We start from the raw sequence: 286049 nt of genomic DNA on the forward strand, positions 1-286049 counted from the left end.
TTCTACCTATTGATAGAATTAGTTTTATTGCCTAGAAATTATGATAAATGCTAAGATATAGAACAGCTATCCCATGATCTGGGGTGTTGTTTAATCAGTGTCTGTATTAGTTGAAAAGAAGTTCACCTAAATATAAAGTAATCTGATAAAATTGTTCCACTGGTCTCTGAGATTCTGATAGCTTTATTATTCCCAAGCCTTTAAAATGTAAGAAAAATTACATCCAAGAATAATGCATAAGGAGTATGCTTTTCTTTTTACAGAAATTCTTGCCTGTCAAACTTTGTAAAAAGCAACAAATCATCTTGCACCATCCAGAGCATCTGTTGCTAAATTTGGCTCTTTTCTACTTACTCAAATGTGAGGAGTATTTCTAGAGGCCTACATTTTATAGAATTGACATGCCAAAAGTTCACTGACCACACTGTCTTCATAAAAGCTTTGTTTGCTAGTTAGTTGTTTCTGAGTGCACTTATTCAAAAGGATTTTGAAGCTGCTGATGTGTTGTATTTTGTTCTTTTGAAATGCTGAAAACAGTGTCTTATTATGTTTAGATTTTAGCTTACCTTTGTAACCAGTTCTAATTGTTTAATTTACTCATGCTCTTTTAAGGTGGACAGCAGAAAATTTTTCTTTTCAAATTACTTGAAATACTTGAAATTACTCCTTCTATCAACTGTCAATATATTGAATTAGTAAATTAATAGCTTTTCTATTGTAACTAAAATTTCAGCTGTCAGGTAAATATACCCAGATGAAACTTAAGAGTTCAGGGCTTGGCCAAGATTTCCCTGCCCAGCCAGACAGGACTCTCCATCTTTTTGCACCTAAGTTTACCCATTTTAAACTGGAAAAAAAAGTAGCTCATCTCATAGTCCCCATCTTTGTGCATTACTGCGATTTTGTGCAATGAGAATCATGACTTTCACTAATTATACAATAAGAACTGTAATTTGTGAACAAATTTAACACATTCATGGTTTTAAGAATGAGAGTAGTCCCACTGATATGCTCTCTATGTGGGTTGTCTTTACAGGGTCTTTAGGATTAGTCACAAAGTATGAAGACTACTGTGGTGTATTTGCAGTTAGATACCATTAAATTGCCTTCTTGCTCCCATTTTTAAGAAAGACTTAGAGACAGCTCCTGACTTAGCCTGTATGATGACCAAGATAGAACAAAAAGAAACTGCATTTGCTTTTTATCATGACATGCTGAATCCAGTCTGAAGGTTAGATCTAGCCTACCTTTTTTTATAACACTGAAAATTATACATGTTTATCTCTTAAGTATCAGATGAGCTTTTCTTCAGCTGTCAGTTAGACTTAATTCTGTTGTTAAAGGATTTGGTAGTTTGCAACTATTAAACCAGTTTGCAAGGGATATTGTTACCCTTGGCTGAGTTTTGCATTTTAACTTTATCCCTATTTAAAACCTCTGTATTTTCCATGTCGCATTAATTGTCAAGTGTTATCTTTCAGAAGAATGGACAGCAGCCTTCACTAAAAGCATACAGAGTATCCTATATTCCCAGTATGCTGTTTATATGTTTAAGTATTTACTTAAATGCACATAAAAGAAGATAATATCTATATGCTTCAACAGTGAAAAACAAACTCTAAAATCATCACAAAAAGGAAAGTCAAAATGACAGAACATTCTTTGTATATGCACATCAGCAACAAAACATAGAAATGATCTAAATTAAATCTTCCCAGATCTAAAGCTTCTAAGTAAACACCAACTTGGGATATTCAGCATTTCTCATTTTAAAGTAACATGCCTCCTAGGAGAACAAATAAATTTAAGCTATTTTAGTTTGGACAGAAAATTAATTCTAATTTGCAGATACCTTCTCAGAGAAACCTCTAAAATGAATGTCTATTCTTAGCAACAGAAGAAATTCTGAGCGTCTCTGTGACTTACGTTATCTGATACCTAATGTTTCCGAGCAGTTTTGCAGGGGGGGTAGGGGGCAGCAGGGTGAAGTCCCGCATGAAAGCATCATAGGCATGTAAGTATTTGCTCGATTTATGATAGAGTAAGCTCCTTTTAGAAGAGCAGTGTCTAAAGTAAAAAGTGTGTCTTTCCTTTATTCAGATAAACTAGCCCTACCAATTGTTTTGAAATAATGAATTTCTGCTTAGAAAATATGCAGTATCAGCATTTGTATCTTGTTTAAATAGGAAGTGACATTCTTACTCACATTGACTGTGAAGCCCTTAAAATGAAAAAGAATCATATCTTTTTTTGATAAAATACATGTGTTTACATTAGTATATATATATATATATATATTTCCAAGAAAGGAGTAATTAAAAATTGGCTCAAAATATTTCTCCAATCTTGTACTTTCTAAAATGTTATATATGTTATATTTAAACTGATATCTGTCAGCTGGGCAGTCATTAGAAAGTTGTTCTTTCCAATTCCTGTGTAAATATCTAGGTTAGATTCAGAATAAAAATTCTGTGAACTTTATCTGAAACAAAAATAACAGAACTATTTGAGGTTTGTTACAGTCACTTCTATATCCAGCTGACCTTGTCCCAATTTTAGCTTTGTTTCCCTTTTCTGTGTGGCTTCTGGGAAACTGCCTTAAAAATAAAATTTACTCAGAGGATGAAATACTGAACTTCTTACTCTGATAAAACTTCTATCTAGCTCTGCCTTGCAAACAGTTTCTTTTGCATTTCTCATTTTTTTGAGAATCAGTGCTAAAGCTCCACTGTAAAGGCAATAACCTAGAACAAATTAGGATACACTGAACACAGTCAATTTGTGCCAAATGAAGATTCATAATACTGGAAAAAAAATTACCACCAGTTCAAGCATACAGGATTCTTAATAGTGAATAATGGCTGTACATTGAACATTAAGAATTTGTTTACTTTGTTTTTTTAAGGTGTAGAAAAAGTAGTAAAGTAACTTTACCTGAGAAGCTACTATTAAATTCAGCAAAGTATTTTCATTTTAGACTATGTGCTGGGGACTAGACTATGCCTTTAAAAAGTGAGTGCAGAGCACTTTTCCCAGGTTTTCAATCTGAGATGAAAGGGGAAGAAAGGGGTAGAATGTGTTGTTTCCTTCCTCCAAAGGAGAAGCTGAGATTGTCCAGTTTTTAGTTTTGCACTGGGCTGTAAAGTAAGATCAACACAGGTATCTGCCTCTTTGTCCCATATGGGAGCATGGATTTCTTGGGTTACCTACCTGGCAATACTGAGATAAATATTGGGTTATATTCTTCTTTACCTTTTTTTCTTGCTCTTCCTCAGTTTCTCTATTATTATCTTGACCTCTTCTGTAAAGTACTTTAAAATGTTTAATGAAAATACTACAATCCTTATATTTTTTTCTTTATTGAAACAATAGGAGACAAACACAGGGTCACTGGTAATTGTTAGAGCAATTTTCCTTTAAATAGTAAAGACTGTTAAATGATGATCAAGTATGTACCAGCAAGGTTTAAATTCCTGTCCCTGTTTCTCAAATATGCTAAATATTTATATTCTGTTCTGTAAGCTAAAACGATCTTAAAACTTAAACCTCAAAGGTCTCATAAATTAGAGTTTTCCCAGGGACATAATATACACTTATTGTGAGATACTGTAATAAAAAAATAAGGAAGCCTAATTTGCAGCCACCATTGCACTTGTGAGCATTTTGTAAGCAGAAAACAAGACTTCTAACTAAGAATTTACACATAAACTCTTCTGATCTCGTAAGCTGTCACAATAGACAACAAAACATTCATGTGCTCAGTCCTATCCCATGTAAGTGTTGCAGTGCTCCATTAAAATGCTTGCTTGCTAAGCCTCAAATGCTGCTGCTCAGAATACTGTCAGTGGCTAAGGACAGGTCTTTCACAGCCTCACAGGGCCACAGCAAATGAAGCACTCCCCAGTGCAGGCCTGAGCTGCTCTGACCTCCAGAGTGGCAGAGGTAGACTGTACAGGTTCACTGGCTGCCCTTGCCCTTTCCCAAGTCAGCTGCATGATACGGTAAAAAAAAAATAAATTTAAAAAATTGCTGAGGATTGCATAAGGCATCTTTGAAAGGCATACTGTGCAAATCCTTTCTCTGTATCCTGTTGTTTTTACCAGAATCACACAGGGAAGTATAGCTTTTGCATCCTCCCCACTTTACCCTGAGCAGTAAATTCCGAAGTCTAATAGAAATAGCCTAAGGATTAAGACAAAGAGGACCTGTGGGCCAGTATGTCATCCTCCTCTGATGTTTTTTTCTTCTAGTAGTACAGCTGTTGATGTTGTGTGGGACTACAAACAAAAATTGGACCAGATGTTTTATCTACTAGAGTAAGTGCTAATACTCACCCATAAGGGGAGCAGGTGTCAAGAACTTGTGAAACAGGTGCTACAAAACACATAGCTATATTTGGAAGAGATTTTTGGATACCACCTACATGGCAAAGCATGAGGTATTGATTTCAAACTTCTAAAACATTCATCTTATGGAAAACCTCCACAAAAATTTTTTTGGGAGGAAGCCTGAAACAGGATAGATACACAGTCACAAAAATATGGCAATTATTTCATAAGATGATACACTACTAAATGAACAATAAACTACCTATTCAGGCTATAACATTCACCATGTTACATTTTATGACCAGAAAAATATTTGCAAGAAAAATACTCACACACTTAGAAATTTGAAAAATTACCCTCTTGAGCATCCAGTAGGATATGAATCAATCCCTAGAGCACCATGAGTTCTAACATCTTTTAAAGAACAACAATAGGTTAACATTCAATGTATGTCACAGGTAAATTATGGTGTGTTACCTGAAGTAGTAGATTTTAAAGCAATCAGATGCACTAGATTTCGAATTAAAATTGTTTTAAAAGTACACTAAAGTACAAAAATGATAAAATGTAATGAATTAAAGAACTCTGATTTGACCTGCTTGAACATATGCACTATAACACTCTTGTTCTGCAGAACACAAAAATTCCTGGCAAAGTAAAACTTTTGCAGATTTCACTTTGGTAAAAAGTAAAACAAAGTAAAAGAGAACATTTCTTTCTTCTTTCTGTACCTTTTGCTTCATTCACCATCAATCTCAAACTCTAAATGGCAGAGAGGAATATGGCATAAATTAGGCATATAAATTAGCCAAATGAAGGTTACACAACATGTTATATGCACAAAATAAATGACCCACTTCAAGTGTTTAGTCAGGAAGTGCAAATGAGAAATTTTGAGACATTTATCAGTACATTTTTAAAAAACTCTACTGAGGATATAGAAATTATATCCTCAAAGGTTTATCATTTAGATGATTCTAGCTGGATGTTTCTTAGATTGGCACATTCATCTGTCTTATTTCAGGACTGTTCTTTCTATTTCTTAAAGTAATCTTGAGGGCAGTGGTAAAATTCTAGTAAATAGTGATTTGTGAGGAGATGACTGAACATTTGAAGTGAAACTTCTTTACCTTTCATTTTTTTTTTTTTTTTTTTTTTTAAGTAAAAATAAAAAATCTGCTTGGAGCAAAGAATAAATGTGAATCCTATGTTTCACCCACCCGGACAGCTCATTCCAATGCTTAGTCACTCCTTCTGTGGAGAACTTCTCCTTAATACCCAACCTAAAGCTCCTCTACCACAGGTTAAGACTGTGTCCTCTTGTCCTGTCACTGGTTGCTTGGGAGAAGAGACCAACCCCCACCTGGCTACAACCTCCTTTCAGGGAGTTGTAGAGAGTGACGAGATCTCCCCTGAGCCTACTGGTTAAACAGCCCCAGCTCCCTCAGCCGCTTCTTATAGCACTTGTGTTCCAGACCATTCCACAGCCCCATTGCCCTTCTCTGGCCATATTTCAGCATGTCAACATCCTTCCTAAATTGAGGGGCCAGAACTGGACACAGGACTTCAGTTATGGCCTAACCAGTGCCAAGAGCAGGGGAAGAATTGCTTCCCTGGTCCTGCTGGCTACACTATTGCTGATACAGGCCAAGATGCCATTGGCCTTCCCGGCCAGCTGAGCACACTGCTGGCTCATGTTCATGCTGCTGTCAATCAGTAGCCTGAGATCCCTTTCTGCCTGGCTGCTGTCCAGCCACTCTGTCCCCAATTGATTGTGTTGCAGTGGGTTGTTGGGGAAAAAGTGCAAGACCTGGCTCTTGGTATTGTTAAACCTCATATTGTCGGATTCAGCCCATCTACCCAGTCTGTTCAGGTCCCTCTGCAGACCCCTCCTACCCTCCAGTAGGACACCCAACTTGGTGTCATCTTCAAGCTTGCTAATGGTGAACTCAATCCCCTCATCCAGATCATCAATAAAGATACTAAACAGGACTGGGCCCAGTCCTTGGGGTGCACTACTAGTGACCAGACACCAACTGGATGCAGCACCAACCCCCACCACTCTCCGGGCCCAGCCATCAGCCAGTTCTTAGCCCAGCAAAGAGTACATCTGTCCAAGCCATGGCTGCCAGTTGTCCAGGTGGACAACACCCACAGCCTTTCCTGCATCCACCAGATGGGTCACCTGGTCATAAAAGGAGATCAGAATGGTCAAGCACAACCTTCCCCTCTCAAACTAGTGCTGCCTGGGTCTGATCCCCCAGCCATCCTATAGGTAGCACGTGGTGGCACTCAAGATGATCTGTTCCATAACCTTGCCAGGCACCAAGGTCACTCTGACAGGTCTGCGGTTTCCCAGGTCCTCCTTTCAGCCCTTCTTGTGGATGGACATCACACTGACAGCTTCTGGGGCCTCCACAGTGAACCAGGACTGATGATAAATGATGGAGAGCGGCTTGATGAGCTCATCTCTCAGCTTCCCCATCACCCTAGGATGGATCCCATCTGGGTACCCATAAAGTTGTGAGCATCCAAGTGGCTCAGAAGATCACTAGTTACTTCATCCTGGATTACAGGAGTCTATTCTGCTCTCAAAATTGTGCTGATGAGCACCAGCTCTTTACACATTTTTTGATAACATGGTTCTTCCTGTTCCTTTGATCATCCATCCTTGCTACGTAATGAAGTGAGCAGAACACCTGCTCTCCTGTCCCATCAACCAGTCAACCCAAAGCTTTGAAGTCTGTTTTAATTATCCTGGTACTTTTTTTATCAACCTCATCACTGCCATGTGGACAACCAGCAGAGGGTAATAATCAGAGGGCTGAATTAGTTCACAGAGCTCTCAGTAACATCCCATATCTGGGCCCCCAGAAGGCAGTATAAAAGTATCTATCCATAATGTGTTGAGAACTAAGGCTTTCACATTTATGGAATGTTATAATATATTCTTTATTACTGATTATGAATAAATTCATTTAAAGAATGTAAGGATCAACTTCCTCCAAGAATAACTAAATTAAGGTCAAGTCTAATGGTCAGTACACATCCTACTTCTGCAGTACACATCCATACTTCTGCAGCAGTCTTTTTGAAAATGGAGACTAGAAAGTTAGAAAGAATGAAGAAGAATGAAAAAAAGACTGCAAGGTCTGACACTATGAATTCTTCATTTCCCTCTTCTAGCTGGTTTAAGGAGTCTTTCCTCATTCTTAAGAGTGCATTCCCCAAAACTAAAGTAAAATAATTCCCTATTTTGCTTACCAAAGGGCAGAGGGAACCAAGCCAAAGTCTGTTCCCATCCTGTTCTGGCTTATAAACAAAGTCTTCATTCTTGGTGGAATCAACTGCTCCCAAAGGCATGTAGCAGTACCATAAATATTTCAAATACCAACTGTATGCTGGGAAGCTCCAGGAGGCATTGGGATCTCAGTGGAACAAGATGCCTCCCCTGGGAAATCATGAGGTTGTGTAATGCTGAGCTGTGCTTACAGGGATAACCAGGCTTCCTGTGTTGCTTATTAAAACTTAGATTACTTCTTGTTCTTTTTAAGTCTACATTTGTAGTTTCTTATTAACCATTCCTTTAGCATATTATCAAAGTCTGACAATACAAAGTCCAGTGTGTGAATTCCTTTGCTTTTAGTCCAGTTTCCCCAGGAATATGGCTTGCAGCTATAGCATTTGTAAGCTTTTCTTATTGCCTATCTGCCAGTCCCTGGAAAATCTGTTAGCTACTTCTGCCCAAATTCAACAGGGAGCTGAAAGACTCTTCTGTATACATTTCCTACAAGTCTCATGAAAATAACTGGCCACAAAGGTTGAAGGGATACAGACACTGCTGTCCTGGCAGCAAAGGCTTCAGTGTGATTGCAATCATGGTTAGGCATAGGAGAATCTATATGGAAATTCACCCTCAGAAAAAAATCTTATAAAAAATAAGGCTTCATTAATTCCACTGTTTATGGAACTACTTGATTTAGGTAATATATGTACATTGGAAAATCAGATGACAGGAATATCTTTGTTAATTTATGGATCATTAACAATTTTGTGTACTAATGTATTTGCCTGATCCTGATCCCATCAACATCAAAGGGATCATTCCACCAAGTTAAGAGGTAATAGAACTAGGCCCATGCATAATTTATGATACTGACATTAAAACATAATTATTTTGTAAAGGGCTCAAAAGTAGTAACAAAAGAAACACTCTAACCAGTTTTAAATGCTGTGGTAAATTTCATTTATACAAAACAACAGCATAAAAGGAAACCACAAATTCATATTCATAACATAAATGAGTGTACTATAAGTGCAAGTAATGTTCACTTCCTTCACTATTCCTGCAATTTTATTATATTTTGGAAATGAAATTTTCCATTATTTAGTAACACTCAACTTACAGAGGAGGTTTTCATTGAAGTGCAAGATGGCCAAAGTTATTCTGCTGAATGGAAAATTAATGTATATGAGGTATGGGATTCCATGACTCCTTTTTTAAAACATCTATATAAATTAACATGAGAATATTTGGAAGGTTTGGCTTTCATGGATTCATGGAAGTCCTACAGAGGCTTTGGTAAATGCTTCCATTGAGGAAATATTTCATATCCTCCAGTAGCCTGCTATTCTACCCAAGAGAGCATTCATATCCTTTTGAACCTAAGTTAAAGCTCAGCTAAGAAGCCATTAACTGCCCAGATTAATCCTGTATTGGAAAATCCTTCAGGGGGAAGGGAAATTCCATGGCAAATGTTTAGCAGATTTTCCACTGTATTGTTCTTGTAGAGAGAAAGAGGGGTAGTGTTCCCACAGAATGATCAGTGAGCCCAGTCCAAGGGGCTCTCACAGATTAAAGTGTGAGCATTTGAAGTGTCTATTCTTAGAAAAAGTCTTCAAGTGGTTGCTGATTCTACTTTAGACCAAATTAGTTGGGAGAAAAGGCTTCAGGTGGGAAGGTGTGAAAGGTTATGGTAGTAGTATTTAATTTAGAATATTTATAAGCAAACTCTTCTTTAATTCTGGGTAAAGTTCCTTCTGTAAGATCACCATGTCCCATGTCCTTCAAAGAGCTAAAGAGGACAGCATGACACTCAGTAAAGAAAATGGATCAAATTATTACCAAAACAGAAAGAAATCAGACTTCATTAAATAAATTACCGTGTCTATGAGTAACTTTAAACAAATATATCAAGGAAGGTTATTTGAATGATTTTTTTTTTCATAAGAAGGCAGAAATAGAACTGAATTGTAATTAATTCCTAATTTATTCTGTGTGGAAATAATTCTGTAAGTATTCTAATGGAAGTGGCTTTCCCTGAAGAGTAGAAATGTAATGCAATACAGTTTGGTTTTTTTTTTTGTAGAGTTCCCTCTTCTATTTTTACCTTTTTGTAATATTTTGTTAAAGTCTTATTTACTATCATTCGGAGTGTATTTAGACTTCTTGTAGTGACTTTGCTGTAAAGGAACTGGCATTATATGTTAATAACATTTTGGAAGGATGTCACCAAAGCATACAAAAAGTGGTCACTAGTTTGGTTTGAATTTGCCAAGTAATATTAGCAGCATAATTTTTAAATTATCAAAAGTAGTAACTGACATATCTACATAATGGATTGTTTCAATATATTATCCTTTATGTATGTGACAGAAAAGGCAAAGAAAAGAAGAGCTATATCATCCAGATGAGAAAGGAAGATGCATGCTGCTCTCCAGCTTCTTGAAAAGTGTTGAGTGTTACTCAAGCACTGTCCCCTCACTGTTTCCTAATATGCTGTCACTGAGGCTTTCTCCGTGCTGTAACTGATGCTGTACCTCATGAGAGGCCTCTTAGAAAAAGAGACACATAGAGACAATCTGGTGGTTGGTGGCTGGAAAAGACATGAAACATCCGGGCTCAATGTTGTGCTTTAATGAAAAGTGGAAGCATCTCCATCTAAAGATACTGAGGATCTGCCCAGAGTCATCTGTGCTGTGCTGTAGCCATACTGTTCAAGGAGGATAATACAGATTCAAGTCCTCTCAGGTAGAGAAAATATCTCCTTAACACTTCTCCCCTTCCTGGGCTGTCTGATATGAGGAAAAGCCCTGACACTAATACCACTGGGAATCTAATTTTCCATCTCCCTGACTTTTATCAGTGTGTATCTAAAAACCCAAGTACTTTAGTGTCCTAAATGGCAAACTAAAAAATTAAAAATGGATTTTCATGTTGACAAATAAAAATTTCTCATGTTGAGACATAAAAATATTCAAATGGCTTTATTGTCTGTGTAATTGGTTTAACAGCTGAATAAAAAATTGCCACAAACCAAAACCCAAAAATAAACAGAAAAAAAACCACCAAAAAAACACTTCAGAGTCTTTGCCCCCCAAGCAAGGTTCTTTGTGTAATGAAGCAGAAATTAGTGTCACCCTTCAAAGACAAACTCTTATAGATTGTGTTGAATAATTCGTTTTCTGATTTCTGTCTGAATTTCACAATGGTTGGCTTGTCAAGAATCCATGTGATCATGTAGAGAAGCTTGGATACATGTAAAGATGTTCAGTTATCTCTGTTCAGTTATATCTGCCTTGCTGGGATATAAAAATTGTCACATTATCCCTTAGATTTCCAGCTGATTCTTGCTGATCAAGGTGAATCGTCACTGAGATACAGTATTATCATTGTTGCCATACCACCTCCTGTACTGCAAAAGATGTTATTACTACATTTGCTGTTGTTTGCTTTTGTATAAAAAGAAGATACTTGAGCTTAAAAACGTCATCTGTTGAGCACATATGCTTCTATTTCCAAGAAGTGGATAATTTAATTACATTATCTGTTACAAAATGTTCTTCATACAAAAAGTGGTATTTGAACAAATTATTTTAATTAATACTGAATTTTAATGCATGTCATAAAATGTCATTTTTTTCCCAGACAGAATATGCTCTTGATGACTGATGTGATATGGGTAAATTCATAGAGAATTATAACTTACTCTTTAACTACCACTTTTGCCAACTAGCAATTTTCACCCTCTACCTATTTTTTGTGGTATGTATTTGCTGCCAGAGCATGCTGTATATAGGAACCTATCTTCAGTCTCTTGTGAGCTACTCTTCTTCCCTCATTTACTGCTACATCCTTTCCCCATTGCCTCAATTTCTTTATGAAGGTTACACTTTTAGACATCATTTTAAATAATTCCAAAAATCTTTGGCTGAAAGGAGAGGAGAGGAGAGGAGAGGAGAGGAGAGGAGAGGAGAGGAGAGGAGAGGAGAGGAGAGGAGAGGAGAGGAGAGGAGAGGAGAGGAGAGGAGAGGAGAGGAGAGGAGAGGAGAGGAGAGGAGAGGAGAGGAGAGGAGAGGAGAGGAGAGGAGAGGAGAGGAGAGGAGAGGAGAGGAGAGGAGAGGAGAGGAGAGGAGAGGAGAGGAGAGGAGAGGAGAGGAGAGGAGAGGAGAGGAGAGGAGAGGAGAGGAGAGGAGAGGAGAGGTCCCAGTACCTGATAGATGAGATTAGGGACCAGTGGTACCACAGGATGTGAAGGTAGCTGTCCTACCCAAACAGGAAAAAATTGCCAGGTACCAATTTCCCTGTCACATCTTACTCAAATGACGCAAATGTCCAGCCCTCCTCTCCCCCCACTGCCACTCCCTTCCTTCACCAGCACTGGCTCTAATTGCATTTAAAGCAACACAGAGGTTAAACTAACAGGCAATTCTGACAGAAAATCACCATTCTAGAAGTTAAGCATTCATTAGTGGTCTATAGAAATTGTGTTCATCAGTTATAGTTAAACTAAACTCTTTTTGTCACTCTTAGGCTTTAAATCTCACTTACTAAAAATTGTATTTTAAATATAAACTAAGATGTCTGTCTGAATTATTCAGGATGATCTGGAAAAATTAATTGATACAGAGAAAATAATGAATGTCCAAGGAGTATTCTTTTTGATAATTTCCACTTTGCCTATTTTGTCAAATTTACAAAAAAAATCCTTTTCCTATAACAAATGTAAAATATCAAAGGTATTTTGGAATAATTAATATAAAAACCCAGGTGGACTTGAAATACTGCATACTGCATAATTACAGTTTTTTAAGCTTCAACTAAAGAATTAAAAATACCTTATCTTTTTCATATTTTTAAAGTTATATCTCAGAATTGCACAGAACTTTAAGAATTAGAAGAGTCCATTTGTATAGTTTGTGTTCATTACAAAAGGTTCTCTATAAAACATACTATCTAAACCAAATTGCATCACTTAAGCTGAATCAATGACCACGCTTTCCTGTATAAGTGAAAACAAACAAAAAATCAAAACAAATAAACAAAAACCCCACCAAAGTCTCTCTGTAATTTGACAGATACAAAAATGTTATTTAAAAAAATAATGTGTTGGCACTTTGATTTGCTTAAAGTAATATTGGATGACCAAGGAAAGGAAGGTGATTCAAGATGCTTTTGCCCTGCCTTGATGCTGAATAGAAATACAGAATTGTTTAGAGAGGACAAGGACTTTTTTTACATCCCACTGCCAACTGAGTCTCTTTCATGTAATTCAAGGGAACTGTAGATTGTTGTCCTCTTCCTGATTGCCTGCTCAGGCTCTTGAGACAATATCAATGGTTTTATCCTCATAAAATCTACTACAAAGACTAGTATGTCAACAGGACTAGAATCTCAGTCTGACCACAAGATCCAGCTGAAGGCTGAGAAAAGCATTTCTAAAATGCACATCAGTATGGTGACAGTACTACACTTCCCCAAGATGGACTGTAGCTGAGATAGAGGGTGGAAAAGCTGTATACAGCCTGTACAATAGTCACAAGTGTGATCTTCTTGCTGCTTGCAAATCTAGTAATGAAAAGTCACCTGTAGAAGCAAATCAACAGGGCAGTAAAGAGTACCTTTATAGTCCTACTCTGCATGGCTGTTAAGAATTAAGCAGACACAGCATTAAAGCAAATCTTTCTCCTTATTATTAAGTATGAACAACAGCTTCACTGCCATGAGGTAACAGGAGCCCTGTTGCAGTGTTTCTGGTAGAATTCAAAGATGAGCTTGTGTGAGTTGATTACCTTTTTTTTTTTCAAACTTCTAAACTAAACTCTTTGTATCGTCTTTTCTGAAGGAAAAAAAAGATTTTTTGATAATTAAAAATTGAAGAGAGAGGGGAAAAAATCAGACAGGCACTCAAGAGAATACATTAATTATATTAAACCTTACAAAATCTTCATAACTAAACTCACTATCATTAGGTAATGCATGCTATAATCTACCTACATGCTCTAGAATGTAGTACTGTGGAGACAGGTTATAAAAGACTGTAATCAGCTGTGGGAGCTAGACCAAGCTAACTAGGAAAGAAGATGGGAATGGTTGCTTTAACATAATCCCAAAAATAAGGCATTTCCTAGAAAGGGGGTCAGCTTCAGCTCAAAAGCAATGATGACCTGAACATTGGGAGAAGAACCCTTCTGATTTAAAAAGGATGGATAGTAGGCTGTTGACATTAATCCCACATATATTAAGAGGGAAGGACTGGGAGAATTATACTGATAATGTCATGTGGCTTTATTTTTTTATTGTTAGGAAGTGTGAAAATTTGAAATATCTAGGAAACTGCTAATATATTGCAAGTTACTACCAATGGCAGGATGCTATTCCCCAAAACTACATGCAACCATCTATCTTCCTAGTTTGAGAAAAATTTTCTTGTCTGCCATTCTCTAGGAGTCTGAACTAATCAAATCATTCTCCTTTCCATCTTTCTTATTGCTGAGACTTCTTTGCTCCTCAGGGCTTGTTTCTTCTCACCATCATTTTTCATGTGAAATGGTAGTTTGTGAGGCAGAAATGTTTTGAGAAGCAGGAGATGCTGTGTTCTCCTTCTGACTGCATCACTGCCTCTGATACCAGCAAGTCATCTTACCTTCCTGCTTGTTTCCTTAAGTCCCATCCAAGTGTCTAAAGTTAAGACTCGAAGTGCACACTTGAACAGATATGTGCTGTTCAAAGCACTGGGTATACAGCTACTTTAATTTGCTTCTTGCAGCCAAGCCTGACCAGGAAATCTCCTACATGTGTCTTTCTGCAGACTGAAAGAAAAGGTTATGACTTTGCATGATGTTGAGTATCTCCTAATATTGGATGGGTGTATTAACATTTGTTGAAGCCTACAACAAAATGCAACATCCCTCAGGGTACTTAGCAATTTACAATGTGAATCACCATATTTCTAATTATGTACAGGAAAAAAACTCCAGGGAGTAGCAAATAGATATTGCTAATATACTGAAATCAGCCATGGAAGGACAATTCATATCATGACATGAATAAGAAAATAGTAACAGAAAAAAAATCTCAGTTATGAATAAGTAAGACCTAAATATTCCTGGAAAAAAAGGTTATCTGTGGGGGTTTGCCCTAAGATGTTACAAAAATGCACACAGACTAAACAATTGTTATGAATGCTGACTACTTTGTTCTCTCACTGTAAGTATACCCCAGTAACTTTAGACATATGGACTTTGCAAATGGTATCTAAGCTGTATGTGGTTTTAACCAAGATATTAAAAAGCTGAGCAGATAGACTGTCTGCTAACTATCCACCAAGAGAAATAAAGAAGTTCAAACAAGTTATAGAAATACATTAGGAAAATATCTCTGTTTTACTGTCATCTTACACATTTACTCTGGGAAAATATCTCTGTTTTACTATCATAAGCAACATTATCTTCCTAGGTAGATACCAGAAGACAAACTTCTTAATTTGGCATACATGAAGTTGCTGTAATCAGAACAGCTTTTCACATTGTCCTAAACATTTCTGCTAACCCACATCATCATCCACAGAAACTGAGAAGGTGACTATAGACATGAAGGGAATCAAGACAGTAGGGATAGATGGCTTTTACAGCTAGTTATATTTATCAGAATTAAAATCTAGAAAGAGCTAGAAAAAAAATACTGGAAATTTGCTGTGATTTCTTGGAATAAAAGCTTCTATGCAGCATCAAAAATAGGTTAATTTGATAACTAGGTAATAGGGCAGGTTGAGATTGTTGTAACAACCTCTGGCATTTGTGAGTTCCAGCCAGAATACACAATGGTGCAAAAGTTATAGAAACATTGTCAGGAAACTCACAGGGAGTTATACAGCTCTCTTGCCATAAAGCAGGATCAGCTCTAATTGCCTCTCAGTCAACTGCTGATGGCTTGTCTGTGTTATGGACTGCTCATGTTGTAAGTCCAGAGACTCCTGAAAGGCTCAACATGAGCAAGCTCATAACCATGGGAAGTAGAGTTGTATTGACAAGACACCAACACACTGGTGTGCTCCACACCCACCAGGTCTCCACTCTCTGCAGTCACCACTGCCATCAGATCTCTCTTTTCCCCATTTCAGCCTCATGGAGTGATCCCATAGACCATCTTGCATACATCCTGTATTTCCTGGGGTTTGAGGTTGGGTTGAGTTTCAGGTGTTTCGTTCCTTTCCCTTTTCAGCATTTGATTGAGCTGAAAACCAGAGGACAAACCATTTTGCCCCTATTTGAATCAGTCATTTGAAGAGTTTAAAGCTCAGACAAGTTTTGATGAGTTTGAACTGAAGCAGAAAGTATTACAGCTGGGCCCTGACTTACCAAGGCAACAGCTACCCACCAGCTTTGTCTGTACCTACCAGCTTCAGCCCTCCTGCTTTTCCTTCAAGAGCTCAAAACTGTGTTCAGAATCAGAAGTACCTTGACTAGAATGCTATGAACTTTCCATGGACCTGCTAAGCTAGGGGATTAGCTAGGACAAACCCTAGTTCATATCCAGTGTATACCTGATCCTATTTGATTTCCTCTATTTTATACTGCAGTTATTGAAACATGGCAGATTGCAGTGAAATAAGCACAGTATTTTCAGATTTATATTCTAACATTTAAAATCTTATCAGTATGCAGCACTATGAAGAGGATTGTGGATGCTGATCTAATCCACCTACTTTTCTGGTGGCCAGATTTTCTGTAATAAAAATGCAAATAATCCCTAGAATGACATACCAGTTTAAAATACTTATACTTTTCTTCTGTAAGCTGACAGCAAATTGTGTTTCCTTGCTAAAGAAGCTAAATCAAACATGACCTTGAGTGTGATCAATTTAAATACAACACTGCATTTCTAGATATAGTAGTTATTTCTCCCAGTATGTTTCTGGTACATATCCTTAAATAGATATTGACTCCCTAGTTCCTTATCTTTGCAATTTTAAAGTTATATATTCTAGCTTGTTAAGGTCTGAAAAAATCCTTGAGTTGAATTCACAGTTTCAGTGACTTAAGTGCAATGTGAAGAACTACATGTGTAAATGGCCAATCCCATCCATTTATACCTTATTTATTTACAATTTGTATAAATATATAGCTTCTATATTTGAGAAAAAAATATTCACAACTAAATTAGTAATGCAATGTATTTTAAAATTGCTTATGCAGTTGCTCTGAGGCCATTAAAAAAAGTAGATACTTTTACTTCTATGTTCCACATGAGGAATCAAAGATGTATTAAGAAAAAAACTGCATACCTGGTTGTTAGGTATTCCAGACTTAAATTTTTAACTACTGAACTGTCCCAAACTAAGGATTCAACTGAGAAGAAAAACTTGCAGGGCTAAAAAACACCCCAGAGACTTCCTGATAGGATATTTATTTGTTGTGAAATGGTTCAAAACAATTCTTACACAGATTGTTTGTATTGAAATGAACTCTTCTATTCATTTTCTCAATTTCCCACCATTTTCCATTTAGAAGTTTTGAAACACCTTGCAGCTACTAATGTAATAAGTCCATGATATTTCTGTGAAGATAAGAAAAATCATTCTCACGGGGTTTAGACTGAATCAGCACTGCTTGTATTAGTGGCAGGTTTCATCTTGATCTTTTTGTTTTCTGGTAGTAGAGATTGTTCATGTGTATAACCTGTTTACGAACGAGTTTATGTCAAGAGACTGCTACAAAGGAGATGTAAATGATCTTAACAAACTAAAGAATGAAAAAAGAAGTTTCATGTGCAACAAAGACACAATGAGGTACAGAATAGAAACAAAACATTTGTGTAGGAAATAAATACAAGTTTGGTATTAAAAACACCAATGTTCCCAAATTCAGAGATATATAGGGAGTTACCAGCATATATCAGTACAATGGAAACAGCCTTTTGAACTGAAATTAGGACATTTTGGTATTTTATTTATGTTGGGGGAGGGAGATATTTTTTATTCTTGGTAGTATAAAGGTCTTCAACCATATAATAAAATTAAATCATTTCAGTTATCACTATTGTAAATTTCAAAATTACAGGAAATTTACACTGAATATGTATTTTTTCACATGGGGAGATCTACGGAGATTTACCAGAAGGAAGAGTAGTGAGTACAGAACTGAGGAATCAGTGAAGGGAATGGTTTTCTCATATCACTGTATGGATTCAAAAAAGCTCTGCATTCCTTGATGACCAAGAAAGCTATACAGCTCCTCTCAATTACTGCTGCAACTTCATCCAACCTAGATGTGGCTTCAATACAACACTAGCATTACAGGAGAACAAGCCCAGAAAATTTCAGCTGCTACAGCCTGTTTATCAGAATGCTTTTCTTCCTCCCACAGTTGTATTCAGCAGTATTTACTAACCTGTTTCTAGGGAAAATAAGAAGCTGGGTTTCACTTCAGTAGCTGAATCCATTTACTCCTAAGCTATTAGGATCAGTTGAACCCTTAATAAATCAAGAAATAGGTAGGAGCAAATATAAGTGAATTTCCCATCTTCCAGATGGATCCACTGCTTCTTGCTGGGGAAAGCAGGGATATTCACTTTCCCTGTAAAGTCATCAGGTATCAGACTAGCTGATTTCCATGGAATACCTTATTGTCCCTGTGGACTCTTCTCAGATTTGGGGCATGAGAATTCTCTACCTTTCCTGTTGAATCTGTGCCACTGTGCAATGAAGTATTTTGATTCCTGGGGCCAGAAGAGGGAAACACAAGCATAAGCATGAACAATTTGTGACTTGGATCTAAAAAGCAAGACCTAAGGAGACAAGAAGACTGAAATTTTGTCCTTGTTCCATACATATCTCTGTATTTTCCTCTCTTCCATGCAGCTATCATAGGACAAACAGTGCATGAATCAGGGTACTAATCCTGTTCACAGCTGAAGCCTCTCTCACTTGGCAGTCAGCTCAAAAGTTTGCTCTCATTTTCTCAGGGCCCTACAACATTCTTATCTAAGCTGTCCATAGCTTTCCTCTTAATCTGTTTTTGTATTGCTTCTAGACCTTCTTTGTTCATTCCCACACAAGCAAACAGGCACAGTAGGTCCAGTGAATTCTTTGTGTGTTGAATATACTGTACATCAGTACAGTACATGTTGGGTAGGTCTGGCATGTCTGGGATATATTGAACTGCCTGCAATCCAACATGTCTGGGCTTTCCATGCTGGCTATGTACATAAGTCCTGGGAAAATACCTACGCATTTTTCATAGACCAGTTCATTTTTTCACATGAGGGGATTAGTACATTGTAATCAGTTCACTTTTCATCTTTTGATAAACTAAGCCTATTAAATTCAAGCCTCTGACCACGTATTGTATAGTGCAGCATCCTCCCTAGCACTAAAATCACTGTTGTGATTCCTTTCTGCACAATCTCAGGTTTGTGAACAGTGTTTTAAAAATAGTCACTGGAACTGTATGTCTCATTCAAAAAGCAATCTCAGCGATGCTATACATGGAAGGCAAAATCCCTTCATGTGCCTCGTCAGTAAAATACATGTCCAAAAGGCAGTGTTTCCAGCTTGTAGGAAACAGTAGGTTTTTACAAACTGCTCTCATCCCAGTCACAGCGGGTTTTTTCGTGGAATTTTCTGGTGAATCAAAAGTAGTCTGACCCCTGCAGGTGCTTCGGCAAACTGACACGAGAGGGCTGACGATGAGACGAGGAGGAATTTGCATTTTTGAGGAAATGGCACAAAACTTCTTACTTGGTGTGTCGCTTCACCATGGAATATCGTGCATCTGCATAACAGAGCTTGAGGCCTTGTCTAATATGACCTTCAGGATGCTTTCTTGACTTACTTCTTCCCAGAATTCAGAAACATACAATGTTTTTGGTTGTCCTCAAATGTATACATTGGGTTTATACCAAAACACACTGCATTTAGCAAGACCAGCTTGTAATTTACTTTCTAAATCTCTTAAAGAAATATATCACAGTATTTCTTCAAATTCTTTTGTCCAGTAAATTGCTGTTTGTCCATTTGTTGCTGAGATACGTCAGCTGAATGGCCCTAATCCTTTTAATGTATGCTGTATCAAGTGTTTTACTGCAATAAGAGGGCTTCACTGAGAAACAGACCAATGTCTTGCAAACTACTAATAAAACATTGCAGCTCTTGAAAAATATCTCCTACAATTTAGTTTAAGTTCTGAATGGATCACAATACAGCCTGATATTCTGCTACGATAAAACCATTATTTTTTAAAAGAGACAAATATGAAAATGCTTTATTTTTGACATCATGTTACATGGTTGCACTGTTTCCATTACCAATGGGCCTGTTCTAGCAATAGGGAATCTTTGCTATAGTAGGTATTTAGGCTGGAGTCAACAACAGTGAATTACAGTGCTTCTAAAACTCACTTAAATGGTATACCCGCACTGACAAAGCTTTACACTATAGTGCCATCTCTTCCTGGTGGGAACTCTGCTTTGCCAGTTTGGAGCTTTGCTTTTCCATAGCAACTCCTTGACTGACATGAGAACTGGTTGTGCCCAAGTGAATATGTGTGTGGGACTAGAGAAACTGTAAGAACCATGTCTTGGCCTCTCTGTAATAATCTCTATTAAGGTTCCAGACCCTCCTTCCCAAACTGCTGGCACCGGTATACACAATCCAAGCCTTCCCAGGCTCAGCACCCTGCAGCTGACAAAATCACTTGCGTTACCAGGGGCTTAATAAACTAAATGACCCCAGTTCAGGGCATTCCTGACCGCGGGATCCATCGTTTCCAAAGCTGCCATCTCACCTTGGGCTGGGCAGGACACAGTAGTGGCAGGTCCCGCTCTGAAACTGTACCGAGGGACTGCCCTTTGCGGCCAGCTACCTCCTGTTTGCTGCCGTCTCCTCCGCCCGGTCGCTGCCGCCCGCAGACAAAGCAGCATTCTGACCTTCGGCAACACCGCTCCTCTCGGTTTCCCTCCCGCCGGCCCTCGCCCGAGGGCAGGCACCTCAGTCCAGCCGCACTCCGCCGGAGCGAGCGCCGCGCCCAGCGCTGCCGCCTGCCGGCCTGGCAGGGCCAGGGCCACCGCCACAGCGCCGCCGCACCTCTCGCCGCCGCTCCGGGCCGTCCTTGGCCCGCGCAGCCCCGGCGGACCGGGCGGCGGCAGGGCCGCGGCTGCCCGGCTGGCTCTGGGCGGTAACGGCAGCCGTTCGGTAGGCAAGACCGGCCGGCAGCCGTGGGCGCCTTTTGCCCGTGTGCCGGCGAAGCGCACCAGGCGGCCCGGGGCTGGCTTTTGGTGCCGAGGTCGGTGGGCGAGCGGCGATACCGCCGCTTGTTTATGAGCCGGCAGAGGAGCGGCCCGGGATAGCGCTGCGCCGCCGCTAGAGCGGGACGGCCCCTCCCGCCCCCGCGGAGCAGGTCCGCCACGGCTTCCCCGCACCCGCGGGGCACCTGGGCGCGCCCGGGAGCCCGGCTGAGGAAACGGAACGGGGCGGGGCGGGGAGCGACCGGTTCTCCTCTCCCGTGGCGCTGGGGCTGAAGAGGGCGCGGAGCCGCTCCCCGTCCCGGATCCCCGCGCCCCTCGAGGGAGCAGACAGAGGAAGAGGAGGGGGCTCTCGCCACCACGGCTGGGGACGGCGAGGCCCCATTTACGGCTCCCCGCAGCATCGCCTTGCTGGGGCTGCGCCCTTTGCGGGGCCCTCTCCCTCCCCGCCCCCGGTGTCCCCCGGGCCGCCGCCGGCCCGTCCCCGCGGTCTGGCGCCGCCGCGCCGCTCCGCGCCCAGAGCCCCGGGAAAGGGAGGGGAGGGGGAGGGGAGGTGCAGGGGAGGCGGAGGCGGCGGCCGCTGTGGGGCCCAGGCTGCTCCTCGCCTCCGCTGCGCCTCTTCCAGCCCCAGGATCTGGGGCTGGGGGGGGCGCGGGAGGAAAGGGGGCGGGCCAGCCCCGGCAGTGCCCAATGAGAGAGGCGCGGACGGGTACTCGGGGCGGTGCGGCGGCAATCGTAGCCCAATGGGGGCAGGGCAGAGGGCGCACTTGGAGCGGGGCGAGTGAGGCAGGACGCGCGGGGGACAGAGCCAGCAGCCGCCGCCGCGCAGCCGCTCGCACGCACGCCGCGGAACAGGGAGCCGGCGGGCCGGGGACGAACGGGCTGAGGGACGCCGCTTCCCGGAAGGGGCAGCGGGCGGAGCCGCCACTCGGAGAAGTTTGGCCGAAGCCGCCGCCGCCGCCGAGAGAGGAAACTTTCCTCGGGGGGCCGGAGGCGGGGGCGGCGGGAAGGAGCCGCGGCACGCTCAGGTCCGCCGCCCGGTGAGGGGGCTTCCGAGAGGCTCCCCCCGGCCCAGGCCGGGCTGCGGCGGCTGGGATGTACCTGGCAGCGGTCTCGGCCGGGAGGAGACGCCCGGGCGGAGACGGCGGCTGGCACCTGGCGGCCGCGGGGTGGCTGTTCCTCCTGGCCCTGCTGCTGGGCGAGTCGGGGACTAGTGCTCTCGTCTGCTTACCCTGCGACGAATCCAAATGCGAAGAACCGAAGAGCTGCCCCGGTAGCATCGTACTGGGGATCTGCGGTTGCTGTTCCATGTGCGCTCGGCAGCGGAACGAGAGCTGCGGGGGAGTCTATGGACTGCACGGAGCTTGCGACCGCGGCTTGCGCTGTGTCATCCGACCGCCGCTCAACGGAGACTCCATCACCGAGTACGAAGTGGGCGTCTGCGAAGGTGAGAGGTGGCGGGACACCCTCCATCCCTCCATCCGTCCCCCGGGGTGGGAGTACCCCATGGGCCGCGGGGAAGGAAGGAGTGCGCACCTAAGACGTCTTAGGCGCCGGTGCGCCTTCCTTCCCTTCCAGTCCGCCCGCCCGTCACGTCTGCAAGCTTGTCTTCTAACCTTCCCTGCTTAAAATACCCAACCAGCTCCTACTTAGAAGTTTTGCCCTTGATTTTCGTACCCTAAACTTTAGGGTTCTAGTAATTCTCCGTAGCCTGTCACTCGCGTCACAAGCTGATAGCTTGTATCAGCTACTGATGCCCAGTTGAAATTCCTTGATAAAGGACTGGGTAAGAGTTTGGCAGATGGAGATCGGCGGAGATCAGTCGTGCACACATGATGCCTGTTCTGGATTCCCTCCTGTGTAAAGAAACGACGAAGGCTGATCATCTGTTATAAAGTTTTGTTTCCTGTTCCTTTCCTGTCACTTAATATCTTTCTGCCTGTCCTGCTCGGCATATAACGATAAGGGGTGTCTTTCCCTTCTGGAGCATCAAGGGGTATAAATACTCACGGTAGAGCTCCTCTCGCAGTCTCTTCAGCTTCCTGCCGTCTTGTGAGGTGATCGATTGGTATGAAATGCAAAAGGACTTCACTGCCCTTCAGTTTTTTATCTATTCCTAAGATTTATTTTTTTATGTGTTATAAATTAATGAAAGGCCAAAGACAAAATTTTAAGTCTCTTTCTCTTGTACCTCAAATTGCATCATTTTCCCTCAAATATAGGGAAAACATGGCGCTGTAAAGAGATTACAAATAAGCAGTAGTTTGGGATATGTATAAATGTGTATGTGATACAGAGTGGGAGCTTCGACAATTCTGGAAAAGGAGATGGAGGCAGTCTCCTCTCGGCGGGTAGAGGGCAGTAGAAAGTCTAGAGAGATGGCGAGGCAGCATCTATCCAAAAAAACTTGCATTTAAAATGATGCACTATTTTAAGAAAGCTAAACCCGGTCAATTTTAGTGGGCAGCTGACCTTTGTCCTGGCGCTCATTATTAGTTTAAGATTCCATTTGCCCCCGTAACAAATAAATTGCAAACCACAGCAGAGCAGGGCAGTGTGTCCCGCCTGTGCTACAACCAATGCTGTCAGCCTCGGGAGCTGATGCTTGGGTAGGATGAGCTCTAGCTTCAAAGCTCAATTATTAAACACTTTTAAATTGCCCTAAACTATTTTGAAGACCTTGACTGAGACTACGTTGCTGAATACGTACATTGCTGTAGTGTCTTATTTTTAATATGTATTGGAAAAGTTTTTGTAAATAGAAAAGTACAAGCAAAGGTACTTGGAAAACTTTCCTGGTTTTACAGGAGTTTCTCTTGAGACGCTAAGAGGAGTGGTAGCGAACAGCAACACTCTTGTGTGTTTTTGAGTAAAATCTGGACTAAAATAGCTTCCCCCCCTCTCGATGGTTAAAGGAACTAAGAGCCTACAGTCATTAAAAGCCTTAGTGGTCCAGTTTCCTTACTGTATTACAGTATGGACATCTCTGGCAGTTTAGGAGTATTTCATTCCTTTGAAGTGATGCAATCTGTACGTTGCTGTAGTTCAACTCCTAACACGTCCCATCTACTGTTGATAATAGTATGAAGCATTTGTTGGCAAGATTGTGTTTCAATTAGTGTTGTGGTTAGAAACTAGTTCCAGCTGTCCCTGTAGGAATAGTCCTAGGGGAGGGAGATAATGATCTATTAACTGTAACTAAGGGAGATAACTTTCCTATTTAATTTTCTTATTCTAATTTATCTATTTAATTTTTGTTCTCATAAATGAAAAGGAACCGAGCTGAGCTGTCAGCCTAATAAATAGTCCTGGAATACCTAGTAGTGAATTGTCAGGAAACTGCCTCATTCTGAGGAGCAGTTGTTCTTCATGGTGCATGTTTTGCACATGAGGTGGCAGCAAGGATAAACGGGTACTGATTGCACTGCCTCTGATATGAGGTTGAATAGCTCTGGTTTTTTGATTGTGATGACCTAAACAGTTGTTCAGTTTACAGGCACACATGCAACAGGCTAGGCTGGTGATGCCTGATGTGAGTAGTAGTATTAAAGCCATGCCTTTATCTGTTAACAGATTAAAGGCTGCACTTTTTTTGTTTTGCACTGAGAGTGCAAACCCTTTGCTTCCCCAGTCCAGGGGGGAGGAAATGGAAGTGTCTTATAGAACTGTGTGAATAGAAATTCATGTTTTTACTCTCCTTCCTGTCTCTAGTATTTTCTTTCATTGCAATTTTTTACACTGAAATGACCCCTACTGGCTACAGGTATAAGCGTGGTTTTTTTGTATCATTTTTGAAGCTGTCTTATTTCAGACTATCAGCATGTGCTAGGGTGCAGAAGACTTTGAGAGCTGGAATAGCAACAGGTAGAAATACTTGTCTGCTAACTTGTTTTTAGCATTTAACGTACTTGACATAAATGAATTCTGTAACACCTGTCAGAGAAGTCTCTGTGGCATCTGTTGCTGGTACCTTCTCTTTCTGAAATTACAGATTATTCTTTGTTAAAGCACTGTTTATAAATGAAATCTGTTGCTAATCCTAAGGGGTTTTTTTCCCTTTATCATTCTAAAAGCTGAAGGAAATTCTTTTACATCTCACCACCTTAACTATTCACATCTCTAAGCAGTTCTAACATTCCATTTGTGTTATCCTGAAGTGAGTAAATGCCTTTCCTGAATGCAGTTGTATTTTTAGTAAGTAATAATTCTGAGGTCCTAGTGCTGGTACTTCACCTCCTAAATGACATTCTTGAGAGACTTTGCACACCTCCAGCCTCTGTTGACTTTACAACATCCTTTACAGGGATTTGCTGGATTGGTTCTATGAGGTGTTGAGAGCCTACACCCCCTTCCAAAGCCTCTTAAGGTTTAGAAATTTTAAATGCAAAGCAGGAACTGTCCTTACTCTCTACTTTGAAAAGTAGTTGTCTTGGTTCGACAAGACAGGAGTCTGTGAAAGAGGGCAAAGCCTCCTGTGCAATGGAGAACGGCAAACCCCCCTCCCTCTGAATTACCAGGATCTTTAAATTAAAAGGCTCTCAGGCAAAGATATGGGAATGGGAGTAACAATTCTTTACTAGGAGAAAACTAGACAACAATTTAAAAAGGCAAATGCAATCAGTACAAACAAAACCAGTGAAAAAAGTCCAGAACCTGAGGATTCGAGGTGCCAGTAGCAGTCCTGCTGGGACGATTGCTCCCCTTGCAGTGGTTGATGAATTGCAGCTGCAGTGGTGATCTTTAGAGGGGTATAGTTTTCCTCTGAAGATCTGGCGGCAGTGGGGCCGGTCTTCCTCTGTGCCGGGGTTGCCTCTGAGCTCCGCCGCTGTCGCCTCAGCGCGCTCCGGCTGCTTCGCTGCGAGTGCCGCCGAAGAGAGCTGCTTCTCTGGGAATCCCGCGAAGAGAGAGAGCCAGCTGCCTCTCTCTCCAAAAAGCTACCCCTTTATACAATAATAGAGTGCTTGGCTTCCCCCTCTGGGTGGGACCCCTCACAATAGGATGGTGTTACATTTACCAGCCTGGCAGTGAGTCAGTCAATAGTGTATAAACAAACCATTGCCTCTACGGGGCAAAACATTGTCTTTGGGAGAGATAACAAAACCTGCCCAACAGGTTTGCCTTCAACAGATGGCAAATAGAATACAAGCTTATCTTACAACCCAGGACAGTAGTCTTGGAGTCACCACTGTATTAGACTGTTCTCCCAAAGCACCTTAACTTTGGCTTCTGTAGCTGGGTTGAGCTCTGGCTGTCTAGGAGAGCCTTGAAAAAGCTCTGCCAAAGAAGTTGGGTTACTCAGTGAAAGCACTTATTGAATTGACTCTCTTTTGTCTGTTTCCCTGCTTCCCCAGATTCTAGTGCTATTAGATGAAGAGGCCTAGATTGCTTTGTTAAACTCTTCAAAGTCATGACAGTAGTAAATAATATAACACTGAAAATGGCTGGAAATTGTTTTTAACTGTGTAACAGAAAGATAAGTTTTTGTGATACATTTGAAATGCATACTTAACAAAACTGATAGTCTGAAGCTGTTTCTTTTTAGAATATACTTCCATATGAATTAGCCTCTAGGTAGACATTGAAAGAAGGTATCACTGTGTCACTAGTTTACCGATAGCATTTGTTACATTGTTTGGTTTTGGTTTGTTGGTTTGGTTTTAGTGGGGTTTGGGTGTGTTTTTTGTTTTAGTTGTTAATTGGGCTTTTTTTTTTTTTTTTTTTTTTTTGGTGGGAGGGGTACAGTTATTGCTGTATTCTTTTTGCTTACGGCCTAGTGCATAACTTGTGAACTGAAGTTGCCTTGGGACCAGGAGAAGGTTGCTGTAGCAGATTTTAGGCAAGTATTGGGAAGTATTCATGTTAATGTCCTAAGATGATGGCAGAAGCTTTACTTACTGTGGCTAGTCCTAGTCTTATTTATTGAACTGCATCTTTTTGGGAGTTTGGAGCATTACAGTCTGTTTGACTCCTTGCTGAAGCAAGTTGGGAGAGCTTGGATATGTCCATTGTCTTCTCCTCACCCATGAGCCTGCCTAGTTTTCCTCCCTGAGAAATATATAAGATCACAATGTACAGTACGCAACTGAAGCATTTAAACCTTAAAGCCTAGCTTTTTTATTTTCAAAATTCTGAAGAGGAAAGCTGAGCTTGTTTGTTTTGTTTTGTTCAAGCACTGGTTACATGTGTGCTAATGCAGTTCTTCCCCGCTTTAGTGAGGTAAGAACAACTTGCCTGCAGACTTGATAGTATTTTTTATCATTAGTAACTTTGTTAGCTCATACCCTATGGAGAAACTTGTTTTCAGTCCTGTCCTATAATGGGTCAGTGGACACAAAGCCCTCCCCTTGGTGCTCTGTCTCCAGACAGACATGCTTGGCTTCTTGCTTGTGATGCAGTCTAGGGCACTAAAGATCAGGCAGCATTTTGCTTTCTGTACAAGTTACTGAAGTTCAAGTAATCTGTAAGTTGCATGTGGGTAACCCAGTTGTTTACATCTCTTTGGACTGGAACAGTGCTGCCCAGATATCTTTTTGTTTGGTTGGGTTTTTTATTTGATATGTAGTGAATGGCTGGGGAAATGACCAAGTGGTTCTGATGTCCATGTGTATGCAGAGAACTTCTTTCAGTAACATCAAGTGTTAGAACTGATGATCTAGTTGGAGACTTCATCAATATTAAGTGTGTACCAATGGCTGTTGGTGCGAAGACTGTCAAAGTACTTTGTTCAAAGGCTGTCAGCAATCCAGATATCAGGAAGACAAGCAGAAAGTTATTGATGTTGTCAAGAAAAGAGAACTATCAGAAAAACTACTTAGGTTGTGAAACTAGAATGAGAAGTAGTTATTTGGTGAATATTTAGCTTCTTGTATGCTAGTCTTAATTAAATTTAACAGTCCCCTTCCCCTACTTCCCCTCCCTGCTGCCCCCAAAAACACTTTCTAGGAGGATGCTGACTTCTTACACACACACACTGGATAATTTATAAGCTATTTCTGCTCTGTATTTCATCAATGCTGAAATTTCAACATCATTAAGAACATTTAACTCTGAGTGTTGCATGGAATTTGAATTGGATCAGGTGCTTATTTGACTTGGAAATGGTTTCCACTCTGTTTCTGGGCACCGTGTTTTGATTTTAGAAATTACTTGTTCCAGTATTTCAGCAAAAATTAAATGGGAACATCTAACAGATATGATGCAGGCTGTTGTGGATCAATATGGTAAGTTTAAAACTAGAAGTCTCACTGTGGGTAGGCTGGATTACTAAGTGTTTTAACTTTAGTAAGAGGAATATTCTTTTTATTTAGTTTTAGTTTTTAAAGCTTTTTATAAGCATCCTTTGCTTATGTGAATTTTTCTACACAGAAAGTGATTTTTCACCAGGTTCCCCAAAATCATGGTGCTTATAAAGGTATCTTTTCCTTTTTCTATTTTTTAAGCTACCTTTGGATTTACCCCTGGGCATCTTTGCTGGTTTAAGCACCCTCTAGCTAATTCAAGGATTCTTGCATAATTTAACTTCTTGCCTGGTACTTAGTCAACCAAAATGTCACTTCACTGACAGGCATATTATGCAATAATCAACCCATTAATATGGTTCAAAAATGCTGTCCTCCTCCCCTCCTTACTTTGTGCCTTCCCCTTAAGGATTCTTCATCTCCATAATTCTATAGGATCTTGCAGACAGAACCAAATGTTTCTGTTTTAATGGATTAAATACTTTGTAGAGGTGACCTATTAAGTATCTTTTGTGACTTATAAATTGCTTTTCATTTGAGAATGCATTTAATCCACAGGGAATGTAAACTTGGAAATCATGAACTCGGGGTATTGCCTGAGACTTTGAGTGACACTGGTTGTGTCTGACTGGACTGGAATTTGGAAAATGACTGATACTGACACAGAAAGCTTATGTATATGGGGAAACTTACCAACATGGAGAAACTTAATAACATAAACTAAGATGGGAAAATAAAACTTTGCATAGATTAAATTCCACATAAGCATACAGATTAAAAATAGTCCCTGGGGGAACTCTTGTCCAAACAGACTAGTTTGGCCTTGTTTTGGGGAAGTATGCCCTCCTAATGTTTTGAGAAGAATGGAAGCAGTTCACACCTTTACCAGAGGCAATATTCAGTCCCCAGCAGCTTTCACTGTGTATACTGGGTACTTAACTTGAGAATCTGCAAATCATGCTAACACCACCTTGTGGGTCATGATTGTGCAAGTGTTTATTAAGACTGAATAAGAAAACAAACTGGGGATGGCAGGATTATGGGGAGGAGGAAGAGCACTGACTGGTTCATAGGCTTACACCAATTCCCATGTTCTTATTAATTTCCTAAACTTTAAGCCTTATATATGTTAGGCTTCAGTTGCTGGTTGGGGTTTGTTTGTTTGGATGGGCTTGGATTTGTTCTTTTGTTTTTTTTTAATCTAGCAAGTGAAAAATCTAGCAAGTGTAATGTTTCTGAATACAGAAGAGCCTATTCTGTTGGGTCATTTATTCATGAAATTAATTAAATTCCAGTGTTTTGCTAGAGGCTGTGTTCTATCCTCAAGATTTTTTCAGAAAGGCTGGATATGTGTGTGGAGATACTTCTGCACCTCACTGATAGGTTGTTGATAAAACTGGGGTAATACTGATAATGGTGTTACATGCACTGATGTAACCTGTGCTGCTTTCACAACAGGAATGCTGAACTTGATGTCTATCTCTAAGTTAGGTTTCAGGAAACTAAAAGAAGCCCTGAGGGTAATTTTAAATCCCCTTGAGGCTTGAGTTTTTCCTGTAGTCCTCTGTGACTAAGAGATGGGGTGGAATTCCTCTGAAAAATGTTGTAATGATGGTGTTCACTGGTGCTGTATTAATGAATGGGGGGAAGTGGCAAAATATTTAGGAGATCAGATTTCTTACAGTAGTGTGGACTGTTCTTGGTATAGGTTGCTTTACTCATGGCCCTGTTCCAGAATTTGTCTTCGACAAAACTTTTCCTACTCCTGTCAGCTTTGCCTCTGCTTAGCAGCTTCAGCAAGCTGTCAGAAAACTACTTGTTTGCAGTGAAGCTGATGCATGCTGCTTCTGAAGCATTTGGGTGCAGAGTATAGCTTGGGGGGAAAAAAAAGGAATTTTAGACTGCTTTGGAAAATGGTTATGAAGCTTTGGCCCTTTTCTGAGGCTTTAGCAATTATTTTTGCAATGAGTTTTCTAGAGCTAGAGGAAAAATCTGGTATGACAGCTGAAACACCGCTGTCCATGCTTGTTCTTATCAGGGGAGTACTGGCAGAGCTTTTTCTGACCAATTAAATCCTGGGACACAGTGCAGTATTTTAAATCAGCTATTTATGAACAAGACATGTTTCTGGTCATTGGATTAAGATAATTTGCTTGTAAGTCTTTTTCTCAGGTGTGTAAATGTAAAACTCATGATTTATTATTTCAGACCATCTTTGGGAAAGAAGGCTTTTGGAAGTACCATTTACTTTTGCTGTGGAAACACTAAGAGTGAAAGTCATAAAAAAAAAAGACACAACACATTCCTCCCCATCCTGCCCTCCTTCCATTCCCCTCCCCCACACCCTCCCAAAAAAAGGTGTGGGGGGGTACCTGGAGAAGTAAAGTATTCCAGATGGTGTGAGGAAAACTTCAAAATTTGCAGTAGTTGTCCATGTCACATGCTTCACTTAACATTTCTGTTTATCTCTTTGCCTTCCTCAAGGCTTCTGTGGAGTTTCTGATAATTCACTGGAAAGCAGATCTGTTTAAATACTTTCTGCATTCCTTAGTATGAAATTATTGTCTTCAGACACAAGAAGAGTTGCTGCAATGAAAATCTTTCTCACTACACTGGGGATTTGATCACCTGAGATACATGCTAAGATAACGCAGGCAGTCAGGTTGGAAACAAGCAATACATGCGTGTGTTTCTGAGGTATCTAAAAATGTTATGGTTCAGTTCTGCTTTCTAGCTTTGACTAGAAATTTTCTCAGGAAGCTGCAAAACCCTTTTTTACTGCTGTACATTCCACATGAAGATTTGATCTTGGAAAATGAACCATTCCAATATGTGGAAAAAAAATGCTTTCTCACAAAACTCTCAGCTGTGTGTCCTACCATAAAAATTTCTGCCAGCTCTAGTCCTTGATTCATGACTTCAGTGGAGGAATAAGTTGCAAGAGGGGAAAGGGTTGAAGCCAGTGTATGAGCTCAAACTCACTTCAAGGCTAGTCTTTCCTTCTGCTGCTTTTCAAGGTCTGGGGCTGGGTTTCAAGCATTCTTTAGTGGTAATTAGTCATTTCTATTGTTCAGTTCCTCCAAAACATGAATTTCCTTTCCATCATTCTTTTATCCTGTTCAAAGCGAAGCGAGAGTCTACTGGCAAGAAGCATTTCCTTTTTTTATTTTAGCAAGTTAGAATCCTTTCAGAGTCTCATACTGTCTTAATGAATACCACTGATTTGAAAATGCTGTTGTGTATACCAGTGTGCTGGAGGGATGGGGCTCAGACCTTGGGTCTAGTTTCATGGAGAAGTTTCTGAAAGGTTTCCCCCTCTACCTCCGAGTTCTCAGAGGGCAGTACCAGTCTCAATAAGGATTGCTTCTTTCTTGTCTTCAAATACAGATTTAAAAGGATGCTAGAGTCTGTAAAGTGTGACTTGGACAGTTTCACTTCCAGGTCGTCAATGTAGTTTATGGTGTCTTTGCTCTTTTCAGCATCTAAAGAGCTACCTGAAATGCTTAAAAAAAAAGGGCAGAAGTAGCAGAGTAGCATGCTGCAGTTAAATGTAAATTATGGGAGTTGACTGGATCCACTCCATTTAAATTACAGTCCAAAGGGTAGGGTGGTAAACAAGATTATTATGGACCAAATGCTTGTGTATTTGTTTTCAACAGTGGTACTTCAGTGATCATTTCAGTGTGTTCCTCGATGCTTTGAGGTGATAAACTGAAGGTGAAAAGCACAGCATTCTCCAAACAATAGCTGATATTCATTAAATAACCAGAAATAAAGAGAAGGGTTGGGGCACAAAACAGAAGTTTCTGTGGCAGGCAGAAGGAATTGAGAACTTGAAGGAAGGGGAAGCAAAACTTTAAGCAGTGGAGAAGCAGTTTATAAAAAGGTCTTTCCTTGTACTTTTAGCTTGCACCTGTTTTGAGACGATCCTTTGCGAATGGGGAATAATAAATAACAAATGTAACCATAATGAGGTAGTGTGTGCCTTGAAAGTAAGTTAGTTTCTCAATAGCATGCTTTTCTAAAAACACAGGCAGCTCTTCAGGCAAATAAGATGAATGCTTCAATCGTGACCACTATGCCTTGCATGGTGCTGTGGTGTGAGTGCTGGTATGTAGGAATTAGTATGGAAGATGTGATGGAATGCTGCTTACCAGAGACATATTTCTCAGACTATTTCCCAGACTAGACCTGTTTAAGGACCTCTTGTTCAACTTGTTAATACCTTAATCCTCTTCCCTACTTTAGGTGCATGCTATGACAGGACTTGGGAATTCAGCAACCCAGAGTAGTATGTGAAGTTTTAGCAAGCTGAAACATTTGTTTTGCAGAAAGCAAGTGATTATATGAATTATCGAAGAGAAAAGGAAAAAAGTTTGGGATTAATGTGAAGTCTCCCTTCCTGTGGCTCCCTTTTGGTATGAAAGCACAGTGAGAAGAATTAAAAGGTACTATGTCCAAGACTTAACTTTGAGCTCAGTAAATGCAGAGCTACTTTATTGTCTGAAAGTTTATTATCTGGAACTTGTCTGAATGAGTTGGAGTGGGGAATTGCAGGTAGATAGAAATTATTTGAAAGAGAAATGACTTTGAAGCTGTAGTTATTAGCCTGCTGGGAGCATTTGAACTGTTTTGAGGCTTGTGTGCAAAAGGTGCTTGAGTGACTGTATAAGAAGACTCCAGTGACAACTCAGAATAGCTAAAAAGTGCAACCCTTTGATTTTTTGCCCTTTTCTGATCATGCCAACACAATGAGGCAGTGAAAATCACAGCTAAACAAAGATCAGTTTGGATGAAAACTAATAGTTTACTTGGGCTTTTTTTCAGCTGCATTGCTTCTAAAAACTCTGGAGTGTTAAGTACACACTTAATTTTTATGTTTTTAGGTGTCCTAGAAGTAGCTAGGGGATAGGATGTGCATACCAAAATGTGAGACACAGATTCTTATATTTGGGGTTTGTTGGCCCTGCTCGCAGAGAAATAAAGCTTTCACAAATTAGTACATTTTGGTTTTTGTTCACATCATCCACATTTGAGAAGTAGGCATAAAAACCCAGTCTTCTGAAAAGGAAGCCACAGAAATCAAGCAGAGCATGCAAGAAAAGGTATACAGCCTGGAATAGTTTGTCCTAGGTCCCAAATCACTGGTGTGTACAAGTTTATTTTTGGAATAGTCCCCAGGACATCTTGATCTTTGTGAGTAATAGAGGCTAGGTTATATGTTTTCTACAAGATATCATTCCCTTATCAGTTAAAATATTGCTGACCTCTAAAGGTGCAAACATGCTGGACCAGTGTTTATCTGCATCAAGGAGAGCACTAGATGTCTTTGCATCAAGTGTACAAAGCTTGGAATTGAAGTGCTAGGCTGGATTCATCCCTTTAGCTCAAGAATACTTTCATATGGTTGTACCTGACCTTCCAAGGAATTTTGTTCTGCCTATATTGATGTGACTTCTGAGAGTTTATTCTAAATGGTAAACAATTATTCATCTAACAGGACTTTGAAATTCTGTTCATAAAAAGACTAAATCAACTAGGAAAAGGAGTCAGTCTTTAGTCTGCATGAAAAATTATGGTAGACTTGGCACTGATTTGCTGAACTAAAATAAGGTCTTGCTACATGTTTGCTACTTCATTGACGGAAATCTTTTTTCTAAATAAACTTGTGTGAAAAGCAGGCTGGTAGAAGATGTGCAGGCTAAAACTGGATTTGCATTCTTCCTGTCTGAATGCAACTTTTCTGTTATCACCAAGTAATGAAAAATAAGTACCTTATTTGAAGATTCAACATGTTAGAAGTACAGTCTGAACAGGTATTACTAAGGGATTTCTCTTCTCATTAAGACTTTAATGGCTAGTGAGCTAATTTTTGAGGCATGTGGCAGTGAAGACTTGAGGTGCACCTACTACTGGGCCATGTGCTTCCTGTGTACCTCCTTTTCTGGAAACTAATTCGAGAATTGGCAGATGTGGTACCAGCCACTAACCTGTCCTGGGAATCCTGTAGTGCCACACTGTGCAGTGCATGTGCATCGAGGTGTTCTGCCGTGGGTAAGGGACGAGTCTGCTTTCCCTGCCAGCTGGGTCCTACCTTAGGTGGGGTGGGCAGCTCTCATGTGACAGGATCATGCTGATCTTGCTGCCTGGAGAAGATCTAGTGCTGAATTACTACAAGGCAAAGCAGGACAAATGCTCTAAAATGGTTTGCTAGAAAAGCAGCAGTGTATAGCCATCTGTGTGTCCTTCCAGTCTGCACTGCACTGGCCTGGGAGCACAGGGCTGAGAGCCCACATGCTCCTCTGGGCTCCTGTCCTGCACTCAGGAGTACAGAAGGAATGCTCTTGCCACAAACAGGGAGCAGCACAAGCACTTTAAGGCTGTTGGGCTGGTGTGGATGAAGCTGTGGTCCTTGCTGTTGCAGAATTTCAAACAGCAAATCTTGGACCATAGGTGTAGCTCTTGTTCTTGTTGTTACATGGATTACTGCCGTGACTTCTAAAATACAAATTGTCCAGGCTGTATTCCGGCTTCTTAAAAACAGGAAGTATTATTGTTCTCCAAATTCTCAGGGTTTTTTGGTTTTTTTAATTCTGCATGCATGTCCTCATCACAATGCGAGCATCCCAAGCATTACAAGACAGGCATCTTCCTTTGAAAGAATTTTAATAGTTTCTCTTCAGGAACTTCTGCACTTCCTTTGACTTCATGGGTACAGTTGCTATATTGGATGATTGGTTAAGCTAAGAAAAAAAAGTACTTCCTGGGGTTAGTGACTATTCTTCTTTTGCTAGTTTTATGGAGAAGAGCCATGAAGTTCCCATCTTCACATCTAAAATTGACTTTTTTTAATCAGTGCTTTTTGTGTCAGCAGGCTACTTTGCCAGCTCATAATAGTAAACAAGGAAGTTGTTGTACAGGGAGAAATATACCAGTGAGAATCTGCTGTGGCACTTCCTGTAGCTCATATACAGTATTGAATTGGTAAACAGCTCTTTCTGAATATTTTTTTCCCCCCCTAAACAGGAAAAACTTCAGGTTAGCGGATATTCTGCATATTTCTGTGAGTGGAAAGAATTTACTTGCCAACCTCAGCATGTGTGTGTATATACTGTTATTTGTTGTTAGTGTTTAGGCTTCTGTTGAGTATCAGACTACTGAATGACAATTTTGTATTGGCTGTGGCCTCTCCTACTGGAGGACAGCCTCTAATAACCCCAACAACAACAAGAAACCCACCATGCATCCCATTTCTTGACAGGATCTGTATTGGAAACTTGCTTGATGAGAACAAATAAATTTGAGGTAAGCTACTTAGAATGCGCAGTGTGAATGCTGCTCTTGAATATAACGATATAAAGATTAAAAATATCTGTTTTTTCCTTTTGTCATTAGTAGAAGTTGGTGGACTCAGTGCAACTATTTTGTAGCACTTAATTTTCCAAGCTTGTCTGTCCATAAAACATTTGGTGTTCTGCAGTGAAGAATACCTAGTGCCTAGTTTTTTTTCTGCAGTCTTGCTTGAAAAAGTATGTGATAGGACAATGGGGAATGGTTTAAAACTGAAAGAGAATAGGCTCAGATTTGATTTTGGAAAGAAATTCTTTACTGTGAGGGTGGTGAGGCACTGGAACAGGTTGCCCAGAGAAGTTGTGGGTGCTCTGGAAGTGTTCAAGGCTAGGCTGGATGGAGCTTTGGGCAACTTGGTCTAGTGGAAGGTGTCCCTGTCCATGGAGGGGGGTTGGAACAGGATGATCTTGAAGGTCTCTTCAAATCCATTTTTCTATCTTGATTAATCTTCTGGCTTGATTAATTTTCTGACTTGGTGAGATTTTGCTGTGTGTGCACTTGACCTAAGGCAACTGAGATATTGTAGGACTGGTAATATTTTTGAATTCTGGATTTATATTTCTTTCTGGAGGAAAAAAAAATCTTGTTGCATGTGGCTTTCTAAAAGGAAGTTGGGCAGTTACAACTGGACCACCAGTTACACACATTTGACAGGACTGATTCAAAAGGAACAAAGTTATTTGAGCAGAGGGATTCATCCTGGCCCCTCTATCCCTAGACCCTTGACCACAAGGATTGCAGTGTGCTTCATCAGTTCTCCAAGAATATGTATGATAATTCAGGACTGCTGGAAAACTCATTTTTGGTCATATAACGGAATCAGAGGTCTGGCATCTTGCAGCTTTTCTGTAATAAAAAGTTATCTCCGTGGAGTGAATTCTATGTGATGCATTTTTTTAATCATCCTTTAAAATACTCTCTTTCTGACTCAATTTTAACTTCTGTAACAGCTGCAGATTCTGTACAATGCTCTCACTTCTATTATAAATATAACTTCAACTATCTGCAAAAGTTATTTTTGTTAGAAAAGCACTCAACTGTACTATAGCTATGCGTTTTCCTAACATGACAGTTTCATACAAATTGAAGTAAACAATGCCAGTTGCTTTAGCAAAATGGGCAGTACAACAGCTGCAAGACATGGTATTTTGCAAATCCCACTGTTTGGATTAGTCTGTTATTTTATAATCAGTTATCTTCTGTTTAGCACGGTGTTGAACTTCAGGTGAATTGCACCCAACTCCAGAGCAGCTGAAAATGACGTACTGCGGCTGTAATCCAATAGTGAGTGAGTTTGTTTGTTTATTTTAGATGAAAACTGGGATGATGATCAGCTTCTTGGATTTGAACCATGCAATGAAAACCTTATAACAGGTTGTAACATAATCAACGGGAAGTGCGAATGTGACACCATTCGGACCTGTAATAATCCATTTGAGTTTCCAAGCCAGGATACTTGTCTGTCGGCCTTAAAAAGGATTGAAGGTAAGCACTTGTCTTCAGTATTTCAGAGTTAGTAATATTTTTTCTGTGCAGTTGATGAAAAACTAGAGCATAGCGTATGTGTTTAAGGATGACTTGTGTAGTTTCAGATACCTCTGGTCTTCGACATGTCAGAAAAGAGGTGTATGTTGTGGAGGAAGATAGTACCTCATAAGCTTATTATTCCAAATGCTTAAATTTAAGATGGGAAGAAACATGCTATGATGTTTGCAGATTTTAAGGCTAAACAGTTCTGTTTATAGCTTGTGGTAGCTACCTTTGCTTATATTCAGCTGCAAAGCAGTGTGGAATACTATTTAGGTGTGTTGATATGACTGAATTGTGAATAAACACATGAAACACAAACATGGATTTTAATAGTAAAGACATAGTAAAGGTGTAGTTACTGATTATGCTTATATCTTTTATTATATGAATGCATGAATTTCTATTTTCTTTAAGTTTACGTAATGTGACATTATCTTACTGCTTCTATGTTACAGTTCCTCTGTTCCTTTGATTATATTTGTATTAGGCCTCATATGTTTATGCTTATGCATACATCCATATTTGCTTTTCCTTTTTTTTCTTTTGTTTATAGCTAAACTGGGAGTGAGTTGGCTCAAATATATCCAGCTGGAATTAAATTTGCATGGTGTATTTCTGGATTGTTCTAAACAGCAATTAAAGGAGTGATCATGGACCATTTTTTATGATGTTGTAATTATTGTTTATTCCCCAAAGTGTTCAGGAACATGCAGAAGTTGATTAGTGGTGTGGATCTACTTAATTAGACTACTTTAAACCAATGTTTAAAGTTGTATGGAAAAAGTTAAAATATGGTCAGTAGCCTTATAAATACATTAAGTTAGAGGATCTTTGACTTAAAGAAGTGTGACGTCATGTCATTTGTTGTACTTCTTTTGTGTTAAGAAAAATTGATTTTGTGCTACAGACTTTAAGTAAGGAGGTGTTGTGAGAAACTGAAGAAATATACTCATTGTTGGTCATTATATTGCTTGCTAAAGGCATACAAATGCTTGGTCTGGGATTTTTGTGGGTTTTTTTCCTTATGTAACTCTAGGAAGAGCAGAGGCAGAACCTTTGGTCTGTTGTTGATGTAGTAGTGGGCAATAGCATGTATAGATGCTTCAGTTTTACCACTTCTCTTTTCATTTTTGAATATGTGACTAAGTCTGTAGTATTTCAGCAGGACTTTACTGGCAGGGCAGCTCGTGTACTTGCTGTGAAAATCTGCTGTGGGTTGTCTTTTTGTACTTTGCAGCCTTGGAAGAAATGGAATTAGCTTGTTCAATGGCATAGCTGAATCAGGTTGATTCTGAGTCACTTAATTTTAGCAATCTTTTTTTCAGCTAAATTTTCATTTTTAAAAAACAGCATTTCATAATTATCCATGAAGTAACAATATTCTACATTTAAACAGGTACAACAGCTGTAGTGTGATTATTCTTTCAGAGGTGTAATTTCCTTTTTTTTTCCTCTAGGGTTTCTTTCTCTGTGGAGTGGGGAGGGTGTTCTTCCAAAGCCTCAGACTGTGGGGCACCAGTAGAAGTGTTTAGGGCCTGTTGACTTTTTAATTTTTCACAGTTGGACAGGATGGCTGATGCAAGTGTTGAAGCAACAACGGTACCTTTAAATAACAGAAGTCTGGCAGTTATATTGAGTATTATAACAGTCCAGCTTTCACTCCTAAGAATGTGAATTTGCATTTGCATCCTCAGACTATGAAACTGTACTACTGAGGGATGTTGGACAGTAAATCCCTTTGTATTTCCTAATAGACAGGCAAAAGTCATAATGTAATTTTGATTTCTACATTTTACAGATATTGTTTGTTAAATTTGCCTGCTGGCTTTTGCCCTGTAAATGTTTATTCCCTCTTTCTCTGGCTAGGATTGGTAATTGAATGCTAACTGCTAATGGAGGTTGTTTCTTTAAATGCATTAGTTCTTGTTTTGGTAATTAAAACCAAAGTAATGCTTCATCCTGTACCTAAGCTAACGGAAAAGAAGAATAACTTTTTTCCACTAGTGCTTGCCACGTCCCTGTTTGCTAAGCAAGCCAAGTCTCTTAGGTAAAATGGAATAGACACTTTGGTGTGTCTGAACCAGTATTTGCTGCCTGAATATTTCAGGTTTTCAGATTTTAGTAGTCTGAAAATAGAATTCAACCACTTGGAAAGTCCACCTGAAACATGGCTTAGGTAGCACACAAACCAGACGGCTCTATGAGCATGTTAAAATAGAGAAATCTTTCAGTTTATTTAAGGCAAGCTGAATTTTAAAGTGTAGTGTCATGTAAAAAGGGATGATTCATAAGATCTGTTAAATATGTCAAATTAAGATTTTCATGAAATCCAAAGTAGTGATGTATACTTCACTCTTTTGGCTTGTCTGTTAAAGATAATAGCAGGAAGATTTGAAACTAGTAATTTAAACCTTTAAATACTCTAATAGGATCTGTTGCCATGGAAAGTGGGACCAAGGGAGGGTAGTCTAACTTCTCTTCCCTCACCACACTTTACATGGATAATTAAATACACAGTGTGATTTAAAAGACTTAAGTTGAATACCTGAATGATGGATACACCATAATAAGAGTTTCTGAAGAAAACTGCCCTGCTTGCTGAAAGCCTGCAGATAAGGAATCTGTTGCATAGATACAACCTGACAAGCAACAAATAGTGAGCTGAAATCTGGAATCCCATTTCCATATGGGAATGTGCTAAGGATTGAGGTTTTTGCATGTACTTCATTTTCTTGTGCCTTTTCCTGCTAGCCCTTTCCCTTTCAAGAGCCTTTCCAGTCATCTTCCTTCTTTATCTGGTTTGTCTTAAGCTTTTCAGCTTGTGTGTGGTCTTCCCCTCTGGGCTTCATGTCAATTCTAGCTTTCTTCCTCTGCTAACCCAGTTTTCTCCTGTTAGCTTCATGTAGGATCTTTCTTTTCCTATTGGCTTGGGTTCTGCCTGCCTTCCTGGGCTCTTCATATTTCATTCCAGCTTTACCTCTCTCTATCCCTTTCTTTGCCTAGCTATTTAATTCTGTTTGTATCCCAGTTCACTTAAAACAACTTCTACCCCTCTGTCCCAAAATCAGTTCACCTGGGCTCTGATGTCACGATGTTTAGATGTCATTGACAGGCCCTGAAGCCATGTTCTTTATTTTGTCTCCCCGAGACGTGCTCTGCCCTGTACTGGGAAAGCCTGTAATGAGAAGAAATTAATCTCTACTGAATTGTGTGTGACCTCTTTGGGGCACTGTTGTCTCTTGGGAAGAAAGTATGGCAAAGCTAAAGTGCAGTCTCAGTAATGCAAGTACTCATCTCTATCCCTTGCCCTTGTTTTCCTGGAAAACGGTAGGATTAGATACATTTAAAAGGATTGGTTTGGTCATAGAACTTGGTAGCTAAATTCTGTCTAATTTTCTTGTAGACATGCTGGAAATGTTTAAAGAGTTGTTACTTCCATAGAGTATATAGCATAAAGCACATTTATGCTTAGAGGCCTCCCAACTCCATCACCAGGCTTGAAGTGCCTGTTTCTCTACATGAACCATCAGTGACTTTCTGTAGAGAAGGTTTGTACAGAGGTCATGAACCATCCTGCTACGAGGAAATGCACACATTTGGGCCTAGAAAGAAACTGTCTGGAAAAGCTATTGCATACCTAGTAATAATAATACTAACAATAATAGATTCCTGTGTTGGGGTGTTTGGGTTTGGTTTCATTTTTGTTATTGTTGTTTAAAATGCTTTTGGTTATTGTTTTGATGAGTGCCTGTTCTGATATGGTTCAGGAAATCCTGTGTTCTTGAGCTTGGAAAGCTTTTTCTATTCAGGAGCCTTCTAATGATGACAGCTTGGTTGAACTTGGACTGCTGGAGTGGACAGTGAAAAATATGGCTGGGGGTGGAAAGTGATGAGATTCCTTCTTTCTGATGAACTACAGTTCATCACAGGAGTCTTAATAAACTGCATCTATGCATTCTTGTAGTCACAATTTGCAAAGAAATATCTGCAGCCATCACAAAAGAGTCAGTTCTTCAGACTTGGTGTGAGATGCTGGTCACTGGGGATAAGGAATTAAGAGGAAGTAATTTTTTTTACCAAGATAAATTTGTAGGGTATTGATAGGAAATAGCATGGAAAACTTTTAATGTAGTGGCTATTCAGTTAGCTGAAAATCTAGTTTCAATGGCTGTATTCCAGTTCTGGGGTCTTTGCTTTCTCTCCCTCTGTGCCTGGATGGCACCAGTTCATATAGCCCTACAGAGCTTTAAAGAATGGGAACCAAAGGATGTTCTTGAGCCTGCTCCTCCTCCTCTACTAGAGCAGGCCTGGATCTGGGCTCTTATGCGCTGTTGTTTCAGAGGCATCATCTAGTCTTCAAATGATAGCTCACTTCTAAATATAAGTTCCCTGCTAGAACAGCTATCTCCTCTTCCCTCTGGGAAGTGAAGGGAAAGTTGGGGGTCAGTGCATCACTGGGGGTCAGTCTTTCACTAGGTGGGTTGTACATCAGGCTAGGTTCTCATCAACTGATTTAATGAGAACTTCAATCTACAGATTCTTTCAAAGAGTTTGCTTTGATAATATCAGGTTGTGACACAGACAAACATGTTTTCCAGAGAGCATAAGTGGTATCAGTCATAGCAATGACAGTAGTTTTGCCTCATAGCTTCAGTGTACACTTGAGTTGTAAGAGAAGAAACCAGTCAACTTCATCAGTTCTACTCTATCCAAACCCATAAGCATTTTCCATGTCGAAGTTAAACTCGGGCTTTATTCAGGACAAATGTGAAGGATAAAATCTGTGTCTTTTTAAATGAAAGATCTGATTAATGCTTTAGGTTAATGAACTTCTTTTACTTTTATCTCTGTCCCATGTAAAATGTGCTGCTGTGATACTAAACTATTGAAACTGTTGTTTTCAGAATTGTTTCTTCGTTACCTGGCTTGCACCTTTCCAAGCTATTCACTGCTGTTCTACATAGGTGAAAGGAAAATGCCTTTTAAGTTGCTGGTATCTATTAAGGTGGCTTATTGCAATGCGCTCCTTGCATTCCATTATTTTTACATGTAACTGAATAACTTTATGCTGACAAATGTTGCAATACCTGTTAGACCAGTCCTGGAATAACAAATATGAGAAGGTAATTTTATTCTGAATGCTTGTTTGGTTGTTAAGTTTGATTTTGTGTAAAAATTCACCTGTGTGGTCTTAATGACTATATTGTAAAACTAGAAGAGAATAGCTCCAGCTTTATGCTGATTTATCAAGCAAAGAGTGGAGTGAAATACTTTCAGATGTGCTTAATCTGATATACTTTCCACTCCCCTTGCACAACAATTAACGTATGTTTTTCCTCAAATAACTGAACTTTGAAGGTTGGCATGTATTAGCAATAAGGAATGCAGTTGGGGCAAAGATCCAGATTTTACCCTTGAACATGCTTGTGAGAGCCAAGTAAGTGCATTTGAAGGCAAAATTTCACATGAACACAGAAAACCCATAGTGTAGCTTTTGGGCTTTTTTTCTGAATGCATAGAGACAGAAGGGAAAAAACCACATTTGATATGGAAATAATACAGATCAGAAATATTAATATGAATATCAATATACAAAGCAATTTTCCAAAACAAAAAAGGAAGAGAACTCAATCATTATCTTGATGAGAGGGTACTGTGACAGTGGCACATCTGGCACTGCAGTTGCTTTCACAGCATGACAGTGCAGTGTTATTTGCAGGACTTGTCATTTTTTCCTGACTCTAGTTCCTCAGAGAACAGTTCCCTGATCAAGGATGTATGACTTTTTTAGCCAATATATTGGCTATTTTGGGATGTCCTGTGTATAAGGCAAGATATCACACAGGCAAAATCTATGCCATGAGATTTCAAGATAACCAGAGGAAAATCTTGTAGAAGTTTCAGAAAGATATCAAAAGGGAAAACTGACTTTCATATTTCTGTATTGATGTGGCTGGATACCTAATTTTAGGCTTAACTAGATTATGAATAATGCAGTTTGTATTAACAGGGGAAAAGCTGCATTGCAGGGACTGTTAGGAGGGAAGATTGAATATAGAACACAAAACTGAGCAGCTGGTTAAAAAACCCTAAATTGTTACTATTGCAAAAACTGTTTACAATTCTGTGTCTTTTCTATTTTTCCCTGCCATTTTATGTAACTGTGTGGTGTTTTTGCAGTGTAGTAACCGAGCTTATTGCTTTGCTGTGCTGCACTTGCTCATGTGAGCTGCTGTACAGATGCCATGCCTGCTTTTCTACATCTGTATCCTCAGGCATCTAGTGTGAATGGAGAGTGTACTGGGTTTTCCATTTGTGACACTTCAGTTTTCTTTAAACTTGTTTGAGATTGCTGTGGACAGAAGTGTAACTTTTACTATAGGCTCTGTGATAGAACTGAGTGACAAATGCCTCCTACAAAGCCAGCAGTCAGATGTAATGGTCTAAGCAGGGTTGTTCCTAGAGACAAAGGGGCATTCTTCTTGCCTTTTTCCGTATCAAATGCTTACCTGCATTCACCTGAAACTGAATACAAGATAACTGATTGTACCTGGAGCTTCTATGAAACTAGGAAAAAACAGGGCAGGTATCTTACAGCTGGTCGGATCTTGAGCTTGATAAATTCTGTGCCTCCCAAAGCTCTTTTCCATGTTGGCAACTAGGCTGTGCTTGAAGTAGGTCCACTTTAACTGTAGTGACAAGCTACAGGATAAAATGAATGCTTGGCCTTACTTCTGTTGAAGTTGAGAAAGAGAGTGAAAATGAAGCAGGTGGCTTTCAGCAGAACGCTTCCAGATGTAGTGTTGATTTTAAAGATCAAAAGTTGGCTATGTTTGACAGAAGAGACCTGAGCAAAGATCTCCAATTGAATGGTGTGTAAACATTAGGTTAATGTCGTATAGTAGCAGGAAGTTATATTCCTGTGGCTGGGTCACAGGTCTTGTTTTGACAGGGCAAGTCTTGTTTGGATATAGGTGGCGTTGATGCTGACAGAGATAACTGAGTGTTGAATGAATGCATGCAGTGATAGTGGTATCAATGACATGCTGGTCGATATGACAATTTTAGTACAGTGGCTGTATCTCTATAAAAAGAAACAGTTTATTCTGTAAAATCAACTTCTTTTGTTGTTGTTGGATCACTTCAGTAACTTCACAGTTGTCTCTTATAATATATATAACATACCAATATTTCGTAATGCTGAACAGTTATATAGTATGGGACAAATTATTTTAGCACTTTGTCTCCAAATTTAGGCCTTGAAGTTGTTGTGGTGTTGTTTTCTAAATAAAACAAACACTATTGCCACTTCTACATCATCCAACTGATTTTTCGTTGTAATAGAGTGATGCATTACCAACAAATTGTTTGTGTCCAAGATGTGTGTATGTATGTATGGAGACTTGAATCGAAGCAAGATCCTTTGAACCAGTTGGCTTCTAGAGAAACTTTGGTTTTAAATGTGAAACCTGATCTTGAGAGTGTTTGGATTTTCTTTTGAAAAAGCTATTCAAAGACTTTCTTATCCTTAATGATGGTAAAAAAGAGCTCTACTCACTCCTGAATTCCTGCATGTGTTCTCTTCCCTGTTTTTCTAGATTCCTTCAACTGTTCCATGTTCAAAGTATTTTTTTAAATTATAGCTGTTAAAAGTTCATGAAAACTCCCTTCTTCATTCAACAAGTACTTACATAGTTTGTCTAGAATCAGATGTTATGCAGGTTCTGCCTTTCTGTCCAGAAGAGCTAAAGCTTTCAATAACTCTTGGCTGTAGTAAGGAACAGACAAAAATGGGACTTTTGTATGTTTTAGACATGTAAAAATTGTTGTCATAGTGACAAACCAATCTACATAATTTAAGGTGCTAGAATTTAAATGACTCGTCAGATATCTATGCCAAAATTGCAGCGTCTATAAATGACTGCACTAATAATATTAAATGTTGAATATTTTTGGCACTAGCATGTAACTTTAGAAGGACAAAGAAAGCACTCTTTTGATTTAAAACAAATATTAAAAAACCGCCAAGCCCCAAACTGAAAACTCAAATCTCTTTTGACCCCTGGTTGGGAGGTACAGTCATACACAGCAGCAGAGGAAATGCTTGACATTCTCATCATGTGAGCTGGGGCTTCCAATCCTTTTGGCACACTTATATGAGTATGTCTGAGGTCTTTCTTTGCAGTTGTCATGTCAGGCTTCTTGTAGACATAAATAGGGAACAAAGTAATGCCAAAAGAAACATATTTAATCTTTCTGCTTTGGATCTTTCTGTAATTTGCATTTATTGCTTTATGGGAGTTTTGAACAAAAGTTCCTAAACTCTTGTTGATGTTTAGAAGTCAGGATAGAGTACTAGTATCAAGGTTTTACAACTTGAGTAAAAATATATATTTTTAAAAAGCTAATCTGGATGCTTCTGAAGAAAACCACTTCAAACATCCAAAATGGTTTAATAAACTTGTGACTGATGTACCATACTACAATGATGGATAGAAAACAAGATGTCAAGTCTGTTAAACAAAATATTCTAATTACTGTGCTGTTTGTGGGCAGTGTGGGTATTCTTTACCTGGGTAGATCACATGTGACAGAAAACTAAAACAGCAATCTTGATATTGTTGCTTTTCAGTAGTCTTGCACTTCATACTGCCATGTAAGCTGAAGCATTAAGGCATGTACTTCAGTCTATGACATCATTCTGTGCATCTGGTCCTTACCATGGTGCATGCCACTGCTCTTAGCTGCCAGCTTGCAATAACTGGATGCCTTCTGCTGGGGCTTTGGATGTCCTGCAACACAGGCACACCAGGTAGAAAAACAAACACCTTGAGCCTGGAACTCATCTGCTGGAGCTGAAGAGCTATTGGGAGTTAAATGTTGTCAATCTCCTTGAACTGGATCTCTCCCTGAGTATGTTGCTGGCAGCTGCCAAGTCAAGAGCTGCCAAGAAGAACAGAGTAAGGCAGGACTGCTCATCCCAGCTTTACTAGAAACTGGCAACTCCAAGTGAGCCAAGCAAGATCAAAGTACAGTGCATGTGTGTGGAGTGGGGGAGGAGGGGAAAATAAAAAGAGAAAGACATACCCATCTTTTTTTCCCTGACATCTTCTCCTAGTGTTGGAGAGTTAAAATGCTTCATGGATCTGTGTGCTAATGCTGTTTGTTGTGTGACCTTAGGCATGTTTAGTAAGAAACTGAGTATTACGGGACAGTGGATATTTGGGACAGCATACAGGTAACTGAGGGTGGATGGGACTTGGATCTTGGCTCGAGGGCTGTACCTGGGTAGCATGGTTGTTACAAAGAAACATGTGATCTGACTGGTTTGCTGATAGGTCTGAATCTCTTACAAAACAGTAACACCTAATGGATGAGTCTGAGGCATGGTAGAAAATGAAGAGAAGAAGAAAAGGTTGCCATTTTCAACATGTAAAGTGTGGTGGTTTAGAACTTTTCATTACTGCATAAAGTTATTCTAACTTTAGTAAGATTTTTGTTTTCTAGACATGTGTTTGCTTAGTCTTTTTCAAAACTCTGTGGGGTGTTACTGAGATTTCTAAACCAGGTCTGTAGGAGCTAGCATCACATAAAGGGATGGTATGCATTGGTACTGCTTATAAATGGTTTACTATCTCCTTCGCTATTGTCTGAGCAAGCTGTTTATTGAAATGAGGTTAAATAAAGACTCTGGCTAACCTAGTTAACAATCCCTTATGTAGATTGTCCTGTATAGGGAACTGTGCTTTGCTACTGTGTTCTGTAGGTTCCTTTCACTGCAGAAGAGTTTCAATGGATCTGTTCAGTACTAATACGAAGTGAGATTAATTGAAGCTTGAAAACTGAGATAAAGCTGTAACTTCACAATAACACATCCTTAACTTCTTTTGAATGACACTACAATCATGTGAGTAGCTGTCCTACATGCAGACCAGAGCATGAGTGCTCATTGTAAGAAAGTCCTGCCCTTTCTGTAACCACCACTAGTTTGGTTCAGGAGGCTGCAGACAGAAGTGTTTGTGTCTGACACTAAGTTTACTCTGAGTCCTGCATTTTTGAAGCATTGATTTGCCAATATACTCATTCCAATAATCTCTTTCCACTCAATCCTAGGGACTATTGCTGTAAAAACTACTAGCTCATTGCCAAAGGAAAGAGTGCTTTCCTTTCTAGTAGAAATCTAGTCTGTCTTTACAGCTGCAGTCCCCAAAACTCATCACTGTGTGATCAAACATGGTTTCACATCAAGTCACTCATGCACCTCTTTCCATCACTATGGTAGTTCTTACTTGTGTAATATTTTACATAACTGAAATTCAAATCTGGAATATGGAGCAAGAAATAAAACCTACTTAAATCTTATTTCCTCATAAAAGTCCAGTGGAAATCTGTGAATCATTGCTAGCTCTTCAGGCTTAGTTCACCTGTGAACCCCTTGTGGAAGATCTTCCCCTTTTTTTTTTTTTTCTCCTCCCTCTTCTTCCCCACTCCTTAAGGGCAAAATTGTCATAGGCTACATACAGTTAAGGAACTTACTGGGGAGTACAAGGATTGCTATGGAGTTGGAGGAAAACTTGGGAAGGCAAAGGAAACTTGTCAAAAGAAAAAGACAACTGTATTATATTTGGTTTTGTTTGTTTTAGGGTTTGGGGCTTTTGTCTTTTTTGTTTTGTAGCATGGTGGCTTGTTTTCTTCTGCTTAGTGAGGGGTTTTGTTGTTGTTTGTGGTTTGTTTGTTTGCTTTTCTGGACTGAAGATAAAATACCTCACCCTGTCTGTTATTTACTATGTTATGTGTAGTGGATACAGACCAGAAGACCTCACGGTGTTCCAGGATTACAGAAGATGGCAAATGGGAGCTGAAACCTAAAATAACTGTGCGGTATAGCTTAATAAGAATAGGACATCACTTTAAATTTCTTTGTCAATTTTCCCACAGAAGAAGCATAACTGTCTTAAATTAAAAGAATTGTTTGTTACCTGGCTACATATGTGTGAAGTGTGTTCAAGTGTGTTCTCTGACTATAAACCTTTGATAAGGCTTCTTTTCTTAAAAAGAAATAAAAAACCAGCAAGCTACTCTGTGCCTTGTAGTCTGGTAGTTTTGACCCATCCTGACTAAGTTGAATGAATTGATACTTCCTTTCTCATCCATGTTTTGTGTAAACAAAGAGTGACCTAATTTAGGCATTAAGATGCTTCTGGCTTTGAATCCCAAGTGGAAAAGGGGGCTTTTGAGTTTATGGCCTGGTGAAAAGGGGGATTTCTGCTGCCTCTTGCCCTAAGGAGTTCATGTCTCTATGCTTCTTTGTACACACTCTTCCTTCTCCCTGTTGCCTTGACATGATGTGTTGTGTGTCCATGCTGTTGAGCTGGGGAGGGGAATCCCTTAAGCTATTGGGGCCAACAAAGATTCTTTATTGACAAATTGCAATTCAAATGGTGGTGTGAAGAAATGAGGCTTTTATAATTCTGCTGCTTTTGTCCCTCGGTCTCTGCTTTTCCCTGTTTCCTGTTCATGGTTACTTTTAAGATTTATTAGATTTGAACAATTTCAACGAATGGGTAAATACTTCAAAGATATTACCATTCTGCAAGTACTGAGCATGGGCAGGTGCTATGAGACTATACAGCAGGAAATCCACTTCAATATGAGGCAGCAGAGAATCTGTGGCAGCTGGAGGACTGATGAAGAGACATATACTATTACTATTTGAACAAATAGAAGAGCTTCAATTGAAACTCTCATCATCTTGTGTGCTACAGAATGCAATTCTGAAAGGAAGCCGCAAGGGACCAGGCTTAGTAATTTCAGTGCTAGTGAAGCTATGTGTTCTCTATTATGTTCTTTGCTGTCAAATGCTTCCAGTAAAAAAAAAAGTAATAATAATATGGTAGATACAGTAACTTGGGGCTCTAGATACCACTAGGTGGCAGAACCCATGCATCTATTTTGTGAATTTCTTTCTGTGCCTTGATTCTTCATCTAAGTATACCGAAAACACTTTTCAGCTATCATGTAAACATCAGTAGGGATGTTTACATGCTATCGTAATTGGGTTTATATTGGCTGCTGTTGTGGGAAACATGGAGGGCTTGCAACATACTTGTATCCTTGCTTGTTCAGACTGCCTACCCCTTCTGAAAAGCCTGCTACTCAAAAAGCAGTTGCATTTAGTTGCACTTGGATGTCAACAAAACTCTTTCCCTTTTTCTTGATTCTGTTGTTAATAGATGAGAGACGACAGTGACGTTTAAGAGGAATGGTTTGTAAAGAATACAGTGGCAGGAACATGGAGGGTATATCTAGGTGGGAACTCTTAGCTCCTCCCCCCAGGGTGGAGCATCTCACAATGGTTGATGTTATTCTGAGTCAAAAGATGTGTCCTTGATCCCCTGTTAAACAGAAATGGCTTCTGGAGCGAGTTATCTGAGTCACCTGCTAAGACATTGATAGGCCCATTAACAGGAGATAAGGAAAACTGCCCAGAGGGCAACTGCTACACCAGGGATGGCAATAGAAAACTTCTTGCCTCTCAATCTCCTTGCCTCTCAATCTCGAACAGGCATACAGTACTATTAATGCAAGAGACATCCATGCCCTCGTGATCTACTCATAAGTATGCCATCTCTTTTAATTAAGACCTCTATGAGTGTGTGCTTAGTAATGAATCTGATAAATACTGATTGACAGCTTACTCCATTTGTTGGGTAAATATTGGCTAGTTTAACTTTATTTTGCTCTTCTGGAATAATCACATGACCAAGAATCACCTTTTGAATGTAGTGTCTTGGAGGAATTATACAAGTCTCGTTTCTCAGTGAGTTCAAATAGAAGTTTGCATGCAAATGTTTTTTTCCCACCTCAGTTTTCTTTCAGTGCCCCAGTCAGTTGTGCAGTCTTCTTCACCTTTTTAGTGCATCTGCTCTGTCTGCTTCTAACAGTCTCTTCTCCAGCTACCCTGTATCAAATCATTCCTTGCTTCTGGTGATCTTCCTGGGTATTCCGACACCTCATGAATATCTCATTCCTTTCTTCATTCTCTGTGGATCTGCTCTGAACAGCTGAATAAGAAATGCAAGTGCTGTTGCAGCCACTGTCCAGCTCTGCGATACCACTTTGGGAATGTGATAGGGATGTTTGTGAACTTTTGCTCTTGGTGGTGCTAGATGTAACTCTCATTCTAATCTGGACAAGGTGGGTTTGGGTGGGCTTTGTTTTTTTTTAAGGAGGAGATTTTGGGTTGTCAGATGCAGGCACCATGGCCTATTTTGAAGAGCTCTTTATTGGCACACATTTCTGAAGCTTGTTTGTCTTTACGATTCCTTTTAATATTACCAGTGTTTGTTTCTTCATGAAACCTGTATAGAAATGTTGAAGGATGTACTGTGAGGGAAAGAAGCTCAGCCAAAAAAAAAGATAAGTTTTCAGGAAGGTACTACTTTGGCTCTCAGTTTCTTTATCATAGAAAAGTAAATTGAAATAACAAGCCCAAATACCAAAAAGTCATCTGGTTTTAATATATTTAAAGACATACACTATGCTGGCAGAAATGCCTGAAGCATCTTGGTGTTCAGAACTATGTGTATAGTTTCTCTTTTGTATCCTGTTCATGTCATCACCTCTGTATAATTTCTACCTACAAACCAATACCATGGAGATCATTCAACAGGCTTTGTTTGTGGTGTAACAGCCAGGGGTATTTATGCATAATATGCCTTCAGTTCCAAGTTATGCTCGAGTTATTGTTTTCCTACGTCATACGGTAGGAAACATGGTATTTCTTCAAAGTTTGAGGTTAGTTGTTATAAATTACATTATGGTTTGTTCTTCCTACTTTTAAGTAGAACTTTAAAACTTGTGCTTAGAAAGTAATCTTCCTTTCAGAAAGGAAATTTGTTGACTGTGTTTTCCTGTGACATGTTGAAAATGGCTGATGGTTGCAGCTTGAGACCTCCAACACACAAGATCTGGTGGATCCTGATACTGTCATTTGAGACAGTATAACGTAGCATACTAAACTGATGATGAAAGCAAGTCTGTACTGAGCAGATAAGCAGTGATGTCTGGATGTAACATCCCAATTTTGTTGACTGTTTGGAAGTGGTGGTGATTCCTGATCAGGCTATTGCAGTGAGGTAGAGAGAAAATAAACTCCTTAAGCTGCCTTGGCAGAGCTGTGATGCTGAAGAGCTCAGTGCTGGTGAAGGGGGTTACTGAAAGGAAATGTAGTGGGTGTGTGGAGATGCTAAAGATACTACAGTGCCAAAGACAGCTCTGGAGTATGCATTAAGAGCAGCACTACTAGAGATAGTGGTGTATATCTGTCCTGTTGATGAGACAATGACTGATAGTGAAGAGATGTTCCCCTTTGTGATAGAGGTCTTGTATGGGGTCTTGAGGGGTTTTTGTTTAGAGAGAGGACTGGAAATAGACTGAGGGAAAATGCCTTGTGTAACTCATCAGCCTTGGGTTATGTTAAACTTTGTTTTGAAATAATGTGAAACACTGTGTAATGTCTGTCTGTGAGATTGGGTGACACTCTTGAAAAGAGAGTTAGCTTTAGAACCCTGTTTTGTCCTGATGTATAGGGTCATACTGAGGCTGTATGAGTGCAGTGAGCTTTATTTAGAAATTCCTGAAATTATTATGATGATCCTTTTGGTTTTCCTGAAAAAAAGATGCAGAGAAGACTGACAATGCTTGTTTGAATGTCCAGATTGTGATTCTGGTTTGAATGAATTTTCTGCTGACTTCTGTGTGAAGAAATTTAATTTCATCCTTGCAGTTCTTCTGTCATTTTACAGTAGATATAATTACTAGCTGGGATGCAAATGTTTTAATTCTTCAGTGTGGTTTGATGTGGGATATTGTTTTTCTGCTGATTTATGAGAGTGTGTCTGGGGAGTGATGCATAGGTCTGGTGTGTCTTGTGCCCCTTAGGGACCTCAGTGACCTTGGGCTGTTGGTTTTAGAGGGCTTCTGTGACTCTGCCTGGCCAAGAAGCTAGGCAGTAAGGTTCCCTAGAGATGCCACACTGTGTTAAGTGAATTAGATTTGGACTGTGCAGCCAGTGTATCTTACCAGCTCCAGCATGATCCTTTTTAGCAGGTGGATTAAGTCTGTCAGTTCTGCAGTCCCTGGCTTCCATCAGTCTTGAGCCTGTGGATTCATTGGCACTGGAAAAGGTAAGTCCCTTAAAAGGGAATTTTCTTTGGAATAAAACCACCCCATCAAACCCAGCATCACTTTCAGATAGTTTTTGAAGAGGCAATTGTAGGAGTTAGTGCTGTGTATTTAGCCCTTTATTACCAATGCTGCACATACCAAATTACCATAACTTGGATCATAGCTCCTGTTTGGACAGGATGGGAGACAAATTACAGACTGCAGTTGCTGGCACCAAGCATCTGTAGAAGCTACTGAAGAATGCTCTCCCTCATCTCACTTTGTAGTAGTGGGGCTGCAGCTGATCCAAAGAACTATGCAAGAACAAATGAGCTGAGCAGGAGCCATGCCTTCCAAATGTTTTGAAGCACTCTTCTTTTGTGTGTGTGAAGGTGCTGCCCTCCTTTCCAGAAGATTATGGTAGAATTATCTTCTTTCAATTGCAGTGAGTGGTTATTGCCTTCAATGCCCCCTTAAGACTTAGCAAAAGGAATGTTAAGTGTACAGATGTTTGATCTGTGGAAAACATTAAGTATCTCTCAGGTACAGTCAGGTTTTATAGCTTTCTCTCTCTTGTTTAGAATTCATCAATAGATTGTGGTTTTTAATGTCCAAAAATAATGACATGGTTGAGACTTCCACTGTCTGTGGCATAAGAGGATATCTAGATATTTACAGTTCTTACTGTTCCACAGTGAATGTTGTGCAGCAGTGGAAGGAGTGATGACCATTGTCTGAGTTAACTCTTCTGCCCCCACCACAGGTCTTGACTACACAGGAATTCAGATGCATTTCAGTTTTTGGTTCTTAATCTATAGAACTTGAAATAGCAGTTAAACAGAGGGAAGAGCATTAGGAATAGTAGAACAAGAATTTAAAAACTGGAGAAGAGGGATGGGATAAATGTTAAAAACTTTTCTGACTTGCTTTCTAGACAATGAGAGATTTTCAGTTTCTGATCCTTTTGAAGCATCTCTGCAAAGGATTTATCTTGCCATATTTCCATCTTTTTTTGCTTGGAAAACTAGGTGCTAAATCATGAGCAAGCATTCACCAAAATTGTAGTGGTGGTGCACTGTAATTTTCACTACTGAAGCTTCTGATGTAGCAAATATGAGTTATTGTAATCCATGTTACATTGTAGGTAACTTGACATGGAAACTTCCTCTTGTTAAATAAACAAACATGATGGTAACTGACTCTCTCCTACTTTTCTCACTCATTTTACTCTTACAGTTTTCTAACTGTAGTCACTTTCCTTTTTTCATGCTAACATTTGTCTTGACTTTTTCTCAGCTAGTTGAGAGAACTTTATATTCCTGCATTTCACTTAATTTACCTCTAGGATTAACATTTTAAGGAGAAGTTCATTGTTCCTGTTAATAAAATCTTTTCTAGTCAAGACATCTGATTTCTTCTGTGCTGTATTCCCCAGAAAGTATGAAATGTTCCCACTTCAATATCATGCTAAAATTGCTCCTTGCTAACTGCATGTGGAAATACAGGATAATATCACTGTTTATAATACTTTCATTTCTATACTTTGATGGTCAAGGGGAAAAAAATCTAAAGTGTGTTTTTATATGTTAGTAATAAAAAACTTAAAATTATATGTAACTAAAAAAAACCAAATAAACCCCAATAATAAAATCCTGAAATATTCCAAAATGAAAAAAAGCCCAGCATTTGGACGAGGTAGAAGTGACAACCACTCTTTTCCTTGCAATCTTTTCCCTGTAAAGAAGAGATAACATGTAAACTGCCTTAATTTTCAGTATTTTGCTCTTGCATAGTCATGTTTAAATTCTGTAGTATTATGCAGCCTGCCTGTGTGGCAGTTAGACTTGAAAAAAAAAAGTCAACTTCTTTATTTTCCCAAAGTTCCAGGTTATATAAGAAGCAGGTTACTTTTCCTAGGTCAGCAGACATATAACAAATACCATGAAAACCAAGTGCTTGGAGAGCTTCCTAACATTTAAGTATGGTGGAAATTTCCTTAGTTGCAGTCTTTAGCTCAGACAACACCTCATTCTCATGCTTTCACAGCATGCTTGTCCTTTTAGCATGAAGATGAGTAACATAAATGGCAGTACTCAATATTGACACCTTGCTAGTTCTTTTTAATTCTTGTGTGAAGCATTTCTTCCATAAGATTTATTTTTGGATGTTGGAAAGAACTTTATTCATAATTGTGACAGACTGCAGAGTCCTCTAGCTTTTCTAGTCACTTTTGGAATATAAAATATTTGATGTGAATATTAAATAAAAAAATCTCATTTTTCTCTCTCTTTTATAGTTCCCCTCTTCCTTTCTCCCCCACTTTGTGAACAAACCTTTGCCAGTTGTAGTCTTCACCTCTAGTGTTTCTACCACTGTTGGAATTCTTTTTACTCTGACACGTTTATACAGATGTAGTTATTTTTGTAATTCCACATTCATAACATTGCTATTACAACGTGCTCCCATTAATTCTTAGTTCCCACTATTGATGCTGTTTTATATAATATTGGGAGTTTTCTAATTGCTTTCTGTTATAACACACCAATGATTTTATTTGCTGATAAGAATCCTGTTTGCCTTATGTATTTGTGTATATAATGTATATAATTTGAGGTTATCTGTTCTTATATTCTTGTCAACTGATATATTGCTGATTGAATTCGAAAATGTTAATTTTAAGAAGTATCTTTAAAATAATATCTAAAGTCTCAGTTTAAAAAAGGACTGTCTGTCCCTGTAAGATTTGAAAAGCAACACCAAAATATTTTTGAAGTAATATACTATTGTACTCAGCCTCATTCCTGTCTCTGCATTGTCTGCCTGTTGCCTTTTACTTTCAAAGCTGGTGGTACAGGTAAACACTTCAAAGACTGAGGAAGAGGATGCACTTGAGCTCCCCTCAAAGCACTTTAGAGAGGAAGTACAACTGACTCATCAATGAAATTGTCTATACAGCAAATATTGGTAAGTGTACTAAATGAGCTGGAAAAACATTGTCTATGGTCTTTTAGATTTTAGCAGTCCTGTAATAGGACTACTGTTTAGATGAAAATGTATGTTTGCTTTTCAAGTTGAACGATGCCAAGTTAGTCATTCTGTCTTTAATACATCTCTTCTCTCATCTTGGGTCTAGAGCTGTCCATTTCTTTCAGACAATACAAGTTACTTTCCCTAGCTTGCTACCTGTCTTGACTGGCTTTCTTCCTTAGCCTGTATTCTCCTGTTCCTTTCACAGGAAGAGTATCCATGGGAGCATGTATGAAAATGCCTTAGATCTGCACTTAAGTCTTGCTGCTTATTTGTTAACTATATTAAGTGTTTGTTACACTCAAACCATTCTGAATCCTTCTGTAATCAGGTTTAATATGTCTCTCTAGGATGTGGGGGATATATGATCTGATAATAGCTAGGTGAATGTCATCTGATTAAAGTGTAACTGCTCTTGGCCACATGCTTAGCTTACTGCAAATGCAAACTGAAATTTCTAGATTTAGTTGGAATTTGCAGTTGGGTCAGAGTGAACACCCTGTAATTTCTTGTCAATTAGCTGATAAATGCTATCATTTTAAGATAAGGCAATATTAACATGGTTTATATAGAATAATTTGTGTTCCTGATATCACTGGAAGTGGAAATTTAAAATTTGACCATTATATCCATCCTTCATTTCTATTCTCATTGTGTTTACCTTATACATTACTGCTGCTCCACATTAAACTTTTGTTTTGTAAGCCCAAGAGAGCCCTTCAGTAATAAAATAGATTTTTGTAACTTTTTTTAGAGCAACTTCCATTGTGGTAGTTTCCTGGAAAATTTTACACCAGAATTTTCAGGTGTTTGGGTTTTGTTTGTTCTGAATTGATCCTCCCTACCCTCCTTACCCTGCCAAAGTTCCAAATACACTTTTTCATTAGTTAATTCTGTCAACTCCAGACACCTTCAGATGCATAATTTGGAGTAGTTTCAGATGCTATATGTTTGTGTCATTGACTGAAAAAATTTGTGGAAGTTATGCTTAGACCACTATTGATTTTATCCCAGTGAGACCTAGAACTTTTGTGCAGATTTATTTTTTTCTTTCCTTTTTTGGAGGGAGCTGCATGTAGCAGGCTTTCCATCATTATAGGCTGGAATCCTTGTTTCCCTTCATTGTTTTCAAACATGGTTCTTAATGTATTATAAGCAATTCTCTGCTTGCTTATCTTACAAATTTCACTTGAATTAACAAAAGCAAAAATACTTTTTGAAATACTAGTTGCCCCCTCTGCTGCACAGCTGTTGAAAATTCTAAATAGCATTTTGCTGTTCTGGTGCTGTCATTCCTAGTAAAGCTTGTCTGTGTTAAAATTACTGATTTAGTTAATAGTGAACCTTGAGAAACAAACAGGCTTTCTGTGACAATTTTTTTATTAAACATAGAAACATCTGTTAACCCCAGTAAGAACTGAAGTAAATGTCATGATGTCTCAAGGTAGTATTTTGGAGTTAAGGCTCTAAGTGGCTTCCATCACTCCAAGCTAATTTTAGCTATGAGACAGAAAAATTCAAGGGACAGAAAATTTAAGGCCATCTATTTGAATATTGAGAGACAGATGCTGCTTCACAAAAGTTCACTTATGAACTGCTTTTGTCCTGAAATGCCCATCTTAAAGATGTGAAGTGATACCAGACAAGCGTCAGTGTGTACATGGGTTTTAGTAACCTGCAAAGGGACTAAAAGCTCAAATGGTATAGAGTAAGAAATGCAATGATGCCTGTTGATGGGAACTTTGACTTAAGAGAAATAGGCAGTGGTGTGACCAAGAGTTGAATGATTTAGATATAAAAACAGGAGAGAAACAAAATAGATTATAAAGTTGACAGCTTAAGGTCTGTGTGAGTATCAAAGAAGAAAGGCTGAGGTGTGATGGCAGCTGGTGTGGTGCACAGAAAGGTCTAGGAATGGAAGTAACAGAAGAGGTGTTAATAACATAACTGAAGAAGATAACTGAAGAAAAGTGTGTGTAAGTTATGTGCAGTTTTGAGAAGAGAAAAAGGGAGAAGGTGAAGAAGGCAGTAACTGAATAAAACCCTAGCTCTGTAGCTAGGTGAGGATAAGACAATCTTGAGAAGGCTGCAAGATGCCTGAGCTGCTTGAGAGCAGTTGAGGAGAACACCCTGTCACTGTGAGTGGAAGAGTGTCACTCGTAAGTCTCACTGGATGATGAATCACTGGAAGGGAAAAGTATAGAAGATACAACTGAGTAAAGTGAAAAGTATTAATTCTCTGGGACAGAAAGGTCAGCTTTGGAATTTGGTAGATTTGAAATTTAAGGCCTCTTTGCTTTTGGTCTTGACAGAAACATGATATCTAACAGAAGTGATACTGCTATCCTAGAAAGTCATTGTAGTGTTAAATACCTGTTGGAGGGCTTTTGGCAGCCTGGTGGTTTACAAATGTCTTCAGAGAGCATTTGATAAGATAGCTACTGAGTAATGGCAAGGTACAGTCTGTCAGGGTAAAGAACTGCAGTATTGCCCACTTAAAAGCTTATTTTTCTAGGTCAATGGATCTGTGTGAAGAAATGTTCCTTCTGTTATTGTAATTAATTTTATATTGATGGGCAATGAGTGAGTGAGAATAGCACTTAAAGCAATGGTAGAAACATTGGTTAGGTGTTTGAAGGTGTTTTGAGCACTTCTTTGTAGAGCACCTACTGGGTCAAGATTTTTGATCACATAGTGTGAGATAAATCTTCAGTGCCCTAGGGTATGTGGTTTTTTTTTAACCTGCTGGTCTTCATTCTTAAAGAGACATGTTTTATTAAGCTTTAAAATTTTGATGGTATTCAGCTTCTGACTTTAAAATGAGAATCTTTAGCTACTTTTCAGTTATCTTAGCTAATTCCATGTGCAAAGGTTCTACATTTTCATAGGGGTATTGTGTGTGTTGGAATGGCAGGAAGGTTGGGTACATTTCCATGTTCCCTCTGTTCTTACACAAGCTTAATGCTCATTTTGTTCCCCATTTAATATAAATCCTAAGTTGTCTTTGAAGTGTTTTTTCTGCTTGTAAAATTTTTCTGCTGGTAAAATTTTACCATAATTTTGATTGAGTGGGTTTTTTTAGCACTGTCTGAAAAATACAGAGGCCCAAATGTAAACATCCATCTCTTTTTCTGGAGAAATGAAACTATGACCTTTTCATAGAATCAGTGATTCACCAAATGGTTTGGGTTGGAAAGGACCTTAAAGATCATCTGATTCCAACCCCCTGCTCTGAGCAGGAACACCTTCCACCATCTAGCCTGGCACTGAACACTTCCAGGGATGGGACATCCACAGCTTCCCTGGGCAACCTGTTCAAATGCCCTACCACTCTCACTGTAAAGAGTTTCTTTCTAATATCTAATCTAAACCTACTCTCAATTTAAAGCAATTGCCCCTTGTCCTGTCTCTATATTCTCTTCTAATTTGTCCCTCTCCATGTTTCTTGTAGACACCCTTTGTAGGCTGCACTTAGGTCACCCAAAAGCCTTCTCTTTTCCAGACTGAACAAACCAAATTCTCACAGCCTTTCCTTATAGTAGAGGTGTTTCGTTCATCTAATCATCTTTGTGTCCCTCCTCTGGACTCAATCCAACTGGCCCAAGTCCTTCCTGTGCAGGGACCCCAGAGCTGGATGCAGGGTTCTAGGCGGGCTCTCACCAGAGCAGAGCAGAGGGGCAGAAGCCTCTCCCTGGCCCTGCTGCCCACACTGCTTTGGATGCAGCCCAGGGCAATTTTGGGTTTCTGGGCTGTGAGTGCCCATGGCTGGGTCACATCCAGCCTCTCAACCACCAGAACCCCCAGTTCTGGGCAGGGCTGCTCTCCATCTGTTCATCCCAGCCTGTGCTGACACCAGGGGTGCCCCAACCTGGATGCAGCACTTTGCACTTGCTCTCATTAAACCACATGAAGTTCCTGTGGGCCTTCTTTTCCAGCTAACATTTTGAGCTCTCCCTGTGAGTATCTACCAGGAATACTCCTTGACAGTCTGTAAAGAAGAGACTCCATTCCTTCAGCTATTTCCTTCAACACCTTGGTGTTGGGGTGTTGAGCTATGCTTACCTTGAGTGAAGTGAGCTTGGCAGGTATCTCAGGTCAGTAATTCTAACAGATGTAACTTCATTGATGGGTTGTCTTTATTCCCCACACAGGATGTTTTTAATTTATCAGATAATGACAATTCTTCTCATTTACTATTGTTTCTAATTTCACCCCTCCTTCATAGGCAGCTGTAGTTCCTGGATGCCTACAACTACATGTAATATGATGGACAGAACTAAAATAGAGAAAGCAATTTTTTGAGGCTTTTGAGTTATAGAGTGTTTTCTGTAAAAGATAGTAAAACGTGATCATCCTTGAAAACTTTATATCATTTGTGGAATCAGTGAGTTGTTTTTGATTCTTGGCTCTTGAAAGATGTAATTTCAAAAACTTTATTTAGAGAAACTTTCTTGTAAAGAAAGTTAACATCAGGGGAAGGTGAACCTCAAATAGAAAGATGATCTCATTTTTGTTTTCTCTCATCATCTTATGTATATCACATCAACCTCTTGTCTGTAGTGAAGCTTTTTATACCTCTAAGTTCCACAAAGATTGAGTTTCAAATGTGATAATGCCAGTAACTTTGGCAACTGAGATGCCTGTCACTTTAACTTTAAAATAAAAGCCACCTTTTTTGATAAAACAATTGTAATAGTTGTAAAAAAACATGTTAGAAGCATGACATCTTATGACAACTTTGTCATGTGTCCTCATTTTAGACAGGTATATTTTCTTAAATTAGCTCACACAGTTCCTAAAAACAGTGTTTTGCACTAGTGAATACATTTTATATTCCTACTCTTAAAAGACTTTTGAGAATTGATAATTTTTCCCCCTCTGTACAAAGATTAGATCAATTTTGTAGATACTCTCCTAAATTCCAACAAAAGGAATGGGTAAGTATAACATGCTTGTTCAGGCCTTTTTTAAAAAGCTTTGTGTATACAATGCAATCAAAGAACTTACTGATACACATGTACAGACAGAACAGTTTAATATAGGAGTGATGCATATAAACTTTGTGTGACCATTCTCTGGAGATTGCATTAGTAGAGAAGCATAAATCCTTTCATATCCTGTCTTCAAGGGGCAGTAGCCAATGCAGCTAAATACTGCAGACAGTTGAAGTTTTGTTGCCTACTAGCACATGTTCTTGCCATAGCAAAACCAGTAAGTGTCTGTAATAGCAGTAAGTTCTATTCCTGTATAACTTGCTACACCCCATTAAGCTTTAACAGTTCCCCTAGTGTTTAGATTGCACAGGTTTGGATGCATGCCTTATGTGTGCATTTGGCACCTGGTAGCTGTTTATAGCAATCTTTCTTTTCTCTCTGATTTTTTCGGCAGCGATTCTTACGTAAGAAATATGTGGCAGGGGAGAAAGAGATATCAACAAGCCAATGCTTCTCTCTAGCCTCCTATTGCATCAACCAGTTACTTTCTTTTTTCTTCTTCATTATGGGTTGGTGAGGAGGTTTTTCTGGATTTTCACATGCAGTTTAGGTATCCAGGATATGGAGGTGTGGCTGAGATAGAAGTGCACAGGCTGGTACTTCCCTGATGACCTTGATTGACAATTCTTTTGCTTCCTGGTAGGTGGGAGCCATAACTCTTAGTATAAGGACTCTGTTGTAGGCTGGAGGAAGAGGAAGACTGCAATAAAGAGGATTACTGGTAAGTAACACTTATCCCCCTCTTATAAAAGTCCTCCCAGTTTATGACAATTGTTCTGGAAAAAAAAGTTTGATTCTGGATGAAAAAGGCCCATTCCTGAGGCTTCCCAGAAAATGTTCTATATTGCCTAGTGACATACCTTAAACGCTAAGAACATCAGGGTAACTTAAGAATAATTGTGTCAACCTTTGAGGGTGTAAAGGGCAGTCTCAATATGAAAGTCTTCAGATTAGCAGGTATTAACAGTGTATTTCTGGATTAAAAGTGCTCAAATACAATTTTAGGAAGTGTATTAATTTTTGCTGTGGGTGAAGAGCATGGTTTCCATGCAAAAGGAATATAGGCATTTCAAAACTGTCTGCTTTGTATCTGTATAACATTTTGATGTTGTAGGTAAACATATGTTCTTTAATTGAATTGCCTCTGATATGTGTTTGAATGATGTGTTTCATTCTAGTACTCTTTAAAAATCTTTAAGATTTCTGGGTGATGGTAAAATAGGCTTGAGAATGGACTACTTGTGTTTGAATATTCGTATCAGTAAATCCCAATAAAATAGCACATGTATTTTTAACCAGAGGAAGAAAAGGGTGAAAAAATGGCATCTACCTTTCTTGTCTGTCTGTACTTGAACAAAATTGGTGGTACCACTTAAAATCAGTGTGTTGCCATTAGTGTGGCCTTGAAAAGCAGGTGACTTCCCAATGCTTTGAAAATGATTGTGTTGAAAATGATTCTCAACTTCTTGATGCTGTGTGATGAAAATGACTAGTTTTATGTACAGCATCAACATTGCAGGTTTTTTTGTGTTGATTTTCATTGTAAAGTGCATGAGTATGATTACTGTGCCAAAGTCAGTACTAAAAATTACTGGAAAACTTTCAAGAATTGTCTTGATTGTCCTTGGCTACCTGATAAGTTTTGTAAGGTATTAGAAGGTAATGATAGCACATGTAAAAAATCTGGTCAGATTAAACAGGGAACATTACAGTGCTTTACGGGTAAATTTTGCAGTGCTTTTGCAGGTATAAACACAAAACCAGGTTGTGGAATGCTCATTCATTGAGCGACGGTTGCCATCCTTCTGAGTGGGCAATGAGTCGGGGTAAATTTGTGTTTTCAGAACATAAGCTTCCAGAAGGCCTTGAGAAGAGTTGGTAAGGTAGTTATGCTGACAAAGGAATCTGCTTAGCCAAGTAACTTGCTTGCATTATTTGCTGGAATCTGCATGGTGTTATAAAACAAGCTATGGACAAAACAGGAGGACAGATGGATTACAACAAATGAGTATCACATGAGTTTGCCTTAGGATCTTGAGTGTGCAAGGATAAATGGTTCCTTTCTACAGGATAGAATAAAGCATTGTTATGAATTACAATTGCTGTTCCTTGTATCTTTCAACAGTACTTTAACAAGAATGGGAAACATTGGAGGATGAGACATACTTGGTTTGTTACTGAATTTTTTGTTAAATATGTAAATATAAACTAATCTTGTAATCTTTGCTAATGTCAAACTTTTACTTGACCTCCAATTACATGGAAGCATTGCCTTTAAAGAGTTTTACTTAAAAATCAGTTGGTGATTCATAATTTAATACTTCCCTTGGTTTTATTGTCATCAACTTTGCAAGAGAGTTATTTTTGGAAACATTACCACGCTGTAACCAATTTCCAACCTTCAGCCTTGAAAGCATATTCTTGTCTTAAAACCATATTAATGCTTGATCAGACTTTCTTAATTTCAGCTCTATATGTATGTAGTCTGGTAGCTCAGCAAGTATAGAAAGACAGAATACATGAAGTTTTGTGTAAGTGTGGCAGGGTTCCTTCTCAGCCCTTTGAAATAGAGATATTCTTTCTGCTTCAATTTCATAATCTGAGAAACTGCTATGTTTCTTTGTGAGCTTAATAAGAATTAGAGTGTGCTCATGTATTTTGGTGTCTCTAATAACCAAGGCAGTTGAGGCTAAAGGGCCAGGTTTGCTGGGCTCTGAAGATAAGTGGAGTTATCCCACAGTTGATTTTAGTGGACAGTTACATTTTAGTGAGGTTTCTGGAGCTGAAAAGAAAATAATGAGTTAGTACTGAGAATTCTTGGAGCTATCAAAAGTCATAAGTATTTAATTTGTATCCACTTTCAGATGTCTTGAAGGAGAAAGAAACACTTTGGCTACACGTGTCAAATAAAAGGTGTGTTAAAGGCTGGCACGTATGTCTTTAGCCCTTTGTTTGCTGTAAGTTACACAGTGACCCTTTCACGAACAGTTTGTCTCTTGCACTGATGCTACTGGGAGAATGTCCATTAGTAGTTCTAGCTGTAAACAGCATTGATTTCTGCTTTGGTATATCTAGTTAGTACCTATGTCATCTTACTGCTTCTGATTGGGAGCAAAGGGCCTGATAGTCAGCTGCAAGAAGAAGCAAACAGATTCAATGCAAGACAGGTCCTTTTTTTATTTTCTCACTTTTCTTAGAAAATGTGAGAAGTGTGCTTAATCGCTTTCTTCACTCTTCCTACTCCTGAGTTCAGAAAATTGTAGTGATAATATTCTTACAGGCTTCTGTGCCGCTTTTATTTCCCATTCTACCTTTTCCTTTACGATTTGGAAAAGTCGCATTTCCTCACTCTGGCAACAGCTGATTTTCCTCCTCAAAGGAATTATATAGATACAATTAATAAGTTCTACTTATGTGTGAAATTTACCATATGAAGATGATCAGAAGACATTAACTACAAAATAGTGTATGCTGTGATGTGGAAGTGCCATAGTTACTGGTACTCCAGTGCATGCACAGGGAACCATTAGCAATCTGACTAATAATTGGTAGCTTTTTGGATTATAGCTAATGGTGGTTGTTATAAATTATGCATGGACCTTAAAGTGAAAAAAAACCTCTCCAAGACCAGAAATTGTTTCAAATGTGTATGCTGCTTAGAGTAAGGGAGAAAAGACAACTGGCTAGTTAGGAAAAATTTGATGAATGATTTTGCAGAAAGCAGTAGAAAATAGTTGGTGACTGATATGGAATGAGAAATACTGCAAAGTAATTCTAAAAAAGAAAAAATAAAACACTACAGAAAAACAACCCTGAAGTCTTAAGTGATGAAGTATGCAGCCAACTTCCTAAGACACCAGAAATGCCCAGTGTAACCTAGTACATTGGGCTGAAATAATGTTTGTTCAAGAAAAATCTCACACATAACCCAGAAGACTGTTTTGTCCTAAAAAGTAAATGTAACTGCAATAACATTCTGAAAGTGTGATGTTTGCAGGCTGCTTTCCAGGCAGACAGATTTGGTGTTTGACCACACTTCTGTGAAGCATATTTTCTGTGTGTTGAACCAGAGTGACACTTGCTGCAATTTGTGACTCTGTTGTGCCAAACTCTCCCAGTGGCCATCTCTGAAGAGCTGTGTGCTGCTTTCTTTGTAGCTCCAGTCAGGCACTTGGAGCCAGCAGTTACAGCAGCACTGCCAGGAAGGGGTGACCTGCTGTCATCAGGGCTGTAGCCACCATGCTTTGAGGCTGGTAGTCTACTGTGTTATTCATTGGGTAGCTGCTCTTGCTTTCCTTAATCATTTTTTTGCTGTCATTGTAGCCTTCAGAAGTCCCTGTGATTTTTACCCTGACTACCAGTTTCAAATAAGATTTGGTTTTCTTTGTCATCTTAGTGTGCCTGAGCAATTGTCTCTTGAGTAGCCCAACTCCACATACATTGTATTTTGAGTTTATATAAATTACTCAGGAAGTGCTTGGGAAAGGTTGGATTTACTTAGGCTGTTGCTTGTTGTGTGCTGAATATGTGAACTGGTCTACACTATAGACTGAGAAAAAAATTTAGCCTGTTTACAGGGACAACAAATTTTAATATATATTTGCAACAGTGGGGTTAGCTATCTTTCATGTACACAAGAAGAGGGAAAGAGGCTTTTCTAAAACTCAGCATTAAAATTTCAGTCAAAAGCATTATTTTAGTCTGTCTTTGTTCCCAAGATATTATGATGTCTTCCTTGATGACATTGTATGGAGAAAAATATTCATGATTGAAGTACACTTAAGAGCTTTGGAAAAGCAGCATTTGATAAATTTTATCAGTAAAACAAACACAAGGCCAGATGATGAGCATTTGTGTGTTACCTGCTTAGTACCAGTCCAAGAAATTGGTCTTATTCCAGCATATGTGAAAATCTATGAAAGAAAATGACAATAGTCTAGAAGTTGAAGTATATTTTCATGCTCTCCTAGTAAATTCAAGCATTCAGAAAGTCTTATAACTGTTTTGAGCAGAGAATGTGCTATACATTATGAAGGCAAGCAAGAGAGCAGTTTTGTGCCTGGGTGAGTGACTAATAAACACCGCAGGGCAAAGCAGCATTTCCCACAGTGAGTTGCCCAGCAAAAGATTCAGATTAAAGCATTTTTGTGAGGTTTCTCCCATGGAGGTTTAGCACGTTGTGTGTATATTGAAGGAAGAACTCTGCTTTGTAGCTCTTCATCCCTTTGATTTTTGCATTGACTTGGTAATCTGTAGTATCCTCATTGTTTTCATTGGCTATAATTTACTACCAACAATTCTTCATACTTGCTTTATTAAGTAGGTGATGGGAGCTGCATAGGTTTGTTAGTTATATAATGTTAAACAAGGTAAGAAAGAAGGGTGGTGAAAAGTGAGTTTGTTTTTATAATGCGGGTGATTATTCACTTGCTCTTCAGGGATACTGAGTAATTAACACTTGCTTAACACAAACCTATTAATATAATGAAGCAGGACTTCAAGTGCACCAGAAGCTGAAATAGAGGTATTGGAAAGCAGCATAAGTATAGTGAAGGGCAATGCTAAATGCTAGAATGTTAGATGCATTGGGATACTGTGCTGTGTTAAAAGAGTAGATTTTTTTAATGCAATCAGTTCTGGAAGTGGTGGGATACCTATTAATGCGTCCACATGATTATGAGGTGTGCAAGAAGTATAGTGTATTATATATGTCCAGAGAAACCAGGAGTTTCTGGCCCTGCTGCTTATATTTTAGAGGGAGGCAAAAGAGAAAGAAATCACTAAGGGAAGGGGAGGGAGACTAAAAACTGATTATTTAGTGAACAATGTAATGACTGAAAGTCCATTGGGATACAGTTGAAAGGGCATACTGTAGTTAGGTCATTTGATAACCTGGAATGAAAGATCTTCCCTGAAGCTCTGCTGAGAGTCAAGGTTTTCATCTTCCTTCCTTCACTAGTTTTTCCTCTTTCCAAATATATATAGATGGCATCTATTCATATTTTGATTTCATAAATAGGCTTTTTAGTTCTGGTAAATAATAATTTTTACTTCATGGATCTCCTGCTTTTTATAATCAGTCTCTTGTGGCAATCTCTGCACAGAGAAGTAAATGCAGGTTTTTGTGGTTTTAGAGCTCCCTGTTTTTAAAGCAAGCATGTTTCAATGTATCAGTCATATTTTTAGGATGTGAAATAACAGTTTATGCCATTTAAAACTTTCTGACTTGGACTGTAACATAGATCTAGCAGTAGCTTACAGGAAAATAGTGTTCTGGAAACTGCATCATTCAAGGAAATTTGGCACTTTTTTTTTTTACTACATCCTTAACATTTAGTTTTCCATGCAGTTACATTGCTCATTAATTATAAATTCCTACTTCTGTGGTTTCTTAAGAAGACATCTTAAGATTTTAATTCATCTTAATTTTAATTGATCTCATAATCTTAAAATCATACTCCAGTTCTTAGTTTTGAAATTTTTGGAAGAATGTTTATGAATGGAAGGAGAAATATTTTCAGCACCAAGTGGAGCATTTTTGAGAGGACAAGCCAAGACACAATGGAGAAAATGCTTAGTACTCATTTTAAGGATTCTCCTGTTAAGTTGCTGATCATGTCAGGCTTCACCTTGTGCTGCAGTACAAATGTAGAGAGTATAGTGCTGCCTATAACAGGTTTAACTCTGAAATAGTAGAAATTAATGAAACCCAGGCACCTGTTTCATGGATATTACTCTAAAAAAAGGGGAGATCTTATATTTGGAGTAGTAGTTCCAGTAGGTTTATTAATTATGCCTCATCTCTATATAATTTAGTTGATAGAATTCAGCATACTTTCAGGTTACAGCATTTTCCAACACCAGATTCTTGTACCTTAAGCTGGAAGATACCATCCAATCTGACCTCCACTTTAAAGTGACAGCTATAATTTTAGCCAGTGAAACTTCATTGAAGTGACTAATAGCAAGGTTACTCATATGCAACCAGTGAAAATACTCAGATGCAGTACATACCATAAACCATAAAACTCTTTCTTATTCTTTCCCAAAAAACCCTTGCATTGAAATTCAGGCCTTCCTTATGCTAAGGTAAAAATGTGCATTCAGGTTATTTGTTTTTAGCTTATATAATAAAAGCTAGGGTGCTGGATAAAAAATGGCATGTTTGTAGCACCAGAACTTTAGCTCTCAATAATTTTAACATTTTGAAAAGAGAAGCAAAGATCCTTTTTCTACTTGGTTTAATGGATTTTCTGGTTTGGATGCTTTGAGTTAGAACTGTCCTGTACCATGCTTACATAAGTCTCCCAAAATGCTAAGTTTTCACTTTAAAAATAGATTATGTAAGAGTACAAAGTATGAAGTCAAACTGCAAACCAGAAGAACTCATGTCTGCTTGGTGAAATGGTAACATTAATGGTTTAGAATTAGAACTATCTATTCTGTCTGGTAGAGTTTTGCTTTCCAGCCAGGCAGTTTTCACAGGCTTTCTGATTCATGGCAAGCCTTTCCAAATCCCTTCCTAGACATTGAGAAAATCCTGCTGTCTTTTCCACTTTTGTGGCTGGTTTGGTCACTTGTGTGCCTTCTCAGAGATCTCCTGTGCAGTGGGATCCTGGGCTTGCTGTGTTTCTGCCTGTCTGCTGTCTCATTTTGAGTCTGTGGCAGCTTCCCTGGCTGGGTATGTTTAGCTGCCTCCAGGGAAAAGGGACACTTTCTGTCTTTCGTAACATCTCACCTGAAAGAGTTCAATGTACTGGACACAGCAAACATGCAATTTTCTTCATGGTTCTTCACCAAATGCTGAATGTTTGTTTAATTGATGAAGAACACACTCAGCACTGAGTACTACAAGTGTAGTGAGCTCTGAGTGAGCAAAGCACTGCTCTGGGGATACCCCTGCACATTCTGGGATACCTGACTTCCTACAGGAAGAGCACAGTTGTCTTAATAATCACTTGACAGGTTAATCCATTGTCTCTCCTTTCTGATGCGTCTATATGGGAACCTGGCAGAATTCCCCAGTGTGGTCTGCCTGGGGTTGCTGCAGTGGCCCCACAGCACTGCAGCTTATGGTTCACTACAGAGTGGTTGCTTTGTGGTGAACCATAGGAAGTCTGGCTTGAGACCATTGCCAGCTGCTGTTTCCAATGCTGGTACAGCTCCAGAGGCAGTAGAAAAGCAGGGTTCTACAAATAGTAAGGCCAAGGAAATGACATAAATCTAAAAATCAGTTATCTAAAACGAACCTCATATTTTTCCATTGTAATTTTTCACTAAGGCTTTGTAATAATAACCCGTTCCCCAGTGTTCTATTTCTGAAGGACTTTTTACTTTCAGAAGGAATTAGCATCTTCAGCCAAAGCTTGAACTTTCTCTGTGATTATTAAACATGAGATGAATTCCCTACCAGTCTCTCCTATGCTGAGAACTTCAGGGTTTTTTGGGTTTTTTTTGAGGTGTAGTCAACCATTCTGTTCTCCTGCCCTGCCATCTCTCATACTCTTTCAAAGTGCATACTTACTGGCTGGTTTGTGTTGAAAGCTTAATGTCATTGAAATGTGACTGATGTGACTGGATAGGAATCTTGAATTACAGAAGATAACAATTATAATATGACACCATCAGCAGTTTTGTGCTGTAGTCATATGCTCATGAATAGTTCTCACTTTGTTTTACATACTTTGTACATATTAAAAACCAATATTTATTTGTTGTTTAGAGTTGTTGTAATCAAATCAGCAGTTAAATAGCTTGATCAATATGGCTAGAAATAAAAACAGCCTGCATTTGATCATGTGGTTTGAGGTGATGTTGCTTTTTTATTTTTAAAAGGAAATTGCCATAATGTAAGACTGGATGCACATCTCAAATTACATTAAGAGTTATGCAGATTAAAAACAAACATCTTTTTCTGTTCAACTTACACAAAAAGTATAAGCGCAGGATACTAACAAATGTGTAACTGCAGAGAATCAGTGGAAATCTGGTTAGCATGAAGGCCAGCACTGGAAATGTAGTAGTGTCAAATTTGTATCTGGTGTCTTAGCAAGAGCTTAGTAAGGAGCTAGGGATAATAACGTTATAGGACAGTCTAACAATCTGAAAGTGGCAGCTGCACTTTTTGTGAGAATGACCATTTGTCCTTCAGCCTCTATTTAATTGTTATCTTTCCTTTTTCTGTTTTTTCTTAAGTTATGGTTACAGTGAGACAGAAGTAATGGATCTGAATAATTATGCTACTTGAATATTCATTACTTGACTATTAAGCAGGTCATTTTTAATGCAGGTAATTTAAAAATATAGATTGCTTTTGCATGGCAGTAAGCCAAACCTTGCCTTAGATATTGGTATTAGATGTGCATTCTGTTTGTTTTTGTTTTGACTTGCTCGTAGTGTATAGCTTCTTTTTTTTTAATCAGTTCAAGAATGTTACTAATGGTAACTAGCTTATGCTCTTAAGAGGAGGTTCCTAGATGTGTTTGTAGCTTTTTTAGAATTGGAAAGGTTCATTCTACCTTCAGTGTGTTTAATGTATAAGGAGAAGTGTTATGTTTATCTTTCTTAAAATTCTGTAACAGGAGAAAAGATGCCATTTAATGGGGTACATATATGGATTTTAAAGATGAAGGTGTAAAAGATCTAGAACCTGCAAGCTAAAATTTAGGGAAAAGATTCATTAATGTTAAAGCTGGTTATGCTTTAAATTAGTATTTTTCCTATCACTTGCAGTTTTAAAGTCAAGTTCTGAGTAACTTTCTAAAAAGATTCATAAGCTTAATTGGAGACAATAACTGTTTGTCTGTTTGTTTTGGTGGGGTGGTATGTGAGTGTTACAGAAGTCAATTTATATAATATGGAATTTTACACTTTGTATTGAAATAGTTTGGGGATCCATATGTATGAATGATTACAAAATTTATTTGAATGGAGTGTAAAGCGAGGGAGTAATGGTCTACACTAGTCATCTAGACAAAGTCATCAAGATTAGTCAGCATGGATTCACCACAGTGAAGTCATGCTTGACCAACTCAATAACCTTCCGTAATATGACTGGCTTGGTAGATGAGAGGAGATCAGTGAACAGTTGCCTACCTTGGCTTCAGTAAGGCTTTTGGCACTGCTTCCAATTAGATCCTTATAGAGAAACTGATGATATATGGGTTGGCTGAGCAGCCAGTGAAGTAAAAACTGGCTGAATGGCCAGGTCTACAGAGTGGTGGTAATTAGTTCAAAGCCTAGCTGGAATTTGGCAGCTAGTGTTGTAACCAGGAGTGACTACTGGAACCAGTCCTGTTGAACAGCTTCATTAATGATCTGCATGGTGGGGCAAATTGGTTGATGATATAGAACTGGGTGGACTGGCTAGTACACAAAAGGGTTATGCTGCCATCCATAAGGACCCTAACAGCCTGGAGAAATGGGCTGGCAGGGTCAACAAGGTGGAGTGCCAAGTCCTGTATCTGAAGAGCAAAAACCCCAGACGGGACCAGCTTGTGCTCGGGGCTGCCCAGCTGGAAAGCAGCTTGGCAGAAAAGGCTCTGGCTGTCTGGGTGAGCATGGGCCAGTTCTGAGCCCTTGCAGCAAAGAAGACTGATGGTGTTTTGGGGCTGCATTAGAGTGTTGCTGTCAGGTGAAGGAAGGAGATCCTTTTCCATTACTCAAAACTGATAAGGCTGTAACTGGAGTACTGTGTCCAGCTCTGGGCTTCCCAAGAGAGCTATGGCCATAGCAGAGAGTGTCCATCAAAGAGGACAAAGATGATTAATGACTAGAGGATGATGAAAGGCTTGTGACTTTTCTCATTATGAAAGGCTTGAGCAAGCTGGGACTGTTCTGCTTATATAAAGAAAAGGAGGCTCAGGAGTGGTCTCCACAATTATCGTCTGAAGGGATTGCATGCAGTAGACAGAACCACCTTTCCAGTGATGCCCAGTGACAGCACCAGAGGCAGTGGTCATGCACTGAAACACAGGAGATTCCCTCTGAACATCAGGAAGCACTTTTTCATTGTGAGAGTGGCCAAGTGCTGGCAAAGGTTAAACCAAAGTCTTTATCCTTAGAGATATACAGAAACCATCTAGATGTGATCCTGAATAGCTTGCTCAGGATGGCCCTGCTTGAGTAGATTTGGACCTTGTGTATTTCTGTCTTCCTGATTTAAATAAAATAATACAACTGACTTTGTTCTATGGAACCAAAAACAAAAAAAATAGTTTATTAAAAATAAAAAAGCTGCTTGCAAGGGCTTTTATGCTCTTGTCCACACAACTGTGAACTTCAGCATAGATCTTCAAGGAAGAAGATGAGTGATGTATCTATTGCTTGGCTGAAAAAAATGCAGTGTTTACTGCAGGGGAAAATATTCTAGGGTAGGCATGTAAGACAGGAAGGCACTGGCTGTATCATACTGTTCTTTCCTTTGAACAAAGAGACTAATCATTGTTGTCAGTCCGACTTTTAAAATAAAGTCTTAAGGATTTTTCTTCTGAGAAACAATTGTAGAGCAGTAGAAACAACATCCAATTCAGAAATTGTTATAATAATGAGTTAAATATTTGAATATATTCTTCTGTATTCTTAGTACGCTTCCATCTTAGTATCTTCAAACTGCAAGAGTTGTATTATGTAAAAATATTAAAGTTGCATTCTGCAAGAAATTACTGCTTTAATAGTTGTGTTACAATGCCAAAATATTGCAAGAAAATGACCATTTTCCAAATAGCTTTCATGTAGTTTTTAAAAGGTTATTGCAATCTCTTGCCCTAAAACCTTGGATGAGAAACATGTCATTATTATTCTTTAGAATGTGACTTGATTTTCATACTATTACCATTCACATTTGAAAGAAAATTTACTCTTGGTAGTATGTCTCACCTCGTATACAATATCCAGATCTTAATTTCATAGTTCAATTGAGACATTCTTTTCATGCTTCAGAACTGTAGAAGAAGTAACAATGAGGTCATGAGAAATTCAGTTTTTGAATCAAAATGTTTGAAAATACAGATGAACATCTTCTCTGCATGTATCTTTTGGGGAGGAAAAAGTCCAACAAATATTGATATCCAAAAGTAATTTTTCCAAGAAAATTTGTTGCAAGTAAATATGGAGTAACAGCAAGCACTTTTTAGTTATTCTGCTTTTGGGGCTTTGTACCTCTCTCCCTGCTGTTTTTCATGAGTGTCCTACATTGCCTCAGCAATCTTTTGGTGTTTTTCTGGTTCACCGAAAGTGCTACAGAGTTTCATATTTTAACAGGGTCAAAATTCTGTCTTGCACAGTGGACTAAGCCTTAATTTTCTGTTATTACAGTGATAGCTGCTTTAAATTCAAGAAGATGGAAGATACTTTAGAGTTTTTTACACTGTTCTCTACTTTCCCATTAAGTGCTTAATAATTTAATTCATGGAGCTAAAGTTAAGAAAGTATTGTAAAAACTACAGTATTTCTTTTTTTTCAAAATGTTTTTCATGTCATGCTGACTTGTTCCAGCAAGAGAACTTCAGCAGAACAAAAACAATGTTTTATTGTGTGAGAAGTGCCTTAGACACCTTGTTCCTGAGCTTTCATCACTAAAGCCTCATTGAGGAAGGTGTGAAAATCAAGTTTTTTCATTTGCCGCTTGCAGTATAACCTTAAAGGATGTTCTGAAGTTATCATCTGCCACTAGTCTGTATTACAGTATTTGGAGATTGACAGAACTTCACTTATTGAGGGCACTTGAACTTGCTTCTATGCCTGAAGTAAAAGGCCTTCAAAAAGCAGCCCTGTAGAAGAGCCATAAAGAGTTGACTAGCTTTCTAGCTTTTAGTCACATCAGTTTAAGCTACCAGATGAATAATGGTGAGCACTTCCAGCATGGAGTTTCTCTCCTCTGCTGGCTGAACGGCTCCTCTCAGCACTCTTCCAGTTGTCTGTCCAGATCAGCCCTTTCTGACCGCTCCTGCAATGCGTCTTCTACATTGCAGCTCTTGCCTTCTCCCCTACTCTTCTGTACATGGCACAAAGTTCATAAATTAAAAATATAATTATATATTTTCTCACTAGTTTTAGTTTACTTAAAACAATCTCTTTCACAGCAGACTATGGTGTCTAGCAGCATTGCACCATCTCTTTTAGCCTTGGTATGGTTATTAGCATATAGACATAAGTTTAGTGCACAGATTACTCATAATACTAAAAATATGAGCAACTGATTAAATTGTTCCTTTCTAGAGTGCTTTGTCCTTGCATCATAATCCATTTTACCAAGTCTCTATTTGAAGAAAAGCTCAGAAAACCTATATGTACATACAGTGGTACCTCTGTTCTTTGAAAAAGTTGAAGATTTTACTGTATTGTAAATGCAGGCAAACCCAATGGGAAGAAATGATGATGTCTGAATCAATTCAGAAGGCTGAATTATTTCTTTATTATAACTATGCCAAAATACATTAATATACTATATAAAAGGAGGATACTAAAACTACATACTACTTTCTCTGACTCTAACTCTAACACAACTCATGACCCTCTCTCAAGAGTCCAGACACAGGTGGGTTGGATTGGCCATCAGGCTCAAACAATCCTCACCAGAATCCAATCAAGCACTCACTCCAGGTAAACAATTCTCCAAACACATTCCACATAGGAAAAATAAGGAGCAGAAATAGAAATTGTTTTATCTTTCATTTCTCTTTGTGCACCTCTTTGAAAAATCTTGAAAGGGAGAGAAGTGTGCTTGCTACATTACTGGGCTGTTTGGATTAGGATAGTTTCTGCTAGGTGCAATTGTGATACATTCTGCACATTTTTTACTGTGTTAAAAGTGTGGATATGTTGCATTGTGGTTAACAGGGAAAGTGGGGAAGATGATCCAGGCCACCAAAGGTCTGAAATGCCTTTGCAGATATCCAGACTTGCCCATAGCATTATGTCAGGATGGGGAAATAGGGTTCATAGGTCAGATACTTCAGCTGGATGCCTCAAGTTGAGGATGTGTAGATGACATAAAGCTCCTTGTCACTGTTAGAAAAGCTTGTGCTGTGTTTCGTGTTTTTCTGCCTCTTTTTGCATCTTTCATGGCAACTAGGCAAAGAAAGATGCATGATATGTAATTAACAACTAAACACATGGCAACTGCCAACTATTCTAAAAGGCAAAAGAGTATTGAACTAAAAAAAAAAAAATATGACAACAAACAAAAAAAAGTCCTTCAAACCCCCCCATCCACCCTATCCCTCCAAAAACCAACCCAAACCCAACAACAGAGAAACCAACTTCTCTACTTTTCGGTCTCTCAGGGAACTAGATAATGACAATAATCAGATACTTTATTCTTCCTTAACCTTACCTTTTAAGAATGTATTTTCTTATATTTCAAACTCCGTTCTTATTTGACTGGAATTGGAAACCAGTTTAAAACCTCTCAGGTAGAGGTGCTAGCAGATTGCATAAGCTTGAGAAATTCAAATAAGAAAGTATTAACTTGCTTTTAGCACTGGCAAGAAATGCCAGTATTGCTTCTCTTCTCACATTTTCTTGAAGAAATTCAAGTTGACATTGCTGAAATGTGATGTTTTTTCTCCTTAATAGAAAATACTGGTGCTGAAATACAATGAGTTCTGGGTTAAAGGGCTAAGTTTGCCAGTTAGAAGCAATCAAAAGATGATTTCAGTGGGAAATGATAAAAAAAGTGTTAGTTACAATTTCTAATGATGACATGTAATCTAAACCATAGACTTTTAATGCTACCTTATTTTGTTGTTTTGTGGGTTTTTTTCCCCCTCTATATAGTCTTTCAACATAATGTGCTTTTTATTTTAAAAATTTGAGCAGTATCTGTGGCACTTGTGGTTTGGTTCCAAAGAAAACCAGGCATGTGCATCTGAAATGTGATTGAAATCAAGAATTGAAGGGCAGTGTGCTGGATGGGCTTGCAGACCTAATGAGTGGGTGGCAAGCAATATAAACAGGCTATTTCAAGACAGTTTTTTAATTGAATAGGCCAATTGTTCTTTTAAAAAAACTAATTATATTAAAAATCTTTTATCTTGACATTTCCAAAAAGCGAGCAGTTTCCATTTGCAAAAGAAAGTAACTGCTGTGGACTATCCAGACCTGAAGAAAAGGTTGAGAGTCTGTAATGGGCAAGTGTTTAAAGTACTGCATTGGTCTCTTGAGAACATGAACCACATATTTATCACTGTTCCCAGTGCTATACTGGGGCAAACCTTTGCAGATGAAAATGTAGGGTTAATGCAGCAAAATAAAAGGAAAATTAGCAAAAACCAAGTAAATTTTGGAAAATATATTTCTTCACAGAGGTCAGTGCTAAATCAAAATAAGCTCAATAAATTGCAGTGAAGGAAACCTAACTTTTGCTCAGAAGTAATATATATTTATATATATACAATTAAATTACTCAGACTATTGCTCAGGAGAGACAGATGAACCTTCTGCTCCAGAAAGGTTGAGATGAGCCTTTTGGAGTGAAGGCTGAATCCAAGGTGCTTGTTGCACTTGACAATCTGTTTCACATTCACCTTTTCTGGTGGCAATATGAGCAGATCTCAAAAATACCCAGGCACTTGAGGAACACTTCAGCCAGAGTGCTGTGAGCCCAGCTGCTTGCAGATGTACCAGGGCTCCTGCCTGGCAGGGGAAACTGGTGTTTACAAAGGGCAGTTGTTTTTCTGGAATAGGTGAGACATTGTACAGTTACAAATGCCTTCATTCTGCCTCCTGTTTCTCTTGTATTTTACAATTGCCTGTTTGTTGGATCTGAGAGATAATTAAGTAATTTAAAAGATTAATTGGTTTCATAACTGAATTTGCATTCCAGGAATTCTGGAATTGCAGGAAGCTATTCATGAAAAAAATGCTTTTGTGTTAGTTCTAAATAGCTCTATAAATGTGAGACCTTATTGGTTTTATGACTGTAGCCTTTAAACAAATAATTTATCTGTCTTCAACATGATTAATTATTTTAAACATTTAGGGTGAGATTGATTGTCAAAGGTGATTAAGCTGTTTTATCTAATATTGTTTCAATATAGGATTTGCAGTTTAATTAAGATGCTGCTAGCCAGCTGTCTTTTACATGGAAGAAAATTTTCTCTTTGTGTACTTGTTTAATTAACATTAGTTATAGGTATTAGATCCATTGAAGGCTTTCATTGTAACACAGACAAAAAAGATTAGTAGTTAAGTTCATAATTTTTTGTGTTTAAACCAAATGTTATAAACAAGCTCATAAGTTCCTTGTCATAGAGCTTATATGGGCAATTTCATCAGATTTTTATTAATATTGAGAGATCTCAAGGCACAGACTGGGATACTGTGCTATAATGGGTGTCACTTTATGGTGCAGTGTAATCCTCTATAATATTCTTGTATATGTAATAAGAATTTGGAAATTGGTGAGGGGAAATATTTATATCAACAAATACCACTTGCATTTCCAGTAAGTCCCAGCTTTTTTCAGATAGAGTATGTGTGCTTTTGTTTTGCTTTTGCCCCAGATGACAATAAGTAATTACAAAGACATCATTGTTTTTCTGTAGAAAATAATGATAGATTGATAGATTCTGTAGACTGGCAGATTGTACAGAGAGATTCTGTAGATTGACGTGTGTGTGGAAATGTTAGTACATGGAATACTAATTTAATTTACTGGATGCAGGTTTCTCATAGTTTCTTCTAATTAGCTTGAGTCTCTTGTTCCTGAAGTTAGTTTGTATGTAAACTGGATTTCTTATATAGTTGTTAATAGTCAGGATGTTTCCAGGAATTTCTTTGGGATAAAATCTTCTATTTTATTAAAAACACACTAGACAACAGTTGCTATGCTTGGGATATGTGATTTGATTTCCGTTCAAGTTGCAAATATATTTCCTTAGAATTTAGAATCCAGTGAGCTTTACCTATCTCATTTTCCTTAAATTCAGTTTCACATTCTGTTCCATTTTGTTTGTAGGTGCTCTCCCCACCTTCCTGGTTGCACAGTGGGACTTTTCCCACTGCTGCTGATGCCCAGATGGTCTCCTTGCGGGAAGAGCAGCCTCAGCCGTTCCGTGGGTGAGTAGAGGCCATTGGGATGGAGGCCTGGACCATAGTGCCTCTCCTCCTTCTTGCCCCTATTCTCTTCTTGCCAGGCAGCCTGTGAATTCCTCTCAAACTCTATTTGGCATGCAGCATTTGCATTTCCCTCCAGTTTAGAGGCATGGTGGAGGAGGTCTTTTGACAAACGTTCTTATCTGGAGAAAAACTTTCAATAACCTCCCAGTCATGTGGCAGCTCCTGGTTAGTCTGTTAACTGCAGTGAGAAGGAAGCATCCATTCCCATGGGCCTCTCAGTGTCTTTGATTCCTTCCATCAGAAATCTTGATCACAAAGCTAAGAGACTGCCAAGTGTTAGAGGTCATGGGTTGAACGTATTCTGGTGCTTCCTCTGTACCTTCTTCATCAGTCTGTCACTGATAAAATCTGGAGTCCTGCTTTGTTAGTAGGAATTGGTGGAGATGTGCAGGACTGCTAGTTAGCAATGGGTGTGGGAAGAACCAACAAAATTTCCTATTTTTTTTTTGGTTGTTACAGTGGGGCTTCTGTAACCTGTATGTTTTTGGAGGTGCCTAGCTAAAAGAAAATCACAGGTTGAAAACAATATATTCAGTTCTGCTTCTTCTTGAAGACCAATTTCTTATCTTTTGTCTGAAGTAGTTCAACAAGATACTTAATTACTGATTATGAAGTTTTTCGTGTTGGTTGGAAGTGGTGCTTTGAAATGGTGCTTGATTCAACAAGTTAGACAAGTTTTTTTCCATCTATCAAGGTTTTGCTTTCCTTAAGTTGTGGGATTAAGTTACCTTCATGCTGAGCATTACTTTGTTAGCTAGAAGCTTCATTTAGGATTTGCATAATGCTGTCTTTAAAATAAACCAGTGTAGTTCAAAGCTGTATAGTAGCTTTTAGTACTAAATGAGCATCTGAAAGATTCATATACTCAAGATTTATTGACAATTATCTGTTAAAGCATTTAGTAAATGGGTGCTTAAGTTTGTGGACCAGCACTAAATAATAATTTGTGGTGACTGCAAAGCTACCTAAAATGAGAGTCTAAAGAAGGTAGTGGTAAAAGGACCATTGCCATTCCTTAGCATCTTCCATTACTTAAAATAAGCACCTCACATCTACAAAAAAATATGTAAGCAAGCAAAGTAGAATAAGAGGAGACTTCTCAAGTAATGTACTTCGAGATGGAGAAGGCTTTCATAGCATCTGCATAAGTATTTTTGTACTTTATGCAAAGATTATTTCATCTTTTTTAAGACATGATCCTTTATTAGAATCCCTGTTCATTTGCCTAATTAAATAGTACTCAATTTAGGCACTCAACATTTGGGTTGACTACTATGTTATAGAATTCCATGTTATATACGAGGTTGTGGTCAATTAAAGTAGACTCGGTGAATTCTTATTCAGTAAGAAATGTTAAATTCAGATTAAAAACTAATGTATTGTTTAGAAAATGTGGTCAACTTTATTCATGTTAATTTGGAGCTTTTCTCATTTCAAGTTGTAGTTGATGTGAAAACTTTGAAGAAATTTTGTCTTCAGTTTCTTGAAACTTTTTATGGCTGATGTTTCTTTAATGCTGTCTTGATCTTGAGTTTACATTACTTCTTGTTATCCTTTACTTTTTCTCTGTACTTTATTTTGTTAGGAAAAATCCTTCCAGAAAAATATCAGTTAACATGTACTATTTGAAGTTTTGTCCAGTCCAGTATTAAGTAGTGTATTGCTGCTGTTGTATTAATATTGGAAAATATAGAAGGTTAAAAAAAATCAATTACTGATAGCATCTAGGGTGGTAAATCATAGCAGATACTATTTGGTGATGCTTGTGTCTTGCTCTTTTAATGAGTTCTGCAGACATTTGTAGTACTGTTTTATATGTTAAATGATGAGTGGTGTTGGTGTTATAGTAAGAGTGGCTAAGTGGTGACATATTTTTGTACTTGTTTTTTACATGTCTTGATCAAAAAAGTTACTTAATACTAGTTAGAGACTAAGCGTTATCAGTATTCAAATTACTATTATATCATTGTTTTTATCAGTCTTTTTTGTTGATATTACTACTGATTCTGACTAATTGAATTATGTTCTAGATAGATGTAAGACTTGGGGTGGGGTGGGATACTCTTATCTATTAAAGCTGACATGGTCAATGCACAAATTCCACATCCACATAGTGAATATAGCTACTTGGTGTCTGTGAAAGGAATCATCTGTGTGTTAAATGTCTGATGTGAAGATTTTTAGAATTCCATTACACAATTATGTTTCTTTAGTCTGTGTGGAAAGCTCTTTGCAGTATGAAGCTACATACTACACATTTGTCAGAAATGTATCTAGAAAATATATTTTTCACTACTAGAATGAAGGCTGAAGGTGGTACGAAAATTGCCTTTGCATATATTTTCAACCCCACCATAAAAAACGGATCAGAGAGAGAAATGGTAGGTGTGTGCTTGTGTTTATCTGCAGTGTTTGACTTCTTGGTGAGTAACAAGAGTGATTTCTGTTGCAGAGAAACTGATAGTGGGCAGGTGTCCAAAGCTGCTTTAGATGCCACTGAGAAGCAGGATGCTGAGCGAATCCAGCTTGGGATTGTTTTGGGATATAAGCGAGCAAGCAGGTGTGCCAGTGTTTCCCTCTGCTCCATGTGAAGCCATGGTGCCAGCTGCCTGCAGCAGCGGTGTAGGCGGTTGGACACCTTCCCTGGCGCACTGCCTTCAGGTGGAGATCTGAGCCGTGGCGTTATACTCTGCCTCGCACTGAGGGAGAATTTTCGTGTTTACTGCGTCACTGAATAAAAGCCCTTTGCACAGTATGATACTCAACTTTATCACCTCATCCACTGCTTTAAACTTCTCCCAAACTAGGCTTTTGCACATCTGATGGTAAATGTTCTTGGTAGCACCATACCTATTTTTGACATTGATTTGACATTGAGGCAGAATTCTGTCAGTCTCTTCAGCTGCCCAGTTAAACTGCCTGATATTCTAGTCAGCTCTGTGTATTTTGTGTCACTATCATCATTAAAAATTGCAGTAGAAGTTAATTTGAATGTTTTCTCATACGTGTGCTTTTGTGGACAAACTGGATGAGTTCATTGCTTGTTTGGTTCTGGCAGTCACATTTAATGCAAAAAGCATATTCTTGGAGCAGGCGTGCGAAATGCAGCTGAGGGTTGCTTGTGGGGCGAAGGAGGCTCTGACCTGCATGCAGGTTTGTTTTATGTGTTCTCAATTCATGGCTTCCAGCATATTTCTGAGCACCATGCTCTGTGCCAGGCTGATCAAAACATTGGCTTTTTCACTATTAGCTGCATCCTTTATTTCTTAGCTTCCTGTGGCTTTTGTGGTGCTGTTGATCCCATCAGGAGGCCAAGCCAGGGAAGTTTGCACAAGGAATGCCTGCAGTCAATGCCAATGAGTCTCTCTATGCAGCTTTGCCTGTTTGAAGAACAGGATTATTCTCAGTCTTTGCTGTGTTCTGCAGTTGTGCCATTCCTCATGATCTATCAAACATAATTAACTCTTCCAAAATGTGTGGTACCCCTGAGTAACTCTTCTGTCTCCAGATAAAACCAGTGTTTCTTGTTTGTTTGCCTTTAGCCACTTCAGTGGTGCTGCCCAAGGGAGACATTCTTGGTGTTCTCTGTAGGCCCAGTGCAATAGCAAACACCTTTTCTTTTGAGTACAGTAGAGGGTTTTTTGATTGATCTTTATATTTGTTTCTTTCTCATCTGCATTTGTGGTGATGCCAGGAAATTAAAATATGACTGAAGGGATTTGAATACTCTAGAAATATATTTATCAAGGAGACAGTAGCATGCTTGTTTTGAAGGTACAGGTCTGGTAGCTCTTTCTTTTTCCCAATGATCTTCATGCTTCTAATTTACTGTTAACAGTAATAGGACAAAAATTTACTAGTACATTTCCTAGCTGTTATCAGTGGCAGCAGATATATGAATAATATTGTAGCAAATTCAATGATGATTTTAATGAGTGGGTTTTCCATAATGTCATAATGTTCTGCATTATTCTTTGTTCATATGCACATGTGTGTTTGTTCATATATATATATAAACATAAACTAAATCTACAGACCCATCTGACTAAAATTCCATAATGTGATGCAGCACTGTTACATAACCTTTCTAAAGTAGCCCATTCCTTCTGTATAATTTCAAAGAACAACTGGATGTATTTCCAATGTTTTGCCTATTCAGCGTAGTGAGAAATATCTTGGGTATACCTGTATGCTGGTGAGAAAAATACACTGCTAATGGTAATGGAATAGAGGTGGTGCCTGTTTTACAGACATACCCCAAAGTTTAACAGTCTTAAATTGCAATTGCTTTTTTGTTGTTGTTATTGCTATCAATGATATTTAGCTTCATTTATTGTACAGTAATATTAAGGCAGGCTTCTTTATGTGTAATGAAGCTGCTATATGATCATGCTGAAGAGATTATATATCCAGGATTGAATACATTTATGTTATAAGACATGGGCATTTCCAGGTCTCTGAACCTCTGTTTGTATAAACAGATTGACAGTTTTATTGATTAACATTTGTCTCTGTAAAAGATTTAATAATTTGTTTGCTTTCTTCTGTCCTTGTAATATAGAATAGAATATTAAACATTGTTTGTATGTAACATTTATTTGCAATTTGAATTAGTAAAATTTTTTTCAAAGTGACTGTATATTGCATTTGCATTTGTACATATATTTTCTTCTGCTGTTTATGTATGAAGAGCTGTTACTGGCCATCCATATGAATAATTTTGAAGCTTTAATTTTTATCATTAATCAGAAAATTATTGGCAAAAATGTTTTAAGAGTGAGATATAACTTTACAACACAGGAAAAATATCTCTAGGACAAAATGAAACTTGGAAGTAAAATGTAAAAAAAATTTAATCTGAATAAGCTTCAAATGTAGCTTTTTTTTTTTTTTTTTTTGGTACCATTTTGGTTTGCTATTCCCAAAGAGTAGGAAAAGATAAAGACTATCTTGTTTGAAATTTTTTGTTGCAAAAATTTCAATTTAACTTGATGTTAAGATGGTGACTTCTGGTATGAGCTTGGAAACTTAATTCAAGTAGCCTGATTTGATTGTTCCCATATCCATAGAAACTCTAGCACTGTGTCCATTAGATGTTTATAGCCTCTGTTGCTGGATGCAACAAAGAAACACCATACACATGGTGTAACATCTAGCCAGTTATTTCAGGTCTGTGTACTCTTTCTGCTGTTTGCTTGTTTAGTATTACAGAAGGTATTTCCATACTTTTTTCTTCTCTAATAAGAACTTAGTTTTTACCATCTGATATTAGGGAACAGCCCTTCTTAGTTACCGTTCTTGCCTATTGCATTTTTACTTTTTCAAAGAAATTGCTGTGCTGTATACTTCATTGGATTAAGGCTTTTTCTTCTGCATTTGTATATGTGTGTAGTTGCTTCCATTATATCATGGCTTCAGAGCTACAAATTAATTTTCTTGAAATCTGATGCAATTATGTCAAAAGCTTCCTTTTTAATTTATGCTTCTAAGGATCTCATTTATGAGCACTGCTTCCCTATGTATTCTTTTCTTACTACATTTTTTTCCTGTATCAGCAATAATGGGTCTTTAACTCTGGCAGATTTGGGCTGGAACCAACAAGAAACTACTTTAAAAAAAAAAAAAGGTAAAAAGGAGTCACAGCAGACAGCAAATGACACAATTCTTAGTGTTTGTTGCCAGCTAGGAGTGTAAACTTACAATGTTTTACTTGTTAGGGTGTGACTGCATGTGTTTACTCCTCTGCCATATGATCTCTAGGGACTAGCTTGTGATGTAAAGTCCTTAGAATTAACTTGCTTCTGCTTTTTAAGAGCACAGTGTTTATTCTATGGTTGATGGAATAATTCAGGTGCATTACATAACCTTAACAGCCTAGTTTTGTTTGTAACAGTTATGGCTTTTTTCTGTCAATAAAAAGTTCATCAGGATTTTATTTCACATCATTTTGTGCTGTTCTGTGAAAATGTCTTTGTATGAAATCTGAGTTGACTTTCTCAGTTATATTGCTGGTGTTCTGCTGACTTTTTGAGGAGAGTAAATGTACGGATGCAGGCTTGTCTGTTTTCTTTTGAAGTTTGTTGCTGAACCACTATGGCAATTATAAAGTACTTATTAAAAGTGTAGAATTTTAACACACTTCCCTCACAAAGCATTGTGTAAGCACAGTGGTTAACCTTGCTAGCATGATACCAATGAAGTTAACAGAACCAGCAGCAACTAAAGTTGCCTGAATTTTGGTGGGTTAGGCTGTTAGGGCACTGTTGTGGTTATTTTTGGTACAACTGTGCTGTATGTAACAAACACAAGTATACTGAGTGTTTCGTTCTCTGTATGTTAGTGACTACATCATGACCCTGTTTGTGAAACATGCACCTGCATATTTCAGGTGCAAATTTAGCATTACTTGCCTCTCAGTTACATTATTGTCTCCAGAAGATATTTCAACGATTATTGGGTTCTGTCTGTTTGTATCTTCTTTTTCAAGCTAAGGATGAGTTCTAGTTTTGGTGCTTCAGCATGTTTTCCTTTATACATAGGTAAATGTACCATTAAAAGTCTTAATAAGGTGGATGAGGTGTGTTTCCTTCTACTGTTTTGTTTCTTTGTGTGCATGGTATGGTGCAGGACAAAAAGGCCATCTCACCTGCCCTGATCACTGCTGTACTCTTCCTCTGCATTCTTGGTGGCATTTCCTATGTAAGACAGGTAGGGAGGGAGCAATTACATCTAGTATTAAGATCATTTAGCGATTCAAATATTTTTGTTGCTGAACTTTAAATATGTAAATTGAAGTGCTTTCTGCTACATCTGCTTCTGGACAATTTAAAACCAAAGTAAAAACAACAAAGTGCAATCCCAGAGCAAATAATCAATTTAGGTTGTTTTCTATTTTTTTTTTCTTTAAGGGTTTTTTATTAAGTACATTTTAATGTTCATGATTAAAAAAAAAAAAAAAAAAAAAAACACCTCTGAAGAACTCTGTACCTCAGATTTAACTTTGACATTGATGATTTTTGTACTTGGAGATAACCAGCAGGGAATCTGTAGTCATTACATGCTTTCTTTTACCAGCTGTCTTTTTAGTTTTTGATATGACATTATCTGTCAAAATAGACATGGTTTATAGTTGGCCAGGATATAAACCATTCAAAAAATGTTTGCAAAAGTTCAGTAGAGATTTAACAAAAAATTTTTCCATCAGTGAGCTTTTCAGCATGAGAAGGCAAGGGAAAATTTCATGCAGTCTTTTAACTCTGTGTTGTCAGATGTAAGGATTGAAAGCAAGGACAGACTTTTGGGTTCCTTCTTCTCCCCTGCATTGAGAGGAGGTTGTTTGAATTAAATGGAATAGGGATGGGATCTGAAGAAGGGGAGGAAGGAGTATGGAAGAGGGAGAAGGCTAGGCAATTAAACATGAGCTGAATGAATGATGAGGGAGACAGGATGGAATTTGGAAAGGAAGAAGTAGAATAGTTGGGGGAGTGATAAGGGCTGATATTTGAAGAGGAGGTGGGGAAGGAAGATATGCAAAGGTTGGTGTTCTTGTACTTTCACTCTCTGCAGTTCAAGCTTGGAATAATTGACAGATTTAATGTATTTATCATTTACTTACCAAGTTAGGTCTTGAGTCACTGTAATGGTGGTCCAGATAGAAATTAATGACTTTTCCTGCCTTACAAAGTATTATCATGAGAAAATATTTGCAAACATTGTAAATATGTGGTGAATTTAATAAATATCCTTCTTATTCATGAATTAATACAACTCCAAATGATGCATATTTGTATTCCATTTTAAAAATAAATGCAGCTTCTTAACAGAAGTGATGTCTCACAAATCCTGGAATTCGTGTGGTACATGTGGAGTTACATTCCAAAGAATCTGTAAATACATCTTGTATTTTATATGTTTTTAAGTCTTCCAGTTGCTGTCATGTTTCTGCATTTAATTATTTACTAGGCAACAGTAGTGGGGCTTGGAAATGCGTAAACTAATGTGGATAGTTAGTCTGGAAACTGAGTTGTTAGGGAAAACATTCTGCTGAAAGAAAATATGGTATTTAACTAAATTCTAATTCTCTTTGAATATCTCAGAATAATCAGAAGGAGTTAATCTCTTAAAGAGCTGTACTTAAAGGTGGGTAAGGCTTTACCTAACTTTGCATTACCCACCTGTGCATTCTTGTGTGCAAGATAGGATACTATCTTGCAAGTTGATGTCTGATGATATCTTGTGCTGGTTTAGAATGGGAAAGACCTCCTTTTCTCCATAGGAGTTTGTATGGGACTATGTTTTGGATTTGTGATTAAATAGTTTTGATAACATACTGATGTTTTAGGAATTGCTAAACAGCAATTTGGAGTTGAGGCCTTTTCTGCTTCTCATGCTGCCCTAGCAGCCAGTTGTCTGGGGGTGTGCAGGGAGATCGGAGGGGACACAGCTGGGACAGCTGAACCCAATTGCCCAAAGAAATATTCCACACCATAACACATCATGCTCAGCACCAAAGCATGGGGAGAAGGGGAGCGGTTTGCCAGCACTGCCTCTTCTCTGGGACTGGCTGGAGTTCAATAGGTTAGCTGTTGATGAGCAATTGTGGGATTTTTGCATAATTTGTGGTGGTTTGGTTTTATTTTTCTTTGAGGAGTTTTGTTTTTCTTTTTATACTGCTCCTTTTTCCTTATTAAGCTGTCTTTATCTCAACCCATGAGTTTTTGCATTTTTGCCCTTCCAATCTTCTCCCCATCCCAGTGGTGGGTGGGCAGTGAGCCAGCAACTGTGGTAATTGAACTTCCTACTGGGATTAAACCATGACATAAACCTTAACAAATGAACTGAAGTTATCAAAATGAAGTCTAGAAAGGTCTGGCTGATTGCTGAATGTTTTGAGTTAATATGAAGTAGTAATCTAATTGCTCACATGCTCTCAAGATCTGCCAGTGACATGTTGTGTAGATTTCTCTATATGTGCTTTAAAGGTTTCCTTGCTTATTTGGAGACTTCACCATATTTATGTTAGGTTTGACATTTTGCTTCTCTATTTCACTTTGACTTCTTATTCTGGAATCTAAAGTATTACAGAAACTATTTGTTTGATACTACTGCTCATGAAGTTGAATCACTGTAGTGAAGTTGAGCCTGCTACAGTTGAAATTTTTCTTCTCCACACATACATATTGAAAGCTGATGCTTGTGTGTTGTTTAATATGCATTTTATTTGGTTTTTAATATACAAGATTCTAGTGTCTTGTTACTATGTCCTCAGTATGTTTTCTTTTAAAGTTCAAGCAGTATTTATTTTCTGTTTAAAAATAAAATTTAAAAAAATATTTTAACTTTAGAGGAGAGAAAAAAGGATCTAGTATTCTTGTTCTTCAGTAGTGCATTCATGATTTAATCTTGTTCAATCTATATATAAAAATATAAATTATTAATTAATACACTAGTTATGTTATATTAAATATTCTAGTAATATTTAAATATATTATATATAAATAAAATCAGTACTTGAAATCTCTGAAAGATAGAGGTATTAAAAATTTACCAAAATAATTAGCATTTTGCGCCACTGTAAAATAGATCATTATTTTTACCTAACTGTAACATGATAGTGTTATGTAGCTATAGCATCTGAGCCTTGTTAGCATAACAAATGTCACCCCCTTACTGTTGGCCACTGTACAACTTTATTTTCAGATGATTACTCCAGTGCTATGTCTTGTAATAATAGCTGTATCCACAATTGGAGCATCTGTATGACTGGTATTACAGGGCAAACACAGAGCTGTGGCTATGGGCATGAATGCAAGTGTATTTGTTTTATTCCAGTATTTGTCAGAACCAAGTCTTTTTTGGAGGCAAAGGCTTTGTAGTGGAAATGAAAATTATTTCTTTTTTAAAATCTCACCCTCTTCATGTTGAGTTCTTAGAAGAAGAGAAAATGTTACTGCAGGCTAGGCATTTGTGTCCCTAAACAGAGTGTAGGTGTAAATAATATGTATATGTCTAGTTATTTTGTGTGGTCATTTTGATTTACCACAACGTGTGGTAAACCTCAAATATAATCAAAAGTTTGTGATAGCTGAACTGTGGTTATGAGTGAAGATGGATGTGTTTAGATGGAAGAACGTAGCCTGTGTATGGAAGTCTAGTATGTTGGGACTGGCCTCCTACTTGAGCTGTGTAAACATGTCTGGGTCTTTTCAGACCCATCTGGACAGGAGTGGGCACCTGAAAAGGGGCTGCAGTGGGTGAAGATGCAGGACATGGTAACTCCAAACTGTGCCAGCCTCCAGGGTCTCGGGCTTTTTGCTTGGAAACAAATGAGCTTCTAGGATAGCTTACGTTTATATTAAATATTTAGGGACAAATTAGTCTTGGAGTTGAGGGGAAGAGTACTATTGTTTCTCCTCAGCTGTTATTCAGTCCAGCACACACCCTGCACACCATCCTGAAGTACTAGAAATAACAATGCTGAGATGAGAGGGAAGGTTGTCATATCTTGCTCTAATGCTTCTGGCACTATCCCCATATGTCAAATCAAGTCAGTAAATTATTGAAGAACATGTTAACTCTAGAAGGAAGCTTATTGGCACATTAGTGTTTATATGGCTTACTCAACTAATGAATTAAGCTAAGTTCAGAGTTAATATTGAGATCAAGAACAGAAAAGAGTATCTGATCTGGCTCTGTGGAGATTATATTGCATATCAAAACTGTGAAGGGTGGATGACAAAATACTAGGCAGGATTGTTTCCTTCATAGCCCAAACAAGCTGAAGTTCCTAATAAAAATAATAAATACTTCCCTACAATCAGAGCAGTAAATGTAGTTAAGTACTCTGAAAATTTCCTCTTCTTTATTCAGGATTTGTCTACTACAGGTAAAATTGAATTCAGGTCACAGTGTCAGAGATGAGGAGTGCATAAACTCCCTACTGCAGTAGCAATTTGTGGAAAATATTAATTTCTATTTCTTGCAGTGCATAAGCTTGTGCTACTCCTGAATGTTTGAACAGCTTCAGGAGATATAACTGAGAAACACAGAGGATAAAAACTGAACGCATGGTTAAAAATACATGTCTTTGAACTTTCTTTTATCACGTTTGCTGACCATAATCTTCTAGCTCCAAAGTAAAATAATTAAAGATTTTGAAGTTTCTGTTTGGCTGTTGCCAATGATGGGATGGAAAACCTACCCTACAACTGTTTACTATGCTAAATAGTATTTTACTATACTAAAATGCTCCACTGGGTAATGTGTTGCTATTTGTAGAGGTTGTTTTTCCCTCATGAGAAGCTGACTGGGACAGAAGCGTGCCTGTGGCAGGGAGGAGCGGTGTGTGGCACCAGGGGCTGGTGGTGCGCGGTGGATGGCGAGCCGGCAGCGTGCCCCGGCGGGGCCGGCGGCGTGCCCCGGCGGGGCCGGCGGCGTGCCCCGGCGGTGCCTGAGCGTGCCCCGGCGGTGCCTGAGCGTGCCCCGGCGGTGCCGGCAGCGTGCCCCGGCGGCGGCGGCGGCCAACTGCAGCGCGATTCCACACACACGCGCAACCTCGGCATCCTTCCTGCCACAGCCCTGTCTTGGAAGGAGCAGGGCAGCATCGTCTACAGCCAGGAGACGTTTTGTTCTGTCTGAAGAAAAGGAAGAGGAAGGAGGGAAGGGGGGAAGAGTTGATGCCGTCTTCAGCGGCCTCGTATTTGGCCGCAGAGAAGATGTAGGTAGGTGCTGCACCGAGGTGTGCAGTGGAAGAATGTGAAGCATCAGACATCAGCTGGAACAAAAACATGCCGAATACATGGTGGGATGTGGGAGGGATAAAATTCCTCGAGAGGAAGTGGAATTGCCATCCTCAGGGTTGTCTGAACTTGCCTGGATCTGAGCAGTTGACTAGCATAAGCTTTGCTCAGAGCCGGGGTTGGGGGGACGACCAGATGACTTTATGATGTCCAGCTGGTTTAGAATTACTCTGCATTTGGCAGACTTGAAAATCCTCACCAAAAGTGGTAGAAGGTCTCAGATTTGCCTTAAAAGTTCTGAAAGTACTCACCATGGGGAAAATACTCAGAAATTTGATGTAGTGCACCATTCTTGAGAGCAGTTCTGGACTACTTACTACCTGAAAGGGTTTGTTTTTCTCTTTCTGTATATGATGTCAGTTGGAACAGATAATTTCTGTGCGACATAAATATATCACAAGGTGGTACCTATGAGGTATTAATATATTACATAACCTGATTGCTTTAACTGTTATCTAAATCTCCTATGTCTTTATTCCTAAGATGCATTTGAGATAGCTTGCAAATTTACTCCATAGAGCTCACTCTGCTGGGACAGTGGTTGGCTCTTCTACATTTTCTTTGAAACATCTCTCTTCTCAAAAAATGTGTTTAGGAGTGATTAACCAGAATGTGTTTTCTTCCATTCGTGTTTTGTTTTGATCAGAATAGAATGATTCTGGCAAACTCTCTGACTGCATATAGGTCTGTAACCTGGGGAGTAATGGTTAATTTAACAAAGAGAAATGGATACATCATGCTTTGGTTTAGACTGAATTTTGCCTCCTGAGAACTGAGTGAACTGGAGTTTCTTTGCAAAACATCAATTCACAACTACTTGCCAATGAGTGAATAGTGAATATGCATCTGTATGACCTTCTTTTCAACTGAATCTAGTCAAGGATGACTACTTCAATGCAATTTCTCCATGGAAGAAAAACTTGTCTATTTTTTTCCTGAATACTCAGAATTTTTAGTATCTGTAAAGCATTTTCAGATGCACACTACAAAGTTGGGATTTTGTTTGGTTTGAGTGCAGTAGGTTTTTTTGTAGCACCTAAGAATCTTGACTGAAAAAAGGATCGTGTGTTACACAAAGCATGATATCACATATAGAACAAATTCCCTTGTGTTTGTGAAGAAATTGTGTTGCTAAAAAGAATGGTAAAATGGGGAGTGAAACAATCAAAATAGCTTGTCTGAATTTACTGAAACCACAAGTAGAAACTCAATCCAGTTAAATGAAGTCCTGAAATTTGGTCCTAAGTCTTCAGGACTTTCTGTCCGTTGGAGTATCTTTTCTATACATATTATGTGTCTCTTGGCTTGAATACTTCGTTGTTATATAACCATTTCCATTCCTTTGGTCATGTTTTTATTGATATTCTTATCCTTTTGTGATGCATTTTTTAAAATTTGGGTTTGGGTGATTTTTTTTTGTTTGTTTTGTTTGTTTGTTTTGTTAGGGTGTATGGCTTTGTGGGGTTTTGTTTCTTTGTTTTTAAGTCTGTGCTCTTAGTTACCACATTGTAATGCACGGAACAAGAGAAAGTATGAATCCATACAACTACTTATAAGTCCTTTCTAAGTCAAGCAGCTAAGGCAATTTATGCTAACTGAATATTTGTTCTTAAATCTTGCCACTTAAATAATTCATTGTGTAAGACAGTCTTTCTACATTTCTTGAATGGTACGTTTACATTTACAGGTTATTTAAGCTTGTACTGTCCACCCTTATGTGATCTAACTGTTGCTTCTTTTTGTGGCGTAATAGAAGTTGAGTTGTGATAACAAAAAGTCTCCTTTAAAACTCACCTCATTAATATTGCGTTTGTTAGCAATTAACACCTACAACTACTTTAACTAAAGACCTAATTTTTTCATTTTTTCTCATTTACTTCTGTTGCTGCTGCTTTACTTGTGAGGACTTGTGCTGTTCACTGAGGTGTACTGTGGAGGACATTTCTTCAGTTATACGTGAGATACCTCATCATGTAATACTAGATTTTATTCTCTCTGCTGTCTTTTTTCAGCCAAGTAGGGGAAAACAGCAAAATTTCTTTTTTGAGATGTGTAAGCATCAGTGGTTGTGGTATTTAATAAAGTTTTTTGGTAGCTTTTGCTTTCTGCTGTTATCTTGTTGAATGTCAACAGGATTTCCTGGTTAGCACTGCTCATGCTTTGCTCATTTCTGCAATGCTTGGCCTATATGAAGAAATAAATTCTCAGCTTTGGTATTTCTTTAATGTATTGCGTGTTTATAGGATCAGTGCAGTATCGTGGTTGTAAGGATCATTTCATCTTCTGAGAAAAGAATTTCTTAGTGTTTGCTAGTAACCTCAACTCCTTTCTTCTAGTTTCATTAGTCTGTTTCAAGCACACAGAACTTTCATTTTGTTCACGATAGCTCTCAACTAAAATTCTGGTCTTGCTGCTTACATTGCAGGGTGTGTTTATGAGGTAGAGATCCACTGTCATTGTAGCATGAGAGTGTACAGAGCCAGTTTCTTCCTTGGGACACTCCACAGATAATGTTTAAAATTCCATTTGCAGTCTTCCCACTCCTAGAGTTTTTCCAGGCTTGACAAAGAGTCTGTCCTCACCACATACAACATTGATGTCTCTTGACTGTTCTAGGGATGCTAATAACTTTGTGGATAATGTGCCGTCTTCATACTTGACCAATTTATCAATGCCTTGTCTCTGATCATGGAACCACATATTCTGTAATGTGTGCTGCAAACCTTTATATGTAGCATTAATGTACATTGATGTCTCCTGTGCCGTGCGCTGTACTGAGTTTGATCTAAAAATTGAATGGTTTTGGAGGAGACTGAATCCCATACTTGTGCAAAGGGCACCATCATGGGAATCTTGCTGGAAATAATACTAATGTGCTTCACTTGGGAAGTGCAGCTGTATATGCAGTTTCCTGGCTTCTTTCATGTTGCATAGTGTTCCACAATGGTATGTAACCTCCATTTTAGTGCTTGTAAATTTAATCTGCATTCAAGGCTTAGCCAAACTGCCCCAAGAGATTATACTAATCTAAAGCTTCTACATCTGAATTTCCTAGTTTGTTCTTTTATCAGTTGTGTCACGGAAGTTGTTGTGCAAAATGCCAGAAATATGCTTTTCCTTAGTTTGTGTTCGTTCTCTTAGTGTTTAAGAGAAAGTAATATTTTGTATTAAGGTAGATTTTTACACAAAACAAGTGTCTTGCTGTGTATTGGAGATGTACAATAGGAAAGACAGGCTGGAGAATATGTGAAATAAGTAGCATATGAAGTTTACTTTAAAGAGGACCTAAACAATAAGTGGATAACTTAAGAGGAAATGTCATTGAAGAAGAATGAGTAAGGACAGTGGAGGGCAAGGAATCAAAAAAAAATGTATGAGCCAGAATGATTTGTGATACTTTTTGGTAGTTATGATTAAAAAAAAAAAACAACAGTACACTTGGAGAAAAAGCAGATTACCATGCTTGCAAACCTCAAGATCATTCCCCTTTAAGCAGCTTTTGGAAACAAGCTTTCCAGGTGCTTAATAACCAACTGTATGCTTCAAATGAGATCAGAAACTGAATCTAATTAAAGAACATTGCAGCCAACAGCATTCTGAAACTGAGAGATTATTTTTATATATTTGACATAGGATTGTTGGTCTTTTTCCAGACTTACTGTCTTTTGTTTGTAGTACAAGGTATTGGCTTTCATCCAGTTTGAAACAGAGGGGTCCAAGTTTAATGGCTACTGAAGTCAGCAAAATACTTGTACTACTGTTAACAGAAGCTTAGTACTATGTGAACTCTGACTTTCTGCTTTTTTGTAGTTTTGACATTTAATTCCCTCTGTGGGGTGTTGATGCTTCAAGGTAGAATAAGGGATGCTGCAAGAGGGTGGTGATATGTAGTAGCATTTAATGGTGGACTTGAAGCTGTATTTAATTGTTATTGTCAAATATTTTATTTATGTACCTGCATAGTCTTGTGCAGGCACCTGTTTAGTGACAATCTGAGGAATAAACACTGTGGATGTTGCATGATTCTGTTTGTCCTAAAAGTAATCTGGCTTCTTACATTTTGCGCAGCAGTACTGCAGAGCAGAACAAACTTCTCATACTGTGATTTGTTGTGGTCTTACTATGTGTGAGACTGGTTATGAATCCATGTGCTCACATATTGCACACGTGCCACCCCCCACCACCCCGAGACATCTAGATATTTCTGGAAAGGATGCTGAAGAGTTTGAAAGCAGGATGAGTAAGATGATTCTCAAATTTCTAGGTTTCTATTTAATTTTCCAAGCAGTTCTCAAAAAACTGGTCAAGCTGTCTTCTCAAGCTTAAGCTGTCTGGATCTTAGAATAAAATTTAAATTTCTTGTGCTTCTTTTGTCTTGTTGCTTTTTTTCCCAACAGATATTTTGGTTTTACTCTTGTATTTGTGTGAATGACAGTTGTAAAAGTGCAGAAACACATTCAAACTAGCACTGAAAACAGGTATTGCAAGTAGGAGCTTGCAATTCAGTGGAATCCCTTGCATTATTTTTAGATGCTTTATTTAATTTTGTTTTACCTAGTGTAAATGTTCTCTGTAGTCAAGAAAGCACAGCTTCTACTATAATTATTTATTCCATATTTTTACATGGAATATGAGAAGTTGCCTTCAGTGTAAGAAACCAAGAACAGAGTGCTTTAGCTTCTTTTACATTGGAGTCTTCTGATAAACTGCTTATTTCTGCATTTTGCATTTTAAGTGTCAAATATGGCAGTTCATTAGAACACTTTGCCTATAGGGAAAAAATAATGTTTTATGTGGAATATACACCATTTCTGTGTTCAGTGAAATGCTCCTCACTAGAGTTTTGTTAAGTGTAATTTCTCAGCAAAAAGTAGATCTGGTGAGAAGCAATATCTACTTTTTCTGGAGGACTGAGCTGTTTAAATTCCTTCAGGTTGTTTTCTATTTTTTTTTTTTCTTTAAGGGTTTTTTATTAAGTACATTTTAATGTTCATGATTAAAAAAAAAAAAAACAAAACAAAAAAAAACTCTGAAGAACTCTGTACCTCAGATTTAACTTTGACATTGATGATTTTTGTACTTGGAGATAACCAGCAGGGAATCTGTAGTCATTACATGCTTTCTTTTACCAGCTGTCTTTTTCTTTTCAATTTCTCTTCTATTTGGAAATGTAAAGAGTTTATGGAATCTCTTCTCTGCAAGGCACCAAGAATTTTTACATCAGAATTCTCTCTGTCACTATAAATTTCCCCTAAAATTATAATGGTCCCTTTTTGCTTTGCTGTCATATTTCTTATTATAGGTAGAGTTGTTTTCTGTTGTCTTAAGTAATGCATGGAAATGTTAATCAGTAATGATGCAGTTTTGGTAACGGATGAGTAACAAAGGAACAGTTAGTTGGCATTAAAACTCAGGGGACACAAAATTAACAGAAATGTTAATGTTAAAAAGGAAATTAAAAGGAAAAAGCAAAAATTTGGAAGATGTCTGGTTGTGTGGAAAATCTTGTATAATCAAAATGTGTTTAAATTCTAAATTAGAGAGGTTATTTTGAAGGGCCTAGGAAGAAGCTAACCTAGAGAAGTCAAGAGGGATAGACCATAGCAGTTGGAGTGTGAAAATATCTTGAAACACTGCGGTGTTGGCCTTCTCCATTGAAAGCAGTCACTTTGTTTGCCTAAAATAAGGAAAACTATGCTTCTCTTCGTAGTTTCTGACCACTGTGGTATTTTAGGTTACTAAAGAGAAGACCAAAGTATTGAACAGGGATGATTATCATACATCTTGAGTATTCTTGTGAAAGCATTTTAGAAACTTGTGGTTAAGCCTCTAATAAAGATACAGAGGTTAAGCTGATAGGAGACAGAGGTTCTTTGAATATAATAACTGGGAAAACTTGTTTGCATACTGGAGTTTGCTTGCCAGAAGTGTCTTAAAGCATTTAGGTCCTTATTTTTCTGTGCGTGGGCTTGTGGGTTTTGATGGGGCTTTTTAACATTAGTAATTATCAGAGAGAACTAAAAGAAATCACATGCCTTAAATTTATTTGATTAACAAAGCAAAGCACTAAGGGTAGACAGGAGTTGATTCAATTTTGATAACAACAAAATTGCATTTCTTTGAATATCAAAGCTGACATTTCTAAGTTAATGTTTACAAGTCTGTTGTTAATTAGCTCTAGGAAACTGATTGCCCTTTCTGCTGTTCAGTTTCAGTTGCTAGCTTCATACATATGTGAATTATTGTTATTTGTAAACTCATGTATGTATTTTCATTATAATTTGCATTTATTGCAAAGGCAAGTGCTTTCTAAGTCCTTGTTCTGCTTATGTTGTCAGACTTTGAGTAAGAAGTAAAGATTATTTTTAATTTGATACTTTAATCTGAGTGTGATTATGTGATAGAGTAAGTTGTTTGGTGCTCCTTACGTCCTGAGCTGCCTCTAGAGGTTTGTCCATTGCAAGATATACAGCATGTCCCCAAATTCAAATCCCTTTCTCTTTGTCACATCAAACTGTGTGTTACAGTACTTCTCCTTCAGTGAATATTTGTAATTATTTGTCCAGAAAATTATTGTGATTATTTCTCCAGATATCAGTTAGACTCCTATTGTTTTCTTAACCTGCGTTAAGGAGAATTGTTAGAAATAGTTGTGCTTTATCATTACTTTGGCACTCATTCAACATTACCTTTGGTTTTGCAGCTGAATATACAGTTACAATAAGCAATACTTTCTGCTTTAATTATATCTGCTACTGGTGTATATTTCTGTAAGTCATCAAAGTATATGCAGTTTATATTGATTATAAATCTAGTATTTCCATTTTTGCTTTATTCTCAGAATGATTTTGCATTCTTCCAAGTTCCAACTCCCTAAGTGAGACTAACTCCTTACTGTTTACATACTCTTTCTTTGAAAATTCCCGTTGATTTGCCAATATAAAGATTGAGCACTAGTAGGAGTAGTACCATTCATCCAGCATAATAGGCTTTCTTATATAAGGAAATGACAATTTACAATGTTATTCCATCCATGACAATATTGAATACATTTTTAAATGTTATTTTTCAATAGTGGCAACATAGCTGTAGTCAGATTTACAGCTATCTGCTCATTTCTCCAACTAACCTCTGAAGGATTTTCACTGCTGAAATTTAAAGGTGCTTTATTTCTATTGAAAGCAGTTAGCAGTAGAAATGGATCCTGTCCCAGGGATGGTACAGCTTCCCATGTTCTGTGCAGTGGTCTGGGCTCAGTCCTTCATGTACAGTTCTGCCAGCTAACGCTATCCATTATTGATTTGGATTAACTTATTGGTGTCAAACTAATACATATTTATTGAAAGCAAGTTTTGAATGAAATGGAGGAAAAGTAATATTTCTTTTGAGTTTTCAAGGCCTGATTTTTTCTAAGCATAACAGAGGAATTCTGTGGGCTGGGAGGTCTGAATCCAAATGCAACTATTACCACAAACACCATTGGTTTTATAGAACTTGCATTTCCATTTAGATGCAGGTGTTTGACAGATCTTCATTGAGTCTGCTAATTCTTCTTTTGGAAGACATCAGTTTGGGGTCAGGATTGTTTGTGATTCTGGTGTGGTATCTTTTGAGGTCAGTTTATTTGTTTGTTTTGAATTACCACCTTTATTTTTAAAATATCTAGTACAGGGAAAAGAAACTACTTCAGGAAATGGCATTACAAAATTGCAATAGCTTTGCAAAGGGCATTATTGTCTTTCTTGACTGTAGTTGTCTCAAGTGATACAACCCATTTTTCTGGCTATTTGGTCCTCAAAATGGAAAATCTTTGGCAAATCTGTAGAGAATATTGTGCTGCAATATGCGTATTAATGAATGGATGTTTCTTAAAACTGGTATCTGTGACTGTCTTTTTGTGTGTGACTTTTTTTTTAATCCATGTTAGTTCCAGGCTGTTATATTACTCATTAGGCTATAATGTGGGTGAGATAGGTTGCCCCACTGTGTAATACATAATATGTGGAGCACCAGTATGCTGGGAAGTGTAGCAAGACTAATTTAGAAAATATAATAGATTTTAAATAAAGTTCAGTTTTAGGTAAAAGGTCAGGCTCTCATTCACTTTTTTATTTGTAGCAATTCATCCATATACAGTACTGTGCATATTGTATGTGTTAGTTAATCTCATTTTTTAATCTACTATAACTGCCCTTTTGATTCTTGAAAATCCTTTTGGGTATTTTGCATTCCAATATTGATCCCTGTCTGATTGCTTCAGCTGGGTAATCATTTTTCTTGTTTATCCCTAATCCTTTTAATATTTCCTTCCTGCCACTGTATAACAGTATAGTATGCCTATTGTTTGGAATGTATCACAATGATGACTGTAAGACTGTACAATAAAAGTGACTGTGTTTTAGCCTAGATTTCTCAAAAATTGTTTACAGTGAAACAAAACTGCAAAGCTGAACGCATGCCTTTAAAGTATGTGTGCCAACTGTAGTGCATTGCTTTGTTTAGTCATGCAAAATATTAATCCTTGTAAACCATATCCTATTCAGAACTGCTCAGAAAAATGAAATATGAAGCTTGCTATTTCAAAGTGCTTCTTATTCTGTGTTCTTTGTATGGACCTAACAGAAAAAAAAAAAATGTTATTCCCTCAATTTCTGTGTATATCTATATGCATATGTATTAAAAGTTTGACTTTAAAGAATCATCTGTAGAACCATTTAAATATCTCAATGGGAACATTTGGACCTGAGAAATACCAATTTCTCTTTAGCCATCTCCTTCAGTAAAGCATTCTGCCCTTGTTTCTATGGTGACTGAGTAACAGCATCATATGAAGTTCTGATAAAATGATAAAAATCCCTCCCTGAAATGGTTTCCTCAGAAGCATGGGTCTGTTCCATTTCACCTGAAGAATGAGAAGACCCTACCATCCATGTCAGGGATTGTCTTCTCTGTTTCTTCCACACCAGATTATACCCTAAAATCCTTTCACTGTTCTAACCAATGTTTTAACTGTTCTGCTTTTCTCATTACATCAACTTGGCATATGATTTCTCTGCATGTCAAAGCAGAGCATGCAAACATAATGAAAGATAAGAATTTGATACAGAGGTGAAAACAAAGTGCTTAATTTTTCTTAAGGAGCCATTTCTATTTCCATGCTGCTTTGGTATTAACAAAGATGGTGAGGGTTGGTTAGGCTTGGTTGGTTTGTGTTACAACTGATCTACTTTAACAAAATAAGTGGAAAATGCCTGCGATCTAGACTTCCTATGTTCAGAGACTATCTTAATAAAAACATATCTAACTAGTACCCAGTTTGAGTATTGCATAAACCTTTCAGGAAGGTAAAGAAGCTGCCTTCTCTCAAAGAAAGCATTGGTTGCAGCGTAAGTGCTTCAGTAACTTGCTATTTTACCTCCACTTCCCCTTTATAACTTTTTACAGTCATGGGAAGTATAATTTTAAAAATACATTGTACTTTTTGATATGGAGAAACTTTGTAACAAAGTTCCGGGTTTATGGCTGTTGCTTTATGATAGACACTTTCTAAATTTATAGAAAGAAAAAAACCCAAATCCATATTTTGATTTCTTATTATTATTATATCCTTTGAAGGCTGTTCTCCTCCTCATGCACTTTATAACAAGTATACTGTGGTTGCAATGAAAAGTCAGTTTGAATGTTGTTATGCCTCAGCTTCTGAGATGCTCTTCTTCCCTCTGCACTTCTGAGATGAAAGTGAGAAATTTTTTTGAGATATCCTAATGTTTTAAGTAATGATCCCTGCTTTAATGATAAAGCACACCGTGCATTGTATCTTATTTAACTATTATTTTTCAATTATTATTTTTGTAACTTAGTTTTTCTTAATAATTGTAGGGTGTACTCTCTCTTGTGCTCAATAACAGCAAGTAGTTCTTCTAGTCTCTTAACAAAGTAAAAGTAAGCCTGGACCTTCAGATCTACAGAAAGTAAAGTTTATCTTGAAATGGAAACCTTCTGCCAGTAGTAATTTATATCTAGAAATAATCCTGTCACTTTATTTGAAATTATCTCCACAGCTGCCTTTTAGAGTAGTATTAAGTTTGTTTCCAAGGCTAGAAGTCTTATTTGGAATTCATCAGAATGTTAGTTTTCCTGTCCGAGTTGTGTTCAGTTTATTAAGAGTGTTATATTTCTAGCTACATTTCCAAATTTCTTAAGAAAATTGCCTGTCTCAGAATAGATAGTTTGCAAAAGCTTGATTGATCCAGACTCTTCCTTTATCTCTGTAGAGATTCTTTGTTGGCTCAGGCTGATGAGATCTCAGGGATACCAGAACGCTCCCAGCTTCGGTGATGTTTGATTAAAGGCTGTAAAGAGAATGTGTCGCACAGATAAACCTCCTCAGAAAACCAGCCAATATCTTCTGTTCTTTCTGTTGCTATTTGAAATGCTGCTTTTTTCAACATCAAGGCAGCACTTGCAACCAACTATGTTTTCCTTAGTGAATTGTAGGTTTCAGTTTAAACTTTTATCAGAATGCATCCCTGAAAACTGATTGTTCTCCTTATTAATGATTGGGGTATTTTTTAAAGGATATATTGAAATGAGATTGAGTTTTATGCTATAGGAATTTTACTGTCTCTAGATTCAGTTAAGGTTCTATGAAATTCTTCTTGCAAAGGAATTTACACTATGGGTGAGAACAATGTGACACAAGTATCTTGTGTAATCTGTTTATTAAGATGCCCTATTATTCAGGAATATGTATGTATTTGGTTCATAGTAAGTCATATATATAGTATAGTATATAAGTCATATGTATAGTTCTCCCTTTCCTCAAAAGCCTAATTCTTTAGCTTCAACACGGTGATTTGAAAAATGAAGTTCTCCTATTTCTGGACACACATAATATTTATTTGTTTATATTCTATTTATTATAAAAATGGAGTTTAAGTCCTGATGCATTGTTTGACTGTGAAGATGTTGGTCAGGATGAACCTGATTTGTGTAATAAGTTAGCTTAAAACATCTGGGGGACAGGTTGCATGAGTAATAAATAAATTTGCATTAATATTAATAGGAAGTTATTAGTAGGGTTTTGTCTTTTTATTTTTTGGGACTTTTTTGGGACTTTTTTGGTTTGTGGTGGTTGTAGTGTATGTGTCTATGTGGCAGAAAGGCAGTTGGCTTTTGTGAATCTACTTTGGCCTGCTGAGAAGCTGCTTTGAAGCAGTCTGGTGTGTAAAAGAGGCAAAGTAGCAGAAATAGCACTGGTGAGTGATTTTACAGGGTGTTTTTGTGAATATCGCTTGGAATTACACTGCTATCTGTCTTTTGAGGCTGTTGGTGTATTTTTAATTATTTTGTTCTTACATCAGTCTTTTAAATTCCTTTGTAAGGAGTGGAAGTCTGTTAATAAAGGAAAAAAGATCTATCAAACAGTTCTTGTTTGATGAAATCTTAAATAGCTGTATATATTGGAATTAAATCAGGAATTCTGCTAAAGCAGTGACATTTATGGCTGTATTAATGTTTATAATTTATTTTGAGAACAAATTAAATTTCAATGCCTTCCTCAATGAAATAATGAAAATGTAGAACTAGTTTAGTTTACCAGTAGTGAATCTCTGTGGATAGAGAAGATTTTGTCATTTGCTGAGATAACAAAAAGAAAAACCTTGAGACTTTTCTGAATGGTTGCATAGAAATAATGTCTTTTATGCAAACTTTGTGTCAAAATGAGGCGCCCGCATCAGGTTTCACTGAAACACGGTAAAACTTAGCTCCCATCTTCTTCCATTGCAGCGAATTCTGGACTTGGAGAGCAATTACACTGGCATGATGCTAGTTGATTAAAGCTTTAATTAACAAGTAGTAATGCTACACCTGGAGCTGCGGCATTCTCATGTTTTAGATAAAGATTATGTTCAAGGAAACACTTTATATACTGACCACACATCACTTTAGTCAGTAGCTGTTTTCAATAAAGAAAAAAATGACATCTAAATCAATAAACAAATTGTGACATAGTCTGCAAAATTTTCTTAACCTGCTTTTGACACTTCTGTGGGCTAGAGTTTGGGAAGCAGAAAGATAATTGTCCATTGGTTGATCCAGCCTGGGTGAATATGTTTGACTTTCCTGTTGCTCAGTTGCATTTATGTATTGGGAGAGGAATGTTTCAACATGTACATAGTTTGAGCACAAAATCTACATGAGTATTAATAGGAAGTTATTAGTTTGGTTTTGTCTGTTTTTGGGACTCTGAAGTACAAAACACTGGATTAAGAAGAAAACTTTTGGTTTATAAATACCTACTGGTGTTATATTACCTGATATTACAACATAAACACATCTTGTACGAAGTGGTGGTTATGTTTGAATCGTTTTCTCTGGAAACGGTGCTGGCTTTATGTAAGAGTCCTGTCATAGTCTGTAACCTTTAACTCTATTGAACACAATACTCTAACATGGAAAAGACTATCAGAAATAACTGCAAAATACTGACTGAGTATTTCATACAAAAATACTTGTCATGGTTCTCTATTTTAAATTTCTCTCTTCTAGTGCTTGTGATGCTTCTTACTTGTTGATAGTGACATGTCCTTGTTTTCATATCATTGCTAGGTGTCTTACAAACTCCAACAGTAGGCTTTGCATTGGTCTTCAAAAATGATACATCTAGAGTCCTGAATAGTCTGAATTTGAACAGTTTGATGTGCATTTCTGATAAATCTTGCCTCTTGAAAAGTTAGTAAAATCAGTCAAAAATAGTTTTTATTGTATTTGACCAATTGCATTGCTCAAATTTTATTTGTATTGAATTATCTAAGCAGTCATTAAGGAAATTCTTATCTTCATATAGATATGTGTATGTGTGTAAATGCAGTCAAGTGAAAAAGAGCAGGTCAAATTTTTAAAATACTTATAATCCAAAGTATTTTCATAAGAGAGATTGCATGAGGATGGGATTATCTATTAGTCATGAAAATTGGAAGATCACTGGATGCATAATGCTAGGTCACATAAAGTAATGAACAATGGGAATTCAAGGGTCATCATGAGTACAAGTGGTCTGCCAAGAGGCTGTTATGAGTATGCACTTTACAGGCTGCTACTGCAACAGTTTTGTTGCTTCTCTGTGCATGTTGAGCAAACATGTGGTAGAAAATGAAAATAGTTTTAAAAGCTAGAGTGTCAAGCCTTTTATTACATGCATAAACTAAAGGCTATCAATACAATACCAAAACTAGTATGTTATGTATTATTTATACAGCTCTCTGCAGTGAGCCTCTGTAGCCAGTAATGTTCTGTCTGAACAATGTGTTTAATAAAGCAGATAAGAACCTAAACATAAGGGTAAATTTGAAAAAAAACATTGATCTTAAAAAAGTTATTTAAAGTTCTAAGCAAAATACATATCTAGTCAAGGCTGTTTTAATGATAGATGGAAATAGTAGGATATTTAACTGTAAGAACTATAGTGCTATCTAGTAGCATGTTTAGGTTTGTAATCCTTGATGGTTGTAAGAAAAAAAGTACTTGTACATGAAGGAATCATAGAATATCCTGAGTTAGAAGGGGTGCATAAGGATCATCAACAAACCTCATCATCACCATAGTTAAACCTCTTCTCTCGGTATTCAAGCTGCTGAAGTATGTAGGAACACCACTTCTAATGTGAACATTGGGAGTATGTACAGGAAAAATCCTCTTCTGCCAAAGTATTCAAGTATGTTAGCTGTTGAACTTTTAACTTGCTTTTTGAACATGTGAGAGCTCAGTTCAGGCTAATAAATGAAACAATTTAAATCAGTCCCTAATGGAAGGTCTTAGGAAACTGAAGGAATAGGTGTGAACATGATATGACAAGTTGTTTCTTTACATCCAGACCAAATGTAAGTTCACAGCTCTACTTGAGGCTGTGTGGGTTCAGCCATCACGCACATAGTACAAATTTTGTAAAATATTTCCTAGCATCTTGCAAATAACTATAGTATTTAAAGAGTGTTTGGTATTTTTTTTCTAATCAGTTCAGCAGCAGCAGTTTCCTTTTTTATTGTTTTGGGGGCAGGGAGAAGAGAGGGAGCTTTTATCTGAGTTTATCTTCACAACTATCTTCACAACTTCAGTGTTTTACTGACGTGTATGGCATGATGATTTTTCTCTCCCTTTCAGAAGAGAAACCTGATTGCTCCAAGGCTCGCTGTGAGGTCCAGTTTTCTCCTCGATGTCCAGAAGATTCCATCCTGATTGAAGGCTATGCACCTCCTGGTGAATGCTGTCCACTCCCAAGCCGTTGTGTGTGTAATCCTGCAGGCTGCTTGAGGAAGGTTTGCCAACCTGGCTATTTGAATATACTGGTTTCTAAGGCATCAGGAAAGCCAGGGGAATGCTGTGATCTCTATGAATGCAAGCCAGGTAAAAGTAGATACAGTTTCTTTCCCATTTTTCAATTTTTTTCTGTCTAACAAACAAAATAATTTATATAATTGCATCCAGTAAAGCCTATAGAGCCTCTAAATTCTTCTGATGATTCTTTAAAGTTAATTATTATATGTAGGCAATACACATTAAAAACACAGGATAAAAAAATTATGGTAAATTTGACTTTATTCTTTAGACATTAATTTAAACCAAGTAGCAAGGGGAAAATACCTAGTGAGAATATTGACTTTCTGTGAATGCTACTAGTGCAAGTGACATGCTTTATATATTGATTAGATTATGCATAGGTTTTTCATAGTAGGAATACACTGTGTATGGACAGGGAATTAGGATTTCTGTTTTAAATTCTCTCTAGATTATCCAGTGTTGACCCTTAAAAACTGCAGAGCAAAATTATGGAGGGGTATACTAACAAACTGTATGACATTTTCAGTATTTATTCATCTTCCATTTCATGAGAACACAGATCAGCATTTCTTGTGATCTGTTATTCCAAGTAAAGTGGAAGATGAAATTCACTCTTTGATCCAGGCTTCGTTAAGATAAATAGTCAAAACAGAGGACTGAAAGCAAGCATATAAAATGGTGTAATCCAAAACATTATATGCAAACAGTGCTATATTTCAAGTGTGCTTAAACAGTGCCTTTCCTATGCTTGTTTAACATTTTCTTAAATCTTCCACAGAAGAAGATTTTATGGTCTTTGCATCTTCTAGTGATTCTTCCTGTGTTTTTTCCCTAATCTTCAGTGTAAATCTGTGTGGAAATTTAAACAAACTTTTTTGTACCCTGTTCTGAGTAGTCGGTGAACAAATCTTTACTATCATTTTTTGCCCTGGAACATTTTGTCAACAATGGGCTTCTTTCATCTAGAGTTAGCTGTAACTTCTTGTGACATGGTCTTTTTTGACTCTTTACTGGGTGTATTTCCTTTCTGTAAGTTTTTTCAGTTAAAAAACACTTTAACCTGTGGTATCCAAAAGCAGACTAAAATTTTGGGAGAGTCTTCATCAGCAGTAAATACTTTAGAATAATTGCCTTCTGTTTTTCATGCAAAACTTTAAATAAGATTTTAATGGTTTTGCAAGAGGTATTTCTAGTTGGTGAACTGCTATGATGTCAGGATCTTTCTGTAGTATGACTGCTACTGAACCATTATATTTGTACATTTTAATTCCTCCTATAGACTTCAATTATGCCTTTACTGAATTATGTCTTGCGGACTTTGGATTATTTATCATTTTTGAAAGAAATTCTAGCTCTGATCATGTCTTCCCAAATACTATTTGAATTCCCACCTTGTAGTCAGCAAATAAGTCTGTCCAGACTTGCCCATGGAAATTACTTCTTGAAAGCTGTTTTCAACTCACTAGTTTTACAGAATCTTCAAATTGAATATGATCGTCTGTCACGTTAGTGAATTTATGTAACTCTGAATTGTTTTCTGAAGAGGTTTGTATTTTTCACTGCAGGGAGTTGTAAGAGGTGAAGGGTACATAGGACTGGAAAAATGAAGGTGTGTGTTAGGAGGGTAAAAGAGCAGAGGCTTTGAAGAGTTTGGTGAAGGAAAGAAATTAACGGGATTTAAGGGAAATGTAGAGCTTTGCAAATAGGGCTTAGAAATTTAGAGACCTGATAATATACCCTGCATCTTCAGAGACTGACTTGTTATCCTGAAGAATTGTAGACAAGAAGAGTTAGAGAGGAACTGACCTATGTGAATTGCTACTGAAATGCCATATTGCTAGAAAAATATGTGTCATGGACATAGAAAGGCCTGGGAGGTTGGTGTTCATGCAGAAACTCTTGTGGGGCTGATGTCATCAGTTTTACTGAATGTGTCAGCAAGTCTATGGAGTTAACATGTTGAACAGAGAAAAATATGTTTCCATTATTTGCCACAGACCTAAAAACTTTAGTTCTGGGAGCAGTGCATCCAGAACACTCTTTCTGCACCTCCATGTCTGTTTAACCAGCCTCAATAGGGGTTTTGCAACAGCAAGGGCTTTCTGGTGGAAATAAAGCTTGGAGGACTACTTCCTATTACAGCAGTGCTGCTTTATGCCAAGATAAAGCACTTGTGCAATTAAAGCATAAACTGTGTTTATTTCTGTTCCTTAAAAAAGATATCACTGCTCTCTAGTTAATTCTGGCATTTGAGTTGGGATCCTTCTGCTGAGAACTGCATATGTTCAAGTGCTGTGATTGGCAATGGAGTTAGTAAAAGAAAAATAGAAAATATTTCCTCAACACTAAATCCTAGAATAAAATTAAAATAATTCATTTTGAGATCCACTTCCTCTTCTGCCCTTTTTACTTCAGGAATACAATTGAAGGCTTTGGTGTTCAGTTAAAATGAATACTGAAGAAACTTTGTTGCTTAGTCATATATGTCTATTAACCTCCAGATTCATTTGCTTTAAATGTTCTTATCTGTTGTTTCACAAAGTATCTCATCACAGCTGTGTCACCTACTGAGAACAAGTATGTCATGCTCATTGTTTTACTGTGGTTGCAAAGCTCAGAGATGAAAGAACCCTGGTTTGGTTCCAGAAGATGCCTCTTTTATTCCTACAAGATGTATGTAACTGTTCATTCCCAAGTAGGGAATTTAGTCAATGTGCATTGAATTTAGTTTTAAGCTGGGGATTATATTTCTCAAAATGTATTTTCAATTTTTTTTTTTCTTAAAGATTTTGCTGAAGTATTGATAGGAATTTCTGAATAAAGCAAGATAAATAATTTACTTTACCAGTTGTCCAACAGATGTTTGTTGTACCTTTTGATAACTTTTGTTGTTGCATATGGTGCAATGGAGAGTGTCATCTTTTAGTTTCTGACCTCTCTGGGAAAGCATTGGGAAATGTCTGTCATGATAGACACAACCTGTGTTGAAAAGACTACTCATTTGTCATTTTTTCAGAAGTCTTTTTGGCAGAGCTTTCATTCACTCATCTTCAACATGGCCTGAAAATTACTCTTTTTTTTCCCTCTACCAAATACTGGTTTAAACACGATTGTAAAGAAAATGTTATTGTTTGCCTTACTTCTTTGGGGAATTCTGTGCAATCAGGGCTTGATGAAAAGTCCAAGACCAGCACCATAATTTAGTAGGTAATGTGTAATGACGCACAGGGAAGTAGCTTGTGCTCCACCCTGATCCAGCTTCAGTATTGAAAATCAGATCTGCAGTTTATACAGCCTTGCACTAAGGACAAGGGTCAGCAAAATCAAGTTTTTATATGGAGCTCAGAGAAATAGAGTTCTATCATGTTTTTCTTTTGTCCTCTGTTACTTACGGAATAGTACTTATGTTGTTTTATTGGATGATTTCTGAAAAGCTTATGTTGACAGAACTTGAGATAGGAGTGGGTAAAGATTGGACTAAAAAAGCGAGGAAGGATTACAGATACATTTCTAATGAAGCTGGAAAAATGGCTTTTAAGTTGGCACTGAAGGTGGGGGAGGGGAAAAAAAAAATCAGCAAATCTGGAGATCCATTTAGGGAAATACCTGGGATAGGACAGTTAAGAAAGTGGCTCAGGCACTGATATAGCTGCCTTGAAAGTCCAGGAGTGCTGTGGTTGTATGTAATATATTTTGAAGTGTCATGGAGTGTAAAAAGGATAAAGCCTTGTCATGGAGAGATTCTTCTTTTCTACTTCTCCCATGGCAGACAGTGCGACTACTATAATCATGTGTAGTTTTGTTGCACTGTTCATAAGTTGAAATGCATCTGAACGGAAAGAAGAGGATGTCATGTGATGCTTCCATGCTGTAAAAGCAAACTGTATATCCTTATACTGAACCCTCAGAAATTTGCAACTTTTGAAGCCTCAGCCTGTGCTGAGCCCCTATTTCATCAGAAATGCAAATACTGACTTGATCCTTCACCATTAGATGCATAGGTATTTATTTAGATCTTGCCCTAAACTGTACATTGTATTAGGTGAAAAGCCAGCCATTTTATTAGCCTGAAATATGTCAGGGTGAAATGTAAAACACTTAATATACTTTGCTAACCTACTCTACTAGAAAGTTTTATTCACCTGGTTTCATTACAGGTTTCAAAACCTTTGGTTTTGTAGTCTACAAAGGAGGTAGCACATGACTGCAGATACGTCAGGGTCTGCAACCATGGCAGGGTTTCTGCTACGTTCCTGTAAAAAGTGGTAACTCTCAGATGCTTCTATATACAAAATGTATGTGAAAAATCTTGAAGACTTGTAAGCAAAGGTTGATTGGGTGAATCTTCACTGATAGGAAACTGGAACATATTTATGAGTTCTTGAAGAACACAGATTTGTCAAACTGTATTGAAAGCTTGAAGTTTCTGTGATAGACCAAAAAAATAGTTTAGAATAAGATATATAATACCAGCTGTTATCATATATAACTATAAACTGTTCATGAAATGTGCATGTATTAATTATTGGAGTCACAGTAGGATGTAAAAAGAAAACTGAACGGTCAGTGGCAAATGTTTGCTGTCTTATTTTTCAGGACAGTAGTGCAGCTAATCTGGGAGATACCTCTTAAAGAAATGAAGAATCCAATTACAGGCTGTTCTGTAACCTCAGAATATTTTCAGCTTACTTATAATTTTCTGTCAATACTTTTTCCAGTTTGAGAAACCTGTTTAAATCTGAAAGAAAATAGGAACTTTTTTTTTCCTTTTTCAAAATTTTTCATCTCTTATCTGTCTTTATCTCTCTCCTATGAGGAAACTATGAGAGAGATGGGACTGTTCCACCTGGAGAAGAGAAGGCTCAGGGAAGATCTTATCAATACACCTGAAGGGGGTGTAAAAGCACAGCCAGGTTCTTTTCAGTGATGCCCAGTCATAGGACCAGAGAGGCAAGAGGCACAAATAGAAACACAGGAGATTCCCTCTGAACATCAGGAAGCACTTTTCCACAATGAGGTTGACTGGGCACTGACACAGTTTTCCCTGCGAGGTAGTGGAGTCTCCATCCATGGAGATATCGAAAAGCCACCTGGGCATAATCCTGGGCAGCCAGATCAACAGGGCCTGGCTTAGGAGCCTCTAAGAGGTTCTGTCCTATCTCAGCTGTTTTGTGATTAATCTAATAATGTAATAATAAAGAGAAAAAGTTATATTTGAGTAGTCTTAACTTGGGGTTTGTTTGTCATGTTTTTTAAGTTTGTATTTGATTAAAAAAAGACAGTCTGGGCTGCTTTTCAGCATTAGTGAGCCACGTAACCACTGCAATATAAAGACCAGATGTAATTCTGAGACTGATGTCTCATAATGACAGAGTCAGTTATTGCTATGTACCACTGAGGATCAAGCTTGGAAAATGTAGGACCAGAAGAGGAAAAATGGCCCTTTGAAGGTTATGATCTCTTGCAAGAAATGTGGGTAGGATTGTCAAGGTGCTTTAGTAGTTCTGTAAGTCGCTGTGATAGTGAAGTGAATATTGCAGTGAAGTTTTATCAGTAATCAGGGATATTGTACTGCATAATTTACAGTCTGATAACATTCTGCTCATCCTGTTTGCTCAGTCAGAAAGTAGCTCATTTCTTAAAGAGGGAACCATTTATTCTGCACTTTCTAAGTATAATTATGAAAAGGTATAGTAGATACATATTACCTTACCTGGTAGTATTTTTTACATGGAAGACTTAGGACCAAATAAGAGCAAATTGTGTTTCAGTTTTCCTGAGTATAACTTAGAACATTAAATATATATTTAGCCTGGTTTGGGTTTTTTTTTTTCCTTTGCATTTCTAGACATTTGTTGCTCTCTAAAAGCTGTCAGTCAGTCTTTCTTGTGAAGTAGAATGATTCATCTCACTAATGCAGAAAGATTTGTTAACTTGTATTTAATTTTTGCCATCTATAAATATACTAACAAGACAACCTAATAAAATAGTATTTAAAAATGTACTTTAAACATGCACACATATATCTGTAGTGTATCTTTTTTTCCTATAACCCAAGTATTTTGCTGTTTAAACAGACTTTATTAGTTAAAAAAATAAACAATGGATTGTTTACTGCTTTAAAAGCTGTAGGGAATATATATTCTTCCATGACTAGGGTACTTCTATTAACTAATTTTTTTATTAATTATTATCAGTTCAGTTGTTTCCTAATAATTTTAAAAAATTAATCTTAAAGAGAAAGGGAGGCTTTTTGTAATTTTACCTAGCAGTCATGCATTCATTGGAGAATTTTTTGTGACTTAAAAGGCTGATGCAATAAGTGGTTGCTTACGAGGAAGTAATTTGCAGAAAGCTTCTAAAGCATGAGTAAAAGAAATGTTCTTCTTCCCTTCCTCCATAGTGTTCAGTGTGGATTGCAGCACAGTCGAATGTCCTCCTGTTCAGCAAGTTGTTTGCCCCCTGGATAGCTATGAAACCCAAGTCAGGCTGACGGCCGATGGCTGCTGCACCCTGCCCACAAGGTTGGTGTCTTGATGGCTCAGTAACTTTTCACTTGTTCTTGACAACTCAAGTACTGTAAATACAGGGTAATAATGCGTGCTTCTGTGACAATAAATGCTGATACTGAATAAAAGCTACATGAAGTAGGTTATATCAGTCTGATGGAAACACAGAATCTTTTTAAAGCAGAAAAATGGTCTTCACGGTACAGATGCATGAAGTTGGTTTCTGCTAAAATTATTTGAGGAGTTTGTGTCTCTAGGTTGACTTTCAGTTAATTCAATTAATTTTGCAAAATTAACTTTTGAAGGTATTTGATGATAAGGAGTTAAGTGATGGACATGAAGGAATACATGCTAGAAAGAATCATCTAGTTAAAGGAGAAAAGAAATCTAATTTTTTCTATGACCACTTTAAAAAGTGAAAGATGGAACTCTCTGGAACTGTAGGGGAACTGTAGGGAAATTTTAAGTTCTTGCTTGCATTTTAACTTCTGTTGTTCAAGTAGATATAACTTACTGTGATAAAAAAAAAAAAAGACAGTTTTAGAATTGGTTTTGTTCCACAGTTATGCACCACTATTTGAGTTTGTGTTTTTACAACAAATTTCTCAAAACCTGATTCATGACTATGCCAAATAAATACATATTCAAGCAAAAATTAACATAAATGAAAAGATTTTACACCAAAAAGAGAATTTGTCTTGTAGCTAGTCGGCTCACTTAGTGGAAGGTCATAGAATATTGTGATATTCTTAGCCCCTTGTGTAAAGTAGTAAAAAACTTGCCAAGAATTCAGAAAGTAGAAGAGGGCAAAGATTGTATAATCAAGGTTGTTGTCTTTTAGGTACCCTTTGGGTGCACTTGTAGTGTGGCATCTTCTCAGTATCCTCCCTTTATTCTTTGGCATATTTTCTGTAAACTTCCTAGGATTTGCAGTGATGTATTAGTTCAGAGCTGACCTGGCTAGTTGGGACTGTGCAGCAGTCTGCAGATTTTAAACAGTCATCATACTGCCATTGTTGCAAATGTAGCTCAGCATTTCAACTAGAATGAAATGCTGCTAAGGACTGTATTCAGAAAGATAGATTATAAAGTCAAAGAAGTAGTCACCGATTAATATTTCATCAATTTAGAGTTTAGATTAAGACTTAGTAACATTGATACATTAGAAAGATTAATGGTATGTTTTTACTTCCAAATTTGTTTCAGCTTGTTGGATTAAAAAGTGATATATAAGCCAAATTATTTTTGTTTCACAGAAGTAAAATTATGTTCTATTTTTATGCTGTCTAATATAACTTGTGGTTTGCAAAGTGCTTGGGTGAAGAGAATGAAAAATATCCACTTTATTCTTTGTCAGTGATAACTTCAATGTTCCTTCTATCAGTAAATATAGAGTACCACAAAAGTAAATCTTCATTTACTTCAGTAAAATTGCCAGTTTGAAATATTTCTAGTACACATGTGGGAACTGAACTTAAATAGAACACCTAAAGCAAGCATATTCTTGAAATAATCTTTTTATTTTGGTGAGAAGGTTTAAAAATAAACCGGGATTGCTGAGCGCTAACTTATGTCTGAAGTGTCCTTGTCTGCGTGTGTGGCAAGTCAGCAATGAAAGGAGTGTTCCCTTCTCCTGTGCACAAAGGTCCCAACTGTACAGGAAGGCTTACAGCATGGGAGTTACTAGTTAATTATGGATTCCTGAAACCTCTTTGAAATCAGTCATTGCACATTCCTGGGATCAGAGTTTAACAAGAGGTCAGAGCTAGGATAGAGGAGTATTAAGGTCCTGGAGTCTTGGATCTAAAGGGGGTTTTGTGTTAATACCTCTGCCCTCCTTGATGTATAAAACTGCAAAATACCTCCACAATTAGCATAACTTAATATGTCTGCAGACACATACAAATAATTGTAGGTGTCTTGTGCTCGTCTATGTTGCTGTATATTGTTATTAAGTGGGTTGCTATTTGGATTGCCTTAAATTAGCCAAAGCAATAATCCACTTTTTAATGAAGTTGGTGAGAAAGAAGAAAAACTGAATCTGGCAGCAATATGATTTTATAGATGCTTTACTTGTTGCATACCTGCTAGAAATATATTTAATTATTTTGATTTTCATATACTGCTGTCTTCTTAAGGAAGACAGTGCCATAGTCATCATTCATGTGCTGTAAGTAAAGATTTTATTTGAAGGGGGAATAAAGGAACACAGACATGGGAATAATAGAAAAGAAAGCTTTAATAAAGATCAGAGGAAAGAGAAGTGCATGTATGAAAAGAGAAAACAGAAAGGGAAACAAAGTACAGTCAGTTGGAACATGAAAATTGAGCCAGTTTACTTCAAGTTCAGTGTTTCCTCATATTTGAAGAGACACTTTTTATATTTGAAGGATCTCTGTGAGACTTGCATGTCAAGATTTATAGGACAAAATTGCACATTTGTGGATGAATGAGTCTACTGTTGGAAAACCAGATGGTTTTCCTTAATTTCAAAAATTCCTAATAAAATATTAAGAATTATGAAATATTAACATTGCCTTTTCTGAGATTCAGTTCAGAATTATCTAACTGCATATCACATCTTTTTTTCATTGCTAGAATTAAATTCAAAATTTTTTGTATTTTTTTAGTATACATTTGATAATAATTTATTAAAAGCAGAGACATTGTTCTATATGGTCACAGACTTTAGACTTTAGACAGTCATTTAGACTTCATGAAATTGTGTTTTTAAGACTATGAACTCTTGAAGAAATTAACATCTGGTTCATTTATTGCCACTGAAATAAAAGTGTAATACAAGCAGAATCAGAAAGCAATTAAAGGAGAGTGCCATGGTTAGGTAGGAACAGATGACATGTCACTGAGCTGGTTAACAAGAAGTTGATAATTTCACATACAGTAGGAGCGGATTGACTTCTACCTCACATCTGGTTCTTGGCCTGTTCCTTGTACATAATATGCTAGGAAAATGGAGATCCTTAAATCTGACAATAAATTGGCATTTCTTTTGTGAGCAAACTCTTGACTGCATATTTATAACAATGAAAACTCCTTGAGTAAAGCCAAGGGAAAAGTGGGAATAGTAAACATCTGATACCATGAATTCTTCTTCTTGCACTCAGAGGTTACATTTAGTGTCACACTGATTTCTAATGCAGTGGTTCAAACAGAACAAAACATACTGATTTGGCATCAACATCAAAATACCAGTTGCTTCAGCTTTCATGAGGCTGTCATGAGACATTTATCTTAAATTTCCAGCAATTATGTTAGGAAAACTAAATGTTTGGAAAACAGGAAAATGGCTATTATGTTAGGAAAGCTTAGAACAGTCTGTCTCTGGTCTTGGTAAAGATGCTCACTTCTCCAAGGAGATTGTTGAACAAAAAATGTATTAGAGCTCTTACAGAAAACATTGCTGTGGTTTATTTAAGGTAGGATTGTGGTCTTCTATTGAAAGTTGAATGTGATCAATATCAACTTTACAGAATCTGTTCTCTTTGAATGTTCCCAGTTTTTCCTATTGTAAATGAAGTTTCATCAAATTTACAGATTCCTTTGGGATTTTATTTTTAAGTGTAAAAATCTTTATTAAAATCTGCCTATTTTTTTGCTCTGTGAAAAATGGAACAGTGCCGCGCTCCCGCCCCGGTTCCCTTTTCCTCCGCCCCGGCTAGCTCTCCGTCTGGGGCGAGAGTGGGCGATCGAGGCACCCTCCGCCGCTCCCGGCTGGGGTTTGGAGAGTGCCTTTTTGGGTTCCGGGCAGTGCTGGCAAGCCTCGCAGTGGTAAATGAAGAGCGGATCCTGCTGGGGGCTAAGTCCGAGTTTATTGTAGCCCAACGGGGCCAAATGTCCTAGAACGGTGCCAGCCAACAGGAACAAGCACAAGGTGCTTGCACCGGCTTATAAACTGTAAGGGAGGGGTAACCGACGACTGATGGGGATAGGGATAGGGGGTGGCTCCGGGATGGGGGGATATGGTGGGGTCCAATGGGGGAAGGATATGGGGGGAGCCCCAGGTCCTCGCTCAATCACCCGGTGCCCTGAGTAGAAGCTTCTGGATGGATGGGAAGGGGCACCGAGTGATAGACAAGGCACCCGGGAGGGGTAAAGGGAAAGACTGCGCCCCTTCCAGGGCGATGGACAGCCACTGGAGAGGCGGGAAGGGAGGACAAGGCGGGAAAACTGGGGACAAACCAAGTTGTACATGGGGGTACAAAGGAATAAACCAATACATAATACAGGGATAATAAAACATACAAATAACGCAACTCCACAGAACAGGACAATTATTATAAACTACTTATATTTTTATTGCTCACATGGTTTTGTACACGTTTCATAAGATTTTTGCAACATAGCATGTTTGGATAGCTTTGCACCTAATATTTTTGGATTATCTTTTTCTTTGTGACTGTTGTCATACTAATTTGGAAGTTAAGTCTTTATTAGGTTTCTGCTTCTTGCTACTGTTTTATACCTCTGCTTCTGTGCTATCATCTGTTACAGATTTGGTAATTTCAAGATTCATTCAGTGCTCTTTTTGTCAGAGATGTTTCACACACACGCTCCTCCCCCACCCTCAGATATTCTTAGTCAGTCTTTTAATAAAACCAGATAACCAAGAAAACTCCATGGAGAACAGTGAGATATCAGCACTGTGTCAATATTAAAAAGAACAAAACCTAAGTAATTAAATCTGGTTTTCCTGTTATCAGTTCTGAGAAAAATAGTGGGAAAACTAATAGAGGATTGAATTAAGGATTAAAGGAAGTAATTATAGCTAGAAGCAACCAATGTTGCTGGAATCTGATTTGGTCCTCTGAAGATACTAAGGTTGCCTTACAAAGTAGACCATCAGAATGCCTTCCTTTTCAATTTCTGTCTTCCATCATCACTAGTCCTGTTTTTTTAAATTGGGTTCTAGCTTTAAGCAAAACAAACAAATGAAAAACAACTAGGACTGCTGCGTCTCCCCCTCGAATCCACCAGAACAGATCCCCTGTGGAGCCTGGCCAGCTGTGCAGTGGGGCGAGTCGGGCAGAGGGAAGGAACTTCTCCTTGGATCCCGGGGGGCTTGGAGAAGTTCCCTCGTGAGTCCAAAGACGAGCTGGTCCCACAAGCAAAGGAAAGAGGCGCTCTCCCTCAGGATTAGTTCCAAAGTTTAATGAGGGCCTGGAGAGATCCCAGGCCACATTGGACCTTGAAGGGCATCCAAAGCAAAAGAGAGGGTCTCCTGGCCCAGAGCAGCCAGATATAGGTGGGGGCAGGGAAAACCGAACAGCCAACGGGGAAGGACAGGGGAGCGGCTCTCTGGGGGCAAGGCGTCAGAGTGACCACTGAGGAGGGGGTCGGGGAGGAGTCCCAGACAGGGTCCAGTTACCTGGTGACCCTGGGAGAAGGATCTGGACAAAGGGGAAGGGTCACCAGGTGATGGACACATCACCTGGAAGGAGACAGGGGGATGGGTTGGGGTTTGATGGACATACAGGTACTGATGGGAAAGCTGAGATGAACCAAACAGGTACAAAGAGGGGATATGGAGGGACAAACCATTATGAGGGGATATACAGTGCAAACACAACTCTACAAGGACTTTTTAATTAATATTGTCTCACAGCATTTACCGTTCCCCAAACTATTTACCACTGAAGGACATTTCCCACACTTCCCTTAGATTTTTGGAGTGACTCAGTCTCAGTGGATCAGCATCGTTGTTCTTTAGCTCCTGAGAGAAACTCTTGCAGCATATGCATGCTGACTTGAATATCTTGCTGATAATATAGAATATAGTAGTATTCTTCTGAGAGGAGGGAAACATCCAGGATTAGTATGCTCACTAAATCCCAGTAATAAGTTTGCTTCACATATTTCTTAAAAAAACTTACCCCATAATCCTGAATACATTGTAGATTCAAAAAAGTTCAGAAATAATTGATATATGTTTATCTATCAAAATTTCCAGTACTTTATTTTCTACCCAAGTCCTAGCTTTAAAAAAAGCAGTTTCAAGAATGTGGTGGAATGAGGAGAAGAAAAAGCAACTGTAAGTTGAGCATAGCAGGAGTAGGTAAATGTCATATGCCAAAAAAGTGATTAAAAGATTTCTACAGATGCAGTCTTGCAAGATTGGAGCCCAAAAGGCTTGGGTGTGGTGGATGAGCAAATGAAGATGCTTCAAATTGGACCATTTCAGTATCACTTAGTTACACATAGCTGAGTGGCATTGCAAATCCAATCCTCTCAGTTGGTTCAAGTACCATGAATGAGTAGGATTATATTTGTATTGTTTAGAAGAAAACCTCTGAAAAATTTTCTGAAATGAATTAGTTATAGAATTCCTTTTTCCTTGTTTAATAGTCTTTGCTCTGTCATTTCCCTTATGGCTAAAATGTCTCAGTCAGGGGCTGCTGTGAAGGGCAGTGCTTGGTCTGCAGTATGGTAAAGAAGTGAAATGTGCTTGATGAGCAAACCCAAATGTTAAATCTCTGGATGATCAAATCTTGTTTCATATTTTCATAATCTACTCCACCCCATTGGAGGGTCAGAGGGTTTAACGCACAATTAATATGTGCATTAAAGTCTTACTTAGAAAACAGCCTAGTTCTTCCCCCCAGCCCAAAGTTTTAAATATTTTCATTTTTATACAGCTTATGAAAATGAGTAATACCTTGATATAATAGGAAGTAGTTTTTAGATAAGGTTTAATTTAAATTATATCTGGATAGAAATGGGATATAACTTGGAACAAAACTAGACAAGAATTTTCTATCATATTTAATTACCTTTCAATTTATGACATAGTAGGAAGGAGAGTAAATCTACAAAAATGTGCTTCACTTTAAGAAACTTCTTAAGAGAATGCCCTTTTTTATCTATCCTGTACTAAAATATTTTTAACGTGCGTGTGCATTATTTATCAGTTCTAAAGGTGTTAAGGCTAAGTAGCAATCTAGCTCTAAAATTTGTATATGCTATTGCTGAATTGTTTTGACTCCAAAGGAAGAAATTACCTCTTTTATTACTTTTAATCTCTTGTTTCTAACAAGAACTTGTGTTGTCTTAGGTGCAATAGAGATGCCACTTGAGAAATTCACCATTAGCAGTTTCACTTGTATTTTTTAGAAATTCTCTATATATGTTAAAAGACATGGAGTCTTTTCATGTAAGTGAATTGAAACAAGGGTCCTGTGGCAGATGATTATGCAAAAATCATATGTCATTAGAGAGCATTTAAATTTATGTAGAATTAGTGTAGTGATAGGGCAAGGGATTAAGGTTTTTCTTAAGGTTTTTCTTCATTTTCCCTGTACCAGTAACCTCTCTTAAGCAACTTTTGCTGACACAGAGGTCTCCCTTGTATTTGATCTAAAATTTTAGATACTTCTCTTCCACCCTTCTGATCCTCAAGAATTGGTATCCAAGAGAAAGTGGTTGTGGATCCCAGTTTTTGCTAAAGGAAGGTTCAGCTGAAACTGGTAAGACCAATCATGGATCGAAGACCTTTATCTTCCTGAGACTTCTATTCAGGGATTAGCTCCTGAGTAACCTGGGTAGCTGGATCAAACATCTGTTTTAAGGACTCTGCAGAAGCTTTTTTATGCCTTCAGTTCTGTCCTCAGCTTCTTAGGAACTCTGGTTTCTAATCCTGGCCAGCTTGCTCAGGTTGTTTCTCCTGCACTTTAGCAGACCACGTTGCCATCTGAAGCGCATCAGTACCGTGGTGGTGTAACACTTGGTGAATTGGAGTCTGCTCCTTATCAATGAGGCAGGTTTATACTGAAGGAAAGCTCTACATTGCTGATAGCTGAACCCATCCCATGTTTCATTCAGCCTTGCAGTAGGCTTTTGTTTAATGGTTGATTAATAGAACACTGCAATCTTTTGGAAGTTTTATAATATCTGGAAAGAGGTGTTTAGGCATTTTCATCTAGTTTTTAAAATCCTCAGAAGTTAAGAAATGGTTAATATTTTTCCCAGGAAAACTATTTTGCTTCATTCAGCTCTGCTGAGATATTCAGTCCTGCTGACAGACTGCACTGTACTGAGTATCCACAAAATGCAAGGATAATAGGGATGATATGTAACCTTTCTAGACAACCCATGTTTCATGTCTGTCTTCTCCTGATGTCTTCCAGGAGAGGTAATGAATTGCTGAATTCAGAGTTCAAGCATTCCCTTCCTTCCCTGCTACAGCTGCCTCAGGAATTCCCATGTGTTCTCAGTGTGATGGTAGATTATTGCTGCCTTGGCATTGAGCCTCACCATGTGGGTTGTTTTGGCCAGCAACCATATTTTCCTGAAGTACACAAATGAGGAAAAGATGATATGTTTGTTGGTTGGTTGGTTGTTTCTTTAAAGCCATCTCAGTATCAAACTTGAACAGAAGCTCTTGAAACCTGAGGTATTTCTGGAGCCCAATGGCTGACTCCTGAGTGTCAGAGACCTCAGACAAGGAGAGGAAACATGAGAACGTTTGCAGAAGCAATAGCCTGTAAATCTTTTGCAGAAGAAGCTGTAAGACATTGTAAATACAGAGGTCTCTGCTTGCATCTTTTATAAGGTCAGTGTTTTTTGTCTGTATTATCTGTTAAAAATACTCATCTGTGGTCTTCCACCAGCTTTTAGGAAATACTGAATTGGAAAACCTGAAAGACATTGCCATCTAAAGGAAGAAGCACATTTCCCAAGAGTTAAACAAAAAAACCCCATTTGCACTGGAGGAGGAAATATCAGTGATAGCTATGCAAGCAGTTTCCTTTTTATGGAAATATATCCATAGTGCTCTAATCTGACCATGTTTAGAGTTAATGGTATGTTTACTCCTCCACTTTGAAACTTGAAAAGAAATTTTAAGCCAGATAAATTGAAGTGACTCCTAATTGTATCTACTTTTAGGTGGTGTTTTATGCTTGAAATTAGAATGAGGTTGTAGTGTTTATAAAATTTGGTTTGTTTCCATTCTTTATAAGCAAGCTGGTGTTTGAATTCTTTCAGCTTATAATAAGCTGGTAGATAAGTCTTTCTGTTACAATTTTTATTTTCACTTGTTGGTCTAACAATTAGTGTGTACCTTGATCACACTGAGTATTGTTTTTCCTCTTTCTCCTGAGACTTCCCACTGTGTTTCCTGTCATTAATTCTATTTAATCAGCTATTAGCTTGTTTGGAAATTGAATAAGTAATGTAGTTGAGAATAACTTCTGACTTGAACAGGCAAATTTCTGTTTGTATCACAGAGATCAATAATGTCTGTTGTCTTCAGACTCTCAAGTGCACAGATGTCTAGGAAGATCCATGTACATAATAATGCAATATAATTATAATTTGGATGCTTGCATTTTAAAAGTGATGTAGATATGAGAATTCCCCAGCAGTTTCCAATGGTACTTGGAGCAGATGATAATATCAACATTACAGAGGTTATATGAAGAGTATGAAGTTGTGTTTCCTTTAGAAAATAGAAATAATAGAAAATTAGAAAATAGGGAAATGTCATGTCAAAATTCAGCAGCCACAAATTCTGCTTCTTTCTTCCTTCTCAAAATATTGAATAATTAAAAAGTGGCACTGAAGGTTGTAGACCATTTTAAAATGAAAACTGGTTTCTCACTGCTGTTCTTTGAAATGTCATTGGTGAATTTCAGTCTGGTTTCTACAAAAGCATTACAGTTCTTGCATACATGATTTCTACTACACAGAAAGGGTCTCATTAATTGAGGAGAGTTCTTTGGTCTCAAAACCTCTTAGATTTTGGAGCAAATTTTGGTCTTCATTTTAATTCAAGATCAGGTTGAATGGGACTCTGAGCAACGTGATGTAGTTGAAGTTGTCCCTGATCATTGCCAGAGTGGGAGTGGACTAGACAACCTTTAAAGGTTCCTTTCCAACCCAAACCACTTTTTTTATTACTGTCTCTAAACTTATTCAGAATTGCCCTTGGGGATTTGAGAAAGGTATTTAATAGCATGGAAAAATGAAACATGAAATAATTATTAGGGTCTTGGTTTTTTTCTTGTAAAGAGAAGAAAGTGGTCATGAAATTACACAGTCAAATAAATTAAACAGTAATGAAGTTTGGGGAAGTTTCTACGGGTTTTTCCTTTTTTGTTGGTTTTCAGGTGGTTTTTTTTGTTTGCTTCTGGCAAAGCCATCTCTGATGGCTTAGTTGTAGAGAGAGATCATTCAAGAGTAAGAAGGCTTGGAGTTACAGAAATATGGAAGTTTATTAATTACTTATAAAATTATCATCTGTAAGTGATTTTTGACCAGAAGTGTTTTATTTTTAAGAGGATCAGATATTTATAGTTCCTCACTAAACAGTAGTTGAATAAAAAGAAATAGCTTTTCATATCAGAAATATGAGAAATATCAGAAAACTGACATCTTAAACTAGTACCTTATTTTTAGATTTGAAATATTTGTTATAGTATGAAGGATAAAGCTGATAAACCTAAAAAAAGAGTAGCTGAGGTACACAGTGGTAAAAACCATAGAGATCTTCAACAGAAAAAAGCCACCTGCTGGTATGGCAAAATGTGAGAAAAATGCAAGGTTGAATTATTTTATGTTATATTTTATTTCCTATACTGATGAATTCAATACATATATTTATGTACTTGAAAAAAAACCAGCGCACTTGAAAAAGTCAGTGTGTTTGGTCACTGGTCGTATGCCTACTGCATCACTCTTTTGTGTCTGTCCTTTTCTTCTGTCTCAGCCCTCAGGGAAACAGAGGAGTTGATTTATATTAGTCAAAGGATGAAATTAAGTTTTTTTGTCAAATGAATTCTTTAGATTCTAATCAGCTTTGGAATCTACTTGATGTGAATACTGATTTTTATGATAGCTGCCCTTGCTTAGCATCTGTTTGCTACTTCCTAATGCTAATACTATGCAAAAGATGCAAAAAAAAAAAAGTTCCCTTTTATGGTATCTTTAATTAAAAGCTAGGTAGTTGACTTTTGTAATATTTAAAAGCCCCCTGTGTATAGAGCTTACTATACTCATGGAAAAAATGGAAAAATTCCCTACTATGTTGGGTGTCTCTAACAATATCTGGATTTTAAAAAGGATTTCTTATTTGGGAGCACACTAACTTTGATTTCTCAATAAGTAAACCTCCTGAAAAAATAAAATAGGAAGAACTTCCATATGAGTCTGTTTAGATAGCAGTAAACAGAGCATTAGCAAAGAGTCTCATAGTAAGTGTTATATGCAGCTTCCACAGTTTTTCTGTCATCTCTCTTTAGAGGTTTATTATTGATCTTTGAAATAAAACACTGAAATATTTCCATGAAAAAAAAAATTCATTACTTATTTTCTGAATACTATCTTTAAAAATGCATGAAATGCAATTTTGCTCACTGAATTTGTAAGCAAAAACTCTCCAGTCTGTCTGACTGAATATTTAGGAAAATTCTAGTTGAAATTCATGTATGGTGGTGTCCCAATGCCTTTGGCTTTGCCTGCAGTGGAGGCGGTGGCTTTGTCCTGTCTGCTTAACTCACATTGTGGATTCACGTGTGAATAATATGGAAAGAATTCTTCAATCATTTCATGAGACTACTAGATTCAATATTTAATTTTTCTGTATCATCATCATTTATATCATGTACTTGATGGTAGCCAGGGTCTTGCAGTTAAACTTTCCTTTGCCACTGTCAAGTGTTGATAATGCTCTTCTGAAAATTCCTGATTTCACAGTACCCTTAAGTGCTTCTATTATTAATACATCTGTGGAAGTTTTATCTACTAATGTAAGTGTTAATAATGTTAATGCAAATTGTACTAGATTGCTGCAAGGGGAGGGAGGGGGGGAAAGACTGTGATAAAATCTCCACAGGAACGTGAAGTATGTTTCAGGAGTGCTTTTCTCTAGTCTCAATGCTTTAGACTTTAATTTTGTTTTGATCCTCAAGATAAATATTCCTCTTGTCAACACACCCCTGCCTCAACCTTCCCATTCACTGATACTAAATCTTTTTTTCCAGGGTGCCTGTTCTTATTTTCATAGCCATTATGCCTTGTGCCTGGAGAACTCTTTTGATCCTACCATCAAAACTGCTTTTCTGAGGCTAAGCAAGCCCTTCTCACTTTAAATCTGTTTAATAACAGAAGTAAATGAACCAAGATAATTGGATTTGAAGTAAAAGTTGTCATTTACAAGTATTCAATTTGAATTTTTTTTAATCTTCTTCCTTTTCCTTTTTGCACTTTTGGGGACATAAAGAAAAAAGCTTAGCGATTATATTAAAAAAACCTCAAACAACAAAAATCAAACCAAAATAACCCCACCACCAAAACACCTCAAACATAAACTAAACTAAACTTATTTATCTTCTGAAAACTTTAAAAACTGATTTTAAAAATCAGACTATTTATATTGCTGAAGGAGTCACTTTCCTCAATGTATGTGTTGATGTACATCATCTAATTTCTGCTTCTTTATATACTGGTTTGCCTTGCTCTGTTGTTGAAATTTCTAGGATTACTTGTAGGGTTTTTCTTGTAATGATGATTTTTTGGTGTTGGGTTGGGTTTTTTTGGTTGGGTTTTTTTTTTTTTTTTTTGGTTTTTGTTTTTTTGTTTCTTTGTTGGTTTGGTTTGGTTCGGTTTTTTAGCCTGAATAACTGGAGATAATTCCTTTTATCAGTCAGGTTGATTTTATATTTGCAAAATTTTAGTGCAGCGAACTTCTTCCTTGAGATTCCTGGTTCCTTCCAGGCCATGCCAGCACCCTTTCAGGTGACATTGCTGTTTGATTCTTCTTATGTCTTTCTGGGCCTTCTTGTAAGGTTATGTTGTACCCTGGTACAGGACTGTTCTTCCTTGTTAAAAGGACATGTTCTTGGCTTGACTTGAGTGCTGTTATGGTAATAACATGCCAAGAGGCTTGTTTCCTTGCAACCTTTGCTAATAAGGTGTGTTAGGGGCAGCTTCCTGGGAATTCAAGTATTCCCCTCCCTTTAGTGCTAGAACTTTTGGATGCCACAGTGCCATTTGAAGTTGCAGTGGTGTCACTGCAGCCATGTGCATGGAAGATGTCCTACAGGGTGCCCTAAAGGGCTGTCTTCTCCTGGGGTAGGTTTAATTGTAGCACCTTCTGCTGTGACTGCTTTCCTTAGGCAAGCTGCAGTTTTGGGGGCAGCAGCTTAGGACCAGCCTGATGCCTTACTGAACAGCTGTCTGAATTTTAGAGAAGCCTGAGAAGGACCATGGCCACTGTCAACAGGCTTAACTCAAACTGACCTGCTCAACTTCCTCAAACCTCGTGTTCCATTACCATGGGTAAGATATGCATAGGTGGATAGCTGCTTGTGGCAGAGCACAGAACTGGGCTGCTCCATCCATCACTCTGCTCAAAAAGGTACTTCAGAAAAATCTAGTTTTCTAAAGCTTATCTTGCTCTCTTGCTGAGAATGGGATCACTTATTCCAGATGTTGTTTTGGCAGCATGACAGCCATGCTCAGCTACCAGAGTTCATTTGGTTTCTTTCTGACAGACTTCTGTCTCCAAAAGAATGTTTTCCATGCTAATAGCCTGGACAATGGTCAAAGGTTTTCGTAGTAGAGCTGGCTGAAAAGAATGGAGACTATTTAAAAATCCATCTGAGATAATTTTCTACTTTGACTTTCTCCTATGCATGGGTTATGTTTTAACCAAATGGGAGGAAAATTTATAAAATTCTGGACTGTTGAGGTTTTGTTTGCTTGCACTCTGAGTATGTGAAATTTTAATTACTTTGAATAGGAGAGAGTCTTTTCTGGAGAAAAGAAGAATTGGCTCCCGCCAATATTTTAAATATCTCTTTCATCCCTTTTTATGGAAGATTGTCCTATCTTATTTAAAGCGGTGATTCATAATTTCTTGTGGTTTAGTTTTGCATTTTGGTTTTTGTTTGGGTTTTTTTTTTTAAGCTGTTGACGGGGAAAAAAATGAGAGGGGGGAAAGTACAATTTATTAATCCAATAATTCGATATTGCAGTTCTATGAGTTACAAGGAATATGAGACAAAAAGAAAGAAGATACTTCTGAGAAAGCTTATTGTGAAGGCAGTAGAACTAAGAGTGGTAATTTCAGCTCATAAAATTTGGAAAATCAAGGACCACAACTATTTTCCTAGTGTGTGCTATTTTCTCTGAATTTTCAGGAAATTTGATCTAACTATTTTCCCAGAGGTCATCTGGATGTTGAATACAGGATTGTTGAAATAAAATTTCAATTTTTATTTAGGCTTTTAATTCCATTTACAGATTGTCTGTACTTTTTTTCTGTCATGTGTTAAAACATATTAAAACATATGTTTTTCTTTAGTAATACGTAGGTAGTTATTTCTGTGTTTCATCCTTCTCAAAAAGGAAACACATCTTTCAAAACAATCTGGTTTGACATCTCTCAAAAATGTCCTGCTTTTGCATGTGAGGTACCAACAACCCATGCAAAATAAGGACATTTGGTTAAGGTACAAATCCCATGAGCCTGACTGTGCTATTTTTTCTTTTTCATTGTTTGCTAGTGGTCATCTTTTTTCTTACCCTTCACCATCTTCCTGTACTATTGGGACAGCAAATGTGAGAAATATTAGTAATTCTGTAAAATTATTTACAGAGTCATCTTAAAGGGAAACTGCTGTCACAAATCCTTTAGATTTTTTGATCACATGTAGCAGAAGCCAGAATGCCTTTTCTTCCTTCTACATCTCTGATGGCAAGCAACACACAGTAAAGAAAGGAATTCCCTCTGTCTTTGTATTTACAAATAAGTTGAGAAGAAAATGTCACACACAAAGGTGTGATAAATAAAACTTTAATTTTTGTACTCTTTTTTTATTTCATCCATTATCCTTTAGTGTTATAGGAAGCATAGTATTATTAAAAAACAACCAAACAAAAAAAACACCAAACCAACAAAGAATAAAAAAAACCAAACCTTTTAATGCCTGCTTTAAAGATGTTGCTGCACTGTAGCATATAGCATATATGTGCATATAAAGTTATCTTGGTGTATTTAACATTATTTGTGATGTGGACTTTACACTTTACAGTAACATGCTTCTGTAATGCAGTAATTTAAGAAGCCTTTTCAAATAGTTTAATAGAGGTTCTTTGAGATTCCTTGACTTTACTTATATTTTGAATAATACCTTACACTGGAGAATATAACAATTTTATCTAACACTGATGAGGTTAAAGGGAATGATATTAATAGCCTGTCTGTTGAGAGGTGGTTTTTCCTCATTCCTAATCTGAGATGAAATGGCTGTTGAGCAATTAAAGAGATATGCATGGCAGAGGAGAACGAAACTTGTTGCTTTTTGAGCATAAAGAATAAGCAAATGCAGTAAGGGCTGATGCTGCTCCTTCTTGTTTAATGTGGGGATTATCTTGGGATACTTAAAATATTTGAAATGGTTATTAACAAGCAGAGTTCTTATTTCTTTAATTCATAATTACAGGATCTTATAATTCTTAAGCAGAATTTTATAGGCAGGAATCATTGCTACTTATCCCTAAAATGTGCTCATTGTTCAGGGCAAGAACTCTGTTAAATGTAAACTTATCAAAAGTCCTAAGCATTTGTCTTTTAAACTGTTAGGTTAATCATAAAGCAAAGAATCTGGAAGCCAACATGCCTATTGTTTCTCCACATTTTATATCTCCCAGTTTGTTAGGCTGTTTTCTTAAATAAGCAAATAAATACTACTTACATGGAGAAAGTAGTTCTTTTAGAATGATCCAAAACAAACTACAGTATTTAATATACCTAGCTTCCCACATTATTTGGTGTCACATTTCACCCTCTGCAAACTGCAGCAGCATCAACACTAAAAGCGAACTTCCAATTATTTTCCTTCAGCTTAGATTTAATGATTCCAGTCTTCCTTTCTCTTAATTTTTCCCAAGATTACACTGGATATAATGTGGTTTCCTAATGAGAGAACACCCTTCTGATGAGTGAATGCAATTTCTGTTATTAGTGTTTCATCAATTTTGGTTATTCAAGACAGAATTGGAGGAGAAGCCTTATTTTGCAAGTCTGGAGAACACAGTAACTATAGTTTTTAAATTCACAGGGCAGAAGACCACCATTGGTGTTGCACACTACCACCTTTATGTTTGTTTGACAGCCAACAGAGTTTGGATGGTTAAAAAAAACCCCTTCAGATTGATAAAATATCTTGGTTGTTGAGTACTAAGACATGAATATGCCAAAGCTGTTACTTGTGCTCTGACTTTGTTTTTCTCTTATTCTTTCACCTTGTATGTGGCTCCTTTTATTGACGGGTTTTTCCTTGCTGTTCTTTGGTTTCAGGTGTGAGTGTCTCACTGGGCTCTGTGGTTTCCCCATGTGCGAGGCAGGCACCGTGCCCCAGATAGTCTCGCGTGGAGATGGGACGCCTGGCAAGTGCTGTGATGTCTTTGAATGTGTCAGCGGTATGTGAAACTTCCTCTAGCATCTCAACAGGAGGGGGTTTTGTCTCTGGGGGATGCTGGGCATTTGGTTATTTTTAGGTGAAGATACTGACGTGGGAAACTGTAATTTTTAAGCTGTCATTCTGCTTTAGTTTCTGAAGCACTTTTCTCTGTGACTCAGAGAATTACAGTTTTAGCAAGACTCTCTCACTGCATGTCTTTCATACAGTCTTTTGCCAGTAGAAAACACTAGAGGCCTTCTAGAAATGAAATTTTTGTTAACTATTACAGCTGCTTGTGGCAGCACTCTTAAGTGAAGGCATGCTGATTAGACTACAGGGTTTGCTTTAAGAATCAAATGCAAAGTAATTTTTAACACAGATGTACAACCTTTAGAAATTATAAGACAGTGTAGGAATATATTTATTATCATTCTTTGCTTTCCAATCTAAATGTTTAGAAAATACTGGAAAACCTTAAATTTTTCATGTGAGTGACTCTTATCTGAGGACTGTTCTATATATAGAACTGTATATATATGCTGTGTATATGGTGAATTGTGAAGAAGCAATATTTGACTATTGGTAAGGGGGAAAATACTCTTGAAGGCTTGCATAATAATTTCTGACCATTAAAAATTACAAGCTGTTGCAGTATTTATTAATTAACATTTATCCAGAAATATTTGATCTTGTTTAGTGGTATGTGTATCAAATGTTTGAAACAGCATTTATTTTACAATGGTCATTGCAAATGGAGACAGAGAGAGAGTTTTCTCTAGAAGGTCTGTGTTATTTACCCATAGCAATATTTTAAATATACAAAAGCTGATTGAAAAGTAATAGTACATATAATGGGATATTATATATAAGAATTAAGTTTTCCCATATGAATAAAAGAATTTCTATCATAAAGAGACACAGGTTACTTAGCTTTTAGAGTAATTATTTCGCTATTTGGGTAAGATTATATAAATGCAACTTATCTACTTTTTTTTCATGTGCACTAAAGTAATCATCTTTGTTTCATCTTTGTTTCATCTTTGTTTCATCTTTGTTTCATATTTGTTTCATATTTGTTTCATTCTGTTAAAGTATCATTTCTGAATCTGATTTACCTGTATGAGACACCTCAATGCAATGTTTAATTCAGGATTTACTTCAGTAGTTTGAGCAAGAAACAGCCAGTTTCTGATAGGATGTCTCAAAGGTACAAACCACCATGTTAGTTGCTTCTCTTCAGCGTGCATGTTATTTGTGGATACGGCTGACAAAACTGTTGCAGTACATACAGGGTACCAGGCTGAGATGGAGCTGTTTAAGCTGCCCACTTTTTTTTTTGTGGCATCTTCATGTCCTGTTTCCAAATAGAAGTTAGATTCATTTTTCATTGATAACATTGAATTTGGACTGTCTGTAGCACTCTTGCCCTGGGCATTACTGCCTTATTGTGCACTGGAGCTCACTCCAAAGAACCAAGCTGCTTTTGGATCAAAATTCCTTTTTCCACCTCTCAGGTTTTCTATACTTTAGTAGCTTATGAATACAGGGTAAATTGGAAAAAGAAATAGGGAAGGTGGTGCTACAGAGAGAAGCAGAAAGGGCAGATTGGAGAAAATATAAGGTTTTTTGGTTTGTCTTATATATGTCCTTAAAAATAATTTTTAATATATTCCAGGCCAGTATCAAAATTATCTTTAATAAGTTCCTCTTTAAAAAAAATAATCATGAGAAAACTGGTCAGAAAAGCTAAATACTTTTTTAGAAAATCACATTTGTTGGTTGGTATGTTACTTACTTAGTGCTATAATCAAATTTTAAAAACTAATGCTGTGTGATGTGATTTTAAAGTGCTTCAAGCAAACTCCCAGGTGCAGTTATTAATGATGCTCCATTTCGGAAAGAGGAAATAGTTATAAACCTGAAGATGATGAAATATTTTTAAAAATAATCTGTGAGCAATTGTGACACTACTCATGATTGTGTGACATTTGTATTGCATGGTATATCATTGGTAGAGAAGACAGAATAGTCACAGAACATGATCTGCATTGCTTTAGAATTTGGGTTTTTTTCAAATCCATTTTAGCATGTTTAAGTGGGTTTTTTTTCAGGGACAATTATTACAAATAAGCCCTCCACAATTTCTAAATTCCTAGAAAACTAATTATGACAAGAAATTCTAGATGCATGTTTAATGCAACAACTGACTGGTACGTGTGTGTATGTGTGTAATAAATCCCTACCACTAGTTTTGTCAGTTTAAAATGAAGGGGAGGGGGGAATGTTCTCAGTGAAACTGGTAGTTGAATTCAATATCCAGTTCTGTTTTTTTTCTTTCAAATACTAACAAGTGCAGAGGAGATACAATTGATATCAGTAACAGATGGAGAAAGTATCTTACAGTAATAGGCTTAGATCAATTTCTTTGCTTCGTTAAAAAAAAATGCCTTCAAAGCAAGAAGAGTCAAATCTGTAAGATCTGGGACAAGCTGCTCTCAGCAGTAAGGGTGGCTAGCTGTTGGCACAAACTGCTGGGAGGATGCTGAATTCCTTATCATCATCATTTCCAATTAGAATTAGATGCCTTTTTAAAGCATGTTTTTAATCAAATGCAATTTAATGAGTTTATAGGTGGTAAGTGGGGCAGTTGTATAATCAGCATTACCAACATGTTTTGTTAGTTACTTCTGTGTTTGAAAACCTCTGAAAAACAAGCAAGAGGATGGAATAAAAAAGAAGCGTACATACTCTCATTAGTATTGTTTTCCTGCTATTGTAACATCTATTGAATTAAATAGTTAAAAGAATTAAATAATTCCTTTGGCAGTGGACGTGGCAGGAGGAGCAGTCAGGAAGAATACTGGTCATCATTACCTTAAAAAAAGGGTATCCATTACAAATTACTGTATGTAGAGTGCAAAAAATCTAATTTTTATATTTAGGTAACCCTAACAATGGTCAGAATGTTAAAGCAGGCCAGACTTCTGCACTATTTATTGCAATTTTGTGCTAATGTGATAGATGCAGAATTGCATGTTCACAGTATGGGTAGGTTTTCTTTACTGTGTGGGAAGGAGATCTGCTGTAGCTGTAGAATAACAGTAGCCAATGTTGAGTAGATAGTTAATAAGGGCTGCAAAATGCATGTCATGGAGAGACTCTACAGTATGTTCTCTTTGTTGTTTGTCAACTGTTTGGGGACAGATCAATTATTCTTTTGTATGTGTTTTTCCTGGATTTAATATAAAACTGATGTAGAAGCTCTACAATATATATATATAGATTTTGTGTGGTTATCTTTGTTACTGATACACACTAAACAAAGAGATTTTATCTGTTGTGTGGTTCTGCTGCCCTGTGTCAGGGAAAGTGAGAGTCAGTATTTCTTTGTTTAAAGCCAGACTATGCTGGTCTCCATGAAACTTCCCTACTTACCTGAAAACTGCTTTTCATCTAGAGAATACTAGATAGTATGTGATACTTATTTGGGAAAAATTGAGTGAGAGATTCCCACGATATGCAGCCTTCCAAAAAAATCCTGCATTTTACAAAAGCTAGTTTCTTCTGATCCATACAAAAGATATTATTTACCAGGACTTTCGTCTGCTAATCCTGGTGTGCTGCTTTTACTCATGGGGGAGCTTGTAAGGAAAGAAAAATTGATTCGGCATTCAATTACAAGCATCAACAAGTGAGTCTAAAGAGATTAAAAGCTGCATGTGCAGCAAGAGTTCAAGTGCTTGGAAACAAGAGTGAGTATCCAAACTTGCCTGTTCTCTAATTAGGTATTGATGCATGGATCTCTTGATATAAGTTGCACTTAAAGCACATACTGACTGTGAGCTGCGCCTTAGAAATTTGAGAGAGCAATTACCAGGCATCCTGCAGCTGCTGCTTTCTGTCAGTCGGAGCTTTCACTTCTCAGTAAGTTTCCTTGAAAATAACTGGTACTTGAAAATTATTGTTGATTGGTTTGTGAAATATGGTACATTACATGTGTGAGTGGTCCTCATCAATGTGTTGGCATGGTTCAAGGTCAAGAGAACCAGGCTGCTTTCTGCCATGGCAGTGTGTGAGCTGTGATTTTAGAGTCCAGCTCTGCCAAGGATGGCTGTGGAATCCAAATCCATTTTCCCTGGGTATTGAGATGTGGATTTTCAGTGCCCTATCCAGTGATGGGCATCCATCATGATGAATGATGATAATAACTTGCATTGGTCCTGGGAAGATCAAATCACACCTTCCTCATGACTTAAGACTTTGGCCCTTTCTATTCTGCTGGTTTAGGGGGTACTGATAATTCCATGGTGGTCAGAAGTGATCTCCTTCATAAGTAAGACCACTTGATGTGACTCATAATCAGTATTTTGTTAACTGTTTCTGTGGGCTTTTTTCCCCTTATTTGTGAGGATAAACTGACATAAAGTAGGCATTTCTTTTTAGTCTGTGCCTTCTGGCTAGTTTCACACTTGCATCTCTATACAGTGGTACTGCATTAGAGGAAAGATTAAAAATCTTCTTTAATCACACTTGTCACCTGTTGGTGCACGAGCTCCTCACAGCAATTGCAGATCCATTATTAATCTCATGGTGCAGAAGAGTATAAAGGTCATTCCACTATTTCTAAAAGGAAATAAGAATGGCTTGTTTCTAAAGGGAGCGTCAATGACTACTGAAAGGATTTGATGGGGAATATAGGGTCAGCAAGAAAATATTCACCTTAGAAGGAGGAATGAAGTCCTAGTGAAGTACCTCACAGACACCATCTACCATGGAGTTTCCATTATTTATTGCATTAATTTAGGCACTCTTTATTGCACTTTCAGTAAACTTACTTTGTGTGTGCTCTAAAGTAATAAGGATTTGACCAAGGTAATTGTCTGTCTCGGAGCAGAGAACTAAACAGTCCTAATTCTAATTGAACAGTACTGCATATTTCTCTTTGGCCATCCAAAACCACAGATTTTTGTGGTGGACTTCAAGTAGGTAGTTTCTTAAAAAATTAAATGCAAAATGCATTGTGAGATGAAAAAGATAACAAATTATTTGGTAGCTAATAAGATTAACATTAAAGGAGGATAATCTCATACCAAAAAGGTAGAGGGATTTAGTTGTGGACTGAGGTTTGGTTTCAGGGTTTATTGGCTTTTGTTCAGTCAGAACGTCTGAAAGGTATTTGAAATTCATGGCTACTCACCAGTCACAGCTGGATGAGAATTTGGTCTAATATAATAAAAAAGTTGGTGAGTCCACCAAACCAAGTCAAATATTTTAGATCCCCTGAACCTGTATTATACTTGCCCTAGGCAAACTTGGGAAAGTGTGTGAAATAGTGCAAGTCATTGCCAGTTATATTTAAAACAAGAGGGAAAAGGAAAACACAGAAAACTGAGGGCTGGACAACCCAAAATTCCTGGTAAAAAGTAGTCTGTAGATAAATAGATAAAAAAGATGGGGTAGGGATTGTCAGGACTACAGCTGGGTGTGGAAACCAGACTCAAAACTCTAAAGTGGTTCACTAGGAGCAGGAGGGTTTTTCAGTGGGAAGTAGAGACTGAGTTTTAAAAGCAAAATTAATTTTTTAAAATAAAAAATAACAAAATAAAAAAGAACACTTATTTATTGTTGGTTAATGAAACACAAGATGCTGTATAGATTCTGTGAAATTATGTGATATATACAAAAAATACTAGATGTCAGATGGTGCAGTTCTGCCTGGGTTTAAAAGTAAAAAAAAAAAAAAAAAAAGTATATACTTCTAGTGTTTACTTTGGTGAAATAATTAAGTTTTTTTGCCAAAGTTACTTGTCTTGGTAGACTAATATCTTCAGATGTGCTCTGACTCAAATACTGCTGGATTTTTAAACTTGGATGAAGTTGCCAAGAGTTTGGAGGACAAGGTTAGAATTCAGTATTTTTCTCAAAGCATGGGAGACATGGCTAGACCTGTTAGAATGCCAGACAGCCTTGTGTTGTAGATTTGGAGATTTTTTTTTTCCTTACAATTTTTAACTTCTCTTTTGCACTAGAGGCTCCTCACAAATGTCCTGGCCATGCATAATAAACTTTACTGTTTCAAATTCTGTGCCATATTAACATGCCTATGGCTAACCTGATCACAACATGTATTTTCCTGATTGCTGATCAACATGTATTTTAACCTGATCAGAAACATGTATTTTCTCTTGTGATGGACTGACAGAGACCACTGGGATTTAAACACATTCCTTTGTTATGAAGAACATGTCTTGCTTCCAAGGATTGTTTTCATCAAGAAAATCTGTCATTGTTTGGGGGTTTTAGACCATAGCCACAACCCTCTATGGCCCCAGCTCCTCCTTTGTTATCCTGGTATTTTCCTGTAGTAGGAGTGCAGGATGTTAAAAAGCAGCACTGCTTAATTTCTACAAGGAATTAAGAGAAGGAAGGGGGATAGCCTTGTAGAAAATCACAGAAACAATCAAACACTAAAACACATGACCTGATGGAAGAAAATTAAAATTTAAACAAAGGTGTACATTTTATTTGTAAGAGAGTATGTAGGCGGGGACACCCTGAGGTGTCCTGAGGATGATTCCTCTTAGCAAGAAATTTGTATACTGGAGGATAGAAAAAACTGTAGGGCATGAGACCTCAAAGATGAGAAATATAATGAAACTTAGAGGAAACTCTTTCTATTTGTTTGCTGTTTGTGTCTAACCTGAATTACCCCTTCCATGATTTCTGCTCTGTTACAGTAGATAAAACTGTTGAATTATTTAATAGATAGGTTTCATTTCCTCTATTACTGGTGGTTTTAAAGAAAATGTTAAGACAGGGATGTATCAGGTAGAGCTGAATTTGGGCTTTCTCATTATCCTAAGGATCTTTTAATATATTTTACAGACTGCAGTTGCCACAAAATACTATTTCATTATTTTAAGCTGTGAAAGTATTTTTAATTGTATAAATAAATGCATTCATTTGCAAATAATAGTTTTATTTTAATTCTGGTTTCTCTGATTCTGGATGATCTTTTTAGACCATGCACAACCAAAGGACTTTCAGAACAGTTCTGTAATTGTATTAATAGGGAATATGCTGCAATATAATATGCTGTAGTAATAAGGAATGTGCTGCTTAGGGAAACTCAGGAGCGCAACCTGAAGAGTAAGAATCCAAATAGTTTTTATACCTAGCTTGTTTTTTTATGCTTGAAAGGAAGCAACAGCATACAGTTGCCTTGTAATAGGCCAATTGCAATGGCATGTGACCTTCTCTTTTTTAAACTCTTATCATCTCAGCTTTTGAAAAATTGAAAGCTTTTCTGTATTTTGTTTATACAGACACAGGATTCAAATTTATCAGTTTCCTTCCCTTTCATTTAATAGAAAGTTCACAGCACATACCTGAGTTCCTTCCAAGGCTCTGGTACAAATACTTCTTTATACTGAAGGAATGTCTGAAGTCCTGGAATCATGAACCTTTTAATCCTTTAAACAACTGAAAATTGTTTTCAATCTTGCTTCCAGTTTGGGAGTTCTGGAATTTCTGATACTACAGAAGAAAAGGCCCAAACTTGCCTACAGAGGGCTGATGCTCTGAGGCGCCTCATGTGCTTGGTGTGACATGTGCAGACCTGGTGCCTCACAAGGGATGGTTTGCCAGACTTGCATGTTTTCTGAGCTGTTCCAAGACTCTAATTAAATACAACCATAAGTATTAGGAAACTGCAGATACCTCAATAACAAAAGGGATTTTTTTGGGGGATAGTTCAGCCCATGGAACTAATATGTATTTAATTAGATTTACATGTAGAAGGTAAATACCTTTGAAAACTAATTTGATAAAACAGATTGTGTCCCTTTGCAGTTCAGATTGATGATAAAGGTTTGAGAGATGATCACTGTTTGTATAGTGTGAGGCTGTGGTGTTTAGTGCCACCTTTTTGGGCTCTCGCCCCCAGAACAAAAAGGCTGTGGCCATGTAGAGCTAAATTTGCATCAGAACTATTTTTCTTTTAACTCTGTGGCAGGAACTTTAATGCCAAATCAAGTCAATCATAGTCATTCTTCTATATAAATTCATACATGACTTTATATAGAAGCAGAGATGTCATTTGTTCCACCGGCAGAAAAAAACCTATATCTTTCTGGGGACCATCCCCTCTTTCAATGTCCTAGTTTCTTTCACAGATGGGCAGTTGTGTTTCAGTGCTTGGGCTGGATCAATCTTGTATTACTGGGTTATCTGAGAGCTAGCAGACATTGAATTTATGTTCACAAAGTCATGGCCTGTGTCTCATACCCTTTGCTGTTGTGGTAGTTTGCATCACAAGCAGGATTTGGATTCTCAGATATGTTTAGCTGCTTTGTGCTATGAAGTTTTGGCAGTTTGAATTCCTTTGTGACACACTTAAGCTTGAAGAGTCCTACCTGTAGTTTTCTCTTTTTTTGGCAGAACAATGAATTCATGAATTTAGGAAAAGATGCATTTAATTAATGTTAGCTTTATGTGCTTTAATCCCTTGGTGACTGTCATACTTACATCAATAAAGCAATAAAATTGGCACCTTAAAAAAAAATCAAACAAAAAAAAAATCCCCACAAAAACAGCAGCAAGAAAAAAACTGGAACTGAAATATCTTTCAGGATGTTGTGGTGAATAATGATAATAAATGTGATAAGAAATGCATTATTATAATCTCACAGTGTGTTGTTCACTGTTTCATCAGGCTTCCACCAGGAGTAACTAAAGCTAGAGTTCTTTGTTTTAGTGCTTGTTTTGCCTTGACTCAGTTGCAACACTGGAGTCTTACAGATGGCTCTAACAAAAGTAATCCTTGTCTCATAGATGGAAGCATAGGCTTAGGTCTATAGTTTAGTCTGGATACATACACTTACCATACGACTGGATGGTAAAAATACATGCAGAGTGAAATTCTACAGTGGTTTTCATTGTAGGAATCAAACATGCTGTTTCCTCACAGGATTTGCAGTTAGTCACGTAGTCTTGTTTGGGCATTTAAAAATAACAATAATTAATGGGAGATTATATTTCTACTTCTAATGAGGCAGGAATTCATCTCTACTCTTTGGGTATGGGGGAATCAGTAAAAATCTGGAAAGCTGCAGTCAAAACAGTGAAGCCAGAAGCAAATGGATTAAAGACCCTTTGAGTTGTGTTGGCACTTTTCCTTTTTTGAGAAGGTTTTTAAACTAACAGCTTGAGCTGCATAAACTTGAAATATTTCTCAAGTGTTTGTTTATGTGAATTGCTTTCTAATGAGGTCATAGCTGTTTTCCCGGACACAGGGGTATTTCCTCCTCTTGCTCTTATTTTTTTTATGCTGCTTTCAACGTTATGCCTTGAAGACAGAACAGGCATATAAAATCAAACATTGCTCAGGATACTTCCAAATTTCAACTGTAAGGCTTTACAATCATTTGCAATTACTCAAGGCTGGACCACAGTATAAGCATATGTTGAAAGAAGTGCTTGAAATGCTTTAGAGTATTAAAGAAAATCTGTGTCATCGTCAAGAGGAACTTAGATGTAAAGTTTTTGGCTCCCTTAAGTTAAGGGAATTGGGATGGATTTAAAGGAATCCGCAAATACTGATTTTTCTTTTAAATATATTTCATCTCCCATGTGAGATTGATTGCTAAGCAAAACAAAAATCACCTGCCTATAAAGTGGGCACAGTTTTCAACTCTTTGTGGCTAGGTATTACATATGTAAGTAAATAGTCTTTACCATCTGTTCTATAGAAATCAGAAACATGGACAATTGTCCCTTCTTTTCTTTGCTGTTTCCTTCAAATTCAATGAAACACATTGGGTTTACCCACAGTATTTGCTGTTTACCTGCAGTAGTTGGTGATATAAATAGCTTCCTGTTTGCAGAACCTTTGTTTTTTCAGACTCCTAGATTTACAGCTTCTGAAAGAAACAGACTGGTGTACTAGATACTGCTGTACTTCAGATGGCTGCTTTCACAAATTTTGGGCTAGTGTCATAGGAGGCCAAAATGTTATTCTGAAGTGGGGAAGAGGAAGGGGGCTTAAGTCATTGAGTGATATAATGATGATACTGTGAAGTCATGATTTCCTAATATGGTTGAACATAAATTTGGAGTATATTTCCTACAGTGTCTTGAGTTGCAATGATTCAGCCCTAAGCCATGGAGCTGCACAGTGTCACGGAAGAGAGGGGGGGGTCAGTTGGCTGGTTGAACTGAGTGGGCTTTGAAAATGAAATTAAATGGGCAAAGTGAAAGAAAAATCAACTGTCTTTTTATATCTGTTTTTGTCAGTAGCAACATAAACTATTTCCTGTCTAACAGTGTCTGTAAAATAGATTATGGAGGTGATTTCAGAAATGTGGGGTAACTGCAAGGTCAAAACCTCTATGAAGACCTTGTGATATATGCATGATGTGTTGATCTTCTTCATAATCTTGAACCAAATATCTTTTTAATCTCTTTTATCTCTTATAAAATAATAATAATAATGAGAAAAAGCTGATTAAATCTGCAGTCTGTTTCATTGGTTTAATTAACATATTTTTTCCTTTTTTTTGAATGTTAACAAAGTAAATGAGCAGTGTTCCTCCCAAAATACTTCAAAATTTTGAGAGGCTCTTAGTTTCCCTCAAAGTTTAGCTTTAATTATATGTCAAGGCTCTGCTGTAGATGGAGGCATACAAGAACAACCCATCTTATGTTTTTGAAACACCGAAGTGATTATGTTACTATTATTACAATTGAGGTGGGATTTTTTTTTGTTTGTTTGGGGGTTTTTTTTGTCTTTTTTTTGTTTTGTTTTGTTTTGGTTTTTTGTGGGGAGTATGGTTGTGAGCTGGCTATTACAGCTCCAGGTTGCTTGAAAAAAGAAGTGTTCAGTTCTGCATAACAGATCATGAAGTCACAAAATGTTTGGGTTTTGGTTGGTAGGTTGATTTTTTTTAACCTATCAATTGGACAGCTTTAGTGCAGTTTATCCACCTGAGTACCAAGTCCTACAGAGAGGAAGATTACACTGAAGAAACATCAGAAACTGACTTTTTTAAAACAGAAAAACATTGTTTCATGTGCTAAAATTTGAAGTAGCTTCAGGTTCATTGAGAATTAAAAATGTTTAGCACCTAAAAGAAATACCAGTGCTGTAGCCTTTTTCCAAGATTTTCGTTTTTCTTAGTTGTGACTTACAATTGTATACAGATTGTTTTGAATAGCATTTTATTTTCTTCCATTGTTGAAACAGAAAATAAAATATACCATATTCTTAAAACTATATTGTATTTGAGTTTACAAAATGAAAGAAAAATCAACCGTGTCTTTTATATCTATTTTTGTCAGTAGCAGCATAAGCTGAACTATTTCCTGTTTAACAATATCTGTAAAATACTTTTTTCTTTTTCTTCTTTCAGAAGGGAAGCCAACTTGCATATTTAACAGCATGGAATATTATGATGGAGACATGTTTCGGATGGATGCTTGTCGATTTTGTCGGTGCCAAGCAGGAGTCTCTATTTGTTTTTCTGCCCAGTGTGGTGAGCTGCACTGTGACAGGTACTATGTGCCGGAAGGAGAGTGCTGCCCAGTCTGTGAAGGTACAGTCTCTTGTTAATCCTGCCTGCTTTTCATTCTGCTGCTTTTTTTTATTTGCCTGTTCAATGGAAATGAGCAAACAAGGGCTTTTGTCCTTGTGAAGTTTGCAGATTCCTCTGTAATTCAGTTCATTTCTACATTTTTGCTGTGCCTGAATGTGCTGTCATGTTCTTTGCAGTGCTTCTTTGACATTGACACTACCTAGACATAGTCAAATGTGCAGTGCTTTTTGGGGGGCCTTCTTGACAAATAGCATAAAAAGCTGTTTATCATTTCTGCACACACATTTAGACAGGTATCTCCAGAACTGCAGTTGTGACCCTGAGACAATTTTTGATTGCTTTGCAACCTCCTTCTTATTCTGTTCAGCTAGAATAATGCACACAACTTCTTTCCTCTGAAATTACAGCAAAGCAATGAGGCAGCAATCCAATGTCAAAGTTTTTTTCTTCCTCCTTTGCTCTGCTGAGAGCCTTGCTGGCCTGCAGTCCTACTAAAAAGGGCTCTGTGGGAAATTTCACATTGACCCTCTTACTTATACTAGAAAGTATTGGAGGCATCTTCTGCCAGAGTACAACCAGAATTTTAGCAGAGGAAAATAGGCATGGTGCTGTGCACTTGGATCTTGCCTCAGTAAGGATCAGGTTATGGCCACCAGGTAGTCAAAAGGCCTATGAAGCACTTTTAGTCCCTTTGTTTAAATGTGGACATAAGAATGTCTTCTCAATAAGTGAAATCACTTGGAAATCTGAAATCTCCTCAGAGGAGAGGAATCTGGTAATTACTGTGAATTTCACTTTGCAGTCTCCTTAATATAATATATATGTATATATTATATTATATATTTATTATCTATTATATATAATATATATTATATATATATATATATATATATTTATAATATTCCTGTAGTTCTTTGCAGAAGCAAGTAAGACAGAAGATCCATTATAGTCATGCTTTATTCCAAGCAGAGAATTAGAAAGTCAAGTATCTCATAAAAATACATATAATAGGGTCAGCTCCAAGAGCTGGACCTTCTCACTCAGCACAAGATCTGGTGAAAAATGGCTTGTTTTGTTACAAGCTACTGAAAGCTTCAGAGATTTAAACTGAAAATCTGGATAATAAAATATCAGGTTAGTAAATTAGGAAGTAATTTTTTTAAGACTATTTTTAATTTTTTTATATTTTTATATTTTTTATATTTTGGTGTATATTTTATATATTCTAGTGTCAGTTTGTATGTCAGGTTGACATATATGATGTTCACATGCAGAGAAACTGAAATTCACATGTTATAGATTTAAGTATTCCAGAGAGAAACCAATCCATGTTTGTCCTGAGTGTAAAACTGGCCTAGACATTAGTTTCAGATTATACTTGAAGGCAGGATCCTAGATTTTTGGTTTTTCCTGGTGCAGTTGCACCTACACTTACAAAAGCCTTCATGCTGTAAGAACAAAAAAATAAAAATCTGTGCTATACTGTCATTTAATGACAGATTGAAAAAATCTAAAAAAGGCATGTCTGATGTGGTGAACTTCCCCAGGTAAGTGCAGATCCACTCCTGAAGAAGCTGCTGTATGAGCTGCTGACTTTATAGAATATATAAAATCTCTTGGGTTCATTTCCTATAATTACTATTTTTTCTCATATTTGAATATTCCAAGATTTAGCATTATGGCATTCTGACTATATACATATAGATATATAAATAATGTATCTATAGATCTGCTCTATCTATCCTCTCTGTCATATTCAGATATAGGTGCTAATTATCCATAATGGACTTCCCAATCTAGATATATCCTTTATCCTCTTTGATGATTTAAATTTTCAGCTACCTTATTATTTATCAATAAACTGTTCTGTCACATCATTATACTACAGTAAAATTTTATTTCCCCATTTTTGCAACATTTCAATCAGACTAGCAAGAAAACCTGGTAACACATCATTTCAGTTGGATGAGTTGATGTGTATTAGTCTGCAGTAGAAATTTCTTCTTTAAGACAGGTCCTTAGCAAGAATAAAATGGATAATGTTATATAATTACTGAGTAGTCTTTTATTTTTCTAGTAATGACTGTGGCTTAATGCCAAGTTACAGGGTCTTTCATCAAACCACCTGGTGCTCTTATGTCTTGCTTCTTTCTGTTGTGTATTGTTCTGATAAGGGTTATGTCACTAAATGAAGTCTGAATTCTGAACAATTTGTTAACAAGATACATGGTGATTTTTACTAGCAATCCCTCTTGATTTAGTAGAATTCTTTTAAGTGAGCCTAGACAACTGGCTCCATTAACATATTCTAATTCCTTTAAACACTTAAAAAATAAATAAAGGTGGCTCTGGTCTCTTCTTAAATAATTTGGGTAAAGTTGACACCTATATTGACAAGGTCACATATTTTAAATGGGCAGAATATATCAGCCCACCCATTAATGTTTTTCTAGTTGTTGAAGAAGTGGCATGTTTTCTACCTGCTGCTCTTCTGTTAAGTATGTTATGGCTTGTTGTCAAGGTGATTAGTTGTTCCTGCAAATATTAACTTCATTATAGAAATATCAAGAAATACAAAGGGTTTTTTCCTCCAAGAATTCTAAAATGGCAAGTACTAAATTTGCTGTGAGTTGTATACTACGGGCAAAAGCCCTTTCTGACTTAGTGCTTAACTCCAGGAGGAGTTCTTTCTCAAAATTCTGTAGGCTGGATTAGCATTAGGAGATCTAATTTATAGCTTTAAATGCTACTGACCTTTTAAGGGTACCGGGAACTTTGTGCTTTGAGTTGCACAGAAGACTATTGCAAGTAGCACAAGTCTTATGTGCCTTTTCTGTGCTTTTTCTGTATTCCTCTGTCAATCAGAATCCTGTACGTAGGTTGAATGATAAAATTCACTTCGTTTCTTTGTGTATGATTTCATTTTAAACTAGGTCAAATCAATTACAGATGCAATGTTATCCCAAAACATGAAAGGTGCGAAGTTAAGAATTTAGGAAGCATTTTAATTTTTAAATGCCTTATTTTCACAACTATCTGGTTTTGGGCTTAATCAGAATTTTACTAAAATTCTGAATGTCATTGCAGCTCAGGATGGGGATGATGTTGTGTGCCATTTCACTCCAAATGTTTGGAGTGTCATGAAGTGGCTTAGGATAAGACAATAGCTACTGGCACTGCTACAGGTTTTATCTACATTCAAAATACACTGGTTTCCTTTCAAAGGGGACTGATGAAACTCCAAAGAAATAATCCAAGTTTCATTCAATCCTTTTTTTCCTTCAGATAAGACATTTTATTTCTCCCAAATCCTTCCATCTTAACACTCCTGGATAATTAACTTATAATAAATCTCTTGTGCTTATTTGATGTCCACTAAAAAGATGTTTTTAGGTATATTTATTGCTTTAACATGCAGTTTGTAGTATTGGTTGCTTTACAAACCTGACCTATTTACTGTACATTCTCAGATACTTCATTTCTGAGCCTGGCAGTTACCTTCTTTAGACATCATGATAGTTGTATACTTTCACATAATGTATATATCTTTTTAACATTAATATCAGTGCAACTTATCACATCTCTAGAGTACTATTTTTTCTGAAGAGGAAAAGCTGCTTTTATTTCAAGTAATGGGGTAGCATATACAGACTTTCATGGAACTTGAGGAGAAATCTTACACAAAGTATGCTCCCTAAGATTCTGTTATTTAAATACCCAGATCTTCATTTGATTGCTAGCAGGTAAGTGGGACTTGTGACTTTCAAGGGGCAAAAACTTCAACGGAAATTAAATTGAAAACTGACCCTGTTCAAAAAGAGGGATGTGCCTCCAAAACTGGGATGAGGTGCAGATTAAAAGCACTCTTCCTGTTCCAGCAACAAATGTGTCAGAGTCCTCATCTTTCCTCATAGTGTAAAAGAGTGTTGCAGTGCTGACAGGAGTCATTCCAGTTGGTTATTCTGAAATGTTGGTTAAAAAAAAAAAAAAAATCAACAGATCCAAGAACCATTTTGTCCTGAAGAACGAAAACAAAAAATCAAAACGTTAATTAAAACACACATTCTCTTGCAATTGCTCTCATTTCAGACCCACTTTATCCAGTCAACAACCCTGCTGGCTGCTATGCCAATGGAAAGATCCTGGCCCACGGGGACCGCTGGCGAGAGGACGACTGCACCTTCTGCCAGTGCATCAATGGGGACCCGCACTGCGTGGCCACAGCCTGCGGACAGAGCTGCATCAACCCCGTCAAGGTCCCTGGGGAGTGCTGCCCCGTCTGTGAAGGTAACAGTGCTACTCCTCCTCACTTGGCTTTGGTCTGCCATAGCTGCTGCTTTCCTGGCAATTCTCCATTTACTTGAAAATTTTGGAGGATTGAAGAAGCTGGTGTGGTGTTGGCTGGTTAGTGGGTAATTCTTCCAGAGAGCAGAAAACATCAGCGTGGTTTAACTACGCCTGTATGTTGGCAATCCTTTGTACTCTTTTGGCATTGAGAGTGTAGTAAGAGGTGGTTAAGATCATCATCATTTGCTAATTTTTCTCTTAGCTTTGCTTAAACCTTATTAATAAATATAGGAGAAGTTAGAAGGTCAAAATGTTTGTCACTATAGGTATTACTGTTAACTGGATTATTCATGTTTTCTCCTTCATCACTATCATTTAGTTGCAACTAAAAATCTCTTTGTACAACATAGTTTGATATTGGCCATAATTATTTCAGTGAAACTTATAAAAAGGGATATTACCTGGGAGATATATTAACTCTTCAACTTTACAGTTATTATATATCTACATGTGTCTCAGAGCCCTTCTCAGTTTGCAGTGTCTATCCAAGTAAGCTCACTGGGATCCTTAGTTTTTAGGATAAATCTGAGAAGCATAAGGATTTATTAGAGGTTCTCTTTAACTCCAGAATTCCCATCACTAGGTATGAAGAAGGTGTTTGATACAATGTTTAAAAGCTGCTGGTAAATTGTACAGAAGGACACTACTTGCATGGAATTAATGTGACTGTGAGGAAGCAAGTTAACTGCTGTTAATCCCCAGTGATCTCGGAATCTCGGAATGGGTATCACAGCGCCTGTGCTGTCAGCTCTTATTATCTGGATGTCTGAGCCAGCTTGGGAAAGCAGTGCAGAGAGAAAGAGAGGCTGATTGAAGTATTTTCAACATGTTAATACACTGAGAGGATTCTTTTCCTTTAATGAGGGAAGGATAGGCAAATGTGTCTATTCTTCTATTTTCTTCATCCAGACTGGAGAAAATGGATGAGAAATAATTGAATTAAATGCATATATATATATATATATATATAAGCAAGCTAATTATGAAGAAGTGAGGGAAGCAAACACAGGGTCAAGTGTAGGCTTCCATCCTTCATTGCTACAGTTTGTAATATAAATAAGCTGGTGATTCATTAACACACCACAGTATTGCCTCTGCAGCACTCTCAGGACACAAGTTAGGTCCTCTGGATGAGGCTATGTAATTCTATGAAATAACATGTTTGTACTTTTAGAAGAAGATGTAGCTACACCTGTTTAAGTCCATAAAAGTTGTTTGGGTGCTTTGGTGAGTGACATATGGAGTGCAATCATATTTACGATACAAATGGATGAAAACTGACACAATAGAATTGTGGAATCAATATTTAAATTAGGTCTTCGTGTCATGTAAATTACGTTTTATTAAAAAATAATCTGACCTCCTATTTGTCATGTTAGCTGTTGTATGACACATGCAAAATTGTAATTTTGAGTGTGTTATCTGGAAGGCAGTGATACTGAATGGTATTTTAAGGAACTTCCTAAGTTTTAAGCTTAAAAGCACCACATTTGCCTTAGAGGTTTTTTTCAGCAGGTGATAAAATTATGTAAGTGGTGGAACCAACAATTAGTAGAAGTACTTCTAGTTCATTCTAGATGGAAATTGCAGCCTGCTTAGGTACCAGTGGTCAGAGAACATCTGAAAACACTTGAATCCTCTCCTCTTTTTTTTCCCTTCTCTCTCCCACACCAAACAAATATAACCAAAACAGATTATTATGATTGAGTATTTAATTATTTAATTCCAGGAATCCATATAGGATTATTTCAAGGATCAAAAAAAAAAAATACAGGACTGTTAAAACACAATAGTGAGTTCAGATGCTTGCACCCCAGATTTAAAAAACTGACTTAGCAAAAGCATTTTTGGATGATTTGATGAGAAGTTATTCAGCATTTGAGACTTAACAATTTATCTTGCAATTATAAGAAGTGAAAAAAAGCACTGAGAAATGAACCATCAAGGATACCAGCAAGTCTCTTGGAGTTATGTTTTGGGGCATCAAACAAGTTGTGGACAAGGCTGTTGTGTGCACAAGGCTGTTGTGCCTTGTGATTAGCAGCCTGAAGAAAAGTATTTAGATACATGAGAGCAAGATGTTACCTGATTTGAAGTATGAACCCTGTGTGTCTTTCTGAATCTGTTAACATTTTTCTTCGAAAGTACACATTAAGAAAATCTCAGAACATTAAGGAAAAATAACAGTTAGATATTGACTGTCTGCATTTAATATTAAGAATGTGTACTTTTTTTTTTTTTTTATGAAAGGTAATATTTGAGCTGATGGCAGCAGGGACTTAGCTGCCATCAGCTCATCAGTGTGGTAGCTGTAGACCTCTGGCCCTCCTCCAAGGTCAGATAACTTCATGTCTTAAGCCTTAAATCTGAGATTAGTAGTGTTTCTACTTGGAATGCATGGGGTAGGTAAAAAGCACTGTCTGCTTTCATTACAATGCAGCTGTCGCTTGCTAACCCAGTAGCCAAGGAGTCTCTTTAGATCTCTGTTTTCTGGTTTTCTCCTTGTTCTAAGGCTGAACTGGAGAAGTATGCATCCCCTGGAAAGACAGTTAAAAACTTTTACTTCCTTTGCACAGCTGATTTTTCCTGAATTTTACTCTTATCATTTTAATGACAACCTAGTCCCATCGAAAATGCTATTTTGTTTCTGCCATCATCCAGCCACCTGGCATCTCTATTCTCTTAAACAGGTAAGCTGCATGGATCAGCACTCCTTCCCATTTTAAATCAGCTTCTCACTCTTTTTCCTAAGCATTGTTTCTGTTGATAAAATTCTGCCGCTGATGCTCACTGTGCCATCTATGGCCTGCAGGGGTGGGGGGAATGGGGTAGAATAAGGTCCTGGCTGGGAAGTTGGCTGACGAATCAATCCCTTGATTTTAATGATTCTAATGAAAAAGATGTGCTGTACATTTTAATGGAGCTACAAGCAATGAAGTAAATTCCAGGAACATTTTTTCCTTAAGAGGAAATAAAATGCATCATCAGCCATTTGATGCTTTTCTGTATACCACTTCATTGCTCTTGCATATCCACAGCTTAACCTGAATTTTGCAGTGCACTGTATGAGCAGAAGCGTTGACTGTCCTGTGCTCTCCAGTTTGGTTTCTCCATCCTTCTGCTTCACTAATTTCCTACTCTTCAGGAAAGAGAAGCAGAATTTTTATCAAGTGTGGGCAAAGGTCTGGCATCGGTGATATTACATAAGTGTCATATTTTCAACTATGTAAATTAGTAAAGCAGAAAAAGCAGTATACTTTAGTGATATGTTCAATAAATGGGCAAAAATAATGTAAACTTTGCAGCTGGTTTTGAAATAGAAGTTTACTAGTGATTGTAAAGTAAAAATACCTTATTTGATACTCCTCTTTTGAATGACTTCCAGTTCTCACTCATCTCCACATATCAACACTCTCAACAACAGTATATACCCTAGAGAAATAACATCGTTTTTGCAGATTAGTTTAAAATTACTTATTTTCAAAAGCTGTATTATGTAATTGCATTGTTAATATACTTTGCTTTTTTCCTCTTATTTGTATATTACATTTCTTGATTCAGCTGTAGCTTTTACTTTCTGCAGTAATTTTTTCACTTTTTTTTTTGGAGACTAATGCAGAATGTAGGAAATAATTATTTGCATTTAGAAGAATGAGACCTGCTGAAAACCCCCTACTATCTTAGTTTAGTGGCTGATGGACCAGTTCAGGCCCATATTTCTATTTTGGAATAAATATTAAACAAAGAATAATAAGGAAGACATTTTATATGCTTATCACTATTTTTAAGCATGCATTTATTTCTCATTGGTCTTCTATTTACATTTGAAAGAGAACCCACTTCCAGCAGCCACCTTCAATTGTGTGAGCTTACTTTAAGAATGGCTTTTTAATATGCAAACCAAAGCATTCAGTCAAAGATATTTCTGTCTATATTTTGGTTTGAGTGTTGAGGGATACAGGGATTTGTGAGAAAAATTTGGGATTTTATGAGAAAATTGTAATCAAAACTGCTTGTGCATCTGGCCTGGCTGTGGCTCATCCAGAGTAAAAGGTTATTAGTATCAGTCACTTCTGACTCTTCCTCTCTGTCTTTGATCTAAATGCTGCTGCACCTGCAGTTCTGTCAATTCATTTACTTCTTGGCTGGTTTTTAATCAGTTTCAATGAAGGACATATTTGTTCCCCTAGATAAGTTTACATACCAGCAGCTTCATAAGGATATATTTTTTCTTGGATTACACTTAGAAAAAATTTTGCTGCCAGAGATCACATATAACATACTATAAATTCTGTATACAAAGTTTCTTGAAATATGAGCACAGTATGTATGCACACAAATGTATTCAGCCTTTGAATACAGTAAATTCAGAACAAACTGGAACATTCCCATTCCCATTCATGAAGAAAATCCTGATGTTCTTACTACCATAGTGAGAAAACCAGCCTGTGAGGATTGCAGAGACTAAAGTTACATAAAAGCAGCTGTTGACACTTTTCTAAATTAGAGACCAAGATGGAGCAATTGTGTTATTTCTGTTACTATACAGAGGTGATTTGTATCTGTTCTCTGCAGTAAACCCTTTTTCATTCTTCCTAACTTGCTGCTGTGTATGTACCCATGGTGTATATCCTGTATGTGTGCTATGTTGATTGGATGCCCAGATTGGTTTGCAATGTATAATTTTCTGAATGCTTGCCTTGGGTTTGCTGGACCTGGGGAAGATGGTTCACAGTTGCTCCTCTCACTTCAATCTTGCCTGCTGCTGCTGGAAGGAGAGGCTGAGTGAGGTGCTTGAAATGCTTTACACTGGAGCTCCCTGGGGAGATTGATGAGGAGGAAGAGACAGGAGCATGGAGGAGTAGGGGCATGAAGGAGAGGATGTGGCATGCCAATACAATAGGTTTCTATATGGATTTAATTTTCAAATCTGTGGGCAGCCTCTCTTGAGTTGTTGGTATCAACTAGTATCTTTACCAGCTCTGTTTGATGTTTTTACTAGCTCAGATCAAAGCTAAATTTATTTTATCTATAGACAACAAAGCTAAAAATAGCAGTCAGTGTCTTGGAAGGCAGAGTATGAATTCATATGTTTTAAAGCCACGAACTGACAGAAAGATACTCACCAAATTCAACAAGAGAAAATATAGCATGCTATGCTGTGAGGAAACAGATTAATTTTGATTTTTGTCTCAACATTGTTTGACCAGAGGTATATGGGAGAAGGGCTGTACATGTGCCACTTGCAGCTAGGAGAAGATGGAGGAAAGCCCTGTCTCTAGGGAGACTTTACCTGACAGCCATTTCATGTCTCACATGGAATAGGCAGTCAGTAGGAGACCACCAAGGACTGTGTCCTCCAGAGAGGTTCTCCAGTCGGGTGGCAAAAGGTCTCCACCAATGGATAGCAGTCAAACATTCAACTGGGTCTCCTGCCAGCAAGCAGACCTTGGGAGGAGCTGGGGGGTATAAAAGTACTGGTGTCACAAACTGCTGGCCTCTTTTTTGCCCTTGCTCTTTTTGCTTTCTCTTGCTCACTCACTTTCCCTCTTGGGCTGGACTCCTGTTGATCACCTTCTGTGTCCCGCCCTACCACTTCCATCTTTTTCACCTCCTCCAGCCATCGCCTGTCCTGCCCCCGCTGTGTTCCTGCCCAAGTTCTTGGCTGAGCCTCCTGCTTCCAGCCATGCATCGCCGATCCAGCCCATCACCCCATCACCGCGATCCCTGCTGCAGGCCTGCCCAGGGCTCAGGGCCGCCTCCCAGTCCCTGCACACGGCATGTCCGGTGCCCTTCAGTGGGAGCTGTGCCTGTGGAGCTGCACAGGCTCCCCGGCCGGCAGTGCGCACACACTCCTGCCACGTGGATACCCATATTGCACTCCCAAATTCTGGTGGTAATGCCTGCTTTTTCTCTGTCTCCCCACTCTCTCTCTCCCACTTTCCTTCTCCTTCGTCCTTTTCTGTCTTTCCTATTCTTGTTTAGTTGGGCACTGCCCTTTCCGTTACCAATAAATGGTTCTCAGGTATAATATTTACCTTGTTTGGCTTAATTCTGTCCTAGATCATCTGTTTTAAAAGAACCCCCCACAGTTCCCCCTTAGTGGAATGTGACATGCTTGGAGGAGATTCTTCATGAGTCCTGAACCAGAATGTGATTGTTAAATAGCAGCTTTCCAGGAGAAGTTTTGAGATTAGGGGAAAGAACATGTTGAACATGGATTAACAGGGCCTTGAGAAGGCAAATACCATACTGAAATTAAAATCAAGAGGAGAATTCACAAGACCTGAAGTGATCCTTTTTGCTCTCTTTCCTGTGGGTGGGTATGTCCCTGGATGACATAGTAGATACTTGGTTCTTTTCTGTACATCACTTCTCTGATAAAGGTGGAAAGTGGAAAGCGTTGGAGAGCTATGAGCACAGTCGAAAGTTTGTAGAAGACAGACTGAATATATTGGATTGGTTTAGATTAAAATAAAACCATCAAGTTAGAATGTGAGCATAGTAGTACTCAAGTGACTAAAATATTGTTGCAGAGAAAAAGACAAGAGCAAAAAGAAATGGAATTGGATTACAAAAGAGGAAAATGGAATTTAGAGGAAGGCAGAAAGTTGTTGAGGAAAATAAAATTCCCTAGTGGCATGTTATGATTAAGATTGTCTTTTTGATGTGTTCAGAGCATGGCAGTTGTATTTTCAGCCTTAGTGAAAAGAGATTTGCTCAGGAAATTGTTCGCACACCTGAAAGCAGTAATGGTATTTCACGTGTAGTGTTCATGCAAGTGATGACTGTAGCTTACCAATATAGAGCCCAATGCATAACTGTGGGCTTGAAGGGGGAGGGTGTTTGGGGTCTTTTTAAATAAACATCAAAGTGATCAAAACCCTTTTGGCAAGACATCTTGATACAATATGTCCACTTAAATCACTGCTTTTCAGTTACCTGACACACTAAAGCCCATGGGTTTATTAATAAAAACCCAATGTATGAGGCAGGGGACTGGGTACTTTGAGGTGGCGGTTTCTGTAGGGAGAGAGGCAGAAAGCCTTTCCACAGAAAAGGCATGAAATTGGAGACAGAGGCATATTGAGACATGGTAGTGTGGAGGGGAGGACCTTCCTTTATCCTTGGCCTGTCCCCAAACTCAAACTCTTCAGTTCACACAGCTTTTCAGGGTATGTACCTCCTTTCCCTAGTGAGAGCTGGGAAAAGAAGGACCATTCCCTTCTTTGGATCCAGCACAAACAGTTAGTTTTAGGCTTCTGATGGATGCTTCTATAACTCCTGTAATGATATTGGCCCTCTGGGATTTGACTTTGTTTATTTAATCTATTACCTATTTATCTCTTTGGTTTTTCTCCTTCTTTGTTTTCTAGACTTCTCTTAATGAAGAGCCAAGGCTTAGGCAGTCATACTGGCTTTCTGTGCTTTCCCCATGGTTTTAGAGCCAATGGCTTATTTTTGCAGCACAAGGAAGGGATCACATTTCTTCAGATTAAAACAAACAGCTAGGTAGAGGGGAGAAAGGGGCTTTTCAAGTGCCATAGGGGACTGCAAAAATTTTTTATATGCTCACACTTTTGGCTCAGACCAGCTCTTTATGGGAGTGGTCTGGGTTCCTGTTGCATTGTAGCTAACCAGGTTCGTTGGCAATCAGCTAAATTGGCAGTTAGTACTGCTGCTTACTGCTTGCTTCTTGCTGGGCTAACAACTTTGCTTTCTAAGTAACATTACTTTGGTTTAAATAACAATTTCATTTTTAACAAATTTTACAAAAAAGGAGGTAATATACCATATGAATATATAATAGCATGTGACTAATACTAAAGAAGCTGCAGTGATAGAAATAACTGTTTCCCTCAGGCCATCTGCATCTGTGGACAACCATCTGCAAATTGGAATAATAGCTGTGTTCACAAAAAGTAAATATTGGTTAGGATAGTATGAATTATATTTTTTTTTAACAAGATAATAAATACAAATGTTCAGCACTGGCATTGATGCCAAAAATGTCCCTTAGGAAAGTCTGTGGTTGCTTCTATTCCCTTGCATCTCTCAGTGGCTCAGGCTATTCACAGGGAAAGCTGATACACAGTAATTGGTTATCTCACAGCATGTCCTTCTGCAAGAGAGCCCTCAGGTACAAGTGGCTGGGTGCCAGCATAAGCTGTGAATGAGAAATTAAGTGTTAAACAAAATCTCCTCAGAGGCTTTTCATTAATAAGACCCACAGTACTTTGCTGTCATTATGGCTGACACTTCATCTTCACAAAAAGAAATTAACATTTTCATCAATAAAGGAATCCAAACTCTAGCTGAGATGTAATTCAGTTCAGTTCCTTTAGTGTTTCTAGCACTTCATTAAGTAAAAACAAGCAGCAGAGTCCAGTGAAAAGAAATTTGATTCATTCAGGATGAAGTCAGTGGTAATGAGCAGTGTTCACTGACACAGGGTGTGGGACCAGAGTCCTCCTTAGAGCATGAAATGTAAGTTATTGTTCAGCAGCAGCGCTGGAGCTCCCAACCAGCCCTATCATCAAAGTCAATTAAGGGATGCAAACGCCACACTGCAGAGAATTGGGCTTCTGTTTGGCAGATCATGATTTAGTATAGTGGTCTGTCTTGGTTCAACAAGACAGGAGTCTGTGAAAGAGGGCAAAGCCTCCTGTGCAATGGAGAACGGCAAACCCCCCTCCCTCTGAATTACCAGGATCTTTAAATTAAAAGGCTCTCAGGCAAAGATATGGGAATGGGAGTAACAATTCTTTACTAGGAGAAAACTAGACAACAATTTAAAAAGGCAAATGCAATCGGTACAAACAAAACCAGTGAAAAAAGTCCAGAACCTGAGGATTCGGGGTGCCAGTAGCAGTCCTGCTGGGACGATTGCTCCCCTTGCAGTGGTTGATGAACTGCAGCTGCAGTGGTGATCTTTAGAAGGGTATAGTTTTCCTCTGAAGATCTGGCGGCAGTGGGGCCGGTCTTCCTCTGCGCCGGGGTTGCCTCCGAGCTCCGCCGCGTCACCGCGCTCCGGCTGCTTCGCTGCGAGTGCCGCCGAAGAGAGAGAGAGAGCTGCTTCTCTGGGAATCCCCGAAGAGCGAGAGCCAGCTGCCTCTCTCTCCAAAAAGCTACCCCTTTATACAATAATAGAGTGCTTGGCTTCCCCCTCTGGGTGGGACCCCTCACAATAGGATGGTGTTACATTTACCAGCCTGGCAGTGAGTCAGTCAATAGTGTATAAACAAACCATTGCCTCTACGGGGCAAAACATTGTCTTTGGGAGAGATAACAAAACCTGCCCAACAGGTTTGCCTTCAACAGATGGCAAATAGAATACAAGCTTATCTTACAACCCAGGACATGGTCCTAGAGAAGGCAGCTGAGCCTATGGAACCACTGTATGATGAAGCCAAACTGGCCAGGGCAAGCCAGTGAAATTCAGGAAAACTATACAAGTATGGAATAACATTTTCATGGTTTTCAGTGATTCATTGTTGAATTCAGTGGAAGACTGTTAAAAGGATAAATAACCATAGAATCCTAATGAGTATGTGTCAGAGGATGTCTTAATTATGAAGAACCTCAAGGATCCTTATAATGTTTTTCATTACCAATGGTTTTCATAGATTTGCCCCAGATAAACACTAATTGTTTATCTTCACCTAGTAAAAACAAGTGAATGGCCTTCTTAAGGTATTTTAACAATTCTTGATAGTCTTGATTGATTCTGCTTCAACAAGGTGGTTGTTTCTTAGTGTCATTCCACCTAAAATTGTCAAAAAAAGTTTTTTCAGCATTAAAATTAATTTCACATGCCTGTTAATCAATTCTAGCAGTTTTTAGTTTATTATAGACAAAAGGTTTTAACTTCACATTTTAGGAGTAGAAAGTATTTATTTTGATTGCATCACTGCAAAAAAGACATCTATATATACCCCTGGCTTCTTCAGTCTGTAGCAATAAATAGTCTTTGATTGTAATAGTTACTTTCAAAGAAAAAATACATCTTTTAGTAGTTTCAGGTTGGCAGCATGAATAAACTTTGAGACAAAAGGCTGCCAAACTGAACTATGTGTTTGGAGCTATTAATGAAGATATTTTCAGAGTTACTTGTGACGTGAGAAAATTGTATCACCTAAGTCCTTGCATATATTTATAAATTGTTATGTGAGGCTGAATTGTTGAACCCTGATAGCCAACACAGATAGCTAAATTCTGGGAAAAAATTTCCTGTGAGGCATTAGGTATTTCAAACCCAGGAAGGAAATTCTTTAGCCTAGGGCTCAGCACTAGTATTTTTCATGTAATGAATTGGAGGGGCGGGGAAGGCTGGAATGCGAACTATGAGGATGGAAAACATTTAGTCACTCTTGGAATGATATGAATGTTTTTACAGGAAGCTTAAGTAAACACACATGCTGCTGCTTAGTAGGCTGCAGTTAACTTCTTTGGACAGTAGACAAAATTTAAACAAGCATACAGACTCGAATGAAAGACTGTTGAGCAGCACACCCTTCAGGCCCAGTTTTGAGCCAGTTATCACTTAAAACATTAGGTAAAAAGTTAGACTACTGTTTGTTTGGTTTTTTTCCTTTGTTGTTTTTTTTTTTTATGGTAAATGCTTGAATTCACTGATTTTTAATTTCTTTAAGTCATTTGATACTGGTTTCATAGGATCAAAACATCTCACTTTTAAAGGTGTAGTCTGTGTTATGAATTACTACAGAAAAGGGAGCTATTTCACTTTTCCCAAACGATGGGCATGTTGTTTATTATTCATGATAAAGATCTTTCTCCTTGTTTACAACATGATTTCTATTCATTTTTTTTCTTATTCCCCCCAGAAGAGGTTTTCATTTTATGAAAACAAAAGAGATGTTGGACATCCTAGAATCCTATTCTGTTGACCATACTCAGAAGAAATGTGCACAGGAAGAAGCTTAGAATAAAATAGTTATTTCCCTACTTAAAACCAATTTTGTAAAACCATAGAGCAGCTTTTCCCCTCACATATTACTGAAAGTATGAAACAAAACCTTTTTGGACTAAAAAAATTGCATTCCAAGTGAAACAAAGCAAAGAGATTTTTTATCATGTAATATTAATAATAAAAATACCTTGCCGAGAGGTGAAGCCTGCATAATGTATTAACTTAAAGGAGAACAAAAAAATGAGACTGATTAAAGCCAGTTGTGGCTGTTACTAAATAATTCTTAACAGAGAATTGCTTTAACAAACACCTGGAAGAAATTTTGCTTCCTGAATAAAAAAGCCAGTTTCTAAGTAATGAAGTAGATTCAGAGAGATGGTGTTAGGCAAGCATGTACTTATTTTGCAAAAAGAAGGTAATCGGTACTTGTCAAAAGCATACAGAAATCATCAGAAATTGAAATATTTTTCTTCTGATTTCAGTTGCTTGATTAGGATTCCTCAAGGATATTGCTGCTTTCACTGGAAATGTCCTGAGTTTATATGAAAGTGAAATTCATGGAGTCATGCAAGTTGGAAAGAACCACCAGAGATTTTTGTAGTCCTATCTCCTTCTTAAAGCAGATCTAGTGACCGAAGGATGTCAAGGCCTTGTCCCAGTTAAATTTGGAATATTTTGAAGGATGGAGATCGCACAAGTCTCCATGACCATGTTGTAGTTTCATGAGCCATGTGATACAAAAGAAAGATCAAAACAGCTTTTATGAAGTTGTCATTTCCCTTTTCATGTTTGTGTTTGTTGCCTCTCATCCTGGTCTAAAGCCACCTCCAAGCTTAGCCAGGCCTTGTCATCTTTGTACCCTCGGGTTAAGGAGTGGTAGACAGCAGTAGGATGTCCCTGACCCTCCTTCCCCAGGCTGAGCAAGCCCTGCTTTTTCTCTCAGCCTGTCCTCGTGTGCCACCTCTCCAGCCTTGGCAGCTCAGTGGCCTTGTCATCTACTTGCTCAGGTGTGTCCATGTTTCTCTTCTATTGAGGAGCCAAAGCTGGACACTACTCCAGCTGTAGGTTTCCAAGTGCTAAATGTCCCTCCATTTTTCAACCTTCCTTATACCTGCAGGCTCTGCTTCCACTGGTGCAGGTGCGGACCGCTTGTCTTTCACACAAAACTGAACTCTTGGTTCTCTCATAATATATGTGTATTTGCAGTAGGGCAGTTAAGTGTAATCCCTCTTTGCTTTCTGATACAAATTCTATGGCCAGAGTTCGGATTTTGAAGAACTAAGAATATGATAGGAAGCTGGTTATCATTTTTCATTCTGGTTCCACACTTAAGAAAGATTCTGTTTAGTTAGTTGTCTTTTATATAATTTATATAATTATAATTAAATCTTCAGTGAATGGGGTTTTTTTAAACATGCAGATAAAGAGTAAATTTAACAAGATTGCAATAAATTTTAAATTGTCCCTGGTTTTTTTATTATTATTTTTGTTTTCCAAGGCTTCAGCAGTCAATGGTATATTTCAGTTTTCATTCTCTTCCTTTTTTTTTTAATAATTGATCAAATTTTGTATATAATAAAATTGTAATACCGAGAAACAAATTTTCCTAGCTCTCAGTGAAACATGGGTGTACCAATTTCTCTCAATATCTGAATACTTGAGCAGTATCTTAGTACCTCAATACCTCAGTAAACAAATTTAGGTTACAGTACTAGACCAGACTGACTATCCTTTGTTCTTGTGCATATTTATAGTATTTCACATTGTTAACAGAAGAAAATATCTGCTCTTTGTGCTACAAGCTGTGTCACATCACTCAGGAGAAGTGAGAGGTCTCAGAAATGAAAAAAAAAAAAAAAAAAGAAGGGATGTAGGGATTGGTTTTGCTCCTATTACAGAAGTATTCTAGACTGAAAATAATCAGTGAAAATACTATTCCACCTTGATACCTTCTTCTGCTTTTTTTTTTGACAACCAGTTTTTGTGTTGATATTGTTTATATAGGTCCTTAAAGATAAAGCTAGCTCCAGACATTACTTGAATGCCACCCTTTTTTCACCATAAATGTAGTTTGTTTTCTAGCTGGAATGATGAGATTCGGGGTTTGATCACATATTGTATTATTTTTCAGTGGACTAGTCAGACTGAAGGTCCACCAGCAGCTGAAATATCTGCTGTAGATTTTAAAATCAATGAAGCTGATTTTGATTAAATGGCATTCTAAAGACTTAATTCTACTATTTCTATCAACTTCACAGCAAGCAAAATAATAATCTGCACCAAAATTCAACAGAGAAAGGATCAAAGAGGATATATGGAAGTATGGTGTTCTAGCAGGAATCTGCCTTTATATATAAGCACCTGGCATCAGCAAAATCTGTGCTCCATTAAATAATCCATTGTTTTCATCCAGACTCTCTTCAATCCCCTTCTCTTTTTTCCCTTCTCTCTTTCTTTCTATAGTATAGTTGTATTTTTGGTAAAGCACACAGGCAGAAACAGCACCCGTTTTTCCCACCCATTGTCTGTGCATTTGTGCACTGGATCTTTCTTCAGCTGTTTCTACCCAGAGCAGCAGTGAAAGCCCAGGTCAGATCCTGTGGTGGTAGATGCTTTTTCAAGCTTAGCTACTGCTTGCCTATTCAAATAGCCAAAAGTCTGGCAGAGCAGATCTGGCTTTATTTGTTGAGTCTTGTCTAGTGGAGTGAAAAGGCCTGATTTTTTTTTTTTTTTTTTTTTTTTTTTTACCCTGGCTGCATTTTTGCACATGTGGGGGTTGGGAATGAAATTATTCCTTTTGTCCTCTGTTTGCAGCTCATTGAGAAGCAGGCATGCATATAAAATTACTGTATCTTGGGGCTTACCTTTAGGGAGAGATGGGAAAAGAAACAGATTTATAAGCTTGACTGGAAACACTAAGGATGCTGAAAGCAGGCCCAAAAGTGGAAGGTAACAGAATAATAAAATAGGATGAACAGAGGATGAACAAAAACTTTTCAAATTAATATAACAACAGTTTCATTTCATCCTGTATAAGAAATATAATATTACTGCATGTATCAAGGGCACAAAAATTGTGTCCCTGTGTCCAAGGCAAAGGACCATCAGAATACAGATGTTTTGTTTCAAAAGTCACCAAAAATTATACAACAAATACATAAATGTATAGATAGATTATAAAATTATGGATGGTTTTCCTAGACGTTAAGTTACACCTGCAGTTCCAGGGAAGTTATCTTGCAGGGGAGACTTAATGATGGAGAGTAAAGCACAGTCCTCTTTCTCTCTAGCTTTTGTTTACACCCAAGTTAATCAATGAATACTAACTAACCTGCATCTCAACTTTCTGTAAGGTTTTTTTGCTTTTTTTTATTGACATGTTTTACCTCACATCTGCAGTGAGATGGTAAAGCTGCAGTCTCCTTCAATTCTCTGGCTTCTGTTGCTGTCAGTGAACTTCGCTCTGGGCAGCAGTAATGATTCATATGATTTGTACTGGTTTTAGCCACCTGTGAGTACAAGATTCCTGTGGCCTTTTTGTCACTGTAGTGTAATGTTTGTGGGGGCTGACCAGTAACCTGGCTGTAGCTTCAGGGTAGCTCTTGCATTCTGGCCTTTACATGTTTAGAATATTTCAGTTAGAGAATGGAGCAATACCAAAAATCAATTTGGTTGCAGAAATGGTTTATATACTCAGAGGTGTAAACAGCCAGGATTATTTAATTGAATTTATCATGTTATTGGTGTATATTGGTATATTGCTATATACTAATATGTTCATGATTACTAAACGAATGCCTTGGTGAAGTTGTAAATGTTAAGTGTTAGACATGAATGTGATTTATTGGATACTTTATTTCATGAATTTGAAAGCAACTACAAAGAGTTCATTTAAACTAAAAGAAGTGTACTTGGAAAATCCATGGATTTTGAAATACTTTGCTCATTTTGGCTATTCTTCTACATTACTCATGCAAACTAAGAGCTGTGAAATAAAGAATTGATGGAAACCAATCCTTTGACCTCCAAACTTGTTATTTATACTAAACCCCTACCAAAAAAAATTAATTTAAATAAGATATTTGAGGGATCTGGAGAGACATGATGCCATTATGCAGGCTTCCAGTTTGTGCATGAACAAAGCTGTTGGTGCTATTCTATATATTTTAAAATGTATTGCTACTTTTCTGCTAGAAGTTATACAAGCAACAGAATTTGAATGTTACTCAGCAAGAGCATAATCTGAATTATGACCTCTGAGATAAGTTTGAAGTTATCTAACTTAATTGTAGTGTCTTTAATGCAATTTTTTTATTGTAAACTCTTGTAGCTAGTTGACCTAATTTGAAAAGGATTAAAAACGTTCATTGCCTGAATAAACTGTTGTACTGGGAAGAGCAAGGCTGGAGAGAAGCTATGAAAGCTGAAAATTGTGAAAGACAATCAAAGCAGAAAAGTTCATTCTTGTAATAGGTTAATTTTCAGTTGATTGGAAGGCATGGGTGCAAAAGCTGCATGCTGAAATGTAGCCAATAGGCACAGAAATCAGTGTTTTGTTTAACAGTGTATACTTCTAACAACTTAATCTATGCTGAGGAATATTTTACCCTTACTCTGAAAGTAAAGATTAGCTGCCTGTAGGTAAAAATGGCAAAATCTGTGGTCTGAGGATGAAAGATGGCAACATGTGGCCACCTCCACTCCATATAATTTCTCCATATTTTCACAATTTATCACTTTAGGTATGGAAGGCTTTTTAAATTTAATTTTGATAAATTGTCATTTTTTGAAATGGAGAAACAGAGTACATTTAAACAGTTGAAGCACTGAAATGGAAGCTCACAGATCTTTAAATCATGCAAAATTGTTTCCTGAATATTTTCTATAATGTTAATACTGCTCATAATTATGAACTCATTGGTTCTCCAGTGCCTGAGTTCTATGAAAAGCACAAGATAGACAAAATTAGTCTTAAAGAGCAAAAACTTGTTCAAGAAAAGACAGGTATTGCTTTCCTTCTGAATGCTTTTTTTATGGTGGTCATTTTGACGTTTCTTGTAACCTCCATAAGTCTCTGGATTTTGTTTTATTCTAACAACTTTCTATACTAGAGCATGTTAATATTTCTGTATTTTTGTTTCTATCAAAACAAAATTCATATTCCAGCATATTAAAATGGTGTCAAACCATTGATAAATAACTCACAATCAATAATAATCTCCTCAACCTCAGAAAGCATAATCTGGGACTGCAAAGTATACTGTAAGAAGTGATGCTTTTGATAAATGACCGTGATAAATGCCCTCCAGAGATCTTTCGTTATCTTACATTTCCTTTTAGTATTCAGAGTTTCTTCTGCTGTAAATTTCAGCAGAGGTGATGTTATTCACACAGAGAAAGATTTGACTTCTGAGTTACACATTTGATGTGGATCTTGGTAATATAAATCAATGCAGAGAAACTCTGTTCAGTTCCTAAAGCAAAAAAATAAAGTTTTTATTAAACACTTCTGGAGAAAAGTGGGCAAAATAAATATTCTGCATATAGTTTGAAACTGCATGAGCAGGACAGTTGATTTCTTAGTGAAGAAAGAAACAAATGTTAATTATTTTCTGTTTCGATACTTCAAAAATTTTCTGCGGCTTTATGCTGTTGTTGTTCAGTGTACATCACTTTGAAACATTCTGTTTATCAAATTATTCTGAAGTACCCAGAATATTAATCAGAAACAAAGGTAATTAAAATTACTCTCTTTACTGTTACATTGTGTATGAATTTTTGTGAACTTAATTAAAATATTCAAAAATCTCAAATTTATGTGTTTTTTTTTTCTTACCCCCAGAACCAACATATATCACAATAGGTCCACCTACCTGTGAGGTTTTGGTGAACTGCACTTTGACTGAAAAAGACTGTATCTATAGCTTCAAACTGGACCAAAATGGCTGTCGCATTTGTCAGTGCAAAACTAGTGAGTATGCAGAAATATGGTGGCTTCTACTTTTTATATCAAGCTATATGTGAAAATGGTAGTATGCTGGTTATTTCCATTCATAATGTTGATTGTATGTTGTGTTAGTATGTGTGTGCTTTATAGTCATTCATCTTTAAAGAATTGGTTCCTGATTTCTGACATGGCTTGATTGCTTAAAATGTGTTTGGAGGAAAATGTACAGTGCTTGACTTTTGAGGTAAAAAATTAATAGCTGGCTAGAAAAGGTAATAATTTGGGACCTCATATAGACTTTGAGAAGTCTTACGAGAATTCCACATTTCATTTTCTTCTGTTTACAGAATTTTAAGTGCATCTAGGTTTCTGCACTTCAAAAAGTCCTATTGCTAAACAGCCTATTTTCAACTTAGATTTTTTTCATCAAAATTTAGATTTTGAGGATAAATGTTTGAAAATCATATGCTTGGGAGTGGGTGTTTGTATATATGCAAGTATATCCATATTTATATTTATTTCTATAACATACTTTTATATTTATTTTATATACACATATAATATTTTAGTTAGCATTTTTGCAGGCTTTAACATCTATTTCTTCCCAAAGGAAAAACACCGTGCCTTGTGAGAACTTTGTGTGTATCAAGAAAAACATTTTTTCTATATGTGTTTCCTTAAGACTCCTGTGTTTATAGGTGAACTATAAATCAGTATCAGGTTGGTTTTTGGAATTGACCAACAAAGGACACCTGTGGAGTACTAGTCTCCGCTTGCAAGATGCATCTTTGTGGCTGCCAACCCAACCTACGAGTGGGTTTACATTCTCTTTGTAATGCTATTGTATTTTTTCAGCTTTCTTGCAGCTTCTAAGGCTTCCACAACCAAAGTATTACTCCATTCTTCTTCTCTTGGTTTCAGTCCACTCCTTCTCAGCCACTTGCTAAACCAACATGACTATTGTAGGGGTCCCAAGTAGAAATGGTCAAAATAAAATTCTTAAGTATTAGAAACTAAAGAGCTTTAGGAATATGTGGTGTTGGAAACATATGGCAAGCCATAACATTATCTTGGCAATATACAGAAATAACACCTTTGACTGCAAGTTGTATTTATGGAAGGATGACTTTCCTTAGGTTACATCCAAGCTATCACACACTTGCCTTACTTCATTCTTCCTAAGGAAGACATTAGAAATGTTAAGGTTTGCTTTTAATGTTGTAATTTGATTTTCCTTCTCCTTCTGTTATTATTAAATTAACTGGGGAATTTGACACATAATAGAAGATGGACATACTTGGCAAGTTTCATCATCTATGCCTGTCTGTGCAGTCCTTCCCTCCAGTTTGGTGCACTGGAGACAGACTACTCCAAAGGATGGTTTCTTTTGTCCTAGGTTACCAGACTGCATATGGACACAAACCACATCTCAGGATGTTCTTGCTTAGAGTATTTCTGATTAAACGGTACATAAGAACCTATTCAAGGGAAATTTTCTCTTGCCAGATTTGCTTGAAATTTTCTTCATTTTACCATAGCAAACTGTCTGAAGCAAAGTTAATAGTATCATTTATCATCTATTTTTTCAGTTAAATAAATTGACTCGTAGATGGCTTAAAAATCTCAGTCATTTAGAAAGAGTTGGCCTTTATTTTCTAAGAAAGTGAAGAAAAATAACAGCTTGGAAATCTTCATCATTTGGTGGTTATCAATCAAAATTACAGAAATGGAATTTTTCTGTCAAGTGCTGTCTGTTGCTTGCAAGGCTCTCCGCTGGACAAGAGTGTGTGTGAAATGAGAAGAGAGGAGTCTTAGGTCAGATATGCTGAGCTATGTGCCAGCTCTCTGTGTACTTTAATATCCAAACCTGTTCAGTTGCATCTTGGTTCTCCTAAGGGCCTCAGAACATGTATTATCTTTGGCTCATGTATACTCCTGTGGACTTTTGGGAACATCATTATTTTATACTGCATCCACTTGCTTTTTGCTGGTCTAAGCTGCTCAACAGAGTCAAATTTAATTGCCTCAGTAAGGAACCCCGTGCCCACACTAACATTTGAAGTGATCATATCCTAATTCTACTAATCTATTTCCAATAAAATTTCATTTTTCATTAATTTATCTTTAGATAACTCTGCTGGAGGTTTGTTATACTTCAGTTATTTCAGCCAAAACAAAAGCAAAATTATAAAGTGGAAGAACATAGAGTGAAGGTGTAATTTGTTCTTTGTTACCTGCATTTACATTCATGTTGCCAGAAATAAGTAGACAACAGGTTTATTTGGAATGATTATGTAATTACAGTATAATGAAACTTGTTTGGTGCTTCGTTGTATTTTATTTTTAAGTCTATCCCTCCTCATTCAAGACAACTACAGAATGAGAAGAAGTAAGGAAGCAAATCAAAACATTGCTAGAATATTATTTTAATAGAAGTAATTTACTTTGTCTTTTATCCTTCTTTTCATTTCTACAGTGAATGCAAAAACATGATGTAGCAACATGCAGTGAAAACACACATGCTGTAAAGTAAAATAAAATATTTTTTTAAAATAGCTGAGCCAGACCATAGTTGTTAAGAGACGGAAGAAAAAAAATGCTAAACAAAGAGTGAGCATATAGATTTACATGGGAAGAAAGTTCAGTAAGTACATATGGAACCATAAATAATGAGGGAGAAAGGATGGATGATCATACTGACCAGAATCATCTAGAGGCCAAAGCAGCACTGCATGATAATGAAAGGTAAAAAGTAGAATCCAGAATCTGGGAAGAACTGCTGCAGAATACCAAGAGTAAAACTAAAACAAGTAGGAAAACCAGGTAAGGTATTACTGGAAACAAAATTTAAAAAGAAAGGATGGTATAAGATGATACAAGAGCAAAACACAAACAGAAAAAAAAAATAAGAAAAAAATTGTAGTGTGCTCTTGTGTTTGGAGTTTCTGGGCTTTTGCTTTCATAGGGAGAACTGGAGTGGAATGAAGACTAGAAGACTGATGGCATATTAAATAATGCCTGCTGATTGAAGCAACATAGGATTTAAAATCTGATTGGTAGTTGCTGCTGCACACAAAGTTATTCTTCGGCAACCGTTTGCAGTGCCAGCCTTGTCTGTTCCCTGGATTAGTTTCATGGGAAAAAAAACCTTTAAAATCTCTCCTGTAACTGAGACTAGTGTTTTTCCTCCAATGAATTGAACACATAGTACTCTTCAGGGTGTAACTATGAGCATGTATGACTTTAATTTTTTTTTTGAACATTTCAAATCTTACTAAACTGGAATTAAATTAAAGTGTTGCTGTCAATTTAAAAAATTGTTTGCATCATTTAGAAGGCATATCTTTGCAGTTCCAAGATGCAACTGTCATCCAGTTTCATTAATTTCAGACTCCTTATGGAGAGATGCAACTGGAGAAGGCTAGATGAGTAATTTCCCCTGCACATTATAATGCATCACCTTCTTCTTTATGTCATGGTCTCTTCTGTCTGTCAAAGCAAGTCATGCAATCACTATTCAAAAATAAGAAATAATGGTGTATTATGTGTTTGCACAGGCCTCTCAACATGAAACCACCTTTTCCCCAAAACGCATCCTATGGATATACACAGAAATAACTTTAGAAGTGTTGGTACCTTTTCCTGTAATGAGAGCGACACATTTTTCACCATGGAGTTAAAAAGAGACATTATCATTCAGTCTATACTAGCACACACTAGAAACATGGAATATTGAGTATTCTGACAAGTCACACCATCTCCCTTTATAGCTGATGGAAAATTCCAGCAATGCAGGTCTTTATTTAGTTGCCTAGGCATTCAAAGGCAGCATTGGTAGGTTTGAGCAAAGGTAGGTAGTTTCATCTACGGGCTCTCTGTAAATAGCAACAGTTAAGGGCTCTGAAAAAGCATAGGGACTGATGATGGGAAAAAGCCTATGAAAACTTTGCAGGGACTGCGGTGAGAGAACACTTCCCAATTCCTCATTTTATAGATAAGAGTCCTAACCTTTCAATCTTCTAGCCAAAATTTGAATATTTCATTCCTGTATTTCTGTATGAAATCCATACTCAAAGATGCATGTTCTCAACACTTAAATTCTCTCAGTGTTAATTTCTCCCATTTAAATAAACTTACTTTCTGTTTATTTCTGTGTCAAACTGAGGTCTGACAGTTCCTGGAAATAGTAGAGTGAAGTATAAATTACGTAACAATTTTCTGTTTTAGGAGCAATTGTCTTCCAGTGTTACTTTGATTTCACAACAAATTCCATGGAAAATAAAAGTTATAAAATAAATATCCAGGTAATCCTTCTTAATGCTAAGGAGAGCACATTAGATTTTTGAGTAATTCTGTAAGAGAGAAAAAGGATGTCTTCTTATCCTTCTAAAAGGGAATAGCTATTACAGGCAAGACTTCAGTTAAGGAAATACAACCATAGAAAAATTAGGATGAAGCACGTTTCCTAAAAATTTATGGCTCAGATCAGAAAGAAAAGTATCTATTCTCGTAGAACAAAAGTACTAAGTCCAAGCACACATGCAAGATAGTGCAAGTGTTCCCTAAAGAGGATGGAATTATGATGAACAACTCATGCCAAATAAATATTATCTGTATTGTCACTAGAATGAGTCTTTGGCAGGATTTCTGAAGATTACAATATATTGGAGTTAGTGCTTGCAATGTATCTAGTGCAACAGAAGCAGATAGGAATTTCACTTGGCTTGACTTGTGATAAAAGAAAAATCAGCATGCTTGAAGCTTGATCATTCTACACTAATTCCACCTCTGAGATATCACTGGTACAATTTCATTTTCATGACTTCATGTGTTGTATGCAAATTCTAGATTTGTTTAGAGCACATATCCAAGTGGTTAATTTGCCTCAATGGACTCACAAGATGATTTATTTAAACAGTGTTTTCTAGCATCACAGCACCCAGTCCCTTCATTTTTTTCCAGCTTTCGTGAATCATGATTTAAGTCTTAACAAAAGGAGGGAGGGTTAGTGTGGATCTGTGGAGGCAATATATTCAGAGAATTCCAGTTACTGTTAAGTAACCTAGTTTTCTCCTTCATAAATTTGCCTCCCCAGATCCCCACCCCCGAAGATTAAGCAGCAGTAGCAATCCACACCGAGAGGACGGCTGAGGAGTGCTTAATTGTAAAGGTACTGTGAAACAGTTCTCCTGATATGATCTGTCCTCAGCATCAAGAAAATAATACTGGTAAAGGTATGTAGCTAGCTTTGTGTAGCCATGCTACAAATTTGTAAAAATGGACACCAACCTAAGTCAAGTTAAATTACTGACATAATCTTTGTCATGTATCTATTAATATTCTCTGGTAGTTGTTTTTTTCATCTGTGAATTACGGGACTGAAAACTAAAAGTATTTCTACATAGAATGCATTTTCAAAACTTTTTAGAGTAAAATGATTTTCAGTCCTTACAATACAAATATCAGTGTGTCCATATATAAAATAATATATTGGAAAAGCATAAATATCCCAGTTTTAGAGCAGAGATTTTAAAATACCATATATATGCTAGAAAAAAAAAAGTTTGTTTTTTTTTTTTTTAAAGAGCTGGAATTGCAATCAAGCTATTAGAAATTCAAGCAGAAGACCCTTTTTAGAGCTAACATGCAATTGAATTTTTTTTATTTTTAGGACTTTTTTTGAGTAATATTTTGTAACATTCCAAATATCCATAGGTTCATATGAGGTAGGGATATGAGCACTCTGAAATCAGGAATAAATCATGCATACAATGGTTTGAATTTAGGATGAAGACTTGTGATTCCTTTTGAGATGCATTGCCCTGGAGATGCCATACCTGTGAAGGATAGAGTTTGCATTGTATCTGAAATATTCCACTGCTAAGTTAATTCTGCCAAATGCAGATATTGCTAACATCTCATGGGACAGAATGTTTTTGTTGTCCTGTTTGCAAGGTGAGACCTTGACTGCAGTAGGGTCACATCAGTATGTCAACTACTCTTACATACTGATTTTTGAACGTGCTTTTCTTTCCTTCAGCAGCTGGTGACTCAGTTTTATAGATATCAGACAACCTTTTAAAACTAGAATTGATGGTAGTGTTGAGAGTAAGATACTGGAAGAGTTTTAAAACACCGGATCATTTGTGTGTAGCATGCTCACCATATCTTGGTAATCATCAGTTCTCAAGATTTTTCTACAGTGTTATCCCATCCTCCATATCCCAAAGAGATTCCTCTTAAACTGTGTAATGTTCCTCCAAAACTCTCAGTATCTGTTTTATTATAGTCTGCGTGTATGAAAGGGTTTGTGTGTGGAGAAAGTGGGGACAGAAATTGCTGTATTTAAAAGGAGTTTATGGATAATGGTGACCAGGCTTAAATGCCTCACCAATATCTGTTTGTTAATAATTCATAAATGGGCATGTTTGGAAGACTGATTCATCTTCAGCTGTTCTTTCTGCTTGTATTTGTCCAACAGCATCACATTAAATTGATCAAAATGAATCCAAGAATTTGGAATTTTAATATGCAAGCCAGCATATAGTTTGTTTAATTGTATCAAACTACAGAACAAAGTATTTGCTAGTACTGCAGTCTTTGGAGGACTCAAAGTCTGTAAGCAATAGCTTTTGCCAGTGTAGTAAGGACTAGTGAAGACTGTGACTAGACTGTGAACTGCCAGCTGGACCTGTAAGTAACTGGCTTTGCTGCTGCTTTTGAAGTTGTGGTTGCACATAGCAAAGAAATATGCATAGTCTTGTGTGGGTTGGATTTACTGCTGCAAATATTCAATGCTTGTTAGTCCTCAAGTGAGTATCAGTTCTAAGCAGGAGGACTATTTAATAACATCATTGGTTCAGGACAAACAACCTTTCCATGTTTACTGTCCTAGCCTCCTACTTTCAGCATTTTATGTGATATGTCACATTAAAAAGCTAAGTATTTGTTGTAAAACTACAATTCTATGAGCCTGAGACATTGAGGAGCACATTCATTTTTTTTTAAAGTCATGGTTCATCAGTATCATTACGGAATCATCCAATATCCTGCATCTGAACTCTGAGCTTGCCATGCAAGTTGTTTTCTGTATTGGCATGACCTTATTGGCAGTTCATGTTTTATAAGAAACATGAATGAATGTGTTTCTACTAACCATGTAGAACTCTACAGATATTTCCCTAAGCAACACAGTAAGAGATGTTCTCCCTTTAATTAATTTCCTGTTCATCATTTTGTTTTTGTTTTAGTCTTCTACTTCCTATCTAACCATCAGTTTAGTTCCCTGTGTGATGTCACTATAACTGATCAGTCACAAAACCCAAAAAAATAGTTTATACTATGTGATCAGAAGCTTAATCCAATACTGTTGGAGTTGCAGTCATGTACAGGTGCATAATGCAGTTCTGTCAAACTCTGAATGGTAGTTTTCTTCTGCATTAGCTTTTAAAATATTTGCTATATCCTCATTTCAGCCTGTCTGATTGCCCTGATACACTTTTGAAGCAGTTATTAGACCAGGTAGGGCTGGATCTCTTTTCTACAAATACATTAATGATTTGAGATTGTTTCCTCATGAAATTTATATAAGCAGAGGTGGAAAACACTCTCAAACAAATATTCTGCTAACATTTTGTCATAATAGATTTGCTCAGTTCATTGCAGTTGACTTTCATGAACTAGTGAACTAGTTCTCCTTGTTCCTTAGTATGTACCACTTGAAATGCAAAACCTTAGCAAAAAAAATCTGCTTTTATTTATCTTTTCATAATGAATTAGTCATTATTTTAGTAGTGATAAATTTAAAACTATAGCTAAGGCTATAGAAAAATTGTCAGAATGACAATTGTATACACTGAATTTGATCCACATCTGAATATTTAGGTTTGTAATCTTTTCAGTCTTTTTCTCTTCTTTCTTTCTCTGATAGCGATGCTTTACTTTGGTGATTCACTTAATTTTCTGAAGAAAAAATACTTGGCTTAAAATACTGGACTATGCTTTTCATCAGGCCTGTGCAGCAGACATAAACTCTGTGTACCAGATGGTACTTCATTTAGAGACTGCCTGCTGTTGTCATGTTTTTAATAATGTTTTAATAGGAGACATTTCGATGATTAGGTGTAAATTCAGAAAGCAGACCAGAATTCACATCCTTAATTTCATGACATTACATTTCTTCATAGAGAATTTTTTCCAAAACTTATTTAAAATCTATATCCACAGTTTGTACTGTCATACTATCAGAGGTTTGAGTGCACTAACATGTTAATTTCAGTAAAGATCATTTTATCAGAATTTGATTTTGAGCATCTTATTAGAAAGACTGAGCAGAGGTCTGTGGAGATTATTCTGATCACCTCATACATAGCATTGACATAACGATAGAAAGTCTATACTTAACAGTTGTCTGCAGTGACTTCAGCAAACTTTCCCTTTATGTTTGACATAGACTTTTGATGATTTTTCATATGTTCTTCACTGTCTTTTCCTGGGAGGTAATGGTGATTATTAGTCACCCACCTCAAGGCTCTGAAGAGCTTTTCTTTCTTGGCCACTTACAAAATGAAAATGCTTTTGAGGATAACTCACTGTGTAAAGGATTAAGCAAGGAGGATATTGCTTCAAGACTGGATCTCCTGGTTAGTATGTCAGCTGACTATTTGAGTTTTAAGTATATTTAACATCATAAGCTACTTGGGATGAGACACTCGAGATGTCTTCCTGCTTTTTAGCACTACCCTTAGATACCCTCAGCCTTTTAATAAAGTCTGTTAACTTTACATGTAACAAACTTGTTTTCATCTCTGAAAAGTAGTTTCACTAGCCAAATCAGAGCAGAATAAAAGACTGAAAACAAAGTATTCAACTGTGGGACTCTGAGTCATTATTTTGCCATCTTCTATAACTTTGTGGTCAAACCTGAATGTTGTATTTTGATACCTCTTCTGAAGAGATAATCTGGAGACAAATAAGATAAAGAAATATGCCAAGTAAAAAAAAAAAAAAATTCTGTTTTTTTAGATTTCTTTAAATTGTTATTTCCAGCTCTTCCTTTCACTTTTTTAAGATACCTGTTTATTTCTCTCATGCCTTTGCATATGTACCTTCTTTTTTCTTCACCTGTCTTCCTGATCCTACTGTTTATAGAAAGCCATGTAAACATTTCATTTCCCTGACAAAGTATGCTTTAGAAAGAAATGGTTCTGCTCAGTTCAACCTGTGAATTTCCAGGTTATTCACTGCTCAGATAATCTGCAGGAGATGATCATAATTTACATTATATCAAAGGTCATAACTGGACTTAATTCTTTTTGGAGATATCCTTCTGTATATCCTATCCTATCCTATCCTATCCTATCCTATCCTATCCTATCCTATCCTATCCTATCCTATCCTATCCTTCTCTATGCATTCTTTATGAAGTTCAAGCCTAGCTTTAAAAATTATGACTACACTCTAAAGTCTTGCATAATGAAAAGTTTAGTTAATTTTATTATCACTTTGTGTTCCTAGGGAATAATTCTGTACAAACTTCCTAGTATAAAAGCTCATAAATGAAAGACAAATTCTCATTATTTTAACTTGCTTGAAGAAAAGTCTTTGTATTACATATAACTCACTCTTTACCAGAGAAAAATACCAAAGTTTCCTCCGCATTATGTTTTAAAATCAGCATACATATTAAAAAGATTAGTATTCTTTGTAGATCGGCCTGACTTAATCCTCAAAAAATGTGTAAAACTTCATTAAGATCTTTGTATATGTGTTTCTGTCTAAAGCAAGAACATAAAACAAGGGCTACCATTGCTGTGCAAAGGTTAGATCTCACTGAGAGGAAACGCTTAAATCTTGTGGTATCAATTCTCTGCTTCCAGGCACAATCGCTAGAGGTTATAAAAGGATCTGGCATTTCTTTTTTTGTATTCTGAATGGCAAACAACCCCGAACTTGTACACCCTTTTTGCTTCAGACACCAAATTTGCATAAAAGTAGAGAGGTTAGAGCCATGACCCTGATTATATTCATCCTATTTAAACTGAGCACTGTTGTTTGGAATAAGGAGACTCTTATATTATATTGCAATTGCCTAACCCAAATTCCATTTCAGAAGTCAGCAGTGAATTTGCTGATGTTCTCTGACATTTTGGTCTCATTCTGACACAGTAAGGAATATATCTTCTTTACCAAATGAGCATTAACTTGGTAGAATAGATAAGGAAACACATGGCTTAGCCACATCTGGTTAAGTCGATATTTTGGAATCTGAAATGCAACATTATAAAAACAGGAGAGGAAGCATTTAAGTAAAACAAGATTCCTTCTGTAGTTCTCCTTCAGTACACTGCCATTTTAGAGAATAAGTCAATATTAATAACTGATCTCCTCTTTGGAAAACCCTGTCCCTAAATGTTCATTCCCCTAAAGGAAAGTGGTCTTCAGGTCTCAAATTAGGAGCATATCTGGAAGAATTATCTTCAGCTGACCTCTGTACAACCAAAACTTCATAGTGATGTGGATGTTCAAGCTAGAGATCAGCCATCCTTTAAATATCACACTTAAGGTCAGGCCTTTGGATATCTTTTGAAGAATCTTAATTATATTTCCCTCTTTTTCTATTTTGATCTCACTTTGGCTATTGTAATAATGATAATTTCTTTCCCTTGTGTTTTGCATCCTTAGTGTAAAAAACCCCATAATTTTCTGTTTCCCCTCACCTCTGCAACCAATAAAAGAACATTGTATCCCACAATATGTTAAGAGTGGTCTTTCTGGCGTTGCTTCTTTCAAGAAAAGCAAAAAGAAACTGATCAATCTCAAAATAGTAAATCACAATGAGAGGAGATAAAATGACCATTATTTATCTCTGTACCAGAAAATCTGAGATGCCAACAGTTCAACATCTTCCTTATGCCATCACAAGAGGCGGATGAAACTTGGTACTGGACTTCAAGAAATAGATCTTTTAGTCTAGCATCTCTAAGCTTCAATCACATCTTTGGGTATTGCAGTTATATTTTGAAAAAGCAGATCTTAATCAGAGATCAACAAGCAGCATAAAGTTGACAGCAAACAGCATAAAAATAAAAGTTTTTAATATATCCCGCCTTTCAGTACTTATTTAAAATAAGTAGAAGAGAAATAAAGATTATCTATATTGAACAAAAGCCTACCAAACCCATATAATGTGTGGCAATTGTGTATTATTTTAGATGTGTTATTAAAAGCCAATGGAGTGATTCATGTTGGACTCCATTGGCTGTGCATCTGTTCATAAAATTACCTTAGTTTGTGGTACCAGGTGGTACTCCCCAAGCTGCTGACAGGAACTGAAGAATCCTGTAGTGTCTGTTCATACAGTTTGGGTTGTTACTGAAGAATTCTGTCAAATATTTTAAAAATAGGACAGTCTGAAGGTAAGGCCTAGCAATGTTAAGAAAGTGACAAAGCGAAAGGGAGCAGAAGGTTCAGTGTGCTGAGGATGTGTTTTGTATAAGGAGTGTCCATATTGTGATAAACTGCGTGTGTCCTTTGCAGGGGAGGAGCTGTGCACCGGCCTCATTTCGGGCTGTTCCTTGGATTGTTCCTTTGGCTTCCAGACTGACGCCCACAACTGTGAGATCTGTCAGTGCCGGCCGCGGCCCAAGAAGTGCAAACCCATTGTATGTGACAAGTACTGTCCCTTTGGATACTTGTACGTATTCTCATCCTGAAAGCACACTTACCACAACCCCCGTGTATACGGAAAATGCGCTAAATCCAGGTGGATCCACTTGTGTTTGCTTTGTGGCACAGCGGGGAGAAGTGCAGGAAAACAGAAATGGTGTTACAGATGAGGGAGTGCAGTGTTCTTCTAAATGGATTTTGATCAACAGATTTAGAAACAGAAGCTCAAAAAACAGCAGAATACAAAATGAAAGCAGTGCTTAAATTCTTTTTAATTTGACAAATGATGAGAAAGCTACTTACAAGTGATGCTGCTTACATGTAGCTTTTTGAAATTCTTTTGGCATGCTTTGAGGAACTTCCATTTTATAGCCCATTTATTTTATTCCAATTATCTAATATTTCAAGTTTCCTTTAATTTTGATACGATAGCAGACTAGTTTTAGTAAGACATTTCTGGTAACTACAGGATTTGTGAATAATAGTACTGTATCTTAGCTATGTTTTTGTAAATGCATTCAAAATCTGGATTTGTGGTGGACTTCTTTTTCCATAAAAGTAAGTATTTCTGATATTTATTCAATTGTGAAAGAGGCGATGAAAATTGAGTGGGTCTTTTGTGGCAGAAGTTTCTTAGTAATTACTTCTGGTGGTATCTCTATATATTTTACCAGTAAATTTTAATTTGTATGGGTTCATTCCATGTTAATGCCTCCTTTTTGTAATAACTTAATTTCTATCTCATGGCAGCAGATATTCAGATAACATTCAAATGGTTTTGAGATATTTTTTTTTAGGATTTTCAATGAAATCTGCTACATTTGCAACTCCTAGTTTTTGATAGTGATACTCCTTAAATTTCTGGTTCATTCTGGAGTTCTCTTTGGCCCTTGTTCATAAATGTTGCAAGCTATTTAATAGCCATTTTTACTGTGGTGTGTCCTCTTAATACATGGAGTTGTAAATGAGAGAGGAAAACAAGGGATTTTTAAATTAAGTTAATAAAATTATCATCAGGCATGTTGATTTCAGGAGTGGCTGAGAGTTATTAGTTTTGCAAGTGAGGGAAAGTAGAACCAGAGGGAAGTTACAGAAAAGAAATCTGGTAAAGAGCAGTAATTTTATTCTTTATGTATCATGAGTTTAATATATTGACCTACACAGCATACTTACAATTAATGTATGTGATTTTTCTGCTTAGATAAGCTGAACCACACTCTTCTTCCTTTTTTTTTACTCAAGTGTTCTAAAGAGTTTTATTAGAAAATCTCTGTGAACTATATAGCAAAAACATTTAAAAAATGACAGCACATTTTAATGGGAATAATATGGTAGTTGTAAAATAAAGATGTTTTAAAAGCAAGTTGATTTCAAACTGATGCCAGTGTTTCAAGGAACCCTGTCTTTGGGATGATTTTTCCCATATATTTTTGTGCACCTGAAAAATATATGAACTTTAAACCTTTCTAAGCTATTTGGAGAATAGTTTACATACAAAATATAATTTTATTATGCACAATGGCTGGTATTTTTAAATTATGAATGTTTCATAAAGTCTTCGGGTGATTTTTTAGAAACCAGAAATGAGCATTCTGATCTTGTCATTCTCTACAAAATACATTAAAAAATACACTGAATGAAATTAATAACATTTAAAGATATCTTCATATGGAGCTGTTTGTAATATAAAAGGCTAAAATCGTGGCAAGAATTACTTTAGGATCATTTCACTTTGAGTTTTACCCTGGTGTGAAAATTATTTAGATTTGAGGTTGTATAGTATATTTGTTCAGTTTACTACCATATATTTGACTTCCAAGTGTGTTGTGCTCATTAAAAACATGGGGTGTAATGGAGGACAAATCTATTTTAATGTAAACATTTAGTCACAAATAGGACACACAAGAAAGAAATATTAAAAGAAAAGTATGTTAGAGAGTGAACAGTGAAGGAGTAATCATCATATTTGTAACTTTTTTTTAAGACTGTTAAAAGTTAATAACTGGAAATATTGAATTGGTGCATCTTTAAAGAAACCAGAGTCTTTTCATAACTGTGAAAAAATCTGCTAGATAAAGCTCACTGTTTGAAAGCTCTACACAGTAATGGAAAGAAGCATTCCTTTTGATGGGATAGGAATACAGAAAGTCTTTCATTCTCCACTCTACTGTATTGCAATTTCTTATTCTCAGCCTTTTAAGTAAAAATTAAATAAAGTTTTCTACAGCTTGAAGCCAGACTTTCTAGAGATCTACATCATTTATCTCCTAGATAAATGATAATTTATCTCCTCTAAAAATAATTTATTTCTCCTCTATCCTCCTAGATCATGTTCTATAACTTCCCATGTATGTTCTTTGCTTTGCATATCTGTGCCAAAAGTTTGAATAGTGTTATCTGCCTGTGTGAAAAAAGACAAGGAAACATTCAAAAGAGGATCCACTGAATGGGGAGCACATGTCAGGAATGGAGCCCATAAAGCTTGTAAAACCCATAAAACCACTGAATCTAAGGGTGACAATTAACAATCATTTTCTTTGCTCATCAGTCACTTCCTTGGGGGGGATGCTCTTTAAAGATGTAGATATTTAAAGTGACTTGTTGACCTTTTACAACTTATTTTGCTCATCTAGGAAGAACAAGCATGGCTGTGAAATCTGTCGGTGTAAGAAGTGCCCTAACCTGCCTTGTGGTAAAATCTGTCCATTGGGCTTCCAGCAGAACAGTCATGGCTGTGTTATCTGCAAGTGCAGAGGTACGTGCCAGTGCATTCCCACCTCTAACTACAATTTGTTTTCAAAGCAGGTGGAAACCAGGCTGAAAGAAAACCAATACTGCACAGAATATTTACAAATTGAAATACAATAACTGAGAGGGAACCAGTTCAACATTGCTCACATAAATGTATTGTTTTGCTGATGTTTGTTATTATCTATTAATCTGGACTTCAACAGAAAGCTTTCATCTCTGCTTTCATCTCCCACTACAAAGTCACAAAAAGCTTGTTATCATTAATAAAATTAGGTCAGGCTCTTAATAAGCAACTACTACTAATAAGCTAATTGAGGGAATTTTTTTCAGTAGTGATGTTCATCTTGCCTTCTTCACCATTGCCTTTTCTTTACAAACAAGTGTTGTATTTTATAAATATTCAGTATATCGCCTAAAATTGGAGTGCTGTTTCTTGGATGCTTTTCGGGCAATCTTAATGAACAATGAGTAGAAAGAAGAGCTGCCCAGGAGAAAGAACTTGGTATTCTTAAGCTAAAAATTTCATACATGTCACATCCCAAACCTGTAACCACCATGTTCAAGATGGATATTGAGATCAGGTGTTCATTTGTTGTCTGCCATATACTTGTGCTGCTTTCAGCACGTTTCTTCCTTACAATATTTTCAGGTTATATTTTGTATTAGTCTGGGTATCAGACTTCCTTCATTGCTCATCTCCATGTGTTGCATTTAATAACTTTTTGGTTTTGCTCAGTGTCTCCCTGATCCTAACTGCTTTTTCATGCTTATTTTCTTTGACTCTTACTTATGTGTTTTGATTTCTAGCTGTAGTCAAGTAGCTTTGATTACTTTCCCATTGCTTTATGTAATGACCCTATTCTCAACTTTTTGCTATTTCTTCTGCATTTTAAAAAAACTATAAAATGTAAAAGAACAAGCTATGGGAACATAGCACTGAAAGAAAATATATGAGTTCTTGAAGTCACTCTCCTGTAATTGAAGGCAAACATGCAATCATATGAATCAAAAATATCCAACATTCTTTTTTCTATGTAACAATATACACTGCAGACAGCTTAAGAAACTTCCAGACTTCTAGCAAAATAAAAGTTGCAATGTTATATTTTGCAGATGTGAGAAGCAGAGATGTTATTGACATAAGCTACAATATATGACTTTTACTAGAAATTAGAATTTTAAAAATTGAATAAGAAAGGGTAACTGCTGAATGGTGTCCCATTGAGATAATTCTTATCACTCAGCTTGTCATTTGTCTCCATGTTCACAATCAGAACACTTTTGCTGATCATAATGCTGTGACTAAATACACACAAAGTGTTCTTTTCGATGTACCATAATTGCCACCCAGACTATAAACTTTGGTCACTAATTATGTGTTTGCACACTTTTAAGTCTTCTCCTTAACAAGTATGGATTTTAAAATGTGCACAATTATTTAGTGAAATTAACTTGATACATCTCAAAGTAATATTTACTGTTGTCATGATCATAAAGATACCAAGCCATGAGAATATCACTTCAATATCACTTAATTAGCAGTTTTGTCAAAGAATGATTAGAACAATCACCATTACATTCTGGAGAGAATGTGAGTCCTTGTTAAAATTTTGACCCAGAATCCTTAAATAAGGGGAAGGTTGTGTAAATCCCCTGCCTGTGAATTAGCTACACTTTCTAAATTGCTTCTGCTAGAAATAGCTGGTGCTAGGATTAATAGAACCATAGAAGTACAGGCTGGAGCAGTGCTGTGACAAACTGAGAGTCCACTTCTTTACCCTTGCATAAAATAGAGTGTATCTGGATAATCCTTGACAGATGTTTGTATAATATTTAATTTATTAAGAATCTCCACTTTAAAAAGACACAAAAAACTAGAACAAAATAGAAAGTGGAAAAAAACCTTTCTAAAATAGTGTTCTCTTGTGCTTAGAAACATATAACATTTTAAAATTAATTTTCTAAAATTATTGTCTCCCTTTATACACATTGAACTGGTTACTCCTTGTCCTGAGCTTAGCAGACATATGGAGCAGCTAAGCACCATTCCCTTTAGAATTCTTGCAATATTTAAGGGGTTACAACTGGAGACTTATAAACATTTTTTGGGTGGGAAATGTGTTTCTAAGTCAAACAAACCCAGTTACTGCAGTTTCTCATCACTGTTCAAAAATTTGATACTGTGCTTTAGCCATAGTAAAATCTTTGACTAGTAGAAGTAGTAGTTCTGTATTTAAATTTACAGTGCTCCTGTAATTGTGTCTTATACTGAACTTTCCTCTTCTGCAGTGGTATCACACCACACACTTCCTTTTCTTGTGAACTACTGTACCTCAGATCATGTCAACCATACCTCTAGCTAGTTACTCCCATTTTGTATTTACACATTAAATTTTTTCAAATATTAGCTTTTCTACTAATTGTTTTCACTTTCCAATTTTTAATTACAAGCTCAGTTTGTGAACTTAATTTTGAGTACCTGTTTATGTATGTTTATCCAAATTATGGAGTGTACTTTAGAATATTTCAGGAAAAAAGTCTGATTGCTTCAGATATCCTTTTCCCTTGCTAAATAAGCAAAGTCTTACTATTTAGGACTTCTGAGTGTCAATAATAATTTTAATATAGAGCAGTATTCCAGAGATATTAATTAAATACTTTTATATTAAAGTATGAAAGCATAGTAACTGAATTTAAGTTTTTTTCATAGTATTTCTGTTCATGCAACAGGTTGAAATCTGTTCTAAGAAGTATTTTATCCTTATGCATTATTTTTGTTTAGTTCACAAAATACTATACTAATGTAACTTCTGTGTATTGGCTTTCTGTTCTGATAATGTGCCTCAAACTAACTTTGTACCATCTGCTTGTGAAATCATCTCTGATAGATCTGCCACAGCTGAAGAAGTGCTGACCTACATACTAGTGTACAAAAAAACCAAAAAAAACCCACCAAAAAACACCAAAACCAACAAGCAAAAAAGCTGAACACTTCCTAAAATTACATGTAAACATACTACTTCTCATACATTATCCTTTTTTAAAAGAAAACTAAGAACTTATTACAATAACCTTATATATATGTCAGCAGAACATTGTTGACATACCATTGAAAACAAGTCAGTTCATTGAAAAACTGCTTCTGCATTCTTCATCATAATAGTGATGTAGATGAGGGAGTGTTTGGCTCTAAATTCACTCTACTCTACTTTGATTAACAAAGAATATGTTGAGGCTAAATCCCACAGCACTTAAATACCTCTTAAGATACAAATGAAAGATACAAATGAAACAAACTGCTTGTATGTTCTGACAGAATGCAAGTAATGCCACAGTCTAAGCTACTGTATTCTCATCTCAGTAAAAGCTAAAAGAAATGAGAGATTAAATTCTCATCATTCTCTTCCAAATATCTCATTTATTATAATAATATAAACAAATAATTTTTCACAGGAAGTATTTTATGGAATATTTCCAGTATCTACCATTACCTATTAGCACCTGATTGCAATTTTTTATCATTTGCAAAACCATCCACATGTCATTTAAATGTTTTTATATTCTACTTGCTATCAGATACATTATAATCTAATGTGCTATGGTATTTAAATATTTCATTTAAAATATGCTTCATGCTATCTGCTGTTTTCCTCCATTGCATTCCTCCTTTTCTTACATTATTTACACACTACTGCATTTCTGGTTGATTAAAAAAATACAGGTTCAACAAAAGGAAGTGATTATATTTTCCAAGGAAATACTACAGGAAATTCTACTGCATCCTATTGTCCTTTTCAGTGTACCTTTTAGTTGTTTCCTGTGTGTTACTTTAAGTGTAAATGATAGAACCATTATTTACTTGGTCTTATATGTGCTTTAAAAATAAATGCAGTCCAGTCACAAAGTTGGTGTTTCTTCCTAAGCAGCAGATGCTTATCAGGACATCTCATTTTCCTTTGGTTTTTGCAGAAGCAACAGCTTCTCTTATGCCTCCTGTTAAAACAGGCTCTTGCCTGTCCATGGATGGGCACCGGCACGAGAACGAAGAGAGCTGGCATGACGGCTGCAGGGAATGTTACTGTCACAATGGACGAGAAATGTGTGCCTTGATCACCTGTCCCGTTCCCAGCTGTGCCAACCCCACCATACATCCAGGGCAATGCTGTCCATCATGCCCAGGTAAGACATGGTTTCTTCTGTATGCTTTGTAATCAAGTATCATTTCACTTGTGTTCTGTTTCTTAGTGCACTAAAATAATCTCATGAATACTTCAAAAGTAGGCAGAAATGAAGGTTTCTGTGCCCTAATGTAACATGATGAGTTGCTGTCATTAAGTTCTCAGCTGTGGAAAATGGAAACTTACATATTTAAAGCATATGCAAGTTGTGGGTCCTAATATGTTAATCTTTCACACACTGGAATCTTTAAACTAGTAAAAGTTTCTAGTCTGTTACTTATAATAACGAGTATTATAATAAGCCATTACATTTTCATTTTTGATTTTAAAGTGGAGTTTTATTAAAATGTATCTCCTGATGAATGTTTTATAATCCCTCAAAGATGTACACAAACAGATGTCTTAAGTAATTGAACATTATGATTTTGTGTTCTGAGGGAAGGCTCCTATACCACCAGCAGAAGATTATTTCAATACTTTCAGTGGGAAGGCCAAGTACAGTTTATGTTGCATTCCAGTACCATTTTAGTACGTGCTAATATGAAAAACATCTATGAAAAAGAATGGGTAGAATGTAACATTAATGCCCTCTATTTACAGAATTATTCCTACAGTATTTTATGTGCCAAGTAGATTAATTTGTAATACAGTTATATTCTCTATGATTTTATTGGAACTCATATTAGGAGTAAGAACAATGAGGCTCATGAAGCTCCTATAAATAGAGAACAGTATGACAGTACTGGCAGGATATAAGCAATTATGAACTTTTTCTATTTCTTTGTAAAGAACTGGAAATCCTAGGGGCAAAATAAGCAGATCCTCTTTCTGAAAGTGACAGAGAATAGTGCATTCTCCTGGTGACCTAAGATAACCAATCTCTTTAGATTGCTTAGACAAATGGTGATCTCCAATCCAGTTCACACCTTGTGGTAACTGGAAAATCAGTAAGTCCCCAAAAGGATGGAAGATTCCAAAGGGTCTGTCTCTCTTTCAGCCTTTTCACAATGATTTGTATAGTATTATATATATGTATATGGGTGGGGGCAGGTTAACATATCAGTCTTGCCTTACATAAACAAACAAGAATCAAAATTTAAAATGTATGGTGGTTATTCCAATTGCAGCAATTATCTTGTTAGGTCCTCAAGACTCATCCTTGACTTCATTCTACTGTCAGCATACTCGTGAATCTTGACTTACTGAATATGTACCGAACACCTCAGAGCATTCAAATAAGAGTAATGGTAATTTTGGTCTTTCAGCTGGCCAGCAGCTAGTTCTTTGTCTGTGGAGAGTGAGTTTGGGTGAATTCATTCACAAGCCTAATGCTGAGTTTGTGGAAGAAAGGTCAATATGAAGTTAGCAGAACCTATTATCTCACACCATACAGTTCTTGTGGATGAGATCAGCATTTGATTCTGAGCAGCAGCAATGTTGGTCTCTTTTATAAAAGAGCAGTTACTTAGCCAGCAGTGTCATTTCCTTCAAGAGAGAGGGTCTGCATAGGTTTCTCTGTCTGACATCAATCCTGCTTTCAAGCCACTGGTCACCTAGCTTCTGTGTAAGCAAAGTCATATTTGGTGTCAACTCTTAAAATGCTTGGGCAGATACAGCATTTTAAAGATGGCATAAGTATAGGGATTACTATGGCCATATTAGTCTCAGTGTGGGGTTTTTCCCCCACTGAGGTCTTGCATTTGTTAGAAATGTAATTCTGATTTTATTTTGCAACATATTGATTCTCCACTCATGATGTTAAATATATCATGGCTTTAAGTAGATTGGAGTACAGTTTGGAATTGTGAGACTGAGAGCATGTCACTGTATGGCATGTATCTACCATAAGTATATTGAAGTAATTAGCAGTCCTGATGTACTGGGTTTGGAATTGCACTCTTAACCTATCCACCGGGAAGTGGCAGCTCTCAGAGATCATTTTGCAAACTGAAAAAAAGTGTGGTTATATTCAATTCCACATTTAGTTAGTTTTCAGCAGAGCAAGATACACACCAAGTGCTAAAACGTCCCTTATAATCATGTTTCTACATATTAAGAAGTTTATATGGATCAGCACAATGCTCGTTAAAATCTTATGGTTTCCTGTAAGGTTTAAAAGCCATTAATTGCTACTGTTCCACAGAACTGTGCTATGTAGAAAGTGTGTATTTGTTAGACCAATTGTTTCTTGAGGTGATGAGTTGCACATCTGTGGGACTTTAGTTGCCGTGATACATCATTATCAGTGCTGTTAAGGGAGCAGTAGGCAACATATACACCAGTGCTATCTGGTTGTGCTTTTCTTATCAGGAACAGTAATGAGCAAAACAGGCCTGTGACTTTGCAGAAAATTAAATGCAAAGGAGATGACTCAGAAATTTTCCAGAAAATCTTAGCGTTGCTTTTGCCATGATGAGTTAAGATACCATTGCATAACACGTAAGATATTGTTCCAGCTGAAATAATCTAACAGGGACAAGGCAGCAGACTAGCCATCTGCAAATGGCATTTCAGGTAAATGCTGCTGAATTGTGTATGTGGTTCACAAATGTAAGCAATTGGAAAAGCATAGCATAAGCAAATTGGTGAAAGATAAAATAATTCCCTAAAAGAAAAGGTACTTTGTGAATAGAGTAAGATCAGCCAGAGTCAGCTTCCTTGAGTTCTACCTATCATTCTCCATGAGTGGCCTTTCCTTTACGTGGCAGTGTCATAGAGCAAAGGGCACAAATTCTGTTCTCCAGACAGGAACAGCAGTGCTAGAAACATGAAGAGAAGCCACAAGCACTTTGTGAGCCTTGGCCTGTCTAAATGACTAGAGGAGCTGCTGTACACTTAATTTTTCTCTCCTTAACCAAGATATTTGGGTTAGGATGATGTTCATATTAGGCATCATTATAATGAAGTAGTAGAGAGAGGCACCTTCAGAAAGTGGTTTAGAGATGTAGCACGATTAGCAAGAAGTCATTTTTTTCTTCTCCTCCATTCAGCATAGGAAACCTGAGGAGGTTCTGTTCTTAACAGAGGCACCTAACTTAGCTATCTAATGTTAAATGGGTTGAATTCAGGCTGGAGGCCATCATTTAGCTGAAGCTTCACTTTATAGCCTGTAGCTTTCAAACTCATGGCTTTCACAGCTGAAAAAACATGGTGTGTGAGGCATCTTGGTATCTATATAATGCATAGAAAAAGCTGGTGGACTCACTCGAGGTCCAAAACAATCAGCATGGTAAGCAGGCAGCTGTTACTGCCCTTTTTGCCCCTAGTGTGGGATAGGCGTCAAAGGATTTTAAGCAGGCTGAGGATGGTAGCATAGCCTTTTCTTGATGGTAAGTGCTTAAGCACTCAAGGTACCAGATAGGTTTCTTTATTTATCTTCTAAAACACCAAGAGGTGAAGATGCCCTAGAGGCTGGAAGACACTCATGATGAAAAAGGGAAACAGTTTCAGTTCCTTCCTTAGCATGAAAGAGGTCAAAATTGTTCTCTAAATGGACAAGGGTGAATCTTTTAGCCAGGGCTGCAGAGGTGATGTAATTGATTGTTTGAAAAGAAAGTAAGGTTAATTTTTTGAGATACAGTTACTGGAAGGATAAGACTACACATTGTGGCATTTCACTGTGGCATTTCCTTATATCCAGGTGGGGTTTTTTTTCCCAAATATGGCAGATACTTTTTACTACTTTTTTTTTAATGGAACAGTGATGAAGCAGTTCCACTGATGTAAGTGCTTATACACTTTTAGGGAGGTGGGGCAGGGTTGGATTCTGTGTTTCACTTTTCCTTTTCTGGTGGGCTGGGGTTTTGAGGAGGGGGGTTGTTTGGTTGTTTTTTAAATGTAGCATCTAATGATACAGATGGTATAGACACATACCTATTGGGAAACTTAACATTTACCTGGACTTCCTAAATCCCAGAGGAGAAGCTTACTTATCCATCCTTTCAGGAACTGTATCTTGCCGCTATCTGAAGTTAATATTTGGCAGTTAAGAAACTGTCTGACCATTAGAATTTTTCAGAAAATGACAGTGTCTCTTGGAATTCCCAAATCACAAGTTAGTTTGGTTTTTTTTCTGAAATGCCAAGAATGCTTGAAGTTATCTCTGACTTATATTAACTAGTCTTTATTCAGACTGATTCTCAAATTGTTTCTTGTTTATATATTTCCCATTTTTCATGAGATGCAGGTGCCATAAAGTCAAAAGAGCTTCATTAAGAATAATTATGTATTTTTAATAATAACAGAAATTCTTCATCTTGTGTACAGTTGTTAATTATAAGATTCACAGTTGATTTTACCTCTCTTTCAATGCTGTTTTTCACAGATGAAATAATAGTGCAAAAGCCAGAGCTCACCAGTCCATCCATCTGTCATGCTCCTGGTGGGGAATACTTTGTAGAAGGAGAGACATGGAACATTGATTCATGCACACAATGCACATGCCACAGTGGACGTGTCCTGTGTGAGACTGAAGTCTGCCCACCCCTTCTTTGTCAAAATCCCACCCGCACACAGGACTCCTGCTGTCCACAGTGCCCAGGTATGTGCTGACATCCAGCTTTCATCAGAGCCCTTCCTTGATCTGAGGATGTCTGATGTTTCAGTATGAGAATGCTTCAGTGTCTGCTCAGGTGGTTGTTGTGGTGCCTTTGTTCTTCAGTTGTGTGGAGTGACAGCCTGCAGTTCTCTAATTCAAGTGCAAAACTTGATGGTGTGCAAGAGATCTTATGTGTAAAGGGGAGTTGTGGCCCTGAACTTGGAAAACTTTGAAGGCAATCTAATAATGTAGGGATTGTGTAAGAACCAGAATACTTGGAAGGTTTATGAAATATGCACTCCTTTATGGAGACATGCAGGGTTAGAGAAACTTTGAAAGCAGTCAAAGTGTTGGGTAGATACAGGCTTTTTTTTCTTTCTACAAACCTTGGTTTCTATGAACCTTTTTATTACTATCTTGCCTATTTGGGATTTGGTCTCAAAAATATTTCTATTTGCTTTTACCTTCACATGGTGTCATTCTGATAGTCATTTCAAGGCAGCAGAGTAATATCAAAGCATTCCAGCCTGGCAGGTATGCCAGATTCCCCCTGGACTGCCTCACAGTGTCAAGAAGATAACAAGATATGCTTTCCCCCAAGGAAAGACATTCAATTATAAATGAACATAAATTACTATTTTACATAGCACATGGGGGAGTTCATTGCAGTGGAAATTTAGTACAAACCTGTGAATTGCATGTAAAGTCACTAAGAAACACCTTTATTCAAACCAAAAATTAAACATTTACTTTAGGAAAAAATAGAAATTAGGTTTTGCCATTAGGTTTTGCTACAAGGTATTTGAGTTTAGGTGTGGGGCTGTTTTTCCTGACAAAATATTTTCAGTAAACAAGGTAGCCAGTTCTCCTGACTTACATATTTTCATTATTAATAATGAGCATTTGTTTACTTCAAAATACTGTTTTGGAGGAGCTGATCTTTCCTCACTTGCTATGTAATAAGCTTAATCTCATAACTTCATGCAGGTAGTTTGAGAACCTGATCTCAGTGCTCTTATGAATCCTTTCTTTTCTTCTCTTTTTCTTAGTCCTGTTTCTTGACCTGTAATGTCTGTTAAGGTACAGCTTCATTGCAGGAATATGTGTCCCCCATGGATGGCTTGAGAATTAAAGCAAACCATTGGCATCAGGCTGAAGCATGATCAAGTTTCATTTGTTTCTCAACAGCTTATAATTAGCTCATCTAAGGCCACTAGTGAAGGTGACAACAGCATAATAGCTTTTCACTTTGCATCATTCAAAGTCTTGGGCTGACATGGTAGAAGATGGGATTCAGGTTTTAGATCTAAAATTTAATCTCTCTTGTTTGAGATTAATTCCTATACACCATGCAATTTAGAGCATTCAGAGTCACTTTCTGAGGGGCTGCTTCTGATGATGATTGTTTTTCTCTTTGCTCTCCTTTTTCCAAATTTTTTGTCTTTATTTTTTTTCTTGTTTTATTTTCTTTTTTATTCTTTTTTGAGTAAACTCAATAAAGGTCTAAATAAACATTATGCTAGAGCATATAATGAGGTCTTCATCCCGTTATAAGAATTGAAGAGGCATGAGACTCTGTCCTTGTAGTTCTTCTGAAGTAGCAAGACAATGTGTAACAATTCCATTGTGCTCTCCAAGAGGGAACCCTCTGTTAAGGAGCTCTGAGAGAAGTTGCCCACTTTAAGTTAAATAACCTAATCTATTTATATTTACAGATGAGACTCTTCAGCCCTCTCCATCAAGCAATGAGAGCCTGCCCAATTACTGCAAAAATGATGATGGAGATATTTTTCTGACTGCTGAGTCCTGGAAGCCCAATGTCTGCACAAGCTGCATTTGCATGGATGGTGTGATTAGATGCTACTCTGAGTCTTGCCCACCAGTATCCTGTGACAGACCTGTTTTGAGAAAGGGACAGTGTTGTCCTTACTGTATTGGTGAGTGAATAAAAACAGTTGTGAACTTGCTCTTCCCTTATTGGGAATAAGACAGAAATTTTATTTCCAAACTGAAATGCTTTCCCTGAGATGCAGTCTATGTCACCAATTTGAGCTGGAGAGTAAAGTCTGCATGAGGATCTTTAAGGATCATGAGTTACGGTTTTTAGGTAGAAGAGCATAGAGATATACATCTAATTTGCCTACAAACTCCAGAGGTTATCCTCCTGGAATCTTGGTAAGACACCTTACTGGATAAAGACATTACAAAAAATTTATTTTATTTAAAGGAAGAGCAATCAGCAGGGCAACTAGAGTAACTCTCCTTTTGATATGTTAAATGGGTGCAAGGAACATATTTCATTTTAAAAGAAACAAAAAGTGAGCAAACCAGACATCTTTGCAGGAGGAATGCTCCATCGCATCTAATTAAACTCAAAAGATGAACAGTTGGGCTGTAGAGATGCATGCACCAGACAGATGTTCAACCTATTCCCAGAATTCAAGGTCAGAATGTAACAAAATTTCAGATGGAAAAGTTTGTATCCAAACAATGTAGGCTACAAGTAGCATTTATTGCCCAATATCAGACTTAATAATGTGTTATCTACAGTCTAATCTGAACATTAGTTCAGGATATAGGAAAAAAAACCTGTTAATTGTTTAACAGGGTAAATAGCTGGGATTGCTATTTCTTCTGCCTTCATAGGGGATGTCAGTTTTATAACTTTATTTTCAGCCCAGCTTTTGTCATCAAAGTAGGCTTCTCTGCGAGTTTACTTGATAACTTTAAAACCTGCTTGCCAAATGTAACCAAATGTAACAAAGGTAGGAACCCTGTTAAAAAATAGTATCCTAGAAATTTTATGTAAATATCCATCGGGAAAAAAGAAAAAGACAACTGAGGTGTGGCCAGCTGGGAAGGATTGACTGAGCAATCTAGTAACTTCTTGGCTCAGAGGGAATCCACACCAGGCAGAGCTCTCAAGTTTGCCTCAGCCACAGGACAGAATCACAGCTACTCCAAGTCAGTCAGTCACAGGGCACTGTTTCCAAGCATGCACAACCTAAGTCAATCTAGTTTTGTGCAGAAACTTCACTATTTTGTAATTTCAACTTTAGCAGCATCTGCAGTATCAATTCTGCCCTTATGTACCATATCTCTAATAAGGCATCTAAACTAAAATACAGGGAAAAATGGAATTCCATTAATGATAATATCTTGAGATAAAAATTGGGAATATATATATATATTTAAATACTAAAAATGCATAAAGAATTAGGGCCATGCATTGGTGTTGAATTTGGAGCTGAAGTAAATGGTGGTTGCTCCAGACAGTGAAAATTTGCAGGCATTTTTAAAGTAGCAAAGTTGGAGATTACTGATCACTTTTCCATTGCATGTTGAATAGGAGTATTTTTGTACAGATGACTTCTTTTGTGAGTTCACAGTAAGTACAAAGGCTGTAGGATGGAAGCTGCTGATAGAGAAAATTCATATAATGTACTTACTGAATTTAATCTTTGTAGCATTGTTGGAAAGCATTCAAAGGTTACTTCCCTTAATTTGCAAAAGTAGTAGGGAGAGATACAGTAGAAAAGAACAGTAAGAAGTATAAGAAAATTGATGGGCTTTAAATATTTAATTGAATATGTGAGTCAACTTGCCCATCTATAAGCAAAACAATCCTTCATCAGAAAGATGGTAGAAAGATTGTGAAGTATGTTCAGACATTGATACAACTCTTGAAATCTTTATATTGTTGCAAATAGAATAGCTTTATTAACATATACAGTTTTACATTATGTACAAGGAATTTGATGGAAGAATGCCTGGAAAAGTTACAAAGTACCCAAGTTTCAGTTGCCTTTGGCACCCTACTTAAGATTCCTGATGAGGACATTTTGAGGCAAAAGTACAATGTTAATCCTATTACTATTTCTTCTCATGGTTTGCATACAAAATGGAGAGAATTTAAAGATTCTTTTACAAGTGTCTTTCTGCAGGCTTTTCTTCCAGTGGGTTGGAACCATAAAATAATTTTAATCCAGAAAACATTTTAACATTAAAAAAATATATAGCGTGTTTGAAAGTTGGGCAGTCAAACCAGTAGAGTCAGAACATGAGCCTTAATATTGCACTGGAGAATTCTATGGGTGAGGAGGGAATGCATCAGGGGAACTTCTGCAATATGAGCTACAAAAATGAAACCTTTAAAACACTACATTTTGTATGTCAGGTTTGCAAATATATGCACAGATCATGTAGACATAGCTTTAATTAATTTACTTTGAATCCTGTATAGTTGTATAATATTGCAAATACTTAAATGTGTGAGCTATGAAAACTTAACAATTTTTTTTAGTAGCAGTTACTCAGCAAAGCAAAATTCAGTAGCCAGATTTTAATTAACACTCAGATATAAAAATTTTCAGCGATGCTACATTTTATTAAACCATGTTGTCCAATGTAGTCAGAATGTTTTGTGGTTTAAATAACTGAAATTTGTGGATATTTAACCTTTTTTTATGGCTTCCATGAATTATATATACCCTTGCATACAAGACAAGTCAGGTCATGCACTTAATTTTCATCTTTGTGGTTCTTGCTGGTTTACCTTTCATTTTTGAGAACTGTGAAGCACATCTTTGTACAGATTCTTTCTAAATATTTTTATGCAATACTTGATAAAGTGTTTAGAATCACAGAATTATTTATGTTGGAAAAGACCTCTAAGATCAACAAGTCCAGCTGTTAACCCTGCATTGGCAAGTCCACCACTAGATCATGCCTAAAATGCTGTGTCTATACATTTTTTAAATACCCCCAGGGATGGTGATTCAGTCACTTCCTTGGGTATTGGCAACCAGTGGAAACAAGCCTTCTTCATTTCTTGGAATTTCAAAACTTATGCAGGATCTTGGCACTGCATTATTTATTCTGCTTCTTTCTGGATCCAGTTTGTATAAACTCAGCTTCAAAATTTTATAGTTGTGGATGCTTTGTTGTTTGAATCTTCATCCTGTGTGTTCAACATTCGTCTTTCTCATGCAAAAAATATTAATTTTGAAAGATAACCTTCTAGTTTAGAGAAAATAAAGGGATATCTATTTGATTAGAAACAAGATTAGTCTTCTGCAGAAAACAGTGCAATGACTGTCCAGTCATTTACCAGATGAGACTGATTTTCTGGTGCAGCTAGAAGAAATTTGAGATAAGTGGGTAGAGCTAGACACTGAATTGTGGTTTTTGTATGCAAGTTTCTTACCTCAAGCCTGTCTTGTTTCCACTGTCTTTGAGCACCTGTTGGTGTTGTGGCCTTCATCTTCATCCTTGTTTATACTCTCATAGAGATGGACATCAGAACAGGAGACAGTCACAGGATAGGACTTTAAAATCTCCTCTTGAGGTTCAAAGGTACAGCACCGTAATTGTGATTTTACCTTTGCTTATTCTTCTAAAAAAATATTTGCTGAATAAATTTGTGATGTGTTCTTCACAAATTTGGAAAAACCTGAGCAAGTTAAAGAACTTTTCCAGACAAACCAGCTGCAGAATTGAAGAAGGTGTCCTAAATGAAGCAAGGTAACATTTTGGGAGCTAATCTGAATGGGCCAAGAGTGATCAGCTTTAGGTCTGCATAGGTAACGAGCAGCAGAGGTGCACTCAGGCAGTGCCTCACCCTGTCCCCAGACACACCTTCCTAACACAGGGTTCTGCTGGCTCTATATGTCAAAATGCACATCAGCTGGGGAAGAACCTAATGTCCTTCCTGCAGCTGGTCTCCATCTTTTCCTCCCACTCTTTCTTTCCCATGCCCACACCACATTCACTTACAAAATCTACTTGGGACCCATACTAAAAGCCATGCAAGCCATGAGATACCAAGGACCTCGGGAACCATTTGTGCTTTTCAGATAATTCCACTAATGTTTTCACAATACTACTTCTTGCTGGTCTTCTTTTGTATTTGAATTTACTCTCTCAGATCTGTTGGACTGGTCTGCTGACTACTAGCCTTGTTATTCCAGATTATGTCTCTATTATGTTGTCACTAATTAAAACCTTTACTCATGGCCAAAATATATAATAAGGCTGACATAATGTAGATATCTCTAATTGGCATACTTAGAGATGTAATCTGTGTGAATATTAAACCAGTATTTATCTGAAAGTTTAAGTTTATTATTTCATTCTGTTATCTCATTCATATGTTTAATGTGCAAGCTCATGTCATCAGCAGGTTTCAAAACAATTTCTGCCACTAAGAAACAGCACTGCTTGGCTTTTGGCGTTTCTGCTGTGTTGTTTTTTCGCTATCCTCAAAGTGCTCCAGGACCAAAAAACATCCTAGGCTAAGCAATTCATTACTTCCTTCTCAGTGAAATAGAGAAGACTGCAGAGCACTTAAAAGGCTTGCATGGGATGCAACATTTAAAAAGTGGTGTATTGAATGCCTAGGCAAAAAGACCACATCAATTTCCAATTTATATAACATTAACCATTAAAAAATGTACTGATTTTAGTTATTGCTCTTTTCCTGGGGTTTTCCATTGATGCAGTTGTAGGGAATTATCAGATCCCCTTCAAATATGTTTTATCATTGCAATCTAAGCACTTCTAGTTCTTTCACCTAAGAGTTGCTCCAATCCTTCTTGGCATCCTGCCGAATCTGCTTTTTTAAGTATTCTAGACAGAGTTCATCATTATTTAGCTTTGGTAGTTAGAAACTTAGGTTATGAGTTTGGGGTTATTTTAGCTTAATAGGATTGACTAGGAAACAAAGAGGAAGATGAGTAGTTGGTGACCTCAAACAGTCAAAGAGAATTAATTTTTCTTCATTTTCACAGCACTTTTGATATCATCTTTTCATGCCCCAGTCATCCATCCTCTAGCCTTGTGCATTAAGGAAATGAGGAGAAGCAGCCCAGGCTAATTATATATTTCATAAAGAAGCAGAAATGACATCTTTTTCACAAAGATTTTCTGGAAGATGAAGAGAGGATGTTTTGATTACAGCCGGGATTTATTTGTGGCAATTGTTTTGCTTTTGTGTCTAGGAATGAAATGTGTTTTGTGTGTAATTAGCTGTTACTGCAGGATCACAGCACTGTTTTCCTTCCACAGAAGATACAGTTCCAAAGAAAGTGGTCTGCCACTTCAGTGGAGAAACGTATGCAGATGAGGAACGCTGGGACATTGACAGCTGCACACACTGCTACTGCCTGCAGGGTCAGACTCTCTGCTCCACCGTCAGCTGCCCACCTCTGCCTTGTGCCGAACCCATCAATGTGGAGGGAAGCTGCTGTCCCATGTGTCCAGGTAACGTGATGTGACAACCCAGTTTATTGTCATGCTGCTTTCCTAGGGCTGATAATAAGGTTTTTTAATTGTGTTTTGAATGTCAGTCCGTGTTTGAACAGCATCACAAAGGCAACAGACTTTTAGAGATCAGGAAAATTATATTCTTAACAGATAGACACATTGTGTAAAAACATAGTTTGAATTTCACTTATTCTGAGAACTGAGAACTGAAAAATTACTTGCTTGCCCCTGTTTTGTCCTTTCACAAGGCTATGGAAATATGTTAATGAAGTGAAAAAATTAATATCCTCACATCTCTGCAGATTATGTCACAGTGGTTAACATTTCTGTCTTTTCTGAGACTGCTGGTTTTTTTTTCAAATATCACATTGCTTTATTTTTTACTTTATCTTGGCTAAAAGCAATGTGACATTTTCTTAGCTATGGGGACAAGGGACATAAGAATTGCAACTGGTTTTTAATGTGAGTCCTGATATACTTCTGCAGAAGTTTGCTCACCTTATTCAGTAAGTTGATAAGTACTTCTGCCAGGACAACTGGGGAGATTCAGCAGTATCCCTTCTTGCAATTCCCCTCCTTTGAGGATTGAAAAAAAAAAAAAAAGCAAGGCAAAGAAACCAGTAGGGACTGTTTACATATCAGCTGAGAAGATCAGCTGAGTAGCCTTCCCTTCATTTTGGGGGGTGGGGGTTGTTATGTATCATAGAGGAGCAAGCCTGTAGTAAAATATGTATTCTGAGATGGAATTTTCAAAAGCAAGTTTGTCCACACTAGTCCTTTATCCCATTCACATTATGATAATGATAATGGCAACAGGCATGTATCCCATATGGAATAAGTTTTCAAATAAAATCCCAGGCTAATGATGAAAATATGGAAACAAAATACTTTAAAGGACAAAGCACTGCAAATGGGCAAGTGTATTTCCTCATTAATTAATTAAGAGCAGCACTGAGAAGCTAAGCATCCTGCAAGTTGTGAAAGACGTTTTTCTCATTTCACAGAGATGTATGTACCTGAACCTACTAACATCCCCATTGAGAAGACAAATCATCGAGGAGATGTTGAACTAGAAGTACCAAACTGGCCGACACCGGGTGAAAATGATATAATCCACATTCACAGAGGTCAGATCTAATATAAACTGGGATAACTTAGGAGTGTGTTTATTCTTCATGTTTCAATGCATCTACTTTTTCTATTCAGATAGTTGTATCTGAGAACATTCTTCAGTGCATAATTCACTGCAGTACATGCATTTTGCTTTGAGTAAAGATGAGTCAGTCGATTAAATTATATGTATACATTTTGGTCTTATTATCTCTCCATGTTCTGCATAAAAGAAATATCTATGTTGATATGATGGAGTTCTATAAAAGAAAGAATACAACAAAATAATGAATCAGAAGTGATTCTTCAGTGTCTTTTCTGATTCAAAAACTAGAAAGCAGACCATTGGAGTTGATATACCTTCATTTGATCAATTTAACATTCTCAGGAACAGATAAAGGTGGAAAAACATGTACTACAGCCCAGCATATATCAGAGCCATGATGTCAGACCTTAGACAAAAAAACCACCTCAGATATAGTGACACACAGCCAATAAAGTTGTCTAAGGATGTAAATACATCTTCTGTTTAAAACTGCACTGTAATCTTATTTCAGCATAGAGGAAACACTGTGCCACAGTTTTTGTTAACCTCTTCTAATTGAAGGACAACCCAAACCAAGGGGTTTTTTTAACCTGAGGATTTTCTTTTTTTTTTTTTTTTTAATCTGAGGATGATCTTATAGCATTCTATTGTTTGGAGAAAGGATGCATGAAATGTAACTGCTTTACAAAGTTTTAAGCTTATGCTTTTATAACTCCAGCATTTTAATTTCTCAAGCATTAGTAGCTGGCTTGCAACTATCCTGCCTGGGGATTATAAACACCTACTACAAACTGTGAGGGAATTTTGTATATGTCATTGAAAGTTACCATTCTTTGAAATTCCACACAAAACTTGCTACAGTCTAGTAGACTGCTAGCAGTCTGTTTTCACAGGCTGAGTGCTACAAGTATTGTAATACACTCTCAACAGATGAAAGACTGAACAAATCGTACTTGTCCTACCAGCTTTTAAAAGTAAAAAAAAGAAAAAATTACTTTCATCCTAAGATTTCCATGTTCTCCTCAGCCTGGAAACACAGTGTGATTTTTATACAAGTGGGAATTTGGTTATGATCAGATAAGATCATGCAAACACAACTGAGTTAAGAGGTTCTTGTCAGACTGTGGTCTTCACTGTGGTTTAGGATTTCTTTCTATCTCCTCTCTTTTTGATGGCCTTTTCCTGACTAATATAGTCCCTCTACAAGATACTAGCTGTTCTAATTTATGTAAATAAGGTGGCATTGCAGGAAAGAAGGTCCAAATCCTTATGAGTGACAAGATGTACAGTAGAGACTTTTATAATTCCATTCTTCCTTGTGGCCAAGGCTCGTTGATAATTACTAACAAATGCTCCCAATTGCCCTGCAGACATGAACCATCTCCAGGGAGAACACCGGAGTGGCAGCGGGCCACACCCCAGCGAGGATGCATCCGTCAGCTCTGTTGCCTTGGTGACAATCCCCATCACAATAGCTCTGTTACTGATCATCGTGCTCCTATTTATCAACCAGAAAAAGCAGTGGATTCCAGTGTCCTGCTACAAAGCTCCAACAAAGGTGCATGTCTATTTCCAGGATATCCCATTTTCACAAAGCAGGAACAAAACATTGTGGAAAATCTTAAGCAATTAAGAGGCTGTTAAAAGTCTGGGAAAAAAGCTGCTGCACATCTGGGGCAACCAGGTTAAGCCTTTGTGTGGTGCTGAATTAACAGAGAACAGTTACACCAGCCCAGTTGGGATATAAGAATACCAGAGCTCCATTCAGAAGATGAAAAATGGTGACTCTGAAGAGTCTTGGTCTGTTACTATGTCTAACATAAGCCAACTTTAACAAAAGTCCAAACCCTTTAATGGCCAGTTTGATTTTGTTTTGTGTTTATGGACTTGAAACTAATAGACTTTTAAAATTATGTATGGGATACAAAAATTGTATTATTTACTCAATATTTCCTTTCTCTTTCAACAGCCTTCTTGCCTAAACAATCAACTGGTATATGTGGACTGCGAGAAAGGTACCAGGGTCCAGGTGGACAGTTCTCAGAGGATGCTAAGAATTGCAGACCCAGATTCAAGATACAGTGGATTTTACAGCATGCAGAAACAGAATAACCTACAGGCAGATAATTTCTATCAAACAGTTTGAAGAATTGCACCCTTGCCAAGAATTTAAGAAAGAGAGACAGAGAGAGACAGTCTGCTATTAAAATAAAACTAGAATTGTGCAGTTGCTTAGTGGATTGTATTGGATTTGTGACTACATGTACAGCTCTAAGACCTTTCTGGGATGAGCTCTGACTCCTGCAATGTGCCAGAAAAAGCATTCCCACTTTTCCTTGAGATAACTGACCAAGTGTTTTCTTAGAACCAAAGTTTTGAAACTTGTTAAGATGTATTTGCTTGTAACATAGCTGTAGAGGTTTCTTGGGAGGGGGAATCAGGGGCTAGGGGTAGGCAATGAAGTAAAAGGAAGCTTCAGAGAAGAAAAGCTGGTCATTCTTGGCTGGAGATGAAAATATACTGCTGAGCAGCAGGATAGTGGTTTATCTTGTTGCTCTGAAATTGCATCTCTTGCAGCAAAAGCCTAACCCCAGGTGAAAAAAAATAAGAAAAGGTCTGATTATTTTTTTCCAGCTGTTGCTACAATAATATACTCCTAGAACAGAATTTGTCACATCACAGGTGTGGTGTAACTGCAAATATTTTTCTATATGATGAGAAGCTGCAGTAGTTAATGAAATAGCAAGGAAAATATTATAGCAGAAAATAAAGGGTGAGTTTATTAAGGATGTATAAAATTATACCTTGTGCTGCTTTTTGTTTTTATTTTTGTTTTCTTCAAAGCTGATTGGCTAGATTAGCCAGACTTCAGCAGAGTTAGCAAATGACTGGGGCCTAATTCCTGATATGAGCACTGGATCTTTTGACAGCAGTATTGAAGGGAGGAAGGAAGGAAGGATGGAAGGAAAAGTCAAGAACACCATGCAGTTCCAGGGGCTTTTGTTTGTTTGTTTTGTCTGTTGTGGTTTTGTTTTGTTATTTTATATCAATCTCTGGTTGTTCATACAGGAGAAGGAAAAATATTTTTGTTGGACAAAGCTCTTGCGTACAAAAGAGTAAAAAAGAGACTGTTTTAAGGTTGTTGTTTTTTTTCCTGTTGATGTTCTTATTTACTGGTATGCAGATTTAGAAACTACTTCCATGCTAGGAAGCTGCTTAGTTTTAATTGTATATTACTCAAGCACCTTTTCTGAAGCTCAGAAAAAAAAGGAGATCATGCTTCTTTAAACTTTAGCATTATAGGAATATTTATGTAAATATAATTATGCTAAAAACAACAAAAAGTATTTGTATGTTTGTGTATATATATGTATATACAAATGCATGTAGGTATACATATGTATATATACGTGCATGTGTATATACACTATACATATATATACTGTATATATAAAATACTATATACAGTATATATTTTTTCTGGTTTTTTTTCTTGTTGAATGTATTTTTATCTGAGAGAGATTTTACCCAGAGCAGAAACAGATAACAGGCATTCCATATCAATGCTTAATTGCTTGTGAGTTTAGGCAAAACAAGAAAAGAGCATCTCATTCTACCTACAGTTTGATTTGATTTGAATGTGTTTGTGTGTGTGTGTGTGTGTGTGTGTGCACTCTTGTGTTGGCGTGTGTTCAGTTCGTGCACGATTATAGCAGTAAGCATTGCTCTTGCTACTTGCTACATTTCAGGGTGTTTCTTATTTTTCTTTTCCAGTTTAGCCTTAAAAAGGCTTTTTAATGAATGCATTGGCTAGAGACACTGATGACAATATACATGCAGCACTAATCAACTCCATAAAATAACATAATCAGCTCCTGGATTTTGGTTGGTTTTTTCTTTTTTTCTTTTTTTTTCCTTTTTTCTTTTTTGTTGGGTTTTTTTTCTTTTTTTTTTTTTTTGCAAACAATTGTTTGAAACAACTACTGGAATATTGTCCGCATTAAGCTGGAAGTTTGTTGTAGCTTGCCTCATTTATAACTCTGACTGTATAATACAATGTTAATTTTCCAAACAGGTCTTGGCACTTTTATACTAATTACCCATTTGTGCATTGCCTTTTTTCTTTTACAAATGCTTGTCATAAGAGACACAGATACCCAGTATGCTTAATGTGAAAAGAACATGTATTTTTTGTAAAGGAACTCTCAAGTATTGTTGTAAATACTTGGTCAGAGATTGCTGAACTTTAAAACTGAAAAAAAAAACTAATTTATTATTATAATGACCTAATTTATTAATCTGAAGATTAACGAATTTTTTTGTTTTAGAATATCAAAAAGGTGTTCTAGTTGTTTGCATCAAGGAAAAAAATAGGTGTATCATTAAGGGTCAACATTTTTTCTGCTTATATAACTTCAGTTTCCAACCACCAATAGGAAAAAATGTAGTCTCCCCAGTGTTTTGTACTCAATCTGATAATAAAACAGAGATGTTTCTGTCCAGTAACCACAGAGATTTTGTCAAGACAAAACATCCATTCCTTGCATAAGAGTAAGCAGTCTTTATCCAGAAATTGTAAATGCTTGCTTTTGTTTTACAATCAAGGCCATATTCTGAAAATATTAGCAGGATATAGGACATGGTGTAAAATGTTTTTATTATTATTATTTTATTATTATTATTTTAAAGATATGATTTATCCTATGTGCTGTATCCATTACACTCTTTTACTTTGGTTTCTGTTGTGCTCTTCTAAGAGAAATGCAGATATAATTTTCTGAAAAATAGATGCATATGTGGCACTCGGAGTGCACTGCGGTTCAGCAGATTGCTTGTTTACTTTTTTAACTGTAAGGTGGTTTCTTGTAATTTGGCTCTTGGCAGCACAATAAAAATTTTAAACCTATGGATGCGTGTCGTCTTAAATATTCATACTTATTACTCCTGGGCACTCGTCCTTGAGACATGGGTAGTTTGATATTATGGTGAGTAGGAGTTTATATAATTGTCATGCTGACCTGAGATCAGAACAGTTCAGAAAGTACTGTGGGTAAAGAAAAGTTTGCATGTACAGAAAGTTCTGCATATTACACTAAAGAATTTTCGCATTAAAAGCTTTGTGGAATTCCAAATAGTTCCAGCATACAATAAAGATTAATCAAATACAAAGTAAGGCCTTTGCCCTGCCATGGATTTCATGTGATCTAGTGTTACCTGACAGAAAGCCATGATTAACCATACAGGATTCTAATGCAAGGTCCTACAAAAAGTGTATGGAATCAGAATTTGCACTGGGACTCCCTGAGATGCAGATCAGCTACTCATCTAATAGGCTATAATGTTTTTTTTCCTTCTACTAATTTGTAAGTTAATTAACTTGATGTCCAAGTTCTGGTGTGTAAGATCCTGAGGCAAGGTGGTTTTCAGCTTAACTACTTGCTCTGTAAAAATCTGCCTCCTTTCTTTGAACCTACTTAATGCCTTGTGAAGGCTGACCTAGAACAGAGACAAGACACAGTTAAAGAATAAAGTAGGTATTTATTAGAAGGCCTCATTGGATACACCTTGGGCAGTACAAGAGCCTAGCTAGGGCTACACTCAAGATGAACCCAAAATGGTCACAAAATGGATGACCAGTCACAGGGTCTTAAGTTCTTAACTTCTCTTAAGTTCTAGTCATTAGCATATTGGAGTTGTCATGGTTTGACACGGAAAAATAATTTTCTTGAAAGGAAGCGGTCAATTTAAATATTGACCAATTGAAGGTAGATACGCTTCTGAGAACACAGATGGGTTAAAAGCAGAATTCTTGAACTCACTCTTTTTGGTTCTGGTCAGCGTGCAGTGCAGCCTCCCCCTTGCCTGGCCTGTGGCTGGGTGCGGGAGGGAAAGGCCCATGGCCTGACTGAAGTAGGCCAAAAAGTAAAAAGACCTGGAACTAGGCTAGCCTCTTGCAGATAAAAGAGTAGAAAAATCTGAGATGTCTCCGTTCCGCCTTCTTTCGAGAGAGAGAAAGAAGTAGCGGTGGCTTGTTAGCAGTTCACCGCGGGGAAGGAGAAGAGCAGGGTGGGCAAGGGGTGCTGCAAGGTGCCCAGCTGCCTGTGGGAGCCAGAAAATCCAGGCAGAGAGGGAGCCAGGGAGTCAGGACTTTTAACTCTTCTTGAGAAATGAAAGCTTTGTGAATTTTTTCTCCTCCTCAGTTTAAAAGAGAGAAAGAGTGACAGCTTAGACCCTGAAATGCTAAAAAGAGGAATTCTAGATAAGAAGTATGAAAGAGTCGCATTTGGCTAAACATTTTCTTTAGTACCTACTGACTGAATTAATTTTCTTCTCCAAGAAAAACTGTATTTTAGGCTAGTAAGCCAAAGAGACCTGCAGTGGAGTGAACAGAGAAAAGTTAGGAAGTTTGTAGTAGTGCCCCCTGTCCTCAAAGAAGGAGAAAAGATCTCTGTTCTTAGACCCTCAGCCCCAGGAAAAAATAAGGGGAGACTGTGGTCCCAGAAAATAAAAAACTAAACTGTTGGGGTTTTTTCCCCTCTTAGCAAGGCATCCTTAAAAAGAAAAATCCTAAAAGCAGTTTGTCCATCCATGGATTAGTAGTGAGAGCACTGTACATAGAAAACAGAAGGTCACCATGGCAAACTTTTTCTCTGGGCGGTACCATGTGTGACATGGAAACACAGGATGTGGCAGCTGTGTTTCTTAGGGGGTCTGTGGCACAGGAGAGACTCCTGTCTCCCTCAATAAACTGAATATCAATTGTCTAGAGGGTGGAAACCCGATTAGAGTACAAATTGTGTCTCACTGTAGTTTATTAGAGTTAAGTGGTGAGAAGAAGAATGCTTTGCAAGGTTTTCATTTTAATCTTTGTGTGTAGTTTTTTTTTTTCCTTTCTTTTTTCTTTTACAATAGTAGCTTAATAAAGATTTTCCCCTGTTATTAAACTTAAGCCTACTTTATTCTCAATTGCATTTCACAGCATTCAATTAAGAGACTGCATTTCCGTAGAGGCACTGGCATTGTGCCAGTGTCAAACCATAACAGAGTTAATTGTCCAATTATAGCTTTTAGCTTATGAAGTCCCATCCTTGTTTTTCTCTCTCCAGTCCACTGTTGTTTAGACTCTTGGGCCTGAAATTTGGATCATTTGTCCTTGGTCCCATTAGAGAAGGAATTGTTTTGTCTACCTGATCTGTGAAGAGAGCTTACTATCCCCTAATATGAAGCTCAGAACTACACATTAAAGCAGCACAGAATCTGAAAAATATAAAAGCTAAAACCTGAGGTATCACACTTTTCTAATGGTTTCATTTAATATCCTTGGCACTGCATCCAAAGCAGCAGTAGCCCAGTATTTATATGTCACCCATTGATTTAGAGACCTGTATGTTGTTTCCATTCTTTCCTAAGAACCTAAGATATGATTCTTCAGGAGTACTTCCGTGCCTTGTGGCCAACCTTGCCATTCCTTGTACTTCCATATACATCCTTTAAGGTCAAGGGTAAGGGGACTGAAAATGTCCCCACTGCTCACATGTGGTACTCCCTGGATGTAGCATGGTGTTTTGCTGTTTAGATTGCTACGGGCAGCTGAGTCAGTGTTCTTGCAGAGAACAAGCTGCAATAATACAAAATCTCCAGTAGTTACTGCAAAGCCCATAATTGACTTTTACTAGGACAAATCTGTATTTATGTGAATCTCTTTATATTTCCATATGCTGATTTTTTTCTCCCTTGCTCATTACCTGTTCCAGCATTATTGCAGCTTCCCAAGACTAAGGCTATGGATGACTTATGTCTTCTAGAAGAACATCTTCAAACTCTGCAAGCATTTTGGGTTTTCATCAGAATGAAACACAAAATCTCATATATAAAACAATGAAAACATGAAAACATCAATGTATAAAACAATTATGTATTTTAACACTCATAAGTAGTCCTGGCTTCCTCTGCCTCAATGTCTGAAGGGACCAAATTTGGAATGTATATTTACACTAGGGTTTGTCAACCTGTCATAATCCTGAGTAGGATAGGATGCAAATCCTTTCAATGACCTCGGTGGCACTCTGATGCTTACCGAGGCATGCATTTTCCACTTGCAGTGTTGCCAAACATCAAGTAGGAAGTACAGAAAGAAAATTTTAAAAAGCTCAAACCAAATCAAGAAGTTAAGCAGAGAAAATTCTTGGTACGTACTTTAGGATATCAAAAGAGCATGGCTGCTCAAGAAAAAAATACAAGATAAAAAAAATCCCATCCTAAGCTATTGCATGTAAGGGCACAATACAAAGCTAGCAAAGGATGGGCACGGGAGTCACAGTGCTGGTAAGAAAAAGTACCTCCAAAGCTTAGATTCTTGCGTACTACGTGACTGAATGGAGGCATCAACGATAGTATAAAAACAAGTTACAACAAAACTACTGTAAATAATCCTACTACGGCAGAGGCACTGACACTGGATCTTTAAAGGTCCCTTAGAACTCAAACTATTCTGGGCCTCCCCCTCCTGCCCGATGAGCCGCCCCTAGTCGGAGCGGAGCTGGGAGTCAGTGCGGACACCGCTGTGTGCGGCTCCAAGGGCGCTATCCCACCTCGGCCCGGCCCGGCCCGTTTCTGTGGGCGCTGTCCCGGCTTGGCCCGGCCCGGCTCGGCTCTGCGGGCGCTGCCTCAGCCCCGCCGGGAGCGCGCACCGCCGGGAGCGCGCACCGCCGGGAGCGCGCACCGCCGGGAGCGCGCACCGCCGGGAGCGCGCACCGCCGGGAGCGCGCACCGCCGGGAGCGCGCACCGCCGGGAGCGCGCACCGCCGGGAGCGCGCACCGCCGGGAGCGCGCACCGCCGGGAGCGCGCACCGCCGGGAGCGCGCACCGCCGGGAGCGCGCACCGCCGGGAGCGCGCACCGCCGCGTCCGCAGCTATGGCGGCGGCAGCGGCGTCCTCGCAGCGAGACCCGGGCGATTGGCAGGACTTCTCGGGATTCCAGCCCTCTGCGGGGAGCGGCCTCGAGCCTGCTTGCGACAAGGGCGGCTGGGGCGTCGGGGATGTCGGGGCGAAGTTGTCCCTGTGCTTCGAACCCCCGCAGGCCCGGGTTGGCGGCGGCGAGAGCCGCGTCGCGCTGCGGCCGCTGACGGAGCAGAGCGCGCTGCAGGACGACGAGTGAGTGCGGGCCGGGGGCGCGGAGGGGAGCCCGGCACGGCCTGAGGACAGCGCGGGCCGCCAGCCCGGCCCTGCGACAGCGCTGCCCCCGGGCCCTGCCGAGCCCCGCGGCGCTGGCGGGCTGCGGGAGCGGAGCCTTTCCCCGCCCCCGCAGCTGCAGCCGGGAGCCGCCGGGCCTCGGCAAGGGGCTTGACATGGAGCCCTCCGGCTTTATCCCATGTCTGCCCGGGGAGCGTGTGAGCATCCTCGGGCTTCTGAGCCCGCCGAGCAAGCGGGAAGTACTTGTTCTGAAGTGCAGTGACCGTGGTTAGTGTTTGTTTAGCTTCTTGAAAAGTGCCCGCTGTCTCAGTGCTTGAATTTAAACATGGAAAGTGCAGCAAGCAGGCGAAGAACAAAATTGCAGCTGCAACTGCAATAATAATTGTTCGGTGTATACCCCCCTGAAGAATAGAGCCTTTCTGGGCCATGCTGCTGTACAGCTTTTGACTAACACTTATATTTCTTATTTTATAGTAAATTTAGTCAGTTTATCTTCATTAAAAATAATGCTGACTTACTTTAAGGTAACTCAACTGTGTGTCTTGTTCTAAGAGAAGAATTTTTAAAAGCCTGTTAGGAAAATACTAGATCTATGGTGTAAACAGTGAGGTAAGTTCAGGGAACCATGAATCACGCTGGGCAGTGATAAGGCTCTGTCTGCCCTTCTGTGTCTGCCTCGGCCTTTCCTCTGACCTCCTGTGAGCCTTAGCTAGGCAACCATTCCAAACATCCACCTACAGCATATGCCTAGAGGCAGGGCTTGGCTGGGGATTTGAGGAAGCAGCCTGCTCATGGGGCTGCTGTGGTTAAAGATTGATCTGCTTCACCAGTGTGGGACTGCGTGTGCAAGCCTCATGTCTGCATGGGCCAGCCTCCAGGACAGCTAGAGAGGAGACACACTCTAGAAACAGTAAAGACTGACCAAGGACAAGAGTGGTGGGCTGAGCTCTGCAGGAGTGCTTCTGAAAAAAAAAAAAAAAAAAAACAAATTCTTCCAAAATTTTAGTCTGATCTGTGCATGTTCATTATCCTGTGATAAGTGGAAAGGAAAAAAAGAAAATATTTGGCTCAGAATTTGCTACTCAGCCTCTGCTAAACAACATTAGGAATGTAATTTATAGCTCAGCTCAAATTTCATTGACGGAAAGGCTCATCCACCCCCAAAAAAGATTTTGAGTTAGTTACATAAGTAGTATAGAAGCTTGTCTTCATTTATTATTTTGTATCACTGCTGTGCATACATTGTTGCTTAAAAAGGGAAGTAACTTACATTTATCAAAAAACATTTTCTTGTATCTTTAAAACACTAAAAATATTGTCAGTAACTTGCAGATGAATATTTAGGGAGGAAAATACAGTTACTGATAGAGATACATGATCATTACAAATATGGTTATTGCTGATTCAGTTGCTGTTTTGTGTGAGGTCTGCATTTTTGTTCCTTTATTCTTTTCTCCAGGATTTGGAATGCCTTGACTGATAATTATGGTAATGTGATGCCAGTTGACTGGAAGTCTTCCCATACTAGAGCTTTGCACTTGTCAACACTGAATCTTTCAGAAAAAGGGGTAAGTTCTGATCAGCAGAAGTACCCTTTTTGGGTCTTTGGTACTCAACAAGGAAGTAAAACTCTTTGCATTTGTGTAAGAGAAAGTTGTTTTTAAGTGGCTGAAAATACGTTAGTACTTGCTATTCTACATGAGAGCTTTCTAAAAATCAAAGAACCATTTATGTATATTTACATCTCCCTGGGTTGGAATAATTCACGGTTAGTTTTAGATGACTCTTCATTAGAGCCAGAGCATGATAGAAAAAAATGTAAAATGAGAAAGTGTTTCACATAAAATCTTTCTGCTGTATGATTCGTGTTGAACACTGGTCTGGGTAAGGGAGGAAAAGAGGCAGGAGTACTCAAAGTCCAGTGAGGACTTTCCAAAGTTCATCTAATTCCACAGTAAGATGGCTTCTTTAACAAGAAGGCTGGCCCAGGAGACACAGAAGTGTAAGAGCTTGTTTTCTTTTCCTTATTTAAGAGTTAGAATAGTTCTCTGGAGTGGAAACAGAGAATTAAGAGCTTCAGCAAGGTTTATAGAAAGAATTGTCCTCTGATGATCTTAAAAGTGGATTAAAACACTTCAGGAAGAAAAGCTGGGAGGAATTCCCATCTCACCATGTTGTATCGCGGTCAGCTCCTCTTGCTGCGGCACCCCGAGCGATGCCGTGCTGGGCGGCGAGGGAAGAGAACGGGCGGCCGCTCCCCCTGTGAAGCTCTGCAGTCCCAGTTGGTGGTGCGGGGACAGACGAAGGCGACACGGGACTTGAGAGCGAACAGGATGGTTTTATTCAGTGAGCCCCAAGACCCCCTCGGGAGGAGGAACAAAGGTTTTATACAAGAACTCAGGAGGAGGGGTATAGGAACAGCAACCAATAAGGGAATAGCAGGGCAGGAGTTTAGGGCAGGACTAACATATCACAAACCTATCAGGGGAAGCAGGGGAGTGGAATAACACAAAGTAACCAATAGGGTGTTGAGTCTCACTAAATAGACAGAGAATACTCTGGAAGCAGGGGTGGGAGCTAGGAGGAATGACGGGGAAGGTTCCAGGAAAAGGGGCAAGGAAAGGGAGGATTGACAACTTGCAGAGGAGGGGGTTAGGGAAGAGCTAGGGAAGATTGACAACTGGGGAGAGGAGGAGATTAGGGATGGGGGGGCATGAACAGATATTGAACAAATATCAAATTAAAGGAAAAACACACCACCACATCACCGGTTTTCTGAAGAAACCAATGGCTTATCTTTTAAACATAGTGAAGTCCAGTTATGTTGTAAAAATATCTGAGTGTGTAACCTAAGAATTGGGTAATGCTTTGGCTTCTGCCATCCATTAGATAATCAACAGATATTTTTTACTGTGACAGAAGCAAAGATTGTTCTGCTGAAAAGGATACTTTGGGTTTCAGTAGAGGAAGGTGCAAATTTAGAACTCATTTATTTTATTTGAGTCTCATGTTTTTTCATTATTTGAGTCCCTTGAATTTGACTTGTGTTTCTTCTAATTTTTATTGAGTCCTTGTTCAGATTTATAAATGGTTTTGGAGTAATTAAATGCTTATATTTTAACTAAAAATACAACTCCACCATGCTGTGACCTTGTGTCAGGAAAAATGGACTGGAAGACTAATGGATTTCTTTAAAAGCAACGAAGTATAGTACATAAGAAAATGTTTTGTACCATTTTTATAAGTTACTTGCAGGAAGTTATGAAGAAAGTACATTAAAACATGTAAAGTGTTGCTGGATCAGAAGGAATCTTAAGTGTGGTGCCAGTAGAGAGAAAACCAGCTCATGGATAAATGTATCTGAAGTTTTTTCAGCTTTCACTCCACATGGAATGCCTTCTGATGTGTAAAGTCTGTGAGGAGTGCTTGACATACTTTTCTTCTGCTGCTTTGTGTTCAGTAGTATTGCTGGATATATGACAGCAGATATGGACCAGCTAGTATATTGTTTTATTTTCCTTACAATGAAAACAGCTAAGCAACACTTTCCTGATGCATTTGAAACTAATAATATGCTACCAGAATTGTGCAGAAGGCATTTCTCCTCCTGTTTTAGTAGGGAAAGATATAAGGTCAATAAGGCTGATACACCTGATCTTGGTTCCTTCACATGACAGTTATATGCACATATTTGTACATATCTGACAGTGAAAGAAGTAGCTGGCTGGAAGTGTTGTGCACAGTGGTATGAGGAATGGGATTGTGCAATTCCTTGTTTGTTTTGTTTTCCCTATATTACTTTTAAATCGGTCATTCCCTGGTAGCAAGAGGACAGAGGGAGGCATGGAGTGTGGCTGGGTGGAAAGCCAAGTGTTCGTTTTAGTCTGGGTTACAGCTGATGCCATTTTTTGTGGTTTGTTAGTCTATATTATCAAAAGGTTTTCAAAGGTCTCTCAAAATATTTCTGGATATGTCAGGGGGGAAAGCAGATCTCCTAGGTAAACTGTTATGCTTCCTTACTATCCCATCGTTGTCATATCCTATGTGCATGGAAAAATATTTAACATTTTAAAAATGTCATATTGGAGTGTATTTGTGTAGTAGGTGAAGACAGAGTCATAGTGGAGCCTTGTCATTGCACAGTTACTGGAGTTCAGATTATGGAAAAAAGTGGACATTTGACTTCATTCTGAGGGCTGAAGAAGTGCAAATTGTATGTTTATCCCTACAGGTGAGCTATCTGGGGATACCGGTTGCAGGTTCAAAGTGAATCTGACAACTATTAAGGTATCTGAAGAAACTGAGAAAATTGGAGGAATTACAAGAAAAACTGAAAACTGATACTGTGAGACCAAGGACTTCATACAGCCAGTCACGATGCTTTTAAATTAGCCCAAAGATCAGTTAAAGCAGCTGAGCTCAATTGGCTGATGTTGGGCTTTGCAGCTTTGAGAGGCTTTTCTAGGCTGGAATCTAGTAATAGACAAAGTAAAGAAACAATTCTGTAAATAAGCTAGGATATATCACTGTTTGAGAGTAAAATATGCCTGACTTATTAAGGAGGGGACTTATGTTCCTTACTGTATGTATATCTTTGGTTTGAAAGGATGGATATCATTTGGTGGTATATATATGGGAACAGTGTTACTTCTCTTCCTTTCTGAAAAGACCCTGAGATATTCAATGACACGTTTTTTTAAAATAATCTGGGGTGATACCAGTGTTCTGATATCACCATTCAATATCAACTCTTCTCATCTTTTTTCCATGTCTTTTATTATGTGATGAAGTGGAACCATAAAAGTACTTAAACTAAGAAGTTTGTGTAACGTTAGACATTACAGGCAAGTTTGTCACCCCACACAGATATTTGTTAATCTTCAGTTAAGATTTAAGTATTTACTTGACAGCCTCCCATGTAGATATCTGCATGTCAGTGTGTATATGGTCTTTATGGACATTATTTAATGACATGAAAGATTGACAGCTATTTTAACTTTGTCCAGTTGCAGTTTAGATTTTATTTGCCAGGCTGTTTGACAGAACTGTTGAGTCCATTTTTATGGGCCAAGATTCAATTTCGTTCTTAAAATTCAATGATAGTTCCCCATTTGCTTTTTGAACTTTATATGCATTTTATACCCTCACATTATGGGTGTGTATATATATTTATATAAATACACCTTTTCATGCTTTTTAGGTAAATGACAACTTGAACCTTGACCTGTCAGATGATGAAGAGCTGAGAGAACAGCTGGATATGCATTCTATCATTGTTTCCTGCATCAATGAAGAGCCACTCTTCACAGCAGAGCAGGTAAAGTGTTCAGCAAAGACAGTGTTGTTGATGTAGGATGTTGTTTTAGTCTGTTATTATTTTTTGCTGTTGTTCTTGCTCTTCAGTGTGGCTAAGTTTTTGATTGTTCTTTGTTTAGTTTTGTAATAATGTGGGAGGTAGCATTACATTATTCAGATTTGAAAAGTGTTTCAGTACTTCAGGTGAGGTTGATAGTCCAGGGTCTTTGAAATCTTTGTATATTTCTTACCATGAATTAGTCAGGAATGCTACTAAATTAAATATATGTGTAAAAAGCAAAAATATTTTCAGAATCTTAGTGGTATGGTAGAGTTTGTAGTTTTTCAGCATAACTGTGTGGCAGTTCATAGTTACACAGGGCTTTGCTGTTAGCAGGAATTCTTTGAGGTTTTTGCCTAACATGAGGGCAGATCTGTCTTTCTATTTGAGCCTTCAAATTACTTGGTATCTAAAGTCTACAAATCCATGGATTTACTTCAGTTATTTTGAAAATTGCACTTCTGAGTAAGGTTAATGAGAGTAAAAGTCTATTAAGATCCTGCTTTAGTAAGCAAACAAATAATCTATTTTATCGTTGATTAAATGGTTAAGCAAGGGTTAAGCTGTGAACTCTGATGAACATGGTTATTAATAGTACAGGAGAAGGACTGCTTGAACTGCCTGAGCTCTGTTTTACTGTGGGTTGGATCTCAGCACTGACTACAGCCTTTAAACCTCTAAAAGTTGCTGTGTTATTTATTCAAATGTCTAGTTAATTTAGCCTGTAGAAATGTAATCATTTATGTGATGTAAAGTAAGTTATCTATGCACAGAATTTCTGTTGTCATACTTTTTGTCTGGCTCAGGGATGCAAATCAGCTTCAGGTTATGGTGGATAAGTTCAAAAAACTTCTCACAAGCACAGGAAATTTCCAGGGTGTTTAGAGGGGCTTTTTGGTTTTTCAGAGATGTTTTTCTGGCTTTTTCTTTGTTGTTTTTATTAGTTTTCATTTAATTGGTTTTTGGTTGGAGGAAGGAGGGGGGTGTTTGTTTTACACAGAAAAATGTGGTGAAATAAGGAGTGAGGGAGATAATTTATTTTTGTTGTTATATCTTCCTTCAACTGAATAGTCAGGAACGATACTCCAGCTTACTCATTAATTTAGTTCTCTTAAGCAGAATCATGGGTACCTTCATATAGAAATAACCCCATAGTTTCAACACACTTCTTGTTATGCCATCACCAAGCTACTGTTACAAGGTGTGATTATTCTCAGAGAGCATGGATGGGGAGGAAATGTCAGTACAATTTTATTGTTCCTCTTCCATCTAGTTTGGTGATCATTTCATCCAGTTTTGCTTCAAATTGTAAGCTCTTCATGTAGGAGGGTTTTCATAAGGGTTTTCATTTTTCAAAGGTGATTGAAGAAATAGAGGAAATGATGCAGGAATCTCCTGATCCAGAAGATGATGAAACACCCACCCAATCAGATCGGCTCTCTATACTTTCCCAGGAAATTCAGACCCTCAAGAGATCCAGTACAAACAACAGCTATGAAGAGAGTAGGTGGTATTTATTTAGCATTTTTGCTCTTATGCTTAATGAAAATAGTTTTAAAGGGTAAGTTTGCCATGTGTTTGATTATTAGCAAGTCCTTCTTATGAAAGATCTGCATTCAAAAAATATTTTCAAAATGTTCTGAAATAATAGCCTAGATTCAGTGCATAGAGGACTTACCTTTGTCAGCTTTCTTATGACTAAGAACAAAACTAAGACTTTATAGAATTTAAATTTAAAGGAAGTATTCTGAAGGTTGATATGTTGGAATGAGATCCCTTCATGGGTAAAGTGATATGTTGGTTATTTTTAATTAAACTTCATTATTTTCTGTAAAGTGAGACACTTTATTGATGCCAGTAAACTATTTTAGATCAGCTAAAGCTCTTGAAAGCTCTTGAAAGCTATTCAGTAAATAAAGCTTACCGTACCTTTGGTACAGTTTCAGTCATTGCAACATATCTTGATAGACAGTAACACAAAAATAAGGCAATCATTTCTTTTTTGCCCCATAAGGACCATGCATATCTTTTAGTCCTCCCTTTCCATTCCTCTTCAGAGAACTTAAAAGTGAAAAATATCCTTTGTATCTTCTACTCACATGAAATCATCTGTGCTTCCTTATACAAAAGCAAAGGAGAAATTAGATTAATAATTAAATTGTAGTAGGTTGAATTGCATGTAAAAAACCTCTGACTAATCAGTTTTGTGATGGAAAATTTAGTTTAATCTTTACATTTGTCAACATGAATTCTAAAAAGTAGCAGTGACACAAAGAATATTTGATAGACGATCTTTCTACTTTGGCCTTTCTTAAAAAGTTTGGTGCTTTCCTACCTGTAGTCTGGGTCAACAATACAAACTCTGTAGAAGATTCAGAAAAATGGCCAACCTCTTGTGGCATGACTTAGAGTTTCTGCTACATTTCAGATTTATGGAAGAGATTCCAACCATGAAAATGGTCTCTTAACTGTCTCAACACATAAATTTCAGGAATGTGAAAGCAAAATGTATTGTGTTCAGCAGGGCTTCCTGCTTTTCTGACAGTTCCATATGTCCTAAGGTTTGGAGCTAATCAAGCTTGCTCAGTATTTCATATTATGTCAGTTTTGCTTTGCCTCAGGAGTCCAACTTGTCTGTTACATCTTTACAGTTTAAAGGCCAGTCTCGACTAAATAATGCCTTGAGTTACTTTGGCAGATAATTTAACTTTGCTTCACCATTTTCTCAGAATCTGACTTTCAGTTCACTATTTTTTTAAAAACTCTTGCTACCTGTTTTTAGTGTGTGAAGGTGCTTCAGAATTGGTCTGCATCTCTCTGAAATTTTTACAGGTTTTTCCTAGGAACTCTGGTTTTTATAGGATAGATCAGACATTTTAATTCATTTAGGATTCAGAGCAGGAAATCACTTTTATTTACTTTTTTTCTTGGATAGGAAATGACATACATTAAGGCAGTCCAAAAATAAAGCTCTGGTTACACAAGTGAATTCCTCAGCCTACTAAGTTTCAGTCTATGTAGTCTTCTGCATTTGAATTCCTCTGTCTCCACTCATGTGCATTAGCTGAGGATTTCCTAGGCAGCCCTTTCAAGACTTTGATAATGACAACTGGTCTATCATCAGTCAGGATTGCAGTTGTATAACCTACATCTATGTTTTTAGATCAACTGGTTTTTAAGCTGTGAAGCTGGTTCTTAAGTGTTGGGACTCACAGGTGCCCTCTCTCTATTACTGTTACAGTGTTTGAACAGAGTTTAAGGCCTAAGCTACCTTGAAAAGCTGTGGCTTCGTAACATAGAATTGTCTTAGAATTGTTTCATTGCCTTTTCTTCAGTTAAGTAAGTGACAATGAGCTTTCTCCAATCAATTTTCCCTGCTGTAATTTAAGAGAAAAAATTCACTTACTACGTTTGATGCTTCTAAGAGCTATGCTTTTTAGTAGTTTGTGGCCTTATTTGTCTTTTTCAACACTTGTCTGTAGGTGCTTTCCCTTACAAGTATTCTTGTAAAAATGATCCTAGACTAATTCAATAAAACTAAATAATTGCAAGCATCTATGCAGTGTCCTTAAACAGATTGTACCTGTCAGTGTAATCAGGACTAGCTGTTTCTCAAGTGCCAAATAAGATTATGTTCTTTGACACAGCAGCTGCTGGGACTTGCCAGCTTCCTAGGTGTGTCAGATCTAAACTGGAACAGAAAGCAGTTTTTTTTAACCCAAGCAAGCCTCAAAACATTTTCTTGGTCATAATTGTACTATCTGTGACACATCACCCAGTAGTTCAGAAAATATGAAGGCCTTTTCCTTTGAACAGTGAGTGCAGAGCAAAATAGTAGATTATGTGTCAGAAATTTAGCACTTATTTCAGCTTCCAGCATAAACTACCAAGACATTTTTCATATTTGCAGATTATCCCAGATTTCTCAGAAGTAAGAAGAAAATTTAACCATCTTCTTGTTGCTAATCTTGTCACCTCTGGAATGTGTTTATTCCTTTAGGAATATTGTTTTGTTCTATGTGGTTTTAGAACTGAATTTTTTGTTTTGAGAAATTTCAGAGTACATTTTTCTTGTAACTCACACAAGTTTTCTCTTGCTTAAAATCTTGACATAATACTTTTTATATGAACTATTTGTAGGAGTCAAAAGATTGTCTGTTGCTGAATTAAATGAAATGCTAGAGGAAATTGAAACTGCTATTAAGGATTATTCTGAGGAACTGGTACAACAGCTGGCTCTACGAGATGAGCTGGAGTTTGAAAAGGAAGTGAAAAACAGCTTCATTTCTGTCCTTATTGAAGTACAAAACAAACAGCGAGAGCACAAAGAAACAGCAAAGAAGAAAAAGAAGCTGAAAAATGGTAGTCCTCAAAATGGCAAAGAAAGAGGTCATATGCCTGGAACAGTAAGAAAATTTTTATAACTCTTTGTACATTTTAAAATGTTTTTGTTTTTTTCTGCTATGGGAAATAGTCCTAGATTATATTAAGATACTTGGTACTGCTGCTTCTATGCCTTCATTCACAAACAAGGCTTAAGTTTTTCCTGTTGAGAATTTTTTTTCCACAGGATCATATATTTTACTCTTCTCATATGCAGAAAATATTTTTTAACTGTTTGCAAATCAGCCTGGAACTAGCATGCCTTTGTTGTAAAAAATACTGTCTTTGGAATGTACTGCTCTATTGTCAGTAGGCAAATTGTGTTCTATTGTCAGTAGGCAAATTAATTAATGTGTTTGGTTTTACTGTGTGAATTTTAGTATGTGTTAGTCTTGCAGGAAATTCAGTACTATTGTTGCTGTAATCGCAAGTATTTATGGATCATGCTGGTTTCTAGATAGGAAAAAAGTGAATGTCTTACCCTGGATCTCCTAACCTGTGGCAGAGATACTACATTCAACAAGAGACAGGAAGTGTGTAGTGCATGGTTGCAGGGAGGAGATAAATTGTTTTATCTATCTATCTTTACTAAACATAGTAACAAAAGGAAAAACGTCTTTCAAGTGGAGTTGGATAAGAGGAGTCAAAGAACAAAATAAATTAGGTTATTAGCTTGTCAATGCAATATTTTCTTTCTCATCTGTCTAGTATAATTAAAAATTACTTAAGTAATTTTAATATTAATGTTTGAATTTCTTAATGATTCTTATGGGATGCAGAAAATGTGATTTTGTAGATGTTGGCTAAGTCTCAGAAATAATGCTTCAGTTCAATATGAGAAGGTTTTGGGGTTTGCTTTTCAAATATAAGCAATAAACATTATAATGAAATATTAATACTTCAGAATTTATTTCTAAACTTATAAGCATAAGATATACCTGTGACATACCCCAGATAGGGTTCTGATCTCATCTGTCAAATGAGAGATGTTTGTGTGTGTAGCTAAGTTTTAGTGGAACTTGAGAAAGTATTAGTCTGAAAAACCATACAAAATTGTTGTCCCTTTACAAGAGGACAGTGAATAGGTTTTGTTTTTTTTCTTCCCAGTCATGGAAAAGCAAAAAGGGATATTCTACCTAGAAAGAGAAATAATTACTTTGTTTTGGAACTTGAGTCAAGTGATTCACAAACTGTTCTAGTTAGTTTAAAGATTAGAAACTTGAATGATGCTTTCAAGTTTAACTTACATGGTCCCAGGACACGACATTTTCATATTTGGTTGCTTCAAGACACAGATGTGTCAGGTTGGTTTCTAAGAGGGATTGAACAGATTAGCTCACAGGTGAGACTGTACCTGCATGTGTGTGATTCCTTTGAAAATAGATTTCACTGTCATCAAGGACAGATTTGAGAGCGCTCTCCCAGAAAGAGGTGCAGGGCTCAAGGTTCCTTTCTTCAACAGTTCTTTTCTTCCTTTTTTTCTTTTTTGGAAGTGCTGAGAATGTGCTTACAGATAGTATGTTCTAGTAGCTTTGTGAAGACTAAGTTCATGTTAATAAATAATGTATTAATTGGTTGTTTTGTTAACTGTACTGAAGTCTCATTTAAATGCAAAGATTGGACGTAGACTTCAATTGTCATACTCTTAAGAAAATTAATTTTCCTGTAGATACGATAACTGAATAGAAAGAAAACCTCAGGTATTTTAATTTTCTTTTCCTTGCTACCATCTTTGGGTAAATCAGTTTCTTAGATTTCTAAACTTTTACCTCTTTTACAAGGGGAAACTGGGGAGCAGTTAAAAATAATCAGGGCTTGAAGATACCAGTTCCTTCAAGTAAGATACCTTAAAAGATTTAAGATGGCTTTGGCAAAATTTACGTCTTTACTGACCTTGTGTACTTTAGAATGTAAAAGAACACTGTATTCCAGCACATTTTATTCCTCTTACATAAATAAATACTTTCAGATAAATGTGCTGAGGTGTGCTCATCATACTGCCCTGTGTCAGCAGCTTGGCTGTTTCTTCTTCTAATGTTCATGTCACTTGCTGATTTTATATCACATGCTGAACGTCAAAGGTGTTTTGATTTTGATTTTTTTTTTACTTCTCCAGCAAGCAAAAAGGATTCAAAGTTCAAGGAAAAATGTGTAGTTGGATTGTACACTGCTTTTTCTTTAATTGGATTACTTGATTCCTTGCAATGGGGACTTGAAATCAATATGGGTGTATTATTATCTAATTGTGTATATTTTATGATATTGCAGAAAATAAGGAATACTAATGGTTGCTTCAGTTGTGGAAAAGGAAGCATGAAAGCATAAAAAGTTTTAAAGAGCTGTAGCTGAAAATTACTACTGAATAGTACATCCTTAAAATCTGAAAAATTGGTGTCAGTAGTGTCCCTAAACATATGTTGTTTGAACACAAACTTTAGAGGGGATTTTACTGTGAGCTGAACTGTGAAAAATGCTATTTTTTTACATTTCTAAATGAAACAGCCATAAAAAGCAAGTCTTGATTATCGGGTCTGCAGTGTGAAGATTTTGTTTGAATATATTTTGGTGTAGAAATACTGCCTAACTGCCATTATACAGTTTGCATTTTAATTCCTAAAATTAAGTAGGTGAGTGAAGAAATAGAAATGTGCTGAAATGCACCTTGGAGCTTGTCTTTGCCATTTGTCTTTCATAGTCTTGATAAATGCAGATTAATAGTCTTCTGAACTTTTCTCTGTCCCTTTTTTTTTCTTTCTGCTATGTTTTCACTACTTTTAGCGCTTCAGCATGGAAGGGATCTCAAATGTCATACAGAATGGCTTCCGCCACACGTTTGGAAACTCGAGTGGAGAGAAACAGGTGCTGGGCTATCTTCTCCCTTTTTTTCTCATTCTTTGCCTGCACTTTTGGTAGGAGCTGAGATCTTGAAAAATTGGCAGTAGCTGAAAATAAATGCTGAGACAGGAAAAAACAGGATAAAATGCTGGAATCTCTGCTTCCTTACCTCAGGTTTCTGATGAGCCTACAGTTTCTCTCCTCAGCAGCTCGAGAGATTCAAGACTTGATAATGCACTGAGCTAATAACCTGTATTTCTTACCCCAGACTAAAAGTGTGCTTTGCATAATGCATGCTTTAGATACACTGCATGTCTGTAAAAATCTAATAAGCAGTCAAAAACTGTGTATCAGGTTAGATGTAGTGTTTCAGCCTTCAGCATTAGCAACGTGCATAATGAAAAAAGGTTTTGTTCTCTTTTTTCTTCAAATGTTCAGAGCTAATACATCTAAAAACAGAGTAGCACCTGGAATATGTAAACACTACTCCCTTGCCTTTGAAAACTGCATGATTTTTAAAAGTAGCCAGATATGTGCAATACAGATTACCAATATAAAATACAGGAGCTATAGGCAAGTTTGTGTCTTTTCATTGGTTATTTAATATTAAAATGTAGAGCAGAGACAGCTTCAGTGGGCATCATATAGATGTTGTGTGTATCTTGGAAGCAAGATTCTTATGCCTTGTTTCAAAGTAATAACTTGCCTGCTGTTTCAGATCTGTAGTATGTATTTTATTAACTGCATTCTGAATTTTAGTGAACTGCTAATGCTTATGCTGTTGTTTAGTCTTTTGGCACACTATAAAATATTGGCATTTCACATCATTTAATATGTACTCACTATTTTAGTTTATGCAGTTTTATCAGAGGAGTCCATTAGAGTTTTTTTTTTCCCTGGTGAGAAGTCCATTGAGGCAATAAATTGACTGGTACTTTAGAAGTCAAGGCTGAGTAGTATTTTGTCTGGAAGATGAGTGTTGTATCCTGCAGAGGAGTTTAGGAGGCAAAACAACTCTTCAAGTCATTCTGCAATCATGAGGCTAAAAATTAGAGACTTGCCTGCTTTCTCAGGCAAAGTATATGTATGAGATTTTTTTGATACATTGAGGCAGTTATTTTTTTGTCCTCAGCTTTGGGGATCTTGAGCACATAGACAAAGCTTACCTAACAAGAGTTTTTATCATTCTACCACATTGCTAGTAAAGCTGTACCTGGTTTTTTTTCTGTTTTTTTTCTTGGCTGTCTTTACCATAAATTACAGCTGTTTATATCTGTATCTTTAGGTGTTTTAAATACCATATATTTTCATTAAATGAGCTTATCTAGCTATGCCACCCCATCATACTTTTGGTTAAAAAACTTTCACTGCCTCCTATGTGGATGTAAGTAGCATAATCATACGTCAAAAATAACAGTGATTAACTAACTCTTCCAGTCATTTTTTGAGTTAATTTACTGATGTTTTTCTTCATGTTGATCATACTTTTCTCCTGATTGATCTTCTTCTATATCCTTATGGATATAGAAAACCCCTTATGGGTTTTTATTACCCTTCCTGTATCGTAAAGAAAATCATGGAAGTGATATGAATTTAAAATTAAATGTAGGGTAGAAAAGTAGAAAATATACCAGCTCTGATATGATTTATGCCTGGAAATCCATTTTTCTATGGCATTTATTTTCTGTTTGGGAGGTTTTTGTTTGATTAGGATTTTTTTGTCTCCTTACCAAATCCTGGCCCTGCTTTTGAGATACTGGTGTAACCTTATTGCAACAAGTTGCAAAATTTAGTAAGTATCAAATTTTCAATTTCTTAATGCTGCTCTCGTAATATAAACTGGAGAGATTTTTTCAGGGTGTCATTATAAACTCACATTCAGGTGTTTTCTGCTAGTAGGGAAGAGTTAGTTAGAAATCTGGAATTGTGATGAAAAAAATGCAAGGACATACAATTTTTTGTGTACCTTGGGAGCCAGAAGTTCCTATACATAAAGTTACAACTTTAAAAAGTTTGAGAAGTTTGTAGAGTTATTTCAGAACTTTTTTCATTTTTTTAATTTTAATGGTATTTACCACCTTCTACTACCATCTCATAGTAGTTACTTCCCTTTTTAAAATCTTAGTCCCATTGTGTTTGAGACATAAGTAAAAATTGCTTAAGAGATTTTCACTATGTAAAGACAAACTTCCAGTGGAAGCTTCCTGTTCCTATCTGAGCATGTAGTAAAAAACAAAAAAAAAAAAAGCATTGAAATGTTGGCAGCTCTTTCTGTGCTCATATTTCTAGAAGAAAATTCATGACAGTCATCTTCATTTTGATTTTCAGGCATATAAAACACTTTTTGTAGGTGATAAAAAATTGCAGTGGGAATTGCTGCTTTATCATGTCATCAAATCTGCTTCAAAAATTTGGAGGTCACAGCAGATGTGACACTTGGTCTTGTCAGTAAGCTACACTTCAGTCACTCCTTCATTCTTTTCATAATATGTTATCTTCATATAGCATTTCAGAAAATGAGGTTTACAGTGTTGTTATAGAGACTGATTGTTACAGCTGCAAAGTTGATGAGTCGAAGGAAAGTATTTATGGAAACAAAGAAATTCCTTTTTTTGTTTTTAATTGCTACTGTCAGAAAGGAAAAATGGAAGGTGAAGTTTACAGGAGAAGTGAAACAGGGTTAGTTGATATTGGTACAGTGAAATATCCTAGTGTTTTATTGTCCAGGTAAAGGGTAGAATGCCATGTAGTTCTGACTTACACCTGACTTTCACTGAAGGACTGGTACCAGGAGAGGAGGAGACCTTGTACCTTGCTTGTAAAGTGTTCTCTGCTTGTTACCTGGACAACTACATAGATGTCAAGTGGAATGAGACATTGAGGGTTACTTTGCCTATTGCCTTGTAGCTGTAAAACCAGAATAAAGTTCCTCTGTAGTTCTTAAAAATTTACTTGAGGGAACTTCCAGGAAGCTTTTCCATTGGGGAAAATTCCAGCTATTTTAGTAGTTTTGAGATTCTGACCTCTTTAAGAAGAATATGCATTCATATAGGCTGCAAAGATGTTGCCTAAAGTGCATGTAATATAAGACCCAACAGGGTTATGTCAAGAATTTGAAAATTAATTAGTTGCACTGCAGGTATGAAAATCTTGAAAGATTTAAGAAATATTGTTGTGATTTTTTTTTTTTTTAAGCAGACAAGAATTAAAGATTTCAGTAAATAGAATTTAAAAGGAGTTGGTTTGAAACGATCTGTTAGCACACTCAACTATGAAAACTGATAATTTAAATCAAATTCCATATTCTGAGGTATCATGTTTCCTTAGGCTTGCCTTGTTCTTTTTAGTTGGAAGTCTACAGCAGAAGAAGGTGAAAGCCATCTGTTTCCATTTTTACCTAACTCTGGGACAGCATCATCTTCTTTGCAGAGAGGACAGTTAGCTGCATGACATCTAGAGGCTACATAGTTTGGAAAAAAACCCAAACAATCTTGTTTTCTGTGATAAAAGCTCTGAGATGGAAAGGTAGAATTTTATCTATTCTGAAATATGACTGTTTGTGGCAAACTATTTCAATTTCTACAATTTTTACAAAATAAAATGCATACAATGAAGTTGTATGAAAGGACTTGTCAAGTAACTCTGTTTTTCATTTGACAGTACTTAACAACCGTCATTCCTTATGAGAAGAAAAATGGACCACCATCTGTTGAAGATCTTCAAACATTAACCAAAAGTGAGAATATGAAATTCCCCTGCTCATTTCCTCATTGTATTTCCGGTTGTGGCTGCTCAAAGCCAGTGAATCCATCCACTTCTCTCTTCCCTCTTACCCTAGGGCATGTATGTAAAGATGCATGATTTTAGCCATAGATTTTGGACAGCTTGTTTCCTGAGCCTTCATGTTAGGTTTGTTTCCTACCTTTGTTTGAAACCCTGAAGGCCAGAAACCTGCATGTATCAGGATGTAAATGTTCCCATGTTTTGATGTTGGCCACATATCATGAAATTTGGTCTTACAGTGCCTGATACATCCCTGTTTGTTTACATTTGCTGTGCTTTACTGAGGTTGTTGTAATGACTTCAGCAAAATGGAGTGGATGTCAAGATATGTAGGACTAGTTCCATCCATAATGATTGCACTTGATTGCCTTTAAAATAGCCTGCTTCTCTCTGTGGTGTTGGTGGTGGGGTTTTGTTGTTAATAAATTTTGATAATTAGGAATTCCAAGCTAAACAGAGTTTTGAGCTTTGAATTCCCTGTTCTTCACACCTTTTTTTGGCCATCTCCTCATAATGACTATAAATTCCAAGTCCTCTAATTGTTTGATTTTATAGGTTTTTTTTGGTTTTTTTTATTCTAATTTGCAAGAAATCAAGGTTGTATTTTATAAAAATTTGCTTATTTAGGTGGCTTAATACAACAAGGCATCTCTAGGGGTCAATAGCATGTCGTTCATTGGATGTTTATAGGAACAGTTTAAAAATAGGTGGTAGAGTACGTCAATGCATTTGATCAGATCTCAGTGGAGAATCTCACTATGTATTTAAAGTGATTTTTAGCAGCAGTTCTGTGATTCCATGGGTGGCTGAGGGGTGGTAAAAGGCTCATTGGTTGTTTTCTGGAAAGAGAAAATTAATATTCTATAAATTCCAGGTAAATTAAATGTTTAAATAATAATAAGAGTTCTCTTTATTTGTCTACTGTAGGCAGCCTTAGATATTAATTTTTACTTCCTTTGTGACAAAGGATTTTTCATATTATGTTTATTCTTGCAATGAAATTTTATCCTCTTGCCATATTTAAATTTCACTTGATGCTATTAAGCATATGTTAAAGTATCTTAAAAACATTTTGTGTTGTTTGATGGTTTATTAAAAAATGTCTTGCACAAATGCATTGTAAAGAGTATCAACAATATTGATTTCTGTGGGTTGGTTGGAACTTGCTCCTGTGAGTCAGTTGCAGGTTTGTGACTCACTGTCTCTGCTGTTTTAAGGCAGGCAGTAAAGCAGGTGTTCAGGCTTGTTCAGTTGCTTTTTCTTTCAAAGCTCTGTATTACTCCGTAGTTATGAACACTAACGTCTTACTTCAATGTAAAAATGGAAATAAAACACTTGTTATAATTTGAGTTTAGAGTCTCATATGAGGAATTTGAAGTTTATTAAATACTGCTTTTCAGTAGAATTTTGTATTTTTCCTTCTTTCAGTCATGTCCTGGGCACTTTATAAAGAATAGTCATTGTTTTTCTTTATGTAGTGACAGAAGTTTATATATGTCCAGTCATGCTTGTCCATTCCTTCTTCAGAAATAGGTAAGATGGACAAGATCTACTCATATTTGTCACAAAATGGTATTTTTGCATTATTGTAAGTTAATGCTGAATTAAGTCACGTAGTTAAGATTTTTCAAACCTACAGCAGATAACATTCACCATTACAGCGAGGGAAAAAAAACACCATTAATATTTCCATAGGATCATTCACAGCATTTTTCCATTATTTGAGGTAATGATCAAAGATATTAAGTACTGTCCTAATCTCAGTCCTGAGATTTCCAGCTCATTAATAGTTGTTAGCATACTTTGGTTTTTGGATGTCACGACTTTCTTTTGGTGAGAATATTTTCTAAGGAAGAGGTGCTTGTTCTGGTTATGACTGATGGCGTTTTACTGTAATATTAACTACATGAAATGGGGTTCTTGCATCCCCAGACTGTGGAGCTCAGTGAGAATTACACATGTGGAAGGTGGAGAGGATGTGATGTCTCATTGTATCTTCTCATCTTTCAGTTAAGAGATTTCTTACACCTCATAGTAGTATCTCTATGAGTAGTTGGAACTGCTCCAAAGTATTTTTTATGTGTTGTGTTTAATTTATGACTAAATATCTGATTTTTTCTTTTCATTCTTTAGTTCTGCATGCCATGAAAGAGGATAGCGAGAAAGTGCCAAGCTTGTTAACAGACTATATTTTAAAGGGTGAGTCTGCTTCTTAGCAGGGATTTTATTTGATTCTAAGTTAACTTAATTGACTTATCATGCGTATCTGAAAATAGTGATCCTACAGCATTCATTAATTATGTTGCCTTTCAATCAAACACAGCTGTCATTTATGTTCTGTTTTGTCCAACCATTCTGAGGTACAGTTCATACACAGAATATGTTTATTTTGTTTCTGTTAGTAAAATATAGCAAACTGCTGAATGACATCAGCAAAAGGAGTCTGGCTTATGAAGTGTAATGGGTATGGTTAAAATCTTCCATTGCACAGTTTTTTCAGTAATTGGAACTCAAACTTCCTATGGTAGTAAAACATTTGCTATGCAAAGTGCTTACAGCTTCATTTCAAGTGTTACTTTCTGATCAATAATGGAAAGTATTTATTTTACTTGTTATACCTTCTTCAAATATTGCTTTATAAGTTTTTGTATGAGTCATTTATTTTCCAGTCTTACATATTGACTGTGTTTAAAGAATGTCAGACTTTAAAAAATACTGTCTGTCTTAGCTTTAAAGGAGTTGTTCCAGGTAGTTTCCAGGTTGTTAAATTATTTTAAAATGTTTTTCATCTGACTTCATTTTTGGCTAGATCTTGCTAATGCTTATACTCTTACTTAATTCTTGGCGTATGATACAATTTTCTTAAGTGTTTAAAGTTTAGCAAATGCATCAAACTCCCAAGATCTGAACAAATACCTGTACAGAAAGATGATGGGTGACATTTTGTTTGCCACCAAAATGTTTATAATAGTCTGCTTTTCATATGCTGTGAAAGTTTTTCTCTTCTTTTGGTATCATGTGTTCCAAGTCTCATCTTTTTTCTGAATATACTGTCTTTTGACTTGACTTACTCCATATGATTTTTAAAGGTTTCTGTATTTCTTACACAAATTTACAGTCACTCTCACAGATACTTGAAAGTACTTTCAGGTTTGAGTTATGGATGACATATAGTGTGCTATCATTTCAGAAAATCTGAAGAAAAGACATTGAATGTTCTGGAAGCTCTGAGAGACTTCCTGTTGAAAGAGATTCATTTCTAAGTTTTGTGTAAGCATGTAAGAATGCAGAGATCCTTTCAATTTATTCATTTTATTTTTCCATTGTTTACTTACTCTTTATAAAAATTCTTCCTAAATTAGACAGGTGTTTGCATGTGAGCCGTGTAGGATCATGGTCAAGGGTTTTTTTTTTAGTGGTGATGGCACTAAGCAGTAGTTCTGTGAAGCAGAATCTTTGACCCAAGAGGATGAACTGTTGTCAGTAATTAAAACTGTTGGCTCTTCATAATCCATCTGGAAATAAGTGACTGGATTTAACAGTGCTTTTCACAGTGTCTGCTCTTATTTTTAGACGTAGCTACTGGGAAGAACTTTCAGATTACTGGGATATTGAGGAGAAACTGGCAGCTTAGGGAAATGTAGAAATCTTTTTAAAAGTAAAGAAGGCTTATAAAGGTAGATAACCTTAACATATGAGAAGATGATCTAGGAAGCTTGAACTGAAGTTCCTTCCTGCCTCTTGTGTGCTCATTACTTAAAAATCACCAAGGATATTCTATTAATGAGATGCAACAATTGCAAAAATGTCATGCATTGAGTGTCTCGGATCAAACAGGATGCCCGTTATATGCAAACATTGTTATCTTTAAACTGTGAAACACAAATTGTGGGAACATGAAGAGTAACCACTCGCATCACTCAAAGCAAAAGGAAAAGTCAATTTCTCCCCCCAACTACCACTTTCTTCATGAACAGAACCAAGCTTTTCTTCATCCTGTGTGGGCTTTGTGCTGTGGCACATAGTTATGAGCTCAGAACTAGTGAGCATAGAATTTTACTCTTCCTTTCAGTATAGCCTTAAGTAAGCTTCATATGCTATTTTGACATTATGTTAAATATTTATAAGTCAGCTAACAGTGTTACTTGTACTGTAGATTTATTCTGTGGCAAATCTTCCAGTTGTTTCAGAAGTTGTAACCTACTGCTCTTTTTCTGCCACTAAAACTTCTGGCCTGAAACACCCACAAGACTTTCGTGGCACAAAATACTCCCAACTGCCAGTCTATTGTCTGGACATTATTTTTAAAGCTTGTTAAGAGGCGATTGGTTGAATTCTTTATAACCACTTAGATCAACTTTCAGCTGAGCTTTAATACCTGAAATTCTAACCTGTTTCTTAACTCCAAAATAAAAGGAGTGACCTACTTATTGTGGATTCTGCTCTCTTCACTGTAAAGATTAAAAATGTCTTGGCAAGGTAAAAATCTTGAAAATTTAGGATTTAAATTTGTTTCCTGAAAGAAGTTCTGGACCCATGGTATAGTGGTCATTGTATTCATTTTACACTGAGTGGATTTTATTGCTTTTTATTAAGCTTTAATCAAGAAATGAAATTTTGAAATGTGTGAATTATATCACCAAAGGTGATATAATTTGTTCTGTTAAAATCTGTTAAGTATGTGTTCCTTTGAGGATCATTTTTTTCCAATCTTGCAACAAAAAAAGCAGACAGTAAATTACCTGTGATATTAGGATATGTGTAGCTTTATGGGAAATAGAGTTTGGCACAGAGGTGAAACCTTTTTTCAACCTTTATATTCTGTTTTACAGAGCAGAAAAAATAAGTCTTGGAGACATGCTCTTGATTACTTTTTTAAAGCAGCACTGTCTTGCCCTTCTGTGCTGTGTAAAAAATTAGGATATGCAGTCCTATATGGGTGTTACAGCTGTCCACAGAATTATTAACAGACTTGCTCAGATACTAGTTGTCACTGTTGAACAGTTACTTAAATGGTTGAGAGGCAAAACTATCAGGAAGAAAAAATGTCAGGGAAAAGATTATTGACGAAGTACTGTTACTACAATGTAAAGGAACAAACAGAAGAGTGCTGTGAACATAGAAAGGTGAATGAAGTCATAAGATTGAGCATGATTGTTGATGTAACATGAAATCTTACCATGTGACTGGCGCTCTGAGGATAGTGAAATAAGTTTATATTTTCTCTGAATTCCTGTGTGTTTTGTAGAATTCACAGATTCTGTATAATCTTGAGTAACTTGAACTAAATGCCCAGTAATTCTGAAATTTGGATCATACAGGAAGACACAGACCCCCTCTGTGTGTGTTAATACTCACTATCTTAATTTAATAATGACTGGGTAAAGTTGTTTGGACAACAGCTGAAACTTGAAGGACAGTTCTGCAGCCAGATCTGCTATTGACTTTCTTTGTAACCATGGATCATTCTTGGATTTTTTTTTTTCATAATCAGCTAATCTTTCTGAAGTGCTGGAAGTGTAAATTCTCAAAACATGATGTATGCAAATACAGTGTAATAAAGAAATTAAAAAGAGCAACTCAGGCCATTTCATGTTAGGGGATAAAACCACCTCTAATATGCACTTCTCAGTAAGACTATTAGTTTTGAAATTATTTCTGATGCTTTCTTTCTTTAAACCATCTTCTTTCCCCAATTTCTACTGCCCCCTTGTGTCCCCCAAAATGTTAAGAATATAATTTTCCTTATCATGGTTAAGTCCCTCTTTCCAGGGGTCATTTAGCTCTCCCCTGGATCTTTTCTGTAAGGAATATCTCCTCAAAGGTAAGTATCCCAAAGCCAGACTGAGTACATACCCTGTGAAAAGTCTGGTACAGTGTAGCAGCTTATCTTCTCTTGTTCATGGTGCTCTTATTACAGCCTAAATTCTTTTCAAGGGGATATTTTTCCTTTTGTAGTGTTCTGTTTGATTTTACTTTCCAGTGGACATTTCTATCCTGACCCTAACATAATGCAAGGGAACTAGTGATTTGCTTTGCAAGTGAACTCTAGTTCTTTTCCCACTAGAATATGGTTCATATTATATTTTATAGATTTAGAATTAAAATAGGTGGTAATATAAAATTGATCAGCATTTGAAATTGTGCTTAATTTTTTCTGAATATGTTTTAATATATCAATATTGTTATTATATTTTATCACCAGGAGTCATGAAGGAGAAACTGGGATTTGAAAAAGGGTAGGGGAATGAATTTACTGACAGAGAAAGAAATACCAAACCAAAACTGAAATTCTTTGTCTTAGAAAGCACACTTGTGGACTGAAGCTGGCAGCTTAGTAAGGTCACAGTATTTAAATGCTGTTTGTTCTCATCTTTCTATTGACCTTTTTTGATGGTTGAACTAATACAAGGTGATTTGAAAACTCTGTGCTTATGTCCATTGAAAGACCTAAATAAGCTGAGTTTTTTGTGCACAAGTTAAACTGTAAAAAGATGGAGATATTTGTGTCATACCTTGCAGCTGCATTGGGTTTAGGTGTTGGCAACAGTAGTAAGTACTATATCCTTTGATGAAATTGTGTTAGTATGGACAGTACTTATTGAATTTTTACTTTCTTTTTAAAGCTTTCAGTCTTTCTTCTTGTGTGTATAATGTAATGACTTTCTGCATAATGATTATTTGCCAAGTACAATAATGCAAGTAGCATTCTACAGATATGAAAATGAATATTTATATTACTAGTATTATGTATATTATATATAGTGTAGTTGCATCTGTAATCTTTGCAGTATGTAAGTTTAGGTTGCTTTCTGAAGAAAATGCCTCTGTGCAGTTGCTTGTCTTTTTAATCTCACAAGTAATAATTGCCAATTTCAACCCTACAAGACAAGAGCAGGTGTTTCAGGAGTAACAGAAATACTGTAAGGAACAACATCTAGGCAGGAGAAGGACTGGAACTGCTGTTTGCATTGAGCTGATGGCTGTTGCCTTGAAAAGCCAGCTTCTCCTTGGATCTGATATATTCACCTACTTGAATGCCCATACAGGTGCTCCTGTTTCTTTGGGGGCATGAGAGCATGGAGAGGGCCTGATGGACTTCACAGCAGGTTTAATGTAGAAGCTGAGGACAGCATTGTGGAAAGGGGAATTACCTTGTTTCATTGCTGTATGGGTAGTGAAGAATATCTGACAAAATCTGCTGGAAGCAAGAGTTCCTTAATTTAGCTACTTCCAAAACAAGTCATTGATCTATATGAAATGTTAACCAATGTATACACAGAATTTAGTATTAGGGTAGGTTGTCTGGTATCACATCTAGACATGTTATTTCATGATTACTACTTCCAGGTTTTACAAAATGTGAAGATTTAGCTTTGCGTACAAGGATAATATTTATGTAACTATTATATAAAAGACATAAGTATGTACTTACAGCTGAAATTATTTCCTTTGAAGTCAGATGTGTTATTACAGTAAACTTTATAAGATGTATTTACTGCTAAGCTTTGTTTTCTTTTCCAATTGTCCTCAAACAGTAATTGTGACAAAAATAGAGTGCTAAACATAATATGCTGTGCATTTCTAGTTAGTAAAATGCATGAAGTGTCTGGTGTTTTCTTCTTTTTTCTGAATGTAGATATCATGAAAGCAGAAAAATTGCCCATCTTTCTCCTTGCTATTTCATACCTGATCTTTCAAGTAAAACTTTTAGTTTATTTTGTTTTAATGAAGCAAGAATTTGCACCTTGTTCTGGTTTTAAATTATGCAAGTATTTGAGATAATGAGAACATTTATTTTCTTACCTTTGAAATTTTTGTTTAATTGTTACACCTGACTTCTTTATTTGCTTTTGTGTTGTGCTAGCATTGGTTTGAAAGCTGGATTGCTCTGAGGTTTGTGCCTTATGTTGAAGCAGGAATGAGAAACACGTGAAGGACATGTCTTATCTTGCCACTGTGTGATTCTAGTACACGCACCAGAATTAGAAAGTAGAGTTAGAACCTCAAATTGTCAGTGCATATTTTTAAAATATAACTGCATGCATCACCTGTTACTTAATGTTCTGTTTTCTGATCTAACATTTTAAAAAACACTGTTTAAGACATGACCTTTAGTTAACTCATTTCTGGATAATACTAGTTAAAGATAGTGGGTTTTGTCTCTTCATTACCTTTTGAGAGAGGCTGAAAACTTAATTGGCATTTCAGTTGATTACTAGATTTTACTGTGCTACTAATAGGTTAGAATCCAACATTTAAATATTTTAGTATATAAATTACTTTTTATGCATATAAACTTCACTGATATTTATCAATGTGTATTTGTGGTTTTTTTGCAGTTCTGTGTCCTACATGAAGAGGGCTGCCTTTCAGAACCAGCCATGCTCCTTTCTGTGATGAGAAGTTTTCCTTGGATATAACTCATACTATTTTTTTCATTTGGCACTATACCTAAAGCAGTATTCATTTACCTCTTCCGTGTGTGTGGATTTTCTGATCCTACAGTAAGTCATCTGGGCATGACAACTCATCCAGTTTAACTTAATAGTGCAATGAACTGGAGCAGGGAACAAACATTGTACAGTATTACTTGCATTGTTCTGACTTTTTAAAGTCTATTTTTTCATTGTATAGCATGTAATAAATCTTCCTGCACATTTTGTTGTTGGAAGGAAAGGTAAACTTTGAATAGTGTAAATAAAATAAGCTTCATGTTAAGGAATCCATATTTAAAAGTATCCTTAATTCCTGCACAAAGATGAAAAAATTATCTGAGTCAGACTTGGAATTTAAGATTCAAGTGAGTTCTCCAGGACACTCCAGAAAAGTGATTGTGAAAGCCAGCAATCAGCACTTCTTTGTATACAACAGATTTGTTCATAGATTAACAAATCCAGATTTCTTGGTTTGGCATAAATAATTGTGTGTTACTTGTTCTTGGTATTAACACAAACATCTGACTAATGTAATATTTCATGTTTGGTTTTATTTTAATTAATAATGTTCATGTGGCTTAGATATTCTCCCATATTGCTGCTATAATTTTACTGGTTTTAAAAGGTTTTTGATCTTAATGAAAATGCTTCAATATATAAACGTTTTAAAAGGTATCTTTTTAAAAATACATGTACAGTTTGAAAAACTTGCACCTGACTTCCAAGTTAGTATTATATTGAGATGTTTGTTGTTATGTATCGCTGAATTTTACTACAAATATCTCTTGTAAATTGTATGTACTGTCTCCTCTGTGATGATGTACTTGCATTCAAACAGATGAGAGTGTATTTTATAAATCCTGTAAAAGAGACATACCCCATATTCTCAACTTTAAATACTTGTCAGAAGTAATTTTGCCAGTCAAAAGGTGAGATTGAAATGCAGGGAGTACTAATTAAAAAAAACAAAAACCAAAAAAACCCACTTTTTTCTAGGTTAAATTCCTATTGATTCTTCATCCAGATATATATACTGACTATCTGAAAGCGTTGGCATATAAGCTTCTAAAGAAATAAACATGTTTTCTTCAGTTTTTTCCATCTGAAGTCTTCAAGGGTTTTGTTAGTTAAAGAGAAATTTTATCCTTACATCATCTTTCATTTTCAACTTTATCATCATCACCAGATACTATTTTGATCAGTAAAACAACATGGTTTGAAGATAGTTCTCATAATGTTTTTTGTTTTGTTTTGTTTTGTTTTTCTCAAGACCTCAATATTTTTGTCTTTTGTGCCTTTTTCAGCTGAAAATTATTTTTTTCCTCCCTCTCCCCCACTTGATCACCAATGGATACTTGCCATCCTGCTCAGGAATAAATAGATCCTCTCCATAAGTGTGGCATATGTGAAGAAGTTTTTTTGCTGCTTTATTTTAATTCATTTGTGATTTCTCTAAAAATAAGGCAGCCATTTATTTCTGTAGCTGGTCTGTTATAAATTCATTATGGCATGTTTTTTGTGTAGAAATTCTTGATGTGGACCGTTGATGCCTGGAAATGGGCAAAGGGGATGACCCTGCTTTATTTTTAAGAAGGTGCACATGTGAAACCCACCATGTCTCTGTACGAGATTATTCATAGGTGCTTCAATCTCCTGATGAGGCTTGTAGTGACAAGATGGAACAAAATAAAACAGCAACAATAAAGAGAAGAGTAAAAAAGAAAATAAAAGAAAGGAAAACAACAAAAAAACTTCTGTCAAAGTGTATGTTACTTGTAACAAATCTTGGATGACTTAAAGTTACAAACTACTAAAAGTAATGAAACTGGAAATAAAGACCAGAAACAACTTCAGTGAGCTAAACATCTGCTTGCGAATTTCATGCCTCTCATCAGACTAAACAAGGTTTCATTATGACAAGTACCTGTTTACCTTGTATGCATTAAACAACAGCTGCCAACTGTGGCAAGTATTATATGTATACCTATATATGTACATAAACAGATCTCAAAATGTTTGAATAAAAAGAACCTTGCTAATCTGCTTTTCTGCTGAGTTCTATGGACTTGATATTTTCTACTATGCATCCTTTTTTCCAAATCCATTATTGAATCTTGCATTCTTTCAGGGAGATGGATTTCACTCTTCTTTTTAGTTTTAGCATGTGACAGTTGTAAATGGCCACCCACAACCAGCTGACAGATACCTTGACAGAGAGTTCGTGAAAATCCACTCCAAAGAGTCCTGGAGGCAAAGTTGCCCTAAAGTCATTGAATTTTAAAGTACTTAATTTATTTGTATCACTTTTAAATTTGGTTTTGGTTCTTTTTTTTTGTTTTATCTTACCCTTTTTCTGTGTTTCAGCTATTTTGTTTGAAGTTTATTAGCTTCATGAATGGAGTTAAAATTTTGAATCGAGGTCTGTCTGGACAGGATGTCAGAAGTAGTCAAGTAGTCCTAAAGTGATACAGTTTTGGTTAAGAGAAGAAACATGAAAACAACATCAGTTCCCTTCTGGTGATAGATATGATGTAACTGGACTCTCAACTGATGTAGGGAGTAGGTGATAAAGAGCATCTGCTGTTGACTATGCCAGGTAATTGTAGCCTTTAACTTGGAGTAGTACAGTAGCTGTTCACATCATTGTTGCTTCCAGAGTCGATTACCTTGGGTTCTTTTTGTGTGCTTGTCCTTGGAAGCTGTAGCCAGACCAGAAATGTCTCCCTGTGTGCTTTGCAACAGAGTTGATAATCAAGTGTGTATCTGCACAGCACCTTTCACAGCAGCTGTCTCCTCCTTTCCAAAGGGACAGTTCATGGTCTGGGTTTCAGCTCGTGAAGCTGTAGATGGTGCTGAGCCTGTGCAGCAAGAAGCCTGCTTCTCCTGCTCTGGCAGCCACAGTGGACAGCAGCAGCCTCACTGGCAAAGCTTTCCTGTGGAGTGCTCCTGGTTCTGATGGATCCAAACCTGAAACTACTTGATTCCTCATGTTCTGTCTCTTTCTTTTAGGCAATGGTGGAATTATTATTGGAGTCAGATAATCCTGATTTTTAAAACTCGTGATCCCCCCAAGTTAACCATGGATAGAAAGACACTCTGAAAACCACTTAGACTGCCGTACAGTAATATATGAAATCTCAGAACAAAATGGATCTTGAGTCACATTGTGTGAATTCAGTGTTCTGCTTTTCTTGTGGACCCACCAGTGTTTATTTTAACCCTAAAAAGAAACACTCTGTGATACAGTGTTGTTATGCAAAGACAATAAAATTTATTTTCAAGGTGCCTACAATTTCACAGGTAGCAGTGTAGTTGCAGCGTTTTCTTGGGTCCATCTAATGATGGAGAATTTCTAGTTACCTTCCTTACTAAGTTTCTTGCACCTGAGGAACCAGAAGGAATGTGTTAAAGTGGTTTGTCCTGGTGAAATGAACTGGTGAAATGAAATGTCTTGTTCCCTTGCTAACGTTCTTTTGACCAGGACCTACCTCAGGAGTTGTAGCTGTTTTGTTTGAATGTCTTGATCGGCAATGGCTTGCTGGAATAGCTGATCACAGTTCAGTCCTAACAATAATTCATAAAGAAACGCTATGAACCAGGAAATCTAGTTACTGAATTTGTTGCTGCATTTGTTTCCTTTATAGTGGATAAAACTTGGATACCAGGATCGTCATGCTGGAACACATTACACAGGACTTTGTCCAGATGGTTCTGGAATGTCTCCAGTCAGGGAGACTCCTCAGCCTCTACGGTCAATCTGTTCCAGTGCTCAGTCACCCACACAGTGGTATGTGGGTCAATCTTCCTCATGTTCAGGTGGAACTTCCTGTGCATGAGTTTCTGCCCATTGACAGTATGGACACCACCGAGCAGAGCCTGGCTCCATCCTCCTGGCACCTCCCTTCAGATACTCACAGACACCCATGAGTTCCTCTCTCAGTGCCTCTTCCCGAGGCTGAACAGACCCAGCTCCCTCAGCCTTTCCTCATCAGAGAGATGCTCCAGTGCCTCAATCATCTTTGTTACCCTCCACTGGAGCCACTCCAGGGGCTCCATGTCTCTCTTGTCCTGAGGAGCCCAGAACTGGACTCAGCACTCCAGATGTGCCTCACCAGGGCTGGGCAGAGGGGCAGGATCACCTCCCTTGAGCTGCTGGCAGTGCCCTTCCTAATGCACCCAGGATTCCATTGGCCTTCTTGGCCACAAGGACACACTGCTGGCTCATGGATGGCTTGTTGCTCACCAGGACCCCCAGGTCCTCCTCCACAGAGCTGCTTTCCAGCAGGTCAGCCCCCAGCCTGTGCTGTTGCCCAGGGTTATTTCTCCCCAGGTGTAGGACCCTGGATTTCCTTTTGTGGAATTTCAGAAGGTTCATTCCTGCCCATCTTTCCAGCCTGTCCAGGTCTTTCTCAAGGGCTGTGGAGCACTCTGGGGTATCGGCCACTCCTCCCAACTTTGTGTTATCAGTGAACCTGCTGAGGAGGCATCTGCCCCTTCATCCAGGTCATTGAGGAACAAGTTAAACAATACTGCAATGCACCCACTACTGTCAATCTGTGAGTTCTCGCGTGTTCCCAGGTGCTTGGGTCTCAAAGCCGTGTTACAGAAAACTTTCTCCTACCAAAGACTAGAACTGGGTCATAAAGATGTGAGAAATAGAATCTCAGAAAGTAACAATCAACTGGTCATTCACTGGTTCATTTATGCCACACACCTCCCTGAATACACCCCTTAGACTCAGTGTTAGGAATGGTGCTCTTTATGTTGTGTTTGGATACAGTCTTAGCAGAGGGCTGACCTTATTTTGGGTTGGACTCAATCTTTAAATTCTCTTCCAACCTAGTCATTCTGTGAATTATTCCAGCTGTTTTATGGATTTTCCAATTGAGGACACAGGCACAGTTGCCATCAGAAACAGGGATAACCTTTTATTTATGTCTGTTCTGTAACTAGCAGTCTGAAATGGTTAGGGGTAGAACTGGGCTGGGGTTAACATCCTCTCTGGAGTTAGACCACTGAATGCTGCAATACCTCTCCAAGTAAAAAGATGACATGAGCCCATTCCCACCTGGTCCTTATTTTCTGCTTCAGAAAGTAATTTGTGGTAGAATCGCTATAATGGCTCATGGCTTTCTAAGATATGGATATTGCAGGTTACAGACGGCTGGCTTTCCTTCTGTGGCATTTAAGAATAACACTGTTTAGTTTTTTCTAAAACGACACCTTTAAAGAAGGACTGTTTTCTTTCTGGCAAGCGTCAGTCTGAAATGTGTGTGCCTGCCACAGGATGGCAGCAATACGTCACCAGTAAAGCATTGCTCAGTTCGAGTGTAGCATCTCAAGATGTACCCCAGAGATAAGTTATTCACACGCCATCGCTTTGTGAAGGTGGTATGACAAGCACAGGAAAGGCTTTGTGTGTCATTATTAATTTAAGCCATGTTTTACAACGTTTGTTACAACGTGATAATTTGCTTATCTACAAAAGCTGACCCTAGGGATGAGTTCTTTCTCATACAGCAGTTGCTATGGGAGTTCATTCTGTGGAGGGTTAAATACTGAGGGTAAGGTAAGTTATCTCTTTTTAATGCTCCCCAGTACATACATATTTCTTACCAATATCTGAGGGGCTTTCACCTTTAGGCCTGTGTTTCCTCTTCCTAAGGCCATCTGAACTATGCATCACTGCAGTGTGATGCCAGCTGCAATATACCTTGTTTCCCTGGAATCCAGGGCCTCTTTGAAGACATTCAGTGCCTGGAACAAGTAATTACTATTTTCATTGTATGCACAGCTACTTACAGCGAGTTTTCTGTCATCTCTTCTGAAACAATAAATTAATTTTTTTAAAAATTTATGAATTTTTATATCCATGCATCTTGAAGTCACTTGTAGCCGTTCTTGGCTGGTTCTGTCATCAGTGACTTGGCCCAGTACTGACTGGTAAAAACAAGATTCTGTGAAAGCTGAGGGGGCTTTATAGCTGTTACTATATAAAGGATCCTGTGAAATGAAATTATTCTTGAAGACTTGCATTGTAAAAGCTGAGCCTTTCTGTTAGAGAATGCAGTTTTAAACATCAAAAAGTGCAGGGGCAAAATAGGATTTGTAGCCAGCAAGCTCTCTGCCCTGGCAGACAGTAAATCATGCTGCCTCCAGCTAGGGATACACATCTCCCTGTCCAGCACGCCACAGTCCCTCTCACCCCTAAGCCCAGTAATGGCTACAAACATGCGCCATCCTAATGGTGCTTCTGCAGATGTGTCTCAGCTGCTCACAGAACCAGAGCTACCCTGTGCCTAGGGAGCACTAGAGACTAGAAACTCCCAGAAGGGCAGAAAGCCAGGGATGAGCCAGTCTGCGTGGTGGCTGATGTGAAATGGAGTGTGAGGAAGACAAGTGAGAGGGAGAAAGCCTTAGACTTCAGGGGAGCAGACTTTGGCTTCAGGTAGCTTGAGATGGGGTGCTCAGCTTCACCATGAGAGAGATAGCAAAGTAAAAGTGTAAGCTAAAAGTAAATCTTTATCAGAAATCAGGCAACCCCCCAGCAGGAAAAATGATGTCTGGCTCCAGATCAGAAGGCTTTGGAATGCTGAACACTTGCTTTATTAAAACTATACTATATTACATTAACATACTATTTAAAGAGATACTATACTATTCTACATACTTATTTCTTAACTTACTATATCTAACTAACAAAACCCATGACTCTCTGCTGAGAGTCCCGAGACACAGCTGGATTCAATTGGTCCATGAATCCAAACAACCTTCACCAGAATCCAATCAAGCAATCACCGTGGGTAAACAATCTCCATATCACATTCCATGTGGGACAAACACAAGAGCAGGTAAGAATTGTTTTCTTTTGTTGTCTCTGAATCTTCTCATTACCTTTCCCAGTAAAGCCTTGGGAAGAAGTTGTGCCTTGCTTTTCTCTGTAAAGAGAAATGAGGCAACAAATCTTAGCTTCACAATGAGCAACAAAAGGATGTTATAAATGTCAACTGTGTTGAATATAATAATATTATATTCTCATAATAATATAAAAATGTAATAATATTCTCATATGACTCAGTATGGAGAGCAAACCAGTACCATTACTTTCTCAGTACCTTCTCAGTACCAGAGAAGGCATGGGACTTTCTCAAAGCTGACAGGTAAGCTTTCCTGGCTGCTTCTGCTAGTCCACATAGCAGTGCATCCATTGTTATTCCAGAGCAACAAAATAAAATATGCTTTTTATGGTCAATTCTTTTCCTTGCATAGATGATGGAAAGTGCCCTGAGAGTCTTTGCCTGGCTGTTTGATGCCATGTCCCTTTTGGCCCTGAAAAGTCATTTTCAGGTATTTGAGGGAATATATCCTGAGATAATACTAGGATGACATATTTGTATATCACAGTGCCAATAATCCAAGGCTGTGCCAGGAATACTACCGAGAGAAGGACTTGTGCTCCTCTTTACTGCAGAAACCCTTTTCTCATGGTGTGGGAGACATACTCCTTCCAGTGTTGGCTGCGTGTAATAGGGATAAGTTGGGGCACATCCAAATCTAAAGTGATAGAAATCATACTCTTTGGGTGTGATGGGTGTGAATGTGCTTAGAGTCAAAAAACAAAACATGTGGAAAGCCCTGAGAGAGGCAGGAAATGCACAGCTGAGATTTACCATCATTTAAAGTGTCAGGCCAGAGGTGGGATCAAGGATCTATTTAACAAAGCATACCTCCTCATCCCTAAGTTTCTAGCAGGTGTATGTAAGGAGAGGGAACAACTGAGCTATTAGCAAGATCTGTATGATCCCATGTGACACACAGATTATGTTATAGATTTAAAGATGTAGGAGAATAATTGTGAATTAGGTGTGTTCTCTCAGAGCTCTCCACTTACTGTTCCTGCAGTGGCAATGCAGGCTCCTGAGTTGTGTACCTCATCATGAGGACAGCATTAAGAAGCATCTGAAACGTGATTTCCTTCTGCTGTTCTCACAGGTCAGAAGGTTTTTGTTCTTGACTAACAGCTCATTGCAGTATTGGTATTCATCCATTCTAAATCTCCTGCTGCGATCAGTGAAGGAACCTCATAGAGAATGGAGACAACCTTCTGTCTATGACCAATTGCTACTGTTTTTTGGGTTTGCCTCTGTCACTTGAAATTACACAAATGTCCTTTAATCTGACTTTTTATTGCTCCAAGGGGAAGTGAACATTTAGTAGTAGTACTGCCACAGTATGGATAGCTCCACCAATTCCTCTTTCCAGTCAGGATTTTAGAGAATCAGTTCTTGTAGCATTTTAAAGGAAACTTCCAGTAGCCTTGAGCTTTACAATTATCCTTCTCAAGAGATATTATGTAATTGAAAGCGTTATGAGAAAGAAAATATCTCTGACCTAGTATCAGAAAAGAACCTTAAAACTTCCCACAGGTGCAAGCAGGGTTCAGATCACTTGCGTGAATTGTAGCCAAGCCTTGAGACAGGTGGGATTTTTGAGTTTGCCTGGGCAAATAAAATGTCCATTGTGAAAAGACTTGGCATGGTGCATAATGCCATTCAAATTTTATCCTTTATTTTTCCAGTTTGCATTGGTAAAGTGACCTAAGAACTGAGAGTGTTTTGAAAGCTCACTGCCTATGTGTCTGTGAACAGTGATGGTCTCTGTTTTCCCTCAGCAGATACAGCTTTGGCTGACCTGCTCAAAGGATTATGAGCAAAAGTGGGCAATGTGGTGAAGTGCTCAACTCCTTGGCCATGTCAAGCTGCAGTTTGGATGCAACTCCTCACCTCTTCTGACCTTGCTTGGTAGCATGTGCTCTTGCCTAGGTAAGCAGCCCATTTATTTATACACAAACAGCCCTGTAAAGCTGATACTGCTTCTTTTGAAGTGCTGAAGAACTTTGCCATTCATTTACAAGATCATGGAGACTGTAATTTTCAGGCAAGCCACTCTGAAATCCCTACTGGAGTTGTCCCTGTTTCTCTGAGAAGTCATCTGCTTCCTTCCTTTCTCTAAATTGATCTCAAAGCAGAGTCCCTGCAAAGAATATTGATGTTTTAAAACTTTCCAGGGAAAGAAGAGATGGTGTTTCCTCTCCTGTAGGTCTTATGTTGTGCTGAATTTATTCCTCTTGTAAAAATGCTGCATTCATTCACATGCAAAAGCTCTTTGTGAAAAGCTCTTTGTTTTTCAGTGGAAGTTAGTGGTACCCATTAACTTTTTGGTCAACGTTTTAATTTCAGATTGCAGTGTCAATACCATTTCATTATAGAGATCAACTTAGAAATGTGAAATGCTTGGAAGTTTAAAAAAAACAAAATAAATTTTTTGTCTTTGTGTATGTCTTGTATCAATGTTTCCCATGAGGAAGGCTAACATCTATAGCCTGTCTGTACCACCATGGCATCTTGAAGACTGCTGAGGTGATGGTATCTGTCTTCTAGAAGACTGTTGATCCCAGCCATATAGTGAAGACAGACAAATAACCACTATTGCCCTTTTTAAATGTCCTTTTAAGAGAAGAGGCTAGGAAAGTTTATTAGTAATTCTCACTTGGCATTATTATAGGCTGAGAAATCTTTATCTGAAACCTCTTATAATCCTTACATCTGAAACTATTTCCCTGTTGCAGGTGTTGAGACTGGGACATTGCTTCAAATTTGCAGGGAGAAGCAAGCTGATAGTCATGGCACACCTGAGTTTTTTCTTTAGGAAATGCTGCTGGAAAGCAGTCATCTCCAGATAAACCCAATGAATTGAAATAATACATTCGGATTTTGTACAGGTCCTGGGGTTTGGATGGGAAAAAAAGTAAATGAGTACTTCAGCTCCATTAAATCCTTATAGAAGGGACTGTAAAGGGAATCAGCCTTTCTCTACACAAAAGCCCAGGAGGAGAGAGTGGGGTGGGCAGTGGTGATGAGGGGAGAGATGGCTGAATTGCTGCAGAAATCACAGGAATCTGCCTGTGCTCCTGTCATCCCATCACCCCCATTCTCTGGCAAACGTGTGTGACTGCATGCAGGCTGCATCCACCTTCAAGGTAAAATCTGTAGCCCTTGCACAGGGACTTCAAGAGGCACGAGCTGTTCCTTACAGATGCTGGGGCTGAATCCCAGCTGATGCTGGTGCTCAGGTGTTAGAAAGTTAGTGGAGCAGCAGTGCTGCCGCTTCTGCTCTGCCCCTAAGGTGCACTGGTTTAGAATCACGTATAGATTTTGTTTCATCTATAGGATAACATATAATGTATTTATTATGTTTCCTAAATATTCTTAGGGAAGCTAAAGCCTTGAAATTTAACAGAGCTTTCTGGCATTACAAAATATACAGAGTTTGTGACATTTTTCACTTTCTTTCACCAGTGTTGTTGAAAATTATCAAAAGTCTTGTCATTAGTAAATAAAAGCTTAATGGAGTCAAAGTTTCTTCTGTAAAATCCCACTGCTTGTAAGGATATGCAGCTCCTTCCTCTCTAATACAGTGTGTACAATTTGGTTATAAAATATTGTCTATACACAGCTTATTGGCAGAAATCTGTCTGCTATAAAATGCCAAATTAAATTCTGAGCCAGATTGGAGTCCCTTCACACAACAATTGTATTCTGTGGCATAATGATGCTTCCATTAAAACTGTTTGTGTGAAAAAATAATGTTTGTGATAAAACTTGTGGGTTTTACCATATATCCCAAATACTGGGGCGTGATGCAGAATTTCTTTGGCAGTCACACAAAAGAGCCCGTAGGTACATAGTGGCAATCCAAACCTTAGTTTGCTTTTCTAGAAATTGCACTCCTGACTTCTTCCCCAAAGTTTGGAAGAAAAGCTGAAGTGGTTTGTCCAAGAATAATGGTCCCACTAACTTTCCAGGGTGTGGATGTTAGACTTAGAGTCATATATCCTGTTCAACAAGGGAACAAGGGACCTTTACCATTGTGTAAGTATAAATACAATGTCTGGGTTTTTTTTCATATATTTTTGATGTATGGAAAAGTACTAGGCTGAAGTAAATTAAATCATATAAATGAAAGGAAATTTTTGTTTTCCTCTTTCTTGGGAGCTCGGACATAAAGACTTGTTAGTACTGATATTTTGATGTATAGATCAAAGCCCAGAATAAGATAAGAAATAAAAGGGTAATATTTAATGTTAAGCAACAACCTAGGAAGTGAGGAAAACTATCTTGTTGTCCATAAAACTTTATATTCTTAAACTGATTGTGTATTGTTATATAACCTGGAAGTGATTCTCTAAACACTTGTACTGTTTTCAAATGACCTCCTAATAGGTTAGATGCTGAGCTCTAATCTTCTTTGTGTGAGTGACATTCTCAGTATTCTGGAAATGTCCATTATCTCTGTGAGTGTGTGAGATGTACAGGATCATGAACTAAGTATCAGAAGAAAAACATTTTTCCTTTTTAGGATCCTGGGAGGATGCATTCTTTCTGATTTTCATCAGAAACTTACAGTCAGTCCATAAAGGGTAAGAGTCCATAAATAGAAGAATCCAGCACATGTAGGACTCCTCTGATGCAGCAGTTTCCTAAACTGGTCATTGTTATGAGCCACTACTATTACCTGCTCCCATACCTGCTGGAAAGCAAATATTAAACATTTCATAGGCATCTATGGGATGCAGTTTGTAATAGCAACTGGCATCTGGAAACATTGAAGAGGATTTGGCTGACAGAAGCATAACACCAGGTTAAGATTTTTTATATTTTCAGTAATTTCCTCCTGTTGTGTATTCTCTTAATCCAAGATTAAATTCTAATTGTGGTTAAATCCTTGGAAAGCTCATCGCTTTGAATGGAAGTTCTAGGAAGACAACATGCCTGGGGTTTGAATAGGAAGTTTCAGGGTGTGAACCTTACTACCTTGCCAATTCTGGATGTTTTATGCAAGGCAAACACAAATAATAATAATGAAGACAGAAACCTCACAGGCTGTTCTCAGACATGATGGGAAAGGCAACACAATGAAAACCTAGGTGCCCTCGGTTTTGCTCTATTTGATGCTGCCTGCACACAATCTCACATGAATATGTTAAGATAAAAGTCTGTGTTGTTTTGCTAGCTTGGATGTTGGAGCTAAGCATGCTCAGTGTCATCAAAAGCAATCAAAAAGTATCATCCAAAAGGAAAACCTACACTTCAAAGTGGTCAGAATCAACCTGTGCATAATTTGACACAGCAAAAGAACAGATGAAGTTAAGCAGGGCATTTGCTTTTTTCTATAATTTTATGTGATGACCAAAACTTTAGTGAAGCCAGTGCAGCCCTGTGCAGCCACTGCCTGATCTGTGTAACCAGTAGCACACAAACACAGTTACTGCTATTGCCAGTGATCTACCACAGCCTATGCACTGACACTGCAGCATTAAGGCATGTCAGGCTTGCTTTGCCTCAGATTGCCTTAGCCTGCCTGGAACTTCATTGTAACTGGCTTAGCTATGACAGCAGTTTATTTTAAATATCAGGTCACTGATCATGGGATATAACCACAATTTTTGTACAGACAATAGTGAGTAATTATTTTGTGCAAAGAAAAATATTTATTCCATCAGAATAAATGCAGTGTAAAGGAAAAAAGGCCAGACACGGTGATTGAGGGCTGCCTGTGGCAACCCAAGATGCAGGGGAGAGGAGTGCAGACATGAAAAGGGTAAGAAAAGAGGGCATGGGAATGTCCATAGTTAAGACCTATGGATAGTTTAGCAGCAAACAATTAAATGTGAACCTTTGACACATGTAAAACTGGTTTATAGGTACCAGAGGAAACATAAGAGAGGTATACAACAAATGTAAGATATTTTTTATACAAGTCATTCAGATATAATGTGGAGTTGCAGACCAAATAAAAAGAACAAGCTGTAAAGTAAGAAAGAAAATCTACCATATGAAGCTCCGAGCAGACTTTAGAAAGAGAAGAAAGGAACCAGCAATTTCAGCATCATGCTGCTTGGACACTGCCATCGTGTTCTTTTCAGGAAAAAAAAAAAAAAAAAAAAAGGGCAAAATGATGCTCCCTGTCACTATTTCCTCCTCTGACTGAAGGCAACTGCCTGAAGACTCGAGAGAAAGAGTTGAAAGGTAAGTATAACACCAGGGAGAATGATAGGTGCTAGAAAGTATGTGTTGTATTGAATAGTTATGGAGACTTTTTCCCATGTTAGTGTTCTTTATTTATTTTTTTCGTCATAAATGAAATACATTTAAAAGGCTTTTGGCTTCTCTGTTTCTTCCCGTCTAATTCCTAATTTGCAATAGCTGAATTTGCAATAGCTTGTTTAGTTCCTAGAATGCAACTTTAAGTTTCTCCTGACATTAAAGTACTGCTGATACATGAAATGCTGGAGGTTTTGTTCTGCCTTTTCTGCAGAGAGTGATTTCTTCATATGAGTCAATCACAGATCATCACAGATCAATCACAAATACACTAACCCCTGTTAGTGTATTTCAGAGCTTGGTAAGTAGAAAAACCCTGATATATTCTGCCTTTTTGAAACAACACCTAAAAAATTAAAGAACAGTATTTGCATCTCAAAACATGTACCATTTTGAAATTCCAGGCATATGATGCAAGCCCATATTTGGGGGAAATTGATGCTCTCACTGGGCTCCCCTCCGAACTGGAGCAGTGAAGCACTGCTGTAACACAGACAGTAAAAGCACCCCAGTGACAGAACACCAGCCAGCCATTCTTTTGAATTGGGTTTGTTTAAATCTGCTACTGTAATGAGCTCACCAAGGATGACTGGAAGGCTTTTAATGCCAAAAATCCAAGTTTTACTGTAGAAGAAGCTACAGTAATATTCTTTTAATAATAATAAAAAAAGAAATCAGTGTAACTCATTAAGACAGGTTAGAAATAAAAAGGCTCAAATCTTGTATTCCTTTGTGCCACAGAAAGGCTCCTGCCTTTTAGCCACTCTCTCAGTGATTGCCAAGAATGGCCCCACCTCTTATTAGGAAACTCTCTATCACCTCAGAAGCAGGACTTACCCCACTTCACTTGAGACCTCTTGCAAACTGATTCAGCTGTCCAAAAAGTTTTAATTTCCTTTACCATCACCTAACCTCTGCAATGTGAGTTCAGCTCAGAAAACGGAGTTTAAATAATACGAAGCTTCAGCCACCTAATCTGCACAAAGTATTTTCCATTCTCTTCAATCATCTTTCAACATGAAAGCAGCATATATCTGAAGAAGCAAAGTAGCCTGTTTTTGTATTAGCATCAATCTAAAGAGTATTCCTTGAGAAATAGTTAATTTCAAACTGTATATTGCAGTAATAAGCACTGACCAAGCTTTTTTTTCTGTCATGTAGTTTTCAATATCAGTCACAACCTATAGAACACAATCCCTCAGAGAAAAATTAGCATTCAGGATTGATGAGATGAAGAATAATGTATGAAATTGAATAGGCTAAAGTCCATAGAAATCATGGCAGAAGTATGGATTTTGCAATATATTCATTATGTGATGCAACCATTGTCTTAACTGAGTTTGACAAATAACCCAACACAAAAAATTGTGGTTTAGACATTTAACTAGAGAATGCATAGAGTGCAATTGTTTTCATTCTAGAATGTCACAGCAAGAGCTAACATCCAGAGTTAAACAGGCATGTTTTGAAATATAAATGGTCAAGCATGTTGTTTTACATTATGATCACTCTTCAGTTTAAATATTTCAGATGTGATTTTGTTCTACAAAATTGGACATTGGTTACAAAAGAGTAGATTCAAATCTGGCTCTTACAGATAAACAATTCCAAATGGCTTGCAGCAGGCACAGTCATTCCCATTTGTCAATCAGCAAGTTTGAAGCATTACTTACCTGATCTCAGGATTTTTTTTCCTTTTCATTCAATGAGCATTAGAAAAGAATCTGTGCAAATACTTTCAACAACTGTATTTTATTTGAACCAGGGAAAACATACGTGATCTGGATTTGAAAAGATCTTCTGTCACTGATATAAAATGTATTTTCTGGCTACCTTGATGAAATCCATAGGCATAACTCAACATTGTGTGACTGTTCATTGCAAGACTAAGTGACATCTTATTGGCTAGTAACAGTTTATTTTCATTTTGCAGGGAATATTCTAATTAAAAATGTTAAGTGAAAATGAAAATAAATCATCAAAAAGAATCTATGTAGACAAGTTCCATCTAATATACCATTGGATTTGCCTGGAAATCCCTCAATTACAGTTCTATAAAATTTCAGAAGATTTTATGCCTTACCGAGACAAAACTGTACTTTTACTCCATACAACAAATTTTTTATCTGCTTATGGTTTATCTTAACCCATTCCTTCTGAAAAGTTTTCCTTTTGCCTCTTCCTTCTACGGTCCTTTCCTTTAAACCATGTATAACAGGCATTGTGAAAAAATAGTGCTGTGAGAACTTACACCAGCTTTCTGACATAATCATTTCTTTGGCAACTGCCCAAATTTCTCTGCTCCTCAGGGAAAACAGGTGCTTGTTGGGAACATTCATCATATGTTTTCTGTCACACTCAAATTTTAATTTTTAGGATTTTTCTGTATTGGAAACAGCACATTGGATTGCAACATAACCAGACTGAGGATGCCAGGCCAGTCCTGGCTGCTGTGATATTTGCTTTTTTGTGCTGGTATATATGTCACTTTGAAAGTGCTTAGGCAAATAGGGAGGATTCAAAGGCTGTTGCACTTTTTAGCAGCCCAAGTAGAAGATACTTATGGTTTGTATCTACTCTAAATTGGCTTTGCCTGCTGCCTTAGAGACCACAGGTTGGTATAGTACGTTGGTAAGACAGGCTTTATTGCCCCGTTGTGTCCTAGTCCGGTCATTTCATCGCTGCCTTTAGTCAGGTATCCCAAGACATTGGTGGCTCCAGGCATTTCCTCACTCATTTCCCCTGCAGCAGCGGCTGCCCCGAGCCTTGGTGCAGCCTCGGGGGTGATTTGGCGTGGCCATGGGGTGCAGTTGCAGTATTGTTTGTGTCCCTCCTGTGGGCCCAGCCTACAGCAAAGGGGTGCTTTAGGGTCCTTTCATAGCCAAGTGCATTTTTCACATGCTTTCCCACAGTTGCAGCTGTGCTAAACGCAGTAATTCTTCCAATACTATCACAACATTTTAGTTTTCTTGTCCTTTTATAGAACTGCCCATAGCATATGCTGCTCTAATCCTTTCAAAGCCCTTTGTGAAGACAGTGAAGGCACCTGGGGATAATCTCTTTGAAGACACTAAATTGGTCACCACCAAAGCACTGAGAGACACAAAATTAGGCTCCTGTAATCTGCAGAGGGAGCCTTCCTCTCGTTTGGAAGCACAGTCACCTGCAGACCCACCAAACAAACCACAGCAGTTTGCCCAGCCTCTCTTCTTCACTGGAGGATGCCACCAGAAGGAGGAAGGAGAAAACTGAAAGCCGATCAAGGTATTAATCACTCTCAGTGTGTGAAGACTGGGGTGGGGGAAAAACAATCACCAAAAATGAAGCTTAACCACTTTGCTGCTCTGTCGCTGTCGAGTCAGGACAGGAATGAAGAGACTCTGGCTCAGAAGGCTGCTGAGAGTAAAACTCTGGTTTATTCAAAATACACTGCTTTTTATACAGAGATTTGTGAGGACCAACTCCATTGGTCCTGAAGTGAAAACAACTGACAGCATTGGTGCAAAGTGCTTGACGCACAGTGATAGAACTTAACTATAAACAATGTGAATAACAAGAGAGATAAATAATTATTTACATTCTTTTCCAACTCTTTCCCAGGCTTCTGCCCGGCTAGAAACTCCCGTTTCTCTCTTTGACTGAATCTGAGACCCACATTGCTCCAAATGAATTAATTTAGACTCAAGTTTTTTATCAGTTATGACTACAACCTGATTATTAAGAGAGGCCATATCTAAAATGCAATCATTGATACCCCAGAAAAGACTAAAAGTATTCCCAGCTGACTCAAATCCCTCTCACTTCAACAAAACAAGATCTCATTTTCCAACAGTATGGGAAAACATATGGGTCCAACATTGTACTTGGACCTTACTCCAAGATTGGAGAGTCCTTAGCAGTCTAAAAATATGATCCAAAGTACTTACATTTTTTTCAACCTGTACTGGAAATTACCTTCCCTTCTTTTTAAATTAACACCTATCCTGCTGGTAAAGTAATTTATTAGATTATTTTTTCTGCTATGTTAAAGTCACATTCTCAGGTGATCACACCTCCCTGTTTTGGTTTTTTGCACTGTGCCATTTATTAATTTGTGTGAGATTCTCCCTGAATTTCATTTGAACTAAAATTGCACTCATCTTCAGTAAAGAGAAAAAGATGAAAGTACAGCTATTAAGCAACTATCAGTATGGTGTGGGTGTGTCTGTGAGCCTGTAGATTTTGTGGTGTCACCTTATTTTAAAGGAAGTTGTCTCTTTTGTCAGATACACACTCTTCATTAGAGGTTTTTGCACTAGCAGTAATGTCTTTTGCTGGCCACAGGTTTACAGGCTGTATTAATAGATAGGATTAGTGAAGAAGAATAGGTCAGAAGGCTGCAAAGCTCCTGTCCCTTGAGATTTTCTTCTTTAGATCATTAGTCTTATTGACAGCTCCCTTGAATACAGCGAGCAGAAACTGAGGAAAAGGCTGGAGCCATTTTATCCACCAAGACATTCTGGGGAAGGGTGATTTCTGCATCAGAAGCTCCACTGAAAATGTCTGTTCAGTTTTCTGCACAGGCACCCTGGAGGAACAACAACATCAGTTTTCTGACCAGAGAGGCGGCTGTAACAGAGCAAGGAGAGACTATAATAGGTTTCTACCTGTTGGCTTTAGGTAGGTATTTGGCTTGGGTGTGAAAGGAAACTCTTAAATAGATGTTGTTGTCAAATTCAATGTGATTCATTTTATCCCTAATGGAAAAGGATGGTATAAAATGTAACTTTTTTTCAGCAATTGCAAGATCAGAGAAGTACATCTTACTTTTGTTAAAAAGAGACTTATAATCTATGCAGAAATCTTGTGGAAAAATAAATAGTCAAACCTGTAAACTTTCAACCAATATTCATTAAGTTTAATACATGGGAAGATAAAAAAGTACCTTATCAAAAGAAGTACATGATAATTCCATATTTCTTGTGTTTCAATAGCACTGAATAAATGTTCCCTGTTTTTCAGAATTGTGGCTGTTGACAGTTTGTTGGCATCCCACAGTTATCTTCTGGAGAGACACAAAATATGTATTGTGGTTCTTAACTTTAATTTTTTGTATTGTTGGTGCTTAAAACGCTGGATAAATATAGAAGTTGACTTCTTCAAGTAGACTCGGAGAAAGATCTAAGTACTAGAACCTTATACTGTGTTAGCAATCACAATACCAAATGTTTCTTTTAATTCCACTGGAAGACAGCTACTAGAAGTGTGTAAGAGGGATTTGAAAATGGCACTCAGTATAAATGCATTCTGATACCACTGTAATTTTGTTTTTTTTTATTTTAAATATTATCTATTTTGCTTAGACTTACTGCCTAACACAGGGAAACGTTTTAAAATTTCAAAAAGTGCAAGGATGCTAAGTAATAAAAATATCAATCATAGAACCTCACAGAAGAATAGAAGAAAATTTAACTTTTATTAAATCGGTTGTTCTTCTACAGCATATTTAGAAGACATAGAAAAACATGTCTATTTTTAAATTATTGGCCTAACACATTATTTTTATTCTTAACTTATTACATATTTCAATTAAGTTATTAGCCCTCTGCTTACAATTGACAAAGGCCTGTGGAAGTTAAAATATTAAATACTAAGTATTTTGATATTTTTACGTGAGACTTTCTAATTTTTATCTATAGAAACTAGGGAAAGTTGTGCTTAGAACAAAAACAGAGATTCTAGTAGAAATATATATGGCTTCTCTCTTAGGAGAGTGGTTGTAAGGTAAATCAGAGGTATTCCAGTTTATGCCCACTCTGTTTTCATCTGCATATCCCCTCGTGAATGGCTGGGAACTGTCTGTACCATCAGCTAAAAAATTAAGCAGTTGCACTTAAGACTAGAAAGAACATCTTAGGTCAGCAAAGCCAGTCCCCTACAGAGACAATGTATAATCTCATTTACACAGCTATTATGCTCTCTCATATAACTGGCTAGGGTTTTTTTTGGTGCTGTCATTCTCCCAATTGATAACATGTTCCTGATTTTGTTCCACTGTTGGATAGGAGCCTTCACCTAAATTCTTAGCTGAAATTATTGCAACAACTTTATACAATTTTTGGTCATTCCTTTCAATTGAAATAAATTTTTGCTTGTAAATGACATCCTATGGCCAATCTATGCTCCTGAAGGAACAATCATACCTTGAGGTCTACCTCTGTATTCCTGTATTTAGCAATTGAGGGAATTTTATTTTGTTGGTTGATTGTGGGGCAGGGGGAAATTATATTTATTTATCTCAGCCTTATAGCCAGGACTGAATACAGCATCCAAGCAGGGTCTTGCCATCACTATTCACATTCATATTTGCAGTCTATCAACTCTACTGATCCCTCCCAATATTGCCTCTGCATCACACTGGTAGTTCAAACTTCTTCCATCAATCAGCTAGCAGAGATGTTCTCCTCTGCTGCTTCCTGGTAATGATCTCACATCTTCTAGCAAATACCTAGGTGCCTGAGCCTTTCAGATCCTTCAGCAAAGTTTACAAGTGCTTTGCATGTTATAGCTGCTGTTTTGAAACTTACCTCAAGATTCAAAACTTAAGTTCCTTTTCTTGCAGAGTATGTACAACCAACAGAGGCACTACTCCAAGTGTAGTGTAGCGTAGATCTGGTTAAAACTGATGGATGTATATATACCTTTTGGAAATTATAACTTTTGAAAAAATATGTTATTTATACATAAATCAGGAAAGTCCTAATTTCTTATCTCCTCAAAGGTCTGCTGTCACAGTCCTGCTAGCAATAGCCACAGCAATTTATAATGATTATTTAATGTACACCAATAACTCATTCTATCCAGGGAGCTGTGATGTGGCAGAACAAGTTCTCTGTCACACAGACACCCTCTCATCCTTCTGGCAGCAGAGAAAAAGGGCCAGTCCATCTGCAGGCTTCCTGTACCTCTGGTGCTTTAGAGCTCTGGCAAGTCAATCTACATTAGCAGAAGTTTACAGATACTTCCTTACACAAAGCCCCAAAGATGTTCATATTTGATACTCTTGGGTTTTTGATGCCTTGGAAAATGGCTTCAGTGATAACACTTCTCTAGTTACTATTTTCTTTTCATTCAAATTTAAGTATGGCAGTGCAGCTTCTTTCAAATTCTGATGTACTTTTCCAAAACCAACAAGATGTATGTGATTGGTATTAGCATTTGTCCAGAAGATAGGGTTCCTCTGAATCTCCTCACCTTCGCAGGATAAAGTCCTAAAAACCTGACTACGTTTGGCCAAGTCTTCCTGGAGTCACTCATTTTGACAGAGGTAATGAACATCCAAGAACCATGATCTAACACCTTTTGCTGAGCTAAGACCTCTGTGTGTCCCCTCCTAGAAATTCTCCCAGGTGACAGGTAGCACAGCTGTGATTTGTGGCAGACAGTACACTGATGTGTGTGCTGTAGGTGGTACAGCAGCCAGGCAGTTTTGGATCCAGGTGGGGGCTCCTCAGCACCCTGCATGAAAACCTGAGTGCGGCAGTGTCATGTGCTGGCACTGCGAGGAAGCATGTGCTGCATTTTGCAAATGCTGATGGACATTGAGACCACTGCACTGCTTCTTGACACCCAAGCCACTGTTCCATCATTCTCCTTGTTAATGCTTCGGCCAGGGGATCAGCAAAGTGGGGGGAAGTTGCAATGCCCATTCAACAGCAGTGATCCACTCTCAGAGGGACTACCTGCAAGTGAAAGCAACCGCTGTATTACCCTGCACTAGGTCACCTGTGTCAGCATCCTCTTTCTGAAGGCAGCAGTCTGCTCCCATGCTTCCCTTCAATGAGCTCAAAACTGTCTCAAACAGACAGGTGAGAGCTTGTACTGCTGCTGGGTTTACATCTGAACTCTTCTTGCCTCTGCCATAAGTGGTGCAGTACTGTGGAAAATCCTTGTACAATTTAAATTATGAGGTAGAATTTAAAAGCACTGCCCACTGCTGCTAGCTTCTAGACATGGGGAAAAAATATAAAGCATTTTTTGCTTCATAATTCTTAAGTTGGAATTCTTAAGTTTGGTTTTTTCTGCATTTATGCATAATTTGTTCTCTATTTGCTTTCCCTCATTTCACTCTTACCTGGGCCTGTTAGAGTAAATACAAGGCATAAAAGGAAATTTTATGCCAGTAGGAGAGAGTATTTATTCGAGGGCAAATTCTGACTATTTGTGAGTGCTTCCATCAGAAAGGCATGCTAAGTGCATTACCAATCCCATCAGAACAGACGACAAGATCCAAACATGCCTTTAAAAGGCACTCACTTCTGAGTGGTAATAGTAAACTGTTACTTGACAAGTGACAGAATGAGTGTTATTTTGGGATTTTGTTTGACAGATAAATCTGAGAAGGTGGGAAACGAAACAAGCTATTCACAGAACATTCATCCCCAAAATGATTGCATTTATTGAACAAATAATCTGTCCATGCTCTGTCAAGTCTAAAACAAGATGACTCTTTTCCTTCCTGACAGAACTGACAATATGCCCTGGGCAGGATATTGTGTGTGTGTAATTGGCAGCGAAGACTGAAAACAGAATAGGGTCACTTAACAGTTGCAGTAGTCAATGACAGCTTTGCAAAATCTCTGGATTTTAGCACTGTTTTAATTAAAGTTTTCTAGGTGGGAAATCTTTTGGAGCAAGCCTCTTCTGATAGGCATTTATGTTTGTGTATGTGTAGTTGCATAAGTTAGTGGTTTCATTCATGCCTGCTCTGCATTAAGATGCTGAATCCAATTTCTGTTGTAGAGGAAGGTTATTTGCTGAGGAAAGAGTTTAGTTTGTCTTGTGACACTGGGCCTCACCTTTTGCTCTCACTTCTTGAATTCTCCCACTTAAGGCTTCATATATATTTTAATTACTTGGCTGAGTTGTAATACCCATTTTTCCATTTCAGTCTTGCCAGGTTTTACAAGTAAAGGCCGTGCAAAAATGTCTAATAGGAGCAAGTCTAAGTAGAAAGCATAATAACCTATTCTGGCTGGGCACAGGTGAACTAATTTATTGGAAATGTGGATGACCAGTTCAGAGCTATTAATTCATTTGTGCCAAATTTAATTCTTCAGAAACAATGTTAACAATGAAACTGCATGGAGCCTTATTACTTGTTCAATGTCCATCTCAGGTACATGAGGAAAAAATAGGGCATGTCTGAATGTACAGGATGGAATGATTTGACAGAAATATTTTTAAAATTACAAGGTACTTTTTCAATATTCTTAGAGTTAAACAATCTCAGTGTTCTCAGTTGCTTTCAGCAGAAAGATTTTCAGTCTCCTTAGTCACTCTTTCTAGCTACCTTTCTGGTGCTTTCTTTGCATGAGTTGGTGGGCATCACACTGACACAGGAGTGTGTGAACAGCTGAAGGGCTGCCAAGCAAGCTAACTTTCACCAGCTTGCTTGGCAGCTCTTCTGCTTCTCCATAAGAAATAATGGATAACAGCACCAGACTCCCTTGAGACGTGCTTTTGACATCTGTGGATTAAAATGCTTTCTTAGAGAGTGTTATTCCAGGAGAAGGATTACTACTGAATTATATAGGGGTGATACCACATTTTTAATACTGCTGTTCATCCTATTCCTCCAACCTCCCAATATTTCCAAAAAAGTATTTGCATATTATCTGTGTGTTTTGCCACATCAGAAGATCTAGCATCTCTCTGATGAACAACTGAAGTCTGTGAACAACTCTATTCTGTGCTTATGGGAAAGAAGTGGTGGTCCATCTCTGAACCTTATGCTGGGTGGCAGTGCTCAATTTCTACCTAGATGCCATTTTTTTCTCTCTCTCTCCACATTTTGACCTCAGTTGAAATTTTTCTTTTTACACCAGGATTGCCTTAGTATGCTGGGTTTGGATTTTGGGGTTGGTTTGGGTTTTTTTCTGCATACTCTTATGAGTGAATATTAGTGACAGCTTGCCAAAGATGGAACAAGTTCTCTCAGTTTTTTACTTTCTATCTTCTGTTTTACTGAGATGACACCTGGCAACATGGAGGCACTTCAAAGTTCAGAGGTTGCTTTCTGGACTCTTGATCTACCTCTGGTGTACCCTGAGGCAAACACCTGAAATGCAGTTGAGGAGATCTCTGCCCTCACTGAGTGTTAGTGCTATTGCTCTGCTTGCCTTGAATTTTCAACCTCCTTCCCTGTTACGCTGTCAGGGCTTGGGGGAGGAAGGGAGAGGGGTTGTTTGGTTTGAGCCATTCTTTTGGTTGGGGTCATTTTCTGCCTTGGGGTGGTCTGTTTCAGGTTTTTTAAGTCAGTCAGTCAATACAGGCAGCAACCCATACTAGCACATATATCTGCTGGCACAGAGATCCAGTGTCCCATAGTCACTGCTCTAGTTTTATGTGACCACTGATTTTGTTATTGCATGGTTACTAAGAACTGATTTTCTTCCATTTCTTTGGTTTTTTAAAAATCCAAACCAATATGGTCTACTACCCAGACAGACCATTTTAGGGACTGAATATGATGGTGCAGGTTCTCCACTGCTTTGCTTAAAAGGACTGTGCCTACCTGCAGAAATCATACTCTGTAACTTTCTGTTCCACAATGCATCCCTCATCTCCAGCCTCAGTTTGTGACTGTAGGTCCCAAAAATTATCACAAGTACTAGGTCTCTCTCACCTTTCATTGTTCTAAAATATGCAATGTTGTTTGATGTGATGTTTTGCTCAAGTTCTTCCTTAAGACACTTTAACTTAAGACACCTTACCATCCAGGCTAGGGGGAATTTGTTCTGTATGTTCCCAGGAAGGGCAGGTGTCTGACAATGTGAGGGTAGCCTTCCTATCCATTACAATGCACTGGTAAAATTGTGCCATTTTATTTTGTCTGCCATTTTATCACTATGTCTTCATATGGACAGAGAAAAATATTTCATACATATTGCCTTGATAACTATCTAACCCTGCAGAGGGTAGAACCAACATACATAAACAACACAACTCCCACACTTGCATTGCAGACTATCCCCATTCATTCCCAAAACCTTCCTCCCCCAGTGCTCTGCTCTGCCTATTTATAATACCTAGACTCAAACAAAAGTCAGAAAATCCCTAAGTTAAAGTGCATGCAGTTGTTCAAAACAAAATTTGATTAAGAAACATTGTCACCTAGTGGCCAGAACAAGGTATACTTATTGCTGAACTTGTAACAAGATATATATAGAATGTATGTGTATATCTCAGTGTATCATTGCACCAGTGACTCTTTCTGGTCAATATCATATGCTGACATTTCAGCTCTTCTCAGTTCAAATACTGTTCAGTAAACCATGTGCATTTACTAAACAAGGCAGAGCAGCAGCAGCTTGGCCATGCAGCAAAGAGAAACTATTAAAAGTAAATTTTTCTACAGAAGAAGCAGTTCACAGAGCCATACAGAGACTGTCCCATCAACCAACTCCCTCCCACTCCTAAGAACCCAGAGCACCTCACCAGGAGGTATCTGCCTCTACCCCCTTTACTGGCTAAGCTACATTTTCATCACTGAGCTTGACACTTACCAATATACTTTCTGTTAAAAGTCATTCATCTCTACATATCTCTGTAATTTCAAAAAGTGGGATGCAAGACACTAGGGTCTTACACTGATGGGCAGAGCAATATCTGTGGACATTTGGAAACTCTAGGTCTTTCCAGCAGAGTAAGTGCCTGACTTTCACCAGCTTTACAGTTATCTCCCTTGTGTTTTGTTCACATACTTAGACACATACAAGTCTGGCATCTCTGTTCCTGGAGAGTAAGAGAGAATGCAGCTTTCTGAAAAATTAAATAAAAGAGACTTTGGAGTTCTATTTAAAATATTCTCTTCATATGGATTGTCATGTGCATTACTGAAAAATATTCCCATGTGGGACAGACTTTGCTGCAAAGAGATCCTAGATTGTTCTAAGAGAAGAAACCTAGTAGTATTGGCTGCCCTTTTCTAAGGAAAACTGATAAAGCAGCCCTCTGGCTACGTGCATGAACTTTCTGTATCCATTATTGTATAAGAGGAACTTAAACAGCTGCAGATTTTGGCAAACTGTAGTCTCTGCTCCACTCTACCAATCTTTCTTCCTTCCTATTTTCCCAGGTGTAACACTTACAAGTTCCATCTATCCACTTAAGGAAAAAAACTTCAGGAAAAAAATCCACTTTAGATCCTTAAAATGGTGCATCTTCAGTAGGTGTAACAGCAGCTTTTTGCCTTTGCTCTGTTTTATTGCTGCACTCAATTACTTGCTCCTACTTCTGAAATGCACACAGCTGCTCAGAAAGGCTTCATGCATAGTTTTCTAGGGGATAATCTGGCTTAATATATTTCCAATGGAATGAAAGGGAATTTTAGAAGATATGTCATACATTTACACACTCAACAGCTTCTTTCTTTATTTACTTTTTGATTTCATAGAATCGTAGAATGGACTGAGTTCAAAGGGATCTTAAAGATCATCAAGTTCCATGGATTTAATTTTTTTTTCCAGGTTGGTTGTCTTGGTTTGGAAACAGCATTGTGATTTTTGTTCTGTATAAACAAAGGCATGTTCTGCAGCCTACGGACTACCTCACATTTAACTTGGCAGTGTCAGATGCCAGTATCTCCGTGTTTGGTTATTCACGGGGCATCATTGAAATCTTCAATGTCTTCAGAGATGATGGATTCATTATCACTTCAATATGGACTTGCCAGGTAAGACTGAATTAGATTAAATTAGACAAAATGGGTGTAGCTATTTCTCTGGGTGTGCTGTATATAAATAACCAGACAGCACCCAAAGCATGAAAGGAAGCAGTCAGTAACCCTTCAAAAGGAGTGTGTTCTCTTTTGCTACACCTGTAAATCTATGCATTTGATTGGTCCTTCACCAATTTTCAGTGTTTTTTTTTTCCTGTGTGCCGCGCTCCTCAGCCCCAAATGCCCACTGATCTTACGCTCAACCCCGGCTAGCTCTGCACCTGGGGTGAGGACGGGCAATGAGGCACCTCTCGCTGCTCCCTAGCGGGGTTAGAGAGGTGTCCTCGTGGGTCCTGATTTACGTGGCGAAGCCCCGCAGGAAAAAGAAAGCCTGGATCCAGCCTGGGTTAAATGCTCCTTTAATAGGTGGCCAACGTGGCCAAACGCAGGGAAGCCAAACAGGCAGACTGGAACCCCGAGTGGGGTTCGGGACAGACTTTTATAGGGTTTGGGAGGGGAATGGGAGTGGTGACCAGGAGGGGAAAACCAATTGGGAATGGGGAAGGGAGTGGCTCCAAGGTGGGGTGATTCCGCCTGGTCCAATGGGAAGGGGTCATAGGAGTGGCCCCAGGCCCTCGTCCAATCACTCGGTGCCCTGAGTGGAAGCTTCTGGAGAGAGGGGAAGGAACACCGAGTGACGGACAAGGCACCTGGGAGGGGACAGGGGAATGACACAGCACTTTTGGGTAAGACTGACAGGTATTGGGAAGGCGGGAAAGGAGGACCAGGCGGGAAAACAGAACAAAAGGATGTACCAACTTAACAAATAGGGGGGAAACAGGGACAAACCATTAAGAAATACAAATTCTGAAAACCGTACATAAAATATATAAAAAACGCACCACCACATCTCCCCCTTTTTTGTTTAAAAAGAAAAGAAGGAGAGGGAGGTAAAACATAAGTTTTTAAACTGGGGAGTCAAAGTCTTTTGTTTCTTCCTCGAACCAGACATCGTTCTCAGTTTGGTCTTCTTTTTGCTGCTCTTTGGTGTTGAGGGGCTGGAGCTCACCGGGGTCGGACATTGCGGCGTGGTTGACTTGAATGGTGTTATTGAGGGCTTTCATCAATAGCTTCTTGACCACGCTGAAGCCCACAGCAAAGGCGATGAGCCCCAGCAGCAGCACGATGCCTGTTTGTACTAGAGAACGGATCCACCCAGCGAGGCCCCATCCTTCAAAGAGGGAGTCCAGCCATCCGGCGGACTCCTTCTGAATGTGGTGGATCATCTCCTGCATTCTCGAGATGGACGTCCGGACGTCCTCAGCCCTTGAACTCGATTTCACACAGCACACGCCAGCGAACTCCAAAGGCTGAGGAACAATCCACGAATGCAGGAGATGTGGGGCGATGGAGAGGCCCAGAAGGATGAGGCATATTGGTGGAAACATGCTGGGTGGACCGGTGGTGGCGGGCGCAATTCTGCAAAATAAACTGAAACGAAAATTAATACTTAAAATTAATAGGGAGGTCCATCCTCCAAAGAAAAAGGGACTCTGTGGAGCCTAGGAAGGGGAACGGGAGGTCATATAAAAACGAATCGGAATCGGGGGAGGGGGACCTCCTCCGCCTGCGGAGGGCCGCATGTCCCACCTGAGGACTAGATGGTCTCTTTTCGATGTTTTTTGGGACATAGGGCCGGACGAACTTGGAAGGGACCCATCTCAGGCCTGAGGGCGTGGATACGCAAGCATATCCCCGTCCCCAGGTGACTAAGTCATAGGGTCCCTCCTGCCGCCAGGTCTCTGGATCTTTAACGAGAACTGGCGGCCTCTCCCTGACCTGGCTCTGCTCTGATGCCCTGAAATGCCTCACAATGGGAGGGTTGAGACACTCGAACGAACAATTTAAAAAGTTCAAGGTGAACAGGGCTCGCGACAACTGGACCTGGGGGGACTCATGCCTGGATGCTGAAAGTTGTTGCTTCAGCATCCTCTTGATGTTTTGATGAGTCCGTTCCACCACCGCTTGACCTGAGGGGGAATAGGCGATGCCGGTCTTGTGTTCTATCCCCCATTGTTGCAGGAAGCTGGCAAATTCCCTGGAGGTATACCCGGGGGCATTATCTGTTTTGATTAATTTGGGGACGCCCAGCATAGAGAAGGCTTGGACCAGATGTTTTGCAACGTCCTTTGCCTTCTCTCCGGTGTGGGCAGAGGCGAAAACTGCCCCAGAGAAGGTATCCACAGAGACATGGACGTACTTTTTCTTCCCGAAGGAAGGGACATGAGTAACGTCCATTTGCCACACCTCACAGGACTGGAGACCCCTGGGATTAGCCCCGGCGCTCACCGATGGTAAGGGGAGCGACTTACAGGACGGGCAGGTTGCCACGATGGCCTTGGCCTGGTCCCGGGTTAGGCGGAATTCCCGGACCAGACCAGGCGCATTCTGATGGTGGAACTGGTGGCTGATCTTGGCCTGTTGGAACTTCTCCGGGAGTGGCGCCAGCTGCACGGGGGCGGCTGCGAGAGCATCGGCACGCCGATTTCCCTCGGCCAAGAACCCCGGCAGTTCAGTGTGGGACCTTATGTGCATTACATAAAAGGGTTGCTCTCGGTGGGAGATTAGCCTAACCAGCTTTGAGAGCAACTCATTGAGGGCCTCGTTGGAAACACCTTGCAGGATTGCATCCTGTGCCCTAGATACTACACCTGCTACATATGCCGAATCGGTAACCAAATTGAAGGGTTCAGAGAACCTCTCAAAAGCCCTGACGACTGCGGCCAACTCAGCTAGCTGTGGGGATCCCTCCACCACAGCGACATCAGACTCCCACCGCTGAGTCTGAGGATCCTTCCAAGTCACCACTGACTTGTGGGAGCCTCCGGACGCGTCAGTAAAAACTGTCAGAGCCTTTAGGGGTTTTTTGCTCTGAATCTGAGTTACTTTGAGCTCAAATTGGACATCCGAATCAAAACTTTTGTGGGCCGGTCTCAAAACAGAAATTTCGCCCGTGTAGCTATCTAGAGCAAACTGCAGAGATTCATTCTCTCGCAGCAGGTGTTCCAACATGGCCTTGGTGAATTGGCCCGATTCCAATTTTAAAGGTATGTAAATGCACCTAAAGTCCTCACCTGCCAACTCCCGGATCCGCATCCGTGCCTTGCGGATCAGTTCCGCCACTAGCTCCTGTGGCTTAGTTAGTCTTTTGGACCTAGCGTGGCTCAGGAATACCCACTCTATGATTAAGAGTGGGTCCCTTTTGCCCTGGTCCGTGCCCTTTCCCGGGGTCTCTGCCCACTGGAAGATGATGCCGTGGAGGTGTGGCAGTCTGCCCATAATGATGAATTTGAAGGGCAGGCCCGGATCACACCTGTGGGCCTGCCTGGCAGACATGGCCTCCTGGACCCTCTCTAAAGCAGCTTTGGCCTCTGGGGTGAGCTCCCTGGGAGAACTAGGCTCATCCCCCCCTTTCAATAAATTGAAAAGAGGGGCTAGGTCTTCGTTGGAAATACCTAACCAGGGTCTCACCCAATTCAAAGATCCACACAGCTGCTGGACGTCTGCAAGATTCCGAATTGCGTTTTTAATTGCCAATTTTTGCGGCACAATGGTCCGCTTACTAATTTCCAAACCCAGGTATCTCCAGGGCGGCATCTTTTGAATTTTGTCTTTGCGCAGCTCGAACCCTGCAGCAACCAACGCACTGGTTGTCAGTTCAAGCGCGTGTGTAAGCAGATCGTCATTGGGGGCACAAATCAAAATGTCATCCATATAGTGATGGATGATCACGCCAGTTGTGGCTGCGCGCACAGGGGACAGCAATGAAGAGACGTACCATTGGCAGATACTTGGGCTGTTCTTCATGCCCTGTGGAAGTACTTTCCAATGGTACCTCTTCATTGGGGCTTCTCGGTTGATGGAGGGAACCGAGAAGGCAAACCGCGGCGCGTCATCAGGATGTAGGGGAATTTGAAAGAAACAATTCTTGATATCGATAATGGCCAAATTCCAATTTTGGGGTAACATCACCGGGGACGGCATCCCAGGTTGGGGAGAGCCCATGTCTTCAATTACTGCATTAATGGAGCGGAGGTCGTGGAGAAGCCGCCACTCGTCTTTGCCTGGTTTTTTGAGGACAAAGACAGGGGAATTCCAAGGAGATGTAGTTTCTTGGATATTCCCTTTGGCTAACTGCTCCTCCACGAGCTCCCGGAGCGCTTTTAATTTTTGTTTATTTAGCGGCCATTGCTCCACCCACACTGGAGTATCTGTGAGCCAATTTAGTTTTTGGGTGGGACGCTCCTCAATGGTCGCTGCCCGAAAAACCTGGGGGGTCGGTATGTCAATTGTGACCCCCCATTGGGCCATTAGGTCTCTCCCCCACAAGGGCTCCGTATAGTCCAAAACGAATGGGCGTAGATATGCCGATTGCCCATTCGGCCCCTCAATTTTGATGATGTTCTTTGATTGTTTAGCTAATTGGGTGCCCCCTACTCCTTGAATTCTTCCCGCCACGTTCTGCAGCTCCCAACGCGACGGCCAATCCCGCTCGGGAATGACCATGACATCTGCCCCTGTGTCCAGGAGTCCGTTGATATGCTTGTACTCCTGGCCCTTCCACATGTAGCATCCCAACTTCGGCCTTTCCTTCCCGATGACCTGGGCCCGGCACACCTGGTAACTTTTCTTTGATGACTTTTTCCATAAATCTTCGGGGTGCACCGGAGGCCCAGATATTGGGATGGCTTGGGCGATGATTTGGCCCTTGGGAAGGAAGACCGGAGGGTGGGAGCAATGCAGCCACAAAACCAACTGATCAGGGTCCTTTGATGTAAGGCAAGGAGCGATTGTAATGTCAAGTGGCGTGTATTTTGTGTCCCCAAGGACGATGTATTTACTGCGGATGTTCTTCCAGGTCCCTGGGTCCTTTGTGCTGACCGTGATGAAGTGCCAATGGTCGTCTTTCAGAAGCAGAGCGTCAGTCAGGGCCAACCTATATGGGGAGAAGTTAGATATGGTGTTAAGTATTGGCCTGGGCTGGTTTGGGTCTCGACCCAGCCAGGCAGTGGAGATGAAATCCACGTCCTCCCTCATATAGGCTGGTTCGTTCGTCCGGTTTTTAGGTGTCTTGTCCTGTGAAAAAGAGTCCTCAGGTGGGGTGCAAATGTTGCTATCGTCCCTCCCCTCCTCCGATGTTACATTCCCCACCACACTTTTGTCCACGCGCAGGGAGGGACTGCGCTCCGGGACTAGTTTTTTGGTCTAGCCCCCAAATTAGGGGTAGACCTCCCCTGCTGCTGTTTGTAATGTAGAAATTCCTCCCTCAGGGGACACTTGGTGGCCCAGTGTCCCCCCTGCCCGCAGAGGTAACACTTCTCCGGCTGCGGGGGTCCTCTCGGGGGAGCTCCTGGCTGGCGGCGGCTGGCCGATGGAGTAGCCGGCGGTGTCGGGGCAGCGGCGAAGGACACCCTCCTGGATGGAACTTGAGGGGTCCTCCGCGGATCCTCAGCAGGGACCGTGACCTTCTTTGCACACACCTGCAACATCGCCTGCAGGGTGGGCTCAGGTTCCAGAGGGAGGCTCAGGATTGCCTGCCGACAGGGCTCGTTAGCATTCTGCTTGGCCACTGTGGCAAGCATCCCCTCCCTCAACCGCTCATCAGGAACCTGAGCCTCCATCGCCCGATGCAGGCGGTCCACGAAGGCCACGAACAGTTCGCATGGTCCCTGCTTAATAGACAAAAAGTCAACGGCCGCCCCGCGCGATCTTAAAGTTACGAGCGCCTTTTCCGCTGCCCTTGCGCTGACTTGCAGCGCGCCCCTCGGGATCTTCTCCGCTTGTTTGGCCCCCTCCTTCCACTCCCCCTCCCCGCACAGATGGTCGAGGGAGATAACTGCCCCATCCCCATCCCTGGAGGTCTCCGCAGAGGCCCAGAGGTCAGGGAGAACATCCCTTATCTCCCGCTTCCATTCAGACTCCCATATCAGGAACTCCCCATGCGAGATGAGGCATGATATGAGGGTCCGGATGTCCGCGGGGACATATTCGGCCGCGGAGAAGGTCGCTTTAAGCAGGCCCCGAAAATATTCACTCTCCCGGCCAAATTCCCTCTGTGCCTTGCAGAGCTCCTTTATCACATGCTGTGGGATGGGGGACCACTGTGCGAGGGGCCCGGCTCCCTGCCGCGGTGTGTAGACGACCGGCGCGGCAGAGAAGGCCGGAAGGGGCGGGGATGGTTCCGGGTTCCCACGCTCCCCCCCTCCGGAACCGATGGCGTGGGAACCGGAAGTCGGAGCGTGGGAACCAGGGGGCGGGGCGGAAGGGGCGTGGCCAGGAGCGGGGGGAGTGGCTGGATGGTAACTCCCCTCCCCGGAGGTGGAGTCAGGGGGCGGGGTATACCCCGCGTCAGCAAGGGCGTGGTCGGGGTAGGGTGGAGGAGGGACGTGGGCGGGGAGGTCTGGGGAAGGGGCGGAGTTTCGGGAGGCGGGAAGGAAGGGGTTGCGGGAGGGGGAGCACAAGTGGCGGGAAAAGCCGCGCGGGCTCTGCCATCTTGTGCCCGGGGGAGAGAGGGAGAAGGGCGGCCATTTTGTGCGAGCCTGGGAGAAGGGGCAGAGGAAGGATTTTTGGGGTTTGGGGACAACTGAAACTGAATAGAACTCCTATGGGACGGGGCTGTACACTTAGGGGAAGTAGGGGAACGGGAAGAGGCAGAGACGGCGCCAATCCTGCCATGAGGGGAATTAGGGACAGAGGGCGAGGAAAGAGGTTTAGGGTTGCTATTCCCACCCGCAGAACTGGGGAGCGGTTTGTCTGATGGCTGTGGCAAGTTTCCATAATTGTTCTTAACAATATCTCAAATTTGTAAAGCTAATAACGTGAATTTCGCGAGAGAGAGGTCCGACCTACGTAGGATCTCTCTCCCGACTTGGTCCCAAAAGGGGACTTGATATAGTTTTGCAGCCGAAACATCAGGGAACGCTTGCGACAACCATTTGACAAAGCGCTTAACTTCGCTCTTCTTTACCTTAACACCACCCACTAAAAGGATTCCCGCAACTTGGATGTAAAGGCTTTTCTGGGGCACTGACAGCCTCGCACCCATTGCTGTCAGATGTTATTGGGTGCCCCAGGAGGTACAACCAGAAAATAACCAAAGAAACCAAGAAGACTATCCCCCCCGCTCTTCCCCTACCCTCGAGCACTCCCGCCCGGGAAGGGAGGCAACCAAACCCAGTGAGGGATAGGGGAGAGCCGGACTGTCCCTACGCCGTCCGCACGGCGAGGGCCCACCAAGGGAGGGATAGAAAAGAAAAGGCTGATTGTACCTGTCCCGACGAGGCGGAGACCGACGCCGGTGGTGCTGCCGACGCTGCCGGCTCCGTCCCCCGGGAGCGCAGCTCCTAAAACGGAGCCTGCTCCAACCGGGGGTGGTTGACGGCCACGAGGGTCTTCTGCAGGGGTCCGAGAGACCCTGAACTCCTCTTCCGCAGGGTCCTAGACGTAAATCCAGGGCCCCACGTTGGGCGCCAACTTGCCGCGCTCCTCAGCCCCAAATGCCCACTGATCTTACGCTCAACCCCGGCTAGCTCTGCACCTGGGGTGAGGACGGGCAATGAGGCACCTCTCGCTGCTCCCTAGCGGGGTTAGAGAGGTGTCCTCGTGGGTCCTGATTTACGTGGCGAAGCCCCGCAGGAAAAAGAAAGCCTGGATCCAGCCTGGGTTAAATGCTCCTTTAATAGGTGGCCAACGTGGCCAAACGCAGGGAAGCCAAACAGGCAGACTGGAACCCCGAGTGGGGTTCGGGACAGACTTTTATAGGGTTTGGGAGGGGAATGGGAGTGGTGACCAGGAGGGGAAAACCAATTGGGAATGGGGAAGGGAGTGGCTCCAAGGTGGGGTGATTCCGCCTGGTCCAATGGGAAGGGGTCATAGGAGTGGCCCCAGGCCCTCGTCCAATCACTCGGTGCCCTGAGTGGAAGCTTCTGGAGAGAGGGGAAGGAACACCGAGTGACGGACAAGGCACCTGGGAGGGGACAGGGGAATGACACAGCACTTTTGGGTAAGACTGACAGGTATTGGGAAGGCGGGAAAGGAGGACCAGGCGGGAAAACAGAACAAAAGGATGTACCAACTTAACAAATAGGGGGGAAACAGGGACAAACCATTAAGAAATACAAATTCTGAAAACCGTACATAAAATATATAAAAAACGCACCACCACACCTGTGTAGTCGTAGTCCTTACTAGTTTGGTGTTTTTTACTTCATGTCAGAGTTCACACTGATATTAGAAAATCAAGGCATAAGCTGTGCTTGTCTTCAGGTCACCTGAAGCCAACCTGGTTGTTGTTTTAAGACAAATGTTAAAGTGCCAATGTTGATTCCTGCTTGACAAGGCTTGTAGAGCAAAACATCCACACAGCTTTTGGGCATAACCATACATTTCAGCATGCAACATTTTTCTACAACTCAGTTGTAGCTCTTCACTCACATTTCTAAACTCTTGATTCATTGCCTGTGGTAGAATGAGTGATTTACTTTATGGCAGAGTCCTCCCTGATCTTGGAGGCAGCTTTTCGTTGGAGTACTCAGAAGAAGTTATTATTGTTAAATCCAAAATATATCTGTGTGGGCAGAATATAAATGCACCCCATGGACACATAGGCACAAAGCTGGCTCCCTGGTGCTTTCAGCAGCATCTGTGAGAAAGATTCTGCTCTGTTTCATCAGGGAATCAAAAATCTGAAAATGACAAGATAGCCTACGGCAAGGTGTAAGAAAGATCATGATGAAGGAAAAGGGAGAGAAAAATAATCCTCTTTTCTTGGAGGCTTGGTTTTTTGGTTTGTTTTGGTTTTTTTTAAGGAGGAAGTTGAGCTATTGTGCAACATAGATTAAAAAACATTTACAGGTCATGTCCTCTCCATTTCAATAAAAAAATTCTGTTTAAGCAGAGAGGAAGACTTCCTGTAGGACACTGATTAACCTAGGAGCTGTAGCTTGATCTAAAAAATTTATTATTTTATTGTTTAAAATGTACCTCTATAGTAATTTGGCAGAAAAGGATTTATCAAAATAAAGCTAATTATTTCCTCAGCAAAATTGCACCCTTTCTCTAATGAGATCACCTGCAATTGCAATCTAAGGTTTTTTGAGCAGAAACTGAATTTTTTCATTCATGGAAACTTTGAAGTCATCAGATAAATAAGCACATAGCTGAAAACTGTAAGATTCACACCCATATTCAGAATTAAACAGATGCATATTTTCCCCCTTTCAAAGAATGTTGGAGTTATGACTGAGAAAGGAAAGGTCAAATCTGCACCTCCAGGTTCAGTTCTAGCTTTGTCGCAGATTTCCTGCATAAGACAGGGTAAGCCATTCAGTGTGAAATCCTGACCCAAGGTCAGTGGTGTAACTTAATGCTTACAACTCACAAGGCTGAAAGTAGCAACATTGAATGACCTTTCTGCATTCCTACTCCAAGGTCTTTTAGAGCCCTGTCTGTACTGTGGCTCCTTGTTTTGGGCTGTAAAACACAGCACACAGTGGAATTAGCAAGGCATTGGCACACTGCACCTTGGTTTGCATGGGAACTTCTGTCAGCAGCCTTACAGATTTCTTTCATGATGCTTCTGCCTGGGAATCCCTCTTTGGATGACTTGGAGCTACTAAGTCTTGTTATGATGATCTCACATTTTATTTTTAGGATTTAAAAATACTGTGATAGAGGGATGCTTGAACTCTGTGAGAAGGATGCGTGCTCATTCTTGCTGTACTTGAACTGCCTTTTCAAGGGGAGAAATGGTCCATAACATTTTTAGGCTACCCAGATATTTTGTTGGTCAGAGTGTGTTAACTAATTGGGTTTGGATCTTCTTGTTTTAAACAGTATTCATTTGTAAAATTTGGATATCAAGCAAAGTTTTGCGGTATTGGGATCCAAAGACTTTGTGCAGGATGCTAATAATGCATTGGCTTTTCTTAACACTCTGATTTGCAAAAAGTTACAGTTTCTGCTCTGGTAGTCCTCTGTAGGCTCTAGAGAGTAACACTAACCATTCCAAATATGAATTTATGCTGTTATTAATACTAATTAAAATTAATGGTAATCTAAAAAAGTCAGTTTGTACTTTGAATTAAGCTTGGATTTGTGGAGTGGTCAAGCTGGTTACAGCCTGCTGAGAGAACATCATGTAGGATTCCTGTTTCCATTGAGATTTTGTTCTGTCTTGGGGAACCTCAAAAATGTGTGTAAACCCTGACATCCATCTTCTTGATTAGTAAACTTAACAAAACAGAAGCCAGTGATGAAAAAATATGGAAATAGAATGGCTGATTCTAGTAGAAATATTGTGCAGAAATAACAGGAAGCTTCTGTGCATAAAAAAAAGATGTGAAATCTTCCACATGTGTATGGGCAGCGTGCACAGAGGTAATTCTGAAAATGTTTAATGTTGAACAGCAATAGTGTGTTGATTGCTGTAGTCTGAATTAGTAGTTTTACTAGAAGGGGTCTCACAGGCAGAACATGAGCAATGAGGACCTATGTGCCATGAAGGTGAAACCCAGGTTTTCTTAGGGGACTGGCTGAAGTCAGTGTCTCTGGCTCTCCTCATGCACTCAGGCTCCTCTGCAAGTAGCTAAGACAGACTTTGCACACATGAGCATGGCTCTTTCCTTAGCATGGCCCGTGTGTTTTCCCTTACTTGGTTTGTTTTGCTGAGTCCAGAGGACAGCTTTATTTGATTCTCTGTCATTGTCTGGTTCACTACACATTTGCTCCTATTGATCAGCTTCTGCTGTCAGGAACGCTTAGGAAAATGTTATTTTCTCAAGCTAGCCTGTCATTTCTGTTTATGAAGAAATTTCATGAGCTCACCTCACTTAATCCACTTAACAATTTTGTTTTCCTCTGACTCAGGTCTTCTTCTGTGCCCTCCGGTAACATTTTTCAACATTAAGACTCACTGTCCTTGGCTGACACAGTTGAAGGGAGTGGGGAAAAGGCAGACAGAGTACTGCTTTCAAAACAGCCTGGTCTTTGAAAATGTAACAAAAGATGTATCTCCAGCTACCAGGACAATCTCACTGCATACCTGCTGAAAGGGACAGAGAGGAGTTCTCCTGTTCTCCTCCTCTGTATGGAAAAAACAACACTTTTCTTCTCATGCCAAACATTATTTTTTGCATCTGACAGGGCTCTTCTCTCAGGAATGAGGCTACTTGGTACATCTGTATTGAAATGCTTCCTCTGCTAAAAGCTCTGTACAAATACAGTTTTCCAGTGTTGGCTTTTGGAATCTACTTTCACTTTTATACCTCTGCTCTACCACTGTCTCATTCCTGAACTGGACAGAGGCTGGACAATCAACCTTTGGCACATCCATTTTTTAGCCTCTTCCAATATGATCAGTAAGTAAACAAGTTCATGGTAAATTTCAGGTCAGGGAATGTAACCTAGTGACCAAGAGCCATCTGTTCCCCCATTGACCATATTCCTAGTGAAAAGCTATCTCAGAATATATTTTTGTCCTTCATATATTTTTTTATTTGTATGTTCTACTGAACCAGAAGTTCACAGTGGAACTAGTAAGTAACATTGTGTGCAATGTAGGAAGTAAAGAAACACTCATTCTCAACAGGCAAATATGGCTTCTTCTGAGCTTTATTTATCAAAGTTTTTCTTGTATTTTCTAATTATGTAGCAAATACAACAAAAGAAGCAGATTTCAGGAGGCCTCTAAATACAGGGAAAGGATTGTAACCTATCTGAACTCCATAGGTACATTGCAGTCATATCTGAAAAAAGAATGGCATGTGGAGTGCCTTAGAATTTGAAATCCTTCATAATCCTGGTACTTCAGTTTAAATTTGTTTCCAGTACTTCAGTTTTCTAAGTTTTAAAAATTATTTTTGATAATGCAGTTTGGTTATTTAAGCATTAATTTTTCAAAGACTTAAAGGTTTTACTATGAGGATCAAGAAAACTGACTGTTCTTACCACATGCCCACTCTGTTGGCATAGGCTTCTTTTAAAACACATTTCTTATTTCTGACCATATCTTAGGTGTAAGATGTGTCTGGGCTGTGCATAGGGTGGAGCTCTCCAGGTCATGGTACTGTCATGAGCACACCTCCTGTCCCTGATGTCTGACTGACGCTCTTACTGCAGATGCACTCACCTCACTGTCATCCAGGTATTCCCAGCCCATCTGGCCAGCCAGATGGTGCCAGAGCATCCCCAGCAGATCTGTCTCTGCACAGAAACATTGTCTGGAGCAGCCATTTTTTAAAAAAAGTTCCACTTTGAGGTATTAGTGAGCACCAGAGTGACAGGATCCAGCTCCCACTGACTCTGTCTGTGGAGTTGCATTAGGCGGGAGCGCGGCATCTGTCCCTGCAACCCACCCTCACCATCACAAGGACCAGCCTTCAAGGACCTGTCTTCAGCCTCACATCACTGCTTCATGTTGTGCACAATAATAAAGACACTGAGGGGAGCAGAAGAGAGAGAAATAACTGTTTCTCCTGTGGCTGGGTTTACTACAAAACAAGGAGAAAATCTGTTTTTGAATCCTGCAGTGCTTCCATGCTTCACACAGCGCTTCTTTATTCCTGTCTGCCATACCCTGGACAGGAGCACATGGCAATGTGGTGGTCAGCAGTAAGCCCCAAACTGCACACAGGTGTTGTTCTACTCTGTAAACCCTAATATATTCATGCAGTTTGCCTGACAGCACCAGATCTGTGGAGTATGTGCATCCCAAAATGGCATGATGCGGCCCAGAAGTCAAAATTATCTGGAAGCACCAGACTTAGTGTGTATGCATTGAGGAGTAAGTGGCCCACAGATGTCTGGGATTTCTTAGACTTTAGCAGATTTTCCAGATTGTGGTGGTGTAGCTGATAAAGCTGCCATCTGAAATACCAGATAAATAGGGATGTCTAAGAAAAGCAAAGTTAGACATACAAAATCCCTGTTTTAACAATGCTGCTGTTGGACAAGGAGGGTTCCCTTCACTCCAGTGGATGTCTGGCACTAATGTAGGGAGCCTCTTTTAGTCTCTAGCCCCAGTATTTGTTTGCTTTAGCTATTGCTGGGCACCCCCTTATGATGAATATTCCTGGGTCTGGGCTCCAAAGGGAATCCAGCTCACCCACACAGTCCATGGGGGTAAATGGGGAATGGGTCAGCAATCCCTCTGCTTTTTTCAGTGGCACTGATAATTTTTGAAAGGTCTTGTACCTGGGTTAAGGGAAGGAAATTACTGTGAATACTAAGGAATCACAATATTTTGTGTTGAGAAGTAAAATATGAAAAATCAAGCAGAGGGTGCATCACCTTGTTCTGTTGGCTTCCTTAGGAGCCTCATTTGCTCACCAGCTTTGCCATTTCCAATCTAGGAGCAGAGCTCAGAGCCACAATCCTCCTCTCACCAGGCAAATGACCAAAGCCTGCAAAGCTGAGTACATTGGCCCTTGCCCCTTTTTGGAGATTCAATTTTCAGCCACTCCCTCTTGCTAGCACCTAAAAAACTCCAGTATTTTGGGTGTTATTAAATATCTAGGGCTCTCTCATCACATTTCTGAGAAGAAATAATGTCCACCTTTTATAAAAATTAGAACCAAATATCTGAAACACCAGAAAGAAAATTGCAAGAGTAGGAAATGCTGAGAAAATTATGATGAAAACACATGGCCTTTTTCAGAAGTTTTGAGGGCAGGGATTTTAATATTGAATAAATTCTTTTGTGTTTATTAATAGTATTTGCTTTCTCAGGACATGCATTTATATATTTTCCTATACATAGATTGTAAAATATTGCTAAATCTTGTCTGAGGTGGAAAGAGAAGATTAATATTTTCCTCCTTTAGCAAAATCTTCTGTAAATTGTCTGATAAATCAGAAACCCTAAAGGCATTTATGTTCTTACAAACAGAGTAAATTTGGAGCACATTGATTTCTGTCCATTTAATATGACTCATCAAATCAACCAATTGTTTATGTAGCTAGACTACTGATTCTCTTGACTTGGTTAGTGATTTTATGTGTTTTATAAATACCAAGAGAGTGTTTACACATTATTTTGTGTGGAGTGGTACTCCCTCACATTCTGGGGAGATGAGAGACCAGTGGTAGCTCCACAGTCTGTATGAAGCAATGTCAGATGGGAAGGGCCAACATTAAACCTTGCAAGTTTTCTTTTTACTTCCTTCCCAGTACAGCTTCTAGGGAGATTACTGAGGACAGACAGCCACTACTGCCAAATGTCTGTATGCATTTTTATGTCAGGCTTGTTTCAGCATAACCCCCCATTCACATTGCTTCATCATCCATTAATTTTTTTCCTTCACTTTTTCTGAAACAAATTTATATCTCAATTATAATACTGGAATGTATCCTCATTCTTGTTTCCTTGCCTACCTGAGATTTGGATACTGAAATATAAAGTTGCAGAGGAAGAAGTCTTCCCTATTTCTTTATTTCTAATCTGTCTTCATATAATCTAAAGAGTGTATGCATTGCAGTCAAAGAGGTAAAGGCAACTCATGCAGACATCTGTGAGCTGAATTTTAATGAGAAAAATACTTCATCTGCAGGGAAGGGAGGAAAGACTGCCTTTGCACAAGTAGGATCATTAGCAACTTGGAAGATCATTTCAGTGTAACTAATGTGTCTTCAGGGAAGTTCCACCAGTTTTCATTAGTCACGAATTCTCCTTCATTTTCCTCTAAATGAGTATTTCTGCAGTCAGTTGTGACTAATTAGGTAAGTTATATATATTTGGTAGTGAAAATTTATGAATGCCCAAACTATCTGTTTCCTTGTTTAACAAGTCTGACGTAGCCCCTGCTGTGACACCCAAGCACTGTGTCAAACCATACGCTGCTGCCTGGATTGGGCATTCCTTGCCTGAGAGCAGTCCTACAGAGCTAGGAATTTACAAAGCCTAAGCTTTGATTTCTGTACTTGCTTTTCCTCCCAGAGGGCTTTGAAATACCCTTTTCTTATTTCTCTGTGTGGAAAATAGTAGATTTCCACATCCTTCTGTGCTGATGTCTAAGACAGTAAATGTTTTCTTTCAAAAAATACTGTCCATTACTCCTTCATCATTCAAGATCTTCTCACCATAAGGCAGAACAAATAATATTCTTCTGACGCCTCTCTGTGTGCCACATCCTCTCACTTTTAAGCAAAATTTCAGCTGAAATTAAAGTATCACTCTGATAAAATTTGTAAATACCTTATATATTCTATCTCACATGTACTCATCTTCTCTATCACAAAAGTTTATTCCATTTAGTGAGTACACTGATAGTACCTAGAAAGTAAATCAGGTCCTGACCTAGATCTTGTGCTGAGTGAATCAGTGACAAGATGACTGCTGCTTGCAATGCGCTGTACATGGCATAACATTCAGGACTTCCACACCACTGCAGAAAGGGATGACATTGCATCTGGTGGATTTCCAGATTGCTCTTTAAGGCCAAGAATAAACTGTATTTTTATACTTCCTTCCATGCTCTCCCTGGTCTACTGGGACTCTAGAAATTCTTGTGACTCTCCTGTTATTTTGGTACAGGATCCATAGGGGGCGAGAATGTTAACCTAAGAGGAGGTCTGCTAGTAGCCATGCATCTTTTTCAGGTTTTCAGGAAAATAACCTGTTCTTGTCTTGGTCACTTAAGGCTGAGCTGGTGCCATCAGGAACCTGCCCTGCCTTTTGCCTAGGACCTTCCAGAGCAGAAGAACTAGTTCAATTCTAGGCATTCAGCCAGCAGTCAGAGGTGTCCTTGTACAAACCTGAGGGTGGCTATGTAAGCATATTCCTTCTTGTTGGGAAGCAGCACAGAGGATTATACTTTGGAGAATGTGTAGGGTCATTTGTAGTCTCTGGCTGTCCTGGAAAAGTCCATGAACATTGGTACCTCTGATTCCCTTGAGGTCTGTGAACCTCAAGAAACATTTCACATGATATTCTGAAATGGAAAAGAAAATACTTTTTTAAAAAGTGATTTTAATCTGATGTGCATGGATTTCAGTTATCTACAGGCCACAAAGCCAAGCCTTGCCTTCTATGGTAATGTAAAGATGAGACAGGTGACTCTTCTTTTATCTGTGTAATTGTTTGTTTATATTAATGGTGATGCTGACAATAAACAAGTAGACTTAACATCACACAAGTAGAATTAGCATCACTACAGTGGAGAGGAGTTTTGGCCCACTGAAATGAATTTTACAGTGTAGCACAGATGTCCCCAAAGGACAATGCTACATTTTCCTATCTAGTGCTTCTTAATTTCCCTCTACACTAAATCACTGAAAGACAATGGCAACTCAGCATTTAACCTGAAGAAAGGTTTACATTGTGCCTGGATCATCTGGTGGTACGAACTACATGCTCCCAGTTTATTCTTCATGGGGAGATGTGAGAACCTGCCATGATTCCATGGCATCTACACAGAGCTGGAAAGCAGTTCTTCCCAAGCATTTGAAGATGCAGTATTTGAAGATTATTATCTGATGAGGCTGTGTAAGGACATTCTGCAAGGAATTTCAATCTGTTCATTAAATGCTGTGCCCTCAAGAACATTCCTGCCAGTGGTAGGGTTGTTGCATTCATAGATGTGCTTCTTGATAGGGGCAGGTACAGCTAGGAGTAGAAATTGTGGCCTGGGAAGTTACAACGACAGTAGCTAAAGGTCAGCCCAAAGTAAGTATACTTTGAACCTTAATTGATTAAACTGGTAGATGAAACTGGGTTCCCCAGGTTTACTAAAGCCAAAACTTAACCTGCATATATTAATAGTGGCACTGAACATACATTTACTATATAGTATAATTAGTATAATTACATATCTGGACACATAATAGTATAGTCTAAATACTGCATTCCTAGTTTTCTGTCTTTAGAATATATGCCAGCCACAGAAAGATTTAATCACTTTGTGAGTGCAAAATACTGAATGTTGGATGCTCTCAGTTAATGGTTTAAACTCTAATCCTGTAGCATATAAATTCTCATTGTTTATTTAAAGAATTTGTGTCAGAGCCCTCTAATGGCTTGGGTTGATGCCATCACCTCTAGGCATAGCTACCCTTGAAGCCCACTGAGGCATTTTAAAAGGCAGGATGCAAACATGCCAGAATAATGTCTCATGAGCAAAAGGTGTTGTGGGAACTGTAGTAAATGGTAAGTCTCTTTCGCCTCCTGTATTGTAGAAAATCTCAAAGAAACTTAGTGTCTTGGGAACACTATGCATTGTGGGTTTTAAGTAGTCTTTTGTGAAGACTAATTTTGATTATTGAACTCAGTAGTCCTTCTAGAACCTCTGATACTAAAGAGTTACTGTAGTACAGTTGACAGGCCCTAGTATATTTAAGAGATGTGATCATTAATTATCATCAGACTCGAGGATAATATTTTTGCATTTATTTCAAACTTTAAGAAATTGTTAAATTTAGAATTAAGTTTTTAATTAAAAAAAAATCTATTCCAAGGTATCTACAATTGCTTTTACAAATGTGTTTCTTGAAGATTGATTTAAATGCTTTTTCCTTTCTTGATTTTGAATGAGGTTGACTGCTTTTATCTAATTTCATTATGATCTCAGAATCATCTGATCTGTATTTTAAAAGAATAGTAATTCTGAGAGAGCTTATTGTGGCAACTTTAAGTATATGCTGTGGGCAAATAATCCCTCTTTGAAATTTATGCTTTTCTTTACATATTCATTATCTCATTTTCAATAGAAGAAAAATACAGGATGCCCTCGTTCTGAAGGGAAATAAATGGGCTTTGGGAAATTGCAACAGATTTACCAGTTGGCCAGAGGAGGGAGTGAGGCAGCCTTTGTGGCTGGTGAGATCAATGTTTTGGCCCAAAGTGAAAAGTAATAGCTATTTTGGCAATCTGCTTTTGTGCAATTAAACCTTGATTAATCCAATATTATGAACAATAGGTTATATTTTACTCTGCTTTAAATGAAGACAACCCTTATGAATCAGTAGGGATTCATAAGTATTAAAGGTAGTAAAAGTGAGGCACACCCAAGCTCACAACTAAAAATTTAATAGTACACTGGGGATTCCTAACTCTCTCTGTGTTGAAGCAAATGAATTTGCATGTAGTAGGAGCTCTATGTATTGTGGGTTGCAAATAGTGCTACAAGAGCATTAGTGAGCTTTAAAGTCAGGCACAAGTACAAAGCAGAAAGAAACCACAATTTTTTCTTCAGTTGTGTCTTAGCTTCTAGGCAGCATAAAGATAATGAGCACCTTCCATGCATATATGTATAGCCAAGGGAGTAATGCTGGTAGAGCACTGAAAGAAAGCTTTTAAAATTGCTAATCTACTTCTGCTTCTTAATGGGCAAAAAGGAAAGCTGGTGTATTAAAATTACCATGCAATCAACTTTGTGTTTATGTCAGAATTCATTACTGCCTGTTAACACTGCTGCTATTTGATCATAATTAATAATAGGAAGTGAAAAATTGCATCAGAAAAAAATTGAAGTATTATGACTATAGAAGGAAGGAGCTGGCAGGGGGGTAGAATAAAGGAAAACCAGAACTGTGTAAGGGGAAGAGCATCAATCTTCCAAAGCAATTAAATGTTATTTACTATTCTAGTATTTCCTTGGCTGTCATTCCATATATCTTTAAAGATGCAGAAAACTGAAATTATCACATATTTTTGTAACATGCAGATATTAATCTCTGTTTATAGAAATTGGGAATATATTAAAGCAGTTTTTCTGTTGTTACCTACTTGGATGCCTAGCAGTTGCCTTGCTACCTACAGTCAGTGCTGTGTGTTCAAGAGCAGAAAAAGTAGCAGAGATCTTTCTTCCAAATCCAGTAGGTGTAAGCTTGAAGTAAATTGGCTATATCTAGAGGAAGAGCCCTTGTGTTCATCAGAGGACATATGTCTAAGTGACAAGGACAAAAAAGTGTTGCAGCATTGACAAACTTGCAGGGAAATGGTTTATGCATAGTAGGGCTCAAAAGCCAGTTGTTGCCTATAAAAGTTTGGGACAAGAGTGGTCTGAGCATCATGCTCCCAAAGCACCCTGTTGGATGGTCTCTCGTGGTTAAATGTTCCAGATGCTGTGGATGCTGTGTGGGCTGTTCTGCAGTTTGAGAGCCACCATTTACCTCCTTTATTCATTTCATCCAATCTCTTTTCATCCCCAGAACTTCTGCTCCTTCACAATGTTTCCCCCTGTCACTGTTCCCAAGCCACTGAGCCTGTGGCCAGCATGGGGCAGTGACAGCTGCCCTGGGAGTCTGCTGCCACTTAGCCACTTACAAACCATTGGCCCTGGTAATGTCTCTGGTGGCAGCCCCCACACCTGCAGAAGATCTGATGAAATGCTGGTATGAAATAGTATGCAAACAAGATGTAGTACTGACCACGTGGCTTTTTTTTTAGCAAGGCACCACTCCAAAGGAAATATTTCCAAAGAAAACATTTTCTTTTATGGTGACAGCTTCATCTTAAAGGCCAAGATTGTATTTTTAAACCCAGCTTCCTCCCTTGTAGATCTCCTCAAAGGCAATTATATCACTTGATATAATTATCTCTCTTTGGTCTGACATCAGGGAAGAAGGATAGGAGAAAAATGGTCACATCTGCCAGTGATGGAACCAACAGATCTATTTCAGAAAAACTCCCCTGCTTTTAACATTGGCCTATGATACACAGTGGGAAGCCTGTTCTGCTCTTTTAGTATTCAATCTCATAGCTCTTTAGGCCTAATTTCAAAGTGTTTATTTGCATCCTTGTTGAAATATTGCTTCCTTTCTAATCTAATAACTAGTGCAGTTCCTTAAGATGATGGTCATTATGTTTTCCACATCTGTGAAGCATTGTTAGAGCAAATGGAGAAGTGGCAGCTGTTTGCACCAGTAAGGCTAATGAAATGCAAGGTACATTTACATATCCAGGTATTTCACCAACATTCACAGCACACTGCAGGCCAAATTCAGCCAAGTGCAGCTTCTGGCAAGTAGCTGAGACATCCAGGAAAGTCTGTTTTAAACATGGTTTCATTCATACACAAAGCATGAGCTGACTGTAATCAGGACACAGGTGAGTGTAGATTGTTGCAGTAGCAAGCCTTGCATGTGTTTAAAATGTGGTGAGTCTGCAAAAGTTTAAGTATTTAGAGTCCATACGAGAACACTGGTAGTAAGAAAAAGCACCAATGGAAGAACTGACGAAGCTGTCCTTTTTCTAACCTTTCACCCAATTTAACTTATACAATCTGCCAGGGTCTTAGATTTAAGCCTCAATTAAAGCCCCAGATTCAGTGCTGGGATAAACTGAATTCCACAGGAGTTGTGGCCATTCATACAATGACAGTTTGTTTGTAGAATAATGATGTGCCTTTCTGCCAAAAATTTCAGTATTTTAATGCCAACTTACTTTCCAGAGGCGCTTAATATTTTTGCTTCACTAGCTGTAAAACTGGCAACTCTGCTCTGGACAGTTTAACATATCATTTCAAGTTTCTAAAAAAATAAGGGATTGGTTGTCAGCATTTTGCCTGGGTCATTTCCCAGCCATAGAGCTCTCCCTAGCAGATGGCTGCATCCATGTCTGCCACAGAACTTCTGGTTATACCCGGTGGTGAATCTCACAGGGCTGTGGCCATCCTGGGACGTGGCTGAGGCACTGATGGCAGCAGGAGCTGCACGGTTCTGCCTGCATCACAGCAAGGAGCTGAGGATCAGGGTTTCAGAAATAGCAGGCAACCAGCAACACCAGACATTGAGACTCATTCTACTGGATCTATTTAGGCTTTGAGGTATTTTTAAAAAATATATATATTTTCTCACTCAGCCCAGCCCTTCACCACCTAAATTCTTCCCTCTTTGGCCTAAATTTCTTAGGATCAGTTTGCATGTTTGTTCTGTATAAGCAAGGCAGCTGCACCCAGGGCATTTTTGCCTGTTCAGGGCTTTTCTTCTTTCCAGTTCAAAGTTTTTCTCCTTCATTTAGCAAATAACTTAAGGGAAGCATAGATGTAAGGGTGTGCTTGCTTGTTTATTGCATGTACATGACAGAGCACTTATATAATTTTTGAACATTTACTTGCTCACTGATCCTATAGAAGATAACTGCACCTGACATTTTGCAACCCAACCCTGCTAGTTTGGTTTCGGGAAAAACTTTTGAGTTCATTAAGATGAAAATGACAGGAGAAATTCCTGTGGTTCTTTCCCCACTCAACTCTCTGCAGTAACAGAATATCCTGTACTGCTTTTTTTTCAGGTTGATGGCTTCCTGACACTCCTCTTTGGCCTGGCTAGCATTAATACCCTTACAGTGATCAGTGTGACACGCTATATCAAGGGCTGCCATCCTGAGAGAGGTAAGGAATAAAGGCAAGTCCAGTTCTGCCATCACTGAACCTGGTGCAAATCTGTATTTCTCTCAGCCACTATTATCAGTCAGTCAGGCTATGTTAAATATAAATATAAATTAAACACATTAAAAAACAGGACATAATATAGTCATTTACATTATAAACATGTTTTCATAGAATCCTTCAGGGTTAACTCCAGTAAGAGCCAAATTATTACAAGTGCACTTGGGTCACCACAAAGGTACTGCAGGAATACTCTGTATTCCTCAAAATATGACTCAAATTGCTCCTAAGTTATACATCCTTGTCTGGACCTTACTGAAAAATATTTGATCTTCTATGAGATGATGTCTGAGATGCTCCTGGTCAGGGATCAGATAAATTTTCATGCCTTTGCTGCAATTTGGCTTGCACCATCTTTTGGGCAGGAACCTATAAATGTCTGCAGGGAAAGCATGTGTGAGTACATAGGATGCATCAGATGAGTTTTTCTCTTTACTAGCACAAGGAGTATTTGCTGTGCTAGGAAATTCTGCAGGGAGGTCATTTTTCCACAGAAAAAATTTACACTTACTGCAGTTTGGTGCAATGATAGACTTATTGAAGTTAGCCTTCAGCACAAACTGCTGCTGGAGCTGATAGAGTTTTGCTGTGATATAATCCTACATCCTCTATTCATTGCATGTTAAGTCATATTCAAAACCCACATTTCTCTTTTGTGAAGCTCTACCACATATCTATCTGATGGTGTGCATAATTTATGTTTGAATCTCAAGTAAATTTGAGCAAGTACTGAGTATAACATTGCAGAAATGCTGAGGAACAGAAATTGGTGAATGCATAAATATTGCCCACATAAATGAAGAAATAGCCATAGTGTATGGAAAAAGCAGGAGAGACTGAATCTTTTGTATCAAATGGCTAATACAGGCTGTGCTATTTTCTTCTTTTTAACAGTGAAAAACCTTGATGCGAGTAAGAGCATCTCCTGAATTTAGATTTATCTTGTTAATTTCTATATAAAATACAACTGTATCCTGCATTTTTACAAAATTACAAAGCATGAGTTTAACACAGAATTCGCTAATTCCAGAGCTCTCAACAAACTCATTGTCTCCTGCTTGAAAACCATTCACTTCCACTCTTCAGTGGGAACACAAGCCTTACAGATGCTTTCAAAATCAAACTTTTCTTATGAATACACATTTTTCTACCTTAATTTTTTTTAATACCAGTGCATTTGGATTTCAGAGATATGTTTGCCTTTCCAAGTACTATTTTCTGACCTAAGCATGCCATTGCAGGTCACTGCATCAGCAACAGCAGCATGTCGGTGGCTCTGGTTCTCATTTGGGTGGCCGCTTTCTTCTGGTCTGCAGCTCCATTGTTTGGCTGGGGCAGTTATACAGGTAACAGGTTGTACTCAGTTGTACTTACTTGGCACCTCTCCACTTAACAAAGATAAACTTTCCTTTCTTTCTTGCTGTTTGTGATAAACCAGACTGATTATCAGTGGAACTGAGGAAATCATCCGTTGTCTGTGACGTAGGCGCAGAGTGTTGCCTGCTTTGGTATCAGTTATAAAGAGAATTTTTTTGCAGATATCACAGGAAGGTCTTGGACCAAGTGCATATTGCCTATGGAAAAAGAGAGGCCAGAAATACTTGGCATGGTTAAGCAGTGAGATAAATAAAACTATCAAAAGACATCCTTCAAAAACTGTAAAGTTTAGAAAACTAGCAAAGAACACAAGTTCTAGCAAGTTAAACTTGAAACTATAATAAGACAAGACAGAAAGATTAGGCAAAACAATTTGTTGAAAATATGAAAATTTACATAGCAAAGGAACTCAAAGGTGTTGGCAAGTTTGTCAATCCAAGAAAGAATTAGAGTGCAAGATAAGGCCATATCAAAAAAGGAGGGTGAGGGGAAAAAGGAAAAAATTTGTGTAGTGAACACTGCAGAAATTCAGTGGCTAAGGCATGTGACAGACCAGAAAATTTCTTCAAGGGGAAAGATGGAGAAATTGCCTCAAGTTAAGAATGTAAGACTTTGACAAACCAAATATCTAGGAACAAATGGTAATGATACAGAAGTCCCAACAACTGAAATCATGTGACTGACATTGTCCAGCCATTTCCTGTCTGGATTCTGTAGGCCTCTGCATTCTTTGAGAAGTCACGAAATCTATGGAGACTTTCTGAAGCAGCTGTGTGCATATATTCTCTTATTTACTAAGTATGGAAGCTTTGAGATATCTCTGGACCCTTGAAGTATGGGTGTGAGAAAAGCAGCTGTTCCTATTGTTGGTTAAATATTCTATCCTTCACAAACCAAAACAAAACCAAGATATTAGGCTCAATGGATCTTTGGTTTGAGACAAATTCAAACTGTTTATTAGACTGTCTGAATTTTATGTCATATTTTTGCACTCTGGACTGTCATATACTTGTTTGTTTTGGACTGTGTATCTTCTGTGTTTTTCTGTCTGTCTTCTGTTGATCTGTGTTCATTTTACATTAATCTACCAGCTCTTCATTTATAGGGGGACTTTTGTTGTCTTGTTTTGGGTTTAAAATGGAGTCAGGAACTTTTTGGGCAATGCTGTTTTGTCAGGACATTCAGGTGCCTCCATGGACCCTGTTTGAATTCAATTCCTTGACAGTGGTTTTCAAGACTGCTTCTAGGAGTGCTTTCCCCTGCTGAGACTCAGAGCAATTTTGGGTTCCTGGGCTGTCTCTAAATACACCTCCAGTGAGGGCACCCACAGAGATGTGGGAGCCCAGCAGTAGCCAGTCCAGCAGCAGAGTACCAGCAGAGCACAGCACATTAAAGCTGGCTGCTTCTGGCCTTTCACTACAACACAGTATCTTCAGGGGCCTCCAGGACCCCACCAATTTTTTGGGAAAGTCACTTGTTTTTGTCCCTGTGGAGGTATAAAAGCATAGTTTTGAATTGTGACTCGCAAAAAATCTACCGGATTATCTTTTCCTGTCGTCTGGAGGCTGTTTTCATTTTTCAGGCAAAAGTTTTCAAAAGCAGAAACCCAGAATTAAGCCAGATTTTACAGTTATATTTTTGAATCTTGAGGTCTACTGACAGAAAAAGCAAAGGAGAGAAAAATCTATGTCTATTACAGAACACATCCTGTATAGCAACATCTAGAGCTTTTGGTGGTAAAAATACTGATCTCTTTTTGATGAGAATCACAAAACAGATTTTAAGATTTTGCTCATTTAATTCCTTCTGTTTAAATCTCCTATCACCTGTTGTGTGTGAGAACCCTGGGCTTGGTCTGGGGTCTTGTGTGGTGGTAAAGTCTCTCCTCCAAGCCGTGCTTCCAAAGAAAAACTCCACAGCCTCTTGTTGTTCGGTCTCGAGGCAGTTTATTGTTAGTTATCTAAAAGATTGTCTTCTCAGGCTGCGGCTGCTTGGTCAGCGGCCTGGACAGAGGCACACACACACTCTGACATCCTCTCTGTCTGCTGTCTTCTTCTTCTTCTTCTCCATCCCCACCCAGGGCTACTGCTATCTTTTATATTATATATTACGTATTACATGTTTATAATTTTCCCCCAATACCTACTACCTATATTACAAAGTGCTTTTCTACTCTAAACCAATCTGTGAGTGCCAACATCACCAAGAACATGGAGGTAAGGAAGAAGAAGGAGGAAGAACAGGATCAGCCCACTTTCCTCCATCTTAGATCTTCTGATCCCCATGTACAAAGTAAAAACCCCCTGTACAGGTGCTAAAACCTCCCTGTACAATACTAAAAAATTTTCCTTTCTACTTTGTAACTACTTTTACTATACTATCTAACCCTTTGTGACTGTTTGTTCCACCTCCAAAGTTGGTAACTCATTCCATGGCTCAAACTCAAAATCACAGCTGTTTCCAGCTGCCTGCCAGGGTCTAAAATGCTTCTGACCAAGGCCTGGAACCTCTAAAAATGTCTGAGAGACATTTTGAGTTCCAACAGTAGGGAATTAAGGGATTTTTTTTCCTTCAAAATTACCACTGGATGTCTGGGAGAGATTCGCTGCTAAATCATGTAGTCTCCACCAGTATTGTATCTCCAGGACCTGTTAATACTTGATTTTACTAATTTTGATTCATGTTTCATTTATTTGTAATTCAATTTGTTGCCATAGCTGTCAGAAAAAAAAAAAAAAAAACCAACAAAAAACAACCCCGCAGTTTTTTCTACTTAAAAAGAAAAATACACAATTCACAATCTACAGAAAAATCTCTAAGGTTATAGAATTCAAGTTTTCTATCAGGACATCTTTGCAAACATGTTAGGTGACCTAAAGAAGTCAACTGTTATTCACAAAAGTGTTCAAGCCAGAGGCATTGTATATCTAATGGGAATACACATTATTCCCACTGCCTTTTCCTTAGACCCCTGATCAGCTAATGTCTCACTAGTGGTGGTAGACCTTGCAATCTGCCTGTCTTCATTTCTAAATGTCTGCATCTCTGTGTTGCAGGACTGTGTGTTTCCCATTTATCAAAAGGTCTCATATTTTTCTAAGTATTTATATGTTTTATCTTCTCAAAATCTTTGTCATTAGCTATATCAGCTTAGTCTCATGGCTCTCACTGCAGTAGAAGTTCCATTACCTCAAGAAGCCTCAGTATTTTTATTTCCTGCTTAGTTATTTATGTAAAAAGTGACTTTTTACATTTGGCATATTGTCTATGGAATTCCTTGTTATGCTGCTACAGCACTCATCTTAGGAAGTTCCTATATAGAGTACTATGACAAATAAGAATTCTTATCACTCCTTTCTTTTTTTTTTTAATAAAGTGCCAGTTTCCTATCCCGAAACCACAGTTTGTGCATTATGGATTTACACTATCAGTACAAACTCAACAGAATAATAATACACAATAAAATTTGTTAAAGTCTAATGGTCTTGAAAATTTTTTTATGCAGGAAGCAATTTCACGTCTCATTAAATCAGAAAGATCAGTTCATTCTGTAGTGCTTAACAGGAAAAAAAATAATTTTAACTAATAAATTAATTGCTCAAAAGCAGATCAATATTCTAAAAATGCTATCCAACTTATTCTTGCTTTGCAGATCGTATGTATGGCACATGTGAGATAGACTGGGCAAAAGCCAACTTCTCTACAATCTACAAGTCCTACATCGTCTCCATTTTCATCTGCTGTTTTTTCCTACCTGTCACAGTCATGGTCTTCTCATATGTGTCAATCATCAACACTGTCAAACTGAGCCATGCATTGACAGGACTGGGTGATCCCACAGACAGACAGAGGAGAATAGAGCGGGATGTCACCAGGGTGAGTTTGGGCTTCCTATCACGTGGGTTTCATCTCAATTAAATCTGTCTTTCCAAAAATTGATCTCAGATAGAACAGAAGAGAACAAAACCAACCAATTGCATTTCATTTTTTTTTATAACTAGTGACAGAGTCTGAAGTCAGTCAAGAATATGAGGTTTGTTTAAAATTTCTGCTGCATCAATTGATTTATATTGGTACTACATCACATTTGAAAAATAATCTAAATATAATTGGAGTGGGTTATACAGCACAAACCCCAAAAATTTGGTTTGGCATATGCTCTTTTCTTTCAGAAGTTACAGTACTTCTGAGCATACTCAGAAGTTAGAGTGGAGATTTCAGTTTACTCACTGTTTAGTTAAGTCGACCTGAAACCCTCTGTGTTCATATAAACATATGGGAATGCAGCTATTTTCATTCTGTTAGATGAGGCATTTCTCAAACACACCACCATGCCAAAATTCAATATGTAGCTCCTAGATCTTCCTGGCTGCATCAACGCAAAACATTTGTGTGCTTGCCTATATTCTCCTATAAGCCATACCCTCAGGACAATCCAGACCTTTCCCTTCCAGCCAAGTGTTCAAATTATTATTCTCAGTGTTTTGCTCCCCTGATGTAGTCTTCCAAAATAGATTTAAGATTATTCTTCTTCTGTCTTTTAGGTTTCCATTGTCATTTGCACAGCCTTCATTATTGCATGGTCACCATATGCTGTCATCTCTATATGGTCTGCCTATGGTCACCCTGTGCCCAACCTTACCAGCATCCTTGCCAGTTTGTTTGCTAAGTCTGCCAGCTTCTACAATCCCATTATCTACTTTGGAATGAGCTCCAAATTTCGAAGGGACATTTTCATCTTGTTCCATTGTGCCAAGGAAGTCAAGGACCCAGTGAAGCTCAAACGTTTCAAAAACCTCAAACCAAAGCAGCCACAGCCTTCTCAGAAAGAAGAGAAATATGCACCAGAAATGCACCCCGCACCCAGTCCTGATTCCGGGGTGGGAAGCCCAACCAACTCCCCACCTCCAGCAAACAGGGAAGTGTATTTTGGTATTCTTGATACACCATCCAATAACCCCAACATTGAATGTGATAGATTGTAAGTTTTATGGCTGGCTGCTTAACACACACACACTTTGTGTTCAGGAAGACCTTTACAGAGCAGCGCTTGATAATTTACTAATTTACTAAATCCCATTCCATCTGTTCTTGCTATAGCACTGATGACTATTCAACTCAAGAAAATCAGATGGCAAAGTGATATTTTCCTTCTATGTAGGTACAAAATTCTCCAAAGAACATTAAAATGTGGGCAGCAAACCCAGTGCCAGAAACACTTGATTTTCACATGCATGCAGGAAAAGAAAGACTGACTTCAGGAGAGCAGGCATTAGATACCAAAATGAACTAATATCTTCCTATCTAAATTTTATCAGTTCTGGACTACATTTCCAAATATGTCTTTTGCTCTTTAACAGTCACAGCCATAGATTATTGTTTTCACTCTGTGGTATTTCACAGCCATGGCTGTAGGAGAAGACTGGCCCTGCTGAGATTGCTGTGGGGCTGCTACAGCTCCAAAGGCTGCAAGGTGGCGGAAAAAGCCCTGTTCCCCCTGCAGGGTAGCCAGGTGTACTCACCATAGGGCTCCCAAGCCCCACAGGCACCTCATGGGAGTGTGTCTGATCATAGGATCAGAGAATACTTTGTGCTGAAAAGGACCTTTAAACATCAGCTCATTCCAACCCCACACCATTGACAGGGTCACCTTCCACTAGTCCAGGTCGCTCAGAGCCCCATCCAGCCTGACCCTGAATGCTTCCATGGATGGTGCACCCACAGCTTCCCTGGGTAACTTGTTCTAGTGTTTCACCACCCTTACAGTGGAGAATGTCTTCCTAATATCTAATCTAAACCTACTGTCTTTCAGGTTAAAGTCTTTCCTCCTTGTCCTAACCCTTGTAAAAAGTCTCTCTCCATCTTTCTTGTAGGCTCCCCTTTCGTTCTGGAAGGCTGTTCTAAGGTTTCCCCAAAGCCTCCTCCAGACTCAAGAGTCCCAGCTCTCAGCCTGTCTTCATAGATTGCCATGATAGGCATCCTCTGGTGGCCTGTGCCTGACTCTGTGTGTGTCTATGCAAGGACTAGGAGTTGTTATATATTGACAATACTAGTCTGGTATTTTCTAGTCACTGTAGTCTGAGCAGTGGCTTCATCATTTCCTCATTGGTTCGCAGAGTTATTTCCACCCCCACTGACCTTCCTGGTGAGCAGGGCCTGGCTGTGGCATTCTGATTCAGGAAAGCTGATGTGATTTTACTGATTGGTCTCCAAACTGATTGTTTTTCTACCTTCCTTTGAAGGTGGAGCAAGAGATGTACAGATAATGAAACCAAAACTGACTTAGGGTTTAAGAGTACTGATGAAGTATGGCATCAGAGCTATTTACAAAATATAATCCAACACTTCACTTTTGCTTCAAAATAAAGTGTTTTTACCTGCCTATGGGTAAAAAGTGACTTCTTTTTAAACCCAACTAAGTAGAAATTAAGGATAGTGATTTAAATTATTTAGTAGACCTAAATCAGTTGCCAGATTACCAGATGTTAAAATATCCAGTTATATCACCAAGTTTTTTTACAGAATCAAAATGAGGAGATATGTTTTCATAATTCCCTATCCTGTAAATTAACTGCATACTCAAATAATTCTTTTTAAAATGTCTCTGTGTTAGCCATCGAAATTGTGGGTTCATTTAGTGCCATTTGCAACTTAAACAGGGAAAAATTAAAAAAGAAAGAAAACCAGCAACCTCTGCTATTTAGAAACTTTTAAAACCTTGTTGTCTGGGTGTGCTGAAATGTAGTTGTTTTGCAAAAATATGCCCTTGATGTGTTTCTTGGGAAAGTTGCTGAGAGAGCCCACCTCCATTCACCCATTACTCTATTTGTTTTGAGAAAATCATCTGTGTTTTGAAGTTAAAAACAAATAAACAATATAAGCAACACTGGGGAGATGTGCTTTCTTTCATGGCCACAGAACTGAACTACAAGAGTATTTATTTTTGTGGAAAAAATTTGAGATACGGATGCTATTTCATTGCCATAAATAATTAAAAACCAATAAGTATGCTTCCAGATAAAAGTGCGTGCTGTAGCTGCAGAAGTAGATGAAGTTGTTTAGTGTTAAATCCTGTAGCAGCTGGATAAAGCCAGGCTGGGCTGACCAAAGCTAGCACAGTGTTTTGAGTGTTTCAAAGTGTAGCACAAAATCCACCTAAGTAACTATGATGGACTGAGAGTTCTCACTGCTGAAAGTGCTTGGGTTTTGCTGCACAGAGAGGCAGAAGCGTCATGCAGCCCCGTTTCATTCCCAGAGACACCCACAGCCATGGGTGAGCCAGACACCCCCCCAAGCGGCACTCCGTGGCTATAGGTGCCAACCTGGCTTGTAATCTGTGTTTCTGCTAATTTACAGATACCTAGAGAAAATAGTGAAGATGCTGTTGATCTGCAGGACTCAGACTCGGACATAGAAAGGTATGGAACAGGCAAGGAGGAAGGCAGAGCACAAGACCATTTCCACGACTGTGGAAACTCAGCTGAAACTCCAGCTGAAATCTCTAAAAGCTCATATACCATTGAGCACATATGGTGAGGTTAGACTGGGGAAGAGGAAGGGATACATAAAAAGCCAGAATAGGAGCAGAGGAAATATATAAAAGGGTGGAAACCAGATCAGCAGGGGAGCAAGAGGCCAGGAGTCAAAGGATGTGTACCCACTGATAGACAACTAGAAACAAACAACACAGAAAAAGCCTTTACTGGACTACCCAAGACTTCTCTCCTGCAAGGCCAAGAGCTCCAGTCCTTTATGGATACATGGTGATACCATAGGATTGTGCAGCTGTAGAGCAGAGCAGCTGGTTTCACAGCTTTCATAGGGTGTCTTTGCAGACACCAGCCTGTGCTCCAGGCTCAGCAACAGTAGGAACACACTTGTCACTAAAGTTACTCAGGTGAAAAAGCTTCCAGCCCTAAGGCAATAGTGCCCTGTAACTGCACCGACAACACCAGCAAGTGGCTAAAGGCAGAAAAAAAGTCCAGAATCTATTACTGGAGTGCATGTAAGGGAATGCACATCAGCATTTTAAGCATGGGAATCAACACACATCCATTTGTAAAACACTTTTCCTGTGTCCTGTATTTCCTCCCTTTGTCTCTGGTCCCTAATGTGCCCAAACAAGGCTGGCCCCTGCTGCTGCATCCACAGCCTGTTGAGCCAATGCTGCCACTCAGAAAGGAGCAAAGAGTTTGGTGACATGAGACAGGCAGTGAGGAGTAATTATGCTGGAAAGGGTGTGGGGTTTCATGACTTTTACTTAGCAAGAATGAAGTACAAACAACATAGAGTCCCAGAGTCAAATCACTTCTCTCCATAACCTTGCTGCTCCTCACAGCCTTGCATTTTCTTTTACAGCTGGTGATATTTAGCAGCATAAATGTGAGAAGGCTGTTGTCCTGACTGATATTGTGGTGGCAAGGAGGCTTGGAAAATTGCAGGTTTGAATGCTCTCCATCTGAGATAGTCTTACTCAGATGGGAGTAAGACCACCTCAAAAGGGAGGTCCTATTTCAATGTGGTTTGTATTGAATGGCTTAGTGCCAGCCCACACAAATGAGATCTCATGTCTATTGCTAGTATCCAAATGGTCTCTTGTCATGAGGTAGGAGAACAATATTTAGATCTCTCTCCCTTTGGCATAGAAATTCTGTCCTGTAGGCTCCTTCTGTCTCTCTTGATCAGCCCTGTATTCTACTGTGAGATTTAGTAATTGTTGGGGTTGTTTTCATGTATGGCACACAAAAACAATAGCACCATGTGGCAGAAGATAGTAGGCCAACCAATTTTACCATTTTTGAAGGATGCTGTCAGCATTTTCTGGTTTGTTCCAGCAGGATCTGAGACACATCTTATCTTAGATGCAAGGAACCTACTCAAAATCTCCTTGCTTGCAGTTCATTATCAATTTCTGTAATCACAGCCTTTTTGACATTAATAAAACACCCTGGCAAAAATGATGTGCATAATGAAGTTACTTTGAAAAATGCTTGAAGCCCTTAAGTCACCCTTTAAATTACGTCTTTAACTACTTTACATATTAATTAACAACAATTTCCCAACTGTTTTGATTAGCTATTGATTAGTACGCTCAGCAGGTGAGTTCCTAAAGGCCACATAATTCATGTGTATCAAAATCTCATCAGATCTTACTTGATTACTTCTTATTATCAATATTATTCACAATTATCAACATATCAGTATTATACCAAAATCACTGCAGTTATGAATCATGAAGTGCAATTATTACTACTCACATGTGCAACCAGCCCTTGCAAGTGGATTACCAACACCCCTGTCACTGACACAACCCTTTCACTGGGGCCTGGCCCAACAATTAAGTTAATTCAGGATTACTTCTATCAATTTCCACATTTAAAAATAGCCTCTTCTAGAGTGGGGAGAGGAAAAAAAAATATTATAATCCTTTGTTTATTTATGCCAAGAAAATCTCTTGGGCCCACATTTCCCCTGCTAGCATTTTTGCCAAGCTGAAAACCCTTCAGGATGTTGGCACGTTGAAATACATAAGAGCATTTCTTAACAGCTTTGACATTTCTCATGCAAACATGAATAACTTGAGTGTGTAATAGGAGGGAGTGGAATAGCCTACTCCAGTCCAGTCCCTGTTCTCAGTGCTATTATGCATTTTTATCTAATGACTCATGTAAAAGTATCTCTTGTAGCAGAGACCAGAAAACAAGAACCCCTTCATCCCCCCTTAAGACAGTAATTTTATTACAGTATGAACTCCTCAGGCTTCCACCCCTTTGCTGGCTCTCTTCACCCCACTAGTTCTTCATTCTTGGCTGCACAGACTGCACAGTAAGAGACATCTGGAGTGTGGCCATCCAAGAATGGCCTATGGTTTAGCATTTTCCTCAGAAGAGACAGATGGAGACAAAACCCCTTCCTGAGGTAGAGCTCAACTAAAACATTGTTCTACTGCTACCCTGGTGAATAGTTTCACCTTGGGCAATAATGAAAAGGGTTGGTAACACAGCCTTGGTTCTATTTTCAAAACAACCTGGTAAAACTAGGTTTTCTTGCAGTGCTGTTTGTCCCTCTGCCTACCTCTCAAATTTCTGAGCATGGAGTCTGAACCTTCTCAGCAAATCAACAAATGCAGAGGATTTTTGCAAGCACTTCAGGAACTCTGCAGACCAAAGTAAAGATGCCTGCAGGATAAAATGGTTTTGTGCTTTGTTTTGGTCTGAAGTGCTTTATTGTGCTTTGTTTTGGCCTGAAGTGCTTTATTCCCACCTGCAGCAAAGACTCCCTAATCCCTTTCTGCATTGATGATGAAGGGATATGAAAAGCTACAATCTCATGCAGTTGGGAAAAAATATCTCTAAGTTCCTCATGACCAGCATATATTTCTGCTTCCTGGGAGATGGCAACCAGGTGATTCCAGATGAAGCAGGCTAAAACAGAAAACCCTGTCCTCTCCAGAAGAATGGAGTAAGGGTACTGCTGGATACAAATATTCACAGATCCTGCAAGAAGCTTTGTGCCTGGAAGACTCTTAAAGAGCTTCATATACCCAGACTCAGATTAAAAGAGGTAAGTGAATTGCATTGACTGCAGGAGAGAGCAGAAGCTTTTCATCTGGATCTATGCTTTTCTCTATAGCTTTGAGTACCCACATATGTATTTAACACATATTTCTTAAATGATTTTTTGGGTTGGATTATTTCTGTATCATCATAAAAGGGAAGCAAGACTGAAAATATCTTGGTGTTCAGGAGAAGCACAAGAATAAATATAAGATTCAAAGTATGTCCAATAATACTAGAGTAGGAATACAGAACAATAAGAAAATTACTAAATGGAATGTAATAAGCCCGTTGCTAATAGAGAAAACAGGGCCACACAGAATAATAAAAATAAAAAAAGAACTACCAGCTGTCTCTGCCAATAACCATCTTATTTGATGCTCAGTGAATGAGACAAAAGCCCTCTGGGGATAACAAATATACAGCATTTAATTATGTAATAGGATGTAACCTAGTAAAAGGAGAGTGGAAGGACTTGAAAAATCACTGCAATAAATGCTCTCCCTGGTTGATACTTGACAGCCTTCTGTAGCCTTTGACACTGTACACCAGCCAGCCTGGCTGCTGGAAAGAACCACTGCTGGGATAGTACTGGAGGGTGCATGTGTGCCCAGAGGCACCTTTGGTGGGTCCAGCACAAGGTCACTGCAAGCTGCCCAAGAACAAGGCATCTCTGCATGTCACAGCTGCCACAGTATTTGCAGAACAGAGTGTGAAGTCAAGAATAATGTCTGGCAGCACAAGTGAGAGCATGAGCATCTCTTCGTGATGTGACCTGGAAAACCTTATCATGTGCCAAAGACAAATTTCTGATTCATATCACATTAATGTTCATACAGTGAATTGGGAGAGCTCAGGGCATATTTGGCACCACTGGTAAACTGCTGTGGTAAATGAACAACACTAACTACTTCTCTGAGAACAAGCTAGCCAGTCATGAAATAGCATGCAGCCTACACAAGGATTTAAAGGAAATAGAAAATGGGCTTTAGGTCATCCTTAACTGATACCATGTTACTTGACAACCAGCCCTCATCTTCCTTTTCTGAAAGGCAGTCAAGTACATTAGCATTATTGTGTGTCCTATCAGAAAAAATCATCCCAGTCAAATGACCTGTTCAAAAATTTGAAAATTTAAGTTCTTAGCTCTTTAGTTCTTTAGTTCTTAGAATTTGAAAGCTTAGTTCTTAGTTTAAGTTCTTATGAGACCCACATATTCCCACAGTTTGGAGGAGCTATTGCCAGACCATTCCACATCATTGAAGTCATCTACTTTGGAAAGTGTATACACCTTATTCTTTGAAAGATGGTACACACTCTTCACAAGGAAGTCTTAAGTATTTTGACTTCTGAAGGAAATCAGAGCTTTACAAGAGATGAAGTACATGGACTCAGGAAGTCTGGGAAAATGTGACTCTTAGTGGGCTGTGAGAAAAGACCTGGCTAGCACTAGGATAACTAGACAGATTATGCTGAAAAAAGAGACAAAAGGCTTGACATCAGACATTAGAACAGATAAGAGGAAGATTCTGTCAACTTCTGGGCTGCAGCACGCTTGAGTCTTTCTCAGAGTTTCTTGAGTCTTTCTTAGTTTAGATCTCCTGTTTTCTTATGCCCCACTCACTGGCTCTGTAATGGTTTGTGGCATCCACTCACCATGCTGTTGATTCACCATGACCTGAGGAGAAGCAGCATTGCAGTTCCCCATTTCCAGTCTAACAGAAATTCCATGTCTCAAGCTTCATGTTTTCAACCTGTTTTATTGTCACATCCTATAGTAACCATTATCAGCAGGTGCTTTGGCAACAGATGGGGAAGAGCACAGCCAACAATCAGAAAGTTAGCAGGAGTGAATACACTACAAAACGCTTCCCAATAAGGGTAATTTTTGCCAAATACTTTTTCTCACCCAACCTACTATGAAAATGGAGCATTACCATGGAATAGCAAAACATGGGGAGTTCCCACAAAGTTAACTCTCATGTGGTCTTGTACAAAGAGCCCTTTAATCATTTACCATGCAAGCAGGAAGAATCTAGTACATGCATCCAAAAAAAAACCACTATTGAGAGTAATCTCCCTAAATTCTTCCTGCAAAGATACCATGGGT

The 286049-nt window shown here is 38.2% G+C and overlaps 3 protein-coding genes across 11 annotated transcripts; all 3 read left to right on the forward strand.

Moving 5' to 3' along the window:
* Positions 1 to 21587: 21587 nt before the first annotated feature.
* Positions 21588 to 195619, forward strand: CRIM1 (cysteine rich transmembrane BMP regulator 1). 6 transcript variants are annotated; one of them, XM_085576914.1, is made up of 18 exons: positions 25740 to 35393; positions 36750 to 36923; positions 77118 to 77218; positions 103240 to 103482; positions 109820 to 109940; positions 126244 to 126365; positions 137755 to 137937; positions 142027 to 142224; positions 159057 to 159185; positions 170700 to 170856; positions 173462 to 173583; positions 177549 to 177758; positions 182082 to 182297; positions 184010 to 184231; positions 189360 to 189554; positions 190562 to 190684; positions 192084 to 192271; positions 192683 to 195619. In XM_085576914.1, the coding sequence occupies exons 3-18, from the start codon at positions 77170 to 77172 to the stop codon at positions 192857 to 192859; spliced, it is 2655 nt and encodes an 884-aa protein (XP_085433040.1). In that variant the 5' UTR covers positions 25740 to 35393; positions 36750 to 36923; positions 77118 to 77169; the 3' UTR covers positions 192860 to 195619. The 6 variants fall into 6 exon arrangements, with proteins under 6 accessions (XP_085433038.1, XP_021383755.1, XP_021383751.1 ...); XM_085576913.1 differs by lacking the exons at positions 25740 to 35393; positions 36750 to 36923 and adding exons at positions 52077 to 55100; positions 60801 to 60878; XM_085576915.1 differs by lacking the exons at positions 25740 to 35393; positions 36750 to 36923 and adding exons at positions 55121 to 59257; positions 60801 to 60878.
* Positions 195620 to 199593: 3974 nt separating this feature from the next.
* Positions 199594 to 226744, forward strand: FEZ2 (fasciculation and elongation protein zeta 2). Of its 4 annotated transcripts, XM_085576926.1 has the most exons (10): positions 199594 to 199866; positions 201365 to 201473; positions 205106 to 205222; positions 206620 to 206764; positions 209402 to 209667; positions 212423 to 212503; positions 216140 to 216215; positions 217741 to 217795; positions 218396 to 218461; positions 224605 to 226744. In XM_085576926.1, the coding sequence occupies exons 1-9, from the start codon at positions 199628 to 199630 to the stop codon at positions 218418 to 218420; spliced, it is 1113 nt and encodes a 370-aa protein (XP_085433052.1). In that variant the 5' UTR covers positions 199594 to 199627; the 3' UTR covers positions 218421 to 218461; positions 224605 to 226744. The 4 variants fall into 4 exon arrangements, with proteins under 4 accessions (XP_085433052.1, XP_021383756.2, XP_085433053.1 ...); XM_021528081.4 differs by lacking the exon at positions 217741 to 217795; XM_085576927.1 differs by lacking the exon at positions 212423 to 212503.
* A 138-nt stretch (positions 226745 to 226882) lies between these two features.
* LOC146767962 (visual pigment-like receptor peropsin) lies at positions 226883 to 281859 on the forward strand. The gene is made up of 6 exons (XM_085576929.1): positions 226883 to 242522; positions 250373 to 250578; positions 271850 to 271949; positions 273248 to 273352; positions 277036 to 277259; positions 277928 to 281859. The coding sequence occupies exons 1-6, from the start codon at positions 242402 to 242404 to the stop codon at positions 278366 to 278368; spliced, it is 1197 nt and encodes a 398-aa protein (XP_085433055.1). The 5' UTR covers positions 226883 to 242401; the 3' UTR covers positions 278369 to 281859.
* Positions 281860 to 286049: the final 4190 nt, after the last annotated feature.

Source organism: Lonchura striata, chromosome 3 (assembly GCF_050655825.1).
Source record: "Lonchura striata isolate lonStrDom1 chromosome 3, ASM5065582v1, whole genome shotgun sequence".
Classification (NCBI taxonomy): domain Eukaryota; kingdom Metazoa; phylum Chordata; class Aves; order Passeriformes; family Estrildidae; genus Lonchura; species Lonchura striata.

Excerpts from the sequence above, each read along its gene's own strand:
- CRIM1 (XM_021528076.4), top strand. The coding sequence starts at position 21,946 with ATGTACCTGGCAGCGGTCTCGGCCGGGAGGAGACGCCCGGGCGGAGAC. Across the intron at positions 173,584-177,548 it reads TGTTATCTGCAAGTGCAGAG|AAGCAACAGCTTCTCTTATG; the intron begins GTACGTGCCAGT and ends TGGTTTTTGCAG. Across the intron at positions 192,272-192,682 it reads GCTACAAAGCTCCAACAAAG|CCTTCTTGCCTAAACAATCA; the intron begins GTGCATGTCTAT and ends CTCTTTCAACAG.
- FEZ2 (XM_021528081.4), top strand. The coding sequence starts at position 199,628 with ATGGCGGCGGCAGCGGCGTCCTCGCAGCGAGACCCGGGCGATTGGCAG. Across the intron at positions 199,867-201,364 it reads AGCGCGCTGCAGGACGACGA|GATTTGGAATGCCTTGACTG; the intron begins GTGAGTGCGGGC and ends TCTTTTCTCCAG. Across the intron at positions 206,765-209,401 it reads AAACAACAGCTATGAAGAGA|GAGTCAAAAGATTGTCTGTT; the intron begins GTAGGTGGTATT and ends AACTATTTGTAG.
- LOC146767962 (XM_085576929.1), top strand. The coding sequence starts at position 242,402 with ATGTCTGTTCAGTTTTCTGCACAGGCACCCTGGAGGAACAACAACATC. Across the intron at positions 250,579-271,849 it reads CTTCAATATGGACTTGCCAG|GTTGATGGCTTCCTGACACT; the intron begins GTAAGACTGAAT and ends CTTTTTTTTCAG. Across the intron at positions 277,260-277,927 it reads TAGAGCGGGATGTCACCAGG|GTTTCCATTGTCATTTGCAC; the intron begins GTGAGTTTGGGC and ends TCTGTCTTTTAG.